The sequence below is a fragment of the Schistocerca serialis genome, chromosome 4 (genome assembly GCF_023864345.2).
Source record: "Schistocerca serialis cubense isolate TAMUIC-IGC-003099 chromosome 4, iqSchSeri2.2, whole genome shotgun sequence".
NCBI classification, from domain to species: Eukaryota; Metazoa; Arthropoda; class Insecta; order Orthoptera; family Acrididae; genus Schistocerca; species Schistocerca serialis.
The window spans coordinates 285,623,040-285,866,832 of record NC_064641.1 but is presented as its reverse complement, the minus strand read 5'-3'; the positions used below and the strand labels follow the sequence as shown (position 1 = coordinate 285,866,832).

The 243,793-nt window shown below is 39.1% G+C and overlaps 1 protein-coding gene across 1 annotated transcript; it reads left to right on the top strand.

Moving 5' to 3' along the window:
- The first annotated feature begins 4,760 nt into the window (after window positions 1–4,760).
- On the top strand, window positions 4,761–187,641 carry LOC126473883 (protein RRP5 homolog). The gene is made up of 23 exons (XM_050101221.1): window positions 4,761–5,059; window positions 17,945–18,088; window positions 23,172–23,339; window positions 32,447–32,747; window positions 37,424–37,590; window positions 47,219–47,470; window positions 53,022–53,245; window positions 54,096–54,312; window positions 54,895–55,140; window positions 67,556–67,730; window positions 69,219–69,385; window positions 81,614–81,766; window positions 105,870–106,016; window positions 120,775–120,976; window positions 130,711–130,830; window positions 131,164–131,359; window positions 140,135–140,831; window positions 141,670–141,873; window positions 153,251–153,379; window positions 164,886–164,987; window positions 165,067–165,220; window positions 169,920–170,085; window positions 187,300–187,641. The coding sequence occupies exons 1-23, from the start codon at window positions 4,979–4,981 to the stop codon at window positions 187,481–187,483; spliced, it is 4,596 nt and encodes a 1,531-aa protein (XP_049957178.1). The 5' UTR covers window positions 4,761–4,978; the 3' UTR covers window positions 187,484–187,641.
- Window positions 187,642–243,793: the final 56,152 nt, after the last annotated feature.

The window sequence follows — 243,793 nt, the reverse complement described above, 5'->3', positions numbered from 1 at the left end:
CGAACCAACAGTATCGCTCATGTGTCGAAGAGGTGAAGGCAGGCAGAGTTGTTCTCTGAAGTGGCTCTGTAAACTGTGCTGGGTTGCAGGTGAATCAGGGAGGTGAGCATATTCGCTGTATTGTTTGGCGATTTTTGTTCGTTGGCACTGTGAAGGTCGCGTGGTATGGCTGTGGGAGGGGGCCTGGGCAGGGTCGACCAGAGTCAGCTGATCTCGGATGTGTTGTGACTTTGAGGAGTGGAGGCAGGGATGGCTGCCATTGGTGAGTGGTGCAGCTCAGGTCAGCTCAATGGCAGTGAGTTAGCCTTGATCGCCTCTTAGCTGAGCGAGATTATGACCTTGCCAACGTCAGAGAAGCAGTTGATGACAGTACGATTCTGCACCTGGGCGTTAAGTCGGTCTGTGACGCAAAGTCTGGAGTCGAAAGGGCCATTCTCGTGTGAGACCATTGTAGTATGGACATTTATAGGAAGTTTCAATAGCCACAGTGTCCAGAGTGTGTGGTTAGATATCAGCATATGATCAATCTGCTTCTTAGGCGTCTCCAGATTGAGGGTGGCGGTTGTCTCTGAACGTTTCTTCATGCATAACTAAGTGTAGTTGCTGTTCCAGGAAGCGTGAGAGGCGCTGGAGCATCAAAGCCTTAGATGTCTCGTACTCATCAGTGGGTGCTGCCAGGAACAGGTTGCTAATTACGTCCACATCATGACTGAGGTGGCTATGTAAGGTAATAAATCTTGCGTCGTCATCGATGATCCCATGGGAGCACTTGCATAGAGCTAACAATATTGCTGGAAGATTGGTACATAATGGGAGTAGTTTAAAACGAGGCTGGGTGATGTGAAGACTGTCTGTAGGTTGTACCTGCAGGACCGGACAGAACATGTAGTTGACCGACGCGGCTGGCGGGGGAGCGACAAAGTATGTAGTATGCTGTCCGCTTCTCTTGCCTGTCTGGCGGCAACGTGGAAGCTTGCGACGTGGATTACGCAGACGTCACGTGGTACGGAGCACAGACCTTGGACGACGTACCGTATTGGTGTGGTAATCGCGGGAGCGTGGTGTTGTGCAGCTCGAAAACTGACATCTCCGATGGCTGATATGATAGATCCAACAGATGCGTCCCGTCTCCGTGAGCGGTGTACGAGAGGTCAAAAGTACGTGGTGCAGCTGGTGCAGGTGTGACGTCAGACATCGGTTGGCGCAATGTAAATGGAATCTGAAGCGGTGAGTGCTGCGAAAGCTCAGGGCTGTGGAGCATTTTAGCACTGTACACAGAATGCACCTGAGAGGCGTGAGATGCGAGGTGTGTGGCGATGCTAAGGTTAAACACTGTACACGTTGCAGGACGTGCAGCTGGCACGAGTGGACGTCACTTTTCAATGCACTGGGATCGTTTCTGAGCAGAATGAGCAGTGCAGAAACAGTTGTAACATGAGACTCAGACACCATTGGGGGAACTGGCTCTTGTGCTTTACTGTCCGTATATTGAAGCGGTCGGCGAGGTAACCGTAGGATTATTTGCAGAGTCCATTGTTGATACATTGGAAATGCGCCATTAGGGAGGTCCGTGTAGCATTGTGGCCAGAGAATATCACTCAAAAAGTCACTGAAAAGGTTCAGGAGTCCTTACGTAGGAGCAGGAGCTGGAACAGAGGAAAAACTATAGGCCCACAAGGTAACAGTTACAGAATAAACAGGGCGCCATTGTTCGTTACTGCACTTGGTACTGTTTCCGTCTAAATCACTGCACTGAAATTCCTCTTCTCCAGGTCGAATGTTACATTGTAAATTGTCACTTGGAATGTTCGTATCACTGTTTGCAAAATATCTTCGTCGTCGTCGTTGAAGTGGTGAGGCGATGTGACAGACTGCGTGTTGAGTACTCAACTGGCGGGGCAGATTTGCACATTACACGGAGTGCGGTAGACAAATCCTTAGTTTATTAGGTGGTCTACACTGATCATAGGTTTGACACGTGTTAATCCATCATAGGTATTACTGCTCACTGCACAGAGCAACAATGTTTATTTTGTCAGTCAGAGGCGATGTATAGTCGCTGTCACCACAAGGTCAAATAATTTAGTGAGCTCCAGTCGTACAATTAAGACTGTTGCCTCACAGTTCCGATTTATTGTTAGTCATTTCTTATAAATTTTAACGAAAGAAATAAAGAAACTAAACAATTTATAACAAATAACGAACATTAAACAACTGATATCAACAACGCAAACCACTACGAAATGAAATAAAGAGATCTGAGCATGGCGATGTATAGGGAGGAAATGAGCACAGCATCACATGAGTAACAATGGACGGATGACATCAACTGTCAAAACTTTCTTCCTGACAAAGCTTGACAGTGCCGTGATGTGACGTGACGGGATAGCCAGTGTGGTTGCCGCCATTTGAAATGCATTGCAGAGTGTTTTGACAGGATGGGACGTGATATGACAGCCAGTGTGAACTGGTCTTCAGCCAGATTCAAACAAGCACCTAATGTGGCGCCACAGCTTGTGCCTTGCTGTTGTGGCATCATGAGCTACCATTCACACACAACTCCACAAATTGTACGTAGTTGCACAGCTTTCAATATCGCGTCAATTGAACTTTTTATTTATTTATTTGTCCATATAAATCTCTTTTTAAGTACATATATTGTACACAGGATATTGGACAGAAAACCTTTTTAGCTATTGGATTTTCAAATGTCAAACATACATTCTGGATACATTTTATAAATTTTTATGACAAATTGGATCTATACAGTTAATAATTACAAATATTTGATATACTGTATATTTATAACATATTTCTACAATTAAAGATACAAATTACATTTTTTCTTGCATAAGATACTGTGAGTTTGAATAGTAGCAGTTTTTCAGAAGGTAGGATGTCACAGACTTTTTAAAGCTTTGTAGTTCAGTAAGAGATTTTATATGTCTTGGTAATGTATTGTAAAGTTTTGTTCCTGCATGACATACACCTTTTTGGCATAATGTGGTGTTACAATGATTAACATGTTTGTCACTGTCTGACCTGGTACTGTAATCATGGACACTTTTGTTTTCACGGAAAAGGTTTTCTTGTCTCAGTATGCTTTTTTTTGACATGTGTGACTACTTCCAGTATATAAATGCAGGGAAGGGGAAGGATCTTTAGATCTTTAAAGAAAGGTTTGCATGATTTTCTGCTGCTCACTTGTTTCATTATTCTTATAATTGCCTTTTGTTTCCTGAAAACTGTTATGGCCTGATGTACATTTCCCCAGAAAATGATACTGTTCTTCAGTATTGAATGTACACGAGTAAAGTATACAGCCCTAACTGTTTCTGCACTAGTACTGTAGCAGAGAATTCTTACCACATAGCTCGTTTTTGCTAGTTTTGAATTTAGGGCTGTGATATGAGTGTTCCATTTAAGATTTTCCTGGATATGAATCCCAAGAAATTTAGTGTCGTTATATATTACAGGTTGTGCCAGATTTTTATTTTGATCAGTGTGGAAATTCATGAGTACCGTTTTTTGGGGATTAACTATTAGCCTGTTTCTGGTAAACCATTCAGACACTTCTTTTGTAATATTTTTTGCAGATGCAGTAAGATTTTCTACATTATTCCCTTCAATCAATAGACTGGTGTTATCTGCAAACAGTACTGGTTCAGAATCCCTAACGTGTGATGGGAAATCATTAATGTAGACCAAATAAAGAAAGGGAGCTAAAATGGAGCCCTGTGGAACACCATGACTTAGTCCACATGGGCGGGTGTGAATGTTGTAGTGCGCGGCGTGTTACGTTCTTAGAGCTGTGACAGGAGTTAAATACAAGGAAGAAGAAACCCAAATGCTGCATCCGAAAATAGATTTCCCATGGGCATAAATCAGGGGAGACAAACCCAATTATTAAACAAATCACACGCAAGAGACGAAAATACTGCCTGCAATGGCAAATTATTAGCTACCAGCTGGCATGTAAATACCATCGGCAGACATGCCATCCTTCCAAGATTTTAGAATCTTATTATATTCGTTGATACAATGCTTGGTCTCACAAATTATGAAGATTATACAACTCATCTTTATGATTAATATATATACTACTGCGATAGTTTTCGAAGCTGCGAAAGTGTAGCTGCCGACCATTGTTTTCACTTTTACAGAAGTAAACATAAAAAAACAATTAATCGAACGCCGTACAGCAACATTTTCATCACGATAAGTGCGACAGAGTGCTCGTGTTTCGAAATACTGGCACCAGGGAGCAGTTACGGTAGGAAAGTGGCAGGACAAAGTGCAACCAAGCTGAACTTTTTGTGGCGCGAAAGAAGTCGATTCTCTTAACTTGCGCCACTAAAACCTGAGTGTTCACACATGTAACTGCAATGCAACTGCATTATTTTTTTTCATTAGCTGTGGCGACACTTTTGTTGCTGACGCTGAAAAGACGAGCCTATCCTTGGCTCGAGGTGGTACAGTTTAGACAAAATTTGCCATTCCTGCGGTTCCTGTAAAAGAGAGAAAGATATATTACCATTCTTGTTGATTGGTCCTAGCTGGTGTAACCTGAAAAAGAGAAAGACACACTCTGTTGAGGGATTAGTGAAACTTAATCGCTCAGCAGGTCAGGGAACACTTTTGTTGCGTGTGTGACATCGGCTTTATAGTCAAAGATTGTATGAATCGAACGTCGATTATCGATTTAACTTTTTTTTGTGGGCGGTCTAGCATAGGTCGATCTTGTTGTTGTGTACTTAGCTGTACATACACGTGTTTGGGGTACATGATAGATGTTCAGTTATTGGTATTATTTTCTTTCGTATGTACATGTTCATTTTAGTTCACCTACGTAGAGGCTCAGTACAATGAAGTATGGAATGATGATCTTTTCTTATTGTAGTTTTTACATGAAGTGATCAGTGTTTAGAATTTAGTTTTTAGTTTGTGCCTTGAATTTTTCGTGATAATCTCCTCGACCATGGTTGCTACTGCTGAAAGAAGTTTTCCTCGCGGTGGGACAAAACCAGGAGTTGCGTTACTCAAGAAACAAACATTCAGCGTAAGTTCTTGTTGTGATAATTTTTGACTTAACATGAAATTGATGTTTGTAATGACAGCTTTCATTATGCCCTTGTATGTGCTGAGGGTAAGATGGGATAATAGTCTCAATTGCGACTTGCATAATTCCAAAATTCTTGAATAGCCGCTATAATACGCGTAGGCCAGTGGAACTGTGTTCTCGCCAATGATATTGAGAACGCTAGTCGGCATTTTTGCTGGCACAAAACTATGTCTGCTGCAGTTTCGCGTACACTGTAGCAAGTCTGATTTTAGTCCGTAGGCATTGATGTTGACGCTTTATGACAGTGTGAAATGCATTAATTCATCCGCAGATGATATAACTGGTTCAAATGGCTCTGAGCACTATGGGACTTAACTTCTGAGGTCATCAGTCCGCTAGAACTTAGAACTACTTAAACCTAACTAACCTAAGGACATCACACACATCCATGCCCACAGCAGGATTCGAACCTGCGACTGTAGCGCGTAGAACCGCTCGGCCACTCCGACCGGCGATATTATAGTGATGAGGGATTTGTTGTAATACCATGAGAATAAATACCTCAGCACTATAAAAACACGCAGAATATGTATGTACGTTTTATGAGAATAATGCAGGAACCATACCGGCATATACTTGAAGAGATTTAGGAAAACGAGTCATTCCATGTCAAATCAACACACCTATTTTACCTCACCTTCTTAGATTTTGCTGAAAGTTGGTAGGCCTATACTTATAGTGGGCACTGAGACTAAGAAAAATACCAAATTTCAATTTATCTCAAACCATTCCAGAAATATGGCTATGTAAACTTTTCAAAAACCAGCCAAAAATGTGTGAGCGGACTTTTTTTTGAATTGTCCTAGGAGCTGCCCTAATTGAGGTAGTATCTGGTGAAGGTGTAATTTGGCATGCTCTTTCCAGGGATGTACAACAAAACATAGCTTCTAATTAATAACCTTTTTCTAAATACTTATTAATATTTTGATTTAATTGTAATTTTTTTACAAAAAGTACATAATTGAAAATTTTCAAAATATTTCAATAACTACTTCATACTATTGTAAATCACATGGCAAAATATAAATCTGGGATGGTGATGGGTTCATTGTTAAAAAAAATTATTCCGGACTCGTGTTTTTCACTAACGACCCTAGTTTGACCAAACTGACCTTTAACAAACAGGAATTTCATTAAAATATACTGTAAGGTAAGTAAAAAAAGTATTAGAAATATCAAAACATCACCTTATTAAAACAAAACTAATCAGCCTATTTTATAATTGATTGCTTATTTCAATTTCATACAACTTAACTAACAGTACATTAACTGATAAAACAAAAAAGTGTGAACTAACTACAAACTGAAATAAAGTATGAAAAAGTACAAGTATTTACGTAATAGTTGTGGTCCATGATGTTTGAAATGGAACTATTAAACAAATTAAATACGTAATGCTAGTTTTTGAGTAAGAGGTATCTGTACGTAGCTAAATTTAACACAATAGATACTAACAATAATTTTGAAACAACTTTCTGTAAAGTATACATTAACAGTAACCTGAGACAAAAATTAAGTTTTGAGTTGAAAGCAGTTTCCCAATAAATTGTCTTGGAACTTCACATATTACATTTTAATAAAGCTGACTGGGTTTGGTTTACATCGCTTTCATTAAGAATGTATGTTCTCCCTGTTGGAGTAAATGGATTCACTTTTGTGAGAACATCCACAACTGACACCCACAGGACATATGCATGTGCAGGATAGGAGAATGACTTAGCTGGTCCACATGGATGAAGAAAAGTTATTTTCACTTCATCAAGTTCTTCGTTTTTTTTTTTTTTTTTTTTTTTTTTCCTAAAATGTACCCAAGCCACCAGTTTCTCCCATATACAGTGGTGACATAGCCGGATATATCTTGTAACTTCAGTTTGTCTGGTGATGTAGTTACTTCCCTCTCCCAACTCTGCATATCACCTGAGAAGTATTTGCTATTAATTTTGATGTAATGTTGGGAATGAAAGCGTGAAATTGCTGTGTTCCTTTGATTGTCAATGCCTCTTGAAGTCAGCTTTTTAAAAATATTTCTGAAGCAGCGTAATCTTCTTGAGTGGAATATACAATATATATCACATTTGTGATATTATCTACTGCCCACTCAAATAGATCTCGTGCAGTTTGGATCTGATTTTGGTATGGCCTTTGCAAACTTGCACAAGCTGCCAGTCTCGGGACTAGTGTAGCAGGGGATACAACCCGCCGGCTTTGGACATTGACGTCACAAGTCGCCAATCGAGAAGCGATTCTTCTTAGTGTTGTAGCTCCCTTCAGTGGCTGATAAGTGTTTTTTGGCTTTAAAAAAAAAAAATCTCACGAGATAGAATAAACAGATTCACTTTATTAAGCAATCAGTAAAAAAACGAAACTGAAACATAACAGCAAAAGCGAAAATGGTAAACTGCTATCTGGCGACTTGTGACGTCATTGTCCAAAGCCGACGGGTTGTATCCCCTGCTGCACTAGACCCCCAGTCTCTTTACTGAACCCCCTACTCCATCACAAGGCCTTTTCCCATGTGCTGTAGCTGAAAAGTGCCACTCAGCTTTTATGTTGAAGTCTTCCTCATGAAGGCAAAGGTTCAGGAAGTTTTTCTTATTTTTATACTGAGCAGCAGAACCGTCAGAATAATAGTATATCTTTTTTGGAATCTTTTGAAATTTATTTGTTAGATATGAAATTAGCTTCTTTTGAAAGGTGTAAACCGCAGTTGTATTGTGCTCCAGGCAATCAGAAACAATGACAAAGCTCATATGCTCAATTTTGTCTTCCTGTTTGTAATATGTAACAAAGGGATGAATGATAATCTGTTGTCTTGTCCCGTGGAAACTCTGAGCTTCATCCTGTAGAACTATACTATAATTTTCTGAAAAATCACATATGACAACAAATTCAGATTCCATAAGGTTTTCTCTTGTGGAGTTAAGGAATGTTCGTTGTTGCTTGGCAGTGAAGTCATGCTGAATCAAAGTCGACATCTTACTACAAAATAAATCTATGAATTCTTCAGAAGTTTTCTGAACAATGTCCAGATTACATCGGTCAACTGACATCCACTGTTGGAATTGAACTTGTTCAATTAAGTTTTCATGAAAAGTCTTGTAAAATTTTACGTATGACAGTTTCTCCTGGGCAGTATTCACAGTTTCCCTTGTTGCAATCAACTGGTGATGGGTTGCAAAGCATTTTTGCAATGCACTGCTTATAATTGTTTAAGCTGCTGTTACTGTATTTAGTTTGGCATTTTCTATCATTAATTTTATGTTTTGGTGAGTGTGCACCCCCAGACTGTGTGTGTGTGTGTGTGTGTGTGTGTGTGTGCGTGCGTGCCACTCCGGCCAGCTAATAACAATGTTTTGGTCTCAACTCAGCAAATTTAGAGAAACCTATTTTTAAGTTAGGAAACTTGTCTTTAAAATGCTTGTAAGCTTCTTTAAGGTTACGCAAAATAAGTCTTTTTGATATTTTTGTTTTATTTCCATTTGTTTCTGTAATTGTCACACAATCTTTAGTACCTGGCATTGCCCTGCTAACTTCATCGTTTTCATAAAATGAATGTACAGTTTTGACAGTTTCTGTTGGTAAACACTTCCCTGGTTTTGGGTTTGGACCTTCCATGAATCCTTTCTCTTTCAAAATTTTTTTAGACTGCCGAACAATGTAATTAGGAGCATTAAATTCCCTCATTATTTTCCTGACACTCCACTTTTCAGGTAAACTTGTAAGAATCATTAGTTTTTTTTGCTCTACTTATAGAATTTTTAAAGTTTCTTTTAAGATTTTCAAGAACGGATTTATCAGTATCTGACGAAGAAGTTTCAGGAGCAACAAAAAGTTTACGTGTCATTGATGAGATTTTCTTCACTTCTGATTTGGCGTAATGCCTAGATGTTAGTTTTCTCTTGTCAATTGGAGACTCACCTAGTTCTTGAAGTGTTGTGTTAAATGTTTTAACAGCTACTGAAGTTGGAGTGAAGTCAGGGTTTTGGTCTCGGATGATTATCTCTGATCCAGAAGATTCTTCTTCAACACTTTCATCACTGATGGGCTCTGGTGTATTTTTCAATTTGGTTACATCTTTCCTACATTTATCAGGAATCTTGGCACGACTTGGTATTTGATGAAATAATTTGGCATTCCATGTTGTGACATTTCTCAGTTTTTTTCTGTCTCTAATAAAAAGATTTGACTTCTTCACTGCACTCTTACAGCACTGCATTTTTTACTTGGTTCCATAATTATAGAAAAACCACTTATAAACTGCCCTTCAACGTATAGATTTACTTGAAAATGAACTATTAAATATAATAGATACAGACTGGTCAACACAGAGGTAACAATTGATTTGCACTAAAACCACAGTGCACAATAATGCTATAGGCACACAAAGCCTTAGTCGGTAACAATGCAGACTACATCATCTCAACAACGGCTCCAGTCTCCGAATTATTGTACAGACATCAAGCCCTATGTATACGGTCCTCTACTGGCGTACTACCTTAAAGGTCAGTTTGGTCAAACTAGGGCCGTTAGTGAAAAACAAGAGTCCAGAATAATTTTTTTTAACAATGAACCCATCATCGTCCCACATTTATTATGTTTTGCCATGTGATTTACAACAGTATGAAGTAGTTATGGAAATATTTTGAAAATTTTCAATTATGTCCTTTTTGTAAAAAAATTAAAATTAAATCAAAATATTAATTAGTATTTTGAAAAAGGTTATTAATTAGAAGCTATGTTTTTTGTCTATCGCTGGAATGAGCATGAAAAATGCTGCAAAAGTGACACCTTTCCCAGTTCTCTAGCTCAATTAGATCAGTTCCTAGGGCAATTTAAAAAAAGTCCATTCACACATTTTTGGCCAGTTTTTGAAAAGTTTACATGACCATATTTCAGGAATGGTTTGAGGTAAAATATTGAAATTTGGTATTTTTTTTAGTTTCAGCACCCACTGTAAGTATACCAACTTTCAGCAAAATCTAATAGGTTGAGGTAAAATTTTTATTTAAAGTGTGTTGATTTGACATGGAATGACCCAATCAGTGAAATTTTACAAAGAGCCGTCAGGGAAATCTGTGCCTAGGCACCCAGGGAAGTGTTCGATTCTAGTGGATAATGTAATTTAGTTGATTTTGGGAAGGCTGTGGTCGTTTTGTTTACTGGCGTGTGTTTATTTTTAGTTTGTCCCCACCCAAAACCTCCCAATTTCCCTCGCTTGTCCCGTTAGTTTCATTATATGTTTGGAGGAATATGTATTTGATGGTTTCTCGATCTATTTTTGTGTTTGTTGTTATGTTTACTTCATGACGTCATAGTCGCGATATGGGAGTTGTTGTGAATGGTCACGGGTTTATAGGACTATTAGTAACATGCTTAGTAAAGCTTTCCCTGATATGCATAACAGGTAATTGGATATTCAGTTGGTACAGTAAGGATCTCACAGCTAAGAACTGAGTGTACATTATAGAAGTATCTGAGTCCACCCGTCTGTTTTGACCCATGATGTCATCAATATGGCGCTTATTACGTCACTACATACACATGGCAACAAACACAAAAATACATATAAATAAGACATTGTTATCTCCCTCCATAAATACAATCAAACTAATGGGACAACCGTGGGTGGGGGCAAGCTAATTATAGTAGGGAAAAAAAACCACAAACCCCCAAAACACACAAAATGAAGAAAAACATGACACCAAGAAAATCTACAGGAATTGGACATTTCCCTTGACCTACATGGCTCAACCGCAGTTCCCGATACCACCTTATAAACTCCCAAAAACTACACCACCACCACAGCTTTTGATATCACCAAACCACACTTACGAAAACAAAATGGGAATCGGACACTTCCCATGGCCTATATATAACTCCACAGCAGCTCCCGATAACAGAACACCCAAAGCCACAACTACATGTTGGAATCGAACACTTCCCTTGACCTATATAGCTCAACAGCAACTCCCGATACCAGAACACCCACAGCCACGACCACACATAGGGATCGAACCACACTTTAGAATCAAACACTTCCCTTCACCTGTATAGGTCAACAGCTGCTCCCGATACCAAACCGCCCACAACAACGATCACACCTTTGAACCGAGCAGTTCTCTTCATCTACATGCGTCAGCAGCGGCTCCCGAAACCGGATCACCCACAACTTCAGCCACACCTTGAAATTGAACAGTTCCCTTCACCCACATAGGTCAGCAGTGGCTCCCAATACCAAAACACCCACAGATACGACCACACATTGGAATCGAAAACTTCCATTCAACTACATACCTACAGACCAACACACGATACCATATCATCACTACCACAACTCAGAACCATCACACCAGCCACAACAACACACAGCAATTACACTAAAAAAAACTTACCACGACAAAGTTCTGGTGCTACAACTTAGGTCAGCCACTACACACACACACACACACACACACACACACACACACACACACACACACACACACACAACAAAAAAAAATTCACAACCAAAAGAAAGACCCAACCCATCCGCACACCACATACCACCCACCCAACCTCCCCCCTCACCCCAAAATAAAATACCCATAAGCAAAATAAATAAATAAATAAACAAACCAATCTCAATCACACACTACAACTCAACAAAAATTGCAACAAAATAGAGCCTCCACAATTAAATAACAAACCAACTCCCCCCCACTAACACTACCAGCAACTATCCCCCCCCCCCCCTGTCCCCAAGTCGCACCCACCCACCCACACAAACCACCCTAACTAACCACGTTCGGCCTGTACATCTTACTGATTGTCCTTAAAAAACCTGAAAAAAACAATAGCCCTCAGGGAAGCTCTTCCGTCAACAGTTCTCATCTAAATGAGACTGAAGGTTAGAAGAGCGCCTCTTCCCCCTCCCAAGAACTGACTTAACACCCCCCCCCCCCCCACAACCCCTCTATGGTATTCATACAAGCCCCTGTCTCATAATTTTTTTCACTACTAAATGATTGTACCCCTCCTCACCCAACCCCCTATAAGAAGAAATAGCATCAGAAACTACAGTAGAACACGGTTCTATAAACTCCTCAATTAACCCCACTAATTCCCTCTTAGTCTGCTCCTCCAAAAACCTAAAGACACATTCCGAACATTCCCCCCCGCCCCCCCCCCCCCCCTCGATGGCCCCACACACCCAGACACCAACCACAGACTTACCCATCTCATACCCCAAATGGCAACTCTTCCATCTCCGCCACAACCCCAGGTCCACCCAACTTACCCCTGTACTTAATAAACTCCGAACACACTTCACGACAAAACGAAAACCAGTCAAGCACACTCTTCTCACTCGCACCAGTCTCATGCACCATGATGGGAAATGGGCACACGTCCATCAATTTACATGCTACATTGTTTAGTGATGATCAAGTGTTAACAGTTTATTGAAGATTGACCAACAGGAATTAACATGACTTTACATTAGATTTATATTATTGAGTTGCCATTTCATATTTTACATTTTGCTGTGTCAATAAACCCAGGTGCCACACAGTGCACAACATGTAAAAATCTTTAAATATTTCAAATGGCTGTACAAGGAATAAAACGAACATCTTATTGTGTTCAGTCTAAAGTTCCCAATTGCAATAAAACACCTTCTTCCAATATATTGTTGAATTGTAACATAGTAGAACAAACTGCCAAACATATTACCACATTTTTATGAATGCTAATGAATTCTTTAGTTTCCACATTTATTCAAATTTCCCTGCTACCTCCAGGATGTTTGATTCTGGTGTATCATTGCTGTCGGTTTAAACTGATTTCAGTTAATGCCCTAATTACACATACAAAAAATTGATTTTTGAAAACACAGGTAACTTGTGTGATATCTAGAAGAAATGTTTTTCAAAACTAGTGGAGATAGAAGTCCTCTCAAGTAGGAGATTTTAGCGGGTTTTAGAAATGGAGCACATGTTTGGATCATTTCAAGGGTGGGGAAGGAAATTGACCATGCCCTTTCAAAGGAACCATTCTGGTATTTGCCTGGAGTGATTTAGGGAAATTATGGGAAACCTAAATCAGAAAGGCCAGATGTGGATTTTAACTGTTGTCCTCCCAAATGTGGGAGCAGCGCTGTACCACTGCACCACCTCACTCGCATCATTTGTTCCTGTGAAAGGCAAGGGTGACGGAGTTCTTGGCAAGTGTGCAATTCCTGTGAGGAAATTTCAGTGTTCAGACTGATGAACCTTTACATTGAGTGATAATTTCAAACTGAGAAATGTTGTAGTCTTTCAGTTTAGTACAGTTACTCATATAGCGCTTTTATGAGATAAAAATTATACTAGTGTTAACAACAACATTAAGCCTGCTCAAAAGTTCGGAGTTAACCGTGTGGCATTGTTGGCTAATACTGTCAGAATTCTTAGATTTGTAACAACTTGATAAGACACTTTTCCCAAGGTGAAAAAAAGCTGAACTTATAACTAGCTGTGTAGGAAAAGACATATTGTCTACTGACTGGAAATAAGGCACGTCAAGTTGCAGACAGGCACAGTTAAAAAACACTATAAAGTGTTTAGCCACAGCCTTCATTAGTAGAAGAGAGGTGCACACACACCATTTACACACACACAAGCAAGCAAATCTCATGCACACACACGACCACCAACTACAGCTTTTTGGCCCGAGATGCTGGAGTTGGGGGTTGTATGTGCATGAGGTGTGCTTAGTTGTGTGTGTGAATGGTGTGCATCTCTCTTTTACTGATGAAGGTTGTGGCCAAAAGCTTTATATGAGTGTGTTTTAATTGTGCCTGTCCGCAACTTGACGTGTCTTCTTTACAGTAAGTAGCAGTTTATCTTTTCCTACATTGTTGATATTCCTACCTGAACTTATATTTACATTCAGTCCCTTTTTAGGCACTTGCTTATCAGTGTTAATTCCTTATTATGTTACAAGCATGGTTTCAAGTAGTTTCCATTCATTAAATAAAAGCTCATATCAAAGAAGATTGATGTTGAAAATATGCAGCAAGGGAAGCCTGATGATGCTCAGAGTAGAGGCACTCTGGCTCTAAAAATTTTACCAGTAAACTGTTGAGGTATTCATAATAAAGTTCATGAATTTACGTCCTTCCTGGAAAGTTCTCATGCTTAAATTATTCTTGGGACCGAGAGCCGGCTGAAACTCGAGGTGGAAACTTCTGATACATTTAGCAAGTCATGGAACATATATCGGAAAGAGAGATTAGAAGCCATAGGAGGGGGAGTGCTGTCATTGCAGTCTATCGAGACCAAAGTTGAGTGTGACAGTGAAGTTACCTGGTTGGGTATAACAGGTGTAGGTGAAACCAAGTTAATTGTTGAATGATTTTACTGACCACCTGATTTGGCTGTGACAGTTCTAAAGTAATTCAAAGAAAGTCTAGGGTCAATAGTGTGTGAATATGCAGATTATGCAGTACTATTTTGATGCAACTTTATCATACTGAGTATAGACTGGGATGTGTCTGGATTCATTGCAGTGGGGGGTTACAGACTGACAGTCGTGCAAAATACTGTTGAACATGGTTTCTGAAAACTGTCTTGAGCAGCTAGCTCAGTAGCCCACACACATTGGAAATATCTTATATGTTGTAGCTACAAATAAGCTGGAATTTATTGACAATGTCAGTATAGAAATGGGAATTAGCGATCCTGATGTTATAGCAACTATGATTACAAAAGTTAATAAATCAGTCAAGAGGGCTAGGAGTGTGTTTCTGCTGGACAGAGCAGATAAGCAGTTGTTAGCATCTCACTTAGACAGTGAACTGACATCACATATGGATGTAGATGAATTATGGACAAAGTTTAAACAGATTGTAAATCTTTTTCTGGAGAGTTATGAGTGTAGTATGTGTTTAAAGGATGGAAGAGACCTACTGTGGTTTAACAACAAAATTTGGTAGATGCTGAGGAAGCAGAGGCTGTTGCACTCTCTGTTCAGAAGGGAACACACAAATGACAACAAGCGAAGGTTAGTAAAGATTCTTGCATGTGTGAAGAGATATATGCTCAAAGCATCCAACTACTACCATCGTCGCACCTTAACAAAAAATCTGGCAGAGAACCTGAGAAAATTCTGGTCATATGTAAAAATCACAGATCGGGTCTAAGGCTTCCATTCAGTCCCTTGTTGACCAGTCTGGTGTAGCAGTTGAAGATAGCAAAATGAAAGCCAAAGTTTTGAATTGCACATTCAAGAAATTGTTCACACAGGAGAATCGTATAAACATACCATCATTTGACCATTGGACAAAATCCTGTAAGGACGACATAGTAATAAGCATCCCTGGTGTAGAAAACCAACTGAAAGATTTGAAAGCAAATAAATCACCAGTCTGGATGGAATCCCAATTTGGTTTTACAAAGAGCACTCTGTGGCATTGGCCCCTTACCTAGCCAGCATTTATCATGAACTCGCACCCAGCACGGAGTCTCAAGTGACCGGAAAAAGCGCAGGTGACTCCAGTACATAAGAAGGGCAAAAAAACGGACCCGTGAAATTACCAACCAATATCTCTGACTTCAGTTTGCTGTAGAATCCTTGAACATATTCACAGTTTGAATATATTCACAGTTTGAATATATTAAACTTTCTTAGACTGAGAATCTTATGTCCATGAGTCAGCATGTTTTTAGAAAGTATCGCTCATATGAAACTCAGCTTGCCCTTTTCCCACATGATATACTGTGCACTACGAATGAAGAGCAACAGGCATATTCCATATTTCTGGGAAGAATTTGACATGGTGCCCCATTGCATGCTGTTAATGCAGGTAAGAGCGTGTGGAATAAGTTCATAGATATGTGAGTCACTCGAAGACTTCTTAAGTAAAGGAACCCAGTATATTGTCCTCAACGGGACTGTTCCTGAGAGATGAAATATGTAAATGATTTGGCGGAGGAGTTGGGCAGCAATCAATGGTTGTCTGCCAATTATGTGATTTTAGGTAAGATGTCAAAGTTTGAGTGATTGTAGAAGATGACTTGGACGAAATTTCTAGTTGGTGTAATGAATGGCAGCTAGCTGTAAATGTGGAAAAATGTAAGTTAATGCAGATAAGGAGGAAGAAAAAGCCTGTAATGTCTGGATACAGGGTTAGTGGTGCCCTGCTTGACACAGCCATGTGCTTTAACTATCTGGGCATAATGTTGCAAAGCGATATGAAATGGAACGAGCATGTGAGAGCTGTGGTAGGGATGAATGGTCGACTTCAGTTTAGGAAAGTGTGGTTCACCTCTAAAAGAGATTGCATATAGGATACTGGTGTGACCTATTGTTGAATATTGCTAGTGTGTTTGGGATTTGTACTGGGTCAGATTGAAGTAAGACATTGAAGCAATTCAGAGGCAGGCTGCTAGATATGTTACTGGTAGGTTCGAGCAGCATGTGTTACAGAGATTCTTTGAGAGCTCAAATGGGATTCTTTTTGAGAAACACTATTGAGAAAATTTAGAGAAATGGCGTTTGAAGCAGACTGCCACACAGTTCTACTGCCGCCAACATACATTGCATGTAAGGACCACAAAGATAAGATACAAGAAGTTAGGGTTCATATGGAGGCATATAGACAGTTATTTTTCCCTCACTCTATTTGCAAGTAGAACTGGAAAGGAAAAGACTAGTAGTGGTACAGGGTACCCTCTGCCAGGCTCAGTACAATGGCATGTGGAGACTTTATTATATGTTTGTATGGCAAGATTTTTGGTCAATTTTTTAAAGGCGCTGAGGAAAGTAGTATAAGGCAGCTGGCACCCCACCTTTCAGCCGGAGTCTTTTAATAAACTGAGGCTTACTCAGCGTTCTTGTGGTCCAGTAGCGGTATTTTTCTGCTGGTTCCCTTCTTTTCCCTGTCATCTATAAAGAACTTCCTGGATCAGTAAGATTTTCATTTTTTACTTATTTAGGTGCATGAAAATTTAGCATGTGCTCCAGTACTACAACATGGTTATCAGAATCCTTCTGATGATAATGGAGACATTTTACAGCATGTTATTACATGCTACATCACATTATAAAGGATCTTTTCACCTCACACTGGATTTTACATGCAAGATTTTATGTATACAAGTTGGGTAATTTTGAATCCCTGTATTTTGGAAATAGATAAAGACATCAAGAAAATTCTGAAGATTGTTTGAGATTGGGATCTTAGGAGTAGATCATAAAAAATTCAGGCATTTGCTGTACATAGCCCCATCTTGGCATCTGCGGCTCTGTTTTCGTAGCCCAAAAAAAAAAAAAAAAAAAAAAAAAAAAAAAGAGAAGTTGTTTGGGTTTTCTTAGGAAACCACCCTTGAACTAAATGGTGCCTCCTAAGATGCACATCTAATGCGAACAGAGAGAAGCAACCAGTTTGCTCCATTTGCCTAAGCTGGAGGAATTGTGAATATTTTAACTTTGATCCTGTAATGTAGATTAATTACATTAAAGGCAATCCTATTGGGTATACAAATAGTCTCTAGCACAGTGGCTATCCAAAGACTTGTCTCTACTGTTCTGTCACCAATAGAGCCTGAGGTATGAGCCCCAGAAATATTCTTTTCTTCTGCACCACATTTTGGAACATATTAGGTAGTGCATACCGTCGCTTGCATACCGATAATGGGATTAAGAGAGTGCCTTCTCTCTGTTGACCTTAATGTCAGTAAGATAGCATCCTAAATTATTTATCATTCCATTTATTAAATTTTTCAAATCAGTGCATTGAGTATTACTTGTCTGCCCCCATATTTGTTTATTTGTTCTCTATGTGGTAAATCTTTTTGTTTTCAGCTCTTTGGTAAGAAGAAAACGTCCAGTAAGAAACCCAGCAGGAAGCAACAAAGGAAATTAAAGAAAGGAGCTGTATCAAAAGTAACAAAGGTCCCTAAAACTTACACTGCAGTAGGTAAAACTGTGAAAAAATTGACCTATAAGGTAAGTTTCATGTTAAAGTGAAGATTATGACTCTGTGTGAGATATCCTCTCCCTTCTTTCCTTCGCGCAGAAAATGAAAAAGTGATGCCGCAAATGTCTGTAGAGACAATAGGTCCGCTTACGGTGCCAGTGAGTCCACAGGTGGCGGCAAACCTGTCACGTGAGGATAGTGAATGGTGTCCCAAAGGAAATACACTGCTGCACATTAAAATTACTACTCCAAGAAAGAAATAACCTTATTACGAGTACAGAGTGTGCTACTAAGAATATATGACTAAATTTGTAGGTGATTTGGAGGGATACATTTGTGAAATTTAATACACAGAGCTGCAACTCAGGGCTTCAACTAAAAAAGACTCTATAATGGCTGGGCATCAAGTCCTATTGAACTTGGGTGGCAGATATTGGCATGTCATTCCACATTGCTGCATCAAGTTGCCAGAGTTCATCATAGTGGCTTGCAGGTGGTGGGCAGACAGTCGCTTCGCAACTCAAGACCAGATATTTTCAGTGGATATGCTGGCCAGGGCATCAGTCGCACTCCTTCTGTGTGGAGATGGATCAGGACAGCAGATTCATGAAGACTTTGAAGATAAGCACAGTTACGAGCCTTAACATGTTGAAAAGTATTGTCACTCTGCTGTGGAATGTGCGCTGATATGAAACTTCCTGGCAGATTAAAAGTATGTTCTGGACTGAGACTCGAACTTGGGACCTTTGCCTTTCGCAGACAAGAGCTCTACTGACTGATTTATCCAAGCACAACTCATGACTTGCCCTCACAGCTTTACTTCCACCAGTACCTCGCCTCCTACCTTCCAAATTTCATGGAAGCTCTCCTGTGAAACTTGCGAGGCTAGCACAACCAGAAGAAAGGAGAACTACTGTGAAGTTTGGAAGCTAGGAGATGAGGCACTGGCGGAAATAAAGCTGTGAAGACAGGTCGTGAGTAGTGCTTGGGTAGCTCAGTCAGTAGAGCACTTGCCTGTGAAAGACGAAGGTCCAGAGTTTGAGTCTTGGTCTGGCACACAGTTTTAATCTGCCAGGAAGTTTCATATAATGCACACTCAGCTGGAGAGTGAAAATTTCATTCTGGAAACATCCTCCAGGCTGTGGCTTAGCCATGTCTCTGCAATATCCTTTTTTCCAGGAGTGCTAGTTTTGCAGGTTTCACAGGAGAACTTAGGTGAAGGTTGGAGATGAGGTACTATCGGAAGTAAAGCTGTGAGGACGGTTTGTGCTTGGATAGCTCAGTTGATAGAGCACTTCGCTGCGAGAGGCAAAGGCCCTGAGTTGAGTCTTGGTCCGGCACACAGTTTTAATCTGCCAGGAAGCTTCAAAGGTGATGTTGTTGTGAACCTAATGGCACACCCATTGCCTCTCTTGTTTCATGTGCCAGAGAGAAGAGATACAGCTGAGGCTGGAGATAGCAGTCATTTATGTATGAGGTGTGGCTGCTTGTGTGAATGTGTGGATGTTTTCTTTTCTGAAGGAGACTTTGGCCAGAGGCTAGATGGTAACACACTTTTTCGTGTGTCAGCTTTACAATGACTAGCAATCTCTCCATTTCATAATATTGTTGATCAGTGTATTTGGTGTTTAGTATTTTAACCAGTGTAAGAGAAGATGTCATTTCATAATCATGAATTCAGTTGTGTGTGTCTTAGGTTAGGTCGTTAGTAGTTGTCTACCACGTATATTATTACTTCATTCCCCTTAGGTTAGTTCGTTAGTAGTTGTCTACCACATATATTATTACTTGATACCCCACAATGCCAGTGACATTCCATAATACCATTTCCTTGGTTTTCAATGGCTGAGATGGATGATTCCTGAAAAATTCTTAATAATCTGAGTGCGAGGTGCCAAACCCTGGCTCTTAAATTATTCTCACCTTCTCTGTGTGTCAGATATTCTGACATATCTACTTCAGCTGATTATTTAATGATCTTTTCTGAAGTTTGGTACATTTGCAATGTGAATGTGAAATGACTCTTTCCACATGATTATGATTTATTGTGGAAATGATCCATGGAACCTGAAACTAACTAGCAAATAAGTATTCTTAATAATATTATGAAGAGCTATCCTTGTTGCCCACAGTGATGATGACACATTGAGTTGCAGACAAGCACAATGAAGAGACTGTTGCACACAAGCATTTGGCTAAAGCCTTTTTCAGAAAAGAAATCGCGCGCGCACACACACACACACACACACACACACACACACACACACACACAAACAAGCGAGCACACCTAATGCATAAATTACTGCTCTCTCCAGCCACTGCTTCCAGAATGCATTGGTGACAAGTCGAGTGGAAATAACAGTCTGTAGTGGGACAAGGAATGGGGTGGGATGATAGGGTACAGGTGGGGGGGAAGGGCGAGGATAGAGCGTTGCAGGGACCAGATGGTGGCCAGACAAGGCTGCTGGTGCAGTGTCGGGAGGCTGTGGGGGCTGGAGGAGAGCAACAGGGAAGGGGAAAAGGCCAACAGAGAGCGGAGCACAATGAAAGTGCTTGGGGGGGGGGGGGGGGGGGAGGTTGGAAAGTGGAAACTGTTGGGTGGATGGTGTGGAGACAGTAGATTACATTAGGATGAGGCTGGGATGATTTCAAGAGTGTAGAATATGTGGAAGGATAACTCCCATCTGTGAAGTTGATAGAAGCTTCTCTGAGGGGTGCTTCCTTGTGTGAATGTGTGTATTATCTCTCTTATTTTCTGAAGAAGGCTTTGGCCAAATGACAGTCTTTTCATTGTGCCTATCTGCAACTCAGCCAGTCATTTTTATGGTGAATAGCTATCCACCTTTTTCATAATATGATTGCTATTCTAACCTGGACTTACCATTTTATAGATAAGTGGTCTTGAAAATCCTTTGGTGATTATGTTGCATAGTGTTCAATGACTGCTGATTTCCCTGCTGACTTAAGTTGAATATGATTTTTGCATTCATTTGTCTCATATCGTAGCAGAATTGTACAGGGTGAGCACAATGTCTTGCCCTGATTATAACAATTTATTACAGAATAACCATATGACATAATAATTTACATTTGATGCTTTTACTTAGGTTAGTGGTACTAGTTCTTTGTAAACCTCAACGTGTGCTCCTTTGGCAGCTCGGAGAATGTCAAGGCGGTATTCCAATTCCCTCCAGGTGTTTTGTAATATGTGTTCTGTCACAGTACCCACAGCAGCTAGTATCCTAGCCTTCAGTTCATCGTCGTCAGCAACTGGTGTGATGAAGAGTCTGGCCTTGATATAGCCCCAGAAAAAAAAAGTCGAGGGGTGTAATGTCTGGGAGCGTGGTGGCCAGGGTGTTGGACCGTTCCTTCCGATCCACTGATCTGGAAATGTTTCATCCAGGAAATCACGCACTATCAAAGCCCATTGGGGGGGGGGGGGGGGGGGTGCTCCATCTTGCTAGAAAATTATCCATGGTTGATATTCTTTTAACTGTGGGGCAATGAACTGTTGCAAAACGTCTTAAGTGAATGTTAGTGGTAATGGATTTTTCTGCGAAGAAAAACAGTCCAAAAACCTTGTTATGCATGAGGCCGCACCAAACATTCACTTTTTCGCTGTCTTGCTGTAACTGTACTGTAGCATGTGGAGACTCTGAACCCCATATATGGACATTATGCCTATTTACCATTCCACTGACATGAAAGGTGGATTCATTGGCAAAGCATATGAGATTTAAGTAATCGTTAGCGCCATTGATCCTGTTGAGAATCTCAGCTGCAAATTCAGCATGTGTAAGCAAATCATTCGGTTGCAAGGCCTGTACAATTTGCATTTTGTAAGCATGCAACCTAAGTCTTTCATGAAGAATCTTCACCACACTTGGTTGTGGTGTTTGAAGTTCATGTGATGCTTGATGAGTTGATTTAGACGGACTCCGTTGAAACGATTGCCTAACACAATCAACAGTTGCATCACTCACATGAGACCTGCCACTTTGAGGATGATCTTCAATACTGCCTGTTTCGTTAAACTTTGCATACCATCACTTTATTGATTTAATTTCAGGAGGGCTGCTTCCATAAGAAGCCCAAAATTTACGCTGTCCACTGATGGGTGATTTCGTTTCGTGCAACCAAAGCACACATTGTGCTTTCTCCTGCTTCGACGCCATTTTGCCAGCAACTAGTGTGACCTAACATACCATGTCGGTCTTGTGGAGCACTAGCACCACATGTTGGTCACAACAACTAGTAACACTAGCCTATGTAACGGCATCAGATGTAACTTATTATGTCAAATGGTTATTCTGTTATAAATTTTTATAATCAGAGCAAGACTTTGTGCTCACCCCGTATATCTGTCTGAATTTACTATTATCCCCATTGGCATGACATATGATAAACACTGCTAGATAGTCTTGAACATTTCTTACCATATAATTTAATTGTAATTTTTACTGGGACCCCATCAGTAACCAAAATGATAAAATAACTTGAAAGGCAGGGAAAAAAAATATTTTATAGTTGGAAACATGATTACAAGTTTTTCATGGATATGGCTAATACATTGTTTGAAAGGTGGGCACCAGCTGCAGTTGTGGGTTTAATGAAGATATTCAATTGGTTGAACCTTGCTCAAAGTATGATGTTGCAGAAACTGCTGTCTTTCAACTGTATGTGTTTGCTCCGAAAGTATGGTGGAATGTCTGCATTTTTTTGTCGTCCCTTCCTTTCCTTTTTCTCTGCTACTCCCTGTTAAGCAAAGTTACGTATTGGCTAAAATATTAAACTACTATGCAAGAGGAGTGGCATTCAGTACTATGTGTGATCATCTAGATGAAAATTTACGATGTTTTCCTAAATCACTTTAATTTTGCAATTGTTCATTAAAAAATCTGTTTTTTGATTTCTTCCCCCGTTCTTGTCTGAATGAGTTGCTATCCCACTTCCTATTTTTACATCGTGAAGAAGACATTAAATTCCTACCTTTCTTCCTGTTATTGTTTTTTCCTGTTGTGTCTTTGAATCTCCTCCTTTCCTACAATTTTTGTGTGTGTTTTTGGCATAGCAGTGTAGCTAAGAAATCACATAGCTTGCTCTATATTACAGGAACTAATTGAAGGAATGCTGGTTTTGGGATGTGTGAAAGAAGTACGGGAATATGACCTGTCTGTTAATCTTCCTGGTTGTCTTGTGGCAAAAGTACCAGTGACAAATATCTCTGCTGCGTACACATCAGTTCTTCAATCTCTGACTGAAGGAAAATCTCCAGATGGTGTGAGTCTAGTAAATAGGTTGTTAAACTTTTTAATGTTGTTGATTTACAAATAAAATTTGCAAATAGGGTAAATGTGATGTCTTGCATTGTGTACTGCCATATCTTACATGTTCCTTCCTAAATCCTTTACATGTATATAGTAAGTAATCAGAGGTGAACAGTACAATTTCCTTTAATCTGTGTTGGAAATCATAAAGTAGTTGCTGTGCTACCTGCACAATGTCTGTAGAATGTAGGTACTTTCAATTTTGATTCTGAATGAGTTATATATCCCCCCCCATGAACCATGGACCTTGCCGTTGGTGGGGAGGCTTGCGTGCCTCAGCGATACAGATAGCCGTACCGTAGGTACAACCACAACGGAGGGGTATCTGTTGAGAGGCCAGACAAACGTGTGGTTCCTGAAGAGGGGCAGCAGCCTTTTCAGTAGTTGCAAGGGCAACAGTCTGGATGATTGACTGATCTGGCCTTGTAACAATAACCAAAACGGCCTTGCTGTGCTGGTACTGCGAACGGCTGAAAGCAAGGGGAAACTACGGCCGTAATTTTTCCCAAGGGCATGCAGCTTTACTGTATGATTAAATGATGATGGCGTCCTCTTGGGTAAAATATTCCGGAGGTAAAATAGTTCCCCATTCGGATCTCCGGGCGGGGACTACTCAGGAGGATGTCATTACCAGGAGAAAGAAAACTGGCGTTCTACTGATCGGAGCGTGGAATGTCAGATCCCTTAATCGGGCAGGTAGGTTGGAAAATTTAAAAAGGGAAATGGATAGTTTAAAGTTAGATATAGTGGGAATTAGTGAAGTTCGGTGGCAGGAGGAACAAGACTTCTGGTCAGGTGACTACAGGGTTATAAACACAAAGTCAAATAGGGGTAATGCAGGAGTAGGCTTAATAATGAATAGGAAAATAGGAATGCGGGTAAGCTACTACAAACAGCATAGTGAAAGCATTATTGTGGCCAAGATAGATACGAAGCCCACACTTAGTACTGTAGTACAAGTTTATATGCCAACTAGCTCTGCAGATGACGAAGAAATTGAAGAAATGTATGATAAAATAAAAGAAATTATTCAGATAGTGAAGGGAGACGAAAATTTAATAGTCATGGGTGACTGGAATTCGAGTGTAGGAAAAGGGAGAGAAGGAAACGTAGTAGGTGAATATGGATTGGGGCTAAGAAATGAAAGAGGAAGCCGCCTGATAGAATTTTGCACAGAGCACAACTTAATCATAGCTAACACTTGGTTTAAGAATCATGATAGAAGGTTGTATACATGGAAGAACCCTGGAGATACTAAAAGGTATCAGATAGATTATATAATGGTAAGACAGAGATTTAGGAACCAGGTTTTAAATTGTAAGACATTTCCAGGGGCAGATGTGGACTCTGACCACAATCTATTGGTTATGACCTGTAGATTAAAACTGAAGAAACTGCAAAAAGGTGGGAATTTAAGGAGATGGGACCTGGATAAACTGTAGGAACCAGAGGTTGTACAGAGTTTCAGGGAGAGCATAAGGGAACAATTGAAAGGAATGGGAGAAAGAAATACAGTAGAAGAAGAATGGGTAGCTCTGAGGGATGAAGTAGTGAAGGCAGCAGACGATCAAGTAGGTAAAAAGAAGAGGGTTAGTAGAAATCCTTGGGTAACAGAGGAAATATTGAATTTAATTGATGAAAGGAGAAAATATAAAAATGCGGTAAATGAAGCAGGCAAAAAGGAATACAAACGTCTCAAAAATGAGATCGACAGGAAGTGCAAAATGGCTAAGCAGGGATGGCTAGAGGACAAATGTAAGGATGTAGAGGCTTATCTCACTAGGGGTAAGATAGATAGTGCCTACAGGAAAATTAAAGAGACCTTTGGAGATAAGAGAATACTGCCTACAGGAAAATTAAAGAGACCTTTGGAGATAAGAGAACCATATTTATGAACATCAAGAGCTCAGATGGAAACCCAGTTCTAAGCAAAGAAGGGAAAGCAGAAAGGTGGAAGGAGTATATAGAGGGTCTATACAAGGGCGATGCACTTGAGGACAATATTATGGAAATTGAAGAGGATGTAGATGAAGATGAAATGGGAGATACGATACTGCGTGAAGAGTTTGACAGAGCACTGAAGGACCTGCGTCGAAACAAAGCCCCCGGAGTAGACAACATTCCATTGGAACTACTGACGGCCTTGGGAGAGCCAGTCCTGACAAAACTCTACCATCTGGTGAGCAAGATGTATGAAACAGGCGAAATACCCTTAGACTTCAAGAAGAATATAATAATTCCAATCCCAAAGAAAGCAGGTGTTGACAGATGTGAAAATTACCGAACAATCAGTTTAATAAGCCACAGCTGCAAAGTACTAACACGAATTCTTTACAGACGAATGGAAAAACTAGTAGAAGCCGACCTCGGGGAAGATCAGTTTGGATTCCGTAGAAATACTGGAACACGCGAGGCAATACTGACCTTACGACTTATCTTACAAGAAAGATTAAGGAAAGGCAAACCTACGTTTCTAGCATTTGTAGACTTAGAGAAAGCTTTTGACAAGGTTGACTGGAATACTCTCTTTCAAATTCTAAAGGTGGCAGGGGTAAAATACAGGGAGCGAAAGGCTATTTACAACTTGTACAGAAACCAGATGGCGGTTATAAGAGTTGAGGGACATGAAAGGGAAGCAGTAGTTGGGAAGGGAGTAAGACAGGGTTGTAGCCTCTCCCCGATGTTATTCAATCTCTATATTGAGCAAGCAGTAAAGGAAACAAAAGAAAAATTCGGAGTAGGTATTAAAATCCATGGAGAAGAAGTAAAAACTTTGAGGTTCGCCGATGACATTGTAATTCTATCAGAGACAGCAAAGGACTTGGAAGAGCAGTTGAATGGATGGTGTCTTGAAGGGAGGATATAAGATGAACATCAACAAAAGCAAAACGAGGATAATGAAATGTAGTCGAATTAAGTCGGGTGATGCTGAGGGAATTAGGTTAGGAAATGAGACACTTAAAGTAGTAAAGAAGTTTTGCTATTTGGGGAGCAAAATAACTGATGATGGCCGAAGTAGAGAAGATATAAAATGTAGACTTGCAATGGCAAGGAAAGCGTTTCTGAAGAAGAGAAATTTGTTAACATCGAGTATAGATTTAAGTGTTAGGAAGTTATTTCTGAAAGTATTTGTATGGAGTGTAGCCATGTATGGAAGTGAAACATGGACGGTAAATAGTTTGGACAAGAAGAGAATAGAAGCTTTTGAAATGTGGTGCTGCAGAAGAATGCTGAAGATTAGATGGGTAGATCACATAACTAATGAGGAAGTATTAAATAGGATTGGGGAGAAGAGAAGTTTGTGGTACAACTTGACCAGAAGAAGGGATCGGTTGGTAGGACATGTTCTGAGGCATCAAGGGATCACCAATTTAGTATTGGAGGGCAGCGTGGAGGGTAAAAATCATAGGGGGAGACCAAGAGATGAATACACTAAGCAGATTCAGAAGGATGTAGGTTGCAGTAGGTACTGGGAGATGAAGCAGCTTGCACAGGATAGAGTAGCATGGAGAGCTGCATCAAACCAGTCTCAGGAGTGAAGACCACAACAACAACAACAACAACATGAGTTATATTGCTATAAATTTTAGGAACTTTTTGCATTACCAGTCTTTCATGTATCCTTTGAGACTCTTTGGTTATCAGCATTTGTAGCTTAATGTACTAATGTTCCAATTGGGTAGTGAGTTCCTATACTTCCAGATTTTTGACAAAATTTCCAGAAAAGGTGCTGGTAAGTCGATACAGGGTATCGCACATAAAACCAGTATTCAGGTAACAGTTTACTAACTAAAAAAGGATAGATACTAGTAACATAAAAAAAATGTAGTTACCTGTTTATGTGAGGTGCTGGAAGTGGTGGCCATGGGCATCCAGGCATCACTGACTTTGTGAGATGACATTACCAGCAACAAGATGTAATTCTGCAGGTGTGATGTTGTTAATTTTTCTAGTTGTTGTTGTGGTCTTCAGTCCTGAGACTGGTTTGATGCAGCTCTCCATGCTACTCTATCCTGTGCAAGCTTCTTCATCTCCCAGTACCTACTGCAACCTACGTCCTTCAGAATCTGCTTAGTGTATTCATCTCTTGGTCTCCCTCTACGATTTTTACCATCCATGCTGCCCTCCAATGCTAAATTTGTGATCCCTTGATGCCTCAAAACATGTCCTACCAACCGATCCCTTCTTCTAGTCAAGTTGCCCCACAAACTTCTCTTCTCCCCAATCCTATTCAATACCTCCTCATTAGTTACGTGATCTACACAACTTATCTTCAGCATTCTTCTGTAGCACCACATTTCAAAAGCTTCTATTCTCTTCTTGTCCAAACTAGTTATCGTCCATGTTTCACTTCCATACATGGCTACACTCCATACAAGTACTTTCAGAAACGACTTCCTGACACTTAAGTCTATACTCGACGTTAACAAATTTCTCTTCTTCAGAAACGATTTCCTTGCCATTGCCAGTCTACATTTTATATCCTCTCTACTTCGTCCATCATCAGTTATTTTGCTCCCCAAATAGCAAAACTCCTTTACTACTTTAAGTGTCTCATTTCCTAATCTAATTCCCTCAGCATCACCCGATTTAATTTGACTACATTCCATTATCCTCGTTTTGCTTTTGTTGATGTTCATCTTATATCCTCCTTTCAAGACACTGTCCATTCTGTTCAACTGCTCTTCCAAGTCCTTTGCTGTCTCTGATAGAATTACAATGTCATCGGCGAACCTCAAAGTTTTTACTTCTTCTCCATGGATTTTAATACCTACTCCGAATTTTTCTTTTGTTTCCTTTACTGCTTGCTCAATATAGAGATTGAATAACATCGGGGAGAGGCTACAACCCTGTCTCATTCCCTTCCCAACCACTGCTTTCCTTTCATGCCCCTCGACTCTTATAACTGCCATCTGATTTCTGTACAAATTGTAAATAGCCTTTCGCTCCCTGTATTTTATACCTGCCACCTTCAGAATTTGAAAGAGAGTATTCCAGTTAACATTGTCAATAGCTTTCTCTAAGTCTACAAATGCTAGAAACGTAGGTTTGCCTTTTCTTAATCTTTCATCTAAGATAAGTCGTAAGGTTAGTATTGCCTCACGTGTTCCAACATTTCTACGGAATCCAAACTGATCTTCCCCGAGGTCCGCTTCTACCAGTTTTTCCATTCGTCTGTAAAGAATTCGCGTTAATATTTTGCAGCTGTGACTTATTAAACTGATAGTTCGGTAATTTTCACATCTGTCAACACCTGCTTTCTTTGGGATTGGAATTATTATATTCTTCTTGAAGTCTGAGGGTATTTCGCCTGTCTCATACATCTTGCTCACCAGATGGTAGAGTTTTGTCAGGACTGGCTCTCCCAAGGCCATCAGTAGTTCTAATGGAATGTTGTCTACTCCCGGGGCCTTGTTTCGACTCAGGTCTTTCAGTGCTCTGTCAAACTCTTCACGCAGTATCTTATCTCGCATTTCGTCTTCATCTACATCCTCTTCAATTTCCATAATATTGTCCTCAAGTACATCGCCCTTGTATAAACCCTCTATATACTCCTTCCACCTTTCTGCCTTCCCTTCTTTGCTTAGAACTGGGTTGCCATCTGAGCTCTTGATATTCATACAAGTGGTTCTCTTCTCTCCAAAGGTCTCTTTAATTTTCCTGTAGGCACTATCTATCTTACCACTACTGAGACAAGCCTCTACATCCTTACATTTGTCCTCTAGCCATCCCTGCTTAGCCATTTTGCACTTCCTGTCGATCTCATTTTTGAGGCGTTTGTATTCCTTTTTGCCTGCTTCATTTACTGCATTTTTATATTTTCTCCTTTCATCAATTAAATTCAATATTTCTTCTGTTACCCAAGGATTTCTATTAGCCCTCGCCGTTTTACCTACTTGATCGTCTGCTGCCTTCACTACTTCATCCCTCAGAGCTACCCATTCTTCTTCTACTGTATTTCTTTCCCCCATTCCTGTCAATTGTTCCCTTATGCTCTCCCTGAAACCCTCTACAACCTCTGGTTCTTTCAGTTTATCCAGGTCCCATCTCCTTAGATTCCCACCTTTTTGCAGTTTCTTCAGTTTTAATCTACAGTTCATAACCAATAGATTGTGGTCAGAGTCCACATCTGCCCCTGGAAATGTCTTACAATTTAAAACCTGGTTCCTAAATCTCTGTCTTACCATTATATAATCTATCTGATACCTTTTAGTATCTCCAGGATTCTTCCAGGTATACAACCTTCTTTTATGATTCGTGAACCAAGTGTTAGCTATGATTAAGTTACGCTCTGTGCAAAATTCTACAAGGCGGCTTCCTCTTTCATTTCTTCCCCCCAATCCATATTCACCTACTATGTTTCCTTCTCTCCCTTTTCCTACTGACGAATTCCAGTCACCCATGACTATTAAATTTTCGTCTCCCTTCGCTACCTGAATAATTTGTTTTATCTCGTCATACATTTCATCTATTTCTTCATCATCTGCAGAGCTAGTTGGCATATAAACTTGTACTACTGTAGTAGGCATTGGCTTTGTGTCTATCTTGGCCACAATAATGCGTTCACTATGCTGTTTGTAGTAGCTTACCCGCACTCCTATTTTTTTATTCATTATTAAACCTACTCCTGCATTACCCCTATTTGACTTTGTGTTTATAACCCTGTAGTCACCTGACCAGAAGTCTTGTTCCTCCTGCCATCGAACTTCACTAATTCCCACTATATCTAACTTTAACCTATCCATTTCCCTTTTTAAATTTTCTAACCTACCTGCCCGATTAAGGGATCTGACATTCCACGCTCCGATCCGTAGAACGCCAGTTTTCTTTCTCCTGATAACGACGTCCTCTTGAGTAGTCCCCGCCCGGAGATCCGAATGGGGGACTATTTTACCTCCGGAATATTTTACCCAAGAGGACGCCATCATCATTTAATCATACAGTAAAGCTGCATGTCCTCGGGAAAAATTTTTCTAGTAATGTTGTATTTTAAGATCATCTATTGTGCAAGGATTGTCAGCATACTCTTTGCTTTTTAGTTTGCCCCATAAATAAAAAATCACATGATGTTAAGTCAGGGGACCTTGGGGGCCATGAGACCTTTACTGACATGTCTGTCTTCAAGAAACATGTTGGTGATGTGGGCCATATTTTGGTTGGATGTGTGAGCAGTTGCTCCATCTAATTGGGATACTGCTTACTACGTCTCTGCATCTGTTAATTGTACTTAGAAAGAATCAAAGATCTCTAGATATCTGGCACCGTTTAAGGTGTAATTGAAAAATATGGGGCTAAAATGCACAAGCCAGACAACACACACTGAACACATATCTTCTATGAGTGGAGAGGTTCTTCATGCAGAATACTTGGATTGTCCTGCGACCAACATATGCCATTCTGGGTGTTTACATAACCTGACAGGTGAAACCAGGTCACACCTGATATGAAGTAAAGCAAGGGGTCCAAGTAACCATTAGCAATTGATGTGAAAAGCAATTTACAATAATGCACTTCTTTTTCCTGATCTTCAGATTTCAACTCTTTCTCCACACTCATATGAAAGGCTTTTAATTTCATATCTTTTAGTACACAATGACACAATGTATGAGACACACCATCCTGCTGTGATAACCTCTTTACTGACTTGTGGGGACATCTCATAATTTCCATGTGAATTTTGTCTATAGTTTCAGGTGTCCTCACTGTCAGTCACCTATTCCTCTGTAAATTTGAAATGGATCTTACAGCCCTCCATTTCTTGTACAGTGCTGGTCATGGGGAGCTTCTTACCAGGATATTTCACTTGAAACATATCTTTACATTTGTTGCTGGAGCTTGTCATTATGTAAACTCCACAATATCGCTTCCCTGTCTTAATGGAAACTGCCCCACTTAAGTAACAACTCAACAATACAAGCTTCTCACAACAAGTGATGCACGAACACGCAGCTGTACTCAACTTTCCAATAAAATGCAGTAGAGCCAACTTTCAAGGCAATTTCGACTAGAGAAGATTAACTGGTGTGTGAGGCATATTGGTTTTATGTGAGACACTCAGTTTTTTTTTTTTTTTTTTTTTTTTTTTTTTTTTTTTTTTTTTTTTTTTTAAAAAAGGTTGCATGGTATTGGAGATAATATTAAACTGCAATCATGAAATTTGGTGATGGTGTTTGCCTTTCTCTATATTTTCACCCTTCAGAGTGACATTTTTTTTCCCAGTGATGTATCATTTGATATATACCTCGTTTTTGAAAGAATTCTTTTGGCTGTTGCTTTGTTGTGATTCTGGTAATCCCTATCACACAATGGTTTCTCCATGGTTTCTTCACCTCAATCTGTTCTATTGGGAGGAATTTGATAGTCAAGAAGAGCAACCTGTGTGACTGTGTCATAGTGAATGGGTGTGCATGGTAGTGGAACTCTGCATGTGGTGACCTTTACTATATTCAAAATGTTGTGCAATATGTTGCAAACTGACCCATGAGTGATGTTCACTTTTTGCACCATCCTGTCAGTTGTGAAATGCTGCTCTTAGACACCAGGGTATCCACTACTTTTGCAATTCCTGAGTCTTTACAGGGAGATGACATGTGACCTCCTTCTATGTGATTCAGCCCTGTTTGACCACACTGGAGACATCTGTGCCACTTGACTGCTCTGTCATATGTTAGTGCAATGTTGCCATACACTTCCACCTGCTCGGCATGGATTGTTTGCAGCATTGTTCCCCTTCTAATGCAGACAATGAGTTAGCGCATGATTCTCCACTTGGGGTGCGGGTATTTCAATGTGTGCCAAGATTGCAGACATAAACCTGCAAACAAATGAAGGAATTACATAACTTTAGTCATTTGAGGTGATAGCTGAAGCCTTATGACTATCCCGTGTGCAACACAGCATGAAAATGAATAAATCTGAGCCAGGATATGGCTGTTATCATCATTGATGTTATTGCTATCAATTGAAACTCAAAAAAGACCTGTTAATTGTGGACATGCTTGTGGATTTACTTTCATTTACTAAAAGGCTATTGTTTCATTTTTATACATAATGTTACAGGATTTCTACAAGTTACGTCAGATATTTTTGGAAGGCCAGCATGTTGTTTGCAAAGTAACTCAGGTCCGTCATACAGATACTGGTGGCCACAGAGTAACTGCAACATTGGCTCCTCATGAATTGCATGCAGACTGCCCACCGGCATCTCTTGTTGTGCAAGGAACTGTCTTAACAACAGCAGTAAAGAGTGTGGAAGATCATGGCTATGTTATGGACACAGGCATGTTTGGTGTCCGTGCTTTTTTGAAAAAGGATTTTGCGAAAGAGTATGAGAGAGTATGGAACTCTGGAAGACCGCTTGGTAAGTAATTCCCTTTGCATTTGTTCCATCATAAAGATAATGGAAAAGATTGTTTGTACTTTCCTACTACATTCCCCTCATTGTGATCTTTCTCATTGTCCCTGTAGAAATAGAATTAAAAGTGCATTCCAGACTTTTATTCCATCTGGAATTCTGGAGAACATGACAGCCCTCATGTGTTGTTTACATCTCTATAATCAAACACTTATAGAGAAAATTTCTACTTAGCCAATGACAGCTAGCCTGAGAAGAAAAGAGGGGCATAAAAACGATATTTTTAAACAAATTGTTTCTTGATGTAGCAAGATAGGAGAAACTGGAAACTTCACTGTAACACAAAAGTTGCTTAAAATTATCTTTATTGCTATTTAAAACAATGGGAAATCCAGCAAGGAATGTAACAATATAATGAAAAGGATAGTTGCTACTTACCATGTAGTGGAGTTGCTGAGTTGCGCCAGCCGTTGTGGCCGAGCGGTTTTAGGCATTTCAGTCTGGAACTGCGCTGCTGCTATGGTCGCAGGTTTGAATCCTGCCTCGGGCATGGATGTGTGTGATGTCCTTAGGTTAGTTAGGTTTAAGTAGTTCTAAGTCTAGGGGACTGGTGACCTCAGATGTTAAATCCCCACACACTCGTGTGTGTGTGTGTGTGTGTGTGTGTGTGTGTGTGTGTGTGTGTGTGTGTGTGTGGGCGCGCGCGCACAAGTGCAACTCTCACACACGTGACCACAGTCGCTGCCAGCTGGTGCCAGACTGTGATAAGCAGCCCATTATGGGAGAGGCAACCAGGTGGGGGTAAAGAGGAGGCTGGCTTGGGGAGGGGGACAATGAAGTGCTGCTGGGAATATGCAGGGATGAGGTGGAGAATGGGGAAGCAAGGTGCAGTCGGGGCATTAGAGCGGAGGGGAATGGAAAAGGAGAGAAGAAAGACTAGGTGCATTGGTGGAATAGAGGGCTGTGTAGTGCTGAAATGGGAACAGGGAAGGAGCTAGATGGAGAATGATGACTGATGAAGGCCATCAAGCACCTTCCATGTTCCTATTCCAGTGCAACACAACCAGTCTTTTTCTTCTCTCCTTTTCAACCCGCCCATCCCTACCTGCCCTCTCCTCTGCCTTCCGTTTCACCTCCCGACTGCACCTAGCAGCGCCACTCTCCACCTCGTCCCTCTACACTCCCAGCAGCACTTTACTGTCCCTCACCCCTGTCACCGAGTGAGGTGGCACAGTGGTCAGCACACTAGGCTCGCGTTCGGGAGGACGACGGTTCAATCCTGCATCTGGCCATCCTGATTTAGGTTTTCCGTGATTTCCCTAAATCGCTCCAGGCAAATATCGGGATGGTTCCTTTGAAAGGGCATGGCCCACTTACTTCCCCGTCCTTCCCTAATCCGATGAGACCGATGACCTCGCTATTTGGTCTCTTCCCCCAAACAACCTAACCCTTCACCCCGATCCTGCTATTCCTCCCCCTCCCCGCCCCACCCTCCTCCTTACCTCCACACAGTTGCCTCTCCCACTATGCGCTGGTTCTCGCAGTCTGGCTCCAGCTGCCAGAGACTGTCGTTTGTGTGTGTGTGTGTGTGTGTGTGTGTGTGTGTGTGTGTTTGACAAAGACCTTGTTGACCCTGTTTTTCTGTGGTCCAAGACATTCCATGTTGGAAGCAATAACTTTCTGTTGGAGCAGTTATGTTTTACGTCAGTGGTGATGCAGTAACATCAGTTCATTTCAACTGGGTAATGGTACACACATGACTTACCAATAGAAAAAAGTAATGTGGAGTTACAGACTCCCATTGCACTCTAAAGTGAAAGGCTGAGGGGAGACTAAATAACTGCTGGAGTGATTTTATCCAAATCTGATACACATAAAAGTTACTTTCTTGGGGAGGGGGGGTGGGGTTGTGCTATGGTGCCTATGACATCTGTAGCATTACTAGGGAGGGCATGGAGATGGAAAGGTTTTGAGTGTAAATACAGTGTAAGGATATCTGTGGAATGTGTAGAACAATTGTAACCAAAGTTGGAGTTAAGAAATAATGTGGGGTAACCTATCTCTACTGCTCCCAGAGGCGGTTGCAAATGTTGGAATAACTTAGTTTTCATTCGCAGTTAGTACATATGTGAATTTCTGCCTGGTAAACATAGTGGGTAGAGGGAGTATGATAGCAAAGTCATATGCTGGTAACAAACAGCTAGATTTTGTAAGAGTACAGTAAGTATTAGCAAGAGGGTGACGTGTAAGAATATGTAGAAATTGGGTTGTTAGGTTGATTGGTGAAAGTTCAAAGACACGTCAACCTCAAATTCACAGGGATAGAAGAGAGTATGAAAAAATTGAAAATGACCAATATTAGTCTTAGATTTACATATTTTGCATTAATTAGTAATAGTGACATTTAATTGCAAGTGTAGTTGAATAGAACTTTGAGAACCTTCTGGAATGTGTAGTAATATTTTCCCATGCTTTTACCTTCTAAGAAAGAGTTCATTTAACTATACACACACATACAGTACATGGAAATGCATGTGGTTAAGAGGAATCGAAGGTTGTTCCAAACATCCCAGAGATAACTTGTGCGTGTAGCTTTAAAGATATGCCAGTGAAACAACTTTAATTTTACACTGTAGTTAAATTTTATTCTCTTTTCTGTCTAAAGGTAGAGAGGGATAATGACAACACTGAGCTGTCAGCTAGTTATTGAGGGGAAAAAAGTTATGTTAGGAAGTCTCTCCAGTTTTCATAAGGAATCATCTTCTGACTAATAGTAATTTGGTACCTGTGTGCCACAGAGCTCAATACTGTCTTCACCCTAACATTATATGCACTTTTGTTTGGAAGGAGAGTTGTTTGAAGCCCTTCAGTGGATGCAGACTAAGGCTTTCCCTAGTTACTCTAAAGAGTTCAAAATGAACACTGTGACAGATCCTTTGTAAAGGTACATGCTGGTTTCCAGCTCTATCTCGGTTGATATGAAGTAGTCCTCAGTCTCGAATGATGATGATATTGATCAAAAATTAATGTTTAATCTGTCTTCCTTCTTTTCTACTCTTGTATCTATAAATGTTGTCCAATTTTGTGTTGTAAATTGGAAAGAAACTACACATAAAAGGATCAAACAATAAATTGAACTTTCACTAAGGTTATGCTTAATTCTGTAAACTGACTTTAACTTAACACACTATCTAGACTGTTCTTTATAAGATGGGCTGTTAATTCATCAAACACAATGTGCGTGTTGGTATTTGTTGCAATTGAAACTGGAAAGCACATATGACAAATTTTCCCAACCACTTCAGTTAAGCAACTGCAAAATACACAAGTTTCCTCAAATCGGTAATTGGAGCGACTGCTTTGAATGCTTTGCTGACTACTCAAGGGGTAATGTTACTCAGTCCCAGCAATGAGAAAATCACACCGCCGTAAAAATATTTGTTCACTTTCCCTGCACTTTAATACAATGATGTGAAATTACTTAGAAAAATTTGAGGCTCAGAAAAAAATGGTTGGTATATCTTAGAGTGATACACACTTGAAACCAAACTTGAAGATTTATCTTTATTTTAATTCAGTGATAGATTACAAATTTTGCAATAATGATTACAGTAAGCATAATTATCCTTTCAAATAAAAGATGAATTCTTGAGCAGTCCATATTTAAGTGGCTTTTGTACTAAAAAACCTGAAACATTCTGGTGTGGAAAGAAGTGCATTGCTATCAGAGTAGTCCCCAGCTTGTTTCTTCCCTGCTCGCTTTACCAGTGGATTGTTTCGTCTCCTCTGAACAAATCTTGGATGCTTCTGTTTCTCAGTTACAAGAATTTTATCAGAAAAGTGTTGTCCTACATGGCTGTTGCTGATAGTTGGACTAGGAGCTAGTGTATTACCTTTCTGGAAGTGTTTCACCATTTCTTCAAACTGTCCGCACACTTACATTTCTCCACCTGATTCAGAACACTTCAATTCTTCCTCTAGAGCTTCTGAAATTTCTTACTCACTCAACAAACGTGACATATTTGCAGCAGCAAAACCTGACGATTACTTGCATGCATTTTGCAACAATGTAAGCATACAATAGCTCAATCAGTCTCAGTAACAGCTCCTATGTTTGTTGCTGCTTCTTTCAAAGTAATTTTAGAAACTGACAACACAGAGTAGCACCTATCAGGGAACAGGTACTGGGATGTCCCTAGATTGTTCCCATATGAATCCAATCCTTGTTCTGAGCAATAACTGGCTTTCATGTAGAGAAACATCTTAGCCTGAGATATACATTGGTGCAGTCCTTTGGACGCAATGTCATAGTCTGATTTACACTTGGACTTGGTTTTCAAAGTATTAAAGGTGCTGGTTAACCAGTAAAACAGAAATTGAAGTAATTTTTGCTTGATAAATTTTGTAGTCAAAATAGTAATTGAAGAGATAATACTTCCATATGTTTCTCATTTAGGGTTACACTCATGTAGAAATTCAGTATATCCTTGTGTAAGTCAGTTCCACATCATAACAAGATATTGTGTAAATGATTCCATGAACATGACAATAACTTACTATATGAAGTCAGTCACTAATTGGATTTGGCAGCCCTGAAACTTATTTGAATGATGCTCTGTATAAAAAAACCTTTTTCAATTGGAATTATGTTTTAAATATGTTATGCTATGGTCATCTTACAGGTGTGGGACAGCTGGTGCGATGCGTAGTGTCCAAAGCTGTCAGTGCAGGGAACGTAACAACTGTTTCACTTACAGCTGTACCCAATGCTGTAGCAAGTGCAGTGCAAGAGGACACTCCTCTTCATTGTTTACTTCCAGGTGCTCTTGTTAATATTACCATTGCAGAGGTAATGAAAAATTCTGATGAAATTTCTATCTTTCTCTTCATTAACATAAAGCAGTTTGAGTTCTGAATCTAAGGGTTACACTTATTTGGTAGTAGTTTTAAAGCCGGTTGGCTTTTATCATCATTTTATGTTTCACCTCAGCATTTTTCTCATCACATCTAAAAAATTACTTCCTTTATATGTAACACAGAAAACCTGTAGATAGCTAATGTTTTAGAAATATACTGAATTTTATTTGGTTGAATGAGTGCATTTCTAGACCAAAGAGCCTTTTTAAGAGATCAAGGGAAGTGATATAAAATGCTCTTTGTAGTATTAAGATTTAAAAACTGCTATAAATTGACACTGAAATTCTTTAATTCTATTGTTAAATATGACTGCTGTGCAAAAATACCTGATGAAGAAAGTGGCAACAAATTTTTCATTGAATAAACATATAGATTTTATAGCTAGGGATGTGTTCAAATAAACCAGCCCATAGTCCAGTAAAATTGAGCCTTCATACCATTGTATCTGTAAATGTAACCATAACTGGATGGCTGTGTGCTTCCATATTCCACATTTGTTATATTTCATGTTAGAAATACAATCACTACAGTCTTCTGGTCCTGCAAACAGCCCCATGGATCTTCTGATGTTATCCACTAGATCATTTATATAAATATATATTGTAAGCAGTAGTGATTCTACTACACTTCCTTTCTGCAGTCCATAAATTATTTTTACATCTGTTGATTTTGTTCCGCTAAAACTGACATGTTGCCAATGGCCTTGCCTTAGTGGTAACACTGGTTCCTGTCAGATCACCAAACTTAAGCACTGTTGGGCTGGGCTCGCACTTGGATGGGTGACCGTCAGGTCGGCTGAGCGCTGTTGGCAGACGGGGTGCACTTAGTCCTTGTGAGGCAAATTGAGGAGCTACCTGCTACTTGATTTAGAAGCAGTGGCTCCAGTCTCGTATACTGATATACGGCCGGGAGAGCATTGTGCTGGCCATATGCCCCTCCCCCCCCCCCCCCCCCCCCCCCCCCATATTCACATCGTGTGGCACCTGTGGGCTGAGGATGAAATGGCGGCCAGTTGGTCCTGTAGGGCCTGTGGGCAGAGTTTGGTTAAAAAAGAAGAAGAAGAATAAATGAAGTCCTGACTCCATTCCAAAATCTGGTCAATACTTGATAAGCTCTTTTACTCTTTTACACACACACACACACACACACACACACACACACACACACACGGAAGAGAGAGAGAGAGAGAGAGAGAGAGAGAGAGAGCTGAGCATTGCAGAATTCAGGGAACATGGAACATGATATTAATCTGGGCACATCACTCTAGATCTCATGGAAGAACAGAGCAAGCTGAGTTTCAGAAGATCTCTGTTTGTGGAATCCATTTTAATTTTTATGTAGGAGATTTTGCTTTTCTAGAAAGTTATAATTTTTGAGCACATAAAACACATTCCATAACTCTGCAACAAATTGACATTGACAGTATAGGCCTATAAATATGTGATCTGTAATATGACCCTTCCTGAAAATTGGAAATGACCTGCACTTTTTTTCCAGCTGTTAGGTACCCCTTGTTGCTCCAGCAACCTATGATAAACTGCTGCTACATGGGAAGCAAGTCCTTTTGTGTAATCTCTATAGAATCTTACAGATATCTTGTGTTGTCCTGGTGCCTTTCTACTAGTAAGCATTTGTAGTTACTTTCCTGTTCTGCGATCACCTATGTGAATATCTGCGATTTTGCTGTTCGTGCATTGATCAGGAGGAGGGATCATATTACGATCTTCCGTGGGGAAATAGTTTCAAAACACTGTATTCAGTATTTTGACCTTCTCTCTGTCATCTTCCATTTCAGTGGCAGTAAGGTCAATGAACGATTGAATAGATGATTTTGACCCTCTGACTTGAGTTTACATAAGACAACACTTTTTAATGTTTGTTAAAACTGGTTGTCAAAATTTTACTTGCAGATTCATTTGAGTGCTTCTCTTGTTTCTTTCCTTTTGTTCATTCACTCTTCATTCAGCTTTTGTTTGACAATTAAGTTTCGACTACATGTAAATCTTTGATGCTTTCTGTGTCCACAGCAACTTTCTAACACAGCTATAAAACCACAGCAGGTTTTTCCCATCCCTTAGAAGCTTGCTCAGAACGTACTTGCCTAAGGTGCATTGAACAGTGTTTTTGAATTTTATCCTTTTGTGCTCCACATCTTCATCCTCAGAACTGATTATTTGGTATTAGCTATCCAAAAGCAAAAATATTTTCCCATCTTTCTTAACATTTCTTTTAATAACCCTGGTCATGGGTGCTATCACAGCCTTATGATGTGTATTCCAAAAGTTCAGGAATAAAGTCAAATGAGTTTCTGTCTTTGGTACAAATCTTGATTGCATGACTCGGCTGTTCTGTAGCAGGAAAATTGAAGTCTCCCCTTATTACAGCAGCATGATTAGAAAAATTATTCATAAGATTCTGCAAGTTGTCCCTGAAGTGCTTTGCCACTGCAGCTCATGATACAGGTGGTCTATAGAAACATCAGATTCCAATGTTTGACCTACTTTTGACACTTAACTTCACCACATAATTTCACATTCGGAATCTGTAATAATCTTACCACACATTATTGAATACTTTACTGCAATAAACATGCTGCCACTATTGGTATCTCACCTGTCCTTGCAATATAAAGGTTGGTCAGAAATGATCTGTAAAGCTTGTGAGAGTATTGCAGGATAGGTTGTGCTGAGAAATAATTATTAAAAAAATTGACATTTTGTGCCATTTCCAAGTTAATTAGCATTGAAGTTAGCCAATCAGGCCATTGCACACTAAATTCAAATGGCCTGCCTGATACAATTAGTGTCACTTGCTCTCATAGGGTAGATGATAGTGCACGAGACTGCTCAGCCTTTGGTTTGGGTTCGATCCGTACTACCATCTACTGTCCAGTTTTTGTATTAATCTCTGTTTGGTTTTAGGAAACCAAATGAAGAACATGTTTGGTGACAGCATCTCTGGTGGGACGCTTGAATATGCGTGCAATGGTCTGATTGGCTAACTTAAGTGTTAATTAACTGGGAAACATTCCAGTGTATCAGATTTTTTTCTTAACAGTTATTCATCAGTACAATCTACCCTTCAACATGCTTACAAGCTTTTCAAACTGATTCTGACCATCCTGTGTATTTTACTGAGTATTTAGGAGTGTCTAATAATATGAGTGTTTCAGCATGGGTCTATATATGGTATCCCAGAACTGTTTGAGGTATTAATCTGTAAATGCAGTCATTCCACATACTCCATAAATATTGTTCCATAGATTTTAAATGAAAAGCTAAACTGACCATTTGTTTTCTTATTTCGTTTTCAACAATCTACCTGATATTCAAAGTTTCAGAAGTAATTTACCCAATTTTTCTCCAGAAAATGTGTGTTATTTAATTTTAATATTACCCAACATGTGTCTGTGTGTTCTTTTTGCCTTATCATATTCTATCTGTAATTTTTTTAAAACTGTGTTATATACAGGGTGACCCAAAAGTCCATTAACATGTGAAAATGCACTAATTCCCGGACTAATGTAGGTAGAGACAGGGTGTATACACCCCAGGACTACTGGGAAATCGAGGAAAAAACCCAGGAATTTTTTCATCTAGGAAACAACTGATAAGAACCCGAGAATTTTTTAGAATGCTGGAAATTTTTCATTATTTTAGTTTCCTTTAATTTTTTGTAATTTCAGTAGGTAAGAACTGATACTCTAACAAAGAATTTTACTTTAGGTCGCTAATGCAGAATAATACTGCAGCAACAAAACAAATGAGAGAATGACACCAAAATAAAACTTTATTGGGGGTGGAGGGTGCCATTTACAACAACAAAACACAGCGCACACACGTGCATGCTGACAGCAAAATGTGTCAAAGCCTTTAGGATGATGACTGCGCAATACATTGTAACAAAAAAATGATTTCGATGAGTGTAACGTCACAGCTGTTTACGTTAGGTTTGTTTGAGCAGATGCCAGCAGGTTCATGGGAATACTCATAGCTGAAGTTCTGCATGAGCACCACCATCTTCAGCGTCTGGCTACCTGAAGTGTGTCTATCAGCTGTATAAGCAGCAGCAGTAAGCAGCCATATGCTAGCTGAAAAATTTTTCCTAGTGTGCACAAGTAATGGGCGAGGTGGGGGGAGGGGGGCCTTCATGTGACCAGTGTTTACGTTTCGTGATATTGCTGTTCCCTTGTTGTTTACAGCTATCACATCAGGTGAAAACAAAATGGATTGTTGTGGTTGGGAACTATCTAGTGAATTAAAATACATTCACATAATTATGGAAGACTAAAATTTTATTAGTTTCAGAACAGTGAAGTTATTTTTGTTGGTTTGCTCAAGAAATTTGGCTTTTATCAATCTTTTATTTGAAGGGGAGTGTTTCATTCCACACTATTGCCTGGTTTTAACTGTTCGCTGAATTTCAAGTGTACATTTTCATCTTCTGGAACATATAGCATAATGCCATAATAAAGAACCAAACAAGACAATACACTACTGGTATTCCAAGAAAATTGGCATCCCAAAAACCTCACTGAGGAGCTGAATGCCAGGTAGGGTCTTACTTCAGTGTGAATCTGATATAAGAATGTGCAATTTAAGCCTAATTATGCGTTTGAATATGTTTTATGAAATTCTGATGTTGTTGGAGTATTTCTGATGTCCTGTCTGTTAGAAGAATTTCACAAATTTTACTTCTGTGAAAAACTATGTTCTCGATCGCGAGACATGTTTCAACCCTTGTCTGATACCTCGTCTAGGTTTCACATTATTTCTTAATTTGTGTTGTTCACAGAAAGTTGTTCATTGGTAAATTATAGACTGGCAGCACACCGTGTTTTACAATTATAACTCCCTACAAGGCTTTATATTTACCCCTGGATTAGAATATAAACTGACAGTTATACAGCTTCTGAGCTTCACAGATAACCTTGTTAATTTTTTATACTGCTTGAAAAAGTAATGGAAAACTTACTGTCCTTAGTTTTGGTGTATACAAACAATATCTTTTTTATTTTTGCCAGAAATTTGTATTCTTTCTTACTAGCTTTTTGCAGTGTTGTGTGGATGTAAACCTGTGTTGAAGTGATACATATCGCTTTGAAATGAATATTATGCCAAGGACTGCTTCTTTTATTTTGCATTCCTTCTCTGGATAGGATATGATAAAACAACTGGCATAAGTGCAATAACTCTGTAAATCCCCTCCAAACAACGTGTCACAGTGCTGCACATGGTCATGTGATGTCCCACTAAGCACAAATTTTCAAATAGAAACGGGACAAAAGGCATATAAGCACAGCAAACGCCAAGCATGGGCTTCCTATATCATCATAGCTGCTCATGCACAGTAACACCGGTTTTCTGGTGCTCTCAGGCAAGTGTTGAAATGCATGTAAATTTTTAATAGACTGCAGGAAAATACTGCGAATGGTAGTTTGAGAAGTGTTACTTTCAAAGAAAATTTCCTTTTACACAAGGTAAGCTATGTTATGTGTGATGAATTTCTTAAATCACAGAGCATTTCACTCTCATTCAAAACTTGAAGATCAACCACTTAGAAAAAATTTTCACCCAAAATACCAGCCATGTATATCATTAGTTAAAATTTTACTGGCACATTTGTGTCTGATGTATATTAAAGGGCAACACACACGAAGAAGACCAATATTGTATGTGAAAACATAGCTATTTTTGTAGCCATATACTGTGTTCATTAATTTAAACCATTAACTTTTCCTATTTGTGTGTTCATGCTACTTAACAATGATGTTGCTATTGTCTGACTATAGCACGTGTCCTATGCTCTGAGTATCTGCTGTCATTGGCTGGCAATTTCATGTGGTGTGAGCTATGATTGGCTGAAAAAAGTGCACCACAGTCTTGGTTTCAGTTCTTTGGAAACTAATATGCTGGATTTGATGGAATTAGTATTTATGCTTTTGCAATAAGAAAATATGTAGTGTACATGTTGCAGCATCAAAGGTTTTTCCAAAATATGTTGTTTAACACAGAAAAAGTTTATTTTTACCCATGAAAAAGTGTATTTTCATCTGGGAAAAAGTGTATTTTTAACCAGATAATCAGGGAGTTTTTTGTTGTCCACGTGTACACCCTATAGAGGGGTAAAACTTGACACATGTGCTTGAAATGACATAAGGTTTTATTGAAACCAAAAAACGAGTGCAAAAATTGGCCAATATGCGGTTCTAGGTGCTGTTTGGAGAACATGAAGGCTTACCCTCCAGTGCTACCCATACTAAATGCAGCGCCGCCATGAGCTGTTAACCACAGATTTTGAGTTGCAGAAAGCATTTGCAGTATGGTTACCTCAAAAAATGGAGGAAGATGAAAACAGGTTGTCTAACGTGTTGTGGACTGACGAAGCCCATTTCACACTCTGAGGCTCTGTCAGTATCCACAGCTGCAGAATGTGCACTACTGAAAATCTTAGAACTGTCATCGAAACCCTATTACATGACGAGAAAGTCACAGTGTGGTGTGGATTTACTACGTCAGTCATGATCAGACCCTTTTCCTTCAAGGAAATGCAGGGTGCTGCTTTTCAGATTCTCAGCGTGGTGGGTTTGAGATACACAGATATGTTACAGAATCAGATCACACCTAGCCTAGATGACAGATACTTGCTGGAAGATACGACTTTTATTCAGGACGGCATTCCAACCCATATTGTTACATGTGTGAATCGTTTGGTGAGGATTGCATGTTGAGCTACCACTTTCATCATGCTTGGCCTCCCAGGTCCCCAGACCTCAACTGTTGTGATGAAAAGGTTGTGGATTACCTGAAGTCACAAATGTACCACAACCATCTGACCTCATTAGGGATGCTAAAAGACAACATCCGATGGCAATTTCTCACCATATCTACTGATGTGCTGTACAATACTGTTCGCAAAATTGTCCCTCGACTACAGGTATTGTTGATGATTGATGGTTGACATGCTGAGCAGTTGCTATAAAGAACATCATCTTTGCTAAAAATCAATTGTTGTACTAATTATTGTTTTTGTATCACATGAAGCACCATCTGCTTATCATTGTGTGCACCTTTTTTTGGTTTCAATAAAACCCTATGTCATTTCAAGCATATGTCAACTTTTACCTCTCTACCTACATTGTTCTATGAAGTAACGAATTTTCAAAAGTTAATGAATTTTTGGGTATCCTGTACTGTGCCTTGACTTGGATCTTTGGCTTTTGTAAGCAACACATTACCAACTGAGATATCCAACACACTTCATAGGCCTCACAGCTGATAATTTGCCTGTTGTAACCTTTATTCCAAGAGTGCTAATCCAGTACAAGTTATGCAGAAGTACTTCTGAGGAATTGGGGAAAATAGACGGAAGTATTGACAAAATAGAGCTTTGAGTCAGGTTGTGCAATGAGATCACATACCTCACTTCATGAAACATTGTTGTTCAAGGCAGTGGTCTATCTGGTCTTGGAGACTTTTTTTTTATCTGACCTTTTACAAAGTTTAGCTTGAAAAATATTCCTCTGCACAGTGGAAATTTCATTAATATTTTAATTTTTACTTGTGAGTGCAGCTGTACAGGTGTTCTGTTACGTCTCTAAATTGAGCTCGCTTCCTGAGCACGGGGTCCTGGTTTTGATTCCCAGCAGGGTCAGGGATTTTCACCTGCCTCGAGATGACTGGGTGTTTGTGTTGTCCTCATCATTTCGTCATCATTCATGAAAGTGGTGAGTTTGGACTGAGCAAAGGTTGGGAATTTGTACGGGCAGTGATAACCGCACAGTTGAGTGCCCGAAAAACCAAACATTGTCATCATCTAAATTGAGTAAAGCAAATTTGGGGATGGTTCCTTTGAAGAGGATAGGGCTGACTTCTTCCTTAATTGGAGACTGTGCTACAGACCTAATGATCTTGGAGTTGATGGGATGTTAAGGATAAGTCCAGATGATGGAAGTCTGACATGTGTTTTCAAAACACTTGTTTAGACATCTAACGTTCAAGTTACAACCAACCATAGGAGCACGAGTTAATGCAGTATTCACAGAAAAAAATCTCTGGACGCAGGAGAACTCCTGTTGAAGCCCGGTTAGAAAGATAGATAGTTCCTGTGTCCATTCAGTTGGCTGTGCGTTTCCATCATAATCAGATGTATTTTCAGTGATTTCTGTTATTTTTCTTTGTTGGACACTGAAAAGAGGGAAATGGAAGACGAGAATATGGACATTGAACTACAACTTGACAAAGTAGAAAGAAGGCCAGCAATTTGGAATATAGTGTCGGAAACACATGAAAATAAAATTTTGAGATGGCAGGTTTGGGAAGAATTGGTTTTGGTCTGTTGTGAGGGAAATGCCTCTCAGGACAAAAAAAGAAAAAAAAGAATAATATAGATAAGAAAATATTATTGCTAGCAAGTACACTTTTGTTCATGTTATATGATTTGCAGGTTCAAGTCTACCTTAGACCAATGTCTGAAGCAGTGCTGGAGGGAATTGACACCATGAATCCTGCAGGGCTGTCCATAAATACATTAGAATACAAGTGGGTGGAGATCTCTTCTGAATCAGTGGTTGTCAAGGGTACACGAGTGGGCCTTCTGCTCTGAAAGCCCGTATTGATGTTGTTTCGTTGAATGGTTCGCACGCTGACACTTGTTGATGGGCCAGCATTGAAATCTGCAGCGATTTACGGAAGGGCTGCACTTCTGTCACGTTGAACGATTCTCTTCGGTCATTGGTGGTCCCGTTCTTGCAGGATGTTTTTCTGGCTGCAGCGATGTAGGAGATGTGATGTTTTACTGGATTCCTGATATTCACAATACACTCGTGAAATGGTTGTATGGGAAAATCCCCACCTAATCGCTACCTTGGAGATCCTATGTCCCATCGATCGTGTGTCGACTATAACATCATGTTCAAACTCACTTAAATCTTGATAACCGGGCATTGTAGCAGCAGTAACCAATCGAACAACTGTGCCAGACACTTGTCTTATATAGATGTTGCTGACCGCAGCGCCGTGTTCTGCGTATTTACATATATCTGTATTTGAATATGCATACCTATACCAGTTTCTTTGGCGCATCAGTGTGTGTGTGTGTGTGTGTGTGTGTGTGTGTGTGTGTGTGTGTGTGTGTGTGTGTGTATTGTCAATTTTTATTTTTAGGTAAGTACTGGCCAATAATTGTCTCACAATTTTATAGCTTTCTCTAGTACATTTTTCCTTTTGATATGTTTGATGGAATAAATCTTATAAATTTGTCATATTTGAAAATTTGACTGCGGTAACTAATTTAGAAATTAGTGTTACATCAGTATAGAAAACAAACTTCTTCTACCCAACTAATAAATTGATATGGGCGTATCACAGATATCTTAATATAGAAGACTGTTAACTTTCTTCCAGTGCTAGCCTCATAGTTCTGTCACTTTGATAATTCATATTTTGTTACTAAAGCATCATGAATCTTGAGGTGTCTGTGTCTAAATAAATGATGCATGTCTTTTACCTTTGTATTTTGTCTGTCATGAGTAAGTATAGGGATTTATCTATTTTGGACAGGTGCTGAGAAATGGACTTCGTGTGTTGTATAATGATGACAAAGTTGGCTATATCTCTGAGAGGCACCTGTCAACACCTGGCAAGAAGCTGCAAAATTATTCTGTTGGCAGTGAGTTAAAAGCGAGGCTCCTGTATATCCTGCCTGCTGTTAAGATTGCATACTTTTCTTTAGACCCTACAATATTATCAGCAGATCTACCAATGTCACCATTCACTACAATTAATATTGGGGACATTATTGTCAAAGCAAAGGTAAATATATTGTGTCGAATATGTTTAAATCATTAGTGCAGTGTGATATTAGTAAATATATCATTTTATCTAAAAATTGAACAAACTCACCACTATTTACGTAAATAATTGGTAGTAAAGGAGCCCAGTTAACGAATAGCAGAAACATTGAGTTGTTGGCAGTCACACACAAAGAAAAGACAAAACTGCTACCTTTTGGAATAAATCCTTTACCCAGACGCAGTACACACACACACACACACACACACACACACACACACACACACACACACCTGTGTGTACCCTTACGTTGTGCTGCCTGGACACACAATGTCAGGGTTGCAGTTTGGCATGCAGCTGGAGCTGAAGGTTGTGTCAGTTCGGTAAAGAAAGAAAGAGGTGGGAAGCAGGAGAGGGGTTGGGGATGGGTAGCTAGCAGCTTGGAGGGAGGCAACAAGTGTGCAAAATAGAAATGAGGGAGGAAGAGATGACAGATACAAGGGCTGAATTGTGTGGTGCAGTGCTGGAGCTGGTGGGAAGCAGCACACAATGAAGCTGACTTGGGAGATATGAATTGAGAGGAGGTGATAGGTGGAGGAAGAGGAAACTGTTCTGTGGTGGGTGTCGGGACAGTGGTGTAAGGAAGCCTTTCTGGAAGTATTTGGAGTGTAGCCATGAATATGAGCGAAACATGGACGATAAACAGTTTAGGCAAGAAGAGAGTAGAAACTTTTGAAATGTGGTGCTATGGAAGAATACTGAAGATTAGGTGGGTAGATCACATAACTAATGGGACGGAACTGAATAGAATTGGGGAGACAGAAATGTGTGGTGCAGATTGACCAAAAGTAGGGATCAGTTGATAGGACGTGTTCTGGGACATCGAGGGATCACCAATTTAGTATTGGAGGGAAGTGTGTGTGTGTGTGTGTGTGTGTGGGGGGGGGGGGGGGGGTAAAAATCATAGGTGAATACAGTAAGCAGATCCAGAAGGATGTAGGTTGCAGTAGTTACTTGATGATGAAGGGGGTTGCACGGGATAGAATAGTGTGGAGAGCTGCATCAAACTAGTGTTTGGACTGAAGACAACAGCAGCAACAACAACAACAACAACAACAATTCATGCAGATTGTATGCACAATTGAAATCATTGAATTCAAAGTGGATTTGCTTTGTGTATTCGAACACAAAACAGTGAACCTAGTGTTGTTGATTTAGGAGAAAATACCATTTACCTGTGCATCCGTATGACACCACCATTAGCATCCAAGTGAATAGTCTCTTATATGGTTACAAACAGTGTAGTATTTGATTTTCTTACATTGTAAAGTGAAGAAACAGTTTCATCCTGTGTTTTGAGAAGCAAGAAACATTGAAATGTTATATCTGAATGAAGCGGTTACTCGACTGATAACCAGAAACAATTTTTTCAAACTAATTAATAAAACCTTGTATTCAGATTGGGGTTTGATAACTAATCATTGATGAAATCTCAGACATCCATCGGTGTGACTGCATTGACATGATTTACACAAATGTTTTGTCTGTTCTGCAGCTTATTTGCCTGTCTTGTTTGCAAAGCCACTTTGGCTTCCTTGTTCATATGGCGATAAATTTGACAGTTAGATAATCTATACAAGTGTTGAAATGCAACAAAAACATTGTCAGAAAAGTGATTTGAGATCACCCCATTAACTAACAAATACGTAGTATCATGGTAATTAATTGCATTGCTGTGAAGCCAGTAATACTTGATTCATAACCCTTGTTGAAGATGATTGTATGTAATGGCTCCCAGGAATGCTTCCATAGTAAATAGATTACATGCACTGCTGCTGAGTGAAGTTGGCATTGTGTTTGCTCATCTTTCTTCCTCTCCTGTACGGTTATCATCAGTTGTTAGATGAGAATCATAACTATAGTATACAGGGTGACAATTATTGAACTACATGAAATAAAATCATCATAACATCCGAATGGTTTGTGTTAGGACGTTCAAACTGCATGGTTGGCCATGTAAAATGATGGGAATTAGTATGTGCATGCACAATGCACATGTGCCTTCTTGTTTGTCGGCCATTTACACGTGAAAATGTCACGGTACAGAGTGCCTGAGCATGTAGTGCTTGTGAAGGCCTACAATGCAAGCAGTAGCCCAACTGCAGCACAAAGGAAGTTTGTGACCAGTTCAAGCTGAAGGCAACCAGTCCAATTGTGTTAAAACTCAAGAATTTGGTTCGCAAGTTTGAGAGAATGGGTAGTGTTAGTGATGACACTTTTTGCAATGTAGGTCGTCCAAAAAGGGTGAAAATGCTTGAAAAAATCGAGAGGATGTGTGTTGTGTTTCAAACCAGCCCCAGCAAATCGATCAGACGAGCTGCGTAACAGGTGAGTATCAGCTGGGAGACACTGCAACAAATTGTTGTTGAAGACTTACATCTTTTTCCCATATAAAATTCAAACCCATCAGCCTTGAAGCTCCAGGGACATGGAACAGTGGTTGTGTTTCGCCAACATTATTGTCCTCAGAATTGACAAACAGGATTTTGATGTGAATATGGTTTGGTTTTGCAATGAAGTTAAATAAGCAAAATTGGCACTTTTGGGGGACTCAGAATCTGCATTTTGCGACTGATAAGTCTCTCATTCTCAGTGGGTAACTATCTAGTGTGCTATGTCCAGGCATGGGATAATTGGTGCGATATTCCTTGATGGCATGGTGACTAGTGAACGGTACGTGAAGGTTTTGTAAGATGATTTCATTCCCGTTATCCAAAGTTACCCTGAATTTGACAGGATGTGGTTCGTGCAAGTTGGAGCTCGAAGCAGGAGTGTGTTTGATGTCCTGGAAGAGCTTTTTGGGGACCGCATTCTGGCTCTGGGATACCCAGAGGCCACTGGCATGGGCCTCAATTGGCCTACATATTCTCTGGATCCAAACACATGCTACACCTTTTTATGAGGCTATATTGAAGACAAGGTGTACAGAAATAACCGCAAAACCATTGCTGAGCTGAAAGCAGCCATTTAGGAGGTCATCGACGGCATCGATGTTCTGACACTTAAGTGGGTCATGCGGAATTTTGCCGTTGTCTGCACCACATCATCGCCAATGATGGCAGGCACATTGAACATGTCATAACTTAAATCCAAATACTTGTAGTGGTGTTTATATGTTGAATAAAGTTTGTAACTAATTCATGTTTTTCTTTTTCATATAGTTCAATAATTGTCACCCTGTAGTTCAGTACATAATGGTTCATTTTAGCCTTTTCTATAGTGGTGTACACGTAAGAAGGCAGGTGATGGGGAGATGTGCAGAGGTACCCCTGCCAGTAACATCATTCTGCTATTTTGGCCTTTAGCATGCACGTCAAGGTGCGTGTAAAACATTTAGCATTGATTTTCATGTTAATATAGGTTTGGTGTGGTTACTTGGTCACTGTAATTTTGAATATGGGTGGCATAAAGCAAACACAACAAGTATTATGTTAAAAAGCAACAGCAATAGTTTTCCAAGCATATAAATTCTGATAAGCAGAGTCAGAAGCAGAAACTGTAGTCAGGTATAGCACACACCACTGCATTCTCAGTTACTATGGTAGGTAACAACTGTAGACTGAGGTGCGGTACATAGACAGAGACCACACTGACGACCGTCTCTCTCTGCGAAGAATACATTGTTCTGCTGTCTTCTTACATACACCCCAATATAACAGCAGCTGTAAGTGCTGGATAATTATCAAAGGACACTATTGACCCTACATTTTGCCTGCCTCACAATTAAATGACAACTCTTTGGTTGTGGACATCAGTTAGGGACAGTGTGGGACATCATAGTTGAACTGCCCTGTGCGGTTTCTTCTTTTATGTAATGCTCCCATGCAGTCTATGAAGTTGTAATGAGCATTGCATCTCTCCCAGTCCTTCATTGTGTGTACAGGTGTTCCATGTATCTTGCAGGCAATGACAGTCACTTTCATGAATCATAGCTGTCAAGTTTTCAGTGTGCCATGTGCCTATTTATGTTGTATAAGGGGCATCTATTTGTGTCCTTGCATAATAATGTATATTCCCATTTAATGTGGTGAAACTTTCATCACTTGACTCTCTTCTTGTGATAGAAGTGTGCATGAGAGGTATACATAAGGTAAAGGAAAGGCAACCACTAACCACTAACCTATAGTGGATCAATGCATGGAGCACAGTAATATATAACAGAAAACAGCATTCACACTAACTTTTGAACACTAATTCTTTTTTTAGCAATAGAGCACACACACACACACACACACACACACACACACACACACACACACACACCCTTGGACGACCAAATGCACGCTCCCGGGTTGTCGTGTCTGAATGTGTGTACTATTGCTAGTGCACAAAAACTACTGTGAATGCTATTTTCTGTTATGTCTTACTGTGTTCCACACATCGATTTGCTACAGGTGAGTGGTTGCATTTCCCTTGTTTTAGATATTGCTCCATCCAGGAATTTCCATTATTGGATATGAGAGTTGGTTTTACCAAATGCCTGTACATGGTCAATAAAGAGTGTAAAATAGCATGTTAAGTTATAACGTGTGGTAATTTTGTTTACAAGAAACATTCAGTAAGTATGGTTTGATGTCAGGACAGTTCAGATAATGGATGCATTTTTCATATGAATTTCAAATTAAGGCCATTTCTGAAGGAAATGATGGTTTTACAGGAATATGTAGATAAAATCCAATGCCATTACCATTGTGAATTGATTGAATGCCTGCACTGGACGAAACTTGGTTACTTTGTCACAGCATTGGGTACAGTTAATGTAGACCTCTGTGGTGTATATTGCTGCTAATGAAATCTCTGGCAGAAAGATGAGAGTGACACCCATGTCCCAGAATCTCAATGCAGCAACACAAATGGAAGTACGAATAGATTTAATTGATGATTAGTTGTCAACACCAAGTGTTAGCCGAGTGCAATGTTTATTAGTGAATTTGATTGAAGGAAAAAAAAAGTGTCTTGGTATCAGCTGAGTAACCTCTTCATCCAGATACAACGTTTCAGTGTTTCCTGCTTGTCACAGTACAAGATGAAGCTGTTACTTGGCTTTACAATGTGAGACGATTTCACCAGCCCGAAAACTGGCTTGAACACCACAGCTCATTACTGGGCAAGGCCCTATTCAAAATTGTATACCATTGCCTTCCTCTGGCATAACTGATCCATAAGGTGTGTTTAAATGCTATGTACTATGTATTGTGCAGCCAGAACCATAGTGCAGCTTGACATTTTCCATGTGTTCAAAACATTATGAGAGGTGAAAATCATATTCAGTGCTAGAAAAAACTCTATAGAGCATATGAAAAAAGAAAACGTAAGTCTTGGACCCATATTTTTTATTTATCTAAGTACAAGAAATGAGATACAGAATATTTTTAAGCTTGAAGTGTTCCACAATTTTAAGTATACAATATGAAGTGCACTTTTAGATTATTTACATCTTCCTCACTCAAAGCTTTGTCTGTTGTCTTTATTGTAATTGGGAAATAAATTTTAATAATGTTTTGTTTTACAGGTGATTGGTATTGATGCGAATGGTGTAAGCATTCGACTTGGAAAAAAGAACCAGGGTTTAAGAGGCTTAGTTTCAACGTTCCGTATTCGTAAGGAACTTTCAAAAGAACCAGAAGTATCACTTATTAAAAGATTGGGAAGGCTATACCCTATAGGTGCAAAACAGAAGTGCAAAGTCATAGGATACGATTTCATGGAAAGGTTATTTTTCTGCACATTTGAGAAGTAAGTTTTACACTTGACAGTTCACATTAAATCTGACATTTCAGTGGTAATCAACTGTATGGAATATTGACTTTATTCGTTATGTAAAGAGTAAGTGTGTGTGTGTGGGGGGGGGGGGGGGGGGGCTGCTCTTGGGCTTGGAATCACCTTTCCAGTTGTTTGTTGCACATTTTAGCAGGTAATAATTTATTCTGCAGAAGAGCTTGCAATTTTCTTACATCCTAAAAGTTGATGACATATGATGACACGAAATCAGATAAAAGGCAGGAATGTTTTAAGATATCTTTTATGTGGTAGTTTAGAGAAGTTTACTTGTACATATGAATATGAATGTAAGTTATTTACATGAATTTGAATTTATATACATGTTACTTGATTGCAAATCTGTCCTGTCATATAGGGTTTGTTGTTACAAATTTCACAGTTATCAAATGATGAAGTCAACGTTTAACTAGCTGTTCATATTCCTTGGATTCATCTGTGACAGCTGGTACATTTTATTTTTCCCTTGCTTTCTGCAGGAATCTGAAAACTTACACCATATGCCATTTTTTGATGTTTTCCACTTGTCATTTACATTTTGTGTTTCATTTCGCGAAATGTGTGTTGTCATTCACGTATCGTCATCCACAGTTTTGTGTGTAATTCATGTCGGTTCAGATCATGTTAGTCATTTCATCTTCGTCACAATTTTCTGATTTTGTTTGTTTGTTTTTATTTTGAACACAGTAATGTGTTGTTATTCCCAGACTCTTTATTGTTAGAAATGCAATTTGTTTCTATTCTTATTTGATTTGCCTGCCAACAATTAGGATTAAAGTGTGCACTATAAACCGACTTTTATTTACAGAAATGAATTAGAAGATCAGCCTCTTGGCAAAAATCCACTATCTCTGGGGCAGAAGGTACGATGCATAGTGAAAAAAATTGTCAAAAGTGGTCTTGCGGTGCAGGTTATACATGGCAAGAAGTTATTTGATGCTACTGTGCCACCACTGCATATGTCTGACGTGCCACTGCAACATCCAAAAAAGAAGTTTACAACGGGATTAAAATTCAATGGAAGGGTAAATATTCTGCTGAAAGAAAATTGATAAGTGTGTCATTTAAAGATGTTACATATATGTTTCAGGTTCTTTACTTGTAGTGAAGTGGCAGTGTTTCTTTGGATCACTAGTAAATGATCGTAAAGTAGTCATACAGAAGCAGTAAAAAAGATTGTGATTGTTGTCAAGCATATTTAGTCCACTCCTTGCTAAAATATAAAGGATGCTGTGGGGTTGAACTGTAGTCTTATCTTCATTAATTCCTGTTAACTAATGATGGATTTGGAAAACTTAATCCTCAGCTCCAGCCTAGAAGTGATGTAAATTTTCTTTGTGCTGAATATGGAAGGTGCTGTAATTTGAAATCCAACAGCTTTATAAAAAATGTTTTGAACCATCTAGTACTAGATCTGGGTTTGCACTAACAGTTACTTGAAAATTATAGTTAGTACTGCAATACAGATTGTGTTATTTATAATAGAGCAGCATGTCATTGAGAAATATCTTATTCTGTTCTCTTTCATTTTCACTCATTAGGTTAATCATTAATTAATGATTATTCTCAGAGATTTTAAGTGAATGAATAATTGTCATCTGGCCTAGGTTTTGTCATTGAAGGATGGCAAGTTGCGGCTGACTCTCAAACCTTCATTAGTGTCATCAAAGGTGCCTCCTGTAACAAAGCCTGAAGATGTAATACCCGGTCTAGAATGTGAAGGTGTAATTGTGCATCTATCAGAGAAAGGTGCATTGATAGCGTTTTATGGAGATGCTCGTGGTTGGCTACCTGCCAAAAAAATCAGTTTGGAGCGTGTAAATCCAGCAACAGTTTTTTATCTTGGACAAGTGGTGAGTTATATTACTGTTAGTGACGTACATTTATAAAGGCTGAAGAAAAATTTAGTTTATTCACTGTTGTTCTCATAACCAAATGTTCAGACTTATTTAGTATTATTTTAAGGTGGTAGTAGCAGCCATTCTCTCTAACAATGTAGATCTGCCTTGAAATATGGCATAGCTGCTCTCACAGGAAGGGCCCTGTTTCCAACGGGATGTGCATGACCACTTGTGCCAGCAACTGCTGTGCAGATTTTTAAATGGTTGTGTCTACCAACCTGCTGTCGATTTATGTAAATGGTAACTACAAAACTGTCGCAAAGAGTGGGTTTGACCAGCCGTTATCGAAACATGCTGATCAGGACAGCGTAGCAAACTTCAGAGGCCATGTTAACTCTTCTCCCCCTCCCTTTCCACTATCCTTGAAGCTTGGTGCTGAATTCTACAGGTGTGAAAGCTTCCACCAACACACCCTTTAGTTCTGCAACCTTTGGTCTCCACTAAACACTTCCTACAGGTATTTCTGCCTCATTCCATGTAGTTTTCACAGCATTTCCCCCTTTTTCTCATTCCCTTGTCTCCAGTACCTTATCTTTTATCTGTTGTTAAGACTTAATCATCCTTCAAATGTGCCCACAACCCCCTTGCCTTTTCTTGATCCATTTTTTAATCTGAACACCCATATGTGTAAAGCTTTGAATTATGTCCTTCTTTTTGGAAGTGAACAGATTGTGGCTTCTTTTGTGAACACAAGCAGTTTTTTGCTGTCGTATGTCTATTTATTGCACTGAGTTAAGTTACTATTACTTTACAGGATAACTCCTGTTAACAAATGAAATGACCCAGCTTCAGAGATTCCACTGGTCTGATATAGATATGATTTTTTAAAATTTTGTGTGTGCATAAACATGAGCAGCAAGTGAAAATTTGTACCAAGGCTTGGAAGTGAACTTGGGTCTCCTGCTTAGTAGGTGGATGTATTAGCCACTAAGCCAGCTTGGCAGAGCGGTTCACCAACTGCAGGGATTACCCCGGCATGTGTCCCTCCCTCCTCGATCCAGATTCTCACTGCTGCCCCAGTCTACTTTAAATTGTCTCTTACACACAAATAGAATTGCCAAGGCCCCGATGTTCTGGAATAGCACCTCAGCAACAAACATAAATGGGGGGATCCAGCCTGAAACCCAGGTGCAGGTACATACACAAATGAAATTACACTGTTTCAGAGACTTTACTGGTCTCATACAGATATGATTTTTTGAAAAATTTTCTTGTGTATATAGACCGGAGCGATGAGTGAAAATTTGTACCAAGGCTGAGAATCGAACCCGGGTCTCCTGTTTACTAGGCAGGTGCGTTAGCCACTAAGCCACCTTGGCACATTGGTTCACACAACAGCGCAGATTACCTGCAGCTTGGTTACAGGCAGGATCCTCCATTTATATTCGACGCTGAGGTGCTATTCCAGAACATGGAGAGCTTCAGCAATTCTGTTCGTGTGTAAGGGGAGGAATTCAAAGTTGACTGGAGCGGCAGTGAGAATTTGGATCAAGGAGGGAGGCATGCCAGGGTAACCCGTGCAGTTGTGTGAACCGCTGTGCCAAGGCGGCTTAATGGCTAACGCACCTGCCTAGTAAGCAGGAGACCTGGGTTTCATTTCCTGATGTGGTTTGTGTGTTCGCAGCAGCTAAGGTAACATATTCAGATCTCATTAGTACACTGAAATGGGGCCTGGTGCAGCTGTAGTTAGCCCTATCAGTTGTAAATGCCATATTCTCTTTCAGATGTTTGGGTTCTCTGATCAGATTAGATAACTTATTGTGATCTTCAGTCCGAAGACTGGTATGATGCAGCTCTTCATGCTAGTTTACCCTGAGGAAGTCTCTTCATCTCTATGTTACTCCTGCAGCATACATCTATTTAAACCTGCTAATTGTCTCAGTGTACTATTTATACCGTTCAAATTTCTCTTCATAACAAAGTGATGATTCATTGATACCTGTAGATGTATTGTACCAATCAAACCTTTATTTTAGTCAATTTGTGCCAATATTTTAAATTGTCTTTGATCTGCTTTATTTGTTGTACCTAATAGTGGAAAATGCATGGGGCTGAACTTACAAAGAAATTGGCTACTGCTTGTAAACAGCTAGCAGCGATGATGGTCGTAGGCAGTAGGCTTCAATCCCTGTGCTTGGTTGTGGCAGCAGTATGGTACCTGGGATGGAGGCTGTGGCACCTCTTGTACTTCTAGCATCATCTGGGATTCGTCACACCAGTTAATATAGTTGATTTATCCCCATCTGACACTGGATATTGGATATTTGGATGTTATGCAAATGTGGTTATTAGCTACATGGCTGTTCCTGTATGCCTTAACAAGAAACGTGTATTGCAGATTGTTGCTTGTAAGATATCGGAACAAGCATGAGTTGCTTCATCTTTTCATACTGGGAACAGTTTTATTGTAATCTGTGAACTTGCTTAGGGGGACATGTTGGGGGAGAGGGGGGAGATGGGAGCTCTCTGAGATATGGAGGAGACCATGTTGCCATCTCATGAAATCACTGGGTGCAGCCAACTGCAATTTGTGGTTCATAACAGGGCTGAAGGTGAGTGGAAGCCCTAAATGGAAGACTCGTCTACTTCTACATATATACTCCACAAACCATCATATGGTGCATGGCAGATGGTACCTCATATTACAACTAGTCATTTCCTCTCCTGTTCCCCCTACGAATAGAGTGAGGTAATCCTATAGTAATCTTGATGCAGTTTTCTTGACCTGTTCAGTAGGGTGCGGAACTGCTGGGTCTCTTGAAAAGTTCAGCAGTGTACAGCATGTAGGAAGCCGTGGCTGAATCACTTATACTTTTTGTGAAGTAGGGTACGCGTACCTACTGATCAGAAAAGAGGTAGTCAACTGCAGAAGCTTTCAGGCTGGGAGTCCTGATCTACTGTCACAAACTAACATTACTAAAGAACACACAGTACTTAGAGCATAAAGTGACTGAAACCATAAATTAAAGCAAGAGTATCTTAAATTCTTTGTGTAGTAAATATCAACAAGATAGGATAGACTATCAGTGCTATTGACCTGATTATTTCTATTAAAAACTGAGCACTGTCTAGTATGATTATTAAAATTGAGATTCAAGATAGTATAAGGGAATGTAAGTATCACAGTAGGAACTGTTTTTATCAGCTGACAACATCAAATATTAAAGTGCTGAAAAATTTTGGGGAAATCTTAAAGATACCACTTTTAAATACCACTTCTTTAACATCATCATTTACCACTCCTTCCTCTCCACCGTAAAACACGCCACTTCATACTTCTTTGTCACTTTCTTTTTGGCAAGAGTTATTGAACATTTGAGAAAAGTAAACAGTTTTGCCCACAATTTTTTTGTTCCTGTTGCTTTAGCAGCTACTTTATCTCGTTCCACTAAGCTGATATGTTTAGATCTGGCAGGTCTCTCATTGGTTGACGTCCATGAAATATTGTGTCCACCAGTGGCTGACATCTCTCAAATGTGATGGCGATATCTGCAGGTTTCCACAGGCTGGTGTTTCCTCGGGTTCTCGGCTCAAGTCCTTTTTCGTACAGTTTCTCTTCTAAGCATGAAATTCAGATATCTTTCTATGTGTTTGCCCATACATTGGCAACTTTCATCACATTTATTCACTCTGTCATGAATATGATTTCTGCCTTAGCAATTTGTGTAATTTCAACAATTTTGTAATTGGAACCATCCTCAGTTCGAGGTACCATTTGTAATGTTACCAATTTGTTTGTTATTTTGCCTCATAAATCATGGACTTTTGCCTTTAAATACCTTCCTTAACTCATCACGGTTCTTTTGTGAGTTCATGTGTGGTGCACACGGGGCCCAGAGCTATTGTAGCCCCATTCTTCTTTCCCTGTTCAATCAAAGAAAACCACCCATGCTGATTTCTAAATCTCTTGGCAGTTTTTGTATTTGATAAATATCATGCTGGGTGTTCCTAACACCATTTTCACTGTTTGGTGTTTTGATAAATTCATTTTCAATCAGGCAGTGCAGGCCAATACCTTATGAACAGCTTTGCAAGCTGTTGCTAAGTCTACTTAAAACAGATCACCAACCATTATTTGAAAGGTTCCTGTGTTGTAAAATCTTAAGGTTAACATTGACATTGCACTCAGTGACTGATTTCATCAGATAGTCTCTGAGTCTTAGTTCCAACTGCTCTATGGTACTTTCCTCCAAATGAAACCCCCAGCTTAAATGAATTGTTATTTAACTCCAAGAGTAGATTCGCCTTGTCACGGAACATTCGGGGAACTTGCTGGACCTTGTTGTCAGTGTCCTTAGTAGTTGCATCTGAATATTCACATATCTGTAAAGCAAACAATAGGAAACAACGAAATTCACATTGTATAGGGTTGTTGCACACGGAATTTTGCCCAGTGGTAAAGTGCTGCTTGTGGGAGCATACAGGGATGAGGTGGGGAGAGGGTAGGGCAGCTAGGTGCAGTTGGGAGGTTAGATGGATGGATGGGGGGGGGGGGGGGGGGGGAGCGGGGCAGTAGAAAAGGAGAGAAGTAAAAAACGTCTGTGGGTGACTTGGTGGAGTAGAGGTCTGCGTAGTGCTAAAATGGGAACAGGTTAGGGGATAAGTGGGTGAAGGACAATGACTAATAAAGGTTGAGGCCAGGAGGGTTAAGGAAACGTAGGATATATTGCAGGAAGAGTTCCCACCTGCACAATTCAGAAAAAACAAAAACAGAAAAAAAACTGGTGTTTGTAGCAAGGATTCAGGTGAACAACTGTGAAGCAGTCATTAAAATGAAGAACATTATGACAATGTGCTCAGCAACTGGGTGCTCCAGCAGTTTCTTGGCCACAGTCATCAAATCAACCCCTGTAATCCATCCACCTATAAACCCTGTCAAAGTGACCCCATTCCAGAAATCAGCAGGATCTCCAGTCCCTCATCAAATCCTTAGGCCCATCCCAGAACCTCTCCTTCAAGCCCATCTCTCTCCTCACCCCTACCACTTGTGCACTCCTACCTTCTATGTGCTTCCTGAAATCCATAAACCCAACCACCAAGGGCACCCCATTGTGGCTGGATAGCATGCCCCCACTGAGAGAAACTCTGCTCTCATAGACCAACACTCTAAGCCTATTACTTGCAACCTACCTTTCTATGTAAAAGTTACTGACTATTTCCCCAACCAACTCACCATAGTTCCTGTTTCTTTACCATGTGATGCCCTGCTCATCACTATTGATGCCACCACCCTTTACACTAACATCCCTAATGCCTATGGCCTTGCTGCTTATGAACACTATCTTTCCCAATGCCCAATGGATTCCAAACTTACAGACAGAGCTTCGATATGGCAATGGGTACCTTCATGGCACCATCCTGTGCCAACCTATTCGTGGGCTATCTAACATGAAACTGTCTAACCACACAGAGTCCCAAACCTCTCACTTGGTTCAGATTCATTGATGACAGCTTCCTGATCTGGATGGAGGATGAGGACACCCTATCCACATTCCTCCAGAACCTCAACACTTTCTTCTCCATTCACTTCACCTGGTCTTCCTCAACCTAACAAGCTACTTTCCTCAATGTTGACCTCCACCTCAAAGATGGCTACATCAGTACCTCCTTACATATCAAACCTACTAACCACCAGCAGTACATAGACTTCGACAGCTGCTACCCATTCCATACCAAGCAGTGCCATCCACACAGCCTAGCCACCCGTGACTCACTGTTGCATCTGTAGTGATGACCAGTTCCTCTTGAGGTATACCGAGGGTCACAGTAAGACCTTCACAGACCATAATTCACCTCCCAACCTTGTATAGAAATAGATATATGCCTTATCCCTCCAGTCACCCCCCTCCCCCTGCGGCCCCCCCCCCCCCCACCTTCCAAAGTCCCACCATCTGGCCACAGAGGAGCATTGCCCTCATGACTCAGTAACTCCTAGGAATGGAGCAACTGAATCCATCAGAGTTTTGACTACGTCTCGTCGTACTCTGAAATGAGGAATGTCCTATCCTGTATCCTTCCCACCTCTCCGACAGTGGTATTCCATCACCCACTGAATCTACATAATATCCTTGTCCATCCCTACATAACTCCTGCTCCCAACCCCTTGCATCATGGCTCATATTCCTGTGGTATACGTAAATGCAAGACCTGTCCTATACCTCCTCCTGCTACCACCTTCTCCATTCTGGTCATAAGCATCACCTATTCCATTAAAGGCAGACCTACCTGTAAAACTGGTCATGTGATCTACAAGCTAAGCTGCAACCACTGTGCTGCGTTCTATGTGGGCTTGACAGTCAAGAGGCTGGCTGGCTGTCTGTCTGTATGAATGGCCACTGACATACTGTGGTCGAGTAACTCCTGGACCACCCAGTTGCTGAGCACAGTGTCCAACATAATATTCTTCACTTCAGTGACTGCTTCACAGCCTGTGCTCTCTAGAGCCTTCCTACCAACACCAGATTTTCTGAATTATGCAAGTGAAAACTCTCCCTGCAGTATATCCTACATACCTGTAAGCCTCCTGTAAGTCCTTCATCCACTTATCTCCTCTGTTTTCACTCCAGCACTACACAGCTCTCCCCTGTTTCCACTCCAGCACTACACAGCTCTCCCCTGTTTCCACTCCAGCACTACACAGCTCTCCATTCCACTACGCACCCACAGTCTTTTTACTTGTCTTCTTTTGTGCTGCCCCCTTCCCCTGGCCCCCTCCCTGACCTGCAGTCTACCGGTCAGACTGCACCTAGCTGCCCTACTTTCTCTCCATCTCATTCCTGTATGCTCCCACTAACAGCAATTCACTGTCCCCCACACCTATTCTGGTATCCCTCCCCCTCCCCAACCCAACATCCTCTTTACCTCCACTACCCAGACTGCTTTTTCCTTCATGCACAGCTGCTTGCACTTTGGCCTGGGCAGCCAGAGATGATTGTAATATGTGTGTGTGTTTTGTCTAATTCAGAAGAAGGCCTTTTGGGCTGAAAGTGTACTTGTTTGACAGTCTTTTTGTTGTGCCTGTCTGTGACTCAGAATCTCTGCTCTATGATGAGTAGCTATCTATTCTTTATTATGAAGTTCTTGCTGGAAGTGAAAGAACCTGTTCTGATAGATAGCCCAAAGGATGGAAGTACAAGACAAAGAGCTGAATAAAATGTGACAACATTGGCAAGGGGGAAAAATTCAATCAATGGACAATGACTGGTTACCTCAACAAGTGATGCAATACCACCGAGCAGAATGTGAAACTTGGGGAGACCTCATAGAAGATGGACTGAAGTGTGGTCTTATAGCTGATGGTCACTAGATCTGTGAAATGTAGAACAAGAAGAAAATATGGTGGTAACTTCTTATTGGAAGAAATAGTTAAGATCTTCTTGATGTGAAGATGGTCATTAGGTTAACTGGACAATTGCAGTAAAGGACTGTAAGTGTGTTCCACGGGGGCAACTAACTATGTTAAAATGTGACTTTTTCCACTTCTGTTGTATTTATTTTAGTGGTTGATGACAAGTTTCTGCCTCTTAGGCCTTTTTTAAGTGATTTTCTGCATAAAGGAAAGCACACTACTTCACCTCCATGAATAGAAACACAATTATATGAATTATCAGAAAGATTGTTACTAACAGTAGAAAAATATGCCATATGTATTGAAATGACATTGTCTTTAAATGTAAATTTTCTTTTTGGTTTTTGTTGATGTGTATGTTATCTTGTTAGTTTGACAGCTTTACATTTTAATAGGACACAAAATTTACAAATATTAAGTTGATCAATGAATAAAGTTAAGGAAGGGATAATACTTTCAGACAACTAAGATTATATATTTCTGTGTGTATTTGAAGAGAGTTAAAAAGAGTAAAGAATAAAAATATGGAAAATAAAAATGCAATAAAAGTATTGTATGTGTTGAGGTAAGAATAAAATTTAAACTGCATTTATTGTCGAGACTATTTTTGATTAACCATTAGCAGAATGTGAGTGAACTTTTCGAGAAGCTTTCGATTCTGGAGATCTGTTTGTTCATTAATACGGTACCTGGTTGACTAAAAAATGGCTGAAAATTTCAGTTTCTTCGAAGATATTCATTTTTTCCCTTTCTTAGTAGAAATGGAGCTTCCCATTAATGTGTTTGGACATATGTTTGTTGTTTAAGAGATGTAATGCAAAGGTACTTGTATTGTTATGTTTGATTTTATGTGCTCATTCAAAGATAATTTTCAAGAGTGATCGCCTATTGAACATGCAGGCCCCCAGTAATCTATATTGAATGTGTAACTCAAATGTCCATCACACAATTTTGGTGGTGGGGAATTATGGTAAATGTTTAGTGCATTGGGGAACATAGTTTATTACTACTGAGTGTGTACAGCAGTGAGTGAAAGCATTGTAGTTTTGTGTGCTAATAGTTTCAGAGGGTGAAATCTAATTCCTTGGTTATATTGTGTGGAAATCTGTTTGAAATTTTGTTGGAACTTCAGATTGCTTCCAAACAAGGATGGCAGAAATTGTGTAGAATGTCATGAACTCAACTGTGTGAAACTTTGCAAGGAAGGTGTGGATGCTGATTTTCCTTCGCAGTTGTCCTCCACCCAATGCCACGGGAACATCTGTAAGAAAGAACACATGACTGACAGTGCCAAGTTATCTATTGAGAAGAACATCATTTTAGTTTCTTGTTGGATAAGACACTATAATGTACAAGGAACAGAATCTGAAACACAATTGTGCATGAACACTGTTTACTGTTTTTGCCAAGAAGTCTGTTACATCATGGTCGTGAATGATAATGTTCCAGTCAGTGGACAAAACAAGATTGTCGAAATAGACAAATCACATATCACTGCTAGGAAATACCAGACAGGATGGTCATTGAGAAATGAAGTTGAACATGTTTGAGCATTTGGTGGCATTGAAAGAGAATCTTGCAAGTGCATTATAGTTAAAGTTTATTCAAGGGGGAAGAAAATTTTAGTTCCTCTGATAAAGCACTTTATATTGCTCGATATGAAGGTGATAACAGATGACTTTGTCATACAGCACCTTAAAAACAGAAGGATTTCATCATGAATTTGCGAATCATTCTGTTGAATTTGTGTCTTCGGACAGTCCAGCTTCCCATACACAGAACATCAAACGCTTCTATGAAAATCTATCAAATCATTGATAAAAAGAGATCTGTGTTCAGGAGATCGGAACAAAATCTACCTCTTCCAATACGTATATTTCACCAGCTTGAGGCTACGTGGAAAAATTGACCCTCATGATACTCTCCAAATATTTCTGACTGACATAGCAAGAGTGTACGCAGGTTCTGGGAAAAAAAAGGACTTCTGTTGTTGGGCTATATAATTTCGTGCGGTTCACTGACCTGGTGCAAGTGTTTCAATTGGATGCCATTTTGGTGACTTGCCGGTGGCCGAGCGGTTCTAGGCGCTCAGTCCGGAACCACGCAACTGCTGCGGTCGCAGGTTCGAATCCTGCCTCGGGCATGGATGTGTGTGATGTCCTTAGGTTAGTTAGGTTTAAGTAGTTCTAAGTTCTAGGGGACTGATGACCACAGATGTTGGGTCCCATAGTGCTCAGAGCCATTTGAACCGTTTTTTTTGATGACTTGCGTGTCCCTAACCATCCTCAGTTATCCAACCAGGGAAAGTGTACATACAGTTCAATGTGGAATCCGAACCACATACCATCTGCTGACTCCTCACAACGTTGAGAGGTGAAGGCTGGGTTAAAACGCATACTGAAAAATCCAAGATCCAACTTGTATTCGATCCCGTGACCTCTGGGTTTTGAGTCAAGTGCTTTACTGCTAGACCACCAGTCCCGGCTCTGCAAGCGGCTTATATAACACGAGGAATGGTGCATGAAGAAGATGTGGGAAGTTACCATTTAAATTGTTTCCAAAAGTTTCTGCCAGTTTTCATGATATGCAGTTCACCATAACTGACACATCCAATTTGGTATATACCTGGCTTATTAAATGGATTTGTTATATTGCTAGCGTGTCTTATAATATGACTAATATTATTTTCAATACAGACCTCAATTTTAAACAATGGAAAATTGAGGATGGAATGTAACAATACTAGGAAAAGGAAAGTTGCTGCTCACCATAAGTGGAGATGCTGTGTTGTGGATAGACACAACAAAAAGACTATTTCAAATAAAGCTTTTGGGCAGTAAGGCCTTCGTCAAAAGCAGACAAGATACAAGCGTGCACACACACACACACACACACACACACACACACACACACACACACACAGGCGCGCGCATGTCTGCAGTCTCAGGTAACTGAAACCACATTCAGCATCTCCGATGTATGGGGAGTAGCAAATTTCCTTGTCTTAATGTTGTTACAGACCTCAATTTTGATATTCATATTTTTAAAAGTTGTGACTATTTTGTCTGAAATGTTTCTGTGATAGGGCAGAACTACAAATTTAATCTTTTGCTTGACTTTCTTTCTTTCGTTCTAGAGTTATTTCATTTGCATCTGACTTTTGCTTAACTTTCAGTTTCTGTGTGTACATTTGTTGAGTAAAGGAAATATGGTGTAAAATTATTTACTTTAGCTAAATTTTCTAGGACTGCCATGTCTTTGTTGATCTCATATTCATCAAGTTGAAAATGTATTGATCTCTATATCTTTGAGTGATAGCTTTTTATAGATTTCTGTGTGTAATGATTCTTTGCTGATTAATGTGTCTGTAGTGGCTGGTTTTCAAAAATTTCCAAATTTGTGCATATAATTTCCTGTCTTTATTGTAATGTTTAAACAGTTAATACAGTTATTTATTTAACTTAATTTTATCCATTATAGTTGTTTCTGGAGCTACATTACCTCTTTTATTAGCTTTTTGCACTGGAGTTGTGTGAACATTCCTATTATGCTCCTGCACACTCTAAACAGAACCATGATGAAATGCACTTTTGTTTAAACTTTCTCTGTCTCGTATATTAATCCTATTGGCAAATATTGCAGACCAATGAGCTCACTGGATGAATGAGGTGTTAGTAAACTACCACCTTCATGTGTGAATTACATTTTCTGAGGATTCTTACAATTAATCTCATTCTAGCATATTTGGTTTTCTTGTGCCCTTTTGCTGCTGTAGATGTGCTCTCTGCATTTCGTGCTGAGCATGACTTTGGTTTCGCTATACTGCTCACCAAATGCTGCTACCTGTGCTGAGAGATGGCTTTCTAGCCACTGTAAAATACTTATGATCCAATTTTAGGAAAACTATTCACTAAAATATTTGATTTTTGTACATATTACAGTGTGATATCTTCATTCGATAAAGGACTGAATTTCCGTTTGTTATTCATCATAGTTACTGTGCTGCACAGATTAAGTAAAACATTGCACGAAATTTTAAAGAGTTTGCAGTGGTAAAAATTCATTGCCTAAACTTGCATATGGCTGATTTAAGCTCGTATATTGCCATGTATGAAATGTAGATAAGATATCAGAATTTTACTTAAAATTGAGAGCTGAGGAATATCTCATTTTGTTCTTGAGTTATTGGTTTTATATCCGGCAGATGGTTGTGCACGGCACACCCAGTTCTGTCCCTGAACATCAGGAACATGTTGTCAAACAATCGTTATATTTCATAAACAGTTCAAGGTATTGAAACAAGGTCTTGCAAATTATTGCATGCAAAGAGGCATGTATGTTGTATGGTAAACACTTGAAACTTTTGTATTCACTCAGACATTGAAGTAACTCATCTGCAGCAGTGAGAGGTCAGTGAAGGGAAGTGGGTCATATGTACACATCAATAGTGCTTAAAGGAGAACCCAGAGGCTGAGTTTAAACACCTCAGCAGCACCTGGGTAGTGGCAGAGTATGACGAGATAACTCATTATCATGGTTGTGTTACCCTTTAAATTACTCTTGACACATGCTCCTAGATATTCAACAGTTACAATTGTTTACAGTGTTTGATTTCCAATTGTATAATCAGCAATAATTGATATTTGTGCCTATTTATGTGCAGCACATTAAATTTGTTTATGTTGACGATCAGGTTCCAGTCCCTAGACCAAGTGTTGCAGATCTTACTGCATTTCATTACAGTTTTCTAGTGAGTTGGATTTCCTGTACACAACAGCATCATCTGCAAACAGTTTTACAGAGGTTCTTATGTTAACCAGCATATCATTTGTATATATTGTGATCTTAATATTTCTATATCACTGGGGTATTCCACAAAATTTAGTGTTTTACCAATTGAAGGCTTAGCATTTGAAACAGACATATATCAGTTTATGATCTTGCTATGTTCCTGTTTATTTTCATATTGATTTTCATGTTTATTTGGATCTACAGTTATCACTATAATTCCATGTTTAGGTTTGCTGTTATGTTGATGAAGTTAACTTGGATAAAAATAGTGTAATCCTTACACTATTGCCTCATGGAAAAGCCAGTACTCATACAAATATTAAATTTGGAACTGCTTACAACTTGGTGGTGAAAAGTGTCCAACCTGATGGCCTGCATGTAGCTGTTGAAGGAGTCAGTGCAGGTGAGTTACTGTTAATGATACACTTTGACATGTTCTATTGTGTATGCCCTTTAAATTCGTAAAATATTTTCAATTAGAATGAGTGGTTCATGTAGTTGCCATTGAGGAAGTATTAAGTTAACATAAAATACTGCTGTACCAAAATTGAAAGAAATTTAGCAATTGCTCTGTGCATTTTGAAGCACCATGGGTGGTAAGTGCACTGGTCTTGCACACAGGAATGATGTTTGAACCTTGATCCAACCATCCTGATTTAGTGACAAAATAAAACACCTACAGCCTAGCAACATTGGTTGGAGTGCTGACGCATTATTTGCATATCCAGTTACGCTGGCAACTGATGTGATGTATATAGGGATCATATCAACCCATACTGCATCAACAACAGCCTGAAGATTGAGGCGTTGAAACTGGTTGCAACAAAATAAAATAAAATTGTAAGGATGGCTGTAGGTGTTTTACTTTGTCACAATAGTAAACAGCCATTGCCTCAAAGACCTCCTGCCAAAAGGATCGACACACACACACACAAAATCCTGATTTAGGTTTTCCATTGTTTCAAAAATCAGTTAAGATGAAATGGATATGTCCAATTTCCTTCATCATTTTTGACCACCACAAGCTTGTGCTCTACCTCTAATGAAGTTGTTGGATAGCAGATAGTGATGCAGCTGGATAAATGGCATGAGTTCATGATGAAACCAAATACATTATATAAACAGTATGAGTATCAATTCTTTGAACACTGTTAATACAGAGCCCAGGAGCAGGAACTGTCTTTCCAGCAAATATATGGCTCTATCTATGAATGATTCTGTGCTGGGAACAACCATAATCAGTCTGTATGTGGCAGATCTTTATGACCCTTGTGACTCAGGCCAAGTAAGGTGATGCTCAGGAAAAATAGGAATATGTAGTAAATATGTTTTTATGGACGATGCCATATTTTTCCCCATACACACAGTTCCTTCACGTAAGTAAAATAAACTACAGTTTGGTGTTTCTCATATGCAACATCTTTGCTCATTATCTTGCGCTGTTGCCACCAGGGCGATGAGTGCTGTTTATAACATCAGATGTGATTATAGGATGAATTGCATGTCATCTGTTCACTCTCTATCTAAATTAATATGTCATCAAAAACATTGTGTGTATTTTTTAAACCTGGCTTTAGTATGCAGAAAGGAAGCATGCCTCAATAGGAATGATGATACAAAATGTAAGTACCAAATATGCATACAATAGAAGTTGTTTGGTAGTACAGTATTTGCATATATGCTTCACAACCTAATTTTCCCTATATCTCTTCCGAGTTAACTCTGTGTTTGTGCATTATACTTTTAGACACATAATTGAATATATCAAGTTCATTGTATGTAATAAAAGAAAGAAAGCTTTAATCTGGACCCAATAAAACATATCTAATCAGTGAAGTTTGTTATTTAAGCAATACTTAGGAAACCACTAAACTTCTAACTTTTTTTCCAGTGGTTGCGGGGCTCGTCCCATTGCATCTTTTAAGTGACCACACTGGACTGTTACATCTGTTACTACAAACATTCCAGACAGGAGAAACTTTGCATAATGTGTTTTGTTGTGAGGAGGGTTTGCATCCGAAATTCACCCTGAGGCAGTCACTTAATAATTTCTTCAATGTGAGTATGAGAATATAGCAAAGCCTTAAATGTTAATTATCACTGCATGTAGAGCTCACAGTGTGTCATATTTTCTATTATTGTTGTGTTCATTCTGTAGTATTAATGCATAGATAAACCTATAATAGAAAGGAGATCAGTAAAACTTTTAGCTCTCGTTTTCCAGTATACTTGGACAGAATTTGAGGTTGAAAACACAGTTGAGATTTCTTTGTAGTTTCTTCCTTTTTATTGCACTGGATCCAGTTGTGCTTATGCACAAACTTCCATATTCTTTCAAGGTTTATTCATTCTTGAGATAAATCTAAAACCCAACTGATTGGTGGTTACAAAAGTATGACTAGCCATTATGGATGATTTAATAGGTAGAAAAATCACCATTCTGCTGAGAAGATACTACATTGTCAACTGTAACTCACTGGTTCAGAAGTGCAATTTCATACTCACTGACACTATATAAGTATGGAGTGAGGTGGTTCAGTGATTAGCACAGTGGAATAGTATTTGGGAAGATGACAGTTGAAATTCCCATCAAGCAATCCAGATTTAGGTTTTCTATGATTTCCCCCTAAATTGCTTAAGGCAAATGGCGGGATGGTTCCTTTGAAAGAGCACAGACAACTTCCTTCCTTGTCCTTCCCTAATCCAAGTTTGTGCACCATCTCCAATGATCTCATTATTGACGTACATTAAACTTTGATCCCTCTGTAAACATGTTGAAAATTGATGAACATTCTGAGATTCAATTTTATGTATAAGCTTCGTCTGGCCAGTTGTAAATTTCTTCAGCTGCACTTGCACACTTCTCATTAGAGGACAGTGTCAATACACTGTACACTGCTCACCATCAAGGGCAGATGTAGGGTAGAATTCCAAAAAATTCGTTTTTTTTAATTGTATAATTTATTCTATGAGAATAACATAGCAAAGTTTCATAATTGAATTCTGGGTTGAAATATGTTTTAAAAATCTTTGTTTGGGTGTCTGCGCTTGCCATGCCCTCTCTGTCTGTACTATCATCTGCACCTTCTCTACACTATAAATTTTTTGTGCATTAATTTTTTGTTCACACAATTGAAATGAGCTGCCTATGAGTCTAAAAGGTTGTGAGAAAGAGAATATTTGCTTATTTCTTCGCTTAGAATTTGTTTTTTGATAGTGTGTGCTACAAACTTATTTCAGTTTTTAGTCTTGTATATATCAATCTTTTTTAATTTCTCGAAATAGGTTGTAACAGTGGACGCATATTCAAAGAAATGAGGAAATGTCAAATTTCACATGTAAAAGGTACAGGAAATTTAAATAACAGTGTTATACACTCCTGGAAATTGAAATAAGAACACCGTGAATTCATTGTCCCAGGAAGGGGAAACTTTATTGACACATTCCTGGGGTCAGATACATCACATGATCACACTGACAGAACCACAGGCACATAGACACAGGCAACAGAGCATGCACAATGTCGGCACTAGTACAGTGTATATCCACCTTTCGCAGCAATGCAGGCTGCTATTCTCCCATGGAGACGATCGTTGAGATGCTGGATGTAGTCCTATGGAACGGCTTGCCATACCATTTCCACCTAGCGCCTCAGTTGGACCAGCGTTCGTGCTGGACGTGCAGACCGCGTGAGACGACGCTTCATCCAGTCCCAAACATGCTCAATGGGGGACAGATCCGGAGATCTTGCTGGCCAGGGTAGTTGACTTACACCTTCTAGAGCACGTTGGGTGGCACGGGATACACGCGGACGAGCATTGTCCTGTTGGAACAGCACGTTCCCTTGCCGGTCTAGGAATGGTAGAACGATGGGTTCGATGACGGTTTGGATGTACCGTGCACTATTCAGTGTCCCCTCGACGATCACCAGTGGTGTACGGCCAGTGTAGGAGATCGCTCCCCACACCATGATGCCGGATGTTGGCCCTGTGTGCCTCGGTCGTATGCAGTCCTGATTGTGGCGCTCACCTGCACGGCGCCAAACATGCATACGACCATCATTGGCACCAAGGCAGAAGCGACTCTCATCGCTGAAGACGACACGTCTCCATTCGTCCCACCATTCACGCCTGTCGCGACACCAGTGGAGGCGGGCTGCACGATGTTGGGGCGTGAGCGGAAGACGGCCTAACGGTGTGCGGGACCGTAGCCCAGCTTCATGGAGACGGTTGCGAATGGTCCTCGCCGATACCCCAGGAGCAACAGTGTCCCTAATTTGCTGGGAAGTGGCGGTGCGGTCCCCTACGGCACTGCGTAGGATCCTACGGTCTTGGCGTGCATCCGTGCGTCGCTGCGGTCCGGTCCCAGGTCGACGGGCACGTGCACCTTCCGCCGACCACTGGCGACAACATCGATGTACTGTGGAGACCTCACGCCCCACGTGTTGAGCAATTCGGCGGTACGTCCACCCGGCCTCCCGCATGCCCACTATACGCCCTCGCTCAAAGTCCGTCAACTGCACATACGGTTCACGTCCACGCTGTCGCGGCATGCTACCAGTGTTAAAGACTGCGATGGAGCTCCGTATGCCACGGCAAACTGGCTGACACTGACGGCGGCGGTGCACAAATGCTGCGCAGCTAGCGCCATTCGATGGCCAACACCGCGGTTCCTGGTGTGTCCGCTGTACCGTGCGTGTGATCATTGCTTGTACAGCCCTCTCGCAGTGTCCGGAGCAAGTATGGTGGGTCTGACACACCGGTGTCAATGTGTTCTTTTTTCCATTTCCAGGAGTGTAGTTGCCGCTCCTCAGTGTGAAGAACAATTTTCGACAAAGTCACTGAGTTCATCGAAGAAGAAAATTAATGAAGGAATTGGTGATGCTGTGTGTAGTGCCAAAGACTAGTTTGCTGCGGATTTAGATACACTGACTTAGAATTACTTGCCAATATGATTAATGTTTCATGTGCATGTGGTAATTTGGCTCAAAGGGCACTGACAGAATTGGCGTTGCAAGTAATATACATATGTTGTGTAAAGTTTGTAAATATGATGTTTAGTTCAAGGCTTCTGCTCTCCATGAGAAGATATATGAGGCGAATACAATATTGTGTTAAGCCTTGAGATGCTTATGTGCGGGCAGAGACGGCACACATTTGTTTTGTGGTTCGATGAACATGCCTGTACCAGTGATTAGATTCTGTGGTTGCAACAGAAGACTCCTCAGTGCTCTTGAAGTTGAGTTCGAGGAGGGCATGAAAGCAGCTGTTGAGGAAGCTGTAGGTATTAACAGTGAGGGGGAGAAGGACACTGTGTAGTGAAGACTGATCTGTGTGTCTCTTGTGATGGAAACTGGGTGAAGAGGGGCCATACATAACTTCATGGTGTATCATCTGTTATTGTGGGTGCAGGGAAAATCTTAGATTTTCAAGTAATGAGCAAATATTGCTCTCAATGTGATCATCAGTCTCGGTTAACACAAAACTGAAAACTTAATTTCAAAGCAGCTGTGACCTTTAACAAAAATCTGTTTCAGGTTTTTTTATTAGCCTCTTATGCAGATGTAAACTGTGAAATTCCAGTTTTATTGCTTGATTAGTTTACGAGAAAAGGTACATTAAAGGATCAATGATAATTAAAAACTTAGATCCGTATAAAGTATATGTCAATAGGCATTTTCAAACAAAAATGGCACAGAATGTCAAACATTATGTTGTACATAGTACTCTCATGTTTTACTATTTCAGCTGTAATATTTTCGGAGATATATATGTTTAAGTATAAGAATGAATTTTGCCCTACGTCTGTCCTTAACACTATTGTGTCTGCACAATATAGTAGGAATAGTACATGATTACTTTTTGTATATTTGGGGACATACAGCATGTACGGTTCAGTATACAGAGCAGCCACCTCTGGCAGCAACAGCTCTAACCTGGCTCTAATGAGTCAAAGTGAGCTTGGATGATAGGTATGGGTGTGTCATTACACATACATACATACATACATACATACATACATACCATGGTGCATATATCTTCAGACAGAAGCCAATGGAAAGCCATACATCCACCAATATGGTGGATGAATATTAAGAAAACTAACAAATTACAGTGATGGATTCCTGACTAGAAATGGAGGAAAAAAGGTCCTATGAACGTATGTCCAGAAATACATTGTTGCTGTGGTAGATGGTGCTGACAAATGAAGTTCCTATGACAGTGGCCATGTGTTCCTTTTGTGTTGGAGGTTGTGTGATTGATACAGCAGACTGTAAGCAGCAGAATGGTCTAGTATTCATGTCAGGAACAAGCCAAGATGGTGTCTGTATATGGCCAAGCAGATGGAAACGATCAAGAGGCAGCATGGCTCTACCAAAACAAGAATCCTCGCAGACACTAAACCACTTCTCACAACAAGTCAAGCCAATTTTGGGCCTTTGTGTGATCATTGGTCCTTTAAGGCAGATGAATGTGCTGGGGGTTGGTGGACTGAGTTCTACAGGATATTGAGACAAAGCCTAGTGCAAACTCTAGGGAAGGAAAGATTTTGTCGATGTCTTTTGCACCGAGACCATCACAATTGTGGGATTTCTGTCGTCAGTCTTCTTTACTGACAAAGCAACCTTTACCAGAACTATTATAATTGATCTACATAATCGTCATTTGTGGGTGCCTGACAACTCTTGGGGAATGGTTGAGGCATTTCATCAGCATCAGTACACCATCAGTGCGTTGGCAGGGATTGTGTGCAACCACATACTTGGATCATTTATTATTCCTGCAGAATACTCCGTCTGGGCTGCTTGAGAATATGTCTTTGGCAGTAAGACAGGTTATGTGGTTTCTGCATGATGGAGCACCAGCCCACTTCTGCATTACAGTTTACCGACACATCATCATCATCATCATCATCATCATCTTCTCTGGATATTGGATGGGATGTGAGGCCCTGTAGCATAGTCTGCTAGATCACTGGATTTAAACCCCCCAGATTTTTTTCCTCTAAAGTCATCTGAAAAGTGCTGTGTATGCTGAACCAGTTCCTGATGTGCAGACCGTTCAACAGTGTGTTCACGATGCCTGTGACACTATTTGGAGAGAGGCCAGAATATGTGAAGGAGTGTGGCAATCTATTGTGCAATGTGTGAACATGTGTGTTGCATCCCATGGTAGCAACTTTGACCTTCTGTTGTGAAATGGATGTGACGCAGCTCTGTATTGTGTTCGAGGGTGACCTTTCGTCATTGCACTCACACTGTCAATTTCTAGACACACATTTATAGGACCTTTTTTCCTCCATTTCCAGTGAGGAATCCGACCCTGAAGTTTGTTGGTTTTATTATTAATGTTCACCCTCTATGAAGTGACTGTCATGCGTCAACCCTTGAGAATTAGTTGACAATGGAGAAAGTGCTGAAGAGGGCAGTAGTCTAACACCCTCTGGGTAGAGTTAGGCCAGGACATCACAGGCAATGTGTAGTATTGTATTTTTATGCTGAAAGACAATGTCATGGTGACCTAAGAGGGATGGGACAGTAATGGCTGCTGTCCATAGTACTTACTGTGCAAACCATAGTTGATGGAGAACAGGTCAGAGATAGTCAGACTGCATGTTCCAGATACACCTTGCTCCTGCTGAGGTGCCGCTATGGTGAACATGTCACATGGAGCTGTCTGCTGACACAAGATTGCTTGTAAATACCAGGGCCTGACACTTGGCGGTCAGTCCCTTGCTAAACTCTGAAATCTTTAGTTATGCATCATTAAACAGTAGAGTTATGTGTCTTACATTTGTGATTTGAATTGCTCCCTGGACTGTAGTAGGCTCTTAATACGCCTTTGCTACACTCTATACATGTTTTCATTAGCTGTTCACTTCGAGGACTCTGCCGTCATCAACCACAATAACTGCCTGTTTTGTTACACCGATCTCTGCATTACCGCCCATGCAAGTGATTATAAGCAGTGTTCCAGCTGTCCAGAGTAGGACAGGAAAATGGCTATGAGAACTTGCTCACTGTACAGCTATTCCAGGAGAACAGGGATCCTTGGTTTGTAAAGTTGTGGCAGCAACAGTTGCACATGCAACAGCAACAGCTAGAAAAACAGACCGAGCAAGGTGACGTGGTTGTTAGCACATTTAACTTGCATTTGGGAGGACAACGGTTCAAATCTATGTACGGGTTTCCGGATTTAGGTTTTCTGTGGTTTCCCTCAATCACTTGAGGCAAATGCCAGAATAGTTCCTTTGAAAGGCCTAAATCGATGGGACTGATGACCTCACTGTTTGGTCGCCTCCCCTGAATTTAACAACCAAGAAAAACAATGGGAATTCCACCAGTCATAGCAGCCTGCTGTTACAACAGCTTTAAAACCAACAACATTCGACAGCTGCAGTTTCCTCGCCTCTCTGAATGTCATCTGCTTCCTTCAACGAGGCAAACAAGAGTTAGGAGATCTGTTTACATAATTTTGTTATTCACTACAAGGCAAACCAAATGACCGGCACTGAATGTCAGTGTACCCTCTTATTACCTTCTATTAGTATAAACTGTACAAAATGGTACAAAAGCTATGCCCACTCTGTAAGCCTAGTAATTTGAATTTTTTCTGATTTTTGTGGTTTTCTGACTAACTGTTATGATTACCAAACCCAACTAGGCTCAAGTTCAGTTGATGTCTTAAGCAACGTAAGCAAGCCTATGCTTCATAGTCTGCTAACTAATAAGGCTTGGCACAGAGATGTGATTTTTCCTTTAGTCAGCATGGCACATCATATGTGGTATCCATAATCCATAATGTTGTTCTGTCATACCATTCTGAGCAATGATTTAAAAGTTGCCAAGGCTCACACAATAACTGCATCATTGCAAGCTATGTTTCCTCTGGTGTTGACAGTGTCAGTAGTATTAACCACTGTTGTGCTCCACAGTTGACTTAGGACTTCCGAGTGTTATCGTCGTACAATTTACTGAACATCTTTCCATCTGATAGTCCGGTGACATGGGTTTCAGTGGTTAGTGCTGTAGTTGGTGACTCACTGCCCTATTCATTGGTAGAGTTGCGAAAACAGAAGTGCTTTTCTTCACCGGTAGCGTGTCCTAAAGTGAGCAGGGGCTGATGTAACAGTTTCATTCCCATCATTGTCAGTGTGGCCCAGTAAAGTCCATACCATCAAGCTGTATCCAGATTGTGATCCTGAGAGCAATGCCATCATTGCCATTTGTGTGACATCACCTGTTTTGCATGCCGCAAACCGTGGCACCCAGCAAGTGCCTCCTCAGCAATCATATGTCAACAGCTTCGACTGTTAGTGTGCTGACAGTGAATGTGCAGTTGGTCAAAGGTACAGCTATATCTCTGATAAATGAGGACATGTAGTGGCACAATGGTCTCCACATCTGAAGTGCTCTCAATTTAGAGGGCTGACATACAGTGACCAGCCGATCCCATTGTGGGGTCAGGTTGTAGTCCAAGCTAAGCACAAAAATGTAGTTTGGCAACTAACCCTGCTAGTAGTAGTCAACTAATGGATAACAACTAACATTTTTGGCTTAGATACTTTTACACTTCACTTCATGGTTGCAAAGATTAGAATTATATCCCTGGTGTCTTCCAACCAGTGAGCTGTACCCGCAATCGTAGTTAAGAAACCAAATGAATCATTAGCATTTGTGCTGATTTTAAGTCTACAGCTTATGCTCAAGCAAATCTCAATCTGTATCCAACTTGTAGCTGAGAGAATTGTTGACCAAAATTCATTGAGGGACAATATTTTTCAAAGAAATAGTCCTTGCTTACACCTACTTTCAGTTGCCTGACGATGATCAGATGAAGCAGCTATTTTGTGATTAATATGCCATCCAGCATGTATTGTTATAACACTCAAACATGATGTACTTTCCTGCTCTCAGATGCAGAGTTTGACAGGCATGAAATGCTGTATTTTGCCCGAAGCAAAAATCAGTGACAATCCCTCGATGAATTCCAGATTATGGTAGGCAAAGTGGCAGCAGAAACATGGTGTAATCCACTATTCTGCAGGGTGTTGTGCCATACTGCATTGTTGGCCAGAGCATTTGCATAAAGGCACTGACCTGACATGGTGCACCTGTTTTCATTGTGGCATAGGTATAGTCATTCCTCGCACACTCCACTCCTCCCACAGCATGTCGGGGAATGTACAGAATGAAGGCAATGGCTGCCACAGCCACAGTACGTCCCGTCAGGAACTGCTAGACCTGTGCAACCTACGTCGCCACAAGTCAGTCCCACCACAGTGTTGCAACCCATGGTCACACCCTGACCAACCCCAGGCAAAGAGTTCATGTTGATTTCATCAGTCTGTTGTGAGGAGCAATGTGTTTGCTGGTTGTCACGCCCTCTCTAACTTTTCCTATGTGATAGAGATGACTACCACCACCAACAACACCACCACTGTCACAGCTGTTACAGTTTCCGACAATGCCCATTGGTTCATGGCATCTATGTTTCAGGATTTTTGTCATCGTAATGGCATTGAGCATGTGACTACTGTCCCTTTCCATCCTGCCTCCAATTCAGATGCCAGGCAGTTGGTCAGGACCTTCAAGACACATGTACACAAAATAATGGTAACAGACAACTCTGATGACACAATCACCAGCTACCTTGCCACCTACTGGTCCCCCTCCGTCAGTGAAATACCCTGGCTGAAATGTGCAGGCACAGATCCTGCAACCTCTCTGAGCTGCTGAGTGGAGCCACCATCTGTGCACACAGCCACATTACCACACAGATTTCCACATCTGGGCTTGTACTTCCAGGCAGAAGCTCAAGCGAATCCAAGGTCTTGTCATTGGCAAATGTTTGATGTTGCAGCCAGCCAGAATCATGTGGGCAGGCATCGACTGATACATGTCGTGGCTCCGGCCCCCCCCCCCCCCCCCATTACCCATTCCCTTCAAAAATCGCTAATTGGGTGAGATCCCCACCACTGTGCCTGGGACATTCCTGTTTGTTACTGCTACAACCTTGTGTTTGGCATCAACAGGTGGTTGACAAGACCAGCACAGGGAGCTGAGGGTGGAGGAACCATTTTCCCCCTAGGCCACTTTTGGCTACCATCAACTCCAGTGACACCCCCACAATGCAACAACAGTGGTGGTTCATTTTGAGACTCAAGTGCCAGTGCAGACCAAATTTTTGTCCCTGTATCCTACGTGGATGGCACCCACTGCCCTGCAGACAGGATCAGACTGTGCGCCAGGACCCATTGATCAGTCAGCAATCCAATGCGTGCGCTGACATTCAACTTGAATGAACGCTTCAATGACCAGAAGGCTTCAAGCATCTCTCTCTTCCCTATCTCGCTGAATTTGGCACAGGCTGGGCCATTTCGAGCCATGCTGACTATAGTGGGGAGGTGTTTAGTTCTGATAGTGATTCAGATTCCTCGTCCAGCCCAAGTAGGAGTATAGAGAACAGGGCAAATGTACTTGGGCTAGATGCTCTCCAGCCACAGCATGCTCCCAGGCGAGTCACTGCCACAGCACACATGCATGTTTGTGTGTGATTAATTGCCCAGACTAAAATCAAGAATAATGTCAAGTTTAGGAATTTTGTGCATTAAAATGGAATTGTTACCTAGATGTAGGAGTATAGAGAACAGGGCAAATGTACTTGGGCTAGATGCTCTCCAGCCACAGCATGCTCCCAGGCGAGTCACTGCCACAGCACACGGGCGTGTTTGTGTGTGATTAATTGCCCAGACTAAAATCAAGAATAATGTCAATTTTAGGAATTTTGTGCATTAAAATGGAATTGTTACCTAGATGTACTCCAGATAATGTGTCGTCTGTCAATAGTAATGTTGTTATCTTACATAATTTTGTGAGTATCAGTATTTTAAGGATTAAATAATCTGAATAATTGAAAGATCGTTATGTCATCAATTACTGTTATGGTATTTTCTTTCAGAAATTAATACTTCTTGTCAAAAGTTCCAAAATTTAATGCAGCAGTCTTACTCTGTGGACCAAAATACATCAATGGCTTTTATAAATAATTTGGGAGTAAAAGTAACAACTCGTTGACTGGCAGATATGCTCAGTTGTCAAAAGGCGCATAAAGAGGAGTGAGAACTGGACGAGCATTTGAATCAATTCTAGAATGAGATTTTCACTCTGCAGCGGAGTGTGCGCTGATATGAAACTTGCTGGCAGATTAAAACTGTGTGCCCGACCGAGACTCGAACTCGGGACCTTTGCCTTTCGCGGGCAGGTGCTCTACCAACTGAGCTACCGAAGCACGACTCACGCCCGGTACTCACAGCTTTACTTCTGCCAGTATCCGTCTCCTACCTTCCAAACTTTACAGAAGCTCTCCTGCGAACCTGCAGAACTAGCACTCCTGAAAGAAAGGATACTGCGGAGACATGGCTTAGCCACAGCCTGGGGGATGTTTCCAGAATGAGATTTTCACTCTGCAGCGGAGTGTGCGCTGATATGAAACTTGCTGGCAGATTAAAACTGTGTGCCCGACCGAGACTCGAACTCGGGACCTTTGCCTTTCGCGGGCAAGTGCTCTACCAACTGAGCTACCGAAGCACGACTCACGCCCGGTACTCACAGCTTTACTTCTGCCAGTATCCGTCTCCTACCTTCCAAACTTTACAGAAGCTCTCCTGCGAACCTTGCAGAACTAGCACTCCTGAAAGAAAGGAAACTGCGGAGACATGGCTTAGCCACAGCCTGGGGGATGTTTCCAGAATGAGATTTTCACTCTGCAGCGGAGTGTGCGCTGATATGAAACTTGCTGGCAGATTAAAACTGTGTGCCCGACCGAGACTCGAACTCGGGACCTTTGCCTTTCGCGGGCAAGTGCTCTACCAACTGAGCTACCGAAGCACGACTCACGCCCGGTACTCACAGCTTTACTTCTGCCAGTATCCGTCTCCTACCTTCCAAACTTTACAGAAGCTCTCCTGCGAACCTAGCAGAACTAGCACTCCTGAAAGAAAGGATACTGCGGAGACATGGCTTAGCCACAGCCTGGGGGATGTTTCCAGAATGAGATTTTCACTCTGCAGCGGAGTGTGCGCTGATATGAAACTTGCTGGCAGATTAAAACTGTGTGCCCGACCGAGACTCGAACTCGGGACCTTTGCCTTTCGCGGGCAAGTGCTCTACCAACTGAGCTACCGAAGCACGACTCACGCCCGGTACTCACAGCTTTACTTCTGCCAGTATCCGTCTCCTTCCTTCCAAACTTTACAGAAGCTCTCCTGCGAACCTTGCAGAACTAGCACTCCTGAAAGAAAGGATACTGCGGAGACATGGCTTAGCCACAGCCTGGGGGATGTTTCCAGAATGAGATTTTCACTCTGCAGCGGAGTGTGCGCTGATATGAAACTTGCTGGCAGATTAGAACTGTGTGCCCGACCGAGACTCGAACTCGGGACCTTTGCCTTTCGCGGGCAAGTGCTCTACCAACTGAGCTACCGAAGCACGACTCACGCCCGGTACTCACAGCTTTACTTCTGCCAGTATCCGTCTCCTACCTTCCAAACTTTACAGAAGCTCTCCTGCGAACCAGGAGAGCTTCTGTAAAGTTTGGAAGGTAGGAGACGGATACTGGCAGAAGTAAAGCTGTGAGTACCGGGCGTGAGTCGTGCTTCGGTAGCTCAGTTGGTAGAGCACTTGCCCGCGAAAGGCAAAGGTCCCGAGTTCGAGTCTCGGTCGGGCACACAGTTTTAATCTGCCAGCAAGTTTTGAATCAATTCTTTTTCAGAGCTACGAGTTTTATCATCATCCAATGTTACAGTTCCAAAATTTGTTAGCCAATCTAATGTAAGAGATTCAGAAATATTCCTGACTGTGTGCATTTTGAGAAAACTTGTAAAAAATATTTGTCGTCGCTGGACATGTAAATAAGTGATCAAATATTGGAGCTCGGCGTTTGGATGCGCATTCTTCAGTGCACAGCATGTTTTGAGTTCCATTCCCTTTTATTGTTTTTGCTAATTCCCTATGGCCCACCTCCCCGTCCCTCTCCACACACACACACACACACACACACACACACACACACACACATCACTTATGGAGATTAACTTTATGTTTCCATAGAAATGGAACTCTAACTAGCTCTGTCTTATGTTATATTATGGTAGCCGTACTATAGTTGCAGATTTGTCTGATTTCTGCCGATGTTAGTAGATACCTGTACAAAATATATTTATTTTGTATAATTAATGGAGTTGGCCTAGAGTTTTATATGACTTTTGGTATGTTTTCATTTACAGTGGTGGGCATCAAGAACTGATAACACTGTTGGTTGGGAAGCACTTGAGAAAGATCTTATTGTGCCAAGTGTTGTCACTAAAGTTGAAGAAAAAGGTGTTAGTGTACAGCTTCTCTTTCCAGGCATACACAACAATTTCTTTATCCCTGTTAAGGTAAGGACCTACATCTCCATCTATGCTCTCCGAACCACTGTGAAGTGCATGGTAGAGGATGCTTCCCATTGTGCCAGCAACTACTGCTTTGTCCTATCCCATTCATGTATGAAAAGTTGGAAGAATTATTGCTTAGCACCTCTGTATGTGCTGTAATTAATCTGTTCTTGTCCTCGTGATCCCTACGGGAATGGTATATTTCTAGTATATTTCTAGCTGCTCATTGACACTTTATAAGTAGATTTAATGAGATGGCTTGTATTTGTCTTCAATCAAGTGTCCGCTACTACAAGTTTTGTCAGTGTTTCTGTGGTGCTTTCACATGGGTCAGATAAACTCGTAACTGTTTGTGTTGCCCTTTGTATAAATGCAGTATCCCCTGTGGGTCTTATTTGGTACCGAGCGCACACACTTGAACAATATTCTCTTTCTTGTATTCTGTTGGTTGAAATATGTTTGGTACAAGGCATTTTATGAATGTCATTACCATGTGGAATTCCAATATCAAGTTCATAACAAGTATTTGTATCTTTTCAAAAAAGCCAACAGTTGTATGAATAGACTGATTATGAACTGATGAATTGGTAAATTAAATATGGGAGTGAAACAAATAACAAGGTGCATATGCAAATAAGGAAGAAAATCAAATAGAAAACTATGTGTGGGCAAGATATGAATGAGTGAGGGGGGGGGGGGGGGGGGTCAAGGAATGAAGGTAAAATGGAGCAGAGGGAAAAAGAGGAAGGAAAAAATGGGGAAGGAAAAAAAATAAGCACGCTAAAGAAAGGGATAAATGAGTAGCCCAGATGCAAAAGCCACTAACTGCATAATAAGCAAAACTGAGATAATAGGGAAAACTTTTCACATCCGAACTATTAAAGTTAAAGATTTCCTTTCTTTTTTTGCAATTGTGTATTATATGTTAAAATATTAAGTGAAACATTGACTTAGCAGTTTTTGCACACAATTCATGCAGTTAGTGGGTTTTGAAAACATATAAATTCAATTGTGAAATAAACATTCTGTTTGCAAAACCCACTATTCAGTGATATGTCAGGAATGACAGGAGGAAGGAATTTAATTACTGTAAATGCAAAGAGAATACAATCCTACAAAACTGGTATGTAAAAATGTGAAAGTGATATTATTTTACCAAGAAAAACTGACTTGTTTGATGTCAAAAAGAGAAAAAAAATTAATCTTCAACATTACTTTTTTTTTTTTTTTTTTTTTTTTTTTTTTAAAAAAAAAAACCGTACCTCTGTGCTTTTGACATTACAAGATATTGTAGAAAATGAAATAAACTCCAAATTGCTTCTTAGTAAAACATTGACAAAATTTTAGAAATGAAATAATTGGCAGGAAGTTGCATCATAGCTAAAACAGCGACAAAAAGTCTAGAAAGTGAAATTGGGTGAAAATTGCTTTTAAGTACCATCGACCTCAACATTGTCCATCAACTCAGAATCGCTTCCAGCTTCTTCCTTGTTCTGAGGGTTGGCAGTGACTGGTGTGACTCGGGGAGTGCCTTTCTGCCCTTCAAACATGTCGGTGTAGAAATTGAGTTTGTAGTTGGTTGCTCAGTCTTCAACAATTTGAAGCTCCAAAAGCTTTTTGACGTCTCCAAGTTTCGCTTCTGGAAGTTCTACACCTGCTGCGATTGGTGTTGGTCCATTTGCATTGTTGAAACTTTTTACCTTCTTCAAAATGGTCTTCCCCTCTCCAGCTTCAAAACTGTAGGAGGGCTCTCCACAAACTAGATAAATCTTCTTGTTTTTGCTTTTTGTGAACACAATTTTTGTGGCTTTTTGAACCTTGAAGTACCAGTAACTTTCACTGAGCCTTTCGTGTATTCTTTCCACTCTTGAACAGGATATTCATTTTGTCTTAAATACACTACTGTTGCAAATTTCTCAGTGTGCTGAATGTATACAGACGAGTTTTCAATGATGCTCAACTTGCGAAGTTGTCTTTCGGTGTTACCAAAAATCTTGCCTGGTGGGATAAATGAGTGGCTCACCATTGGAAACCACAGTTCTATTTCTTCTACATTGTCAAGAGCTCTGAGAAGAAGCCAGTAACATAACATGCCAATCATTGTCCTGGTTTTATTCTGACACCCAACTCCGTTGGAAAACAACCGAAGTTTTTTCGCTTCTTTGAAATTTAGGTGAGGTAGTCTGTGTTGAACCATTGACACTGTTTGGTTTGATACTTTGGATTATTTGTGTTTCAGCCATATGTACAAAAACACTGTTTCAGTGTTCTGGCGGAACTCTGGCAGACTGTATAGTTGTAAAGGTATGCCTGATGGGAATAATAGGCCACTTGATCTAGTACCTTTGGTAGTACTAGATTCTTTTGACAGTCATAGCTAAGAGTTATTTCTTCCTTGTTATTTTCTTTCAGCTTTGTGTAGAATATGTCTGTTCTCATATTGTGGACTTTGAGCTGGGTTTGCAGGCTATCCTGCACATGCAAAAATAAAAGGAGTAGTAAGGATGATGAGCGAAATTAAAAAAATCAGGTAGCGTTTATAAAAAGGTGTGATTAAACCACATGATTGGTGGAAAATTTTGTGTTTTACTGCCAACAACCACTCTCCCAGTGCTCACTTAAAATCCTCTCCATTGGATAATTCCTGTGAAACTGAAACTGGGAGCAATCTGGCAACAGTGTAATTGTATTGCATAGCACATCTATGCATGCTTGAGAGCACTTCGTGCTGCTTCCTGTGAGATCTACTGCACTTAACACAAATTTTCATTAGAGTTGTTATGGACTACATGCTTACTTTTTTGCCAGATTGCTACAAGTTTCAGTTTTGCAGGAATTGTCCATTGTATTGGTTGGACTACGCTACTGTACCATCTTCTACATTTAAACCATCCACAAAATCACTCATTTTCTTCAAACACGCATGCAAATACATCAACAGACACCCTCCTGATCAGCTGAACTGTGCTTACTGGTGTATATTTTAGCAATGCTTCGGCAGTGATAGCTTCAATGTTGCCTAAGTGTTCACTACAACACAGCCAACCTAACTCTGAATAAGAAAAATATCCCTTCTAATCATAACAAACTGAAAGGTAGCTTTGAATGTCTATGTTGGGAAGTCTGATGTCAGTTTGCTAGCTTTGCATCTGGATGTGGCATGGCGACTGCCATTCCTTGAAGTTTGCAGGTTTTGCAAATGTTGGACATTTAGCGAGCTTTGTATCTGAAGACATTGTGTAGTTAGTGGCTTTTGTAAGCAAACACAATTTTCTATGGCCATTTTCAACATTGTATAGTGGGTTTTGTACCCTGAAATCTATTCCATTGTGTAAGTTCTGAAAAAATTTGTACGTCAATATGTCCAACGATGAAAAATGCATTCACCGGCTTTTGCATCTGGGCTACTCAAATCTAAAAAAGATGAAATAGCGAACTGGGCTTACATACACAAATAATGTTGATGCAGAATATGAATAGAAAAAGGAAGATTGAAGACTATGGAAGTGACAGAGTGGGAGAAGAGAGCAGTGTGAATGATGATGATGTTGAGAATCCTAGTTAGCAGTTATCAAATACAGAGGCATTCATGTTGGATTGAAGGATGTAGATGAATTATGAACAGGTAACTAAATCACCATTGTTATTTTCCACTCCATACTCAGTGACAGAATATTGGATAAAAATTTTGTAGTGACAGTTTTGCTAATATAAAAGTATATCAAAAGCTTACTGTTTAGTTGGTGGTTTTCTTGTCGTCTTCCTGTGGGCAAAATTTAGTTTTTGGTTGTAAATCTTGGAAATTGAGTTTTCAGTAATTGCAGTGTGTGTAGTACGGGCTTTACAATGGCGCTACTTACTCAAGTTATTGATATGGTTAAAGTAACTCAGTTAAGCATGTCACAGAAACAATTATGGAGTTTAGAATGAATGTGAATAGCACTCTTTTATGCAGAAGGGAAGGATAACTTTTGATAGCGTCAATCTTATTTCAATGCATGATTTAAGAAAAATATATAAAAATATACCCTTGAAGGCATTGGAAGGTGGACTTCATGAGAGATGCAGAATATCAGAATATGTTTCTGAATGACCCATGGTGTTTGGTTTGAACCTCTGTAGCCTAAGAAAAAAACAGATAAGTTTTCTACTTTTTCTGTAATGGTGAAAAACTTAGTTCAATACTGTTGAGATTGCGCTCTCTCTCTCTCTCTCTCTCTCTCTCTCTCTCTCTCTCTCTCTCTCTGTGTGTGTGTGTGTGTGTGTGTGTGTGTGTGTGTGTGTGTGCACTTACATGCGAGCATGCAGATGTGTGTCAGTGAAATATCTAGGGATAACCTTGGATGAGAAGCTAACTTGGACCCCTCATATTAAGAGTATCTGCTCCAAGGCAAAAAGCACTTTAGTGAGTACTAGAAGGGCTTGTGGCAAAAACTGGGGCCTAAGACCCAGGGGTATGCACTGGATATACACGACGGTGGTTAGACCTAGGATTTCCTATGGGGCCGTAGTGTGGTGGAAGAAGGTAGAACAGTGGGTTGCTGCTAAAGAGCTTGCTAAGGTGCAGAGATTGGCCTGTTTAGCCATAACGGGTGGAATTAGCAGCACACTAACTGCTGGAATGGAAGCCATGCTGGACATGCCTCCACTTCACTTTTGGGTTTAAGATGGAGGCAGCAGCTGGGGCATACAGACTTAAAACTGGCCAAAACTGGGTCTCATTTGGATATCCAGAATCACACACTAACATAGTGAGTGAGGCAAATATAGATATGGCTGGGGAAATGCCCGCAGACTATATAATAACTCCTAACTGTTTCGACAAGCCTTACAATATAATAATTGGAAGTAGGGAGCAGTGGGAGAAAACAGTTCGACACCGTACAGGGGACATTGTTTGGTTCACCGATTGGTCGAAAACAGATCAAGGCGTTGGGGCAGGGTTGTACGGGGTTCAGCCAAGACTGGAGAGCAGCATCTCTCTAGGGAAACTGGCCTCTGTATTCCAAGCCAAAATTACTGCAATCAGGGCATGTGTGGAGGAGAATATGAGTAGGTGCTACAATGATCATAGCATCTACATCTATTCAGACAGCCAGGCAGCCCTGAAATCATTGGCAGCTCCTGCAACAAGATCTAAGATTGTTGCAGATTGCCACAGGGCGCTGGTGGAGCTAGTGGGAAGCAATAGGGTGTACCTAGTGTTGGTCCCTGGCCACTCAGGGATCTGTGGCAATGAACAAGCTGATAGATTAGCTAGGATGGGGGCAACAACTCCATTTATTGGACCAGAACCAGTCTTGGCAATCACCAAGGCTATGATCAAATTAGAACTATGGAACTGGCTTAGGAAACAGCATGTAGGATATTGGACCAAGGTCCATAAACAAAAACATGGTAAGGTAATGATGCCCAAGCCATGTTTTAAAAGAAGCTCTGTAATCCTGGGATTGAACAGGAAAGAGATCAAACTCATGACTGGACTGATGACCGGCCATGGGAACTTCAAAAAACACCTACACACAATGGGTATAATGGAAGAGGACCCTAAATGTAGGATCTGCGATGAGGGTGAAGAAACTGCATCACACCTAATCTTTGAATGCATGGCATTGGAGAGTAAAAGATACAGAATCTTCGGGACAACTAGACCTGAAGAAATTGTGTCTAACAAAAAACTGGTAGAGGGACTCCTTGCACTATTTAAGGGCACTGGTTGGCTTTACTAGATATACAGGGAGTGATACCGCACAATAAACTTAGTTTCGGTGTGGGCAGTGGCGGGTTATACCTAAGCTGTTGTAGCTCTCCTGTTAAAATCAAATCAAAAATCAAATCAATGCATGCGTGTGTACCCATCCCACTGCTCTTCTTATGGATTGTTCTACGAAAATCCTCCATTCCGAAAATAATCCAGTTCTGATTAGTACAAATTTTTAACATAATTGTAAATATACTTCATATAAGCATTGTGCTCATTCGTTGATATAACACTTACAAACTGGATAGTTAAGAACGCTCCTTTAGTTGACATGCATGACTGATATACTAGTGTGTTTATTGGTGATTTGACATCACCCCTAACCTCTGGTGATTAGTTAGGGTTGAATATGATACCAACTGCAAGTTGACCTAATACCACATTAAATGAAAAGGTAAATGTGAAACATATAAAAAATTTCATGAAAATAGATTTAATTGGGTCTTTGGAGATGAATTGACAGTCACGAAGAGTGCAAGTCAATCAGTTGTTGGTAGTTCTGTAGTATGTTTTCGTAATAACCTGTTGCAACATGCTTGCTATTAATGCATTATGAAGCTGAGTGGTATGTACTTAATCTCAGTAGACTCATCACTGCAAATGTTACATCTAAACACACAACATTCTGCAAGGTAGTGGGCAAATATTATACAAAAGATAACAATTGCAAAATCCTTCTTGATTTACAGTATAGGAACAGTTAATACTGAGAATATTCAATTACATTACCTTTATCTTGAAAAGAACTCTTTAAGTTCATGACTAACATTTCTTTACTCCAGAGAATATAAAGAAAGTGCATTTGTTAATGTCATAAATAAGTTATCTGAGCTCGATAAAGGAAAAAAGAACTCATATCAAATCAAACTGGCAACAGAAATGGGCAAGAATATCATGATTTCTGTTTTTAACACATTCTTCCTGAAGATGTGAAGTAATGAATAAATTAAGCAAGGGTGAAATAAAAGTAAAAGTGAAATTTTCTGTATTTGATCCAACTAAAGATGTCTTCAACCCAAAGCCTTGTTTAAAAATCACAATGCTTGCTGGGTGTGATCCTGTTGGTGTTGTGACATTGCCTTCACCTGCCATTTGAAATTCGAATAATATTAGACTCATAAGATGCAGAATAGAAATTGATACAAAGCTTGAAAGAAACAGATTCATTTGGTAGGAAATAAGAAATGTTGCTTGTAAGAATGTATTTAAGAATAATGAGGCACACCGCATTAAATTAAACAAACGGGTTCAGCATCTTAAAAAGTTAAAATTATACGGGAAGGGAAAATTATTTTACAAAGGTACTCAGGGAAAGAGAAAAACATCGTGACACTGTGAAGAAATGGAACAAGGCAATTAACAAAAGGAAAGTTAGAGTTTCAGGCAAACAAAAACCAAGAACATGCTCAATTAAACAAAATTATTTGAGAATGTCTTCAGGACTGTGTGAAAAAAATACAATACAATTTTGTTAAAAATGTTGAAAACTATGAAACTATGAAGAAAACAAAACAGGCACTTACATTTGTTAGTCACCACATTTCATCAGCTAAGATGTTGAATGGAACCGTAATTAGGAACCGAGAGGTAATTGTACATACATCTAAAGTTACCTTTAAATATTTGTATGAATAGGTGATGAAGTTAATAATGAAAATAATGACACGCCAGCAGTCGTGCCAGATTAGGTTTGTAAAGTCATTCGAGATACAAAGACTGGAAAGGTGCCTAAGAATGAAGGTGTTTCAGTAGAGGTAGTTGAAGCTGGAGATGTCATAATACAAAAGGAACTTGAGAAATTGTTTACAGGCTGTACGTGGAGGGACACAGTTTACCAAAAACTGGAATGTTACTTCACAAGAAATGAGAGTGTAATGACCCATAAGGCTAATTGCTCTAATGAACTAGATAGTCCATATAGTTATCACCTACTACATAGAAAAATTGTAGATTTTAATCAAGCAAGTGAGCAGGCTGGCTTAGAATTGGATACAGCGCACTGGACCAACTGCAAGCCAGGAATGAAATAAAAGAATGGTACAATGAGATTGAATTATTACTTTGTCTTAAATTAATAGACTTTTGAGAAAAATATTTATGGAAAAGTTAATTAGATATTAGTAAATACAAATGTAAATGTATCAGGTTGTTGAGAATTTAATAAATGATACTGAATGCAGTGTACAGTTGTCTCAATAAAATAACTACAAATCCAGAAACTTTTCAAAAATTTGGAGGGAAAATTTGCTGTATTTCGTACATATATACTTAGATGTGGAGAAGTGCATTTGTGCCACTACTTGTAGTTAAATATAGTCATTCCACTAGTGCTTCGGTTTATTAGTCTGTTTAGTAGTTGGTTCTTTGACTCACAAAGGTCTAATGTTAGCTTGCTGCTACTGATATTGTATTTTATATTTTATGGGGTGTTCTTAGTGATTTATTATAACCAGTATTTCATAAATTTTCACAGTAGAAGTTACTACAATTGGTAACAATAGATTGTCTGTGATGTTTGTAACCCACTGTTTATTTGCTCTATGACCCTAAAAGCACAGAGCTTTGTTTCGCATGCCCTTCATCTGATCTGTATCTGGTCTTGTTAATATTACATTACAATACGTGTTAACCCTTTGCATTATGGTGTCGGACCTCCTCTAAAACACAGATTTTTCATATTGACTCCAGTGTTGTGTGATACCTGGTAACAATTTTTATTTATGTATTTATTTTTCCTACAACTTTCTCTTTCTGTTGCAAGCAGTCCAATGTGTTTTGACATGTATTACCAACAGGTAATGCAAGTTGTTCCCTCTGTTTAACATTAGGCTACGTACTCATGTGTATGCAGGTTATACTGTCATTTTTGTGTGTCGAAGAAATGTTGGACATTAGTTCAGTAAATTGTAGTTGTAGACGTGAAGGCTTGTAAGCTTATTTCATCAAAATATGTGGGAAATTAAAGGTAGACTAAATAAATTTGTAATGGAACTTGAGTCTCACATAATTTGTATCTCACAGCATTGTTTATGTAGTATAGAAGTACTGATGATAGAGCACAACTTACCTGATTTCTATGCAAAGATTCCTTACAGGTGGGACTGGCCATTTACACAAGTGTATTTTTCTGTGTAACAGAGTGGACATATCGGAACATCGTAAAGATAAAATATTTGAAGGGTATGCAGTATAGTTTGAATTTTTGACTGAAAAGCAGTTATAATCACCCTGACCCTCGAGTCCAGATACAGTATTTTCCTCTCTGGGGTGGCTCTGTGCTGTGCTGGTTTTTAAGAAAGACATTTACTTAGTTTTGTGTGGGTAATATCAGTATAAAATTTTTGACATGTTTCCAGAGAAAGAACTTTAATGGATTTATTTGAGTCCTAGTATAGACAGTGTACTTTCCAACTAAAGTTCAGTGAAACAGCAACACAATTACAGACAATATCTTCATAGATTGTACTTTGGTTGATGGTACCATTTGAGGAAAATTAGTAATGGCTTGTTATACCATACTGGAAGGAGTCAAGGAAGATTCATATCTGAAAGGGTAAATCTGCCAATAAATCAATACAGACAACTTTATTCACAAATATAATAGATTTCTCCAAACCTTTATCACTTATTTGATAACTCTTTTCCATTGAATAACTGTAAGCAGATATGCAGTACTAATAAGCAACCAGTTTGGATAACCATTGGCATTGGAATATCATGTAGGAGAAACAGAAGCTGTATTTTAGTATGGATAGTCACAGCTCAGTTACAGAATTTCATTACAGGCAGTACTGCAAAGTGCTGAAGCTGAATCATCATACTACTAAAACAATGCATTCACCAAGAGAATAGAAAGCTCTCAGAATAAAGTTAAGTATATGGTCAGTGATCAAAGAGGTATCGAGGCAGAATGTGGATGCTCAACATATTGCACCTCTCTTATGTGAGAATGAAGCTGTTAGTAACCCACAAGAGTTATGCAAAATATTTAATGACTCTTTCCTGTCAATAGTTGACAGGTTACATCAAAATTTTATTGGGATAGGTAAATATGCAAAGCTCCTAAAAGATTGTGTTCTGAGACAATTATATCATATGTAGCTACAATAAACTAGCAAAGATGAAATGGAATCAGTTATTAAATCACTAAGGAGTAAAGAGTTCCATTGGTTTGATGAAATATCAAGTAGGATTATGAATATCAGTGCATCATATATTAGTTCTGTACCCAATCACCTGCCTGTGGAATGTGTCTTTCAAGTTTCACCAGTTTCCTGACACACTGAAATTCTCATTATTGAAATACTCATTTCCTTTACACTGTTCTTGTCACAGTGGACCCTTGCTCTGTCTTTCTGCACCAGTTCAGAAAAGTATCCCTTTTCCATGGCTAAAATCCAGTCCTGTTTCTCAGATGCTGCCTAAACCATGGACTCCCCCCAAATGCTCAAACTGTAAAGATTCCTTTCTCTGGATCCCATCCCTCCTTTCACAGTGGCCTACACCTCTTCATATTCTGCCAATCCCTAGCCCTGGTACTGCAAAAATACATCTCCAAGGCACAGGCATACCATAACCACCTCTGCTCCCTCTGCAAGATACTACTACTTGGCAGTACCTACTCCATACATCACACACTGAGCGAGGTGGTGCAGTGGTTAGCACACTGGACTCGCATTTGGGAGGACGACGGTTCAATTCCGTCTCCGGCCATCCTGATTTAGGTTTTCCGTGATTTCCCTAAATCGCTTCAGGCAAATGCTGGGATGGTTCCTTTGGAAGGGCACGGCCGATTTCCTTCCCCATCCTTCCCTCACCCGAGCTTGCGCTCCGTCTCTAATGACCTTGTTGTCAACGGGACGTTAAACACTAATATCCTCCTCCTCCTCCATACATCACTTATCTGAAATAGAATCCCTTGCTCTCCAGCACCTGGAGGAGCTTTCCAGACACCACCTTGATAAGTTATCCAACCTGCTGACATCCTACTGCCAGCTCAGGGTGCCACTATCCAACCCTATCGCACCCCACCCACAGCCCACAGTGTTCCTCCTTGTCTACCCCTCATAGCTGCTAAACCCTGCCTAGCTGAACTTTTCAGCTTGACACATTCTGCAGAACTCCCTACCAAACCTCCAACAAATCCAGAGCCAAAACATTCCTGTAACACTGTTACTAACATTTTGACCAAAACCCTCAGCTCCACAGAAGTTGCAGTACTATCCAAAGGTGTCATCTTTTGCCCTAGACCCAATTTAAGCATGTTGAACTTGTCAAAGACATACTTGCCATCTCATGATCCCTGCAATGGAAGCACTTCTTTGTCATCAGTCCCTCCAACCAAAACCACCCTAATTTCAACATTGAACCCTGTGTCTTCCAGTTCATATCCCCATCCAGCCATGATCCTGCCTGCCCCTTCCCCCTCCCCCCACCCCCACCCCTCCCACCCTAACCACCTGGTGGTTACCTTCTAGGAATTCTTTACCTCCAGCTGAACCTATCATTCCTCCGTGGGTCCCCTCCTCAGAATATCAACCTTTCAGTAGAAGTAAGAACAGCCATACACAACGTCAAAACGAATCCTGATCTAATCACCTTACCTGTAGACACCACTGTTGTTATGAATTGCTGTGACTACCTGGCAGAAGGCCTCCACTAGTTACCTGACTTCTTCGCCTATAAACTCTACGAGAGAGATGCCATCCCAGAAGTCCAACTCAAACTCCAATCCCTGCTTATAGCCTTAGGCCCTTTCCAGACCATCTTCCCTGAATCCATTTCACCTTCACCTTTATGACAGCCCATGCACCCACCTTCTACATGCTGTTCAAAATCCACAAACCCAACAACCCTGGACTCCACATTGTGGCAGGTTATTGTGCTCCCACTCAGCCCTCATTGACCAACACCTCCAACCAGTTGCCCATAATCTAGCCTCCCACGTCAAAGATACCAACAGTTTACTTCACTGACTCTCCACCATCCCCACCCCTTTATCTCCTGGATCCCTAATTGTCACTGTTGACACCATCTCCCTATACACCAACATTCCTCGTGCCCATGGTCTTACTGCTATTGAACCCCACATTTCCCAAGGGAAAGGCTCCAAACTCTCTACATCATTCCTCATACACTTTACTAACTTTATCCTAATCCACAACTACTCCTCTTGTGAAGGGAAGATACGTAAACAAATCCATAGCACAGCCATGGGCACCTGCACGGCACCCTCCTAAGCTACCCTTTTTATGAGTCTTCTAGAGGAGACCTTCCAAGCCTCCTTAAACACCAAGCCCCTAGTCTGGTTCAGTTTAATTGATGACACCATGATCTGGACTCAGGGCCAAGACACCATATCTTCGTTCCTTCACAGCCTCAACACCTTCTCTCCCATTTGTTTCATGGGGTCCTCCTGAATCCATGTGCCACCTTTCTAGATATTGACCTCCTTCTCTCTGATGGCTCTGTCTGCACCTCTGTCCACCTTATACCCACCAGTTGGCAACAGTACCTGCATTTTGACAGCTGTCATCCCTTTCACACCAAAAAATCTCTCCCATGCAACCTGGTCACCTGGGAATGCAGTGACAAGTACTGCCTTGCTCAGTATGCTCAGGGTTTCAGCAAGGCTTTCACAGACAGACTGTATCCCCTATGTCCCCCAGACCTAGTCCGCAAACAAATCTTGTGTGCCATTTCCTCTCACATACCCAATCCTCTCTCAACCCCCAGGAACCAGCTCACAAAGGAGTGTCCCTTTCATCACCCAGTACCACTCTGGAATGGAACAACTGAACCACATCCTTTGCCAGGGTTTTGATTACCTATCATCATGCCCTGAAATGAGGGGCATCCCACCTAAGATACTTTTCACCCCTCCTGAAGTGGTGTTCCATCACCTATCCAACCTCCAAAACATCCTAGTCCGTCCCTATGCCACTCCCAATCCCAATCCCTTGCCACAAGGATCATATTCCTGTGGAACACTCATGTACAAAACCTACTCAATCCACCCACCCAGCATTTCTTATTCCAGTGCTGTCATAGGTTTATCCTACCCCATCAGTTGATGGGCCACCTATGAGAGCAGCCATGTCATTTACCAGCTCTTCTGCAATCATTGCACAGCTTTTCGTATTGGTATGACTACCAACCAGCTGTCCGACAGGATGACTGGCCTCTGCCAACTGTATGGTCAAGAGCGGAGTAGACCAGCCTCTGGCACAACATACAGCTGAACACTACACACTTGATTTCAATGGCTGTTTCGGTACCCAAGCCATCTTGATCCTTCTCTCCACCACCAGCTTTTCTGAATTGCATAGATGGGAGTTATCCTTACAACACATTCTCTGCTCCTGTAATTAAACTGGACCAATGCCCCCCTCCCTGTCCTATCATCTCCTCCCCATTCTCTCCTTCCACCCTGTTATATTTCAGCCCTCTGCCAATGCATCTGCCTATCCTTCCTCATTCCTCTTTTTTTTTCCGCACCTTCCTGCCCCACAAACCCCAGACACTGTAGTCTAGTTCCTGCACATTCCACGAGACAGTGTTTGTCTCTCGCCCCATGCGTACACTACTGTCCCCTTCCCCTTCCCTGCTCCCTCCAGATTGCTGCTTGCATCCCATGTGATAGTTGCATTCTGGCCCAAGATGCTATAGTTGGCAGTCATGTGTCCATGAGTTGTACTTGCTTTTGTGTGTGAGAGTGATGTGTCTCTTGCTTTTACTGGTGAAAGCTATGGCCGAAAGCTTTATGTATGTGTCTTTTAATTGAGTGTGTCTGCAACCTGAAATATCTTCTTTACAATAAGTAGCAATCTGTCTTTCCTACATTGTTGATATTCCTACCTGGAGTTTCCATTGTTTGCATCATTATTCAAACAACTTAATGAAGGGGGAAAAAAAGATAATGTAGAGAATCACAGTCCAACACGTTTGCTACCTGTTGGTGTCTTCAAAAGTATTTGAAAATGCAATGTGTAACAGCTTAGTGCTGCATCTAGTACACATCATCTTGTTATCAACTCACATTTTGGCTTCAGGAAAGGAGTATCCACAGAAAATGCAATTTCTTCTTTTATGTTTAAGGCACTGTCAAGGCCAGATTGAGGACAGATAGTATTCGCATCGATTTAACAAAAGCATTTGATTATGTGTACCTTGCAGTGCTTTATGGGTTTAAAAAGAAAATGAAAAAAAAAAAGAAAACTCTACAGTGGTTTGCTTTATATCTGAAAGATAGGAAGCAGAAAATAGTTCTCTAGTGTCAATAAAAAGGGAAGAAATTTGAGTCTGATTGTGGTCATGGTTAGTGGGCATTGCCACAGGGTTCTTTTCTAAGCCTGTTGCATTTTTTTACATTTATTAATGATCTGCCACTAAACATGACAGATGGTTCCAAAAATGTTTTCCTTGCCAATGACACAGGTGTTGTTAGAAAAGACTTAGCATGTAAAGTAAATTATGTAACTATTAGGGTCCCAGTAACACGAGTACGAGAGTTTCAGAGAAGAGATAAATGTTTTACTGCAACAAAACCAAATGAATACTGTTTCTGACACAGAACTCAAAGTGAAATTTTAATATTGAAAAGTGGTCAGTCAGTGAACTCAATCATTTTAGATTCTTAAAGCTGAAAGTAGGTGGAGACCTTTCCGGGAAGTACCACACTCAAGATCCTGTGCAGAAACTAAATGCTGCTATCTTCACTATAAGAATAATCGTCAGTGTGTCTGTAGTTTGCTTCTGCTCATTTGTACTATGGTATTACATTTTGGAGAAACTCTTAGCACTCATAAAGAATCTTCTTAATCCAGAAATGGGCGGTCAAGCAGATACGCATTGTTAGCTGCAACAGGCAGAAAATGTGCTTTGTTGGTGCTGCACATTTTAGCAATTTTGACCGAGATAAACTCTCACTGCATGTTCTTTTTTGGTACGCCAGTGTAGAAGTGTTCACAAAATAGCTAAGTGAAAAATCCATGCAATGTGCAGGTTTATTTATATATAAAAGCCAACTTCAGAATTTTGCTTTGTGTGAGACTGTGTGTAAAAAATTTGTGTGTGCCGACTTGGAAGTTCTCGAGTCGCATATTTTCTGTTCACTTCGCTTCTGCATAATCTTTTATTGATTGCATCAATACCTGTTTGTATTGTGATATATTCTGAAATTTCCAACATTCGAGAGGACCACGATAAAGTCATACTGTTATTGAGAACTATAGACTTAAACTGAAATGTGCTCTTTTAAAATTTTTGAGAACAGTAGGCTTATCCCCATTCAAAACAATCATTCTCTAATTTAATTGTATAGTTATGTGAGATATAGGTTATATTCAAGAATTTTTGGACACTTAAAAAACTATATTATCATAAGTTACCAGTACAAGTGTTTAGATACGTAATTTATTTTGCAGCAAATCCGCATTTGTGGTTCACAATTCTGCCAAAGAATTCACCACACCTGAGTTTCATTGTATGTCAACACAAATAAATGTGCATTTTTGAGACTTCCCCACTGTCCTTTGCATAATCTATACGCAGTTGTAGTAAATCAGCACTTGTGATTTAGTTACTGTAGCAGGCATTGTAACTAACATATTGTGTTACATCTAGTTTTCCATTAAGAAGAGTAGCCCTATATATTATCTGCATTTACTGTAAATTAGCTCTGTTTTTGAGTTTTCTAACAATTATAATGAACCTCTGAACTTTTTAGGAAACTAAGTTTTTGTGCTACTTTAATAGAAATCTCATTTAATGTATATGCTTCGATTCTTATAGAGAATTAGCAACTTTTTAGCTCAACAGAGTAAAAGGTAATCACCAAGCTTAAATTAAAGTTATTAGTTCACCACCTCATAATACATTGCACTAGCCAATATGCAGCCCCACTGTGAATGCTGTTCTTAAATGTGGGATGAATTGGTTGACATTCGTAAGGAGCTGCAAACAACTCAGACTACTGTCAAATGGTTGGGAGCTGCTGCGAATTGGTACGTTGGAAGAGCTCCCAAGAGTCGTGTACCTGTGATACCAGTACCAGAGGTACCTCGAGTACTATCCCCTCCTGTGGATCCTGTCTCCTCTGCATAAAGTACAGGATCTGTCAGTCGGCATGACTGTGAGTGGCATGTCAATGGTAGAGTGAGGCATCTTGTACAGGGTGGTCAGGAACCACGGAGAACTCAAGGTGTTGTATCGATCCCTCTGACCAACAAGTTTGATGTGCTGTTCTGAGTGAAACGCAAGCTGAACCAGTGGGACTCATTTCACCTGTTTAGGGGTAACCTGTTTTGTCCGTTCTCAAGAGGCGGCACATGCAAAAGGGTAGGAGCCTATTAATCATTGGCAGTTCAAATATACAGCGAATCATGGCACTCCTTAGGGAAATGGCAGCAAGGGACAAGAAAGGACACCAGTTGCACTCACTGTGTATGCCTGGGGCCTCATTCGACAAAATAACCGCAAGAATCATTCTACCAGAAATAGGGGCTGCTACATGAGCCTTAGTATCAAAAGCTAATGTGCATCATACACCTTAATGTGAAAAGGTAAGCTAAACATGCTAATGTTGAAGAGGCTGTTCCTGCAGTTATTGAGGGAACAGTGTGCAACCAACTGCAGGTTGTAGCACACGTTGGAACAAATGACTGTCACTGGGCTCTGAGGTCAGACTTGGGTCATTCCAGCGACTGGCACGGAATGTTGAGACGACTCGCCTCGCACACAGATTTTCAACAGAGCTCACAGTTTGCAGCATTGTTCCTAGAACTAATCATGACCCCTTGGTTCTGAGTTGAGTGGAAGGAATGAACCTGAGACTTCGAAGGGCCTGGGACAAGCTAGGCTGCGAGTTCCTGGGCTTGCACCATAGGGTTGGGAACTGTAAGGTGTCCCTAAATGGGTCAGATGTACACTACACATCACAGGCTGCTACTCAGGTAGCTGACTGTGAGGAGTGCATACAAGGGTTTTTTAGATTAGGCGAATGTTGATCCAATCCAGATAACAATAGTTGTAGGAAACCCAGAAATATCAGTGCCTGATCCAGATGAGAGTATTAAAATCATAATGGTAAACTGCCGAAACATTCACGACAAAGTTTGAAGCTCTCATGAAAAGCAGTGAAGTTCACATGATACTAGGTACAGAAAGCTGGTTGTAACCTGAAATTGATAGCAGTGAGATATTTGTGGAAAATTTAAGTGCATATCGAAAGGGTAGGTAAATGGGAAATGGAGGTGGTGTATTTGTCACAGTAGACAAGAAACTTAAATCAACCAAGATAGAAACTGAAGGTGCATGTGAGATCGTCTGGGCAAGACTCAGTATCAGGGGTGGACATAAAATGATAATTGGGCCCTTATATCGCCCACCATACTCATTACCTGATGTAATTGAAAACTTTAGAAAAAACCTCAGTTCACTTGTATCCAAGTTACACACCCAACAATTAATTGGAAATTTTACTGTTTTGTTAGTGCTGGGCATGATAAGGGATCCTGTGAAACATTACTAAGTGCCGTCTCTGAAAACTGCCTAGAACAGATATTTAGGAAGTGCAATCACGATGGAAACATATTGCTTCTAATGGCAACAAATAGACCTAATCTCTTTGAGGATGTCCAAATAGAAATTGGTATCAGTGACCACAATGTGGTTGTGGCAACAATGATTACCAAAGTACAAAGGACAACCAAAACAAGCAGAAAGATATATATGTTCCATAAACTAGATAAAAAATTAAGAGTGTCATATCTCAATGAGGAACTTAAAACTTTCAGCACAGATCAGGAGCATGTAGAGGAACTGTGGCTCAGTTTTAAGGGAATAGTTAACCACACATTGTATAAATATATGTCCAGTAAAACAGTCTGTAATGGTATACAGTCACTGTAAAGGAACAGAGATTACTGCATAATAGTTGTAAAACAAAGTGTAGAGCTAAAGATAGAGAAATACTGAATGAAACATGTTTGGCTGTGAAGAGGCATTGCGTGAAGACTTCAATAAATAAATGGCGGAATATTATCAGATGATCTTTTGTGGAACCCAAAGAAATTCTGGTCATATATAAAGGCATCAAAGTTAGTGTCTGGTTCTTAGTGAATGAGACAGAAATGGAAATTGAGAGTAGCAAAGCAAAAGCTGAAATGCTTAACTCCATTTTCCAGTGTGTTCCTTTACAAAGGAAAACCTAGGAAAATTGCCCCAATTTAATTCTTGTATCACCGAAAAGACGAATGAAATAAGTGTTAGTGTCAGTGTTGATGAGAAACAGCTGAAATCGTTAAAAATTAACAAAGCTTCAGAGCCTGATGGAATCCCTGTCAGATTCTGTACTGAATTTGCAGCTGAGTTAGACCATATTTTAATTATAGTCTATCATAGATCCCTCAAACAAAAAACCATGTCCAATAATTGGAGGAAAGCACAGGTCACACCCGTCTACAAGAAGGGTAGTAGAAGTGATCCACCAAACTACCATCCAATATCCTTGTCATCAATTTGTTGTAGAATCTTAGAAATATTCTGGGCTCAAACATAATGATGTATTTTAAACAGAATGACCACCTCAGTGCCAACCAGTATGGATTCCAAAAACATCTATCATGTAAAACTCAACTTCCACCAATTTCATATGACGTACTGAAAGCTTTGGATCAAGGCAGTCAGGTAGATGCAGTAGTTCTTGATTTCTGAAAAGCATTTGACTTTGTTTCACACCTACACTTATTTTTGAAAACACAATCATATAGGGTATCAAGTGAAATTTGTGACTGGATTGAGGACTTTTTGGTAGGGAGGGCATAGTATGTGTTCTTGGATGGAGATTCATCATCAGATGAAGAAGTAACTTCGGGTGTGCCCCTGGGAAATGGGTTGGGGCCCTTGCTGTTCATGTTGTATTTTAATGACTTTTCAGACAATACTAACAGTAAAATCAGGCTTTTTGTAGAGGGTGCAGTAAGAAGGGTAGTGTGAATGGTCACATATTTGTTAAATCCATGGGAGAGTGTCACAGAGATACTGAAAGAACCGAACTGGCAGACTCTTGGAAGACAGAGGTAAACTATACCAAGAAAGCCTATTAACAAAGTTTCAAGAACCAGCTTTAAATGATGACTCTAGGAATATACTACAATCCCCTACTTATTGCTCACATAGGGGGTCATGAGCATAAGATTAGGCATTCAAACAATCACTCTTTGTGTGTACCTACGTGAATGGAAGTGGTACAATGGGACGTACCATCTACCATGCATCTCACATATTTTGCAGAGTATAGATGTATCTGTAGATGCAGATATAGATAGGCATTGTCTCTACACAAACTGGGTTCAGGCCATTTTTCAGTTGCCTTGGAATTGTAACTATGCCATCAGTGTGTGCAGACTCTATCGGGGGTTTTATTGTTGACACTTTGACTCGCTCAGAAGAAACTTCAACATTAATTCAGTGAACTCTAGATGTAAAAATGACTTGGAAGTAAAAATGATTTGCACAGGATGAAACTTCCTTAAGCATTGTGCCATAAAGTGTGAACTATTCAGCAGGATTCATTTTCAATAAGCTTCCAAAAACCCCAAATCATCAAATTTAACTTGAAAGCTTTTTTTGTAGCACATTCCTTCTATTCTGTTCAGTAGTTCCTCACAGTAGTTGGGGACTTTTTCCTGTAATGTGTTATTATTTCAAATACTCTCATTAATTTAGGGAGGGGGTATTAATTGTAAAACTTCTGAATCACAGTTCTATAAGCTGTGTACTTACGTGTCTCAAGACCAAGTAGCATTGGCTCACATGATTCCAAGAACCGTTATAAATAAGTAAAAATAAAAAATGAAAACAAACTCTTTAATTTTTTCACAGGAAATGAAATTTTTAATGATGTTGTGGATCTGAACATCACTGGTGTTCTTGGACATTGTCTGATGCAAGATTACTCGTGCAGTTTTAATTTTGAGCAATAAATTTATATTTCAAGAACTGTTAAACAATGTCTTGTGCTTCCTTAAGTAACTTGGAAGTGATTTGATTTGCCTCCTTCCAATGTAGTGTGAGTCGCAAGAATTTCTATGCAAAGACTGGTTCAACACTTTTAAACCAATTTAGTCTGATAACTCCTATGTTCAGATTGGAGACTACTCGATTGTTAAGTGGAAGGCATTGGATCCATGGAACTAGTGTCATTAGTTGAGGGAAAATGGTAACCTCACACTTTGGAAAACACGCAATATATCCCAAAGCTAAAGAAAAAATTATTTCAGTTGGAGCAGTAATAAAAAGAAGAATGAAAGTATTTTTAATGAGAACAGAGTGGAAGTTTGCAACTCAGGTTTAGTTACAGCAGGAATTAAGATGGATAATCAGTGTTATCAAGTGTTTAATCAGTGTTATCAAACGTCGTTTAAATGTCCAAATGTACTACAGCAGATGCTGCTGCATTGAATTCCACAATGATCTGGCATGAGAAACTTGGACACATCAGTTCAGAAGTCTGAAGAACATGGCTGACATGAACTTAATTCCTGTTGGAAAAATGAAGGAAGATGAAGATCTGGATATTGAATTATGCCAGTCTGGCAAGATGAGGAGAAAATTATTTAATTCAAGTTTAGAATCATGATCAAAAATTCTGATGAATTTATTCATGCAGATTTGGGTGGATGATTGAGAAAATCATCTCTTGGAGGTGCACATTTGTACATAGTTTTCAAGGATGATTGCACATCAAGTAGATTTGTGTTTTTTCCTAATGGGGAACAGGATACTTTCCCTGTGCCTTTGGAATGTCAGGGACTGATTGAAAGACAAACTGGAAACAAAATCAAAGTTATGAGAATTGAAAATGGAATGGAATCAGTAAATAAGCAATCTGAAGGTTATTAAAATGGAATAATACATGAGAAAACAAGTCCCTATACACCACAGCAAGATGGGCAGATTGATCAAGAAAACAGGTCCATATTTGATTGTGCACACACCATTTTATTAAGTACAGACTTGTGTAACAAGTTGTGGGCAGAGACATTGAATTGGGCTGCATATATCTTAAATCAATGGCCATGTGAAGCAAACAATGTTACACTGTATGAAAACTGGTTTGGAAAACATATTTTAAAACACGTGAGGGAGTTTCGATCAGCAGCATCTGTACATATTCCTAATCAGTTAAGATCAAAATGGGATAGTAAATTGAGGGAACTGATCATGGTGGGCTGTGATGGGTATAGTACCAACTATCACATCTTCAATCTTGAGTTGAAGAAAATTATAATTTCCTGCAGTGTCTCTTTCAGTGAAGAAGAAATCCATGGCTTAAACAGGAACAGAAATATGCTGAACTTTATGTCAAGACACCGTGCTGTAGAAATTGTTCAAGAGGAATTTGAGGAGAATGATACTAGTGAACAAGTTAAGGAAAAGGGAAGGTTGAATCTGGATCAATCTAATCTGTGAACACCTGCTCGTTTTCAGTACCAAGATACAGAGTTTTCTGCTGTTACCTGTGAGCATAAACTTTTTTAAGAGGCAGTGGCATTGCAAGATTCATCAAAGTGGGAACAAGCAATGGAAGAGGAAATGACATCTTTGAAGAAGAATGCAACTTATGACTTGCTATCATTACCAAACAATCCAGTGCCGTTTGATGTAAGTGGGTCTATCATGTGAAGCAAAATTCTGATTGAAAAATTTACCACTTTAATGCTGGATTATGTGTAAAGAGCTATTTTCTATGAGAAGGCACTGATTATGAAGACAGTTCTCTACTGTGGTCCAATATGCCTGAGAGTTTTATGAGATATCTAAAGAGTGTGTTCCTCTATGGGGATTTCAAAGAAATAGTTTACATGTAACAATCAAAAAGGTTTGTTTTAGGAGACCCAAATATCATTTGCAAATTGAGGAAGAGTCTATACTGACTCAGTCACCATGCTATCATAATCAAAAATTTGTAAAATTTCACAAAATATTTGGCCTTGAGCATCTAAATCCAGACAAATGTGTTTTCCATGCTTTAATAAATGCCTGATTCTTTATGCCGATGATGACAAGCTTATCTGTAAGTCTCCAAAAATATTGGAAAACATTTTGACAACAATAGGATCAACATTCGAAACTACTTTGGGAAATTTTCTAGATTAGATTAGATTAGATTAACTTTCATTCCAACTGATCCGTAGTTAGGAGATCCTCTAGGATGTGGAACATGTCAGAAGAACAACAATACATGACAAATATATACAACTAAAACAAATAAGCTAATGTACCATTCCACAGGTCCCAAGTGGAATGATCGTCATTTTTTAATGAACAGTATATGAAAGAGTCATTTTACAAATACTAATGCACTGAATTTAAAATAAAAAAGTTTTTTATTTATTTATAAGGTAATAAACATGTAATATAACTACTATAATACTTATTTACAATGAACACATTACTGCACTGAAATGGTGCAGAAGTTAGATTGTACTTACACACACACACACACACACACACACACACACACACACACACACACACACAAATTTTCAATGAGGTTGTTAAGCTTTTTATGGCTGCTGGCAAGTTATTGAAAATGTGTGTTCCTGAATAATGCACACCTTTTTGTACAAGACTAAGTGACTTTAAATCCTTGTGAAGATTATTCTTATTTCTAGTATTGATTCCATGAACTGAGCTGTTGGTTTGAAAAAGTGATATATTTTTAATGACAAATGAAAAATACTTCTGTGGATTCGAAATTGAACACAACCATTCTGCAAAAGAAATTTACACAGGTCAGCAAAGATATATCAGTCGTCTATTTTGGAAGTTGAACACAGATTCAAAACCAAACTCCACTCCTTTTGAAGCTGGAAGCATGTTGCATAGTGGACAATCTCCAGCAAAACCAACATGAGGTAAAGGAGATGGAAAACAAGCCCTATCGATAGGCAGTCAGTAGCTTAATGTTTGCAGCAACTGCCTTGTGGTCAGACATCATGTTTGTTGTGAGCATGTTGAGCAGGTTTCTACCTAATCCAGGTCTTGATCATTGGCACTCTGTCAAAAAGATTATGAGGAATCTGTAGAGGACCAAGGATCCAGTCATAAGGTACAGAGCTAACTCTACTGGTTGATGATCTATGATACTTTGACACTGGTTTTGCTTTTGAGTTTAGCACTCTTCAGTGAGCTTGTTAACAGCTGTGCCTGTGACATAGTGTTCATGTTGGCAGAAATGAGTAACTGGATCAACAGTGGAGAGCGAATACATTGCAGTGGCAGATGCTGATACGGAAGTTTTATGGTTGCAAGGTTTTCTTAATGAATTTTGTTTTCAATTAGAAAAACCAACTGTGATCTATGTGGACAATGAAACTCCTATTCACTTGATTAAAAACATAGAACATTTCAAACGTACCATACAAATACACATTTTCTACCATTATACATGTGAACGCATTGCAAACAATGAGGTTGAAGTTTGTTCTGATAAACAGTTCACAGATTTCTATGCGAAACCTTTAACTATGGACAAATTTATATTGGATAGAAGAGCTCTGTCAGTGATCTCAAAAACAAACTCAAGAAATCGAGTGGGGGTGTTGGCAAGAGAAAGGTTCTTGTATTGAGTGTTGTTGATGGCTTTATTTAAAGATTCGTAATGTGAGCGCAACATGTTCTGTGACATTATCTTTATTATTGTGGTCACGGTGTCACTTGGTACTGATAATAAGAGCAATTTGTTATTTAACTCTAATTTATTTTAATGTGATTTAGTACTGTTGTTACTAGCCAATATCCATTACATATTCTGGCTTTTTACAAATGAATACAGAATTGATACATATTCCTTTGTGGCTGGCAGGGATACAATCATAATTTCTGCCGTGGGAAGGGTAGTTGTCCATGTCCCGTTTTGCTTTTGTTGATGTTCATCGTATATCCTCCTTTCAAAACCCTGTCTATTCTGTTCAGCTGCTCTTCCAGGCCCTTTGCTGTCTCTGACAGAATTACGTCATGTTTTTTTATATATTTTTAAAATATTATTTAATATTAATTTTGGAAAATTGTTTCTTTTGGAGAACACTGTTATGTAGTTATCAAATAATTTTTTCAGCAGTGAATAAAGATAGTGTGCAGACACTTTTATTTTATGTTAAGTGAAACTGTCACAAAAAGTATGTCAAATTAATATGCACCTAAATAGATTTTGTGCACACTTCTGACATTATTCATAAAAATGTAAAATTGAATGTAGTTACAGACATTGAGGGTATTTTTGTTCCATCGTTACAACTGTTTGTATTCGTTGTTAACTTTCTTTTAACTCCTTTGCAGGACCTCAGTGATGTTGGAAAGAGTGTAACTGAATTGGGTATTCAACAGAACCACGTATTAACTGTTAAAATTCTCAGAATTGTTGCAAATAAAAACAAACTTGTGCTATCTGCAAAGGTGTCTCACTGTTGGAATGGCAATATTCAAGTAAGTTAGTTTTCTGTCGCATATTGTAAGAATTCTATAGGTAAATTTATGTGGTAATGGCTGCAATATTGTCACATAGAAGAAGGTGTAATTAGATGAATGATGAACACTAGCTTCAGTTAACGAAGGTTTATTCAGCACTTAGACATATAAGAGCGCAGAGCGAAATGCCTCCGCCCAGAGCACATACGGTGTATATATACATTTACAGAACATTCCAGTACAATGATTCTTGACATTTGTGGATACTTCTAGAATGTACTCGAACCGAATATAGAACTCACGACCCTCCACGCAACAGTCTAGTATCATAACCACTACACCATGGTGACTGTGCTACTCAACTTCTTCTGTGACAGTATGAGTAATATTGACATTTAATTTGTTGTTTTCCTTGTCCTGCTCAGTATTTGTGGCTTGGGGTTATGTTCTATCATTAATCATTTCTGTCTAGACATCATAGGAGATAAAATGATAATAAAGAAACAAAAATTCATTGTGTGCCAAAGAATTTCTTGAATATAAAAACAAATAATTTCCAATTTAAGTCTTTTAAGGCAGTGAAGGATTGTCAGTCAGCACAAAAGTTAAAAGATGTTAATTTCAGTTAGTACTATATTAACTCTGAGCATCATAACAGCTTTAATTTAATCACCTCTGTAATTACATAACAGGACATGATTGAAGAAAGTGACAGATGGTGGCTAGTATGAAATGATATAGTGTAGCTCCTCAAAAAAGAGTAAATTTTGCTGGTAAAAGGAAAGTGTATGTAAAACATAGAGGTGAAATATCAGACCTAAATGAACGTGTTCCTCGTTTGCAAATTACGATCAGTGCACTAAAAGTGGATACAAGCAAGTTCGAAATTTGTGAGCTGATGTTGAAGTAAAATACGATGAAATGCATTCAAGAAAATGCAATGTCTGTGGATAAGTGGACAAAAGTTGTGTACAAAAGCAGTCCTCAGAAAGGGGAAAGCCTAAAGAAATGTGAAAACAATGTAAATTTCATGGATGACAATCGCTACGAAGCACTAACTGTAATGAACTGTGAAAACTCGACAAGTGAACAGAGTGCTCTCAAAATGTTAGAAAATGGTGAGGACAATAACTCCTTTAAGATAAGTAAAGGAAACTGCAAGAAAGCGGAAAACCAGTAAAAGTGTGAAAGCAATGCAGATGCAGTGAACAACAGCTGTGATATTAAAAGAGAACTGAACACACTAAAATTTCCTCAATTCATTCTGAAAAACGGACAGATAGGAAACCAATTCCGAACTTGACGACCTTAAGCTATGCTGAAGTATTGAGTGATGCCACACACTATAATTTTGCCACACAGCTTGATAATGAATATGTGCAAAGAGATCAGGGTACTACTTTAGATCCCCAATCTCAGTCTATCCTAAAACCAGTCATACAAAGGAAGGTAATCATTCTTGGTGACACCCATGGTTGTGGCATTTCTTCCCGTTTGATCGAACCATCTAATACACGTGCAGCAGCTTTCATTAAGCTTGGTATGTCATTTATGGAAATTAATAAACTTACAAAACTTTCAGAAATAGTTGAGCTGTCTTCCAGTGATTTTGTTATGTTCATCGGAGGCTTGAATGATGGTTAGAAGAATGAAACATCCATAGCCCCAAGGTACTGAAGAAATGTTTGAGTCTGCTGACGTATACCAATGTTCTAGTTTTCAAAATTCCACTCCGCTGTGACCTTTCATGATGATTCTGTCATAACCAGGAAATAACCACAGCAAATGAACAACTGGAAATATATGTACACAGTTCAGAAACATTACTATGATAAATGTAAATGGAACTGGATATAGATTTCACTCACACCACGATTTACATTTAAATGGACTGGGTAAACATCGAGTAACCAAGAAAGTGCTTTGATAACTGTAAACAAGCCTCACATTTGATATGCAAAGGAAATAATGTTAGGATGGGATCAACAATCTCATCTCAATTCTTTTTTTGTTTAAGTGTGGAGACTGACTGTGTTAACAAAGTGGATTACATTCAGGCGGCACAGACCTCTTTCTGTCTTGTAATAACACTCTGATATTTTTGCATGTCAGCATGAGATCTTTAAAAAATAAGGTAGATGTTCTTAGTGTTATCCTAGGAGAGATTCGACAATATTTGTATGAGCCTTCAAGCTGTTGTTTAGTATCAAATTTTTGTAGAAGTTGAACAACCACGAAGGTACTTCAACATACATCAGCAATGATCTTCATACATCAGCAATGATCTTTTGGTAAAGTACACTAATCTTGAAGTCAGTAATTTCTGCATTGAAAGTGTATTTGAGGATGCTGCTATATTATTGCCAGGTCTCACATTAATTGTAGTGTCTTTATGCCACATTCCTGATAGCAGTGTTGATGTCTTCACAGAGATACTAGATATAACAATCTCTCACTCGCAAAAATACAGTCAACATAAAATTTTAATCTTTGGGGTTATTGACACTGACATTAGGGTTACAACAAAAAACCACTTTTTACTTGCTTAATGTTCTCAGGTCACACAATAACATTTTGTGCAAATAACAAGCCAACAAAACAGCTATCGTGTCTGGACAATGTTATAACAAATATAGAAAGAAATATTTATGAAATAGGGCTTCTTAATACCATATATCTATCAAATCATGAAGGGATATGGTTGAAACTGCTGACAACAAATCCCACAGAGCAATTTGAACAACCAAAGAACATTAAAATTGTTAAGATTCTCAGTGCCTTCAGACACTGTATGATAGAATGGTCAAACTTCCTCTCTTAGTTTACAAATGTTGATGATGAAACTTTTGACAACAGCTTTGTCAGTCTTATTTCTAATGTGCGTAATAATTCTAATATGTGTAATAAATGCTGCCATAAAATATTAAAAAAGACTCAAGGGGAAACCAAGAAAAAATAATCATATAAGTTTACATTCCTGGTTCACACCTGACCTCAAAAAATTAAGAACAAAGTCATCAATCCCTCTAACATATCAAAGAACAGAACAAAAACAAGAACTAAACAAGAGGTGCAGTACAGATCAGGAACTGGGTAATACTAATAGTGCCACTTGTGATAATGTCACACACAATTAAATGAACAACTTCTGATAACAAAGGACACACAACTCAACAAAATGACTATTATAAGCCAGGCATTAATAAACATAAAAAACAAAGTTATTCATATCCCACAGCAAACTTGCATCATCATCATCATTCAAGTGGGCACAAATTGCAGTCACTGATGTCTTAGTAAATATAGCAACAATTCAGCAATTCAAAAACAGAAGATTTCTATGGTCTGTCTAATTTTCTCAGTAAAAAGATAGCAGACATTATATTTTGACCACTCTGTGACAACTCTGTGTACTAATAAATTGGATTTTTATGAGTTTTTCTTTTCCAGCCTGCTTAAAGATAACAGTAGTTATCATTCTCCATAAAGGAGGAGACAAATCATGTATTGATAACTACTGTATTATTTCTCATATACCAACACTTTCGAAAATAGTAGAATATTACATGTACCAGGAAATTTGGAACCATTTCACTAACCAACACTCAGTATCACTTCAGGGCAATATTCACCCACACTGCAAGCTGTCGAACATTACTCCGTGCCTTTGAAGCAAAATCATCTGTTGATGCCCTACTGATTGACCTAAGCAAGATATTTGATTCTGTGAGTCATCAGATCCTAATAGATAAACTTACGTACTGTGAGATTCGAGATACGGAACTCACCCTTGTAGAATTATATCTTGACAATAGGAAACAGAAGTTGTACACTTTAATGGTATGAGCTCTGGATTCCTAGGTCTTTCAAGAGGCGTGCCTCAAGGCTATGTACTGGGACACTTATTGTGTATAATCTATATTAATGACCTACATAGTATCATACCATGTAAATCTGTTCTGTATACTGATGGTACCATTGCAACTGGAAATGGCATAAGGACCTACAGGAACAAAGCAGAGCTAACCTAAGAATTTCTAGTAACTGATTTAAAGACAATGGATTAACTGCAAATCAAAATAAACCCAAAAATATAATTTTTTAGTTTATGTGATACCAAAAATGATTGTTGGTTAAACTTCTTGTTGGACGCTTGGGTTACAAATTAACTTGGAAGCTCCACACAGATTCTATAAGCACTAAATTATCAAGAGTCATTTATCTGTTACATAAACTTAGAGCATGTGTGAATGAAAGCATGATGCTCAACTCCTATTATGCATTTTTTCATAGCCACATAACATGCTGCATTCTGCTTTGGGACAGCTCCACTGGAGTAGAAAGAGCTTTTACATGGCAAAAAGAGGCTATCAGATGCATAGTGAGTATTCTCAAAAACATGTATCATGTAGGCTGCCGTTCAAGAAACTGGGTGTCATGACAGTTCCATCATTATTTTGATTAACTGTCTAGTCTACATAAAAGAAAACCGCAGAAGAATTTTTTGATTATGCAAAGCAAGATCTAAAATTTTAGCTTATACTCATTGTATGTTTGTAGGCAAATCTAAAGGATTTAACTGTTTTCTTTATTGTTATATGTAGCATTATGTATTATTCAATTTGTACAAACTATTAACATCAATAGCAATAGCATGCAAACCACCCCATGAACCATGGACCTTGCCGTTGGTGGGGAGGCTTGCGTGCCTCAGCGATACAGATAGCCGTACCGTAGGTGCAACCACAACGGAGGGGTATCTGTTGAGAGGCCAGACAAACGTGTGGTTTCTAAAGAGGGGCAGCAGCCTTTTCAGTAGTTGCAAGGGCAACAGTCTGGATGATTGACTGATCTGGCCTTGTAACAATAACCAAAACGGCCTTGCTGTGCTGGTACTGCGAACGGCTGAAAGCAAGGGGAAACTACAGCCGTAATTTTTCCCGAGGGCATGCAGCTTTATTGTATGATAAAATGATGATGGCGTCCTCTTGGGTAAAATAATCTGGAGGAAAAGTAGTCCCCCATTCGGATCTCCGGGCGGGGACTACTCAGGAGGATGTCGTTATCAGGAGAAAGAAGACTGGCATTCTACTGATCGGAGCGTGGAATGTCAGATCCCTTAGTCAGGCAGGTAGATTAGAAAATTTAAAAAGGGAAATGGATAGGTTGAAGTTAGATATAGCGGGAATTAGTGAAGTTCAGTGGCAGGAGGAACAAGACTTCTGGTCAGGTGACTACAGGGTTATAAACACAAAATCAAATAGGGGTAATGCAGGAGTAGGTTTAATAATGAATAGGAAAATAGGAATGCGGGTAAGCTACTACAAACAGCATAGTGAACGCATTATTGTGGCCAAGATAGATACGAAGCCCACACCTACTACAGTAGTACAAGTTTATATGTCAACTAGCTCTGCAGATGACGAAGAAATTGAAGAAATGTATGATGAAATAAAAGAAATTATTCAGATAGTGAAGGGAGACGAAAATTTAATAGTCATGGGTGACTGGAATTCGAGTGTAGGAAAAGGGAGAGAAGGAAACAGTCGGTGAATATGGTTTGGGGCTAAGAAATGAAAGAGGAAGCCGCCTGGTAGAATTTTGCACAGAGCACAACATAATCATAGCTAACACTTGGTTTAAGAATCATGAAAGAAGGTTGTATACATGGAAGAACCCTGGAGATACTAAAAGGTATCAGATAGATTATATAATGGTAAGACAGAGATTTAGGAACCAGGTTTTAAATTGTAAGACATTTCCAGGGGCAGATGTGGACTCTGACCACAATCTATTGGTTATGACCTGTAGATTAAAACTGAAGAAACTGCAAAACGGTGGGAATTTAAGGAGATGGGACCAGGATAAACTGGAAGAACCAGAGGTTGTACATAGTTTCAGGGAGAGCATAAGGGAGCAATTGACAGGAATGGGGGAAAGAAATACAGTAGAAGAAGAATGGGTAACTTTGAGGGATGAAGTAGTGAAGGCAGCAGAGGATCAAGTAGGTAAAACGGCGAGGGCTAATAGAAATCCTTGGGTAACAGAAGAAATATTGAATTTAATTGATGAAAGGAGAAAATATAAAAATGCAGTAAATGAAGCAGGCAAAAAGGAATACAAACGTCTCAAAAATGAGATCGACAGGAAGTGCAAAATGGCTAAGCAGGGATGGCTAGAGGACAAATGTAAGGATGTAGAGGCTTATCTCACTAGGGGTAAGATAGATACTGCCTACAGGAAAATTAAAGAGACCTTTGGAGATAAGAGAACGACTTGTATGAATATCAAGAGCTCAGATGGAAATCCAGTTCTAAGCAAAGAAGGGAAAGCACAAAGGTGGAAGGAGTATATAGAGGGTCTGAACAAGGACGATGTGCTTGAGGACAATATTATGGAAATGGAAGAGGATGTAGATGAAGATGAGAAATGGGAGATACGATACTGCGTGAAGAGTTTGACAGAGCACTGAAAGACCTGAGTTGAAACAAGGCCCCCGGAGTAGACAACATTCCATTGGAACTACTGACGGCCTTGGGAGAGCCAGTCCTGACAAAACTCTACCATCTGGTGAGCAAGATGTATGAAACAGGCGAAATACCCTCAGACTTCAAGAAGAATATAATAATTCCAATCCCAAAGAAAGCAGGTGTTGACAGATGTGAAAATTACCGAACTATCAGTTTAATAAGTCACAGCTGCAAAATACTAACACGAATTCTTTACAGACGAATGGAAAAACTAGTAGGAGCCAACCTCGGGGAAGATCAGTTTGGATTCCGTAGAAACACTGGAACATGTGAGGTAATACTGAACTTACGACTTATCTTAGAAGAAAGATTAAGGAAAGGCAAACCTACGTTTCTAGCATTTGTAGACTGAGAGAAAGCTTTTGACAATGTTGACTGGAATACTCTCCTTCAAATTCTAAAGGTGGCAGGGGTAAAATACAGGGAGCGAAAGGCTATTTACAATTTGTACAGAAACCAGATGGCATTTATAAGAGTCGAGGGACATGAAAGGGAAGCAGTTGTTGGGAAGGGAGTGAGACAGGGTTGTAGCCTCTCCCCGATGTTGTTCAATCTGTATATTGAGCAAGCAGTAAAGGAAACAAAAGAAAAATTCAGAGTAGGTATTAAAATCCATGGAGAAGAAATAAAAACTTTGAGGTTCGCCAATGACATTGTAATTCTGTCAGAGACAGCAAAGGACTTGGAAGAGCAGTTGAACGGAATGGACAGTGTCTTGAAAGGAGGATATAAGATGAACATCAAGAAAAGCAAAACGAGGATAATGGAATGTAGTCTAATTAAGTCAGGTGATGCTGAGGGAATTAGATTAGGAAATGAGACACTTAAAGTAGTAAAGGAGTTTTGCTATTTGGGGAGCAAAATAACTGATGATGGTCGAAGTAGAGAGGATATAAAATGTAGACTGGCAATGGCAAGGAAAGCTTTTCTGAAGAAGAGAAATTTGTTAACATCGAGTATAGATTTAAGTGTCAGGAAGTCATTTCTGAAAGTATTTGTATGGAGTGTAGCCATGTATGGAAGTGAAACATGGACGATAAATAGGTTGGACAAGAAGAGAATAGAAGCATTCGAAATGTGGTGCTACAGAAGAATGCTGAAGATTAGATGGGTAGATCACATAACTAATGAGGAAGTATTGAACAGGATTGGGGAGAAGAGAAGTTTGTGGCACAACTTGACCAGAAGACGGGATCGGTTGGTAGGACATGTTCTGAGGCATCAAGGGATCACCAATTTAGTATTGGAGGGCAGCGTGGAGGGTAAAAATCGTAGAGGGAGACCAAGAGATGAATACACTAAGCAGATTCAGAAGGATGTAGATTGCAGTAGGTACTGGGAGATGAAGAAGCTTGCACAGGATAGAGTAGCATGGAGAGCTGCATCAAACCAGTCTCAGGACTGAAGACCACAACAACAACAACAACAGCAACAGCATGCAAAATGATCAAAGATGAAATATGCACATTGTCGTTGGCGGCGGCTGATACTCGTATCCGAGTTTTCATTTCTCTCCCGAGATTTCCTTTGTCACGGTTCAGGCATGGAAGTGTCGTTGATGGCTTAGCAGTCCAATCATAGCATGGAACAGGCGGCCACAGACATTACAGCTGATGGAAGGTGGAGTACGTGGCTGAGCCTGGAGGAGTTTACGTCTCCGGCGTTTATCATTCTCCATTCTTCGACGTTTATCATTCTCCATTCTTCGACGTTTCAGCTCAAAGTTTTGAAGAGCATTTGAGGTAACTGAGTCTTCTGCTATTGCGGACCAGTTACTCGGATCCATGTTCAAGTTTTTCAGATTTTTCTTGTACTGATCCTTATAACGTTTGAGAGGGGCACGTCGTGGCCTTTTACCTGTGCTCACTTCGCTGTACAGCATTTGGCGTGGAAGTCTGTCATTTTTCATCCACTGGACATGTCCGACCCATCTGAGTTGATGCCCAATGATAAGATCTTCCATGCTATACATTTTTGCTTTCTCAAGAACAGCCGTGTTGGATATGAAGTCATTCCATTTCAGGTTCGTGATATATCTTAGCTTCTGTTGGTTGAAGTGTTCTAGTTTCCTCATATCACAGCAATATAACATCCAGGTTTCGCAACCATATAGCTGGGTGGAAATGACTATAGCACATTACAATGCCACTAAATGCAAAACTGAATAAAAGAAGACATGTCTAATTTAAATATGAAATTGGTTAATCATAAATAATGTAGGGAGTAAAGGTAACAACCCATTGTATAGCTGAACTGTTGTGTCATCAACAGACACTTAAACAAGACAGAGAACATTTCTAGCTTTTGTACGAATGCTGCTTCAGCGTTAAAGAGCCGAAGCGCCCCCTCCTCCCCCCCCCCACACACACAATAAACAAACAAATCAAGGTTACATTGTCCCCATTAACTAGAATTTGCTGACACTGCAACTTGACTGGGATAGAGGATTGTATCACTGGAGTGGGCAAGTGGAGAAAGGAGGGGCAGTGTGTATGGAGGAGGTTTGGGGAGGGGTGGCTGATGGCTGGAAGGGTGAGGTAGTATGCTCATACGACATGGGTTTGGTACTGGTTAATTTGTTCTGGCTGCAGGCAATGGGAATTGGATGTTGTACGAAAGACATTAAGGAGTGGACTGGGAAAAGCAGGTAGGACAGAGGCAGAAGGGACTGTGCAGAGGATTTTTTTTTTTAGGTCATCAGTCTACTGACTGGTTTGTTGCGGCCCGCCACAAATTCCTTTCCTGTGCTAACCTCTTCATCTCAGAATAGCACTTGCAACCTACGTCCTCAATTATTTGCTTGACGTATTCCAATCTCTGTCTTCCTCTACAGTTTTTTGTCCTCTACAGCTCCCTCTGGTGCCATGGAAGTCATTCCCTCATGTCTTAGCAGATGTCCTATCATCCTGTCCCTTCCCCTTATCAGTGTTTTCCACATATTCCTTTCCTCTCCAATTCTGCGTAGAACCTCCTCATTCCTTACCTTATCAGTCCACCTAATTTTCAACATTCGTCTATAGCACCACATCTGAAATGCTTCGATTCTCTTCTGTTCCGGTTTTCCCACAGTCCATGTTTCACTACCATACAATGCTGTACTCCAGACGTACATCCTCAGAAATTTCTTCCTCAAATTAAGGCCGGTATTTGATATTAGTAGACTTCTCTTGGCCAGAAATGCCTTTTTTGCCATAGCGAGTTTGCTTTTGATGTCCTCCTTGCTCCGTCCGTCATTGGTTATTTTACTGCCTAGGTAGCAGAATTCCTTAACTTCATTGACTTCATGACCATCAATCCTGATGTTAAGTTTCTCGCTGTTCTCATTTCTACTACTTCTCATTACCTTCGTCTTTCTCCGATTTATTCTCAAACCATACTGTGCACTCATTAGACTGTTCATTCCGTTCAGCAGATCACTTAATTCTTCTTCACTGTCACTCAGGATAGCAATGTCATCAGTGAATCGTATCATTGATATCCTTTCACCTTGTATTTTAATTCCACTCCTGAACCTTTCTTTTATTTCCATCATTGCTTCCTCGATGTACAGATTGAAGAGTAGGGGCGAAAGGCTACAGCCTTGTCTTACACCCTTCTTAATACGAGCATTTCGTTCTTGATCGTCCACTCTTATTATTCCCTCTTGTTTGTTTTACATATTGTATATGACCTGTCTCTCCCGATAGCTTACCCCTACTTTTTTCAGAATCTCGAACAGCTTGCACCATTTTATATTGTCGAACGCTTTTTCCAGGTCGACAAATCCTATGAAAGTGTCTTGATTTTTCTTTAGCTTTGCTTCCATTATTAGCTGTAATGTCAGAATTGCCTCTCTCGTCCCCTTACTTTTCCTAAAGCCGAACTGATCGTCACCTAGTGCAGTCTCAATTTTCTTTTCCATTCTTCTGTATATTATTTTTGTAAGCAGCTTCGATGCATGAGCTGTTAAGCTGATTGTGCGATAATTCTCACACTTGTCAGCTCTTGCTGTCTTCGGAATTGTGTGGATGATACTTTTCCGAAAGTCAGACGGTATATCGCCAGACTCATATATTCTACACACCAATGTGAATAGTCGTTTTGTTGCCACTTCCCCCAATGATTTTAGAAATTCTGATGGAATGTTATCTATCCCTTCTGCCTTATTTGACCGTAAGTCCTCCAAAGCTCTTTTAAATTCCGATTCTAATACTGGATCCCCTATCTCTTCTAAATTGACTCCTGTTTCTTCTTCTATCACATCAGACAAATCTTCACCCTCATAGAGGCTTTCAATGTATTTTTTCCACCTATATGCTCTCTCCTCTGCATTTAACAATGGAATTCCCATTGCACTCTTAATGTTACCACCGTTGCTTTTAATGTCACCAAAGGTTGTTTTGACTTTCCTGTATGCTGAGTCTGTCCTTCCGACAATCATATCTTTTTTGATGTCTTCACATTTTTCCTGCAGCCATTTCGTCTTAGCTTCCCTGCACTTCCTATTTATTTCATTCCTTAGCGACTTGTATTTCTGTATTCCTGATTTTCCCGGAACATGTTTGTGCTTCCCCCCTTTCATCAATCAACTGAAGTATTTCTTCTGTTGCCCATGGTTTCTTCGCAGCTACCTTCTTTGTACCTATGTTTTCCTTCCCAACCTCTGTGATGGCCCTATTCCTTATTGCTGTATCTATAGCGTTAGAGAACTTCAAACGTATCTCATCATTCCTTAGTACTTCCGTATCCAACTTCTTTGCGTATTGATTCTTCCTGACTAATGTCTTGAACTTCAGCCTACTCTTCATCACTACTATATTGTGGTCTGAGTCTATATCTGCTCCGGGGTACGCCTTACAATCCAGTATCTGATTTCGGAATCTCTGTCTGACCATGATGTAATCTAATTGAAATCTTCCCGTATCTCCCGGCCTTTTCCAAGTGTACCTCCTCCCCTTGTGATTCTTGAACAGGGTGTTCGCTATTACTAGCTGGAACTTGTTACAGAACTCAATTAGTCTTTCTCCTCTTTCATTCCTTGTCCCAAGCCCATATTCTCCTGTAACCTTTCCTTCTACTCCTTCCCCTACAACTGCATTCCAGTAGGCCATGACTATTAGATTTTCGTCCCCCTTCACATACTGCATTACCCTTTCAATATCCTCACACATTTTCTCTATCTGTTCATCTTCAGCTTGCGACGTCGGTATGTATACCTGAACTATCGTTGTCGGTGTTGGTCTGCTGTCGATTCTGATTAGAACAACCCGGTCACTGAACTGTTCACAGTAACACACCCTCTGCCCTACCTTCCTATTCATAACGAATCCTACACCTGTTACACCATTTTCTGCTGCTGTTGATATTACCCGATACTCATCTGACCAGAAATCCTTGTCTTCCTTCCACTTCACTTCACTGACCCCTACTATAGCTAGATTGAGCTTTTGCATTTCCCTTTCAGATTTTTTAGTTTTCCTACCACGTTCAAGCTTCTGACATTCCACGCCCCGACTCGCAGAACATTATCCTTTCGTAGATTATTCAGTCTTTTTCTCATGGTAACCTCCCCCTTGGCAGTCCCCTCCCGGAGATCCGAATGGGGGACTATTCCGGAATCTTTTGCCTATGGAGAGATCATCATGACACTTCTTCAGTTACAGGCCACATGTCCTGTGGTTACACATTACGTGTCTTTAATGCAGTGGTTTCCATTGCCTTCTGCATCCTCATGTCGTTGATCATTGCTGATTCTTCTGCCTTTAGGGGCAATTTCCCACCCCTAGGACAAGAGAGTGCCCTGAACACCTCTATCCGCTCCTCCGCCCTCTTTGACAAGGCCGTTGGCAGAATGAGGCTGACTTCTTATGCCGGAAGTGTTCAGCCGCCAATGCTAATTATTTATCAAAATTTAGGCAGTGGCGGGGATCAAACCCGGGACCGAAGACATTTTGATTAGACACGACCCCTAGACCACGGGTACAGTGCAGAGGATAGTGTGAAGTTAAGGCATGGGCCACGGTAAGTCTGATCCAGTATCCATGATAGTCAAATACCTTGTTGATTACCGTGTGTGTGTGTGTGTGTGTGTGTGTGTGTGTGTGTGTGTGTGTGTGTAAAAGGGGGGGGGGGGCATTAACTGGAGTGGAAGACAGTTGCATTGAATGTTTTACTCAATTTGTGAATAAAGTTGTCTTGAAGCAGGATTCATATTGAAATAGAAGAGAAATTATTGAAATTATGCAGCCATCAAATATTTAAACAGGATGTTTGATAACTCACTCCTTATTTTTAAACAGTTATAATTTCTTTATTCATGAACCAATTTTCTTAGGACTACTTTTGTTAGAAACAACACTTCTTGGGGTTTTGTTTAACATCATTTTTCACCCCCACATAAAGTCTAGCATTCTCTAAAAAAATTTTGAAATGAACTGGTATGTACGATACTGCTGCTCGTAACATGTTAAGTGGACCATTGGCTAACACATTAGATATTACTACTTCCAATTCATCTTAGTTCTGTAGTTTATCTTGTATAAATCCTCCTCAGCCCACAACCAGCAAAAAAACATTGTAAGGCATTAAATCAGGGCTGTGGGTAGGTCATTCATGTGTACCATGTCTGCCAATCCAATGACATGGGAAATGATCATGCAGCCATTCGCAGACATCATTTGCAAAATGTGCAGGTGTTCCATTCTGCGTGAAGTGAAGCTGTGAGTTGTTCCCTTGTGAAATTACTGGCCAGACACGATCTTGCAACATTTCCAGGTATCTTTTGCCATTCATTGTGTTCCTTAGAAAGAACAGATCAACAGCTTTGTGTAACTTATCACACCACACTGTTACCTTCGGACACCCCTGTCCTTTTTCAACACATTCAGATCGGTTTTTATCTGTCCAATAATGGCAGTTATGTCTGTTTACTAATACTCCAATGTGGAAAACTGCATCATTGGTCCACAGAATGTTCTCAAAAAATTCAGGCCAATCATCATTCCAACAAAAGAATTTTTCTCCAAATTCCATTCTTCTGTCACAGTCATCAGGAAACAATTGCTGCACATAATATGGCTTCCACAGTGTAAAAGTGATATCCTTCTTAAGAACCATTGCAGCTACATAATGTGAAAGACCACTTTCAGGAGATTCTTAGGGCTCCTTGTGAACATTTCACGAACTCTGGTGTCCATGAAGTTGATCTTTCTGATCTTATTGCATCAGCAACACTCCATGTTGTTAGTAATTTGGAATGGTAATTTTTAACTGTTTTTGCATCTAGCATTGCATGGCTCCCTCATTCAGCGCTCCACCAACTTCGTACTCGCACCACAGATCCCCAGACCTCATAACGAGCTGCCATTTTGGCCCGTTGTTCCAAACTCAACAGAGGCGGTATTTTCCAACTGAAACAAAAGAAAAATGGTGTTGAAGCCAACACCGAGGAGTGCTGATTCAACAAAAGTAGTTCTAAGAAAATTGGTTCGTAAATAAATAAATTAAAACTTTAAAAAAATAGGGAGAGACTTATCAGACATCCTGTACACAATCATTAATTCATGTGAAAAAAGCTGTTTTCAAACAACTATCTCATTTAAAGTAATATTGTGCTCTCTGTGTGCTATGCTTTATAACTGCCTGGATTTCTTCATTCAGCTGAAATATGACGACTGACACATTTTGTATAACTTTTTGAAAATTTGGTAAAAAGTGCCAAAATTTGAAATTCATAAGTTCACTAATAGTATTCATCAATACCAGTGATGTCACAAACACTGCAATTGCATTTGCTGTGTTAGTAAAAGATTGTGACATCTTTAGTGGCCCTTGTACAGTGACACTTATCTCTGTCACAAGAAAATATCTTACCTACACTCCTCGACTAAAAATAAACACCTGTAAGAATAACATTTACCAACAAACTTTGACGGTTGTAAAGAACCTCTTTATGTCCTTATAACTGTTGAAGTTTGTTATATATCACAAACAGAGACAGATGTGGGCAAGAAAAAACAGCACTACACCAGTACAAAAGCAAGAAGAAAAAGATAAATTGAGAATATTATTATAAGTAGGGCAGGCATTTCATTCTTCAGAAAAATTGCATTGCTGAGGATAGTGTCTACAACAGATGTCAAAATATTAATTTTTAACTTTGCGTGCTTGTCCTTTCTTGTATTATTGTCTCATGATGCAGCTGCTTGCCTTACTATCATTGTGGACGTAATTGTGCAGCAGTTAATTATGTTTTGTCTACTTTTAAGGATGGTGTGCTGTTATTGGCTAGCTATTTGCATGACAAGCAGCGAATATTACACCATCTGAGTGAGAAGAATGAGCCACTAGCACATCTAAAACCTGGTATGGTTGTTGAAGGTTGTGTCTCATCAGTTTCAAGCTTGGGTGCTGTTTTGCAACTTACGTCAGGTGTTCGAGCTGTTGTTGAATCTCATCATTATAATCCAGGTAATGTGATGCAGAAAGCATTTTAATTTTGTGTGGCTGAAGGGGAGGTGAAATAGTTTTAATTTAGTGAATTAACTGTCATTAATATGGATAACTTTTTATGTTTGAAAAACATAAAACTGCTGCTTAGTTATTATTGAAATTGTGGATTTGAGTTTAGTTTGATATATCATATTCCAACTAGCATTCAGAGGTATTTTTAATCTGTCAAGGGGTACCTATTTGGCAATAGTGTTAGATGTTAAGTGTGACTTTGGAAAGCTTTTGGGGTAGCTAGTTGCCACAGCATGATGAATTTGTGAGATTTCAGTATGTTAACATTTAACAACAGTAGCAACTCCAGAAAGTGTGCAACTGAATGAGTGTTCATCAGAGACAAGGGTATTGTCTGAAGTGCACCAGGGAAGTGTGATAGGACCACTGTTATTCTCTATGTACATCAGTGATCTGATGGATGGGCGGAGCAGAAGTATGTTGCTGTTTGCTGATAACATTTTGGTGTACAGGAAGCTGTTGTGGTTGAGTGAGTGTTGTAGGATGCAATATGACTTAGAAAATATTTCTAGCTAGTGTGTGGAAAGGCAACTTGCTCTGAATATAGAAATATATCTGGGTAGAAAAAAACAACCCTGTAACGTTTGAATACAGCTTTAGTAGTGTGCAAAAAAAAAAAAAAAAAAGTATATAAGAAGGGTAGAAGAATGGACCCGCAAAATTACAGACCAATATCCTTAACATTGATATGCTGCAGAATTCTTGAACATATTTTGAGTTCAAATATAAGAAGAGTTCTGTGAGAGTGAAAAGCTTATGTCTGGGAATCAATACATTTTTAGAAAGCATTAGTGGCTTAGACAGTAAGAATTTCCTTTTCTGTTGTGGTAAGCAGTCTGAAGGTGTTATAGTGGATACATGCCAGTTTTGAATCTGTACAATCACTGTTTCATTATGCCACAGTGAAAGTGTAATTTTAACAAAAATATGAAAAGCCATTTTCCTACTGTCACTGGTAATGGAGAGTCTGTAGAACGTATGTTGTACTATCTCTGAAAGTATTATACTCATATGCACACAGTTTCTTTTGGTTCTGTTGCATGAATATCGTGGACATTGTGGAAGGTTTGACAATGTGGTAAAGTTCTGTTTCTGTTAAATTTTGTTAATACAATTTGTCTCCCCTTTATTTCCATCAATTGTCCCAGGCTTGTTTCTAAGCTTTTTTAAAATGTTTGCTTTTGCATTTCATATGGGCTTCCTATATAAGTTTGTGACAAAATCGTTAGTATTCCAATGTTGGAAATGTTGCTGCCACTTGTGATTCTATCTCTGAAAGTAATATACTCATATGCACACAGTTTCTTTTGGTTCTGTTGCATGAATATCATTTGTTCTCTCTCTGCTTTTGTGTATGTATCAGCTAAAAACTGTTGAAATTGAAGTGTTACACATGGTTTTCGGTATTTTCTACTGCTTTTGTGTATGTATCAGCTAAAAACTGTTGAAATTGAAGTGTTGCACATGGTTTTCGGTATTTTCTACTGCAAGCACGATCCGTTTCCCTGCTGATATGGGTGCCACCTTTTCCTTACAAGTACCTTGTGGTCACCATTCTTGAAGTTACTTGCTGTAGTGGACCGGCTATACAGTGCTGTCACTTTTTCACCTTCTGCAGTGGACAGGTGATGAGAGTGAGGTGATATTCAAGGTACTAAAATGACAGTCACTTTTCACAATAACTCTTCTGAATTATAATAGCATTTTTCCACTGTACAATTTTGTTTATAGTTGTGGGTGATAAATAATGGCTCATAATTTGTAGCTCACAGTAGATCATAACACGTATGCTGTATTCATTTGACATTACAGAATGACAGTTCTCGTCTATAACCTTCAACTGTTCTTGTGTTGACATTGTTGTCTGCACCATTTGCTCTGCGACTTCCAAGGCACCGCAAGACTGTGACGCCAAAGCATAGGCAGGCCTCCTAATCAAGTGGAGACACTGACTCACTGTCGCACTTTGTCAATGTTCTGAATTTTATGCCAAATCTGTACATATGGCAAACCAGAGCAGGCACAGTGGGATGTTCCACACTTAGCAGCTGCCTAAACATCATTTCAGGTTTTCATGAACATCTTTCGACAGCCTAAGGGGTTAGAAATGGAACATGTTATTCCATAGAAGTGACATGTTATAACACAAAATAAATGATGGAAATAGGGTATGTGATTGTATCCCTTGTCGTCTCTGATCATTATGCGATACACGTAAAATTCCATCAATGTTACTTTTCTGTTCATTCCTACACTTGTATTTTGGATTACTTTTTTCGAATTGAAATAGAAATCATTTCTCCTCTTACAAAAATTAATGGATATTGAAGTGCATTGTGAGAAAGATGTGTTTCCGCAGACTGTCATCATTACAACGGCAAATTTATTGACTTGAGAGTCTGATGTTCATTCAGTCGACAATGTTTGATAAAAGTAGCAACGATCCCACTCAATAATAAACTTGCCTTTTAATGGAAAACGCAGGCTTGAATTGATTTCATTCACTGCTCACTGAAGTATCACCAAATGATGTCATTTGAAAGTGAGCATTGTAAACTGAAATATTTTGTGGAAAATGCTTTGATTCTGGAGTTTATCTAGTCATGTAATGTAATTATTCTGGTGGAGGCACTTCCAATGATGCTAATCAAATTTTTCTATTCATGCAGTGCATTCTATATTGAATTTCTTGGCAGTGCAGAACTGACACACATGATCTGTTGTGCCAGTGACAAGTTTATGTGTGTTGTAGTCTTAACAGTATCATAAAGGAATGTTTCACCTTCCAAACAGTAATATCTACTTTTTAATTGTTTTTCACAAATGTCACTCTATTGTCTTTCACAGACTTCACTGACTGCAACACTGCTTAATTAATTTTGTTACATGGTTTCTTCAGCAGTTTCTCTGTCTGCCTGCTATGTGTCTCTACTTCCATTTTGTTTTCAACTATTAAGTTTCCTCTCTCTTTATTCATTCTCTTCTGTTGTTAAGGTAAATGTGCATCTTGCTCCACATTTGTTTCTTCTCCTCATTTTTCTTTGTGCTTGCTTCTTTTCAATTCACCACTGGCAAGATCTCCTCTTCTTTCATATGTTGGCGTTCTTTTAAGTGTTAACATACTTAACACACTAATATTAACATAAACAATTCACTTTTGCTTAGAATTATTTCACTTTCTATCACACTTTCTCTTTTTCTTGATTTGCTCTAGTTGATTTCCAAAAGTATCCTCACACACCCTTCTAAGTTGGAATATATCCTCACCACAAGAGGATAACAGAACATTTGAGACCATTATTATACATCATGGAACTTAACATACGGGATGAGAAGGAAAGACGGATTGTTGGGGACTGCATCGGACGAGATTTGAAAATGTGAGGGCTTAAAGGTGGAAGACAGGGTAAAATGCAGACAGGTATTACTGCTTAAACATCATGCCTGAGTTAACGTAAATTAAGGCCAGATGGATGGTAAGAACCAAGGACGTGTTGTAGTGCTAGTTCCCACCTGTGGAATTGTGAGCAACTGGTGTCTGGGAGAAGAATCCAGATTGTGCATCTGGTGAATATCATCCGATGCAGTCCCCAACAATCAGTCTTTCCTTCTCGTCCATACAGTAAGTATACCCCTACCCGCGTCTACCCATGACCCGCGGTTCTGGATGACTTTCCCAAAATCAACCACTATTCTTAGACTTCTCTAGTCCTTTTCCTTCACCCCTCTTCCTTCCCCTTCAACCCTTCTGCCTGAAGAAGGAACCACTCACTCCGAAAACCTGCCAATTACAACTGTCTATTATGTGTGTGTTCTGCCAGCGCTTGATGAGTAGATTTTGTATCTATCCTAATAATGTGGAACATTATAGAACATTCTTGAACCTTCTGGATGATTCTATAACATTTTGGATTATTCTACAACAATCATGAATATTCTAGAAGGAGTTCTCTGACATTTGATTCTAAGCTGTTTCACTGATTTCACATAAGGAGTCTACTGTGATGCTCTCTTTTAACAGCCATATCTTCGAACCCAAATCATGCAGTTCCAAACCAAAACCATATTGGATAACCCTGATAGGGCTCCAGGGGTGAACTGTGGAATTATAGCAGCGTACATGGACAAACAACACGTACAATTATTGACAAAAATAATTAATTTTTGAAAATATAATGTAATTAGGTAGATAAAAAATCTCGTCAAATGGCGGCAGGGAACACACATATCGAAGGTATTATGTATGCAAGCTTTTGGAGTCAGTGGCTCTTTCTCTTTGCAGAAGGGTTGAAAGGGAAGGAAGAGGGGTGGAGGAAAAGGACTAGTGAGGTTTAGAAAAAGGTTTAGAGTGTGGAAAAGTTACTTTGAACCCAGGGTCAGAGGAGCCTTACCAGATGGGATGAGAAGGAAAGACTGACTGTTGGGGACTGCATGGGACGAGATTTGAAAATTTGAGAGCTTAAGGGTCGAAGGTAGGTTAATATGGAAGGTAGAGATTACTGCTAAAACATCGTGCATCAGTTGAAAAGAATGAAAAACTAAGTTCAGTGTATGTGATAAAGGTGGGAGGGCAAAAAAATTGACAGATAAGGAAATGAAAAATGTAGAAAACTATAAAACGGATTGAAGAACGGAATAGCTACTATGAAGAAATGGTGGGACTGAAGAAGTTAATGTAAGTTAATGTCTGGTGGGTGGCGAGAGCCAACGACATGTTTTAGTGTCAGTTACCACCTGCGGAGTTCTGAGAAACTGGTGCCTAGGGGAAGAATCCAGATTTCACATGTGGTGAAACAGACACCAAGGTCATGACTGTCATGTTGTAGGGCACGCTCTGCAACAGGATATTGTGTGTTGCCAGTATACACCCTCTGCCTATGCCCATTAGTCATAATTAATAACTTGGTGGTAGTCTTGCTGATGTAAAAGGCCAAACAGCGTTTACATAATATCTGATATATAATGTATCATTTCACAGGTGGCTCTCCATTTGCAGTCTATGTTTTGCCAGTTACAGGGCTGGTATAGGTGGTGGTAGGAGGGTCAAAGGGCAAGTTTTGCAGTGGGGATGGTCACAGGGGTATGAGCGACAGGATAGGGGATGGATGCAAAAGGAGTAAGGTTTCATAAGATATTGTGGAGGTTGGGAGGACAACAAAAAACTGTTCTAGGTTTGGTGAGCAAAATCTCAGACAGAATGGAATTTATTTCAGGGGATGATTTTAGGAAGCCATGGCCTTGTCAAAGTAGCTGGTTCAAGACCAGGATAAGATTGAGTGACAAATTGTGTACTCCTAAGTTATTTTTTTGGAGAGATCAGCAGTACCAGGATTAGATGTGATGGCCCAGGAAACCTGTTTTGAACTGGGCTTATTGTGTAATTATGTCCAGTGAAGGCTGATGTGAGAATGGTAGTGTGTTGCTGTAGAGTGTCTGCATTTGAACAAATAAGTTTGCCTCAAATTCCTAGGCTATATGAGAGAGAATGTTTCACATGGAAAGGATGGCAATTGTCAGAAGGTAAGTACTGTTGTTAGTAAATTTAATGTGAACAGGAGTGTGTAGCTGGCATTTGGTGAGGATGAGATCAACATCATGGAAAGTGGCATGGGATTCGGAATAGGATCATGTGAAATTTTATTAGGAGAGTATATTTAGAGATTCCAGGAGTTAATAGGTCAGCCCCACCATGAGTCTCCATACGGCAAAAATGTCATCAATGTATCTGAACCAGATCATTGGCTGTAGGCTTATGGATCTCAGGAAAGCATACTCCTAGTGAACCATGAAAAGGTTGGTATAGGAAAGGACCACCCTGGTCCAGTCTCTGCCTTCCTGGTTCAGTATCAGCATTTTTTCACAGCAGCTTCAGTGAAACTTCAATTTTACATTCTCCGATTTTATGTTTTTCGCAATTCTGCACCATAAATTTGCAGCCCCTCTGCAAAACCTTAAGGTCAGTGTTAAAAATTCCCTGTTTTTATGTTTCTTTCTATTAAGATTTACTCAAGTCTATGGTCTTACTAGACGTCTGCTTGACTTCATCCCATTTTCTTTCTATTGATATTTGGTGTGATTAAATGAGTTTTAAGTGGCACCAAAGACAGACGGTTCATACTGTGGGTGATGACAGAGTTAAGGGAATATTTTAGGCCGTTGCAGAGAGGGGAAAAGTGAGAGAGGAAATGCTGACGTAATCCACTATCAGTGTTGCCAACACAGCATGCAGTGTTTAACTTCACTGCAGAATGATGATACATTAAGTATATTTCACAGTACTTTTTGCAAGAACTGATATAATCATAACTCGGTGGCGCCGTGAAGGTGACCAGGAACAAGGCTATTGACTTGTCGGTTGCTATAGCATCAAGTTGATGTTTATGTATGTGTTAATGATGGGGGAATCTCAGTTGCAACAAGAACTCTGTAGAGGAATATGTTTGTGGTTGTACAGTTTACGAAATGTTCATGACAGGGAAGAGTATGAATGTTATTGCTCATCATTTCACTTTCAGATTTAGCTATCCTATTAGGTTCCTGCCTAACCACACACTCAGAAATCGGCACATATTCAGAAATAAACAGCGAAGTGTTTGTGAGAAGGAACAGTGTGAATTTTATTGCTGCTCGTTTAACTTGCAGGAATGTAAGCTGTCCTCTTAGATTTCTGTCGAACCACACACTCGGGAATTGCCACACATTTGGAAATAAACAGGCAAATATTTATTTCATCCTGTATTCTCTAACCAGACAGAAATGTTTAACAACATTGAACATTGCAGAACATGTTTTATTACAATCATAATGAGCACAATAACAACACTAAGTTGGGGGGGGGGGGGGGGGGGGGGTGGCACTCAGCAAGTTGCGAACCTATAACCTCTTAATCAGCTAACATGATGTTTTCTATTTGTGCTACAGGTTTTGCATCTGAATTTAATATTGTGCATAGTTATCATAAACTCTTTTGAAGCCTGACATTATTGATGCTTTATTAATTGACATTAAATGATAAGTGTGACATATTTGTAATGTATTTTCAATCTGCCATTGTTTTGAAATGACATACTGCACAAATATGTCACAACTACTAAGGAAATGAATAATCTAAATGCACACAGTTCACACAGGGGTCCTTCACAAGTGCTTGCAAAAGTTGATAGTCAAAAGCCCACTAGGGACGTCACAACTGCAAAAAGTGTGAAGCTGCATCAACACTGCCACTGGAAACATCTTTCTGTTAGAAACATTATTTCCTGCAGTGTATCACATCTGTTTAACTTTGTTTCTTGTCTCTGTTTCTATCCACCCTGATAGTAAACATTTCTCAGTGTATTCACATCGTCTGCAATGCCATATGTTGCATTGTTTTCGTATTTTCTGCCACATCGCGTCCAGAGACAAGGAAATGTAATATGTGCTGCTGCATCATTAATACTTGAAGGTTCACACAAACACAGTGAAAGATGTTGCCATTCTTTCATTATTTGCTTATCATTACTTGTGACGTGAAGGCCATAAGCATCTCTCAGTGTTTTGTAATTTTACAGAATGAGGTTGTGTTTATCAAAGAATTTTGTAATTGGTTTTAAAACTATGATATTATTTTGATTGAGAGTTTGTATAGTGGTTGGTTATGGTTGGTAAAATCAGATTAGTTGTTGTAAGAAATAGAGTTGTTGCTTTGCATATAGTCGTCATCCTTGGTGAGCAAAAACATAATGTAGAACAACTGGTGGGAAAAATTTGCTACATACGGGAACTGAATATGGAAGTCAGCTGTAGTTCCCATAATTTTACTAGAGTATCATCTAATGATTTTGAATTTATGGCATCACCATTTCTTGGAAAGACATAGAAATTTCAGGAAAACAATTACAACCAGAAATGCTGTTAGTCTTCGTTTTTTGTCAACGGGATATTTATTCCAGAGCCTTGACTATTTATTTTACATTTTGAAGCAAGCTATGACAAACAAACTTATTTTGTTTTCTACGCAGTCTTTCTCAGTAGTCTACCAAGCATGACAGCAGTTTCCTGCAGTGTATATTGTTTTATTGTTGTTCTTGTGCTGCTTGCTTCATATATTCAACAAACAGCCATCGGGCTGGTACAACAATAACAACTCAGCAGTCTGATGCCTTGGCCACTGCAAATTTATTTATTTTTTGATTTTTTTTGGTGAAAAACTTAATAAAGCAAGAGAAAACAAAACACCTAACAACTCTATACAACAGATGACACAATGTGACGCATAAACATACACTTGTGCAGTGGTGATATGGGGTAGCTGGCCTGAAACGTTGTTTTCTTTGGTCTATACTGACACTGGTATGGATAGATGTTTCCATGTTTCGAAAGATATTTCCAAACGGCATCCACATCAGGCAGATGGAAACAGGTTTCGAAAACGTGTTTCCAGCTCAGTGTGTATGCGGCTTGAAATCTACTCAACCCAATTAAACTGCCATTGGCTGCGGAAGGAAAAGACGCACCACCACATATCAGTTTCCAATGCATATCACCATACTTCACAGTTTTTGGTTTAATTGGCCATGTTCATAAATTTTCACTTTTTCTGGGTAAACACAAACAAAACGTGTCTCAAGAACACATGTTTTGACATATAATTTGTGGTCATAGCATGTTGGAAAATAGTGCGGTTATTTGTGGTCGTAGCATGTTGGAAAATAACTCGGTTACCTTGTAACCAGATACCAATTTCAATGTTTTGACGAGTTTTTTTTTTAAGAACTGATGAAATTCATTGCCACAGATTATTGTATAAGCATAGTATTGTACGTTTAATTTCCTTCACTTATACAGATTTTATAAAATTGGTGAGGATTATCGTTTTTAATCATATATGCCATTTACATATGTTTTTGTTTGTATTTTGGTTGTTTTAACTTTTTCCTCAATTCTGCATTTTCCTCAGTTTTATGGTTTTTAAGTCTAGACTCCACAATAACATAAAATAGGGGTCTACTGTATTCCTTTCTTCACTCCATTTTATAGTTTCCTATATCTTTCATTTTATAACCTATTTTTTGCCTCCCACCTTTATCACATATAGCACACTTAGCTTTTTGCTCTTATTAACTTGTACACAATGTTTTAGCAGTAATCTATGTCTTGTGTATTACTCTATCTTCCACATCTAAGCTCTCAGTTTTTCAAATCCCATTCGATGCAGTCCCCAACAATCAGTCTTTCTTTCTCATCCAGTCTGGTAAGTCACCTCTGACCCAGGGTTGAGCATGACTTTTCTGGACTCTCCCCTTTTTCCTAAACCTCACCAGTCCTTTTCCTTCAGCCCTCTTCCTTCCCCTTCAACCCTTCTGCCAGAAGAAGGAGCCACTGACTCCGAAAGCATGCATACGTAATACCTTTTAGTTGTGTGTTCTGCCTCCACTTGGTGTGTAGTTTTTTATCCATACACTTACTTTTATTGTATATATTGATTTGCAGTTCAGCTGGAGTGATAATTATTGTCCAGATCTGAAACAGTGGAAGTGTGTTGTGTACATCCATCCCTAAACCTTAAAATGTTGGCACTTGTATTTAAATGAAGTACAATCTGCACCCATGCAGTATGGTTTCGAGAAAACTGTTTTTAATGCATTATATTGTGTGGAACTTTAAATATTTTTACTTCATATATATTTCTTTTTTTGCAGATATCAAAATAGAAGTTGGTGCAAAAGTAACAGGTAAAGTTATCATGGTTGATGTTGGGCACAATTGTGTTGATGTAACTCTTCGCCCTGATGTGCTAGATAGGATTGGCACCAACCAAGGTAAGCTGTCTGTTGATTACTGTTTGTATGGTTCTTTATCTTCTAAATCCATTCCTTGTCATGTATTATTTCTGTCGATTTTTACAAATGCTGTAATTTTATATTTCCCTGTGCAACTTTGTATGCAAATACTAGAGCTCAAAAATGTTCTTAAAATCTGCTATTAGTAATACAATGTGAACACAAAATTGCATTTTTTTAAAAGTTAATTACATACTCTGAATATTTTGTACAGTTCATGTTTTTCTGATATTCCTGCAATAGAATATATACATTATGTTAAGTATATAAGAAGTGTTCTTTGGAATTATAATCAGATAATTGGTCCTTTAGATCTTTCAGAGTTAGAGGCTGGACTCAGTGTACGTGCTGAGACATTATTAGTGAAACCAGAATGTGTCATTGTGAGCTTGCGTGGAGTTGGCTTGTACAATCTTGCATCAGTCCCCACCAGACGACATATCAATGATATACTTCCTTTTACACTTCTCTTTAGCCTGGGAAAAGTGTCAAAAGTTGTCCTGCAACTGTAAGTATTTTTAAGAACTTTTACTGAAGTGGTTATATATTATGATACTATGTATTATGTTATTGCTGGATGCCATGTGCTACTTTTTGGCTTTTATTTCTTTGCTGGGAGGAGTTTACAAATAACTGATGTGAAACTGGAACATACTGCAAACCAGTAAAAAATTCTCCTACTGAAGCACAAAAAGCGAATTTGCTCCTTTTTAAAGACTCTGAATAGTGAGGTACTGGCTGCCTCATTATATCTTCCTCAACACCTATAAAAATTTTCCCAAAAATTTTGGCATGCAAACACATTTGCATAAGTTCCCTTAAAACACACAAGTTCCCTTAACTGTAACTCACTCACGCCCACTAGTCCATCGTCGTAAGTCGCTTGCACTCATCTGCTCCCACTTGCCCATTCTCACTCACTCATTCACTCAGCCCAACTCAACATCGTTATTTCTTTAAATCTTTATAACTGTCCCTGTCTCCTCTCTCGTAGCCACAGTCTCCTTCATTCAGTCCTACTACTGCTGTCTGCTGTCACTGTCTTCCTCATGCTCTATCTTACTACTACTATCTTATTCATTCCTTTCTGCTACTGCTGTTTTTTCTCACTGTTACTATCTCTCACTTCCTTGTTATCATTGTCATAGACTCTGCCTCTCATTGTCACTGGTTTCAATTTCTCCTTCTCTTTATTCCTCTCCCACTAACACTGTTCCTTAACTCTTTCTTAGCACTGTTCTGTCACTGCTAACGATATTCCTCTGCCACATTGTCTCTCTTTTTCTCTCACACTACCATTGTCTTCTCTCTTTCTATATCACAACCGCTGTCTACTGTATTCCAGTTTTTATTACTTTTCCATCTCTTTCCCACTGCTACTGTCATCTTACCTCTTAGCAAAAAAGAATGTGAACATGTTGCTATGCCTAAATTTTTGGGAAAAAATTTGAAGGTGCTGATGAGGAACATAGGAGCTGGTGCTCCACTTTTCAATCAGTCTTTTATAGAGAAGCAAAGTCTCCTTTTTTGTGCTTCGATAGGAGCATTTTTCCACTGGTTCTCTTCTTTTCCCTGCTGCAGTAAGTAATGCCACTTGTATGAAAAGAACTTGACAGCTGTGTAAAATTTTGATAGTTTACTTATGTTGAATTCAAATAACACAACTAATTTTCAATATTGTTCAAGATCAGGATTGCTGTGCATAGCCATCTTGGAATCTGCAGCTTGGTTTTGGTCCCTCAAAACCATGTTTTTGGGGTGTTCATCAATAATGGGTAAAGATTTTTTGGAAATTGGAAGATGGAACTTCTAGATAAATGCCTAGAAATAGAAATGTACCTTTAAAATTTGAGCAATTTGCTGCAGTTAGTTATTTAGATATCAGCTACTGGTGGCAAAAAAATGGTGATAAACACCTTTTTTGGATTTTCTGAGGAGCTGCCCATGAACTAAATGGTGCCTCCATAACCCCTTAAGACACCCCATAGATATCATCCAATGGTCCCTAGCCCAAGGGCTACCAAAAACACGTGAAACTGCCTTTCTGTCACCAATAGAACTCGAGGTATGAGCCTCAGAAAAATGCTGCTTTGTGTACAGCATTTTGGAACATATTGATAGTGTGTCCTGTCACGTGCATACTACCGATGACACACACATTTAAATGCTTAAAGGGAACTGTGAACCCTCTGATTAGTGGCAGTAAAGTGTTTTTGAACCTGTGTTAATGCTGGAATATTTGGTTCCATGTCCTATTAGCTGCTGGTACCCACAACATCGATGTATTTTAGAAACTACTTATAGTAGCTATCAGACTACTTTTCCAAATGTGTAAGCTAATTCCAAGAATTCACCTACACAATGTCTTGTGGATCCTAACACAGTTATGAATATTGTTTTGGTTCACTGGGTGCTGAAAAAGTTCTGTTATATCTTAAGTGATTAGTAATTCTTTTTGGGCTAGCACTGTAATTAAATGGTAGTTAAGAAACCATCTAAAGTGAAACAATAAGTAACTCTGTTTCTGATTATGAAATAAAAGTAGTCAGAGATGTTCAAAAAATATTATATTTTATTGTGTTGTATTTAGAATGGGATGATTCATATTCGTTATAGGTAATCATAAATGTATCCTGTGGTAGTCAAGTCAATGAAGGAACTTTAGGGGGGAAAATTTGTGTAGTCGCAAATATTTGTGCCGTGGTAGGGAAGATTGTCATGATCAACATACTGAAAATCCCAATCTGTGAGAGGTGAGCATTGGGGTGGTGTGGCATTTAACCCTGTGACTGCTGTGGATGTGTTAACTCGTCATGTCTCGCCATTCCCCTGGCACGTCCGACATGTTTAAGCACAGCAGTTGGGTCTTCCCTGCAACGCTAAGGTCGTGTTGATGTGTACTGTGCCACCGGCATTTCACTGCTAGGGACGAGTTTGGGCTCGCAGAGTCACAGCTACCTGAGTGCAATGGACACGTAAACGTGCAGAGCTGTCTTTCCACCCTGCTCTTCCAGTAGCTCTTCAGTGGTCTGACTGTATAGTTTGAGAGTGTGTATATGTTTGTTGCTATGTTTCTTCTTTGCAGAATTGACTTTGCTTCCCGTGTTTACGCCAGTTTTCATGTTTTGTATGGGAGAAATGTCACGTCGTCGTGGTTGCAGAGATAAAGAGATCCTGGATATGTTCGCTAGGAGCAACAGTGAGTGTGAATTATCTGAGTTTGCTGGCGGTGATGAGTCTTCAACAGAATCTCAAAGCTGTAGTCCTCAGTCCTTTACATCAGAGGGGAGAGCAAGAATTACAGTAAGCAGTTCCTCTGAATCTGAGGAATCAGAAAGTGACAGTGAAATGGTTCAAAAAAGAGTGTGCTTAAGTGGCACGTTTGACTTGAAAAAAAAAAAACGATTTCTAACTGCTAAGCTGTTACTTTCATGACTCAAGTTCAGGACACAAATGGCAGCTGGATACTGACCCAAACATTCTTTCATTTTTTGTGATATTTATGTCTGAAGAACTGTTGCAATTTATTGCAGATAAAATAAATCGCTTTTACTTTCTAATAGTGCAAGTGAACTGGTTATTGGTCCAGAGATGATACACTTTTGAACATACCAGTTTTCAGCAAAATTATGTCCCAAGACCGTTTTTGTGTACTTCTGAGAAAGCTACACTTCAATGATATCTCTGCAAGTACTGGAGGCAACAGTGTATTTAAAATTAGGATGATTGTTGACAAAGTTCTTAAGACATTTCGTAATTCATTTTGTCCACACGACAAGCTTTGTATAGATGAAAGTCTCATGCTGTTCAAAGGACAATCATCTTTTAAGCAATTTATTGCAACCAAGCAAAGTAGATTCGGAATAAAGACATTTGTACTACATGACTGTCACAGTGGGTATATTTTGGATTTTATTGTATATACAGGTACAACAACGGAAATTTGGTTCCACAATTTAGGGAAAAGTGACAATGCAGTGGCAACTCTTATGGGACCGTATTCGGAACAGAATCATATTCTATATGTCGATAATTGGTGCCCCAGCCCGGACCTGTTCCTCTGGCTTCAAAACGATGGAACAGCCGCATGTGGCACTGTTCGTAAGAATAGATGCAACATGCCAAAACTGCAGAAGAAATTAAAATGAGGAGAAACTGAGTTTAAGTTCACTGACAAGATCCTTGCTATCAAATGGTGCGACAAGAGAGAGGTGTGCATGTTGACAACAAGTCACACAACACAAATGGTTGAAACAGAGAAGACTGACAGAAATACTGGCAAAAAAATAAAGAAACCACAATGTATTTTAGATTACAATTTGAGTATGGGTGCAGTTGACCATTGTGACATTTAACTGAGCTCAGTGGGATCAGTGCGAAGACTGTGAAATGGTACAAGAAATATTTTTTTCAAATTCTGAATTTATGCATTCTAAATGCTAATGCTCTGCACTGGTCGGTAACAGGGCGAAAAATGGCACTAGCAGAGTTTCACCTCTCTCTCGTGAGGGAGATTGTAAAAAAATATGCTACAGAACGGAAAAATGCCGGTAGGGGAAGGTGCTGTAATGACAAGAATCCTCTGTGATTCATGGAGAGACATGAGCATTACTAATCATTGGGAATTAAATCTGAGAAAATTTATTGACACTTCTGAATGAATTAGTAAAAAAGGCAAAAAATGTAAAAAAAAAAAAATAATAAATAAATAAATCTATATTTAACTTTGCCAGTGCCGGTCCAAAGCTCATATTGAAAAGAACTTTGGGAAATAGATGCAACAAGTGTAAAATTATTCAAACAGTGCATGACTTCTTCGTATGTAGCAGTTTGCTGGCAAATAAATGTACTTGGTGATTGAGATCACGCAATATCTGTACTGTGGTAAATGTAATAACGCCAAGTACATTGCACCAGTATAGCAAAACCCATATATTAATCTGTGTACGATGCATTTAAATTATTAACACATAACATACTTAGTAGTACAAATATAAATTACATTCCACCTACTTGTATAAAATCTGTTTCCCATATCTGATTTCAAACGCCTTTGATCAACAAGGAATAACATGCCAAAGTTAAAAAACTCTGTTCTCAGTGCAATTTTTCTTGCTTCTTTGCTGCTGTTGTTCACCAACATCAGAAATTAAACTCACTTTTCTGGGGAGGGTGGGGGGCTTAAAATTGTTTGTTCGAATAAGACTGGTTTTGAAGCATTAATAGAAAACGATATTTGTAAAAGAAGTATCGAATATACTCTGCTTTCATCTTTTCATAAAAATCGACATCTTTTCAACTAATTTGTAGATTGTTGGAAAATAGTAGAGGAATAAAAATTTTTATTCCGCATCTTTGTGCTATCAGTCTATTGCACTCTAAATTTCATTTTCATTGTGTGTTCACTCTACTAGATATGCGAATCCAAAGGTTACATTGTTTACAGGCCTGATTTTTGCACCCAACTTTCATTCCAATTAAACTGCTTGGAATGTTTTACAGAACATAGTTTTTTAGCAAAATCAGATCGAAAATACCGCATTTTTACTTTTTACAAAATCTTCAATTTTGTGCTTACTTTATTCAGTACTGGAAAGTGCTAGTCAAATGAAACTTTATATTTGAGAACCTTGTGATGTTAGGTTAGTACATGCCAAGTTTCACATTTGTCATAACATTAGTCCAGGAGATGCAAGAAGCCAAACTTAGTACATGCCAAGTTTCACATTTGTCATAACATTAGTCCAGGAGATGCAAGAAGCCAAACTTCGAAATTTTTTCGGGCACGTATTTTTTTGGCCGATTTTACCTACAATTTTCTGGCTCAATATGGCTTGTAAAATTCTTTTCATTGTTGTTCTGAAGAGAGTGCGTAAAGTTGTACATGATGGCCATATTTCATTTCTTTACAAGAACTATTGCCCGAGATATTACAGCTCAAAGTTGCCAAAAATTCACACTGGCTCTGCACAACTCATAATCAGTCCACAACTATTCAGCACAGATCAGGCCGCTCCAGTCACGGCAGTGGCTCCGAGGGATAGGCACTTAGCGCAGGTAGCCGGATTATGCTGCAGGCCACGGTGCCTCAGCGCAGCAAGCAGATGGTGCTCCTCCAGCAGTCAAAGGGTCAAAGGTCACTTTTTTATGTTTTTCTTGAATAACGCAAAAACTCTGCTTCCTTTAAAAATGTTTCCCAGTAAAAAATTAAACGACATCAAATTTACTTCAAAAAAGAGCCTTCTCATTTTTTCTCTACAACTAATAATTTGTGGATTGCAGAGGGCAGAAAAATCACAAATTATTAAAACTAGTGTTTTAATGGTATAAAACTGGTTCAGAGCTCACTAAGAAATAACAGAAAATCTACATTATTAGTTATAAATCAAACAGTGGAAAATCCAGGATAGAATGTGACAATATTATGAAAAGGAAAGTTGCCACACACCATATAACGCAGGTGCTGATCCGCATATAGGCACAACTAAAAGACTGTCACAAATATAGCTTTCAGCCAGTAAGGCCTTCATCAAAAATGATGACACACACATGCACGCATGACTGCCATCTCAGGTAACTGGCGGTGTGTTTTTTTCTGACGAAGGCATTACTAGAATGAGATTTTCATTCTGCAGTGGAGTGTGCGCTGATATGAATTTTCCTCAGTCCGGCACACAGTTTTAATCTGCCAGGAAGTTTCGAAGGCATTACTGGCCGAAAGCTTTATTTGTGAAAGTCTTTTTGTTGTGCCTATCTGCGACTCAGCTTCTCTGCTACTTGATGAGTGGCAACTTTCCGTTTCATAATATTGTTAGTAATTATAAAATAACATCTTATCTCGAATGAGTAGATTTCCAAAATCAAAAGTTGCATCATCATTGTCATCATCTTGCAGATTGAGTAATGGTGCACCATTCATACACATACTGTGGCACATGCTATGGAACATTTAATACCAATTTTTCAGTATCAGCATTGCCCCCACATCCAGTAGAACATCTGCAAAAGTTATTTTTGAGTATAGCTTTGGGTGCTACTGGGTCTTCTGTTGTCATGGGTAGAGCAATCCATCCTCCCCTCAGCTCCATCCCCACTCGGTTTGTGGCGGGGGGTTATTGAGCCATTGTTGTATCTATAAATAAGTAACCAAACACCTGCAAGTAACAAGAAATGGTTTTTAAAAAGCATTTGTATAAAACAGAAAATTAATACACCTGTAAATAAACTCTAAAAGAGTGCTTCTGTGGGGGTCCAGTGGTTGACAGCAGTGAGGTGAGATCTGGATTTGGTTTTGTTGATGCTTTTAATAATGGAGCATACAGGAGTTAATTCAGATCTCACTGATGTTCAGGCACTTGGTGAATTTCCAGAAAAATTTTCTCGCCAGGCTGTACAACCTTCTCTGCCAGTGTTGAGGAGTTAGTGAAGTTGTCAGATATTGTCTTCCTTTGTGTAGGAACTTTACTGAACAGCTTAACCATTCCTCCTTTGCTTTCATCCTCAGGTTCTGAGCCTACAAAGAACTCTGTAAAGCAGTCCTCGTGGTATCTTGCATGTTCAATGTGTATATCCCCAACAGAGAGATACATCTTCAGATGATGTCTCCCCATTCATCCTTCCTCTCTTCTGCACAAACTGTAATTACATGATTGTAATTGAAGGATCAAACACTTTGAAACTTTTGCCAACATATTTGGATTTTTTTCTTCTGTTTATCAAAAATTCATCAGCAATAGCTTCTGCACAAATCAGACAGCTAGTTTTAAAATCAAATTTCCATTCAGATGATTTGCAAATGTTTGATGCCAGCTGATGTTGAAGGCCATTCCTCTGGAACAGCCTCTCTTAGAAATCTTTTAATTGACTTAGCTCTAGTGCACGCTTTTCTGTAAGATGCATGAACAACACAGCATCTTCTGTTTCTGACACGATCAGCTATCCAATCTTTTCTCAAATAACTGCCATTTATCAAGCCACGTATTCCTTTCTCACTAGCATTGCATAGGTCACTGACAATACCATTCTCACAGATTAAACATGTCTCAGCCCTTGTTTATAGGAACTCTCTTAATCGCAGCAAATAAGTTCTCACTTAATAAACTGAAAGTCTCTCCACTATTTAAACATGGGCACAGTGAAATTGGTAAACAGTTTTTGATGTTGCTGAGTAACAGTCGTACTATAATTTTTAAATGAACACACTGCCATTTCACTGATTTGTCGTTTATTTGATTACGACCCAGGTTTCAGCCTTTTATGCCATTTTCAAGTGACTGAGTGACTCAGTCACTTGAATTGAAAATGACGCAAAAGGCCAAAACCTGGGTTGTAATTAAATAAACGACAATGCATTCAAATGGCAGTGTGCTCATTTTAAAAACAGTGAAGTTATTTTGTGTATTGACATGTGAGAATTGAACAGAGAATGCTGTGGAGGGTACAGTCAATTATTTTGCATGTAAAGTGAAGAGCGAGCATTTCTTATGCTGCGGAACTGACCTTTCCCCAAGGAAACAACAACATTCGTATAGAATGACTAACAATCGATTACCCTACAAGCAGCGCAAGGTGGTGTGTGGAGTTTTATGTGGATTCTCTTTGTATGTGTAGTTTTATTAACTAATATCTGTATTCTGTTTGGTGTTAACACATTTTGTGGAAAATAAGTGCATCCTTGAAATGTCTGCACACAATGTATTTTTTAGAAAATAATCACTCCCAAGGTGTGTTTGTGCACTGTGTCACCAGTGACTTACAAGTTGTGCTGCAGCTGGGTTGGTACAGTTGTGAAACAGCATGTAATTGTTTCCTATGACTTAGTGGTGTAGAGAGAGCGGGAACACACTTGAATTTTCCCCTCCTTTTCGCCCTTTTATGGTCTTCATTGACAAGACTGTAGTGAAAAAATGCTTGTTTGTGAAGATTTCAATATTCTTTGTTTATCAGTACACAGTTACAGTAGAACAGCTTTCATTGTGAAATAAAGCGATGATTTACAGTAAAATTCTTGAATTTCAGCACTACTATTAAAGATGAAGGACATTAAATTGAGATAGCGTTATTTTGAGGGACTTTTTAATAAAATGGTTTTCATTTTGTCAAAAACTTTAGGTGGATACTTTTTTGCTGTAAGATGTGTCGAACGTGAACTTTTAATGGTGACTGAAAGTTTTTTACATTAGCTATTTTTCAGTTATCTCTAATTTTGGATTGTTCTTAGTTGTACATAAGTTATTTGTTGAGTTTTAAATAAAATGTATTTTCATACATTTTTGTTTTCTAGTGTTGAAAATGATCTCATCATTGCCCTGCCAAAAACTTATGTAACAAAGCCACAACTTCTGAAAAAAACAAATATGTTATACCATGACATGCTGGTGGCTAAAAATTCTGGTACTGAAAATAAATCTGAAATTGTATCAGTGGACATTATGGAAGGGTCTGATGTTGAGAAGAAACAACTTCTGATAGAAGACGTTGGAATTAAAAAGGAATTGGAGAACAGTGGATTTGATGCAGGTGTCACCGATATTAACAGTGACAAAAGGCAAAAAAACAGAAAGAGGAAAATTTCAGAGACAGAACAGCAGTGCAGTCTCCTTGACAGTCATGGAAATAAAAGCCTAGCAACACCGAGTAAGGCGAAGGAAGCCACTACTAAGAAAAACAATGAGACTTCTCCTCCCAAAAGAAAATTACACGTGCCTCACAGCAGTTTTAAGGAGGAAACTGATAGTGAGTGTGTCCATCCTGATGAATCTCATCTTCAAGACTCAGTCAGTGGTTGTCCAGAGTTTCCACTGTCCCCAAAGAAGAAATTAAAAGATTCCTCTTTTCACACAGATTATACTGAAACTGAAGTAAAACCCTTGGGCTCAGGCACTAAATTTATTTGGAATGCTGATCCATCCATGTTACCAGCTGTAAGAGTTGTTCAGGCACAGAATGAGAGTTCCAGTGATGAGGGTGATGACCAAGAAGTGAGTAACGCTACTTCAAGTCTGTAGAATTGTGCTTTATATACTGCTTTCTTGATGAACCACAATTGCTTATTTACAAATTCCTTATTTTCTTAACAATATGTATAGGATATATGGTGAGCCAAATGCATGTAGATTTAATTCAGCCAAGTTAGTACATTTTATACTTAAGCAGAAAATGTGGAATGAGTTACTTGCACTGTAGCCACTTCATTCATTATTCCAGGGATTGCAGCAGCATCTGTTCTAAGTTCAGACATGCTTTTAACCTGAAATCAACATCAGAAAAAATAAGATGGCAGAAATTTACAAATTAGGTTTTATTGTTAAATAATATTAATTATAATACAAGCAGAAACGATATGTGGAAGATAAGAAGCACATTATTTCAGCTGTAAAACTGAAAGTAGTGATGCCTCTTAATTTTGGATAATTTTACATATTATATCTACACATCTTTTGAGCTGAATAGAAGGCTGGAATCAACTAACAGCACCAATTGCACTTCCGTTCTTGATCATTATGACTGGTTTTCACTGCCAAGACTAATTTCCAGTGATTATGAGTCTGTTGTTTGCTCCTGTGATAGACTCATAACCACTTGAAAATGGCCTTGGTGTCTGAAACCATACATGGTGATCGAAAATAAAAGTGCAACTGTTGCCATTATTTGATTCCAAGTAATTACTACATTTGCAGAAGCTGCAGCATCATGTTGCACATGCTGGACAAGAAAAATGAGTAGATGGTTTTACCTTCTAATTAATCATATCATAGAGTTATTGAATATTCTAAATATCTCATTACCATTGGTCCTCTGTAATATTTTGCTGTTCAGGTTAGTAGTAAAAAGCGGAAAAAATTGTCAGCAGCTGAACGACGTGAGCTAGCTCGTCAGGAAGAGGAGAAACTACGAGAAGCAGAAAGACGTCTTGCTGATTCGCAACTTGTACCACAGTCTGCAGATGACTTTGATCGTCTTGTTCTAGCTTCACCCAACAGCTCCATGTGCTGGATCAAATACATGGCATTCCATTTACAGGTAATACATGGTTTTTATACATCCAGTCATTATACACACATATTACTGCTGGTAGTCTGGTTTTCGGTTATAGTCTTCCTGTAATATCCTCTGTAAGTCCATTCCTTTTTCCTTCATTTTAGCTTAGTTGATAAACCAGTCAGTCAGTCAGTAGTTAGTTACTTGTCCCAGACAACACATTCATGATAAACATATTGATCTGGAATGTAGAAGTGCAGCAAATGTTGAAGTTGCTCTACAGATTTGTAATTGACTGCTTATTTATATTTTTCAGAATTATGGAACTGTTAACGATAAACAGCGTACTCAGTGTTTGAAAATGCCTTTGCTCTCTGCCAAACATTTTATTTCTGTGGCTCAATGGCTTAGTGGGCAACTGCTAAATCAAAGGCCAGGGATTTGATCCCTAATAGGTCGTAGAATTTTTTATCACTTTTATGGGTTGTGGGAGTAATTTTTTTAAGTGGAGAATGCCAAGGTGTTGCATGGTTTGGAAACACATTAAACTCTAAATCCCATACAACTTGGTGCACAAATTGGTTTAAAGGTCAGAGGAAATCAAGGACGTAGCACCTACATTAGGACCATACTGAGTTAAACAGTGTGGTGTTCAAACAACCTTTGAGTTGATATGAGCTTTTCATTTACTGACTGAGTCTTACAGTTGTGCATTTCATCCTTTTTTGTGCCATCGATAGAGTACATTGAAGATCACTTCTTCCTTCTAATAATTTATTCATAACAGTCATTTTTGCTTATATAATGAGCTACCACACAATATTGTACCATGTGATACCAAAGAATTAAAAAATGCAAAATGTCTTAAATTACTGATTTCAATGTCTTTGAAGTGGCTAATTATGCTTACAGCAAATGAACTAAAATGTTTTAGCAGGTGTACTGTATGTTTCCCACATTAGGTATTCATCAATATGCACTCCAAAAACTTTGAACTTTTTCATTATTCCTTGTTGCTCCAGTACACTAACAGAAGTGTGGTGGTATTGATTGTGCAAAACTGGATGAGATTTGAAAGCTAACTCATTTTTGCAAAACCGAACAACTTTAACAAAATGTTGATGCTTTGTTACTTACCTTGACATCAGTATTGTTATATACAAAAAGGACTAATTTTGTTGCCTATTTCAAATAAAATACTAGAACAAGGACAGTAGTGGATCCATAACAGAGCACTGTGAAATCTCCATTATAACTTCTCCCTCTTAATGTCCTGTGGTATTCCCCTTAACTATTTGAAGTGAATTTTGTTACTTTGTGTATCCTGTTTTTTGAATAGCAATTGAACCTTGCATGTGCTAAACTACACATTCCATGGAAGTGAATAAAATGATAAGATTACCAGAATCAAATGATTTTGGTAAGTCACATATAATTCTAACTGGCAATACTTTCTCATTTAAAAATGTTATAATGTGCTCACTGAATGTGCTAGTTGTCTTGCAGAGCAATTGCTTTGAAATTAAAATTGAAATTTTCTATTTATTTCTTCATTGCAGTCATCGGTAGCAACCATTGATTGAGATACTCACAAAAAATTTTGTATTATGATGTGAGATGAGATTAACTGGTGAAATCTGTGGAGTCATACTCCCTCTTTTTGTATCTAGTACTCCATACACCACCCTTGGTACACAACTCATCATCAAACAAAATTAATGTAGATTGTGCATAGAAATTTATTTCTTCATTGCAGTCATCGGTGGCAACTCTTGATTGAGATACTCACAAAAAATTGTGCATAGAAATAGAACACATTTAGAAATAACACAGAATTCTCTCAGTATGTTTGCAGAAGGATGGTAGTTAAAATCTCTATCCAGTCATCCAGTTTCATGTGATTTTTTCCCCCTAAATTGCTTAATGCAAACACTGGGATGGCCTCTTTGAAAAGGACAAAACCAAGGTTCCTCCCCAACCTTCCCAAATCAACATCTACACTCTGGAAACTACCGTGAAGTGTATGGCAGAGGGTAGATCCCATTGTATCTGTTATTAGGGTTTCTTCTCATTCCATTCATGTGTGGAGTGTGGGAAGAATAATTGTTTAAATGCCTCTGTGCATACTGTAGTTATTCTAATCTTACCCTCATGATTCTTATGTGAGCAGCTTGTAGGTGGTTGTAGTGTGTTCCTAGAGTCACCATGTGAAGTTGGTTCTTGAAACTTTGGTAATAGAATTTCTCAGGATAGTTTATGCCTTCTTCAAGAGTCTGCCACTTCAGTTCCTTTCGTATATCTGTGACACTCTCCCATGGATTCAACAAATCTGTGACCATTCTTGCTGCCCTTCTCTGTATACATTCAATATCCCCTGCTAGTCCTATTTGGTATGGGTTGCACACACTTGAGCAGTATTCTGGGACGGGTCGCATGAGTGATTTGTAAACAATCTTCTGTGTAGACTGATTGCACTTCCCCAGTATTCTACCAATAAACCAATATCTACCACCTGCTTAACCCATGACTGAACCTATGTTGTCATTCTATTTCATATCCCTACGAAGTGTTCCATCCAAGTATTTGTATGAGTTGTCTGATTCCAACAGTGACTAAGTGAATATTATAGTCTTAGGATACAACTTTTTTTTAAGTGCATGGTTTTACATTTCTCAACACTGAGAGCAAGTTGCTAATCTTTGCACCATTTTGAAGTCTTGTCAAGATCTTACTGAACATTTATGCAGCTTCTTCATTGCAGATGGTCTTCATTGCAGATAACTGCATCATCTGCAAAAAGCCTGACGTTACTATTAATATTCTGTGCCACACTTCCCAGTGGTACACCCAAAGTTACTTCTACATCTGACAGTGACTCTCTATCCAAGAAAACATGCTGTGTTCTCCATACTAAAAAATCCTCAATCCAGTCACAGATTTCTTTTGATACCTCATGTGGTCATACTTTCCATAATAAGTGTAAGTGTGGTACTCAGTCAAATGTTTTTCAGAAATCAAGAAATACTGCACCTACCCGATTCCCTTGATACAAAGCTTTCAGTATGTCATGTGAGAATAGTACAACTCCAGTTTTACATGATCCATGTTTTTGGAATCCATGCTGGTTGGCATTGAGGAAGTCATTCCGTTCGAAATAGTTCGAAATACCTCAGAATATATTCTAAGATTTTACAACAAATTGATGACAAGGATATTGGATGGTAGTTTTGTGGGTCACTCCTACTACCCTTCTTGTAGACGGGTGTGACCTGTGCTTTCCTCCAATTATTGGGCATAATTTTTTGTTTTAGGGATCTATGATAGACTATAGTTAAAATAGGGACTAACTCAGCTGCAAATTCAGTATAGAATCTGACAGGAATTCCATCAGGCCCTGGAGCTTTTTTCAGTTTTAACGATTTTAGCTGTTTCTCAACACCACTGGCACTAATACTTATTTCAGTCTTCTTTTCGGTGGCATGAAGATGAAAGTGGGGTAATTCTCCTTGGTTTTCCTTTGTAAAGGAACATTTTAAAATGGAGCATTTCAGCTTTTGCTTTGCTGCCATCAATTTCGGTTGCTTTCCCCTTTGCTAGGAACTGGACACTAACTTTGATGTCACCAACAGTTTTTACATATGACAAGAATTACTTTAATTTTGTTAAAGATTATTTGAAAATATTCTGCTGTGGCAATCACTGAAGGATTCACACATCTCTTGTGACAGTGAAACACATTTCATTCTGCTTCTCTTTATCTATAGCCCTGCGCTTTGTTTTACACCGATTGTGCAGTAATCTCTGTTTCGTGGTAGATTTTAATTTCTTGTCTATTGTAACACCACCTCCATTTCCCATTTGCATATCCTTTCAATATACACTTAAATTTTCCCCAAAAATGTCACTGCTACCAATTTCAGATTTCAACCAGCTCTCTGTACCTAGTATTATGCCCTCACCTATGGGAGGCATTTCTTTTGACCTTAACACTGATACTTCTGGGTTTCATACAACTGTTGTTATCTGGATTGAATGGAGAATCGCCTAATCTAAAAAGCCCTTTAGTGCATCCCACACACAGTCAGTTTACCTGTGATGATCTGTGGTGATTAGAGGGAGCCTACAGTTCTCAGCCCAATGGCGCTATTCCAGGGAGTTGCAGCTTAGCTTGTCACAGAATGTTCGAAGTCTCGAGGTCAGTCCTTCCACTCAAATCAGAACAAAAGGGCCACGATCAGTTCTGTGGGCAATGCTGCAAATTGTTAGTGTCATTGAAATCAGAGTATCAACTCTGTCTGTGGTGACCTCATCATTAATAAGATGTTGTGTTGAACTGTTATCTTCCTTACTTTTTCTTGATAGTACACTCCTTAATGACATGCATATGTGATTTTTGATTACATTTATACAATACAGTATTGAGTTGCGTATTGAGATTACAAAGGCAGTTACATGCACAGAGAGTGGCCAGAATATGAGGTCCACCAATTTCAGTGAACTTCAACATACTAGTCAGAGGGCACTTGAAAGTAATTCCTGTGAGAAAGGAGAGAGAGAAAAAAATCATCGAATTAGATGATCCAGCATCTGCTTTGGACCAGGTGCAATTAATGCAACATTCAAAAATACGAAAATTTTGTTAATATGTATCTGTCCCACAACCTAATAGTTTCAATGAAGTTGAATAATAAATGATTCCAATCAATTGCAGATAATTTGAGAAGGAAAATCCTTGCTAACTGGCATGGTGGCCAAGTGATACAAGGCCTGAATTCAGATGACGGTGAACTCTTTAGTTTGAATCCCTTTCTGAAAATTTCTGCTCCTTGGCAGGAGAATGAAAGCAGTCTCAAAAGCTATGTCTAGGGTTATTCAAAAAGATGTATCAGATTAAATTAATTTTTATGTAGTGGAATATGTGTTGGATGTGAATAATCTATGGAAACAGCAACTTGTAAAGTTTGCTAACAAAGCCATAAATGTTTAATGGTGTCACCCTCCTGCTGCATGGGAAACACTGATTAATAGTCAGACTCATCCCACATATGGAGCATCATTGCTACAGCTGTGATATGGTTCTGCATGTCGGCCAGAGGTGTTGGTAGAGGTTGTATGTAGAGTTTCTTTTGCAAAGTCCACAGGCAAAACTCATAATGTGAGATGAGGAGGACTTGGTGGCCACAATGTAAGAACCAAGTTTTCTTTTCCTGTACTTGTTTCTGTAGTTGAGAAGGGGATTGATTAAAAAATGTTTTGGACATCAAGGTGTCCTTGGGTCAGAGTTCTATTCTGTTGAAAAATGAAGTCTTGTGAGACTTCAATAGATTGAGGAAAAAACCATTGTTCCAGTATATTCAGATATATTCTTCTGATGACAATTCCCTCCACAAAAACCAGTTGCCCATAAACTTTATTTTGTGATAGGCACAAAACATATTTAGCACTGCCGAGTCTCTCATGTTGCATCATTTGCAGATTCCAAATGTGAACATCATATCTATTCGCCTCTCCTTCGTTCCTAGAAATTTAGTGTGAGAGAAACATTTCTTACAGTATTGCCACAAAAATCAATAGACTTTTCTGTCTTATTCAGTAATAACCTGCATAAGTTGTCAGCAGTAGGGCCTGTATGGCAAGAAGTGTCTCCATACTTGCCATACTGTGGGTTGAGGGATTTTTAGTTCTTTACAAGCTCTATTTGTTTGAATTACTTGGACTACACTCAAAACTTTCTTCAATGCATCTCTTGTTCTCATTCAACATGTGGTCGGCCCATACTTTCTTCTTTGCAGAGACTTCCAGTTTGTTGAAATTGCTTAAAACAATGGCTTATACTTATCCTAGTTGATGGTTCATTGCTGAATCGGAGATGTAATGTATGTCCTTCAACCTACAATTTTTTGAAAATGCTGTTGTAGTGACCTAAACTGTTTCTGAGGAGGTACTTTCAAATGTTCTCTGACTAATATGCTACAACTCACTAAAATCAATGGTCCAGCCTCTCATTATATGTTTACGTGCTGTAAGGGGCGATCACAAAGTTTCTGTTTGAGGGTGTTGTTACAGTGTTGTAGCGTAACTCCGAAGCAGGTATATAAGCGCTGGTGTGTAGGCAAGGGATTGGTATTTCATTCATATCTTTCTGACATGCATGTGGTAAATGTGGCAATGTGAACTATGGCAATGTTATTACCAAATGTGTTCAGACAGGACCAATGTGCTGTTGTTATTTTCTTGGCATCTGAAGGGGAAATGCTGGTAGACATCCATCGGAGAATGAAGGATGTGTGTGGGGCAGCATGTCTCTTAAAAACAATTGTTGTGGAAAGGTGTGCCAAGGGGTGCTACTGCTTCGTGATAATGCATGTGCCCATATTGTAAATGGTGTAAGACAGAAGTTACGTCAACTCAACTGGGAGACATTTGAGCACCAACACTGCAGTCCTAATCTCTCCCAATGTTATTATCATGCTTTCACTCCCTTGAAAAACACTTTGAAGGATCAACAATTCATGTCAGACAAGGATGTGCAGCAGGCAATTACAGACCTCTTCATGCAACAGGACACATTGTTTTACCGAATAGGTTTGTTCAATGTGATGTGTTGGTGGAGTGACTATCTCAGTGCTTATGATGATTTTGCCTGGTTGGCATACCAATTCTGGACTGTATGTCCTTCAAACAGAAACTTTTTGATCACCAAATATATTATAAATTTGTACAATGTATATGTGCATAGTTTCTGTGTAATAAGCTGGACATACACCAAGGAGATTGGATTCCTAGTTTACTCAGTTGATAGATTAGTTCTTTATTATTGTGTTCATATTTGAAACATGTGAAGACATTTGGTTCACCATTGCAATCACATTTGGGATGGCTTACAACATCAACTGTGAAGAGATGAGCTGGGAAAATGTTGCAGTTGAATCTAGTTCTTGTTATGCCTGTGGTGAGACATCTGCAGATCTTGCGGTTGTTGATCCCAGGTTTTAGAGGTACTACTGGCTGGACAGTGGTACACCACTTTTCTTTGATAGTTCTAGGGTATTTCCAAGTTTCTCTCCAATGTTATAAACCTGTGTTTTTTTGCTCAAGATTCAAGATCAGACTTAGGAATCGTTATATTTCAGAGATTTTGTGTAGTTAAAGCACTGTTTGCCAAATTGTTCACCTATTTCTTAAAAACTATTCCTGTGTAAGCTGAAATCATTAGCAGCAGGCTCGGCCCTTAAAATTACTAGGGCCGAGCCGCGGAGTTTGCCTATAGAGATTAACACGGGTGGCAGGCCGCGTGGGGACGAGTTAGAACTGGCAGCGTGCGTGGAGCGCCTTATCGCGCTGTTATATAAGCGAGCGTTCACCGCCTTGCGGATCATACGCGCTGCTGCTGTCGCACAGGCAACTGCATTGAACGCTGCCAAGATGAGATATAGAAGGCTACGACGTCGTCCAAGACAGACAATATATAAAACAATTGAAGACGTAGAGATGACAACATCAGCCACGGACAAGAAGAAAAATACTATAAAATCAGTGGCTGCACATTCGCTTCTAGATGGACCCGCAGTATTTTGTGGATGTAAACTGAATTTCAGCATTGACACCAATGATACATTCACGCACGGCAACGGATGGTTTACAGTAGCCATTGTACGAGGTGGATCAGGAGTTCCAAACGTTTCAGGACTGGAAAGCTTCGTGGACAGAGACATCATTGCTTACAAGACATATCATGTTACTGAAAATGCAAATAAAGATTTTGGAAAATCAACATATATGTAAGCCTCACCCTTCTTCCTTATACACGTAATAGACGTAAGATATCTGTAAATGAAACTGTATTTATATGGTGTGAAACAAATACTAACAAAGAGATAGAGGGGCTGGCCAGTACTTACCTCAGCTCAGTACAGCCGATAGATACACATAAAACAGAACTGAAAATTTACATTCCTAGCTTTCGGAACTTTGTTCCTTCATCAGGGGGGAGAGAGGGGGAAAAAAGGGAAGAAGGGAAAGTGGATTCAGTTACTCACAACCCAGGTTATGAAGCAACGGGGAAAGGTAAACAGGGAGGGTAGCAAGGATGGAGGCATGGTTTTCAGAGGGAAGCCAAAGATATTCTACTGTAAGTACTGTGCCAGCTTCAAACCAAAGAGGATGCATACAGAAGTAAAGAGGTATATAGTATAAAGATAAACACAACTATGTAGGATGAAAAGATGCGTGAATGGCTAAAGAGGAAAGGGAAAGAGGAGAAGACTGAAGAGTGAATGGGAATGAGGTTGTTTAACGTAGGTTCAGTCCAGGGGGATGGCGGGATGAAAGGATGTGTTGGAGTGCAAGTTCCCATCTCCGCAGTTCAGAGGGACTGGTGTTGGGTGGGAGAAGCCAAATGGCACATACGGTGTAGCAGGTTCCTAGGTCCCTAGAATTATGCTGGAGGGCATGCTCCGCTACTGGGTATTGGGCATCTCCTAGGCGGACAGTTCGTCTGTGTCCGTTCATGCGCTCAGCCAGTTTAGTTGTTGTCATGCCGATGTAAAAGGCTGTGCAGTGCAGGCATGTCAGTTGATAAAAGACATGTGTAGTTTCACACGTAGCCCTGCCTTGAATTATGTATGTTTTACCAGTAGCGGGGCTGGAGTAGGTGGTTGTGGGGGGATGCACGGGGCAGGTTTTGCAGCGGGGTATTTATATGGTGTAAGGGAAAACTAAACAACTATTATTTTTACTATTCCTGTTTGGATTTTCTAGTGACTGTGGACATTCTTTGAATTGGTTATGATTAACAGTTTCATATATTGAACCCTGGAAACTGAAAGTTGTAATATCAACTATATTAGGAAACTGATGGAGTGCTACTCAGACATTGAGTTACAGACAGGCACAACAAAATTACTGTTACACATTTAGCTTTCGGCCAAAGCCTTCTATAAAAAAGAAAAAAGTACACACACACACATTCAGACAAGCGAGCACAACTCATGCACACATGACCGCTCTCTATGGTGGCTCTGACCAAAAAATCTGTCATATTGAATGAAAGCAGAAGTCTGGAGTGCGGTGGGGAATGGGGAGTGGTACAGTGGGGTACAGGTGTTGGGATAGAAGAGCACTGTCTAGCAATGTGTACAGGGTATAGATGGTAGCTTGACTAGACTACCAGGCACAGCATTGGGAGACTGAGGGGGCAGGGAGTTGGGACATTGTCAGGGGGCAGGGAAGGATAGAAGACCGGCACGTGCATTGGCAGTGGGCAACACACACTGAAAATAAGGCGAAGTGAATAGGGAGGAGTTGATGGGACAGAGGGGGCAGAAACTATTGAGTGGAGGGTGTGGGGGCAGTAGGTCACCATAGGTTGAGGCCAGGATAATTTCGGGAGAGGAGAATGTATTGTAAGGATAACTCCTATCTGTGCAGTTCAGAAAAGCTGGTGGTGGAGTGGAGGATCCAGATGGTCTGGGTTTGAGATATTGTGTATGTATCCTGAAAATCATCATTTCTCTTGTGATGATAGACTCTACTGTGGATATGGTTGTAAATGGGCAACTGAATTAATTGGAGATAATGAATTGTGCTATCAATGACATCCTGAGAGTGGTTTTTCTTCAGTTATCTGTGTAAATTTTAATATAGATTGCTGATATGCTTTTAATCCAATCTCTTACTGAATAATTACAATGTTAATATCTTTCAGTTTTAAGCTGCCATGAAGTACTTTTGGCTGCATCAAAAGGAAAAGTCAGCTGACAGAAGTACTAAATTTTGAGGCAAAATTGCTGGCCAGTACTTAACTTGAGCAGCTGAAATATTCAGCAGTTTTGACAAAACTAAAATTATGTGACACTATGCTAGCTTTCAGAACTATTACTCCTTTCTTCATGGAGGAGAGAGGGATAAGTAGAGGAAGGTGAAGGTGAAAGAGGAAGGGCCGGTCGATCCTACCTGTAGTGAAGTGGTCAGCAATTTTGTATCATAATTATATATAGTCCTTTTATCGTATTTAATTGGTAACTCTATGGCTGCTCAAAAGGAATTCCACTAGTATATTTACAAACTATCTGTATGTGTAGCTTTATAAGCTGTGGGGATATGTTTGACATCGATGCAAATGGATCGCATTGTTCTGAGGTATGTTATTAGACATTGGAATCAACATCTGTCCAGTTTTAAATGTCTTTTTGGAATCACTATCTTAATAAAGCAGCTATAAGCTACAATTGATTGTATCAGAGTTGTGTAGAAAGTTAAGAGTACTGGACAGAGCTCCTCTCCAGGTGCCAGCTATTGATCTCGTTGTGTTAAATGACTTCTTTTGGCTTTGTTTGTAATACAGAGTTGTTCTAAATGATGAACTCATTTTCAAAAATTCTTAGTATTCATGTACATATCCAAAATGAACAAGCTTTATACAAACGAAAAGAGGAAGTATACTAATGAAAAGAGGAAGTTTCAAAGTTTTTGGCGCGCGAGCTGTGATGGTTTCAGAAGCGGCTGTTTATGTAAAGTAAGCTGTTTATGTCTTGCCTGTACTGACCACTGTGAATGATCTGCGGAACTGGATCACTGCTGCCATGCACCCAATAACAGGAGATACACTTTTACATGTGTGTGGGACAAGTTTGGCTACCACATCGATGTTTGCTGTGCAGCCAACAGTGGCCACATAGAACATTCATAATGTTTATCACATTTCTAATTATTAAATAATTATTAAAAACTAATTAATTAGAAATTATTACAAATTGTTAATTCATTAAATTGACATCAAACGTTATGAAAAAAGCTTTGAAACTTCCTCTTTTCATTAGTGTAAAGCTTGTTCATTTTAAATCCTTACTTGAATAAATCCGTAGATTTGAAAATGGGTCCATCATTTAGAATAAGCCTGTATATTCAGTTAAGCTGATACAAGTAGACAGCATTTCAGAAACTACCTGAGAAATTAACTTTTGTCTTTATTGAGAAAGATTAACTGAGATGATAATTAACTCTTTGATGATCCCTTGTGCACACACATTAAATTGTGGCACAATAGATAACTTTTGCATGAAAAAGTTTAGCAAACATGTTTACACTGCCGAATTTTGAAAGCAGTTGTAGTTACTTGGAACGTAATGAATGTAAAAATGGGAGAACAAGAAAATAAGTTTAAGAAAGGCAGAATATACTGCTGTGCAAGCATGTTACACATATTAATTTTATTTAAGGAATGTGTGCCTTATTTCTCCATTAAAAACTAGAGAAATCTTTCTATCAAAAGACTGCACTCAACACTTATCTATTTAAATCATTATCTAACATTTGTAACATTTTTACTGTCTTCTGTAAAAAAAACTGTTGTTAGTCACTCATTCAGCATCATGTTTAGGATAACTAATTCTTTCATTTTTTTTCCCTTTTATTCTAGGCAACAGAGATAGAGAAAGCTAGGGCAGTTGCCTTCCGTGCCCTGAAAACTATTTCGTTTCGTGAAGAGCAAGAGAAACTGAATGTGTGGGTAGCGTTGCTCAATTTAGAAAACTTATATGGCACAAAGGTGAGGAATGCTATATTGATAGACAGGCCTGGTGACAAGATTTTTATGTAAAGAGCTTATAAAGCTTGTTTCACATTTGACATCCATTTTAAAAGTTTTCACCATTCCATTTCTTATAAAACAATTGCAGTGAAATCAGTCATTAGTTTGACCAAATATCAACTTTTAGTGTGTAGTAGTACAGTCAATTTTTCTTTTTGAAACTATCAATAAAATATTTGTTCCAAGTTGCACAATAAGAATTAATGAAAAAATTGACAAGACTTAACTCATTACAGTATTGCTTAAGTGTGTGTTCATAATTTTAGTTTCTATTTTGCACTGTTTTAAACTGAAAGCAGATGTAATGTCATAGCAATACATAATATGTCTGAAATAGTGGCCATGGTGAAATCAACATATATGGGCCATTCCATAAAAAGTTAGGAGCTTTAATATTGATTTTATATTTTCGTAATTGGACCTTGATAGTTCAATAGTATCAAGTAGACCAATTACAGTAGTCATCTCCAATTTGAGTAGAATTTTGCACAGATGTATCCATTAGAATAAAACTAGTCTGTGCAAAATTTGATCTCAAGATACCAGCTAATCCAAGGTTTAAAGATCTTTTCAGTGTAAACTTTTAAAATATTGTTTGAGTTCTTCAACAGTTTTTGGTCACCTTTAATGTTTGTAAAAGTGAAATCTAGTAGTAATGGAAGTGGCACTTGGTATAGGGACAGAGGTGTGTGTGTGTGTGTGTGTGTGTGTGTGTATTCCAGCTGGAGAAAGGATTACTCTGAAAGCTAGCATGGTATCTATCTTTTTTTGTGTGTGGCTGTTGACAATTCGATGCTTGTGCTTTTCGGTGAGTCGTCTCCTTAACTCCTACTTTTGTACATTAAGGCACAGTGAGTGTCCTTGAGTAGAAGTTTTATATTAATAACATGCCACCCAACCTTTTTTTAACAAATTTTTGCGTTTTTGCTGTCATGTTGCTAAAGAATATCATCTACCGTATTTACTCGAATCTAAGCCGAACTTTTTTTCCGGTTTTTGTAATCCAAAAAACCGTCTGTGGCTTAGAATCGAGTGCAAAGTAAGCGGAATTTCTGAAAAATGTTGGTATGTGCCGTCACAACTAACTTCTGCCGTCGAATATATGTAGCGCTACACAGGCATGCTTTGCACACACAAAGATAAATACTGGCGTCAAAACCTCTGAGTCAGTAAATAAATTTAAAAAAAGGTGGAAGACAAGCTTTTTCTCTGCCCCGGGTTTCGACCACTGCATTTTCATATATTATCCAACGAAATAAATACAAATTCCATATTGTTCATCTTCGAATGTAGCAGCATTTCAATGTACTATGAAAATCCGACTGGCAAGACTGTTTGAGATGTTTGTCAATATGGCCAACTCTACGTTCCGAATTTTTTCCTACCTGTGAGAAGAGATGGTTGCTAATAGGAACTTTTATGAATTGTGAATCATATGCAGTATTCTCTTCACCATAAGAATAATACGAATATTAACATTTTACCATGTATTCTTTCGTGTTTGCTGCTATCTCATTTAAATCCTGTCTGCCTAATAAACTACGAAACTAGTGTGAGACAACAGCAAACACGGAAGAATATACATATCATGTCATGTTTATATTCGTATTATTCTTATGCCTAATAGTGATACAGTCAGAAATCTGAGATGACTCTAATTTCTGTGCAGAATGTAATGTACAAAAGAGGCGTCTGCAAAGTTTTTCAAACAGCGAAAAATTTTAGCTAAACTCTCGTTTAGAACATCTTCTATCAAATGCAGTCTATTATTTGGTTCTTGTTGATCATTATCAAAGAAATCAGCAGTGTAAGTAACAACAAAGAGCAGTCTCTTGCCATTGTTTCGCTAATGAGACAATTCCTCTCTGTTTTTTAAAATTGTAAGCGGCGGTAGCGCGCACAAAAGCAAGCCATGCTGCAAGCGGCGACAGGTCGTAAACACACATTATCAGAATGCGACAAACAATGCATGACACAGTACAATAACGCATTTTCAGCTTAGAGTGACGTAAACACCTATAACAAAGAGAACAGCACTTATCAGATCAAAGAAAAATAAGCAATCGATTCAAACCAGATAAAGCATGTGAAAAAGGAAGGGTAACCGTATAAATACGGACGGAGCGCCTGACGCATAGCAATGGCTACATGGTAAAGCTTAACTGCTAAGCTTACGACTCGAACCAAACTACTGTAGCTGTATCATCATTCATCCGACCTAAATTGTGTCTCATATAACAATGGCCCAACTTTGTTTCGATTTGGAGGTGCGGCCTAAAACTTTTCTCTCCCTTGAATTTCGAGTCTCAAATTTCAGGTGTGGCTTCGATTCGGGAAAATTTTTTTTTCCTTGATTTTGAGTCTCATTTTTCAGGTGCGGCTTAGATTTGAGTGCGGCTTAGATTCAAGTAAATACGATATTTACTTTATTTTTATTTTGTTAGAAAGTGCAGGTGTTTCATACTAGAAAAGGTTTTGTTAGTTTTGGAAACCCTTGAGATGAGGATTATGAAATGATCTTGAAAATACTACTATCAGAAATTAAGAAACTGTTGTTACATTTATTGTTTGATAGATTTTCATTATTTTTTAGGTGCTGTAATTTTGTATATTTCACAAGAGTTTTACTTTTTATCTATATTTGATCATAAACGAGTGGTGGCTGTTGTGTAAGAGCGCAAGAGCAGGTGAACACCCTATTTTTTGACACCTTGTGGATTTATTAGTTATTTTTCATTGGTAAGTGTTGAACATAACATAGATGCTGCAATTTGAAAGATAAAGTACCTAAATCTACTGCGTTACTGCTCCTCTAGGCACTGTAAAACTTGGCAACAGGGTCGCGAGAACATTATCAGTTGTGCATCTTTTAAGGAGCTTTTGTGCATGCACAATTCGTGTAACCTAATTGTCTTAAGTGCCAAATACATATGGATTTAATTAACAATTTGCATGATTCACGGTATGCACAGCAAGACCCTGCCACTCAACTAGAAGTTTATGTCAGTGGCACTGGATGGCAGCACACTGCAGCAGACTTTAATCTCCAATCCTCTGCATAAATCCTGCTAGATGATAGCTCACTCCTCAGATATGATAATTCACTTAGTTCATACTGTAGTAAAATCAGATTGGATGTCAGTGTAAGTTAAAGTTATACTGACAGTTTCTGAATGAGTTTTATTATATTAAGTTATGAATTTTATCATACAGTAACCCTTTTGAGGCATTGACAAGGGAAACTCCCCATCACACTCCCCTCTGCTCTTGTGGTAAGAGGGCCCAATGGACAGCCCGTCAAAACTTGAACACAGATCAAGCATGAACTGTGAAAAGAAAGGAAAGGAAAGGAAAGGAAAGGAAAGGAAAACGGAAACACTGAACGGTCTGTGGAAAAGGAAGTGCAATAAAGCTGAAAGATCGATGGTCTTGTGGTGAAGCAGTCGCAATGATGGACTACCAAGCAAGCGAGCTGTGTTCAAACCTCTCACTCATGCGCCGATTTTTTTTTTTTTTTTTTTTTTTTTCCTTCTTCCTGTATTAAAAGTTTGTGCCTCTGTCATGGTGTAATGTCCGTGTGCAAAAGTAAGGTGTGAGGAAGGGGCCTGTAATGGCAGTTGATTCTGCACAACTACTCTATTAGCAGCCAAAAGGAAGTGGCTTTCGAATGGGAACTGCAAACGTTTGATGGCAAAGCGGCAAGTCAACCAAATCCTCCACTGGTAAACACCTCTGGTTTGTAATACACCGCATTAGTGTCAGTATGTGTATCATATGAAAAATATGACAGAAATCTCTTGCTGATGCATGTAAGTTGTACGCCAGGTAATGGAGTGAGATACGCTTCCTTTCCTGATTTAGGTGTTCGTATGAATGTGAATGTGATCACTCCCAAGGAAATGATGAAAACATAGTAGTTCATCACTTAAACTGCAACAAATGAATGTAACAGTTTCACAATTGCACAGTTTCTGTGTGCTCTGTCAAAACATATGTTTTTGAAGTTGCATTCCATTTTGGAAATTCTGGTTCTTGAATTACTTTCTTGTAACATAATTCACACCCGTTTACTTGTTGTTTTCATTTCTGTGAGATGTCTATGTGGTATCTCAGCTGCTTTCACTGTTCATCACGTTTACTTGAGACGGTAATGTATTCTTACCACATGACTCATATTCTGTAACCAGTGTATAGTATGACAGCTGCCAAGACTACAGAAAGAGAACAAACATTTCAGTGACCGGACGGACAGTTCATAATGTTGGGGGAAAAGAATAAAATAAAGAAATGGCATGAGAGAGATTTGAACATGGCTTGTGCCCTTCACAGTCCAACGTGGCCACCCTTTTTTTAAATGTCTTTTTGTTGTTTATTGCTTGTTGCATTTGTGTTGAGGGCAGACGTCCGATGACACACATTCAAGTTCATCGCTGATCCATTTGCTCAGTTTTTTTTTGTTACACAGGGCAGCTAACCCTATGACTGAACATGCTGAGCTACTATACTGTTTTTACAGTTCAGTATACCTTCTTCCCATTTTCATGCTTGGTCTGCATTCAGTTTTTGACGGGCTATTGACTGGGCCATCTTACCACTAAATTTTGTTGGGAGTGCGATGAGTTGTTTCCCTTGTGAGAATCATAACGGTCTAAAGCACTCACCGTTGAACGTGAAGCTGTAGATTTATTCATGCTTCTAAAATATGTTGATCTTACGGTGATTCAAGTTTATCTGAGCTGTATCCCCACATTGCATGTATGAAAATTCATGAGAAGCTATTTCAGTGGTTTTTATATATTCACTTAAATGGGGGATTGACGGCAGTGTGCTTTAGGCCTTCCCACCTCATTTGTATTCCAATTAAGTGACCATATAGGCAGACATTACAACTTGAGTTTCATCATTTCCACAAATGGCACTTTGTGTTTGGAGTTGGTTGTTTACGGGGTGGGAATTGGCTTTTGTATAGAGTGTAAATATGAACTATGTTGAATCTATTTTAAATGCTAACAGAAAAGTAAAGCTGTGAGGACGGGTCATGAGTCCTGCTTGGGTAACTCAGTTGGTAGAGCACCTGAACGCAAAACGAAAAGATCCTGAGTTCGAGTCCCAGTGTGCCACACAGCTTCAGCTTTAATGCGCCAGGAAGTTTCATATCAGCGCACACTCCGCTGCAGAGTGAAAATCTCGTTCTGGGAACAGAAAAGTAAATTACCAGGGAAAGTTTGCCACAAAGGAGCTAGGACCTCCGAGAACAGTTCCTTTTATTAAGAAAGTAAAGAAATCAAATAAGCATGATTACAGGCGAACATTTGACAAGGAAGTGTACAGTTAGCAAAAGTTGTTGTGTGGGTGCAGCATAGGAATATCTGATTTTCAGCCCAGAAGTAAATTCGTGAACTAATACATCCTCCAGGGATCTTGTACATTTGTCCAAAAAATAGAAAAGCATGAAAACTCCCACTTACGCATAAATGTGAAAGGGAGAGTTGCGAAAGCTTACACATAATTTCATTATTGCCCTAAACTGTACTTAATTATATACAAAACAATTCTTTCTCTTGTCAGATACGTTATACATATTATAATCAGAGAGATTAGAGCCCACACAGAGGCATACCGACAATCCTTCTTTCCACGAACAATACGAGACTGGAATAGAAGGGAGAACCGATAGAGGTACTCAAAGTACCCTCCGCCACACACCGTCAAGTGGCTTGCGGAGTATGGGTGTAGATGTAGATTATTATTGGCTGTAGCTGTATAAATTTGTTTGTAAGTGTAACTGTTATACAGCAGATGCTATTAATTTCACATTCCCAAATGTATCTAAATCTAAAAATTTGTGAACACCCAGAATATATACCTGTGAGCTGCTACTGATCATAACTAGGAAATTATGAAACAAAGGAAATTCAGGATTGAAATAATTAAAAGGGATAGTAAATATATGGTAGAATAAAGTTCACAAGAAACTTGCTGTTCTGTTATGCTCCTAATAGGCTTAAGTTGCCGATGCTGGTAAAAAAATGAGAACTGCAGAAAGAATCAATTCAGGCTATGGCAAGTCATGGCCATTCTCCTCTAAAATGTCAAAAAATCTACAAACTAGATTCACAAGGCTACGTAAAGCACAAGATTTGTCAAGAACAAACTGATTTGTTATTGTTGGTTTTAATATTTTATAAACTGCGGCTTCTGATACATTTAAGCAAAATTCTGATGGTTATCAAACCTCGTTGTGGCCTACTGAAAGAGTTGAAGCAAAAATGGCGAATTTTCTTTTCCTGTTTTTTCTTTTTTCTTTTCTTTTCTTCTCTCTCTCTCTCTCTCTCTCTCTCTCTCTCTCTCTCTCTCTCTCTCTCTCTCTCTCTCTCTCTCCTTTTTTTTCCCCCCATATTTGCAAACGTTGAAACTTGCTCCATAAAGTTGATTGACACCACTGGTGGCTTCTGAATTTACATTTTCTAGCAAAATTTTCAAAACAACTAGAACATGCTAATAATAGGTGGTTATATTAACAGTACCTGGTGGCAACAATGAGAGAAAAGCACTTTCTCATATCATAAAAACCAGTGTTGTAGCTTTCTTTCATGACAACAAATTTATGCGGACTTGTTATGGGCTGTTGCTTCGGCAATATGAGGGCGAGCGGCTCTGCTGGAGGTGTAGGCTATATGGGCAACTGCCAGCAATGTATGGCATCAGTGAGACAACCGGTAGCCAGGGCTAGGCAGACAAGGCCCGTGTGACTACCTGGGTTATGAAATGCAACTGTAGGCTGCAGGATGCAGACTGGTAGTGAGTGGTGACCACGAACAGTTGAAACTCACTGCCACTATGGAGGTGGCAGCAGATGACTGATGACCCAGGCTCAGGCAGTCAGATGCTGGTCACTGCTTTACTGTCTGGTGATGGCAAATGTAGCTGTGTCATGAGTATGGCAGTGACTAACATGGGCTTTACATCACAATAGGGCCCGGTGGTGCCAATGATGGTCAGCTGAACCTGGGAGGTTTAAATATTGTTGCCCAGGGCTGAGTTTGCGGGAGATCTGTGTTTTTGGAAACGTCTGGTACCTGAAGGGGGTCTGGCATTTTCAAGGCACTCAGTCACACTGCAGAAACTTCCTGAAAGCTCTTCCATTCCATGGTTGTTGGCACGAAGAAGTGGTGATACTGAAGTGGCAGCATGTGTGGAATTGCTGTCTTGGAAGCAGGGACATTGTCTGACTGGCAGTCTATGGTTGCGGCCTGGTTACAGTTCCATGCTGCTACAAAATGGAAATGGATCAAATGGACTGTTAAGTGTGAAAATAATACAACTCTTTGCAAAAGCTGTACTTAATAGATTAAAGAATGTAACTACTACACAAATATTTTTGAGTTTGTTCTATAGAAAGCACTTCTGTGTAATGATGGTTTGTGAGTGGTTGACTGTAGTACCTACAGGCTATTTTTTAAGCTTATCCAGATGGTCTGTTACGTCAACAAAACCTTTTCTTGTACAAAACACCTGTATTTTCTAATACAAAAAAATAAAACTAAAGGAAATAGGAGTTGCTGATATTTAGCAGTTGACATCAAAAGATGCACACATTTGATAAAAAGAAGTCTGATGGTATGCTTACATGTTAATAACTTTTCAAATACTTAAAAATAATGGCTGTGGTTCACTAGAATTGATAACAAGTAACTTCCCTTTGGAAAAAGTAATAGGCACTCTAGTATAAGTTGTTCGTTTAAGACATTGCAGTCACAAAACAGCAGAAATTTGTCAGATTGATTTCCCCCCAGTTTTGATCTTGTATAGCTTGTATAGGGAAGGGAGTGAGACAGGGTTGTAGCCTTTCCCCGATGTTATTCAATCTGTATATTGAGCAAGCAGTAAAGGAAACAAAAGAAAAATTCGGAGTAGGTATTAAAATTCATGGAGAAGAAGTAAAAACTTTGAGGTTCACCGATGACATTGTAATTCTGTCAGAGACAGCAAAAGACTTGGAAGAGCAGTTGAATGGAATGAACAGTGTCTTGAAAGGAGGATATAAGATGAACATCAACAAAAGCAAAACAAGGATAATGGAATGTAGTCAAATTACATCGGGTGATGCTGAGGGAATTAGATTAGGAAATGAGACACTTAAAGTAGTAAAGGAGTTTTGCTATTTAGGGAGTAAAATAACTGATGATGGTCGAAGTAGAGGGGATATAAAATGTAGACTGGCAATGGCAAGGAAATCGTTTCTGAAGAAGAGAAATTTGTTAACATCGAGTATAGATTTAAGTGTCAGGAAGTCGTTTCTGAAAGTATTTGTATGGAGTGTAGCCATGTATGGAAGTGAAACATGGACGATAACTAGTTTGCACAAGAAGAGAATAGAAGCTTTCGAAATGTGGTGCTACAGAAGAATGCTGAAGGTAAGGTGGGTAGATCATGTAACTAATGAGGAGGTATTGAATAGGATTGGGGAGAAGAGAAGTTTCTGGCAAAACTTGACTAGAAGAAGGGATCGGTTGGTAGGACATGTTTTGAGGCATCAAGGTGTGGGACGGCGGTTAAGTTTGTAAAATAAAAAAAAATCTAATTTGCTGTATAAACACTTGCAAGTTGAATCAGTTTCTGGCTTTTAGAATGTTGTTAATGCTGTCTTTCGCCGTTCTCAACACTGGCTCTCTATTTACTTTTTAGCACCCAGAAAGTGATTTAACAAAACATGGAACCAGTAATTAGAGATCCTAGTGCCCACTTTAGCTGAGAATGTCATTATAGCTGCAGCTTATAGCTCTGAGGAATTAGGAGATTGTCCGGGATTTCTAATCAAAAACGGTTTTCCAAAATAGTTGAGTATATTCTGAAATTCACTGATAAAAAACACAAGTATCCCTACAACCTAACTAACAGAGCAGTTCAGAGTCTAATGCGCTGATGCAACTATAAATGTCTGAATTAAATGTTAAAAAGAATGCTCGCCATAATTTGATGAAAATACTTCATCAAACGCCACGCTAAATAGTTGGTAGAATGTCTGTCTCGCGACGGCACGTGAAAATATGACAATACGCAAACTGAAGCTAGTTAAGAAAAATCATCCCAGAATTAACACTTCACATGAAATGTTTTCATGGTTCCGCGTATCTCTAGTAACTTAATACGGCACCCGAGGCTGTTTGTAGCAGTGACACTGATGCGACGCGGCTCCCGACACAGATGGCGTGTTATTCAGCGTCTGGAGAGAACTGGGGCCTTTCTTCCGCGCGCAACGTTCTTATATATAAAGCCGCAGTGCGGACGGCTAAGGGAATGCCTGATCTTTACGGCGCTTCCGACTATCCGCTTGGCTAGTAACGCACCACTTCAAGTTCCATAATAATTTATAGCTTCTTTTGCTGATGGCCGATGAAGCTCTTAATTTAAACGTGCATTCAGCATGCAGGTAAGTATTAATAATAAAATTTTGACGTGGCTAAGTTAAATATTTTGGGCGAGAGAATTAATTAAATTACACTGTACGCAGTAGATGAGCTCTGAACTGGCCCTTGTGAGATCCGCTATCGCTATAATTTTATAGGTATTCAAAAGAAACTTTACACATCTTCATAGTCATAGCGGACCTCCAACCTATTTAAATCTAAACATCCTAGCCTTATTTACTAGCCTACTTAATCTATCTTGCTTCCTTCAGTTTTGAGACGAAAACCAGAAAATCATGAATTTCCACTAAAGTCTTAATTTGTGAAATCCAAAGTACTGTTTTTATTAAATCATTATGAAAGATGAATCTAAATATAAATTTTGAAGTCTCTAGCTCTTTTCTGTTGCGCCAATGATTTTTCCAGAAAAATGTCCAAATTTAGAAAATGGCTGAAGTTATCGAACTGATATTTAACACACATTAATTTAGTATTATTCCTGACATGCTAGAAAAGTTTTAGGTCATTTGCTTGATTTTTAAGGTATTGCGCAACATTTATGACGTCAGAGCTAGTTACAGCAGACTGGCTGGCACACAATGGAAACTGATGTGAATTTACTACAGCGTGAGTAGGCTGCTTCCCTACAAAGGGATCACAAATTTAGCATTGGAGGGCAGCGTGGAGGGTAAAAATCGTAGAGGGAGACCAAGAGATCAATACACTAAGCAGATTTAGAAGGATGTAGGTTGCAGTAGGTACTGGGAGATGAAGAAGCTTGCACAGGATAGAGTAGCATGGAGAGCTGCATCAAACCAGTCTCAGGACTGAAGACCACAACAACAACAACAGCTCAAAAATTATCAATGTCACAGCTATGAAATTTTAAGAGTGTGTTGAGCACAAATGTCTGTGTATAATCCAAATATCTCCTTTGGTTTACTGATAGTTTCAACTTTAAGCTATCTTAAATTTGACGAAAAGTGCCACAGAAACCACACCTCATTTTGTAGTCCCCTACTGAAACCTTCCTAAAAGCATGAAATCTTTGTATTTGGAAGTCAAATTTTGCGCAGCTTAATTGCATTCTGTGTGGAACATCTGTGCAAAATTTCATGTAGATGCCAGTGGTTGGGTGGGGGCCATTGATTCAATTGATGTGGAATGACCATTATGTATTGTGAATATGTACCTTACCTGTGGCTAGAGATACATTGTAGTAAAAGTTCTGTACTTCTTAAAAATTTTTATTTTTCTCCATGACAAATCATCCATAAAAGTGATTTATACTTCATACACCACTGACAGAATTTCAGAAGTCGTTCCTGGATGTTTTTAGATAGTTTTTGTTTAAGGGACCCACAGTCTCTGGTGACTGTACAGAGTAGTAATGTAATTATAATTTATTGAGTTTGTTACCCAGTTACCTTTGTTTCAGTGTACAGCTAAAAAGCCTGTAAAATGCAATCACCAAGATGTGCAGTACGAAGCAGAGTGTAATAAAACTACTCTTCAACTTAACACACACATTTTTATCATAGTATATTCACTCTGTTCTGTCAGTGTACAGTATGGTACAATACGTCACACACACAAGATGCATATAGGTCAACTCAATCAAATTTCTTCCTATCAATACTGCCTGCATATCACTGTTAACATACAAGTAATCCGCCAGAATAACAAACCCGAGGCAATGCCAAACTTTACCAAGTGCTAAGTTGAAAGTTCAGAGTAAAGTGGACATTATTGTTGTTAACAGCAAGCATTGTAAGTCAGTGGAACAAGTTGGCTTTGAACAAGACACATGGCACATACCATTGACATTTGACTGTTGTGCAACTACACTGAAACAAGCCAGCATAGATCATGAATCCCTTATACTAAGGTACTCATAAAATATTCCTGAACAACCTTCAAAATTTTGCCAGTGGAATTTGGCTTCATCCTCTATAATCTATGAACAGATAACGAGTAGTAGCAAAAGAAAAGTCATTTCACACTAAGAGAAATATATTATCAAATAAATGTCTGCTGTTCTTCTTTTATTGCAGGAAAGCCTTGATAAAGTTTTAGAAGATGCTGTGCAGGCCAATGATCCTTTCAAGGTTAATATGCAAATGTTGCAAATTTATGCTGATAGTGGTAAACTGCAGGTATGTGTGTAAACCGATAATTGCCAAATATTTATTTCATTAACGAATGTCAGTCAAACCTATGTTACATTTGTATTAGGAGGTTGACCAATTGATTGGACAGATAATGAAACGATTCAGCAGCAACAAGGAAATGTGGCTGCATGCTGGTGGAGTGCTGCTGCGACTTGGGCAGTTGGATAAAGCTCGTGATCTCCTACAGAAAGCTCTTTCAAAGCTTGATAAGAAGCTACGTAAGTTACATCATATTTGCTCTAATTTCACATATCTCTACCTTGCACAGAATTTGAGCTGCCTATTTGAGAGGCTACATGAAAGTGTTACATATTGTTTTTTACTCACTTGATATTTAATTTTTTTGGTTTATAGACTGTGAATAATTATACTTCATTAGTATTATCCAAGAATCCAGACATTTTGACCTTGCCAATTTTTCAGCATCTCTTCTATCAAAATTTTGTTTTTACATCAACTGCCTTTTGATGTTGCCCTGTATACTCCCTCATACAAAACACTAGTTGTTTTGCTTGTACATATATCAGTGTTTCTCCAGAACTTCATCTGTCCATGTGTTGCTTCTCATATTAATCGTGCCACGTAATATTTTCTTGCCCTGTAGCATCAAGTGTATAGTATGCTGTTTGTTGTATTGCTGCATTTTTATAGTTATAGTACTACCCATCACTTTTCATTGTTTATGAGAAGCACCTTTTCCTTGACATAGTCCACCAGTTATGCATAAGGAGCAAGTGATCCTGTGACTGGATGAGTTAACTCATCATGGCCCACCACTCCCCAGCTGCTGAAAACTTTTTTAAACACAGCTTATGGTTTTTCCTTAACTGCTAGTGATGTGTTTACTTGCCCCATTCTGCCAACTCTCTCAGTGGTGTGGACAAGTTACTCTCACCGAATAAAAAAGTTTTGAATATTTCTCATACAACATGTGTACCTCTTTGCCTGCTACCATTTGTAAAAGTCCTTCTTTTGATATCTTGATCCGTTATATGAAATAAAACAATTGTTGTGACACACGATCCCAGTGTTCAGTTATGGAACTGGGCACACTGCGTGCAACTGTCTGCCAGATATAAAAACCAATAACTCTAGAACAAAATGAGATTCTTTGACAGCTGCCCCCCGTTCCATACCACGAAGTCTCTTCCATACAGCCTAGCTACCCTCGTTCATTGCATCTGCAGTGACGAGCAGTATCTCTCTAAATATACCGAGGGTCTCACTGAAGCCTTTGCTGACTGTAATTATCCTCCCAACCATGTACAGAAACAAATCTCCCCTGCCTTATCTTTCCAGTCTCCACCAGCTCACAAAGTCCCACCATCTGGCCACAGAGGAGCGTTCGCTTTGTAACTCAGTACCACCTGGGACTGGAGCAACTAAATTACATTCGCCGCTGTGGTTTCGATTATCTCTCGTCATGCTCTGAAATGAGAAATATCCTGTGCACTATTCTTCCCACCCCTCCCACAGTGATATTCCGCCGTCCACCAAACCTACACAATATACTCGTCCATCCTTACACAATCCATGCTTCTAATCCCGTACCTCATGGCTCATACCCCTTTAATAGACCTAGATGTAAGACCTGTCCCATACATCCTCCCACAGCTGCCTACTCCAGTCCAGTCACTAACATTACCTATCCCATCAAAGACAGGGCTACCTGTGAAACCAGTCATGATTTACAAGCTAAGCTGCACCCAGTTTGCTGCATTCTACGTAGGCATGACAACCAACAAGCTGTCTGTCTGCATGAATGGCCACCGACAAACTGTGGCCAAAAAACAAGTGGACCACCATGTTGCTGAACACGCTTCCAAACATGATATCCCTCATCTCCATGACTGCTTCACAGCCTGTGCCATATGGATCCTTCCCACCAACACCAGATTTTCTGAATTGCGCAGGTGAGAACTTTCCCTGCAATACATCCTGCATACTTGTAACCCTCCTGGCCTCAAGCTTCGTTAGTCACTGTCCTCACCACCCACCCCTTTCCCATTCCAGCACTACACAGCCGTCATTCCTCCACCATGCCCAGTCTTTTTATTTCTCTCCTTTTCCGCTATTTCCTCCCTACCTTTCCCCTGCCCTCCATCTAACTTGCAGCACTTCATTGTCCACCACCCCCTTCCATACTATCCCGCCCCCTCCCTGCCCCACCCTCCTTGTAACGCCCACCCAGTTGCCAATCCCATCATGTACTGATGCTGCTGCTCCCAATGTGGTTTCTGCTGACTGAGACTGCAGTCGTGTGTGTGAGTTGCATTTGTGTGTGTGTGTGTGTGTGTGTGTGTGTGTGTGTGTGTGTGTGAGAGAGAGAGAGAGAGAGAGAGAGAGAGAGAGAGAGAGTGTGTGTGTGTGTGTGTGTGTGTGTGTGTGTGTGTGTGTTCGTGTGTTCGTGACGAATGGCAATGGCCGAAAGCTTTAGTTGTGAAAGTCTTTTTGTTGTGTCTATCTGCATCTCAGTATCTCCACTGTATAGTGAGTAGTAACTTTCCTTCTCTTGTTACATCCCAGCCTGGATTTTCCATTGTTTGATTAACTAAATATAGAAGCTTTTTGGCCCATTGTTAAACAGAGATGTTAATGGTAGCAGCAAAGTGCATTATGTACAACGTAACACAATAAACACATGAACTATACTATAAAAATTCAGAAATACAACATTAACTTCCTATAATTTACCACCGACTAGAGAATCATAGAGACACCCTTTGAATTCTACAATAAAGCAACAGAAACAGACGCCGCCACCTCTTGCCCCTCATAAACTCATAGGCATGACAGGCTGCAACATGTGTTCAAATGAGTAGAACTGTCTGTCCCCCATATCTTTTCTAAAGAAGAGAAGTGAGCTCCTGCGAGAGTTCAATGTAATTAGTCAAACAGGCACACCAAATGTATAGGACGAGTCATTTGTAGACAATCAAATTGGAAACTCTATGAGTCGTAGACAGGCACACACAAAATAGGATGGAAACTGTGCTAGATTTTGGAATAAATCCTTTTTATGTTGGCTGGACAAACAATGCTGGGATTGTAGTTTTGTAGGTATAATGGGGCAGGGATTGTGTTAATTAGGGTGAGTAGAGGGAGAAAGAGGTGGAAAGCCAAGAGAGGTGTTGGGAAGGGTAGTTGGCTCAGAGAGAGGTAGCATATGTGCAGGCTATAAACGGAGGAGGGAGAGGCGGCAGGTACATGGGTGAGGCATGCAACACACGCGTATTTGAACTGGTGTGAAGCAGGCACATGAAGATGATGTGGAGGTGTGGGTAGCAGGGGAAGATAGGCTTGAGGAAGAGGAAACTGTTGGCTATAGGGTGTGGGGACAGTGGGTTAGGGAGTTTAAAGCAAGGAGGATTCCGGGGTGAAGGGTGTATTGCAAGGATAACACCCACCTATGTAGTTCAGAAAAGCTGGTGCTGTAGGGAACTCAAGCATGTTGTGTTGTGTTCAACAGCATGTTGTGCCACTGAGTGGTCAACTTTGTTCTGTGTCACAGTTTGGCAGCAGCCATTCATTCTGTGGTTGTGTCGACATAAAATGCCATGCAGCGACTGCAGCAAAGTTGACATTTGTGACATAGTTGCTTTTACAGATGGCCCTACCCCTGGTGGGACTGGATAAGTCTGACAGGACTGGAGTACGGTGTGCTGGGTGGGTAAATTGGGAAGGGCTTGCATCTGGGTCTTCCACATGGATATGACCCCTATGGCAAGGGGTTGGGAGTGGAGTGAAGTTGAGTTGCTCAGAGATGGGCCAGGATGTTGTTTAGGTAGGGTGGGTGACAGAATACCACTTTAGAAGAGATGAGAATGATCTTGGGTAAGATATTTTCAATTTCTGGGCATGATGATAAATAATCGAAGGCCTGGCAAAGGATATGGTTCAGCTGCTCCAGTCAGGAGTGACATTGGTTTCTTCTTTTTTTTTTCCTTCTTTTTTTTTTTTGGGGGGGGGGGGGGGGATTGCTCCTTTTCAGCTGATTCCAAAGGACGATGGGAGGATTAAAAATCGGCTGGAAAGAAATGCCCCCTCATCACCCTGTGTCACCCATAACTGGAGAAACAGAATCATATCCTTCATTGGGGCTTTGATTATCTATCATTGTGCCTAGAAATGAGGAACATTCTATCCAAGATCCTTCCCACCTATCCTTAAGTGCTATTTCATCACCCACCCAAACTAAACAACATCCTGGTTCAACAAGGCCTGGCCACTTCTACTCCAAATCTATTGCCACTGGAGTGTAACCATGTGGAAGATCAAGAGGAAAGACCTGCTCGATTTATTCATTCACCACATACTTCACCACTCCTGTCACTGTCTTATCCTACCCCATAAGAGGTATGTCACATACCAGCAATGCTGCAATCACTGCACAGCGTTTTATGTTGGCATTACCACCAACCAGCTATCCAGCAGAATTGCCACACCCAAACTGTGTAGCACAATGTTTTAATCTGCAAGGAAGGTTTGTAGCAATCTTGTGTTTCAGTATGATGGTTTCCAGGTGGTAACTGTGAAAGTTTTGGACTTGCCAGTGTAAGCAACTGTCATATTGAATGTGTTTTTATTTATAAGTAGATAAAATATTGAGCAAAATAATACCTGAATCCCTCAAATTTTTTTACTGAAGTTAAGCCTTTATAATGTGCATTTAGTCTACAACAGACACTTCAGAATTATGAATATCTTCTCAGCTTTGAAGTTTATACTGTGGGACATTAGCCTGCAAAAAGATTAACACGTTAAGTGTACAATTTTTGTTCTATTTTATTAAACGAATGCCAGGAAAAAAAATGTGAAGATTATGTATGTATTGGCTAACTGTTCTTATGAATATTAACATCTAATAACAGTAGAGGACATGAAATTTAATAAACTTTTGTTCCCACTTCTGTGCAGATGTGGAAGTAATTTCAAGGTTTGCTCATCTGGAAAACAAACATGGATCAGCAGAACGGGCTCAGACACTAATGGAACACATTTTAGCATCATACCCTAAGAGAGTGGATGTGTGGTGTAGTTATGTTGATATGCTTGTCAAAGCAGAACAGTTTGAAATTGCCAGGTATGTCATTGTTTTTATTAGTTTTATTTTTTGTTGCTACTGTTATGTGGGCAGCTTTTGAAGTCTCCTGTTTCTCCAAGCTCACACTTGGATTGGAACATAATGAAAATAGTGCAGTAACTGAATGAAAATCAAAGCAGCAATGAAATATCACTGTGTAAACCTCTCTGTGTGAGATGACTGAATAGGGGCTAGATTCACAGAACCATTATCCTGTAATATGTTTTTGGAATCATACAGAGCCTAAACTGTTATTCATTGCAGAATATAAATACGCTCAAGACTATTCATCATGTAGCATTTTGGCCACAATTGTTTGTATCATGTGCATCCTTGTACAACAGTAGCTTTTGCCTGATACTAACTGTTTCCTATTTTATACCATAGACATAATTGGGGGGAGGGACCTTCTTGTGCCAACTATCTTACTTTAACTCTTCTTACATTGGTTTTGCATTGAAATATGTAATCAATCCTATCCACAAACATATTTTTCATTTATCATGGCATTGGCAATGTCTCAACTGAACATTGAGGAAGAATTTATTACCTGCCATTACATTATCATGGATATCAGGCTGTTGCTTTCCAAAATCTGAGCCTAAACTGAACTCCACAGACCTCACATGATATGCTCTTCACTCAACATGTAAAGCATTATGATATGGGGTTGATACACTGGTAAGGTGCACAATCCACTACCTATACCATTTTTGTGTTGTATAATGCTTCTCAATTAGGCAGAAGGATGTCAAAGTGAGGAAATGTACAGGTAAGTTTAGTTGCTTTCCTGCAAGCTTTATTGTGTGCCCTTCATTGCTGCAAAAAGTGGCTCTTAATGCAAGTGGTTGGGCACAAATAAACAATTTAGAATAACAATGTACTACCGCAGGGAACTGCTTGTTTGGTCATTTTTGCTGATGGACCAGGGCTTTTGATTATTTTGGAAGACTAAATCTATCCATAACTCTTACTAAAGTATAAAGCATAAACCTTTTGATGGAGAGAGGATCTCTAGTTTATTACTTAAGCCACCAACAAATTGCATCCATTTTGGAAACTTACAAATGAACATTGTCTCTTCAAGAATGGATGGTAATGTAATGTCACTGACTGCCTTACAGAGTATCTAATAAAGGATTAATTTTAAATTTTAACATGGACATTTACCAGTCAGAGAAATGACTGTAGAAAGATCCTAATTTGACTGGTTAATAAATATCTTTAACATATCGGTTGGTGTAAAGAGGAATGAAGTGAAATCAAAGAGTGGCTATGTAATACAGAAGAAACCTAAAGTCCGTGGTAAAGATGAATTTCACAGAAAGTAAATTATTTTTCATCAAACAAAAGACATCAATTTAAGCAGCCAAATAGTTTGCAGACATTATTTATTGTGGTGTGGTAATAATGTAATCAGTGTGAACAATGAAACAGCTAACAAAATTGATTGTGGGAGAGATTTTGTTACAATCCAGAGACACATAGCTTTTAATAAGTAAGTAAACATTTTAAAGATCATATTATCCCAGAGATTGCTGTTTGTGAAATACATCATCTGATGACTAAAGACCTCCTTCAGATTCTGTCTAGCAAAAAGCTGAAAGAGGTATTAGTGGAGTAGGCAAACATTACACATTGGAATTTTGTTTTGTTTTCATTACACACAAGTATCAAGCTATATGTCATGACTGGAATTTTTGGGATGTCTTTCTGGTCATGATAGAAATCATTTCCAACTGCATGAAGGTTGGGAGGACTTGCCCTCAACATAATACTTTTTGAATCATCGGCTGCAAAATACATTATATGATTTGATTCAATTCATGTTTTTCAACACTAAATTGCTATGGAAAACAATACGAAATTCTTGATGCAGTAATGGATCAACGAAGATTAACAATACAAAATGACCTGATTGGATCCAATAGTGTTAAAGAGCATATCACAGTTGGAGTGAAAACACATCAAACTGTATTTTGACCTTGGATGCATTCAATACATGTTGAAATGACGCTCCTCATTTCTTTAAACCAACTGCTCAGAATTCTGTCATTAGTAGCCCAAATGGCAAAATACACCCCCCCCCCCCCCCCCAAAATCTGGTCACCCAGCAGTACTGTTATGGAAATGGAATCGATACTGCATGATAGGATGAAGTTTGTGAAGAGCGGAATGAGTAATTGATTATGTGATGACAGCGCATTCTATAGTTTGCCTGTTCCTTCATTTGTAAAAGATTTTTTCAGCATGCTGCTTCAGTTCCTCGAGCCAACTGCACCCTCAGTCCCCCCCCCCCCCCCCCACCCCTCCATCCCCCTTTGGCCAAATACTGTTTAGATTTTGTAATGTTATAGTAATTGAAGCCAGGAACTCCAGTACAATTAAATCTTAAGATATGTATGCATTTATGGACTATCACATGATCAAACATGCATAATTCAAGGAAAACCTTGCAGGTATCAGAATTCTGTCTTTTCTTGTGATGCATTTTACTTTATTTTTGAAACAGTGTACAAGAATCAGTTTTTTCCAGTTTCTCCACTGACTGGCATTGAGGCACTGAGCTAGCAATCCTTGTATTTGGAGGTGAGGTGGTTCAAATCCATCTGCCGGTAATCTTCAAAATTATTTTCTGTGGCTTCTAATTTTCAGTGTAGGCAAATGCCAGAGTTGGTCCCATACTGCAGGCAAAGCCAATTGCTAGAGAATTCCTTTCTTTCCAAAAGATTCCATTTCCCTTTAAGATGCGTAAATGAAAAGAGCTGCATCGAAAATGAGCCAAACATCTTTTCCAAGGATGTGCTGGTATATCATGTCTTCAAGTTGTATTACAAAGATGTTTTGTAGTTAAATGTCTTATTTGTAATATCCTTGGAACAGCGAGTCCAACAATCGCAACTCTAATATATTTGTAAAGAAAAATTATACTAAACATAACATATGTTGTACATCATATAGGGCTTTATTAGCATCAAGGCTATGTAGCCATATTACCATGGATAAATACAAACTGATTTATGGTCACATACATTAGAAGTCTAGTTGAAATTAATGCGTGACTCAATGAAGATCACGAAACTGTAGCTCAGGATATATGTGTATTCCATTTTGTTTAATATATAAATCTGGTTGCTACAGTTTCAAACTGGCTGTTGAAATAATAACTGTTAAAGAATTTCTTGATACCATAAAGAAAGTGAAGAAGATTAATGAAATACACCTTAATAAAATTTGAGATTGAATTGAGGAACCTGGGATGCTTTGATGAAGGAATTCTGACTTGGTTTCAGATAAATCAGAAATTAAAATACAAGCTTGTTATAGGAAAAAGATAGCTTTTGTCAAAAGAAATTTAAAGCTGTGTAACCTCATGAGTTATTTGGCCCAGCTTTAAGATTCCTTTGCTTTGCAATAGTGAAACTTATGGTAGAAGACTGAGCTGTGTCTATTTAGCACAGAGGCAATGCATTACATTAGATTGTTGGCCATAGAATGAAGTTATCATATTGACAAATAAGGAAGTGTTTAATAGTGCATTTTGGGAGGGAGAGGGAGAGGGGGGGGGGGGGGGGGGAAGAGAGAGAGAGAGAGAGAGAGAGAGAGAGAGAGAGAGAGAGAGTTCTACTTTTTTAAGATAACCTTTTCTTGCTTAAGTTTATGCACCAAATGCTACATGTATGAATGCCTCTCGAAAGCAATTTATGTACATAAAATTAGAAAATAAATGAATGTGCTTTCAGAATAAATAAAAAAACATTAGCCTCTTTAAGGTTTCTTTTCATCTCTATCTTAGAGTAATTTGTAATTAGGCAAGATTTTGGAGCAAGTGGCTCCCTCTTCAGGCAGAAGGGTTGAAGGGGAAGGAAGAGGAGCGAAGGAACAGGCCAGGAGAGGTCTACGAAAAGGGGTAGATTCTGGGAAAGTCACCCAGAACTGCGGATCAGGGGAGACTTACTAGATGGGTTGAGAAGGAAAGACATTGTTGTGACTGCATCGTATGAGATTTGAAAACCTGATACCTCAAAGGTGGAGAACGGGGTAATATGCAAGACAGCAATTACTGCTTGAACGTCATGTATGAGTTAATAAGAGTGAAAAGCTAATTTCTGGAGTGAAAAGCTAATTTCATTGTATGAACAGAGGTGGGAGGGAGGCGATGAAAAATAGAGCAGTAAGACAATGAGAGATGTTTAAAACTAAAGCAGAGTAAAGAAAAGACTATTCAGAGTGAAGAAATGCTGAGACAGAAGAAATTAATGTAAATTAAGGTCAGGTGGGTGGTGAGAACCAAGGACATATAGAGCAATTTCTCACCTTCAGAGTTCTGAGAAACTGTGTCTGGTGGAAGAATCCAGATGGCGCATGTGGTGAAACAGGCACCGAGGTCCCGACTTATGTTGTAGAGCATGCTCTGCCACAGGATATTGCTCTGCCACAGGATATTGCTCTGCCACAGGATATTGCTCTGCCACAGGATATTGCTCTGCCACAGGATATTGCTCTGCCACAGGATATTGCTCTGCCACAGGATATTGCTCTGCCACAGGATATTGCTCTGCCACAGGATATTGCTCTGCCACAGCATATTGTGTGTTGCCAGTATACTCTCTCTGCATATGCCCATTTACCCTAGTTGATAATTTGGTGGTACTCATGCCAATGTAAAGGCCGAATAAAGCACTCTGTCTTCAGGCCACAAGTGGCCCATCGGGACCATCCGACCGCCGTGTCATCCTCAGTTGAGGATGCAGATAGGAGGGGTGTGTGGTCAGCACACCGCTCTCCCAGTCGTTATGATGGTTTTCTTTGACCGGAGCCACTACCATTTGGTTGAGTAGCTCCTCAATTGGCATCACGAGGCTGTGGCAACAGTGCATGGCGGCTGGATGGTCACCCATCCAAGTGCCGGCCACACCCGACGGCGCTTAACTTCGGTGATCTCACGGGAACCGGTGTGTCCACTGCGGCAAGGCCATTGCCTTAAATGCCGAATGGTGTTTACATAACAGCTGGTATACAACTCACGTCGTTTCACAGGTGGCTGTCCCTTTGATAATATATGTTTTTCGAGTCACAGGGCTGGTATTGGTGGTGGTAGGAGGTTGCATAGGGGACGTCTTGCAGCAGGGACAGTCACAGTGGTGGGAGCCATAGGGTAGGGAGATGGGTGCAGAAGGTTTTCAAATCTCGTATGATGCAGTCACCAACAATCAGTCTTTCCTTCTCATCCTGTCTGGTAAGTCTCCCCTGATCCTCAGTTTTGGGTCATTTTCCAAAAATCTGTGCCTTTTTCTAGACCTTCCCAGTCCTTTTCCTTCACCTCTCTTCCTTTCCCTTCAGCCCTTCCGCCTGAAGGAGGAGCCACTGGCTGCGAAAGCTTTCCTAAATATAAATTTCTTTTGTGTGTGTTCTGCTACCATTTGATGAGTAGATTTTTTAATCCATCCAGTTAAATTATTTTCTCAGATATTGATTGTTTTCATTGTTGTTTTTGAATGAATAGACACACACACAATATCTGTGTGACCTGTTTCAAAAAATATGTGATCAATGGACCGTAAGTTTGGACACATAGACACATCACCCTCACTTGTGTAATTTTTAGTAGTACCATGATGTAACCTTTCACACAGGTGGCAGTTTCATTCGATCCTCTTTTACCATCTCACTCCACAAGTAACAAGTGTCATCTTGATTTCCGAGATAATAATAATAATAATAATAATAATAATAATAATAATAATAATAATATACCCCGTGGAGGCCCGGGAAAAGAATAGGCCTCCAGTATGTTCTGCCAGTCATAAAAGGTGATGAAAAGAACAAACCACTATTAGGGCTAACCCCCCTTTTAGTGTGATTAGTTGGTTCAGGACAGAACTAAAGAAGCCTCGGACAAGTGCCGTCATGGTTGGGAACGACGTTTGAACCCTGTGCCCGCCCACAATGGTAACGACACTGCTAGCCAACTGGAAAATGATTTAAATCCAAATAGAGGTGTTTTGCAGGATATGCTTCCTGCAACCGCCCTAGAAGGAAAACAAAGACAGAGGATGAGATGGTCAGATGAAGTTAATCGACACCTCATGTTCTGTTATTACCAAGCAACAAACCTAGGAACCAACACAACTGGATACAGATCACAAGTATACACAACATTTATTATCAGATACCCAGAATTAAAATTTTTAACAGAACAACGACTAGCTGATCAGATCCATGTAATAATCAAAAATAACAGGATACCCCAGTCAGAATTAGAAAACATCTACAACAAGTACAAAAAATACTGGAACAAAATAATGTGCCATCAGAAGAAGAAGAAAATACAGTAAGGGACTCAAACATCCCAGAGCAAACAAACAAAGAACAACACGCATCAATTAACCAGAGGAAAATGAAATCTTAAGACAGCCACCAGAACAAGCACAAATAGAACTCGAAGTAACACACATGTTAGATATAGAAGAAAAATTTCAGCTGACATATATAGAATACAAAGACACAAATACAGACATTAGACCATTCTTGCATAGACCACCAAATAACCCACAAGTCGAAACAACAATAAAAACTATCAACACAATCATACACAACAAAATAAATGAAAACACAACTATGGAAGAGTTACAACTACTGGTTTATATAGGAGCACTCACTACACTAAATATACACACTAGGCAGAGATCAGAACCAACCAACACACAGAAGAAACCCACAAAACCAGCATGGCAACACAGGCTACAGATCAGAATAGAAAAACTGAGAAAAGACATCGGACAGCTAACACAATTTATAGGAAATGAAATGTCAGAAAAAAAGCAAAAAAGGTAAGGTAAAAATCTCACAACAAGAAGCGATAGAGCAATTAGATGAAAAGAAGCAGAAATTACAAGCATTGGCCAAACGACTTAGAGGATACAAAAAAAAAGTGAAAATAGAAGGAAACAAAACCAAACATTCAACATAAACCAAAAGAAATTGTACCAGACAATAGATAACACACACATTAAAATAGACAATCCACCAAACATAACAGACATGGAACACTTCTGGAGCAACATATGGTCAAACCCGGTACAACATAACAGGCATGCACGGTGGATACAAGCAGAAACAGATACATACAAGATGATACCACAAATGCCTGACATGATAATTTTGCAACATGAAGTCACCCAAGCAATTAATTCTACTCACAATTGGAAAGCCCCTGGAAAAGATAAAATAGCAAATTTCTGGCTAAAGAAGTTCACCTCAACACATTCACATCTAACTAAATTATTTAACAGTTACATTGCAGACCCATACACATTCCCTGATACACTTACTCATGGAATAACTTATCTGAAACCTAAAGATCAAGCAGACACAGCAAACCCAGCTAAATATCGCCCCATAATATGCCTACCAACAATATACAAAATATTAACTTCAGTCATTACACAGAAATTAATGACACATACAACACAGATCAAAATTATGAATGAAGAACAAAAACGCTGTTGCAAAGGAGCACGAGGATGTAAAGAGCAACTGATAATAGATGCAGAGGTGACATATCAAGCTAAAACTAAACTATGCATACATTGATTACCAAAAAGCATTTGATAGTGTCCCCCCTCATGGTTACTACAAATATTGGAAATATACAAAATAGATCCTAAATTGATACAGTTCCTAAACATAGTAATGGAAAATTGGAAAACCACACTTAATATCCAAACAAATTCAAATAATATCACATCACAGCCAATACAGATTAAGCGTTGAATATACCAAGGAGACTCATTAAGTCCTTTCTGGTTCTGCCTTGCTCTGAACCCACTATCCAACATGCTAAATAATACAAATTATGGATACAATATTACTGGAACATACCCACACAAAATCACACATTTGCTATACATGGATGATCTAAAACTACTGGCAGCAACAAATCAACAACTCAACCAATTACTCAAGATAACAGAAGTATTCAGCAATGATATAAATATGGCTTTTGGAACAGACAAATGTAAGAAAAATAGCATAGTCAAGGGAAAACACACTAAACAAGAAGATTACATATTGGATAACCACAGCGACTGCATAGAAGCGATGGAAAAAACAAATGCCTATAAATATCTAGGATACAGACAAAAAATAGGAATAGATAATACAAATATTAAAGAAGAACTAAAAGAAAAATATAGACAAAGACTAACAAAAATACTGAAAACAGAATTAACAGCAAGAAACAAGACAAAAGCTATAAATACTTATGCTATACCAATACTGACCTACTCATTTGGAGTAGTGAAATGGAGTAACACAGACCTAGAAGCACTCAATACACTTACACGATCACAATGCCACAAATATATAATACATCACACACATTCAGCAACTGAAAGATTCACATTAAGCAGAAAGGAAGGAGGAAGGGGATTTATCGACATAAAAAACCTACATTATGGACAGGTAGACAATTTAAGAAAATTCTTTATAGAACGAGCAGAAACTAGCAAAATACACAAAGCAATCACTCATATAAATACATCGGCTACACCACTGCAATTTCATAACCACTTCTACAACCCTTTAGATCACATAACATCAACAGATACGAAGAAAGTAAATTGGAAAAAGAAAACACTACATGGCAAGCACCCGTGTCATCTAACACAGCCACACATCGATCAAGACGTATCCAACACATGGCTAAGAAAAGGCAATATATACAGTGAGACGGAAGGATTCATGATTGCAATACAGGATCAAACAATAAACACCAGATATTACAGTAAGCATATTATTAAAGATCCCAATACCACAACAGATAAATGCAGGCTTTGCAAACAACAAATAGAAACAGTAGATTACATCACAAGCGGGTGTACAATACCAGCAAATACAGAATACCCCTAGAAGACATGACACTGTAGCAAAAATAATACATCAACAGCTTGCCTTACAACATAAAGTTATAAAACAAAACGTTCCCACATACAAGTATGCACCACAAAATGTACTGGAGAATGATGAATACAAATTATACTGGAACAGAACCATCATAACAGATAAAACAACACCACATAACAAAGCTGACATCATACTCACCAATAAAAAGAAGAAATTAACACAACTAATCGAAATATCCATACCCAATACAACAAATATACAAAAGAAAACAGGAGAAAAAAATTGAAAAATACATCCAACTGGCTGAGGAAGTCAAGGACATGTGCATCAGGATAAAGTTGACATTATACCGATTATACTATCAGCTACAGGAGTCATACCACACAATATCCACCAGTACATCAACACAATACAGCTACATCCAAATGTATATATACAACTACAGAAATCTGTAATTATTGATACATGTTCAATTGAAACTTCCCGGCAGATTAAAACTGTGTGCCCGACCGAGTCTCGGTCGGGCACACAGTTTTAATCTGCCAGGAAGTTTCATGTCAGCGCACACTCCGCTGCAGAGTGAAAATCTCATTCTGGAAATGTTGTGGCGTAGCAAGACAGCCACGCCACGGAAGTAGCCGAAAGGCACGCGTTTAGTTCACGCAGGCAAGAGATAGGTCTGTAACAGGATACGTAATGAATGCTATAAAGAAAAGTACGTAGCTTCTGGAATACTTAACTTGAATCCATCCTTGGTACATCGCTATTGACGATATAAGTGAGACTCCATAGATACATGCAATGTTACTAATGGCGCCTTGCTAGGTCGTAGCCATTGACTTAGCTGAAGGCTATTCTAACTATCTGCTCTGCAAATGAGCGAGGTTTCGTCAGTGTAGTCGCTAACTACGTCGTCCGTACAACTGGGGCGAGTGCTAGTCAGTCTCTCGATACCTGCCTTGTGGTGGCGCTCGGTCTGCGATCACACAGTGGCGACACGCGGGTCCGACATGTACTAATGGACCGTGGCCGATTTAAAGCTACCACCTAGCAAGTGTGGTGTCTGGCGGTGACACCACAGGAAACATGTTCAATTACCCAAAAGTTCCTAAATGCAATGTAACATATACCGTACAGTTAAAAGAAAGTCACACTTGATCAAGGTCTGCGTCACTTTCCATTTTTGACTAGACATAACGTCTGAGAAAAGAAAGAAAGAATAATATCATCATCATCATCATCATCATCATCATCATCATCATTGTATCCTTCCAATGAGCCATGTAAGACATTAGTGGACAAGATGCCTCCATCTGTTCCCATAATTATAAGCTTCATCTCTTTCTACATCTTGCAGTGTTATTCCTTTCTGAAGCAAGCTTTCATTTATTTGGTCTAGCCATATTCTTACGGGATTTCCAGCAGATCTCATTCCATTTGTAGCAGTTTGCCTACTTTGTTTATTTCGGTTGTTGCCCTCGGTGTTGACATACTGCCTTGCTTCACTGGCTGAAAAATGGGGTTTGTAATTTGCACACTGGCTACGGTAAATAATGTAGCTGACAGATGCGCAGTTACGGTTCACAGTCTTTTACTTTCACTTTTTGCACCAACCGCCCCTCAATAATACACAGTTATATATTTATGGCCAGTGCACTATTGTTTAAACTTTCGGTAAGCTTCATTAATAGTTTGCAGGTGAACCTCCACATACTGCAACAATAGTTTTCTGTTGAACATCTTCGAACAGTAAAAACATAACCACATAGTTCACAGTCCTTTAAATAAATTGAACAGTCACTGTCATTGCTTTAACACACGGCCTATTGGTGTAACACTCATTTCACTGTTAAGTTGATACATTGTTGTTGTTCTAAGCACAGGTTCCTCGTCTGAAACTCGGCCATAGGCTGACTGTCTTGTGACCAAAAATCGGGCTCTTATATATCATCACAATAATAGGTACTAAAACTACACGTTGTTCAAAGTTAAATTTACAGAAATTACAATTAAAACCTAACTCATTAAATTAACTGAATACATCGAAAAACTGCGTATTTTTACAGTTTCTTCTACTGCAAGATTTAGGCCAAATTATTTGTTTAAATCATGAAATTAACAAATATAAGTCCACAAACAATACTTTGGACAAAACTGTTAATTACTTTGGAATTAATTAAGGGCTGGCTTGGCTAACATGTTTTCGAATAGTGCCGAATAGATACTTTAAGATGACTAGTATTTCGTCTTCCAAATGTTAGTGCTGAATCTATATTTGTTTATATGTCAACAGTAGAATTTAAATGATGAAACAATCACTGATTTCGCCCTGTAATGAAAGTTACTGACTAGTGTGTGTCAAAATAAATTAGAAAATCAGTAACATACATAAAACTAAGCACAAAATTAGGTCTGGTGTTACAGTCTTTAAAACTGAGGGCCAACCTTTCTCATTTATGAAAATGCAGATTATATTCATGTATGTTAATGGTAAGTAGTTAAAGTGAAAAAATGAATTTTGAGAAGACAGATGGCAAAACAAGAGGGGAATTAAAATATATCCCAGCTTGCTCCGTCACAACATTAACTTTTACTCATTATATTTGTTTTTCTGGCAAGCTAATTTCCTCTGAACTTTTTTACTTTTTCTCTCCACAGATATAACATCATGTGCAAAGACTAACGTATTTAAAGCTACAAGTTCTCAGCTTTAATTTCTTAATAATTGCACCTATGATGTAAATGCAAGAAACCATCCTGATCTACCATTACCTAATTGTACACTGTATTTACAGTTTTGGTACAGCAGTTGGATCCTTCAAATTTGAAAACTTGAAACCCCTAATTTATGCAGAGACTCTCATATCTTGCTTGTCAGAATACTGTCGTAGGCCGTCAGATAGAGCTCTATTGCATTGATCTTTACAACCAATCAAACAGTCAGGAACTTCAATGCTCAACCACTCTCATACAAAAAGGTGCCAATGACGAAGGGCGGTAGGTTGTGGCCAGATAAAACTTTCAGGTTCACCTCCCATAAGGGAAAGAGCCATTCTTGCAAAAGATACCTCCTGTTATGGGGTTTTTGCTTCAGCGAGGGGGGGGGGGGAGGTGTCTTTTGGCATCAGGACACAGGCAGAAAACGTTTAACTTTGTGAAATCTCTTTTATATTGCACAGTTTAATGATTGTGTTCTTACACCCAGGTGCAAACATTATGGGTATTTACATATTTACCTTCCCACTGAGATGAAAAGTTGCCTCATTCCTAAACACTACTCGGTCAGAAAAATCTTCTTTCTGTTGCAAAACTTCAATTGCAAAGCCATAACATACACCATAGTCATCTGTCTTTAATGCGTGTACCAACTGTAACCAGTAAGAATTCACGTGTAATCATTTTTTTTTAAACCGTCCACACTGTTGACTTTGGCAATTGAAGTTCAAGACTTGCTTTTCAAACAGACTTCTTAGGACTGTGAAGGTAAGATAATCCTACATGATTAGAATCTTCTTCAGACACTTCTGGAAATCCCATGCTTTTCCCTTTACACACACATCCAGTTGTTACCAATAACTATATCATTGACAGAGGTTTTTGCCACACAAGGGATCAAAATTAAACTTTAAACAAAACACACATTGAAGTGAAATTACTGCAGAACACAACATGCTGTATGCTCAGGAGTCGCCATTTGGCGTTTGTGAGACTGCAAGCAAGAAAACTACAAGCCAGTATACACACATGTGCTTATCTAAAACTGGTGAGTTACTCTTTAATTGTGACCTGGAATCAACAATGTACAACACTTACTGCAACTTATGTCCTTCTGAATGTTCATACAGTATTGATCTCTCAGTCTCCATCTACAATTTTTATCCTCACACTCCCCTCCAGTACTAAATTGGCGATCCGGTGATTTTTCATAATGTGCCCATCAATTGATCCCTTTTTGTGGTCACATTGTACCACAAATTTGTTTTCTGCCCATTTCTGTTCAGTACTTCCTCTTTAGTTTCATCATCTATGACTCTGATCTTCAGCCTTCTTCTGTTGTACCACATTTCAAAACTTCTGTACTCCTCTTTTTTAAACTTTTTATCATCCAGTTTTCACTCCCATAATTGGGTACACTCCATACAAGTACTTTTAGAAAACACTTCCTGACACTTAAATATGTATTCAGTTGTAACAAATTTCTCTTCTTCAAAACCATTTTCATGCCATTGCCTGTGTACATTTTATATCTTCTCTACTTTGGCCATCATTAGTTATTTTTCTGCCCAAATCGCAAAACTCGTTTACTGCTTTAAGTGTCTCTTTTCCTAATGTAATTCTGTCAGCATCACCTGTTTTAATTTGATTACATTCCATTATCTTTGTTTTGCTTGTATTGGTCATCTTAGATTGTCCTTTCAAAACACTGTCCACTCTGCTCAACTGCTCTTCCAAGTCCTTCACTGTATCTGACAGAATTATGATGTCATTGGCAAACCTCAAGGTTTTTATTTCTTCTTTGTGAACTGTAATTCCTACTCCAAATGTTTCTTTAGTTTCGTTTACTGCTTGCTCAACATACGGATTGAGTAACATCAGGGGTGGGCTACAACACTGTCTCACACCCTTCTGAACCACTGTTTCCATTTCATGGCCCTGGTTATTTTACCCCTGCTACCTTCAGAATTTCAAAGAGAGTATTCCAGTCAACATTGTCGAAAGCTTCACAATTCTCCAAAAGTTGCCATTAAGTGTATGTGTCCTTGCAGGCAGGAAAACAACAAGGCAGCCTATCCTTCACATATCTTCCAAGATAAGTCATAGGATCAGTATTGCCTCATTTGTTCCTATCTATCTCCAGAATCCAAACAGGTCTTCACTGAGGTTGGTTTCTACCAGTTTTTCCATTCTTCTGTAAAGAATTCGTGTTAGTATTTTGCAATTGTGACTTATTAAGCTGATGGTTCAGTAATATTCACACCTGTCAGCACTTGCTTTCTTTGGAATTGGAATTATTATATTCTTCTTGAAATCTGAGGGTATTTTGCCTGTATCATACATCTTGCACACCAGAAGAAAGAGTTTTGTCAGGGCTGGTTCTCCCAAGGCTATCAGTAGTTCCAACGGAATGTCATCTACTCCCAGGACCCGGTTTTGACTGAGGTCTTTCAGGACTCTGTCAAATTCTTGTAGCAGTATCACAACTCCCACCTCATCTTCATCTACATTGTCTTCCATTTGTATAATAATGTCATCAAGTAAATCTCCCCTGTGTATACCCTGTATATACTCTTTCAGCTTTCCTTTCTTTGCTTAGGACTGACCCTCTATGTACTCTTTCAACTTTCCTTTTTTTGCTTATGACTGGTTTTTCATCTGAGCTCTATATATTTATACAGCCGGTTCTCTTTTTCCAAAGACCTCTTTAATTTTCTTGTAAGTGATATTTTTCCCCTAGTGATATATGCTACTAAAGCTTACGTTTGTCCTCTAGCCATTCCTGCATAGCCATTATGTACTTCCTGTCGATCTCATTTTTTGGACGTTTGTATTGTCTTTCACATGCTTCATTTATTGAATTTTTATATTTTCTGCTTTCGTCAGTTAAATTCAGTATCTCCTGTGTTATCTAAGGATTTCTATTGGCCTTGTCATTTTACTTATTTGACCTTGTATATACCCATAAATTTCATGGCATTTTCTGTTTCTAAAGATGTAATTGGTTTTTCTCCTTCTCCTGGTTCCTGAGGTTTTTTCTTTACAGCCTTTTCTTCTTCGTTGCCATTTGACAACTTGTCAAAAGAGTCTTTTGTTTCCTGTCTTATTTTTTCTACCTCGTGGATCACAATTTCATGCCTTAATAGCTTCTCTGATCTCCCATTCTTCAGTATTCCATACAGCATTTTTTAATTCCCATTAGGGTCTTTTTCTAGTCATTTGTGTGAATGCTTCCAAACTCTTTTCTCTTAGCTGTATTGTGATCTGTAATAGTAGAGTTTACTTTTCCTTTTGTTTTGCCACAATCCATTAATGATGTTTTGGACTAATTTATCTACTCTCTGCACTTTTGTGTTTCATTCCTTGGCAACTTTTGCTTTATAAGATGTAGAAATGTTTCTTATTTGCCTCTTCTCTTATTTTCCAGTCTTTTATTGTTTGTGCTTTGAGTGTATTTGTCGTTCGTGCAGTCTTATAATTCAGGTCAGCTGCTAGTAGGCTGTGATCGCTATCTAAATATTCACTAAAAATAACTTTTGCTTCTCTCACACTTTCTCCAATATGTCTGTCTGTTAATACATAATCAATATTGTTTTAGATCTTCCATTCCAGTTACGTCTAGTTATTTTATGGCTGTCTTTTCTTTTGAAGAAGGTGTTTATTATTATCGTGTTGTTTCTGGCACAGAAGTCTAGGATGTTCTTGCCTTCAGTATTCTTGTCCCCAAATCTGAAGGGCCCCACACCTCTTCATAGTCTGCTATATCTGTTCCAGCTTGGTCATTGAGCTCCCTTGTTATCATCAAATTGTCCTCTTGTGCTTGGTCCTCCAAATTTCTAGGAATTTTTCTTTCCCACCATCATTACATCTTCTGTGCGGGACATATACCTAGATTATTGTGAGACTCTTATTGACTAATTTCACTCTGCCATTGATGATTCTTTTGTCTACAAATGCAATATTTGTTACACTTCAGTACCTTCACGCAGCACAAACTAACGCTATTAGTTGCTTCCTTCCTGTTGCCATGCCATTATAGCTTGTAAACTTTCCTCAGTTCATTTGATTTCATCCTCTTCCATTTTGTCGCACTTATTCCTAACACATATATCTTCCTCCTTTCCATCAAGTTAACTACTTTCGTCAATCAATGTAATTATGTTCAGGGTTCTTACTTGCAGTTTGGTTTCCTGATAAGGTTCACTCCGGTTATTGAGTCAGTGGTTGGTATCTCTTACTGCCTTCTCAGGATGAGCGTCAGACTTTGTCATTAATTCCTAAGGCATTGGAAGTGATGTCGTCACCTGGTGTGTCCAGTCCAAGTACTGTACTTGTAGTGAAAGCAACAAAACTGTTTCTTCTCTAATTGCTTGTTAGGCCTAACATATACAAGAATTTTCTTCCTGGGTTTACTGCCTTAGCCTTTGAGGAGCCCTTCCCATTCCTCAAGGCAGTGGGTTACATCTGCACTACCCCAGGGGAATGAGTTGTCCACTCCTCCAGCTTCACTGTACTAAATCATTTTTTCTGTCTTTGCTGTCATTGAGTTCTTTACCCATAGCTCTGGGCACGGGTTCTCTGATATACCCCACAGGACTGTATTCCTTCCTGACTCGGGCATCCTATCGTTCCAGCCTGTGGGATGTAGGATGTCTACACCTGCATTGTGGGTATACCAGACAGGAATTACTCAGTTGGAGAAACAAGGAAGGTGACCTGTCTCCATGGGCTGAGGGGGGAGGGGGGGGGGTCAATATAGAAACTCTACATGTTTCTCATAAAAGTCGCTAATACTAGATTCAGAATCTAGTCAGTGAACATAGCAGACTTTTTTGTTTGCCATATGTAATTTTCTTACATTGTTTAAAATTTTCATACTTTTCTCTCTGGTTTGAATGTGCTGTGTTCTAACATTGCCTAAATTGGTCTCTGTTTTTATTTCTCATCAACAGTGCCGTCTTAGCAATGCCAGGTAAACTCTTTGCAGATATCTGTTGTGACCTTCCATTTTTCATCAAGCTCCGTTTTTATTTTAAGCAAAATATCAGTTTGTTGTTTCAGTTTATCTACCATTTTGTGTAAGAAAGCAAATCTACAGTATATGCATTAAAAACTAAACAGTTTTGGCACAAAATGTACAAATTCCAACACACTATTCAGCAACATTGCCACATGCTACATGTACCAACAGATCTGACTGGATTGTTTCGAGAATGGCAACATACAAAGGCATGCAGTAACATAGTAATAGTAGTAACTGTTCTTTACCTCTTTTTGTCGAACAAAGAGAAAAAGGGCCAGTAAATTCAAGTGATGCCATGCCTGCAGAAGTAGGTATTTGTCCAATAAGCAAAATATTTTAATGTTAGAGGATTTTTTTCCGTGGTTAAAGGAAAAAAGAAACATATAAAATTACATAACATTTTGTTGCGACCATAGTATTAGTTCACATTAAATTCTTTTCATTGTAGTAATATGTGAATGATCCTGATCCCCTCAAGTGATATATATGCAGATTTTAATCCCTGCATGTTTACTGCATTAATCATATTGATATTCGTAACACCTGCCTCAAATTTTTCACTCTTACAGGAAAGTATTAGAAAGAGCTGTTGCCCAACACCTCCCTGCTCGAAAAATGAAAGCCCTCTTCAAGAAGTTTCTTCAGTTTGAAGAACAGCATGGTACACCAGAAGGAGCTGAACGAGTTCGGCAGATGGCATTGGACTATGTTGAATCAAGTACAGTTGCATGTGAAAGTGAAGCAAAAGACTAGCATTGTGACTTTTACATTTCACATTAAATAAGTGTGTGTACATTGCAACCAGTGTGCAAAACTGGTCACCATTTTATGTACCTGAGTGCTTACGTTTCCTGATAATGTGTAAAAATGATTTTATATGAACAGAATAAAATATTTATTGAATAGACAAATTGGAATGCTTCATTTTAGTGTTACTTGCAAAGTTGTGATAATTTGTACAGGGGCAGTTGGGTACTGAAGATAACAGGAACTGAAGTGGAAAATAATCAAAATGTAAAAATATTAAGAACAATATGATGTTGATCTTACTTAGATGGCCATTTTACTGTAGGCAGCCAACCACAACTGCTCTTTCACTGATCATCCTCTTGTAATATTTGATGGGGAAAATGTTTGTTGTATCTCCTTGCCTTCTTTTGGAGCTTTTGTTTGTGTGACCAAGCCAAAGTGTAGCCTTCCGTTTATGGCCATTGCCAGAGTTTCATTAGGGCTTAAAAAAGCCTACCCCTGAAACAGCTTGACCACTGTAATTAAAATACATGGTTTAATTTCCCTTAAGTACTGGAGTATTCTTTAGTGTATGTGATTCTTAAGCTTTTCATATTGTTGTGGTTCTGTATCTCAGTCGGTAAAAACGAAACCCTGGTAGGATCACCTTGTTGTGTCTGTCCAACTGTTAAGAACCCTTTTTCTAAGGAACGGGTAGATGTATCAAGCTGAATAGATGTATCAAGCTGAATAGATGTATCAGGCTGAAATTTCTGTAAAAGTTTAAGATTCTAAGTGAATGAAATCAAAAGATATGGCTATTTATGTCGCGTATTTTAATACTTGTAAACTCACTCATCAAAATCTATAGGTTACTTCCTGTTGACCAGGAAACATGAAATGATGCAAAAAGCATAGTTTCCTGGTACAACTAAAGAAAAAAATCCGAAAATTCGAAATTATATGACACAAAGGTTTTCTTTTTATTTCCCCCATGTTATCTGGCTGTCCGTCTGTCCATTCGTCAGTTAAGACCCTTTTCCTCTTGAAAAATTTGGTGTGTCAAATTCAAATTAACATCACATACTAAGGTCTAAGATCTCTTGTCAGTGTAGTAAATTTGCGCTTCTAAGTCAATGAAATTAAAAGTTAGGTCATTTACATCATATATTTTGATACTTGCAAATGCACCCATCAAAACCTGTAGGGTGCCTCCTGAGGATCTAGAATCATGAAATTTGGCAAGGATCAAGGTTTCATACTTCGCATTAAGGAAAAAATCCGAAAATTGTTAATTTGCAATGATATCACTAAGAAGAATATTTCTTTTGTCATTTGATATTTGACTGCAAACTTAAAATTAAAACATTCATGAAAGTTTTGTAATTGCAAGGTCCGATATCTTGCTAGTCTCAATGTCGATAATAGGCAAAACCTGTAGAGATTCTTAATTGCCGAGTTTCGTGAACTGTTTATGTGCAAAATTAAGCTTGTATGGACCCATCGGAGCGCAAGGCCCATGGTTTTTTATTTTTTACTTTCTTTAAATGTACTCATTGAAACAAGTGAATCAGTCCATATACCTTCAGTCTTCCAAGTAATAAGTTGGATTTTCACTGTCATCTTTTCTCCCAGAACTTTTTCATTGCTTCATCAGTTATGCTGTATTGTTTTTGTTTACACATTTTTAGGTTAAATCTCATGTATCTATTCCTCAAAATTATCTTCTGTTCTTTGTTTTCAGTTTCATGCATTCCTATATTTAACTTTTCTAAATGATCCTGGGCCCGTTTGAACCAGTCATTATTGCTTTTATTTTTCGAAAAGTAGTTGAATATTTGTTTTTCTAGCCTAGTTTGTGGTAATATTGATGTATGGGAGAAAAAGCAAGCCTACTTTTCACAATGTGTATATTGCTGACACTCTTTCTGAATACACTACTTCTTTAGACAACAGTCTCCATTGTCTGTGTATTTGGTATTTTTTAGTTGTTGATTGTTTTGATAATTCTTCTGTCTGCCTTCTGTTGTATTTTGTCTCTTAATGATTTAATGTTCAGCTTGAGTGTGTCGACAGGTTTAATAACATAGTAGTAATGGCTGAATTTTGCATTCATTGAGAGAGTTCTTCAATTACGTTGGCTATATGTTACATTGTGGTTGTTCCAATTTATTTGTTCTGCATTGTGTTGAGACTTCCTCATTTGAGTTCCAGGTTATGGTTTCCACAAAATATTTGAACTGCTTTTACAATCTTAATTTGTTCGTTATTTTTCAGTAGAACAGCTCATGTTTAAACTTTGGGTGTTGCATAGTTTCTTGATTTTATGAATGAAATTTGTAATCCAATTTTTGCTGCTGGTCTTTCAAATATTACTTTGAAGTTTAGTCTCTTCCATATTACTTGCTCGTACTGCAACATTATTAGCAAATGCTAGAGAATTTTTAAGTGTGGTAGTTGTTTTCTAAACTCAATGTTTGTTTGGCATTTGTTTTTTCATTCTTGCAAGATTTTCTCCAATATACTGTTAAACAGAGATGGTGAGTCCTTCCCCGTGTTCAAGGCCAGTTTGGATTTCGAACCATTACTTCTAAATTTTATTTTTGATCTGCTGTTCTTAACAGTGATTAAAATGAGTTGTATGTTTCTTGTGTAGACTGAAGTCCTTAAGGATTATCAGCAATAACAAAAGTGATGAGTGAACTCTTGTTTTGCAATCTCTTGATTTTTTATGATCCACTTAGTACTGATAGTTTGATCAGGACCGCTGCTTTCTGTTTGGGATCCTCTTTGATATTCTTCAAGTTCTTGGCCCAGTTGTTCCAGAATTCTTGGTGCATAATCCTAGATAAAATTTTCAATATGATCTCAAACGGAGGTATTCACAAAATAATATAATTAAAAAGGATAGTTGCTACTCACCATACAGTGGAGATGCTAAGTCGCTGGAAGGCACAACAAAAAAACTGTTGGAAAGTAAGCTTTCGGCCAACACAGCCTTTGTCAAAAATAAACACACACACACACACACACACACACACACACACACACACACACATCACCACAGTCTCTGGCTGCTGGGGCCAGTCTGGCTCTGGTTTCAGCTGCCAGAGATTGTGGTGATGATGTGTGAATGAGTTACGTGTGTGTGTGTGTGTGTGTGTGTGTGTGTGTGTGTGTGTGTGTGTGTGTATAGTCTATTTTTGACAAAGGCTTTGTTGGCCAAAAGCTAATTTTTCCGACAGTCTTTTTGTTGTGCCTTTCAGCAACTCAGCATCTCCACTTTTCATTGAGTAGAAACTATCCTTTTCATTACATTGTTACATTCTATTCTGAATTTTCCATTGTTAGATGTCCACAAAGTAATTATTTGAGCCCGATCTCTCATGTTCTTTGTATAATGGATGGTTTATTGCTGTGTTCCACTCCTTAGGCTTTTCCTCAGTTTCTCAGGTGTCTACGATGTTTTTATGCAGATTTTGAAGTTTTGTTCATTTGCCTTCTTCCACAGTTCTGTAACAAGTTGATTCTCTACTACTCCTTTGTAGTTCTTGAGTGAACCAACTGCTTTGATTGCTTTGTTGTAATCTGATGCTATAACCTTCCTTAGTATTTTAGTTTTTTAGATGAAGATCAAATGCTGTATATTCTTTTGCTCATTCACAGTTGAGTAATTTTTTGAAGTAGTTGGTCGTAATATTAAATATTGTCAGTTTTCCTGTTTATGCTGTTCATCACACCTGTGAGTAGAATGTACTCAGATACTTTCTCAATGCTTTATCATAGTACTTTATTTTATGTTGACTGTATACTTCATCTGTAGTTTTCAGTGTTTCCTTTTGCTGATCTCTCTTGATTCTTCCAATTTTTTTTGGCCATTTGTATTCTAGCATTGGTTAGTTGTTCTTGGGATCTTACAGTTTTCTTTTGTTGGTATTTAGTTATGTCTTGTGTCTTTTTGGATTGCTTTATCACAATCCCCATTCTTTCTCCTTTTATTGGGTTCAGTTTCTTCATCTGTGGTTTTCAGTGTAATATTTATCGTCTCTAATTCATCACTTAGACATATTTTAGATTTTTCCAAATATACTGTACTATATATTAAATGACTGGGCTTGTAATACCTCCGATTATTGGATTGGAATAGTTTGTGTTTGCGAGAAGAGCTGTCTCCAAAGTCAACATCAGAATTTTGAATTTCTTACTGGCTGTGGAAAATTGGGGAAGATTTCCATTCAGAATAATGTTGATAGTATGTGCATGAGTTTTCAGAACATCTTCCTTTACTATTTTAATTTAGCATTTCCTGTTGAAGTAAAAACATTAAAACCTAAGACCAGTAAGCAGTGGGTAATTGAAGGCATAAAAATTTCCAGTGAGAAGCAGGTTTCATACGAGATAGAGACTGGAACAGGTGACTGTAACACCTAATCCTTGGTAAGAGATTATGAAGATGGCGGTGGCAGTGGCAGAGGCAGTGGTGATAACGATTGTTGTAAAACATAGTCTCCCAAGACTATTTGAAGCATTATAAAGCCTACAAAAGAATCTATAATTGAGTAATTAGACAGGAAAAATTTTGGAAACTACAATTTAATAAGAAACTCTTCAAATAAAATGAAATCTGTGTGGAGAGTTTGTATAATACACACACACACACACACACACACACACACACACACACACACACACACACACACACACACACCTTGCACCTCATTACCAAAAACAAAGAATGTATCATTAATACTAGAGGTCTCAAAAGTCACAGACCATAAATCTGTTATGAAAAAATACAATGAACACTTCACTTCACTAGCCAAAGATCCTGTCTCCAATAAGTCGATGATTTTGGATGCCTTTATGGAACAAAACCTAATGAAATTTTAAATTAAATAATTGTTGTTGTTGTTGTTGTGCTCTTCAGTCCAGAGACTGGTTTGATGCAGCTCTCCATGCAACTCTATTCTGTGCAAGCTTCTTCATCTCCCAGTACCTACTGCAACCTACATCTTTCTGAATCTGTTTAATGTATTCATCTCGTGGTCTCCCTCTACGATTTTTACCCTCCACGCTGCCCTCCAGTACTAAATTGGTGATCCCTTGATGCCTCAGAATATGCCCTACCAACCGATCCCTTCTTCTCGTCAAGTTGTTCCACAAAGTTCTCATCTCTCCAATTCTATTCAATACCTCCTCATTAGTTATGTGATCTACCCATCTAATCTTCAGCATTCTTCTGTAGCACCACATTTCGAAAGCTTCTATTCTCTTCTTGTCTAAACTATTTATCGTCCACGTTTCACTTCCATACATGGCTACTCTCCATACAAATACTTTCAGGAACGACTTCCTGACACTTAAATCTATACTCGATGTTAACAAATTTCTCTTCTTGAGAAACGCTTTCCTTGCCACTGCCAGTCTACATTTTATATCCTCTCTACGTTGACCATCATCAGTTACTTTGCTCCACAAATAGCAAAACTCCTTTACTACTTCCTTAAGTGTCTCATTTCCTAGTCTAATTCCCTCAGCATCACCTGACTTAATGCGACTACATTCCATTATCCTCGTTTGGCTTTTGTTGATGTTCATCTTATATCCTCGTTTCAAGACAGTGTCCATTCTGTTCAACTGCTCTTCCAAGTCCTTTGTTGTCTCTGACAGAATTACAGTGTCATCGGCGAACCTCAAAATTTTTATTTCTTCTCTATGTATTTTAATACCTACTCTGAATTTTTCTTTTGTTTCCTTTAATGCTTGCTCAATATACAGATTGTATAACATCGGGGAGAGGCTACAACCCTGTCTCACTCCCTTCCCAACCTCTACTTTCCTTTCATAAGCTTATAACTGCCACCTGGTTTCTGTACAAATTGTAAATAGCCTTTCGCTCCCTGTATTTTACCCCTGCCACCTTTAGAATTGGAAAGAGACTATTCCAGTCAACATTGTCAAAACCTTTCTCCAAGTCTAAAAATGCTAGAAATGACATAGGTTTGCCTTTCCTTAATCTTTCTTCTAAGATGAGTCGTAAGGTCAGTATTACCTCACATGTTCCACTGTTTCTACGGAATCCAAACGGATCTTCCCAGAGGTCGGCTTCTACCAGTTTTCCCATTCGTCTGTAAAGAATTCGTGTTAGTATTTTGCAGCTGTAACTTATTAAACTGATAGTTCAGTAATTTTCACATCTGTCAACACCTGCTTTCTTTGAGATTGAAATTATTATATTCTTGAAGTCTGAGGGTATTTTGCCTGTCTCATACATCTTGCTCAACATATGGTAGAGTTTTGTCAGGACTGGCTCTCCCAAGACCATCAGTAGTTCTAATGGAATGTTGTGTACTCCCAAGGCCTTGTTTCAAGTTAGGTCTCTCAGTGCTCTGTCAAACTCTTCACGCAGTATCGTATCTCCCATTACATCTTCATCTACATCCTCTTCCATTTCCATAATATTGACCTCAAGTACATTGCCCTTGTATAGACCCTCTATATACTCTTTCCACCTTTCTGCTTTCCCTTCTTTGCTTAGAACTGGGTTTCCATCTGAGCTCTTGATACTCATACAAGTGATTCTCTTTTCTCCAAAGGTCTCTTTAATTTTACTGTAGGCAGTATCTATCTTACTCCTAGTGAGATAAGCCTTTACATCCTTACATTTGCCCTCTAGCCATTTTGCACTTCCTGTCGATCTCATTTTTGAGACGTTTGTATACCTTTTTGCCTGCTCCATTTACTGTGTTTTTATATTTTCTCCTTTCATCAATTAAATTCAATATTCCCAGAATGAGATTTTTAGTCTGCAGCGGAGTGTGCGCTGATATGAAACTGCCTGTCAGATTAAAACTGTGTGCCCGACCGAGACTCGAACATGGGACCTTTGCCTTTTGCGGGCAAGTGCTCTACCTTCTGATCTACTGAAGCATGACTCACGCCCGGTACTCACAGCTTTACTTCTGCCAGTATCTCGACTCCTACCTTCCGAACTTTACAGAAGCTCTCTTGCGAACCTTGCAGAACTAGCACTCCTGAAAGAAAGCATATAGCAGAGACATGGCTTAGCCACAGCCTGAGGGATGTTTCCAGAACGAGATTTTCACTCTCCGCTATATTCTTTCTTTCAGGAGTGCTAGATCTGCAAGGTTCACAGGAGAGCTTCTGTAAAGTTTGGAAGGTAGGAGACAAGATACTGGCAGAAATAAAGCTGTGAGTACTGGGCGTGAGTCGTGCTTCGGTAGCTCAGATGGTAGAGCACTTGCCCGCGAGAGGCAAAGGTCCTGTGTTTGAGTCTCGGTCGGGCACACAGTTTTAATCTGCCAGGAAGTTTCAAATTCAATATTTCCTCTGTTACCCAAGGATTTGTACTAGCCCTTGTCTTTTTACCTACTTGATCCTCTGCTGTCTTCACTACTTCATCCCTCAGAGCTACCCGTTCTTCTTGTACCATATTTCTTTCCCCCATTCCTGTCAATCGTTCCCTAATGCTCTCCCTGAAGCTCTCTACAACCTCTGGTTCTTTCAGTTTATCCAGATTCCATCTTAAATTCCCACCTTTTTGTAGTTTCTTCAGTTTTAATCTACAGTTCATAACCAATAGATTGTGGTCAGAGTCCACATCTGCCCCTGGAAATGTCTTACAATTTGAAACATGGTTCCTAAATCTCTGTCTTACCATTATATAATCTATCTGACACCTTCCAGTATTTCCAGGTTTCTTCCAAGTATATAACCTGCTTTCATGATTCTTGAACCACATGTTAGCTATGATTAAGTTATGCTCTATGCAAAATTCTACCAGGTGGCTTCCTCTTTCATTCCTTACCCCCATTCCGCGTTCACCTACTACGTGTCCTTCTCTTCCTTTTCCTACTATCGAATTCCAGTCACCCATGAGCATTAAATTTTCGTCTCCCTTCACTATCGGAATAATTTCTTTTATCTCATCATAAATTTCATCAATCTCTTCATCATCTGCAGAGCTAGTTGGCATATAAACTTGTACTACTGTGGTAGGCGTGAGCTTCTTATCTATCTTGGCCATAATAATGCATTCACTATGCTGTTTGTAGTAGCTTACCCATACTCCTATTTTTTTATTCATTATTAAACCTACTCCTGGATTACCGCTATTTGATTTTGTATTTATAACCCTGTATTCACCTGACCAAACGTCTTGTTCCTCCTGCCACTGAACTTCACTAATTCCCACTATATCTAACTTTAACCTACACTAATTCCCACTATATCTAACTTTAACCTATCCATTTCCCTTTTTAAATTTTCTAACCTACCTGCCCTATTAAGGGATCTGACATTCCACACTCCGACCCGTAGAACACCACTTTTATTTCTCCTGATAACGACGTCCTCTTGAGTAGTCCCCACCCGGAGATCCGAATGGGGGACTATTTTACCTCCGGAATATTTTACCTAAGAGGATGCCATCATCATTTAATCATACAGTAAAGCTGCATGCCCTCGGGAAAATTTACGGCTGTAGTTTCCCCTTGCTTTCAGCCGTTCGCAGTACCAGAACAGCAAGGCCATTTTGGTTAGTGTTACAAGGCCAGATCAGTCAATCATCCAGACTCTTGCCCCTGCAACTACTGAAAAGGCTACTGCCCCTCTTCAGGAATCACGTTATCTGGCCTCTCAACAGATACCCCTCTGTTGTGGTTGCACCTACAGTACAACTATTTGTATCTCTGAGGCATGCAAACATCCCCACCAACGGCAAGGTCCATGGTTCATGGGGGGAGGATTAAATAATTAAGCTATAAAATTTCAAGTGGCCCTGATGAAGTACGTGACTACTCATTAAAAGCATGTGCTACCACACAGAAGTACCACTGACAAAAATGTTCAGTCTCTCTTTAGAAACTGGTGTCTTTCCAGATCTTATGAGAATAGCATTAGTTTCACCATTGCTAAAAAGAAGTCCTGATGAAACGTCAAATGACTGGCCTTTGTCACAGATAAGTTCCCCAGTCAAAAATTCAAGAAAATTTTTATGATTAGCTCATAAGTTTCATAAATAAATATTAATCTCTTACTATCCAACATCATGGGTGTAGAAAGTCTAAATCTACACAAACAGAAAGTTTTGAATTCTTGGACTGTACTTTAAAACCCATGGATCGGTATACATTATTAGTAGGTATTCGAAAAATTAAGAAGACAATGTGTAAGTGGTGTAGTGCACAACTGGTTGTTCATACCTGAGAAACCACTGACCATAAGTATCACATCACTATGAGCTCAGCACGCTGAATAAAACAAGAAACAACTCTTTCCTTTCCACGAAATTATCTTATTGATAATATATGTCATTAAGTTTTAAGACCACTGCTATTCTTGAATTATGTGGATTCATTGGACATAACAGATAAACACAGAGAGAAATTATTCATGAATATGCTCTCAAATTATGTAAAACAGACTGACTTTTCATCGAAGGTTGTGAGGATAGGAGTGGGAAAAGTTAATTGAGGATGCGAGATCAGAAGAAAAAGGGCAGCAAAGGATGACTTCCGAAACAAGCTGCTGGATAATTCCTTTGTAATATCAGCAAATTGCTAACAGCCTTTTTTGTGCATAAACAACCTCTGGTGCTATGTTATTGGTTGTTTCTTTATAGTGCGACTGAAAAGTGTCTCAGTTTGAAACACACACCAGCTGTGATAAAAACAATTCTGGGGATCTGCTCATAGTACACAGCATCCTCTTTGTGCCACCATATGCCACAAATCATTGTTTTTTAGAGACACACTGCCCTTTGCTTGAGGAACTGTTTCTTGATAGGGCTCAGTCATTGTTTTGTGAAGTTAACATAAAGGCACAATATTTCATACTAGTAATGACATTCTATAAGAGTGCTGAAACTGGTGGGATTCAAGCAAAAATGCAAACATGCAGTACCACTAAACCTTTCTTTTGAAACTTGCTCAGTGAATACATTTTAAGAAGGTAAAACACTCACAGTTCACCACATTTACCAGTTATTGGGTACCTACTTGAAATGACAAAACAATTTTCTAGCATGATTTCTTCAATAGCAGTCACCCCATGTACAGCACTAATGATTCGAACTGCCTCCATTACCATCACCCATCTATTAAATACATGATGAACAAAATATCACAAATTTCTTTCCATTGAATTGTTCATTCTCAAAAATTTGAGCAACAGTTCACATAACATGCAAATATGCAACATTCTCATTATGTCACTGCAAAAATGGTTCTTGAACTTCAAATAGAAGCAGCATTTGATAAGTACACTTATAGCAACCTGTGAGCCAACACACCAAACAAAAATGTAATGATGGATTATGTACTTCAATATTCCTCTTTTAATATGCTACATGAGAAGCGGTCACAATGCTGTTGTTAATTCATGGTGTTGACTTGGGTAACCAAAGATATTTTGCACAAAGAACCAAAATAAAATAATAAATGATTTAATGCCTGTCAATGTGAGTGCAGAAACATCCACTCTAGAACATAGGCACAAGGTGTGATGCATCATGATCACTTTGAAGAATGCTGATTGCATTAGGTGGCCTCTGGTCGATGGCTTGTGCCCTCGAGAAGAAATTGTTCTCATTGTGACAGACAGCCAAATGCTTCTTCACAGAAACATTTTTATAAAATTTTGCTATTGCTGTGAGCATCTGTCAGACTGATGTTTATAACCAACAGATGAAATGCAGTGTAAAAAAATAAGTGAAGGGTGAGATCAGACCTTCGACCTTACACTTACTCTGCTTGATGTTTACCTCTATCCGATGAACAGATACAACACAATACTCACTTGTGAGGGGTCAGGGGGAATAGACAGAGGTAGTAGGGAAGGAGAGGGGATAGATAGAGAGAGAGGGGGAGGAGGAGGTGGTCAGAGAGAAGAAAGAGCAGGGGAAGATGTAGGAGGTGGCAAAAGGTGTAGTGGATTAGTGGGCGGGTGGAAAAGGAAGAGGGGAGAGGAAGATACAGTCTAAGAGAGGGGGCAGAGGAGGAGGACAAATAGAGGGATCAAGAGGATATGAAGAGATAGAGTGAGTTAGGAGGATGAGATATACAAATGGATTTGGGAGGATGAGGTGGAGAGAGAGAGAGAGAGAGAGAGAGAGAGAGAGAGAGAGAGACAGACAAAGTGTTGGACACAGAGAGGTGAGTAAAATATGTGTCAATCACATATTCTGGTGAAGCCACTGTGAAAAGGCTAGTATGTGATCCTAAACCACTGGATGAATTTCAACCAAATGCTCTACGAGAATCTGCACTGTGAGGCTTAAAATCTCCCAGTTCCCATAGGAGCAGGCTGGCCTCCTGAACAGGCATATTGTATAGGTAGTATCGGCATGCCTTGCAGGGGCTGTGTGTGTGGATGGCACATCCGAGCAGAGAAACAGGGGGAGGGGAGGGGATGGATAGTGAGAGAATGAGGAGGATAAGGTGGAGTGAGAGAGTGAGATTGAGGTGGTGACGAACAGAAAGGGGGAAAAACTGGATTGACATAGAGAGGCGGGGGGAGGGGAGGAAGTTGCAGAAAGAGTGAGGAGGAGGATGAAATGAATAGTGTGAAGGAGGTGGAGGAGTTGGACAGAGAGAGAGGGTGTGAAGATGAGACAGAGAGAGACAGGGAGTAGGAGATGTATGGAGAGAAGGGGGAGGAGGAAATGAACAGAGAAAGGGGGAAGGAGGAGGAGGCATAGGGAGCAAGTAGGAAGTGTTGGGTAATAGTGGGTAGCTGGGAAAGGAGGATGAGGGAGGAGCAAATGTACACCTTGTCCAACTTCTCTTGAAGCAATGCCCCCTTTTACTGCTCGGTATTCATTGGTAGAATTTGGAAGTTTTTGTGATGCCATGTTGCTTGTTGATCTACACAAGCTAACACCAAGTGGCATTGCACTAGTCACTACAAGATGTGAATTGCTTGACCTTGTGCTGTGACATTTATTAAATCATTTATTTATTGATCTTTAATTACTGCTTTATTTAATTGCATTTCACATTCATAACTTCAAATGAACAGGAATATTGCTGCAATACACTTTCATGATACCTTGTAACTTCCTTCCATCATTTTCCTCACAGCAAGCCGCCAGATCGTAGTACGAGCTGCAGATGTTATCATCATTGTGGGCGATTTTGACCTGCAACGTTTCTCTCATCACGATGGGACTTAGTGCTTACTACTTCAATTCCTGCACTCTCTGCTGAGATGTCACAAAAAACGTAGCACAAGCTATACTGCTGTTGGGTTATGGCAGAAAAATAATATCCACCATACTGGATTTATGCAATTTTGCTGTATTCAACAGTTTCCATCATCATGTTGTCAATTTTTGCTGGTAAAAAAAAAAAAAAGCGTGCTGAAGACATAATTTGTAGGTGTCACATACCAGGGAAAGGATTGGCATTCCTTTGAAACTATTACCAAAATCAGCAGACCCTTTGTGTACGGTAATTACATCCATGTTTAAGGGTCAATCAAAGGGTTTCCATTTGAGAGTGAGACTTGGTGTATATGCAATGCAGTACAACTCCGATGTCAGTATATAAACACTGACATGTAGACAAGAGATTAGTGTGGCATTTGTGTATTTCCGACATGTGGGCGGTAAATGTAGAAATGTGGTCTATGGTGACATTATTATCAAAAGCATCCAAAAGGGCCAAAATGCTGTTATTCTTTTCTTGGCTGCCAGAGGGTAACACCTGTAGACATCTAGGCAGATTAAAGTTGGTAGAGCACTTGGCCATGATAGGCAAAGATTCCTAGTTTGAGTCTCGATCTGACATATAGTTTTAATCTGCCAGGAGGTTTCATCTGTAGGCATCCATTGGAGAATGAAAAATGTGCATTGGCTAGTTCCATGCTGGTTGCAATTCGACAGAAGATGCTGGTCGATCTGGGAGACCACCCTCGTCTATCGTAGGCATAGACAATCAATCGCTCGTCTTGTCTTCCTGATCTCTCCCCAAGTGATGTTATATGGCTACAGTCCCTTAGAAAAGACCTTGAAGGTTCAACAATTGAGGCTATGCAGCAGGCAGTTACCGACATCATCCCATAGCAGGACACAATATTTTACCAAGCAGTATCTTCAACCTGGTGTGTCGGTGGGATGACTGCCTCAATGATCATGACGATTTTGCCTGACCAATTCTGGACTGTACAACTTTCGAATGAAAACTTTTTGATCATCCATTATAATTAATTGCGTAAAGAAACATTCTCTGTTTGTTTGCGAACATTATCCTATACTTCACAGTAGATATAAAGTTGCATTTCCATTCTTAAAGTGTTTTTATTGACTAGAAGAAGGGATTGGTTGGTAGGACATGTTCTGAGACATCGAGGGATCACCAATTTAGTATTGGAGGGCAGCACGGAGGGTAAAAATCTTAGAGGGAGACCAAGAGATGAATACACTAAGCAGATTCAGAAGGATGTAGGCTGCAGTAGGTACTGGGAAATGAAGAAGCTTGCACAGGATAGAGTAGCATGGAGAGCTGCATCAAACCAGTCTCAGGACTGAAGACCACAACAACAACAACAACAACAGTGTTTTTATACTAACAGGTCTGTCTTCTGGAGCACTACCCTCATTTTCTAATTAATTTAAAAGACCATTAGAAACAGGCTACTTACAAGTATGGTTTATTTAGATGAGAACCACATAAGCTTAACATTGAATGGATGTTACAACAGCTAAATTTACTGCCATGTAATGTAAGCATGATTCAAATAACACATGACAGTACACAGCACCAATATGCTCCAAAAAGCTGCACAGTAAAATGCAATTTTTCATGGAGTCATATCTCGAGTTCTATTTATCACAGTCACAAAAGGTCAAATGTTTTGGATAGCCCTCAGCCTAGCAACCATTTGTATACCTATCAGAAGAATGGACATACTGTAATTACCCTACAGTATAGGGTTAAAATTTAAATATTACACACTTCCTCCAGCACAGGCAAATTGAACGTTAGGTGTGGGCTATGAAGGACCTTAGGTATCATATGAAACAATTATTTGTTCATAGTCGTTTCCTGAGAAAACTAAGATTTTTGGATACGAAAATTACCAGTTGTGGGGACTGCCAAAAATTATGTAAAACTGTACAGACTGCACATTCAGTAAAATATTTCTAATAACATTTTTGTTCTTTTAAGACAGAAATCATAAGTCTGGCAGTCAATGTGCAAAGTATGCAGAAAAAACTAAAGCAAAGGATTTTGTGTTAACGTTATGTTATACTTACTTGTTATTTACATGAGTCAACGTATATAAGTGTGTTGCTGTATATAAATAAACTGTCAAACTTTACTGGTCTATAGAATTCATTCTGTATAAGTAGCACACCTTAGTGTAGCAGTGAAAAGATGGGAACCAGTAGAAAAATGTCCCTGTCAGAGCACAAAAGAGGCAACACTGACAGAAAATTGGGGAACACGCTACCTCAATTCTCATTCTGCTTTTGTAACAAAAATTTTTGGCATGTGAACATCTTAGCTCTTTTTTGTGCTGAAAGAGGTTAGCAAAGGGATATTGATGGTGGAGGAGAGGGAAGACAGTGATGGTGGAAGAGAGAATCTGACAATGAAAGAGAAAGAAAGATGGATGAAGACAATAGCCGTGGAAGCCAAAGAGAGAGGAGAAATTGATAGTCAATGAGAGTATGGTCAGTGGTAGTAAAAGAGGAAGAGAGTTGTATGGAGATAGAACCTCTGGGAGCAAAAGAGAGAGGAGGCAGTCTAAATGAAAAATACAGATGGAAGCAGACCATACATAAGCTTGTGGGGTCTGGACCGTCCCACACTGGTGAACTTTAATGTAGGTATAAGGAAGGATGCAGTTTGGAGTGCAATTTGAAACACATTGGTGTATGGGAAAATTAAACTGGACCACCTAGGAATTTTGAGCTGTCAAGGTATTGCTCCCTGCCGCCGTTGGATAAGCAGCTGCAGCAGCAAGTCGTATACTCCTAGCTCATTCATTTGTTACATAGTTTAATTCTTAATTTCTTTGCGTGTTTTTGGGACTTGCATTGTTTAATTCATAAATTTCGGGCGTATTATAGTATTTGAGAGTTGTAGCATCGCGTTTTAGTACCTGAATAGTGTAAATTCGCGTAGTCTCCTTCCGCCGCCGAGCAGTGTCAGCAGTGCGCAAGTAGCAGCATTACTGCATTTACTAGGCAATCTTGTATTTTAATAACCGTTTAAATTTTGTCGATTTGTTTGCGCTCTCTGTAGATTAGTTCAGACGTTCTTTGCAAAACAGTTTTTAGCATGGATAGGGACTGCAACTGCTGTGTTCGGATGCAGGCTGAGTTGGCATCCCTTCGCTCCCAGCTTCAGGCAGTGTTGGCTTCGGTCACACAGCTTGAGGCTGTTGCCAATGGGCATCACTGTGGGGGTCCGGATGGGGGTTTGTCGGGGACGGCCAGCTCGTCCCACGCATCCCCTGATCGGACTACGACTGTGGTTGCCCGGGATACTGCCCGCATTGAGGCTGATCCCTCACCTGTGGTAGAGTGGGAGGTCGTTTCAAGGTGTGGCAGGGGGCGAAAGACATTCCGGAGGGCTGAACGGAAAGCCTCTCCAGTTTGTCTGACGAACCGGTTTCAGGCTCTGTCTCAGGCTGATACTGATCTTCGGCCTGACACGGCTGCTTGTCCTGTTCCAGAGGTTGCCCCTCAGTCTGCAAGATCCGGGCAGTCGCAGAGGGTGGACTTACTGGTAGTTGGGAGCTCCAACGTCAGGCGCGTAATGGGGCCCCTTAGGGAAATGGCAGCAAGAGAGGGGAAGAAAACCAATGTGCACTCCGTGTGCATACCGGGGGGAGTCATTCCAGATGTGGAAAGGGTCCTTCCGGATGCCATGAAGGGTACAGGGTGCACCCATCTGCAGGTGGTCGCTCATGTCGGCACCAATGATGTGTGTCGCTATGGATCGGAGGAAATCCTCTCTGGCTTCCGGCGGCTATCTGATTTGGTGAAGACTGCCAGTCTCGCTAGCGGGATGAAAGCAGAGCTCACCATCTGCAGCATCGTCGACAGGACTGACTGCGGACCTTTGGTACAGAGCCGAGTGGAGGGTCTGAATCAGAGGCTGAGACGGTTCTGCGACCGTGTGGGCTGCAGATTCCTCGACTTGCGCCATAGGGTGGTGGGGTTTCGGGTTCCGCTGGATAGGTCAGGAGTCCACTACATGCAACAAGCGGCTACACGGGTAGCAGGGGTTGTGTGGCGTGGGCTGGGCGGTTTTTTAGGTTAGATGGCCTTGGGCAAGTACAGAAAGGGCAACAGCCTCAACGGGTGCGGGGCAAAGTCAGGACATGCGGGGACCAAGCAGCAATCGGTATTGTAATTGTCAACTGTCGAAGCTGCGTTGGCAAAGTACCGGAACTTCAAGCGCTGATAGAAAGCACCGAAGCTGAAATCGTTATAGGTACAGAAAGCTGGCTTAAGCCAGAGATAAATTCTGCCGAAATTTTTACAAAGGTACAGACGGTGTTTAGAAAGGATAGATTGCATGCAACCGGTGGTGGAGTGTTCGTCGCTGTTAGTAGTAGTTTATCCTGTAGTGAAGTAGAAGTGGATAGTTCCTGTGAATTATTATGGGTGGAGGTTACACTAAACAACCGAACTAGGTTAACAATTGGCTCCTTTTACCGACCTCCCGACTCAGCAGCATTAGTGGCAGAACAACTGAGAGAAAATTTGGAATACATTTCACATAAATTTTCTCAGCATGTTATAGTCTTAGGTGGAGATTTCAATTTACCAGATATAGACTGGGACACTCAGATGTTTAGGACGGGTGGTAGGGACAGAGCATCGAGTGACATTATACTGAGTGCACTATCCGAAAATTACCTCGAGCAATTAAACAGAGAACCGACTCGTGGAGATAACATCTTGGACCTACTGATAACAAACAGACCCGAACTTTTCGACTCTGTATGTACAGAACAGGGAATCAGTGATCATAAGGCCGTTGCAGCATCCCTGAATATGGAAGTTAATAGGAATATAAAAAAAGGGAGGAAGGTTTATCTGTTTAGCAAGAGTAATAGAAGGCAGATTTCAGACTACCTAACAGATCAAAACGAAAATTTCTGTTCCGACACTGACAATGTTGAGTGTTTATGGAAAAAGTTCAAGGCAATCGTAAAATGCGTTTTAGACAGGTACGTGCCGAGTAAAACTGTGAGGGACGGGAAAAATCCACCGTGGTACAACAACAAAGTTAGGAAACTACTGCGAAAGCAAAGAGAGCTCCACTCCAAGTTTAAATGCAGCCAAAACCTCTCAGACAAACAGAAGCTAAACGATGTCAAAGTTAGCGTTAGGAGGGCTATGCGTGAAGTGTTCATTGAATTCGAAAGTACAATTCTATGTACCGACTTGACAGAAAATCCTAGGAAGTTCTGGTCTTACGTTAAATCAGTAAGTGGCTCGAAACAGCATATCCAGACACTACGGGATGATGATGGCATTGAAACAGAGGATGACACGCGTAAAGCTGAAATACTAAACACCTTTTTCCAAAGCTGTTTCACAGAGGAAGACCGCACTGCAGTTCCTTCTCTAAATCCTCGCACAAACGAAAAAATGGCTGACATCGAAATAAGTGTCCAAGGAATAGAAAAGCAACTGGAATCACTCAATAGAGGAAAGTCCACTGGACCTGACGGGATACCAATTCGATTCTACACAGAGTACGCGAAAGAACTTGCCCCCCTTCTAACAGCCGTGTACCGCAAGTCTCTAGAGGAACGGAGGGTTCCAAATGATTGGAAAAGAGCACAGATAGTCCCAGTCTTCAAGAAGGGTCGTCGAGCAGATGCGCAAAACTATAGACCTATATCTCTTACGTCGATCTCTTGTAGAATTTTAGAACATGTTTTTTGCTCGCGTATCATGTCATTTCTGGAAACCCAGAATCTACTATGTAGGAATCAACATGGATTCCGGAAACAGCGATCGTGTGAGACCCAACTCGCCTTATTTGTTCATGAGACCCAGAAAATATTAGATACAGGCTCCCAGGTAGATGCTATTTTTCTTGACTTCCGGAAGGCGTTCGATACAGTTCCGCACTGTCGCCTGATAAACAAAGTAAGAGCCTACGGAATATCAGACCAGCTGTGTGGCTGGATTGAAGAGTTTTTAGCAAACAGAACACAGCATGTTGTTATCAATGGAGAGACGTCTACAGACGTTAAAGTAACCTCTGGAGTGCCACAGGGGAGTGTTATGGGACCATTGCTTTTCACAATATATATAAATGACCTAGTAGATAGTGTTGGAAGTTCCATGCGGCTTTTCGCGGATGATGCTGTAGTATACAGAGAAGTTGCTGCATTAGAAAATTGTAGCGAAATACAGGAAGATCTGCAGCGGATAGGCACTTGGTGCAGGGAGTGGCAACTGACCCTTAACATAGACAAATGTAATGTATTGCGAATACATAGAAAGAAGGATCCTTTATTGTATGATTATATGATAGCGGGACAAACACTGGTAGCAGTTACTTCTGTAAAATATCTGGGAGTGTGCGTACGGAACGATTTGAAGTGGAATGATCATATAAAATTAATTGTTGGTAAGGCGGGTACCAGGTTGAGATTCATTGGGAGAGTGCTTAGAAAATGTAGTCCATCAACAAAGGAGGTGGCTTACAAAACACTCGTTCGACCTATACTTGAGTATTGCTCATCAGTGTGGGATCCGTATCAGGTCGGGCTGACGGAGGAGATAGAGAAGATCCAAAGAAGAGCGGCGCGTTTTGTCACCGGGTTATTTGGTAACCGTGATAGCGTTACGGAGATGTTTAATAAACTCAAGTGGCAGACTCTGCAAGAGAGGCGCTCTGCATCGCGGTGTAGCTTGCTCGCCAGGTTTCGAGAGGGTGCGTTTCTGGATGAGGTATCGAATATATTGCTTCCCCCTACTTATACCTCCAGAGGAGATCACGAATGTAAAATTAGAGAGATTAGAGCGCGCACGGAGGCTTTCAGACAGTCGTTCTTCCCGCGAACCATACGTGACTGGAACAGGAAAGGGAGGTAATGACAGTGGCACGTAAAGTGCCCTCCGCCACACACCGTTGGGTGGCTTGCGGAGTATCAATGTAGATGTAGATGTAGATGAAACAGTGGCAGTGGGAAAGAAAGACCAAGTGAGACTGTGTAGATGAGACAGGAAACAGCACCAGTTGGCTATGTTGTAAATCAATGGGAGAAAAAGTAGGCAGTTGGTGGGAGACATTTATAGACTGTGGCAATGAAGGGGAGATGCTGAGTATGAAGGTGTAACTACAAAGAGAGACTGGATAAAGGGGTTTTGAATATTATGTGTTAAAAGAATGTGAATATGTTCGCATGTCAAAATTTTTGTTGAGTCGGGTGGTTTCCCACATTTCAGTCAGGTTTTTTTTTTTTTTTTAAAGAGGGACATTTTTAATTTTTCTACTTGGTACTAATGCTTCACTCTTCCAAAATATAAATAATGAAACTTACCATGAAATAGCATTCTAGTTGAATTGCACAATCAATACAATCTCAGTCATGCTAAGTACTGTAATTCCCTTCTTGTTGTCAGTGTGATGAAACTTTTTGAAACTTCTACAATCTCTATTCATCGCTTAACCCTCATGCAAACTAACAAGTGACCCTGGACACCCTTGGAAATAAGTCTAACTTATCTATTAGGAATACTGTTATCACATCGCTACCAATGAAACTCTGAGACACACTAAACCCTTAAGTTTTAAAAGCTTTCAAGCAATGACCACACTGTTTACGCCATGGTTCTTTTGCTTCAGGTTTTAGTGGTCTCAGACACCATACTTCCGCTCCATAGATATCAACAGAAATCAATGTAAGTTCTCGGTGCTAAGTTAAGCTTCAACAGTAGTGGAATGAGAGATGGAGAGCAAGCAGGAAGGAGAACTTTGTCACCCCATTGAGAAGGGGTGTAAGGGGGGGAATCTGTCTGCTACATAATGATGCTGCTTTATGCATCCAGTACACTGATAAACAGCTGCTATGGTGTAAATTACACATGGAAATAACAAGGTTCTGCAAAATAATACCGTATAGTTTTTCATGTTATAACAGACTGGTTACACTATTTACATTTTATTTGACACAAGGCATGGGTTCACCACACTACTATAGTTCTATAGCTGTTTTATCACTGAAGTTGGCAGGAATCGTAAATACGAGGGTAAGTCAATTATTATCCACAAAGCAGTTATAAAATTTTATTGTAATCAAATGGGAAACTTACAAGAACATTATTTTTCGACATAATCTCCTTGCATTTCAACGCAATTTGTTCATCGTGGTACAAGCTTCCTGATGCCCTCATAAAAGCAGGTTCTCAGTTGAGCTGCGAGCCAGGAAGAACTTGATTTTCCAGCAACACGGGCCTAGTAATACTAGGGCCCGTTGATTGGCGACTCCATGTTGTCTTGTGCACTACGACCAGATAACAGGTATACTTGAAAAAAGAGACAGCATTGGTCGTATATTTTTTACTATTGCAAAATCGATTTTCTGTCACTGAGTGACCCTCTTCAGTGCTATATTGTATAACTTAAATTGGGATGCACTGTTGTCACTAAGCTTACGGCAATCACATAGACAGTAAGCTTAGTGACAACAGTGCATCCCAATTTAAGTTATACAATATAGCACTGAAGATGGTCACTCAGTGACAGAAAATCGATTTTGCAATAGTAAAAAATATACGACCAATGCTGTCTCTTTTTTCAAGTATACTAGGGCCCGTGTCGCACGGCTGCCTCGCTCAGCAGCTAAGTCCACTTCAAGGTCACACGCCTTACACAGCGGCATACGACCAGCGCAAACATTCAGAGTATAACACCCACCCACCTCCCCAGGGGTCGTAACCCCTGCAACCCAGACAAGAGAAAGATACTTCAGTAGCTGAATTAGTATTTTTATTAAAAAAAAGACACGGGATAGATAAGGATGGTTCTCTTTATTAGGAATGGTAATACATAGTGATATCTCCTTGTACAACAATATATTTAGTTAATACACCAGACATCTTGCACCACACATTCAACTTATCATCTGCATTAATCCTCCTGCGATTCCTTGTTTAGAGTGAAAATGGCTTGTCTGTTGTAACCACACATATTCCATAATCCCTGTTAGGTACAACTCCAACTGCAAATGTGCGATAAGAAATAATATCCCTCTCATTGTAGGCTTCCAATCCTTCTAGAGGTTTATCAGTACCTCTCAAAACAGCAATTGTTAACCATGAATTACCAACATGATGTTTGCGCTGGTCGTATGCCGCTGTGTAAGGCGTGTGACCTCGAAGCGGACTTAGCCGCTGAGCGAGGCAACCGCGTGACACAGGCCCTAGTATTACTAGGCCCGTGTTGCTGGAAAATCAAGTTCTTCCGGTTGCGCAACGGTGCTGACAACTGCCGTGTGACGTGTTATCAGTGGCGTCATCCGGTACTGAGGCAGTGAGGCAGCTGCAGGCTCATTCGACTCGAGGCAGCCGCACGCTACACATCGCCATGCCGTACCGACGCATGTTTGAATGTTTGCGCTGGTCGTATGCCGCTGTGTAAGGCGTGTGACCTTGAAGCGGACTTAGCCGCTGAGCGAGGCAGCTGCGCGACACGGGCCCTAGTATTACTAGGCCCGTGTTGCTGGAAAATCAAGTTCTTCCAGTTGCGCAACGGCGCTGATAACTGCCGCGTGACGTGTTATCAGTGGCGTCATCCGGTACTGAGGCAGCTGCAGGCTCATTCGACTCGAGGCAGCCGCACGCTACACATCGCCATGCCATACCGACGCAGAAGATACATGAGGAGGAGCAGATTGCCAGTGTACAAGACAGTGGATACTTTTTCAATTACACCAAATGAGACTGGTCAACAGGAGTTACTACAAGGACCTATTACTTTTGTTGGTTGCAAGATTCAATTTTCTTGTACTACAACAGAAGTAGTTAGTGGTAATTCATGGTTAACAATTGCTGTTTTGAGAGGTACTGATAAACCTCTAGAATCGAGACAAGTAAAGTAATACTAAAATTTTGATAAACCCTGATACAAAAGGTACAATAAATAAAATCTACTTTTAAAAATTTAAAATAATATTTCATAAAACAATTACATTACCAATAAACTATGTTACGACTTATCTAAATTGAAGCTAAATTAAAATAATAAAATAAAATAATCAATAATGAGAGCGACAGGCGATGTGTACACACCTAAGAGCCAATATCAGTTAAACTAAATAAATTAAATTAATATCAAATCCACCTTCATTAATAGTATTTCACCATCAAATGCGTTATAAACAAAAATCTATTGTAACCCACCTCCTCTTAACTATAAGCTGCACCTTGACCTGAAATATTTTACAATTATAAATCTTGAGAATTATAACTCTAAAAAGATTCTCTGATAACGGAGATATACAAACAAATAAATTAAGTAGAGTAAATCGTGTATTATCAATCACGGGGTAGGTTCCTCTGAATGGAATGAGATACCGCCAAATTCTTTGGGTTTAAAGACCTTAACTAATAGTACCCTGGTAAATATAATTAACATTTAAAATAATAGGCTATCTAATCCTAGTTTATTATTTAAATTTCACAGATTCATAAAAAGAGCTATAAATAAATTTTAACATTTCACCTTAAAATCTATATTTTAACCCCAAAAATATAAACAACTGTTTTAACCAATAATATTCACTTGTATCAATCGTATAACCGCGGCTGCTGGCACGAATTATGCCGATACTAAATCAATTGCTAAATCCAAAATCACTTGATAATTAAATCAAATTACTGCAAAAAGAACATTTAGTTTAACAAAACTTACATATAATACAAAGAAAAAGTGAATAAACAAGCAAGAATAAAACTTTTGGAAACAATAAGAAATTTGAAAATTTATAAAACTAAGAAAAAATAAAAGATTCAAATATTTAAAGAAAAAAAAAGAAAAAAACACAAAAAATGACAAAAAAAGAAACGCACCCCCGAATGACCACAACAACTTCTCTATTATATATAAATAAAGATTAATATGGAACATGTATACCAATAAATGTATTACATTCTTTCTTATTTAATCTTTCTTTTCACTAATAATAAAGAAAGATTAAATAATATAATAAATATATTTTATACAATTATGTAATTTAATGTAATATGTTATTAATATAAAATTAACTTTATATTAAATTAACTTAAATATTAATTAATTAAATAATTTAATTATAGAGAATTATATAATTATATTATTATAATTAATATAATTATTTATATTAATATAATATTTTATATTTAATATTATTAATTATATTTATTATATCCAATTATAATAATATTTAATATTAAATTACATATTATTATATAATTTATAATAACCTATTTTAAGCCAAAAACATAAGTAGCTATAATCCTAGATAAATAAATGTATTAAAATAATCATTTAATAATAATAAAATAACATTATAGGTATTTAAATTTAATTAAATGTAATATATATATATATATATATATATATATATTCAAATTATCCGAACCGAGATAAATTAATTAGAAATAACCAAAATAATACATAAACAAATTTAAAAAAAATTTAATTTATATATTAAATATAAATGAAATGCCTGATTAAAGGGTTACCTTGATAGGGTAAATCAAGTAAATAAAAATTACCTTCATTAAAAATTACATAAGACAGAATTAAACTACCTCCTTTAGTATCAAAAACTAACGTGCATCATACACCTTAATGTAAAAAGGTAAGCTAAACAAGCTAATGGGTTCATACCCCATTTATAGAGGTATCAATCCTCTCCTTTTTAATGACCAACAACTCTACAAAACTTCTCTTCCTATCAACATTAATGATAGGAACGATCCTGTCCATTTCATCAAACTCCTGATTTGGAGTTTGAATAGGACTTGAGATCAACTTAGTTTCATTTATTCCGCTCCTAACAAGAAATAAAAATATAATGATAAATGAGTCATCAATTAAATATTTTATTGTCCAAGCAATAGCATCGACAATACTATTATTTTCAATTTTGCTGATTCAAATAAAGTATCCAATAGGGTGAGAAACAGAATTTATTCCATCAATAATAATCAGATCTAGATTATTATTAAAGATTGGGGCTGCACCTTTCCATTTCTGATTTCCAGAAGTAATAGGAGCTTTGAGATGAAATAACTGTTTAACACTAATAACATGACAAAAAATTGCCCCAATAATAGTATTGTATTCAACTAAGAACTTTCATTTGAACAATTATCATTCTAAGAATTATTATTGGGGCAATAGGTGGTTTAAATCAAACATCTCTACGACAACTTCTAGCATATTCCTCAATTAGACATTTAGGGTGAATAATTAGATCCTTAACAGTTAGAGAAAACATCTGAGAACTATACTTTATTATTTACTCACTATTAAGATTAATTATGGTCTTATTATTTAAGCAAATAAATTTATTTTTTATAAACCAAATTTATTCAGCCAGAAATATAAAAACTGAAATTAAATTCATAATATTTTTATCTCTTCTATCCCTAGGTGGTTTCCCACCATTCCTTGGATTTCTACCAAAATGAATTGTAATACAATCATTAATAGAAAATAACATAACAACTATTATAACCATTATGGTTGTATTAACTACAATTACACTTTACTATTATATACGTATTAGATTCTCAGCCCTAATTATGTCATACACAGAAAATTCATGATCTATAAAAATAAATTCTCAAAAATCAAGAATTATTCTTCCTATAACAGTAATAAATTCAACAATAGGATTAATCTCAACATCAACCTTAATCTCATTATACTAAGGACTTAAGTTAATTAAACTAATAACCTTCAAAGTTATAATTAAAAGAATAATCTTTTAGGCCTTAGTAAAATTTTACACTTCTAGAATTGCAGTCTAGAATCATAATTGAATATAAGGCCTAAAACATGGTAAGAGAGAAACATCTCATAAGTAGATTTACAGTCTACCACCTTAAATTCAGCCATCTTACTGCAAAAATGATTATTCTCAACAAACCATAAGGATATTGGTACTTTATACTTCTTATTTGGAGCGTGGGCAGGAATAGTAGGAACATCAATAAGAATACTTATTCGTGCTGAACTTGGTCAACCAGGATCTCTAATTGGAGACGACCAAATTTATAATGTTGTTATTACAGCCCACGCATTTGAAATAATTTTTTTATAGTAATACCTATTATAATTGGTGGATTTGGTAATTGACTCGTACCATTAATAATTGGTGCACCACATGTAGCATTTCCACGAATAAATAATATAAGTTTTTGATTACTACCGCCTTCATTAACCCTTCTTCTTACATCTTCTATAGTAGATAATGGTGCTGGTACAGGATGAACAGTTTACCCCCTCTTGCAGGAGCTATCGCACATGGAGGCGCATCTGTAGACCTAGCTATTTTTTCACTTCACTTAGCAGGTGTATCATCCATTCTTGGTGCAGTAAACTTCATTACAACAGCAATTAATATACGATCAGAAAGTATAACTCTAGATCAAACACCTTTATTTGTGTGATCCGTAGCTATTACAGCCCTGCTCCTCCTTCTATCGCTTCCAGTATTAGCAGGAGCTATTACTATACTATTAACAGCTCGAAATTTAAATACATCATTCTTTGACCCTGCAGGAGGAGGTGAACCAATTCTATATCAACACCTATTTTGATTCTTTGGGCACCCAGAAGTTTACATTTTAATTCTACCGGGATTTGGAATTATCTCTCACATTGTATGCCAAGAAAGAGGAAAAATTGAATCATTTGGAACATTAGGTATAATTTATGCTATATTATCAATTGGACTAATAAGATTTATTGTATGAGCACATCATATATTCACAGTAGGAATAGATGTTGACACACGAGCATACTTTACATCAGCAACAATAATTATTGCTGTACCTACAGGAATTAAGGTATTCAGATGATTAGCTACATTATATGGAACTAAATTCAAATTCAATCCACCACTATTATGAGCTTTAGGATTTATCTTTCTATTTACAATTGGTGGACTAACAGGATTAGTATTAGCAAATTCATCACTTGACATTGTATTACATGATACATATTATGTAGTAGCCCACTTCCATTATGTATTATCTATAGGAGCAGTATTCGCAATATAGGAGGTGTTATTCAATGATACCCACTATTTACAGGATTAACTATAAATAATACATGATTAAAAATACAATTTACAATTATATTTATTGGAGTAAACTTAACATTCTTCCCTCAACACTTCTTAGGGCTAGCAGGAATACCACAACGATATTCAGACTATCCAGATGCATATACATCATGAAATGTAGTGTCAAGAATTGGGTCCACAATTTCTATTGTAGGAATCATTATATTCATTGTAATTATATGAGAAAGAATAGTTACAAACCGAGCAATCATATTTAGAGCTAATATTAGAAGATCAACAGAATGACTACAAAATAACCCGCCTGCAGAACACAGTTACTCAGAACTACCATTAATTTCTAGATTCTAATATGGCAGACTAGTGCAGTAGATTTAAGCTCTACAAATAAAGGTTTGACCTTTTATTAGAAAAATCCATTAATGGCAACATGATCAAATTTATCCCTTCAAGATGGAGCTACACCATTAATGGAGCAACTATCATTCTTCCATGATCATACTATGGTCGTATTATTATTAATTACAGTAATTGTGGGTTATGCCCTAAGTTATATATTATTTATTGCCTATACAAACCGAAACATACTTCACGGACATCTAATTAAAACAATCTGAACAGCATTACCAGCAATTACACTAATTTTTATTGCACTTCCATCATTACGACTACTATATTTACTTGATGATTCAGTAGACGCAATAATCACAATTAAAACCATTGGACGACAATGATACTGAAGATATGAATATTCAGACTTTATAGACGTAGAATTTGACACTTATATAACACCAGAACAAGAACTAGAAAACAACGGATTTCGACTTCTAGATGTAGATAACCGAACAATTCTACCAATAAATACAGAAGTACGAGTATTAACAAGAGCATCAGACGTTCTACACTCATGAGCAGTACCTGCATTAGGGGTTAAAATTGACGCAACGCCAGGTCGACTAAACCAAGGAACATTTACAATAAACCGACCTGGACTATTCTTTGGACAATGCTCAGAAATCTGTGGAGCAAACCACAGATTCATACCAATTGTAATTGAAAGAACTTCAGTAAACCTATTTATCAAGTGATTTATCTAAGATAATCTAAGGAGTTAGTTAAAATGTATAACATTAGAGTGTCAATCTAAAATAACTAAATAATTAGTACACCTTGAAATTCATCAGATGACTGAAAGTAAGTAATGGTCTCTTAAACCAAAAAATAGTAAATTAACGACTACTTCTGATGGGGAAATTTAATCCAAATCCCTCAAATATCCCCTCTCATATGATTCTCTATTTATTTTATTTTCGGCTACATTAATTTTATTTAATCAAATAAACTTTTCCTCATTTAAACCAAATCTTATTAAAAGAGCAGAAAAAAGAACAATTGATATAAAAAACTTGAATTGAAAATGATAACAAACTCATTTTCAACATTTGATCCATCAACTAATATCTTCAACTTATCGTTAAATTGAACTAGAACATTCTTAGGATTACTATTAATCCCATCAATGTTTTGACTTACACCATCACGAATTAATATTATTTGAAATAAACTAAACTTAACCTTATACAATGAATTTAAAACATTACTAGGACCAAAATCATTTAATGGAACAACATTCATCTTTATCTCAATTTTTATTATAATACTATTTAATAATTTTATAGGATTATTCCCTTACATCTTTACTAGAACAATACATTTAGCATTAACATTTGCAATCGCTCTACCTATATGATTAAGATTTATGTTATTTGGGTGAATTAATCATACCAATCACATATTTACACACCTTGTTCCTCAAGGAACACCGCCTGCATTAATATCATTTATAGTATTAATCGAAACAATTAGAAATGTCATTCGACCAGGTACGACTAGCAGCAAATATAATTGCAGGACACTTATTATTAACATTACTAGGAAATACAGGACAATCTATAGCAATAAACTTAATTTCACTACTAATTATTGGACAAATACTTATTTTAATCCTAGAATCAGCAGTAGCAATAATTCAAGCTTATGTTTTCTCAATTTTAAGAACTTTATATTCTAGAGAAGTATACTAAACCTATGTTAACAATTCACTCAAACCACCCATTCCACTTAGTAGATTACAGACCTTGACCATTAACAGGAGCAATTGGAGCAATAGTTCTAGTATCAGGATTAGCAAAATGATTTCACCTATTTAACATTAACTTATTTATAATCGGATTCAGAATTACCCTACTAACTATAATCCAATGATGACGAGATGTAGTACGAGAAGGGACATATCAAGGGCTACATACAGGATTTGTATCAATTGGATTACGATGAGGAATAATTTTATTTATTGCATCAGAAGTACTATTCTTTGTTTCATTTTTCTGAGCATTTTTTAGAAGAAGACTAGCACCTACTATTGAACTAGGAATAATATGACCCCAATAGGAATTCAGCCTTTTAATCCTATACAAATTCCATTACTTAATACAGCTATTCTTTTGGCATCAGGAGTAACAGTAACATGAGCACATCATAGTTTAATAGAATCTAATCATACTCAAGCATTACAAGGATTATTCTTTACAGTATTACTAGGACTACACTTCACTATACTTCAAGCATATGAATATTGAGAAGCACCCTTTACCATTGCAGACGCAGTTTATGGATCAACATTCTTTGTTGCAACAGGATTCCATGGTCTACATGTAATTATCGGAACAATGTTCTTATCAACATGTCTACTTTGACATTCAATAAACCAATTCTCACCAAGACACCACTTTGGATTTGAAGCAGCAGCATGATACTGACACTTTGTAGACGTAGTATGATTATTCTTATACATCTCTATTTATTGATGAGGTAGATAATTGTTTTTCTAGTATAAATAGTACATTTGACTTCCAATCAAAAAGCTTGATATAAATCAAGAAAAACAATCCTAATTCTATCTACAAGAATTTTTATTAGATTTATTATTCCAATAATTGTTATAATCCTTGCAACAACATTATCAAAAAAATTAATTAATGACCGAGAAAAAAGATCACCATTTGAGTGCGGATTTGAGCCAAAAAGATCAGCACAAATACCGTTCTCACTTCGATTCTTCTTAATTGCAGTTATTTTCTTAATTTTTGATGTAGAAATCGCACTAATCCTTCCAATTGTAATTATTTTTGAAACTTCAGACATTATAATCTGAACAGTGTCAACAATATTCTTTATTATAGTATTACTAGGTGGATTATACCATGAATGAAATCAAGGAGCCTTACAATGAGCAGAATAAAGGGTTGTAGTTAACTATAACATTTGGGTTGCATTCAAAAAGTATTGATACAATCAATCAACCTTAAACAGAATAAGAAGCGAAATATTGCAGTCAGTTTCGACCTGGAAGGTTGGTAAATAAATACCCTTATTCTTATTAATTGAAGCCAAAAAGAGGCGTATTACTGTTAATAATATAATTGAACTATAAAGTTCCAATTAAGAAAATGTAAAGCCAATATGAAAGCTGCAAACTTTTTATATTAGCAGTTAAACTCCATTAACATTTCTATAATTTATATAGTTTAAATAAAACATTACATTTTCACTGTAAAAATAATATATGTATATTTATAAATACCTAAAAGTAAAAATACTTCCTTAGCATCTTCAGTGTCACGCTCTAATTATAAGCTATTTAAGTAAACGAAAAATAATATCACCAAAATAAATATTCAAAAAATAAAAGTTAAAAGATAAATCTTAAAATTAGAATCATACCAACCTTGTAAATAACCAATTAAATAAATAAATAGTCTATATAAACCTTGACTACCAAATAATTCACCTCAACCATAATCAAATGATTTAGATGAATAATAACCTAATTTTAAAGGAATATATCTAATAAACTTAGTTGAAAGAAAGGGTATAAACCACATCGAACCGGCAAATCTAACAAAAGAAAGTATACTTATAGAAAATAAATTTTGAGAAAAATCAAAATTAGAAATAAGATAACCAAGATAAGCACCTAAAACAACTACAGTAATAGTTAAAAACTTTAAATAATAAGGCAAGGCAATCACATGAGGAACAGGAAAAATTAACCAAGACAAAAGGCTACCACCACAAACAGCAACAAACAATAAACCAATTATACCAAACGAAATATAATAACCCTTATCATCAAAAGAAAATCTAGATAAAAATTATTATCACCAGATATTGCATAATAAAAAAGACGAAAAGAATAAGAAGCAGTTAACCCAGTAGAAAAGAAATAAAGAAAAAATCAAACAATTAATTCATCTTAAACAAACCATTTCAAAAATTAAATCCTTTGAATAAAACCCTGCTAAAAAGGGTATACCACACAAAGACAAACTAGAAACATTAAAACAAACTGAAGTTAAAGGTATAAAATTAACAATTGAACCTATAAAACGAATATCCTGAGAATCCTTTAAATTATGAATTATTCAACCTGCACACATAAACAATAACGCCTTAAATAAAGCATGAGCTAATAAATGAAAAAATGCAAGTTTTGGATAACCCATAGCCAAAATTCTTATTATTAAACCAAGTTGTCTTAAAGTAGAAAGAGCAATAATTTTCTTCAAATCAAATTCAAAATTAGCCCCCAAACCAGCCATAAATATAGTTATACAACCAATTAAAAGTAAGAATCAACCACAATTATAAGTATCTAATATTGGTCTGAAATGAATTAATAAATAAACCCCCACAGTAACAAGAGTAGAAGAATGAACCAAAGCAGAAACAGGAGTAGGAGCAGCCATAGCAGCAGGAAGTCAAGAAGAAAAGGGAATTTGAGCTCTTTTAGTTATAGCTGCTAAAACAATTAATATAGTAATAAGCTTTATTTCAAAAGAATTGGAAATAAAATCATAATAATAAATATAATTTCAACCACCAAAATTCAATATTCAGGCAATAGAAATTAAAATAGCAACATCACCAATACGATTAGAAAGTGCAGTTAACATGCCTGCACTATAAGATTTCACATTTTGGTAGTAAATAACTAAACAATAAGAAACTAAACCTAAACCATCCCATCCTAATAAAATTCTAATCAAGTTAGGACTAATAATTAAAAAACCTATAGAAAGAATAAACATTAAAACAATAACAACAAAACGATTTATATTTTTCTCGCCCGATATATAATCCTCTCTACAATAAATAACCAAAGAAGAAATATATATAACAAAAGACATAAAAATAAGAGTTATTCAATCCAAAATTAAAGTCATAACAACCATAGAACCATTTAAATTAAAAAGTTCTCATTCAACAAAAACTCTATAATCAATTATTAAACAATAAATACCCAAAATAAAAATTATAGTTCTAGAAAAAAATAAAGAAAAAACCTCAAAGAACAATTAGAAAATAAATTCATGGCCTAAGATGAAAAATTCATATCATTGATTCCACAAAACAACATTTTTAATTAAAATACTTAAGCAACCTAAACAAAAAAAATATTCACCCTTTAAACAAAGAATATTTAAAGGCAATCAATGTAAAAGTAAAAGATGATATTCATGAAAATAACCAAGAGAACAAGTATAAACACCAGAATAATAATTACCATGCTGAGAATAAGAATACATACATAAAGTATAAACAGCCCTAAAAAAAGACAAAAAAATTAAAGCAAAAAATCTAAAAGAAGATCAAGACATAATTCTATTTAATAATCTAAGTTCACCCACCAAATTTAAAGAAGGAGGAGCAGCTATATTAGATGATCTCAAAAGGAATCATCATAAAGCCATTCTCAGTATCAAATTAATTATACCCTTGTTAATTAATAATCTTCGTCCACCTAAACGTTCATAAATAATATTAGATAAACAAAATAAACCATGACCAACCATTAAAGAAAGAGAACCCATACAACCTCATCAATTCATAGTCATCAATCCTCCAATAACCATTCTTATATGAGCAACAGAAGAATATGCAATTAAAGACTTTAAATCAACCTGACGAAAACAAATAAATCTAACAATAACCCCACCAGATAAACCTAAAGACAATCAAAAATAATTAAACTTTAAACCCAAATAAGAAATAACCTTCATAACACGAAAAATACCAAAACCACCTAACTTTAATAAAACACCAGCAAGAATCATTCTACCTGAAATAGGGGCCTCAACATGAGCCTTAGGAAGCCATAAATGAACCAAAAATATTGGCATCTTAACTAAAAAAGCAAGAATTATAAACACATAAAATATAAAATAATAAGAACCAAAATCAACCAATAAAGGAAAATATAAAGTATTAGAAAAATCATAAACCCTAAATAATACTAATAACAAAGGCAATCTAGCAACCAGAGTATAAAAAATTAAATAAACACCAGCCTGTAAACGTTCAGGTTGATAACCTCAACCCAAAATCAAAAGTAAAGTAGGAACTAATCTAGCCTCAAAAAAATATAAAAAGAAAGAAGACTCAATCTAGCAAACAAACAATAGAGCATAATTATTAAAATTAAGAACATAAATACAAAAAAATTAGAATGATAAGAACTTAAATAAACTGAACCTCTAGCAGTAATTATTAAAGAACAAATTCAAAAACTAAGCAAAATCAAACTAAAAGAAAAATAATCAATACCAAAATAAAATCTAATTATATTCAATTCTGCATATGAATAAACACAAATCATAAAAACAAAACTAGACAGAAATATTAAAGAATGAACCAACCATCAACAATTATTAACCAAACAAAGAGGGGTCAAAAAAATAGTTATAAATAAATACTTTAACATAAAGATAAACCAAAAGAATTAAAAAAATCATTTCCATGAGAACGAATTATTGAAACTAAAATAGAAAGACCTAAAGCACCTTCACAAACAGAAAAAACCAAAAAAATAACAGGAAAAAAATAATCATAATCAAACTCAATAAGAAAAACAATAACTAATATAAATAAAGAAAGAACAATGTATTCTAATCTCAAAAGAACCATTAATAAATGCTTACGTTTAGAAGAAAAAACATAAACACCAGCAAAATAAACCAATAAAGAAGTAAAGACAGAAAATATAAACATTAGTTTTAATAGTTTAAAAAAAACGCCGGTCTTATAAACCGGAAATAAGTCCAGCACCCACTTTTAAAACTTCAGGGGTGGAAAAGCTTTCCATCATCGGTCCCCAAAACCGATATTTTTATACACTAACCCCTGAAATGATCAAAATAATAATTATATCGCTATCAAACGTAATAAATATTAATTTTATTAAATTAAGACACCCAATATCAATAACGCTTTTCATTATCCTACAAACTTTTCTAGTTGGGCTAATAACAGGAACAATAATGGAAAGATATTGATTATCATATATTTTATTTTTAACGTTTCTTGGTGGTATATTAGTTTTATTTATTTATATTACGAGAATTGCATCAAATGAAATATTTCAACCTAAATCAATTACGATAATTATTACATTAACAATATGAGTATTTATTACATCAACATTATATATTTTAGATATAACAATATTTATAGACTTTTTCAAGAATACTGAAACTATAAATATTGATAATTCAATCAATTATCAAGAAATAACAATATCTTTAGAAAAACTATATAATAGACCAACATTCATTATCACAATAATAATAATAATTTATTTATTTTTAGCACTATTAGCAGTTGTTAAAATCACTAATATTAACCAGGGGCCTATTCGTAAAATAAGATAATTTACTAATGAATAAACCCTTACGATTAAGACATCCTTTAATTAAAATCATTAATAACTCTTTAGTTGATTTACCTGCGCCAACAAATACTTCATTTTGATGAAATTTTGGGTCCCTACTAGGGTTATGTTTAGTAATTCAAATTGTAACTGTACTATTTTTAGCTATACATTATACATCAAATATTGAAATAGCATTTAGTAGTGTAGTTCGCATCTGCCGAGATGTAAAGAATGGTTGAATTATTCGAACCTTACATGCAAATGGAGCTTCTATATTTTTTATTTGTATTTATTTAGATAGAGGACGAGGAATTTACTACGGATCTTACATATACATACACACCTGAATAATTGGTACAGTAATCATATTCTTAGTTATAGCAACTGCATTTATAGGATACGTCTTACCTTGAGGTCAAATATCATTTTGAGGTGCGACAGTAATTACTAATTTATTATCAGCACTTCCATATTTAGGAACAGATTTAGTTCAATGAGTGTGAGGAGGGTTTGCTGTTGATAACGCGACATTAAATCGATTCTTTACATTCCATTTTGTTCTACCATTTATTATTGCTGCCATGGCAGCAATTCATTTATTCTTCCTCCACCAAACAGGGTCTAATAACCCCTTAGGCCTAAATGGAACTATTGAAAAAATCCACTGTCTTGTACACTGGCAATCTGCTCCTCCTCATGTATCTTCTGCATCGGTACGGCATGGCGATGTGTAGCGTGCGGCTGCCTCGAGTCGAATGAGCCTGCAGCTGCCTCAGTACCGGATGACGCCACTGATAACACGTCACGCGGCAGTTATCAGCGCCGTTGCGCAACCGGAAGAACTTGATTTTCCAGCAACACGGGCCTAGTAATACTAGGGCCCGTGTCGCGCGGCTGCCTCGCTCAGCGGCTAAGTCCGCTTCAAGGTCACACGCCTTACACAGCGGCATACGACCAGCGCAAACATTCAGAGTTTCACTCTACACAAGGAATCGCAGGAGGATTAATGCAGATGATAAGTTGAATGTGTGGTGCAAGATGTCTGGTGTATTAACTAAATATATTGTTGTACAAGGAGATATCACTTTGTATTACCATTCCTAATAAAAAGAACCATCCTTATCTATCCCGTGTTTTTTTTTTTTTAATAAAAATACTAATTCAGCTACTGAAGCACCTTTCTCTTGTCTGGGTTGCAGGGGTTACGACCCCTGGGGAGGTGGGTGGGTGTTATACTCTGAATGTTTGCGCTGGTTGTATGCCGCTGTGTAAGGCGTGTGACCTTGAAGCGGACTTAGCCGCTGAGCGAGGCAGCCGCGCGACACGGGCCCTAGTATTACTAGGCCTGTGTTGCTGGAAAATCAAGTTCTTCTGGTTGCGCAACGGCACTGATAACTGCCGCGTGACGTGTTATCAGTGGCGTCATCGGGTACTGATGCAGCTGCAGGCTCATTCGACTCGAGGCAGCCGCACGCTACTTCTTCGCTACGTCAGAGGCAAATCGACGGCCCCTTAATGCCTGTTTGAGTGGAACAAACAAGTGATAGTCAGTAGGGGCAAGATCGGGACTATATGGAGCATGATCCAGTACTTCAAATTTGAGTTTCTGGAGCGTTTCACCAGTGTGGGCAGCAGTATTTGGACAGCCATTGTCGTGCAGCAACAGAACACCTTCTGACATCAATCCTCAGCATTTGCTTCGAATTAGCAATAAGCATGTCACTGTGATGTACTCTTTTTATTGTTGTGGCCCTTTCCCGATAATGTTCCAGTACTGGACTGTGTGCATCCCAAAAATCCTTAAGCATCAGTTGTCCTGCAGATGGCTGGGTCTTGAACTTTTTCTTGCACAGCGAATTTGGATGTTTCCATTCCATACTCCGCCGTTTACTCTCCGGCTCATAATGATGGAGCCATGTTTCGTCACCAGTAATGATCCCGTCTAAGAAGTTGTCCCCTTCATTACCATAGCGATCCAAATGCTTTTTGCAGATGTACAAGTGCGTTCGTTTATGCAACTGTGCGAGTTGGTTTGGGACCCTTCTTGTACAAACTTTATGAAGCCCAAGTCTGTTGTGGATGATTTCGTAGACAGAACCATGACTAATTTGCAGACAATGTGCCACTTCGTCAATAGCTAATCGTCTGTCTAAGAGAATCATTTCACATGAACGCTCAATAGTTTCTTCATTTGTGGGAGTAAACGGTCGTCCAGCTCCTTCATCATGTGTAACATTTGTATGACCATTTCGGCATATTTAAGCCCATTCGTAGACACTCCATTGTGGCAAAACACTGTTCCCGTACTGTAATGAAAGTCTTCGATGAATTTCGGGCCCTGATATGCCTACCGACCTTAAAAAACGGATCACTGAACATTGCTCTTCTTTGGTGCAAATAGACAGTGGAGCAGCCATGATTGACAGCACGGCAGCGATAACGAAACTGCCCTAGCAGCTTGAAAATTGAAAACATGTAAGAACAAATAAACAAAGCATGCGTCATTAACTTAAAATGACAGTACTACCAAAATAAACAAAAATATAACTGTTGTTGTTGTGGTCTTCAGTCCTGAGACTGGTTTGATGCAGCTCTCCATGCTACTCTATCCTGTGCAAGCTTCTTCATCTCCCAGTACCTACTGCAACCTACATCCTTCTGAATCTGCTTAGTGTATTGATCTCTTGGTCTCCCTCTACGATTTTTACCCTGCATGCTGCCCTCCAATGCTAAATTTGTGATCCCTTGATGCCTCAAAACATGTCCTACCAACCGATCCCTTCTTCTAGTCAAGTTGTGCCACAAACTTCTCTTCTCCCCAATCCTATTCAATACCTCCTCATTAGTTATGTGATCTACCCACCTTATCTTCAGCATTCTTCTGTAGCACCACATTTCGAAAGCTTCTATTCTCTTCTTGTCCAAACTGGTTATCGTCCATGTTTCACTTCCATACATGGCTACACTCCATACAAATACTTTCAGAAACGACTTCCTGACACTTAAATCTATACTCGATGTTAACAAATTTCTCTTCTTCAGAAACGATTTCCTTGCCATTGCCAGTCTACATTTTATATCCTCTCTACTTCGACCATCATCAGTTATTTTACTGCCTAAATAGCAAAACTCCTTTACTACTTTAAGTGTCTCATTTCCTAATCTAATCCCCTCAGCATCACCCGATTTAATTTGACTACATTCCATTATCCTCGTTTTGCTTTTGTTGATGTTCATCTTATATCCTCCTTTCAAGACACTGTCCATTCCATTCAACTACTCTTCCAAGTCCTTTGCTGTCTCTGACAGAATTACAATGTCATCGGCGAACCTCAAAGTTTTTATTTCTTCTCCATGGATTTTAATACCTACTCCGAATTTTTCTTTTGTTTCCTTTACTGCTTGCTCAATATACAGATTGAATAACATCGGGGAGAGGCTACAACCCTGTCTCACTCCTTTCCCAACCACTGCTTCCCTTTCATGCCCCTCGAATCTTATAACTGCCATCTGGTTTCTGTACAAATTGTAAATAGCCTTTCGCTCCCTGTATTTTACCCCTGCCACCTTCAGAATTTGAAAGAGAGTATTCCAGTTAACGTTGTCAAAAGCTTTCTCTAAGTCTACAAATGCTAGAAACGTAGGTTTGCCTTTTCTTAATCTTTCTTCTAAGATAAGTCGTAAGGTTAGTATTGCCTCACGTGTTCCAACATTTCTATGGAATCCAAACTGATCTTCCCCAAGGTCCGCTTCTACCAGTTTTTCCATTCGTCTGTAAAGAAATCGCGTTAGTATTTTGCAGCTGTGACTTAGTAAACTGATAGTTCGGTAATTTTCACATCTGTCAACACCTGCTTTCTTTGGGATTGGAATTATTATATTCTTCTTGAAGTCTGTGGGTATTTCGCCTGTCTCATACATCTTGCTCACCAGATGGTAGAGTTTTGTCAGGACTGGCTCTCCCAAGGCCATCAGTAGTTCTAATGGAATGTTGTCTACTCCCGGGGCCGTGTTTCGACTCAGGTCTTTCAGTGCTCTGTCAAACTCTTCACGCAGTATCTTATCTCCCATTTCATCTTCATCTACATCCTCTTCCATTTCCATAATATTGTCCTCAAGTACATCGCCCTTGTATAAACCCTCTATATACTCCTTCCACCTTTCTGCCTTCCCTTCTTTGCTTAGAACTGGGTTTCCATCTGAGCTCTTGATATTCATACAAGTGGTTCTCTTCTCTCCAAAGGTCTCTTTAATTTTCCTGTAGGCAGTATATATCTTACCCCTAGTGAGACAAGCCTCTACATCCTTACACTTGTCCTCTAGCCATCCCTGCTTAGCCATTTTGCACTTCCTGTCGATCTCATTTTTGAGACGTTTGTATTCCTTTTTGCCTGCTTCATTTACTGAATTTTTATATTTTCTCCTTTCATCAATTAAATTCAATATTTCTTCTGTTACCCAAGGATTTCTATTAGCCCTCATCTTTTTACGTACTTGATCCTCTGCTGCCTTCATTACTTCATCCCTCAGAGCTACCCATTCTTCTTCTACTGTATTTCTTTCCCCCATTCTTGTCAATTGTTCCCTTATGCTCTCCCTGAAACTCTGTACCACCTCTGGTTCTTTCAGTTTATCCAGGTCCCATCTCCTTAAATTCCCGCCTTTTTGCAGTTTCTTCAGTTTCAATCTGCAGTTCATAACCAATAGATTGTGGTCAGAATCCACATCTGCCCCTGGAAATGTCTTACAATTTAAAACCTGGTTCCTAAATCTCTGTCTCACCATTATGTAATCTATCTGATACGGTATGGCCATCTGTATCGCTGAAGCATGCAAGCCTCCCCACCAACGGCAAGGTCCATGGTTCATGGGGGGGGGGGGGGGGGGGGGGGGAAATATAACTAAATTGTGGATAATAATTGACTTACCTTTATGTAAGACAGTTGATATAAAGTGTACCAATGTGAACCATTAGTAATTAGGGAGCCAAACCTCGACTTAGCACCGACAAATTATAGACATCCTGGAATTTCTCACTGCTGCCAAACTTTGCTATATAACAGTTAGTGTAAACATTCAATGGCAAAATTTCCTTCCATATTCATTACTGCTAATAACTGGCATATTTCAATGTCACCAACTTTGCGTGCGCACGTTTGAGTGACCTAGAAGTGAGTAGATGTAAGGGCAATTAGATGTTTTGGTGATTTCCCAATGTACAAGGTGCATTCAAGTTCTAAGGCCTCCGATTTTTTTTTCTAATTAACTACTCACCCGAAATCGATGAAACTGGCGTTACTTCTCGACGTAATCGCTCTGCAGACGTACACATTTTTCACAACGCTGATGCCATGATTCCATGGCAGCGGCGAAGGCTTCTTTAGGAGTCTGTTTTGACCACTGGAAACTCGCTGAGGAAACAGCAGCACGGCTGGTTAATGTGCGGCCACGGAGAGTGTCTTTCATTGTTGGAAAAATCCAAAAGTCACTAGGAGCCAGGTCAGGTGAGTAGGGAGCATGAGGAATCACTTCAAAGTTGTTATCACGAAGAAACTGTTGCGTAACTTTAGCTCGATGTGCGGGTGCATATACTTGGTGAAACAGCACACGAGCAGCCCCTCCCGGACGTTTTTGTTGCAGTGCAGGAAGGAATTTGTTCTTGAAAACATTTTTGTAGGATGCACCTGTTACCGTAGTGCCCTTTGGAACGCAATGGGTAAGGATTATGCCCTCGCTGTCCCAGAACATGGACACCATCATTTTTTCAGCACTGGCGGTTACCCGAAACTTTTTGGTGGTGGTGAATCTGTGTGCTTTCATTGAGCTGACTGGCGCTTTGTTTCTGGATTGAAAAATGGCATCCACGTCTCATCCATTGTCACAACCGATGAAAAGAAAGTCCCATTCATGCTGTCGTTGCACGTCAACATTGCTTGGCAACATGCCACACGGGCAGCCATGTGGTCGTCCGTCAGCATTCGTGGCACCCACCTGGATGACACTTTTCGCATTTTCAGGTCGTCATGCAGGATTGTGTGCACAGAACCCACAGAAATGCCAACTATGGAGGCGATCTGTTCAACAGTCATTCGGCGATCCCCCAAAACAATTCCCTCCACTTTCTCGATCATGTCGTCAGACCGGCTTGTGCGAGCCCGAGGTTGTTTCGGTTTGTTGTCACACGATGTTCTGCCTTCATTAAACTGTCGCACCCACGAACACACTTTCGACACATCCATAACTCTATCACCACACGTCTCCTTCAACTGTCGATGAATTTCAATTGGTTTCACACCACGCAAATTCAGAAAATGAATGATTGCAAGCTGTTCAAGTAAGGAAAACGTCGTCATTTTAAGTATTTAAAACAGTTCTCATTCTCGCCGCTGGTGGTAAAATTCCATCTGCCGTACGGTGCTGCCATCTCTGGGACGTATCGACAATGAACGCGGCCTCATTTTAAAACAATGCGCATGTTTCTATCTCTTTCCAGTCCGGAGAAAAAAAATCGGAGGCCTTAGAACTTGAATGCACCTCGTAATATCTGATTTATCAGTTTTGTAACGGCTGATCTTTTTGCCTAATGGATGGAGTAGGATGACAGATTGAAAGTGTATGTGAGGCACAACCTCAAGTTTGCACTCTAGCAATTACTTATGCCAAGATTTTCATAAAAGTTTTAACATAATTGATTAGATTGTTATGTAGGTTGAGTTCCTGTGATCATTGATGTGACATGATTTAGACAATTTTTTATTAATGGCCAACACTAAATTATTAACACTACAAGTGTTTGAGATGCTGAGGAGCAAGGGTCCAGGCTTCATCCTTATCACTAGTACTCATATCTGTGGACAGAGCCTGCTATGGCCATCAGCTGATGCTAAAGAATCTAGCTCCATGACATGACCTTTTCCTTTAGAAAAATGTTTCTTGGAGTCTTTCTCCGCTACGAAATCAACATATGGTGTGCCATCAGCCACCAAGCTGTCAACAATGAGGAAGGTTGACACACTACTTCTACCTTCAATTTTAGTTCTAGATGAGCCTATAGCTTTACAGTCTTACTTCACGTACCTACAGCAGCATCTAATCTGAACATGCCAATAGGTAATGTTGACACCTCCTTCTATTGAGAAATACTTTTGAACAAGGCGCTTGAAATTATCACCATCTTGGCCACTGTATCAATGCCTTCCATTTGAACAATGATAGGTGATTGCTTCTTATTCATTTCTATCCATGGAGAACCTTTGTAGATATCTTGCAAATAATTTCTCATGTGCACTCCACTCTTGTAATGTAATATGTTAATGTCTAAATCTGCTTCCCTCTCATCCCTTCTGATCAGTACACAGGGGACAGCTTGTATAGAAGCACGTAGTTTCCTGCAGATAATGATTAGAGGACTCATCCAACCCATGATTCTGATTTTGATCTCTGTTCTGATATCAGGGCCTCTTTAGTTTTACCAAAGTCTGTTATTTTCTAGTCAAGAATTCTGTTCGGCACCATTCAAGTTTCCACATCACTAACCACATGCATCAGTGGTGCCTGTTGGTCGCACAACTGTTCTGCCTACTCTTGTGTCTATGGTTATTGTCATGTGATGTATGAACATTATACTCAGAGTCAGCCTATCCTTTTCAAGTAAATTATTTCAGTTGTGAATAAAAACATACCATTGTAGGTAACTATTTGAACACTTCTTTACATAATCATTCTTGGTGGCCTTTCAATCAACAGTTGGCCAGAAATGCTTCCTTAAGATCATTTTATGTTAAATATTTCTCCAGTACTCTTGTGGCCCAAAGTACAGAATCACCCTTCATATTTACTGCTATGATCAAGTTACCTTTCATTAGGAATGTGGAATGCAATCAAGGATTGTGATGTTACATTCAAAATGATGGAGAACAGCAGTCAGTCATCCTTTCCTTTCAGACTTTTTTAAAAATAAACCTAGATTTTGGATAGTTCATTCAAGACTACTCTCAGTAGTTTAAAATCTAGATTTGCTTTAATAAAGTCTGAAAGGAATGAATGACTGATTGCTGTTATCCATCATTTTGAAAGACACTGTTACATACCTGAATTTGATTTTTTGTATATAATTTCAGCTTTTTGGAATGAAGCAATGAAACAATTTAATGAACACCACTGGGTGGACTTAATGCAATCCCAGCACAAATGTCAACAATTTTCATTGTCTGAGTGTGTTTTCTCCATAATAAGGGGGAAGGTACTGTATTGCCCACACAGCATGATGTTTATTTGGTGTTTTGACATTGCTTTGTAGGTGTGTGGCACTTGGATTATTGTTGCTGCTCATTCTAGACTCCCTATTTTGATCAAAAACAGACATGCCAGTTCCCAACAATTTCAATTTCAGATTATTCTTCAACTTCAGAATATTGTGGTGCACAGGTTCATTTCCTTATGGAAGTTATCAACATGGTGACAGTGACAAATTCCAATTTCAACTAATCACTGAGCTGCAACTTGAAAGACAATTGCTTCCAAATCTTCCAAACAATTTTGGGGTGGTGTTCTGACTTTGCTATGGTTTCATTTACTTCTATCTAGGCACCATTCTGAAATCTGTTCATTCATTAATTTTTTTAAATGTTGATATTTCATTATCTACTGTTCCTGATTTCTTGGTTTTTCTGATCTGTCCAGTTTGATGCTTTCTCTTTCATTACAGAAACCTATCTGTCTAGTTTCTCATTAACATGTTTCTTGATCTCATTCATTGTATGATCCACATGATAAGATATGTTGTTTGTGGTCTGATTTATTTGAGCTTGTGTGGTAGCCAAATAGTTTGATCAGCAGTAATGATACCATTCTTTCCAACCTTGTGCACCATATCCTTCTGTTCATTAACTAAGGGGTTTTGTTCTGTCTTATTGGGGTATATGGTCTCTACCTTTACTGCAGCTCAATTTTGTTCACCAACCATTGTGATAACAACACTGACAATGGACTCTAATGTGGACAACACATATGAAATTTTTATCATGGAGGATTTGCACAGTCACACCTACATGCACAATTTCAGGTTGGAGGCTTTTGAGATGTGGGCATGTTGGAAGATGGAAAGAACAAGTGGAATGTAGATAGTGAAAAATTAGGAAACACTGAGAACTGTGGAAGAGCAAAATGAAATTTAAAAAATGGAAGATAAATTGGATAAGAAAGATACAAACAAAGAAGGATGGACTCCTAAAAATTGTCTTAGAGACATGTGCGGAAGGGAAGAAGCAGCAAAGGTGGAAGAGAGTTCACATTCTGCATGATGTGCTGGATGGCAGCACATAGCAATAATGTCTCACCAGTTTCTGACTGAAGTTCACTTCAACTGCATGAGTCATCTTAATCTCAAAATAAAAATAGAAATAATCTTTCTTAAAATAAATGCAATGGAGCTTTATGTTAACAAATTTCGCACAACACTGGCTGATCAAATTACAAGTAACAATCTCATAGCAGTATACTGCATATTCCATTGTGATTGAAAATTTTCCTAACAATTACAATGAATACAATTAACAAACATTTTTGTGTTCTTATTTCTGCTGCTTGTAAACTCTGTTAAAGCAAAACTTCTGTAACTAACTGTTAGTACAGAATCTGCTACTACACTCCTGGAAATTGAAATAAGAACACCGTGAATTCATTGCCCCAGGAAGGGGAAACTTTATTGACACATTCCTGGGGTCAGATACATCACATGATCACACTGACAGAACCACAGGCACATAGACACAGGCAACAGAGCATGCACAATGTCGGCACTAGTACAGTGTATATCCACCTTTCGCAGCAATGCAGGCTGCTATTCTCCCATGGAGACGATCGTAGAGATGCTGGATGTAGTCCTGTGGAACGGCTTGCCATGCCATTTCCACCTGGCGCCTCAGTTGGACCAGCGTTCGTGCTGGACGTGCAGACCGCGTGAGACGACGCTTCATCCAGTCCCAAACATGCTCAATGGGGGACAGATCCGGAGATCTTGCTGGCCAGGGTAGTTGACTTACACCTTCTAGAGCACGTTGGGTGGCACGGGATACACGCGGACGTGCATTGTCCTGTTGGAACAGCAAGTTCCCTTGCCGGTCTAGGAATGGTAGAAAGATGGGTTCGATGACGGTTTCGATGTACCGTGCACTATTCAGTGTCCCCTCGACGATCACCAGTGGTGTACGGCCAGTGTAGGAGATCGCTCCCCACACCATGATGCCGGGTGTTGGCCCTGTGTGCCTCGGTCGTATGCAGTCCTGATTGTGGCGCTCACCTGCACGGCGCCAAGCACGCATACGACCATCATTGGCACCAAGGCAGAAGCGACTCTCATCGCTGAAGACGACACGTCTCCATTCGTCCCTCCATTCACGCCTGTCGCGACACCACTGGAGGCGGGCTGCACGATGTTGGGGCGTGAGCGGAAGACGGCCTAACGGTGTGCGGGACCGTAGCCCAGCTTCATGGAGACGGTTGCGAATGGTCCTCGCCGATACCCCAGGAGCAACAGTGTCCCTAATTTGCTGGGAAGTGGCGGTGCGGTCCCCTACGGCACTGCGTAGGATCCTACGGTCTTGGCGTGCATCCGTGCGTCGCTGCGGTCCGGTCCCAGGTCGACGGGCACGTGCACCTTCCGCCGACCACTGGCGACAACATCGATGTACTGTGGAGACCTCACGCCCCACGTGTTGAGCAATTCGGCGGTACGTCCACCCGGCCTCCCGCATGCCCACTATACGCCCTCGCTCAAAGTCCGTCAACTGCACATACGGTTCACGTCCACGCTGTCGCGGCATGCTACCAGTGTTAAAGACTGCGATGGAGCTCCGTATGCCACGGCAAACTGGCTGACACTGACGGCGGCGGTGCACAAATGCTGCGCAGCTAGCGCCATTCGACGGCCAACACCGCGGTTCCTGGTGTGTCCGCTGTGCCGTGCGTGTGATCATTGCTTGTACAGCCCTCTCGCAGTGTCCGGATCAAGTATGGTGGGTCTGACACACCGGTGTCAATGTGTTCTTTTTTCCATTTCCAGGAGTGTATAAAGTTCATGAAACAATGTTTTCTTCATGAGCTTGCATTTAATATTCAGCAGAGTTAATAACTGTTGCGCATTTTATTTGCATATGGATTTCTCACTCCCTTTTTTTGTCCGTCATCCAAATGTTTGTTCTATACAACAAAAGTTAATATATTATGTCTGCTTTTACTAAGCATTAATCCTGTCCAGTACAGAGCCTACTGTACACAAGAATTTGGCAAATTTACTCTATTAAACTTTGCGGGTGGATACGCTTCCTGTCAGTACAATTGTCAGCTACCCAAACCGTGTGCACCACCTGATTGTGAAATGTGTAAATTTTTTCTGTTTGATTGTATTTTAACTGTTTGTGTAACAGATTTCTGGGTCACAAATTGAGTATCAGCCCAGCATTTGCCTAAACAAGCATGGGAATACATCTAAAAGCTACACCCAAGCTGGCTGGTGTACCAGCATAGTGGATTTTATTTTGGCCTAGCTCACCTTCTTGCATGACACACTAGCATGCTGTGCACAGATAGAAAGTGCGTTACCTGTGTCTGTCAGTTTCATGTTGAGTGCCCACCGTTTCATTAACAGCCATAGTTATTGTGTTATTTTACTTAAAGTAAGACACTGCGTGAAATTAGAATAGTTTGCAATGAAAAATAGGGGTTGCTATGATTTTGCGTTTGGTTCATATTAGAACATGTAGGAAATTTCGCAAACATACTGAATTTTTCTTAATACTTGGGAGACGGCATCTATCTCCAGTCTCGAGAAAATGGATTGTATATAGCGTGTTCACTGCTGCTTGCACACACGTGAGAATAAAATATTCATAACATATATCATAAATGGTTTGAGATATTGAAACAGGAGCTGGTAATTTTCAAGAATGTTTGCCAATCGAAGTTGTGGGTTTCAAGCGATAGGTATCAAACGTGCGACTGTAAATCGATCACGCGACTGTGGTGCCAGGAATTAAGAAAAATTATTTGTACATTGCTATGGAGACCTAAACGATTTATGTCGGTAGTGAGCTGGAATGTCTGGTGTCGTAGATGTTTCTTCGGCCGATTCCCTGACATAGAAGAATCTAATTCTATGCTTATGTGACGTAGAGAATTGTTTGAATTTTTGTCAGAAATATGGACTAATACCGGGTTAAGAAAGGATAGGTAGTGTACACTGCAGGGGGGCAAAGTTCGTGGGAAGGGTTTTTATAGTGAAATACCTTTACAATCTCACTAAGGAAACCGTGGTAAAAGAACAAGTATCAAGGAAAATACATTTTCTTACTATTCAATATTATCGATGCAGACCAACATAACTCTTGTATCTTATTGAATTAGAGAGTACACCCTGCAAGCGACAGCATCAGAAATTGACTTATCTACCAATACCGTGTGCGACTATTTTGGGTTATGTGATAGTGACGAATGACAGTGTGCCGATATCGGTGTATCAAATAAAGTTGTTCAAGGGACAAGTCGCACATAGCAAGAAGGAAAAACCAGAGAGGATGACCTTTAAAGAATGAAATCGAACACATCTGTGTATTCAGTGAGTACGAGAGCCCCGGAAGTGCTTTGTGGTAAGTGTGTTCTCCAGAGACAAGGTAATTTTAGTCAGTTTGATAAAGCGCTGTATACTGCGCAGTAGCAAAGTGATTACAGACTGCTCTCGCTCTCGGTAATTTCCAAGAATGATTGCCTATCGAAGTTGGAGCGCTCCAAACGATACATATCGAAGTTGAGATAGTAAATCGATTATAGAAGTATCGTGGCGCGCGTTATGATAAATTACTTGTGATCGTCATTTGTATCAGTTTTGCGTTGTTTCTTCACTTTGAGTACATTACGTTCCTGCCATAATTGTTTGTGACAGTTTCTCTTCATACCGAATGTAATGTGTGCTGCTTCTCAATTTTCTTCTGCGGATTGCCTCACATGGAAAACTCTAAGTCCATGCATATGCAGTGTAGACAAATGTTTGACTTTTTCCCGGAAATATGGACTTCTGCCGGACGACGACAGGACAGACTGTATTGACTGTGGTGCTGCGAAGTTTGTGAAACTGCGTAAGAGGAGTGCGGACACTAAGATTCCGTTGCAATTTCGTTGCGGACTTTGTGCAAAGCGAACCAGCATCAGGAAAAATACGTGGTTCGAGTCCTCTAAATTATCGATTCAGACGAGTGTAATTCTTGGGTCGTGCTGGATTCGTGATTATACTCTGCAAGCATCAGAAACTGAGCTATCGCCGAATACCGTCTGTGATTATCGGGTTTTGCCGAGAAGTGTGCATGTGATAGTGACAAATGACAGTGTGGCAATTGGTGGACCGAATAAAATAGTGGAAGTAGGCGAGTCTCACATTGCCAGACGAAAGAATCACAGAGGACGACCTTCTAAAACTGAAGTTCATCATATTTGGGTTTTTGGTGGAATAGAAAGGGAGTAACGCAAGTGTTTCGTTGTCTGGGTATTGTCGCGAGACAAGGTCACTCTAGTGGGTCTTATAAAGCATTTCATACTGCCCGGAACAAAAGTCATCACTGACGGGTTTCAGCCATACCAGAGTCTCAAAGCTGAAGGCTTCGAGCACGAATTTGTGAACCACTCTTGTCGAGTTTGTCTCTTCAGATGACGCCAGTGTCCATACCCAGAACATAGAACGCCTCTGGAAGTCTGTCAAGCCAACCATTAAAAGAGAAGGACGTCCAGGACAGAGGGACGAAACGTATTGTTCCAGTACCTATAATTTCACAACTTGCGTTTGCAGGGGAAAGTCGACGCATACGACACTCTGCTGATATTCCTGTGCGATATTGGCAGAGTTTACCCTGGGTATGGGAAAGAAGGACTTGTCCCTGCAGCTTTTACATCACGCGGACTGTCACAACACGATAACACCGATGACGACTAAGGTAAGTCGTCTCCTTTCCATTTGGGAGTGCTTCTCTAACGCTTTTCTTTTGTCGTTGTGTAGTGACACCTTCAAACATACTCGTAACATGCGCTACGAGACTTCCATTATCGATTTACTATCGCAACTTCGATATGTATCGTTTGCAGCGCTCCAACTTCGAAAGGCAATCATTCTTGGAAATTACCCGGCTCTCAATCCTACAAGACATTAAAGGAGAAAGTTTCAACGACAAGTTCGTGAACGATTGTGTACATTTCGTGTCTTTCGATGATCGCAGTGGGCAAATGCAGAACGACGAGCGTCTTTGGAAGTCGGTGAAATCTTTCACTAAAAGAGAAGGGCGTTCAGGAGAAAGGGACCAAGTCTACTTGTTTCAAAGTTTGTATTTCCATAACTTGCGGTTGCCAGTATTTGACGCATGTGACACACTTTCCACATTTGTACATGACATAAGCAGAGTCTACCCAGGTTACGGCAAAAACAGATTGCTTCCCGTGGTATACACGTCAAATGGACTTTTTTGATAACGACAACGGTGATGACGAGTGAGGTAGGTAGTTACCTTTGTAGTTATAAGTATTTTAGTTGTTGTTTTAGTGACCACTGTAAACACTGCTCATAACTCCCATCACCACCACAGTGGTCGATTTAGAATCACACGTTCTACATCTATTCGTTTGGGGCCCGTGGTTTATATAGGCAAACGTTCTTGGAAATTACCCAAGATTTTTGCGACGAGGAGAGTATCTTGTCACACGATTAACATGTGAAACTTTCTTTTTCCACAGCGACATAAGCAGAAGCTATAGTTTTTATTTTGTTTTTTCAATGCATTCATCGACAACTTGTGAAAACAGAATTTGCTAGTATGAGAATAATCATGAATTTTCTTCTCTTATGTTATATTGGTGATTTATTTTTGTCTGAATTGTTGAGATTTTCTTATTTGAAGAATTATCCTCAGTTGTGGGTAACGTCTACATTTCTCTTGTTGACAGGTTTAATTTTTCTTCTTTTGCCAAAACAAATTATAATTTGCACAATGCAGTAGCTATTGCGATGGAATTCTGGGACAGTCTATTAAACAAGCAACTGGCGACCAGAAAAGTCAGTAGCTTACAGAAAACCTTACTGCGTCAGTTCTAGTTGTCGATGACTCTTAAAAATGACAGCACTGCCTTGAAAAATAAGATAAAAACTATAGCTTCTGCTTCGTCACAGTAAATAAGGAAGTCCCGCAAATTAACTGCGGGGAAAATACTCTCCTCTTTGTATGCTGTAATTTAGCAAAACCTCATTTCGATATCTCGAACCATTTGAGATACAAGGAATGTTACTAATATTTCATTCTTGTGTGTACGCTAGTGGAAGTGAATACGCTATATACAACCCATTTCCTCAATATTTGAGGTAGACAGAGACCTCCAAAGTCTAAAGCAGGAAACACATATAATCTTTATTGATTTCGTTGAAGCTTTTGATAGTGTTAAAAGAGCCAGCTCTGTGCTATTTTGTCGAAAACTGACATTCTGATGTTGATTCTTGCGGAGCAGATAACAGCAGACAGTCACTTATTATAACGCTATGTATTCCCCCCCCCCCCCCCCCCCCCCCTCCATGAACGAAGGACCTTGCAGTTGGTGGAGAGGCTTGCGTGCCTGAGTCACGTACTTCCTCAGGGCCACTTGAAATTTTATTGCTTAATTATTTAATCCTCCCCCCATGAACCATGGACCTTGCCGTTGGTGTGGAGGTTTGCGTGCCTCAGCGATACAAATAACTGTACTGTAGGTGCAACCATAATGGAGTGGTATCTGTTGAGAGGTCAGACGTACGTGTGGTTCCTGAAGAGGGGCAGCAGCATTTTCCGTAGTTGCAGGGGCAACAATCTGGATAATTGACTGATCTGGCCTTGTAATACTAACCAAAACGGTCTTGCTGCGCTGGTACTGCGAACGGCTGAAAGCAAGGGGAAACTACAGCCATAATTTTTCCCGAGGACATGTAGCTTTATTGTATGGTTAAATGATGAGGGTATCCCCTTGGGTACAATATTCCGGAGGTAAAATAGTCCCCCATTCGGATCTCCACGAGGGGAACTACTCAGGAGGACGTTGTTATCAGGAAAAAGAAAAGTGGCGTTCTACGGAACGGAACGTGGAATGTCAGATCCCTTAATCGGGCAGGTAGGTTAGAAAATTTAAAAAGGGAAATGGATAGGTTAAAGTTAGATATATATATAGTGGGAATTAGTGAAGTTCGGTGGTAGGAGGAACAAGACTTCTGGTCAAGTGAATACAGCGTTATAAATACAGAATCAAATAGGGGTAACGCAGGAGTAGGTTTAATAATGAATAAAACGATAGGAATGCGGGTAAGCTACTACAAACAGCATAGTGAACGCATTATTGTGGCCAAGATAGATACGAAGCTCACGCCTACCACAGTAGTACAAGTTTATATGCCAACTAGCTCAGCAGATGAAGAAGAGATTGATGAAATGTATGATGAGATAAAAGAAATTATTCAGATAGTGAAGGGAGACGAAAATTTAATGGTCATGGGTGACTGGAATTCGATAGTAGGAAAAGGAAGAGAAGGAAACGTAGTAGGTGAATGTGGAATGGGGGTAAGGAATGAAAGCGGAATCCACCTGGTAGAATTTTGCACAGAGCATAACTTAATCATAGCTAACACGTGGTTCAAGAATCATTAAAGAAAGTTGTATACGTGGAAGAAATCTGGAGATACTGGAAGGTGTCAGATAGATTATATAATGATAAGACAGAGATTTAGGAACCATGTTTTAAATTGTAAGACATTTCCAGGGGCAGATGTGGACTCTGACCACAATCTGTTGGTTATGAACTTTAGATTAAAACTGAAGAAACTGCAAAAAGGTGGGATTTAAGGAGATGGGACCTGCATAAATTGAAAGAACCAGAGGTTGTAGAGAGTTTCAGGGAGAGCATTACGGAATGATTGACAAGAAACGGGGAAAGAAATACAGTAGAAGAAGAATGAGTAGCTATGAGAGGTGAAATAGTGAAAGCAGCAGAGGATCAAGTATGTAAAAAGACGAGGGCTAATAGAAATCCTTGGGTAACAGATGCGATATTGAATTTAACTGATGAAAGGAGAAAATACAAAATTGCAGTGAATGAATCGGGCAAAAAGGAATACAAACGTCTCAAAAATGAGATCGACAGGAAGTGCAAAATGGTGGCTAGAGGACAAATGTAAGGATGTAGAGGCGTATATCACTAGGGGTAAGATAGATACTGCCTACAGGAAAATTAAAGAGATGTGGACTCTAACCACAATCTATTGGTTATGAACTGTAGATTAAAACTGAAGAAACTACAAAAAGGTGGGAATTTAAGATGGAATCTGGATAAACTGAAAGAACCAGAGGTTGTAGAGAGCTTCAGGGAGAGCATTAGGGAACGATTGACAGGAATGGGGGAAAGAAATATGGTACAAGAAGAACGGGTAGCTCTGAGGGATGAAGTAGTGAAGACAGCAGAGGATCAAGTAGGTAAAAAGACAAGGGCTAGTACAAATCCTTGGGTAACAGAGGAAATATTGAATTTGAAACTTCCTGGCAGATTAAAACTGTGTGCCCGACCGAGACTCAAACACAGGACCTTTGCCTCTCGCGGGCAAGTGCTCTACCATCTGAGCTACCGAAGCACGACTCACGCCCAGTACTCACAGCTTTATTTCTGCCAGTATCTTGTCTCCTACCTTCCAAACTTTACAGAAGCTCTCCTGTGAACCTTGCAGATCTAGCACTCCTGAAAGAAAGAATATAGCGGAGAGTGAAAATCTCGTTCTGGAAACATCCCTCAGGCTGTGGCTAAGCCATGTCTCTGCTATATGCTTTCTTTCAGGAGTGCTAGTTCTGCAAGGTTCGCAAGAGAGCTTCTGTAAAGTTCGGAAGGTAGGAGTCGAGATACTGGCAGAAGTAAAGCTGTGAGTACCGGGCGTGAGTCATGCTTCAGTAGATCAGAAGGTAGAGCACTTGCCCGCAAAAGGCAAAGGTCCCATGTTCGAGTCTCGGTCGGGCACACAGTTTTAATCTGACAGGCAGTTTCATATCAGCGCACACTCCGCTGCAGACTAAAAATCTCATTCTGGGAATATTGAATTTAATTGATGAAAGGAGAAAATATAAAAACACAGTAAATGGAGCAGGCAAAAAGGTATACAAACGTCTCAAAAATGAGATCGACAGGAAGTGCAAAATGGCTAGAGGGCAAATGTAAGGATGTAAAGGCTTATCTCACTAGGAGTAAGATAGATACTGCCTACAGTAAAATTAAAGAGACCTTTGGAGAAAAGAGAATCACTTGTATGAGTATCAAGAGCTCAGATGGAAACCCAGTTCTAAGCAAAGAAGGGAAAGCAGAAAGGTGGAAAGAGTATATAGAGGGTCTATACAAGGGCAATGTACTTGAGGTCAATATTATGGAAATGGAAGAGGATGTAGATGAAGATGTAATGGGAGATACGATACTGCGTGAAGAGTTTGACAGAGCACTGAGAGACCTAACTTGAAACAAGGCCTTGGGAGTACACAACATTCCATTAGAACTACTGATGGTCTTGGGAGAGCCAGTCCTGACAAAACTCTACCATATGTTGAGCAAGATGTATGAGACAGGCAAAATACCCTCAGACTTCAAGAATATAATAATTTCAATCTCAAAGAAAGCAGGTGTTGACAGATGTGAAAATTACTGAACTATCAGTTTAATAAGTTACAGCTGCAAAATACTAACACGAATTCTTTACAGACGAATGGGAAAACTGGTAGAAGCCGACCTCTGGGAAGATCCGTTTGGATTCCATAGAAACAGTGGAACATGTGAGGTAATACTGACCTTACGACTCATCTTAGAAGAAAGATTAAGGAAAGGCAAACCTATGTCATTTCTAGCATTTTTAGACTTGGAGAAAGGTTTTGACAATGTTGACTGGAATAGTCTCTTTCCAATTCTAAAGGTGGCAGGGGTAAAATACAGGGAGCGAAAGGCTATTTACAATTTGTACAGAAACCAGGTGGCAGTTATAAGCTTATGAAAGGAAAGTAGAGGTTGGAAAGGGAGTGAGACAGGGTTGTAGCCTCTCCCCGATGTTATACAATCTGTATATTGAGCAAGCATTAAAGGAAACAAAAGAAAAATTCAGAGCAGGTATTAAAATACATAGAGAAGAAATAAAAACTTTGAGGTTCGCCGATGACATTGTAATTCTGTCAGAGACAACAAAGGACTTGGAAGAGCAGTTGAACAGAATGGACACTGTCTTGAAACGAGGATATAAGACGTCTTGTAACGAGGATATAAGATGAACATCAACAAAAGCAAAATGAGGATAATGGAATGTAGTCGCATCAAGTCGCGTGATGCTGAGGGAATTAGATTAGGAAATGAGATACTTAAAGAAGTAAATGAGTTTTGCTATTTGAAGAGCAAAATGCTGATGATGGTCGAAGTAGAGAGGACATAAAATGTCGACTGGCAATGGCAAGGAAAGCGTTTCTGAAGAAGAATTTGTTAACATTGAGTATAGATTTAAGTGTCAGGAAGTCGTTTCTGAAAGTATTTGTATGTAATGTAGCCATGTATGGAAGTGAGACGTGGATGATAAATAGTTTAGACAAGAAGAGAATAGAAGCTTTCGAAATGTGGTGCTACAGAAGAATGCTGAAGATTAGATGGGTAGATCACATAACTAATGAGGAGGTATTGAATAGAATTGGAGAGAAGAGAAATTTGTGGCACTAGAAGAAGGGATCGCTTGGTAGGACATATTCTGAGGCATCAAGGGATCACCAATTTAGTATTGGAGGGCAGCATGGAGGGTAAAAATCGTAGAGGGAGACCAAGAGATGAATACACTAAACAGATTCAGAAGGATGTAGGTTGCAGTAGGTACTGGAAGATGAAGAAGCTTGTACAGGGTAGAGTGGCATGGAGAGCTGCATCAAACCAGTCTCTGAAGACCACAACAACAACACTGATATTTGTATAAATATCAGTGTTACCGATTTCGAACGGTCAGGTTCATCAACAGACTGCTTGTTCCTGTTAAGATACATTTTTGTTACTTTACATTTAGTTTTCACTCTTTGTTGTCACATATGATAAAATTTCCTTCAGATGGTCGTGCCTGACTACTAAAACATGATGTGAGACAATGTCTATTTAACTGTAATTGTGCCTCACAGCGATTTTAAATGATGTAAGCAAATTACTAAGACCAGCTCTTACATGTTTCTAAGAACTGCTGTTTCTCTAAACATATAATAGAAGTCATAAAAAGTATATTTGAAGAGTCACATATACAGTGTGTGCATGAAAACTGGCTGTTTTAATTGGTGTATCTAGGTGGAATGGTGTTATTGGCAACACTGAATGTCTGTAGAATGCTTCAGGTAGCTACGCCATTTGCTGAGATGGAGCGTTGGAGTGGGCCTGAATGTGCTATAGCTGTGAAGGCCTTTCACAAAAACGGTGACTGTGTTGCTGCTGATTACCGTCGTCATTTGAACCTTAAGATGAGATTCTGGATACAGCAACAGCGACTGACCACAACTGCAGACGGCAGACGAACAAAACTGCCGCCTGCTGTCGGTGCGTTGTGAAACGTAGCGACAGACAAGCAATGCAGTTGCTTGTGAGAACTGCGTGACGCGGGATGTCGGGTAACTCCAACGTGGTTATTGCACTGTTCTTGGAAGAAGAAGATAATGATGTTTTATTGTTGGATACCAGTAAGAGACGAAAGCTGACAATGGCTTAATCCATATATATTATAAAAACTAGCTGAGTATCCTGTATTGTCTGGGTAGCTATTTATTCCATTCTTGTATTAGTCCATCTCCTCCTTCCCCTCACTCTGTCCATCTTTCCCAGCCCTTCTCTCCGTTCACTCCCTCCACTCCCCTCTCTTTCCATCTGCTCCTCCCCTCTCTATCCACTTGCTCTTTCGCCTTCTGTCCACCTCCTCCTTCCCCCTCTAATTGCTTCTCCTCCTTCCCTTTCTCTCTGTCCATTTCCTCATCCTCTCTCTCTCTCTCTCTCTCACTCTCTCTCTCTCTCTCTCTGTCCATCTCCTCATCGTCCCATTCCCTGTCTGTTTCTTCATCTCCCCTCTCTCTGTCCATTTCCTCCTCCGCCTAACCTTCCTCCTCGTTGTCTATCCATGTCATCCTGCCCCCTTCTGCATGTTTTCATGCTCACATCACTATGATGCTGGTGGTTCTTATCCTTACAGTATTTCTTTCCAGATCGCAACTAAAATGCATCGCCAGTGATCTAGGTGTTGCTTTTTTGAGTAGTAATCAAACGTCCTGTATCTCAGTGTGCGATTTGCAGGGGGGGCATTGGGGGGATTTCCCCCCCCCCCCCCCTCTGCATCAGACCATCCCCTCCTCTGGTTTGGTTTTAGTTTATGCATCCCAACGTGGGATGTTTATTTCCCACGCACTGGAGTAAAACTTTACATATAATTTAAATTTGTGGAGCCGAACACTGAAAGTTTTTAGTAAGTCTTACAATTAATACTATTAATATGTTTCAGTTTTCTATCATCATAATAGGTACAGCTTTTCACAAATGTGCCTGTACTTTTTGAATTCCCCTCGTATACCTGTATGTAGATGATTTTGTAAATAAGCTTTACCTATAATGTACTTTTAAAGATATAACAAGGGATGGCTTTTGTGATAGTGCATACGCGTAATAGTGAGTTTCGGCATTAGCATCTATTTTTAAATAGCTGTTTAACCATGCGTAACGCCACGGTCCAAGCTAGTAACATATATAATTCTACTAACCCCCTAAGACATCCCCCCCACTGGTAAAAGCACAAATCGCACCCTGCTGTATCTTGAGTTCAAACCTTGCTCCTGCTTTGAAAAAAATCTTCAGCAATGGTGGCAGAAGATTTCCGGCATAAAGACATCGCCCTATTTCTGCCCACTGCCTTGTCAAAGAGGGTGGAGGAGCGACAAAGGATTAGGGTACTCTTTTGCCCTAGGGGTGGAAAATTGCCCCTAAAAGATGGAAGAATCAGCAATGATCAGCGACATGAGGATGCAGAAGGGAATGGAAACCACGATGTTAAAGACACAAACTGCGTATTGTGCTGTAATATAAACAAAAAAAAAGTATGAAAAAAATTAAAGGAGATAATACATTTGCGTTATTGGAAATGTTCTGTGCTTGTACGAATTTCAGGCTATCGAACTTCTTCTCTTACACTTCAATTG

Bases quoted from the DNA above. Each gene is read 5' to 3' on its own strand.
- LOC126473883 (XM_050101221.1), top strand. From the start codon at position 4,979: ATGGTTGCTACTGCTGAAAGAAGTTTTCCTCGCGGTGGGACAAAACCA. The intron at 55,141-67,555 runs GTGAGTTATATT...TTCCATGTTTAG, and splicing joins TTTTTTATCTTGGACAAGTG to GTTTGCTGTTATGTTGATGA. The intron at 131,360-140,134 runs GTAAGTATTTTT...TTTGTTTTCTAG, and splicing joins TCAAAAGTTGTCCTGCAACT to TGTTGAAAATGATCTCATCA.